A 228,246-nucleotide genomic window follows, 5' to 3' on the forward strand; every position below is an offset into this window, starting at 1 on the left:
CTGAATAAACTGCTTTTGTTAGGAAACAATTCATCACTTAATGAATTGACCGCCTGCCCGCTAATATTCAACATGTTTTACACTAAACAATACTTTTGGAATGAACTATGTGTGGAGTTTACTACGATAAATTCGCTGTTTTATAAGAGAAGACACGGACAATTTTGCGACAATTTTGTATCAGTTTACGGCTCTCCTCATTCATTTGTATGGTATCCGCCAACGGTGATTTACTGTCGTAACACGCTAGGTAACCGTAACGCCAGAACCCTTCTAATGGACGGGCCTAACAACTTAGCCTAAAATAGCATAACGCGCGCGCGACGTTCTGTGGCGGTACACTGGCGAGGAGACAAGAGGCCGTTCCTTTTGAATGGATGTCTATGGAGGATATGCTTTTGTTAGGGAACATCTCATAATTTAATGAATTGACCGCCATTCAGCGAATCTTCAACATGTTTTACACTAAACAATCCTTTTGGAATGAACTATGTGTGGAGTTTACTACGATAAAATTGCTGTTTTATAAGAGAAGTCGCGGACAATTTTGCGACAGGTATGTGTCAGTTTACGGCTATCCCCATTCAATTGTATGGTATCCGCAAACGTTGACTCACAGTCGTAACACGCTAGTTGACCGTTACGCTCTCTAACTGTGGATATGTGTCCCCTATAAAAGATCTCTGGTGTATTTCAGTATAAAAGTGTAAAAGAAACTATTACTTCAGCAGACATATGAATAATGGTCCTGAGATATTTTAATACCCACACTGAAAAATCAAAATAGGAGATTTATTTACGTTCATCGTAGGCACGAGTAGTTGTAAAGCCCGTGATTGTTGATAGCGGGAACTTTCAGTGGATGAACGAAGAAATCGATGCAGTCATGAAAGATGCATAAGAATCAAATCTAACGACGTCGTAGTTTGCTGTTAAGTTGGTGTTACGTTTTTTATTTCCTATTTAATATTTTTAAAGGCACGAAGTGTACATTTTAGTTTTCTAAAAGTGTATTTGGCATTGAAGTTTTAGAGGGTTTCGTTGACACTATCAGGACCTTACAGCAAATTCACAATGGCGGATTTTCGGAAAAATGGTTCAGAGCTGGACAGCACATATTAAGAATAATAAATAAAACAAATACAGCCGGGCAAGAAACAAATAGATGCACAGAGACAAAGCCAGCTCTCATAAATAACAGATGTATTCATTTTATTTGGTTTTATCGATCTAGAATAGCGGCATCCTATTTTTTTTTAAAGGTAAGAGCGACCTGCAGTTCAGTTCTGCTTTTTATTATTATTATTATTATTATTATTATTATTATATTTATTTATTGCTGGAAAACACCTATAGAAAGAGTACCGTCGTATTTTATTAATCAGTTGAATGCACTTTTAAGACATATGCATATGTGTGTTTACGACTGTTTGACAGCGTAATATTTAGCGAATACTTATTTTACTGCTTTCTGTGCTTAAATATGTGCCTGGAAACCCACCAGCTCGATTAAGATCAGTAAACGCAGATTTGTAGGAATTAATCTGTGTACAGGGAATGTTCTTATTGGACTGCTGCTGGACACAAAACAAAAACTCGAAGTTTAGAGCACATACCTGTCCTGTAGGACATCAAAATGATTTTACAACTCCTATAGCACCCCCTGCGATCTGTCAACTTGTCCACATTAAAAGCAGCGAGTGTTCAGATAAAGGTTGCACAATATCCAATAAGATTGTAAGGATTAATCAAGAATAAAAAATTATCTTATTTCGCTTGGAACAGGTTAGGATAGGGTCTTTTAGGATAGGGTCCTTAAGGATAGGTTTGAATAAGGTCATTTTGGATAGGGTCCTTTAGGATAAGTTTGGATAGGGTCATTTAGAATAGGGTCCTTTAGGATAGGTTTGGGTAGGGTCCTTTTGGATAGGTTTGCATAGGGTCCTTTAGGATAGGTTTGGGTAGGGTCCTTTAGGATAGGTTTGGGTAGGGTCCTTTTGGATAGGTTTGGATAGGGTCCTTTAGGATAGAGTCATTTAGAATAGGGTCCTTTAGGATAGGTTTGGGTAGGGTCCTTTTGGATAGGGTTCTTTAGGATAAGATTGGGTAGGGTCTTTAAGGATAGGTTTGGATAGGGTCCTTTTGGATAGGGTCCTTTAGGATAAGTTTGGATAGGGTCCTTAAGGATAGGTTTGGATAGGGTCCTTAAGGATAGGTTTGGGTAGGGTCCTTTTGGATAGGGTCCTTTAGGATAAGATTGTGTAGGGTCTTTAAGGATAGGTTTGGATAGGGTCCTTTAGGATAAGTTTGGATAGGGTCCTTAAGGATAGGTTTGGATAGGGTCCTTTAGGATAGGGTCATTTAGGATAGGGTCCTTTAGGATAGGTTTGGGTAGGGTCCTTTTGGATAGGGTCCTTTAGGATAGGATCCTTAAGTATAGGTTTGGATAGGGTCCTTTAGGATAGGGTCATTTAGGATAGGGTCCTTTAGGATAGGTTTGGGTAGGGTCCTTTTGGATAGGGTCCTTTAGGATAGGATCCTTAAGTATAGGTTTGGATAGGGTCCTTTAGGATAGGTTTCTTCAACTTATGATTGGATTTGCAATAATTATAATTATTATAATTTTCTATAATTATAATTTTCTTTATTTATCACACATTATACATTTTGCACATATACGGTGAAATTCTTCTTTTTTCACATATCCCAGCTAGGCTGGGGTCAGAGTGCAGGGTCAGCCATGATACGGCGCCCCTGGAGCAGATAGGGTTAAGGGCCTTGCTCAAGGGCCCAACAGTGGCATCTTGGTGGTGCTGGGGCTTGAACCCCCGACCTTCTGATCAGTAACCCAGAGCCTTAACCACTGAGCTACCACTGCCCTACTTCGCATATCCCAGCCAAGCTGGGGTCAGAGCGCAGGGTCAGCCATGATACGGCGCCCCTGGAGCAGATGGGGTCAAGGGCCTTGCTCAAGGGCCCAACGGTGGCACCGTGGCGGTGTTGGGGCTTGAACCCCTGACCATCTAGTCATTAACCCAGAGCCTTAACCGCCAAGCCACCACTGCCCCTAATAGGAATAGGAATACTGTACACAATCCTTTAAGATTTATTGACTGGGGAACTGACTTAAAACTTATTTTGATTCCAGTTTCTGCTAACATAACCTTTGTGAACATTTGTACAACTCATCCAGTGGCACAAAATGTAAAATTCACATTAAATAGTACATAAAAACTATTCAGCAGAAGATGGTGCAATCAAATTATAATTACTGCCTTGTGATTAACACAGTGTTAAGATAGAAATATCTTGCATTACATGATTGTTTTATATGGCACTTATATGCAATGTAAATGTGTCTGATTTATAAGCATGAGTCGACATCTCTCTTGTTGCAGAGTGAGACATGGCAGAGGAGCGCAGACAGAAGCTGTGTTCAGTCATCCTGCCCACTGAATCCATGAAGGCCATGGCGGAGTCAGTGGGTGTGGGAACTCTGCAGGAGGACAGCTGTCTGGCCCTCAGTGAAGAGGTCAGCTACAGGATCAAAGAGATTGCACAGGTATGAACCACCAAAACAACACGACATACCAAACCAGTCAACTTTTACGTAACTCAACACAAATGACAATACATCCATTGTATCATTTGTGAGCTGCACCATTACCTCTTAGGTTTGTGTTCCTGACACAGTTCACCCAAAAATGAAAATTCTCTCATCATCACCCTCATGCCATCCCAGATGTGTAAGATTTTTAGAAGAATATCTCAGCTCTGTTGGTCCATACAATGCAAGTGAATGGTGACCAGAACGCAGAAGGTCCAAAAAGCACATAAAGGCAGCATAAAAGTAATCCATACGACTCCAGTGGTCTGAAGTGATATGATAGGTGTGTGTGAGAAACAGATCAGTATTTATGTCCTTTTTTTTTTTTACTGTAAATTTCCCTCCCTACCAAGTAGGTGGTGATATGAATGAAGAATGCAAATCCCCCAAAACAAAAGAAGAAAAATGTGAAAGTGGAGTTTGATAGAAAAAAAAACATGTTAATAAGCAGATTAGGCACAAGTAGAGGTAAACTGATATATTGGTTTTACTGGTTAATTGGTGCAGATAATTGCTTTTTGTAACTATCGGTTATCTGCAAAAATCCTGGCAAATATCCTGGCAGACATCGTGGCATTGATTTTGAAAATATGACTGATCATGCAAAAAAAATTCTTTTATTTAAGGGTAGTGATCATATGAAGCCATTTATTATCACATAGTTGTTTGGCTCCTTTTTAAATCATAATGATAACAGAAATCACCCAAATGGCCCTGATCAAAAGTTTACATACCCTTGAATGTTTGGCCTTGTTACAGACACACAAGGTGACACACACAGTTTTAAATGGCAATTAAAGGTTAATTTCCCACACCTGTGGCTTTTTAAATTGCAATTAGTGTCTGTGTATAAATAGTCAATGAGTTTGTTAGCTCTCACGTGGATGCACTGAGCAGGCTAGATACTGAGCCATGGGGAGCAGAAAAGAACTGTCAAAAGACCTGCGTAACAAGGTAATGGAACTTTATAAAGATGGAAAAGGATATAAAAAGATATCCAAAGCCTTGAAAATGCCAGTCAGTACTGTTCAATCACTTATTAAGAAGTGGAAAATTCAGGGATCTCTTGATACCAAGCCAAGGTCAGATAGACCAAGAAAGATTTCAGCCACAACTGCCAGAAGAATTGTTCAGGATACAAAGAAAAACCCACAGGTAACCTCAGGAGAAATACAGGCTGTTCTGGAAAAAGACAGTGTGGTTGTTTCAAGGAGCACAATACGACGATACTTGAACAAAAATGAGCTGCATGGTCGAGTTGCCAGAAAGAAGCCTTTACTGCGCCAATGCCACAAAAAAGCCCGGTTACAATATGCCCGACAACACCTTGACACGCCTCACAGCTTCTGGCACACTGTAATTTGGAGTGACGAGACCAAAATAGAGCTTTATGGTCACAACCATAAGCGCTATGTTTGGAGAGGGGTCAACAAGGCCTATAATGAAAAGAATACCATCCCCACTGTGAAGCATGGTGGTGTTACACTGATGTTTTGGGGGTGTGTGAGCTCTAAAGGCAAGGGGAATCTTGTGAAAATTGATGGCAAGATGAATGCAGCATGTTACCAGAAAATACTAGCAGACAATTTGCATTCTTCTGCACGAAAGCTGTGCATGGGACGCTCTTGGACTTTCCAGCACGACAATGACCTTAAGTACAAGGCCAAGTTGACCCTCCAGTGGTTACAGCAGAAAAAGGTGAAGGTTCTGGAGTGGCCATCACAGTCTCCTGACCTTAATATCATCGAGCCACTCCGGGGAGATCTCAAATGTGCAGTGCAACTTTGCATGACCTGGAGGCATTTTGCCAAGACGAATGGGCAGCTATACCACCTGCAAGAATTTGGGGCCTCATAGACAACTATTACAAAAGACTGCATGCTGTCATTGATGCTAAAGGGGGCAATACACAGTATTAAGAACTAAGGGTATGCAGACTTCTGAACAGGGGTCATTTCATTTTTTTCTTTGTTGCCATGTTTTGTTTTATGATTGTGCCATTCTGTTATAACCTACAGTTGAATATGAATCCCATAAGAAATAAAAGAAATGCCTTTAAATAAATAAATAAAAATAAATGTTTTGCCTGCTCACTCATGTTTTCTTTAAAAATGGTACATATATTACCAATCCTCCAAGGGTATGCAAACTTTTGAGCACAACTGTATATATATATATATATATATATATATATATATATATATATATATATATATATATATATTTTTTTTTTTTTATTAATGTTCACTTCTGTCTGTGCCCATCATAGCAAGGAAAGACTAAGAAAATGTTTCTATTGAAATCCATTTTAAAAACTATCGGGCGATTTATCAGTTATCTGCCTTTTCCACCAGCTTAGTTATCGGTTTGTCGGTATCAGCAAAATCCCCTATTGCTGGACTTCTATTGTGTAGCCTGGGAATACTCATTTTCCCATGTTTAAACAAAAATGTTTAATAAACCATAAAGGAAATGCTACACAAACAGGTTTTTTTCTCTGATATCTTACAGAAAAGCCTATGTGAGTTTGATTTATGTCTAATGGAGATTCCTGCGGCAAAACACATTTTTTGAATGTGTATTAACTGCAGGCACTATTCATTCATGTATGTGCGAATGTGCATTATCATCGTTTTTCATAATCAACCTTTTTCAACACTTTTATTGTATCAGCGTTACAGAGGATGTTATTGAAAAAAAATGGTCTGAGATAAAAATGTATATAAAAATACAAACATTTTGAATTAAAAAAACCCCCAAAACATCTGATTTGCTTGTTTTACCTCAATGGAGGACATACAATAAAATATGTAAAAGATATCCATGTGATGCTGAAAAAAAAAACCCAGTAAAAAAACAATGTCAACAAAGCCGTCCATGTTTACATGTTGTTGCATTCAGTGTGAACGGACCCTTACACTAACAAAAGAATGTATCTTTCATTGCACCTCTCAGTCGTGCAATGTGTCACACTTTTCCAAAAGGGAAATTGCACAGAAAAATGCTGATGGTTTTGTTTGTGTGTTGGTGTCATATCTCTCATAGGATGCACTGAAGTTTATGCACCATGGAAAGAGGCGCAAACTTACTACTAGTGACATCGACAACGCTCTGAAATTAAAAAACGTAGAGGTGAGAAAACTGAAATGTGGGTTTCATGTACTTCAGCCACTAACTCGCACACACACAACATTCAGTACAGCTTCACGAGCTCCTTGTCGCAAACAGTGTTTTTCTTGAATTATGTGTATGTGTCTCCTTTAGCCGCTGTATGGCTTCCAGTCTCAAGAGTTTATCCCGTTTCGCTTCGCAAGTGGAGGCGGGAGAGAGTTGCACTTCTATGAAGAAAAGGAAGTGGATCTCAGTGACATCATCAACACACCCCTCCCACGAGTCCCTCTTGATGTATCACTCAAAGGTGACTAATCAGTATCATATGAAATCAAATATTCCAATTTAGAAGCAGTTTTTAGTGACTGACCCATGCAATTTAATTAAAGAAACTAGCTGGTCATTTCTTTCTGTCTTTCAGCTCACTGGTTAAGTATTGATGGTGTCCAGCCTGCAATACCTGAGAACCCACCCCCAGGTAAGAGAGTGTCCATTTGTTCACATGTATATTTACCTAACCTCTTCCTCCAGGGTCAGGGAAAAGCTGGGGTGTATTCGGAATGGCACACTACTTGTTTTGTTTTTTTGCATTGTGTATGTTGTGTACAGTCTGCATGGAATAGCTGGATGACCAACACACTTAGTGGTATAAGTGTAACTTAACGCTTGAATTTTTTTGGTCCAATCGCAATTTTAGTCTTTTAACGAAAATATCCTTTTAATTTAGTCAATGTTTCCTCATGTCAAATTCATACATTTTAGTCCATTTCATATCATTTTAGTAAAAAGAAACGTGTCAAATGGTAACAATCAAAGACTAATCCATATTCAAACAATCTTTTAAATAAAAAAAAGTATTAAATTAAACCTGTATGAATTATGCCTCTCATAGTATGAACTTAATAAGACCTTGTGTTTAGGATTTTGTACTTTGTAAAGCGTATTGTTATGGCTCAAGTTCAAAATTCAATGACAGGATCATGAATTAATTAACAAATAATTTATTACATTTAATGGTAACACTTGACAATAAGGTTTACATTAGTTAACACAAACTAACAATGAACAATACTTTTACAGCATTTAATAATCTTAGTTAATGTTAATTTCATCATATATTAATACATTTTTAAAACCAGAAGTTGTGTTTGTTAACATTAGTTGATGATTATGAACTAACAGTGAACAGTTGTGTTTTATAAACTAGCATTAACAATAAATTAATAAATACTGTAAAAATATATTGTTCGTTGTTTGTTTATGATACCTAATGCATTAACTAATGTTAACAAATGGAACCTTATTGTAAACTGTTACAAATTTAATAAAAGAGCCACAGTGGCTTCAACTTAAATTGCTTTTTCCAAGAAGTGACGATTTTGTGGTCTTAAATACTTGGGATTTGGGGTGGGTAAAAATAAAGATTTTCCAATGCATCACAATCTTCATTTGAGCGATCTCGATATCGATTCTTAAATTCCAAGATTGATCTTTCACACAGGGCGCAACCCTCTACTACAATGAGAGGAAGTCACTCGTATTTGCAACCAAATTTCGCGCAATGCGACTAAAGTGAATATATTTGGCAACTGGCTGGTAAATATTTAGATTTCACTCACCAGTGATTGTGTAGTATAGTGGTGGAGTATTCAGCATTGAGATCCTTTCACAGCATGTTGAGAGTAAAAGTTGTTCAGTGTTCAGTGTCTAAAGCCAAAATGCGACCAAAATTATAAAAACGAATCAAATATAATTAGTAAAATTAATATTTTCATAATGTACCTAGTTAAAAGGCCCCCTGTTTAATTAACAGCATTAGCTGGGAGAGAATTTCTTTCAACTGTAAGCAAAAGGGATATTATAACTGAAATACACCCATATGAATCAATATCGAATTTAATCGGATGGGAATCGAATCATATCAAGAAATCTGTATCAATACCCAGCCCTACTTGGGATGGAAACGCTGCTTTATTCGCAAATAGTTTTTGCAATATTACGATTTTGTGCATAAATTCAAGCTGTGATCTGTATGTAATTTCTGCAGCACCAAATAGAATTGCAAAAATAAACATTAACTACGTTTCCATCCTACGTTTCATTTTTTTTTTTTTTTTTTGACAAAAGGTGTAGCGCATCAAAAAGTTTACCGATGTAGCTGATGGAAACGCAAATTATCGCTAAAATTTCACAAGTGTCGACATAATATTTTTCAGTTTAACTCTAGCGCATAAACTCTATGTCGATACTTCAAATGTCGAAACAATCTGGTTTGGAAACACTTTTTGCATTAACGCAAAAATATAGTGTCATATGACAGAATTTACCCGAATTGTTAGCCTGTGTTTATCATGACGACAGTATACATCCTTGAAAGCCAATTTATTGTACGTGAAGCATTACTCGCACTGTTATGGATTGATCTTAATGGCGTACCTGCACAGATCCGATGCTGCAAACGCATCTGCGTCAGGACACTTCCAGGAGTGCCAACACAAATATCTTGTATCATGCACCTGTCATCGACAAGTGCATGGAGAACAAATGAATGGCCACTCTTTTCGTGGTAGACATCCGTTTATTTATTAAAGTTGCTTTTCCACACCATTCAAAATAATAGACGGCAGTCACGGAATTAGCCCACAATGCAAAAAACATATAATTTCTGATTTAAATTAAAAATAAATACACAATACTAGGAGAAAAGCATCAGTGTGCTTTTTTGGAACACTAACATATAGCACAATTCTATTAAATTATTTAGTTTACTTTTGAAAAAACGCCAGAAAAGTTCCCTGTTTTAAATTAAATAAATTACCAAACGAATAAAGCATTAAATAAAAAAAAATAAATTACCAAACGAAAAAATAATATTGTTAGGCCTATATATATTGTTAGGCCAGATGCTGCCTTTTCTTTACACAAACTTAAATTAGCCTTATACTGTTCTGTAGACAAAAAAAGTCACTGAATGACATTTACAGCGTGTTCTCTTTTTTTCAAGACTATAAACTATCAGAACTATTTGTCCAATGCGGAGTTCACTTTCAGAAAACAAGCTTTTGAACATTTTTAAAACTTTTAAATATTTTAAATCTAACCCTCTTTACCTCGGATCGCATTTGCTGAGCTTCTGCTCATTTTCTTCAGAAAATGTAAATTGCATTATGACACTAAAATTAATTTTAGATGACAATCAAATTCAGTTGATCGTTAAAAGTTGCTGGACAAATATGCGGGTCATAATGCAGTTGTGATGGCGACGCTTTAGATTAGATGACTGTTCAAAATAGCCTATTGAATATCAGGAATGTATCATATGTAAACCCTGATATTACACCACATCACTGTTTCTTTAATAGTTGTGCACACAGCATATACACATGGATGGATGGTCCTTATACTAAGACCAAAAGTTCCCCCACTACTTGGTGCAGGTTGCCAGCTTGAACAGGGCCATGACGATTCACTTTCGGGTCAGAACCGGTGGCAACCTGCGATAGGTGCAACATCAGGACCAATATTACAGTCCTATCAGAAGGGCAACTGCTCCCTTTTGATTGCAATTCCTCCTCTTCTGATTGCTTTTATTTGTGAAATTAAAATGGCAGTAAGCTGGCTAATTTAATTGAATTGTCTCAATACTCTCGCCATTTTACAAAGACTTCGGGGGGAAAAATTAGGGACATCTGGGAGGCGAAAGGTACATAATTAGCGATATACACACATTGCTATATGGAAACGGCTTAAGGGCAGATTTCTTTTGCGATAAACCAAAACTTATGCGACAAAGTGTTTTTTTAAGCATGACGTCATCACGCACACCATTTTTTTTGATAAAAGGCAATTTGAATGGAAACAGGCAGAAGACAGCAAATTGTTTTACGCATTTTCACTTTGTCAATAACAAAGGAGCGCGAAAGTGGATGCAAGTGCAAGGTTATTGTTTTCATTGTTGCATTAAACATTGTTGGAACAAACAAACAGATAGTCCCGCCCCCAACTCACGCCATTGGTCCAGTCACTGATATTGTCGCTCAAAACAAACAGAAAAATTTTCATAGCACCACAGAGACACAGTGTTTACAGTATTCAAGAAAATTAACCTATGGATGGCTTACTTATAGTTGTCTCTGCATATTAAACTGGGATAGAAGAAAGAATTTTAACACCGAAAAAGTTACAAACGTCAGCTTTAAATTTGTAACTTAGATGGAAACATACTGTAGCTATTGTTAGTGTATTGGTAAATCTTGCAGTGTTGTTTCATTCTTGTCATATTTTCGTAAGTAGTATGTTTTAATAAAAATTATTTAATTATTGTTAAACAAAAACACTTTGTCAACTAATATTTTCATCAATAATTTTGTTGACGAGATTAACATTGGATTAATGAACCAGAAAATAAAATCAGACATGACATTTTAACATAAAATTGAATAAAAATGTTATTATAAATGATTTAGGCATTATGTAGTATATACTGTACTGTGCAGTATGCAGGAAGTGGTACGCTAGTATTCTTTTCCGAGCATGGTGAAAGTTATAAAAGATATCCTTAAAGCATAATAGCTAACAATTACTTTTTGCCCTCTTCTCCCTCCGTTTTGTCATTTTTTACTCTTATTCAGCCCCTAAAGAGCAGCAGAAGGCAGAATCCACAGAGCCTCTCAAAGCTGTCAAACCTGGACAGGAAGAGGAAGACTCTATCCAGGCCAAGGGTAAGAGTGCAACCTCTGCAGAAGTCAAAGGTCAGTAAATAAGTTGTCTCTGGCTTTCTAGTTCATTTTGTGCTGTTGATTTTGTAACTTCACTCACATTTCTCTCTCATGGGGTTTCAGGAAAAGAGAAGCTCCGGATGAAGCCGCGCAGCACACATGAGCTCTCAGTTGAGCAGCAGCTGTACTATAAAGAGATCACCGAAGCCTGCGTGGGCTCCTGTGAAGCCAAAAGAGCGGTACGTCTGTGTGTGTGAATCCTATTGTAATTTCGTTCCTAATATTTTCGTTTCAGTGGCTTAAGGGCAGGAATGCGTTGCCACACGAAACTTGTACTTGTTTGTTTTGATTATGGGGGGGGTGGGGGGTTACCTCCCCCCATCCCCCCTGGAATCTACACCCTTGATAACTGTGCTTGCTTTAGCCTAGTCCATTCCTTGCTCTAACTGCTATTTGTACCTGTAAATAAAAATGTGGGTGTAATTGTGCCACCAGGAGGCGCTGCAGAGCATAGCCACAGACCCAGGACTGTACCAGATGCTCCCGAGGTTCAGTACCTTCATCTCTGAGGGCGTGAGTACATTCCTCAGTTAATTGTATAAACACACACAAATAAATGTAAAGCACACTATTTAGCATCTTAATATTGTTGTTTTTCTACTTATATTTGTGGTGCAGTCATTTATTGAAGGGATTTTTTTCATCCAAATTGTATAACTGGTGTCATATTTGCATCACAAGAGTAAGTGTTCTCTCTCTCTCCCTCAGGTGCGTGTAAATGTTGTTCAAAATAATCTGGCTCTGTTGATATACTTGATGAGGATGGTGAAGGCTTTAATGGATAATCCAACTCTATATTTAGAGAAATATGTAAGTAATTCACACATTACCTATTATACATATTTACACAATTATTAAATATATATAATCTCAGCAAAAAAAGAAACGTCCTCTCACTTTCAACTGCTTTTATTTTCAGCAAGCTTAACGTGTAAATATTTGTATGAACATAAAAAGTTTCATCAACTAAGACATAATCTGAACAAGTTTGACAGACATGTGACTAACAGAAATGGAATAATGTGTCCTTGAACAAAGGGGGGTGGGGGGGGGTGGGGGTCAAAATCAAAAGTAACAGTCAGTATCTGGTGTGGCCACCAGCTGCATTAAGTACTGCAGTGCATCTCCTCCTCATGGACTGCATCAGATTTGCCAGTTCTTGCTGTGAGATGTTACCCCACTCTTCCACCAAGGCACTTGCAAGTTCCTGGACATTTCTGGGGGGAATGGCCCTAGCCCTCACCCTCCGATCCAACAGGTCCTAGACGTGCTCAATGGGATTGAGATCTGGACTCTTCGCTGGCCATGGCAGAACACTGACATTCCTGTCTTGCAGGAAATCATGCACAGAACGAGAAGTATGGCAGGTGGCATTGTCATGCTGGAGGGTCATGTCAGGATGAGCCTGCTGGAAGGGTACCACATGAGGGAGGAGGATGTCTTCCCTGTAATGCACAGCATTGAGATTACCCAAAATGACAACAAGCTCAGTCCGATGATGATGTGACACACTGCCCCAGACCATGACAGACCCTCCACTTCCAAATCGATCCCGCTCCAGAGTACAGGCCTCGGTGTAACGCTCATTCATTTGATGATAAACGCGAGTACGACCATCACCCCTGGTGAGACAAAACCATGACTCGTTAGTGAAGAGCACTTTTTGCCAGTCCTGTTTGGTCCAGTGAAGGTGGGTTTGTGCCCATAGGTGACATTGTTGCCGGTGATGTCTGGTAAGGACCTGCCTTACAACAGGCCTACAAGCCTCAGTCCAGCCTCTCTCAGCCTATTGCAGACAGTCTGAGCACTGATGGAGGGATTGTGCATTCTTGTTGTAACCCAGGCAGTTGTTGTTGCCATCCTGTACCTGTCCCACAGGTGTGATATTCGGATGTACCGATCCTGTGTAGGTGTTGTTACACGTGGTCTGCCACTGTGAGGACAATCAGCTGTCATTCCTGTCTCCCTGTAGTGCTGTCTTAGGCATCTCACAGTACAGACATTGCAATTTGTTGCCCTGGCCACATCTGCAGTCCTCATGCCTCCATGCTGCATGCCTAAAGCACGTTCACGCAGATGAGCAGGGACCCTGGGTATCTTTCTTTTGGTGGTTTTCAGAGTCAGTAGAAAGGTCTCTTTAGTGTCCTAAGTTTTTATAACTGTGACCTTAATTGCCAACTGTCTGTAAGCTGTTAGTATCTTAATGACCGTTCCACAGATGCATGTTCAAAATATTTTTTAAACCCTTTACAATAAAGATCTGTAAAGTTATTTGGATTTTTACAAAATTATCTTTAAAATACAGTGTCCTGAAAAAGGGACGTTTCTTTTTTTGCTAAGTTTATATATACACTGGTGGCAAAAGTTTGGAAAAATTTACAGATTTTGCTGTTTCAGAAGGAAATTGGTACTTTAATTCACCAAAGTGGCATTCAACTGATCACAAAGTATAGTCAGTACATTACTGATGTAAAAAACAGCACCATCACTATTTGAAAAAATAATTTTTGATCAAATCTAGACACGCCCCATTTCCAGCAGCCATCAGTCCAACACCTTATCCTTGAGTAATCATGATAAATTGCTAATTTGTTACTAGAAAATCACTTGCCATTATATCAAACACAGTTGAAAGCTATTTGGTTCTTTAAATGAAGTTTAACATTGTCTTTGTGTTTGTTTTTGAGTTGCCACAGTATGCAATAGACTGGCATGTCGTAAGGTCAATATTAGGTCAAAAATGGCAAAAAAAACAAAAAAAAACAGCTTTCTCTAGAAACTCATCAGTAAATCATTGTTTTGAGGAAAGAAGGCTATACAATGATTGAAATTGCCAAAAAACTGAACATTTCATACAAAGGTGTACACTACAATCTTCAAAGACAAAGGACAACTGGCTCTAACAAGGACAGAAAGAGATGTGGAAGGCGAGATGTACAACTAAACAAGAGGATAAGTACATCAGAGTCTCTAGTTTGAGAAATAGACGACTCACATTTCCTCAGCTGACAGCTTCATTGAATTCTACCCGCTCAACACCAGTTTCATGTACAACTGTAAAGACAAGACTCAGGGGTGCAGGTCTTATGGGAAGAATTGCAAAGAAAAGGTTAGAGTGGGCAAAGAAACTCAGACATTGGACAACAGATAATTGGAAAAGAGTGTTATGGATCTTAACCCCATTGAGCTTTTGTGGGATCAGCTAGACTGTAAGGTGCGTGAGAAGTGCCCGACAAGACAGCCACATCTATGGCAAGTGCTACAGGAAGCGTGGGGTGAAATGTCACCTGAGTATCTGGACAAACTGACAGCTAGAATGCAAAGGATCTGCAAAGCTGTCATTGCTGCACGTGGAGGATTTTTTGATGAGAACTCTTTGAAGTAGTTTAAGAAGTTCTGAACATTTTTTTTCAAATTGTAATAGTAATTTTTCACGTTATTAATGTCCTGAATATACATTGTGATCAGTTGAATGCCACTTTGGTGAAAAAAAGTACCAGTTTCTTTCCATAAGAGAAAAATCTGTACATTATTCCAAACTTTTGGCCGCCAGTGTATATATGCCCTTACGATTAATAAAAACACCCTCTCGAATGAAAGGCTAATCTTTGCAAGGTGTGTATGCAGTGTGTTTTAATAATACAGTAAACTATTTTTTATCTCTAATGATCAAGCAAAAATGTATTTCTCATGAGTTGACCCCTTTAAAAGCAACATTCTTTCTTTTTCCTCTGTCTGGTTATGGTAGCTGCACGAGTTGATCCCGGCAGTGGTGACATGTATTGTCAGTAAGCAGCTGTGTTTGAGGCCTGATGTGGACAATCACTGGGCTCTGCGAGACTTTGCTGCACGCCTGATGGCTCAGAGCTGCAAGACCTTCAGCACCACCACAAATAACATCCAGTCACGAATCACCAAGACCTTCACAAAGGTAGTAGAGAATGACAGTGCACTCATCTGAAATGAGTGTGCATGCAAACCGTTATCTGGGCAATTACAGTGTAAAGTACTTCCATTTGTTTGTGCAATCATAAACCCTTGTAGGCAGAGTGCATAGATCATACAATTTCAGTCTAGTTTTGTTTTTTCAGTTTAGATTGGGAAATGAACTTATGTACAGATATGGCAAAAACTCTGTGAATTGAAATGCACAATTCAGAAATCAGAATAGCCTCAGAATGGAGAAAGATTGACATGTAGGGCTATATTTTCTAAAGGAGCGTAACACTGTCATAGAAATATGCCAGAAAATCATCAAGGATGCAGTTAATGCACAACAGAATTCTTCTAATTCATTGCACGCAGTCCATTTACACTACCAACGTCTTATGAATGTAAAATGAAAATATGAAAATAAAGAGTCTCTTGATCCCTATTTTGCAACCATGACATATGGCTGATTGAAAATGTTGATTTAGAAAAGGTGCACACATCACGTGAGGTGGAGAAACAATGTAATTCCCTTAAAAAAATCCATTATAGCAGTATAAAACTGTAACATACAGACCTAAATGAAAATTTTAAAGGGACATTTTTTAAGTGGAATTGTTTTTGGATTTTGTTTTGTCCAAGTGACACAAATATACCTGGTAGACCAAAGTACAGGAAGTGCTTGATGTTAAGTCTCTCTCTCTTGCTCTCTCTCAGGCATTGTTGGATGATAAGACACAGTGGACGACTCGTTATGGATGCATTGCCGGACTAGCTGAACTTGGGCATGATGTGAGTCTCACAAATGACAAATTCTTCTTTATTAGGGGTGTTGACTGTAACTACTGCATTGCATTTTGCAATGCTTTGACCTTATGCAACGTATGCAGATTGTTTTTTTTTTTTATCTAAGCATTAGTTTGTAATTAATATTTCTGTCTTATAAAGTATCTCAGTTTTTAAACATTCTTGTTTGTTGGTCAGACATGGAGAGTAAACTGTAAATCCGTCTGTTACTTTTCATGCAGGTGATAAAGACACTAATCATCCCGCGGCTGTCTGTAGAGGGTGCTCGTATCAAAGCTGTGATGGATGGGCCAGTGGTGTCGAACATCGAAAAGATTGGCGCAGATCATGTTCAGAGTCTGTTATTGGTAAGCCCTTCACTGCAGATTGGGTCATTCTGATGAGCACTAGTACCAGGTCTGTCTGTTGTTAGTTATGCAAGGCCATAACATTTGATAATAGGGATGCACAGATGTATCAGCTGCCAGTATTTATCAGCCAATTATTAACCAAATGAAAACCATTGGCATAAGCTTGAAAATGCTGAGATGAAAAACCAATGGTTTATTTACAGTTAATTTGTAAAACACTTTGTAAAAACTCTGAAATTAAATGCACAATCCAGAAATAATAATAGCCACAATATGTAGAAGTGTTGACACTCCCAAGAACGTGTAATATTTCACTTTTATTCTTTCTCGTTCTCACGTTAATGTGAAAAACCCCCCGCCATAAGCAGGCGTGACAGTTGTGAAAGCGGCACTTACATGTAGGCTACATGATGAGGGATACCATTCAAAATGCTCTAAACCAGCAGACTTTGACTTCTGAGACATCGGTATAATATCCATTAATGCAGCATGGTTGATTGAATTAAACTTTCTGCTCATGCCATCTTGGACTTACAGTGACACCTAGTGGTGTGGATGCAGCATCATTCAAAATCAGTAGTTTTCAGTTACAGATGTCATTGTAGAAATTCACTATTTACAATCAGCCAGGATTAATTTAATCCAAGAGTGAAAGTGTCCAATAACAAGATTTACTGAGATTAAGCGAGTAGTATTCAGCTGCTCGTGATTCTAACATGGCAGCCCCCATGGGGGCGCCCCTGCCTCATGTAGAATAAAACAGCTTTTATAAGGTTACTGATTTGACAAGAGTCCTCATTTCATGTCATGGTTTTATACATATGTTTCAAAATCACAATTTATTTCTTTAGGAGTTTACTGAGGGCACCTTTAAGATTGAAATTGCAGTATGGCCTTGCACGATTATTAAACCTTAAAAGGCTATCCCTGTGTTTCAATCAGCTCCCTATGTCGTGAATCAGTATATCGTGAACACAAATTTGGGCAATGGCAAGGGTGTTCATCTACTGAACATTGGGACACTTACGACTCAATCACCTGTGGCACGTTAACGAGCTCACGCATTGAAGCGCAGCTGTTATTAATCAACAACATCGCTGTATAAATTATACTATCGTTCATTTTCGTTGAAGATATTCAAACGTACTGTGTTATTATAACAGATAAATGGTATAAAGAAATAAAAATATATTGGAGTGTTTTTTAAACCTTCTTTTAAAAAGTCAATATTTAAAAGATTGTTTCACTTTCATGGTAATTATGAATGAAAGACTTTACAAACAAAATCTCTTTTAAAGAGAAAATAAGGCTTGGACTTCATAGTTTTACACTTGTGCTTGTTTTCTTACGACTTGAGAGACTTCAGAATACATGACGACGTTTCCAGTAAAAGAACAAAGTGAGTGTAAGGGGGTTTAGAGGAAAGGAGGAGGCGAGAACCGGCTTGACAACTTAAATAATAATTTATTAACAAAAAACAACCAAAACGCACAACTAAAAACACACAGTACAGCTGCCTGCAATTCTCTCTCTCTCGAACTGTCGTCCCCGGCTGCCTTTATCCCTCGCACGCCCCATCAGGCTGATTGGGGACCGGGTGTGTCTCATTCCAGCCCGGCCCCGCCCTCCTCGGCTCTACACTCCTCCCGGCGTTGCCTCAGGCCGGGGAGCCCCCGGCATGACGTACATCCCCCCCCCCCACACTTCCTCTCCGGGGGGGGGGGCGTGCCTTATGCCCCGACTGCCGGCGGGTCCTCTCCGCCTTCCTCGACCTGGGAGGAGACAGGAGGGGAAAAAACACAAAATGGCGAGGGAAAGGCCAACACGGAGCGACAGAGAGAGAGAGAGGAGAGAGAGAAAAAGAAACTCACCGGTTCTCTGATGCGCCGTCACGTGGTCCTCGATCACTACTCCACCCTCTCAGGCGGACTGCAGCCGCTCCTCCCCGGGCGGACCGGAGTCAGACCTCCGACCCCGAGCGGACAGAACGCACCTCCGCGTTCCCGGCGTCCCGTGGGGACTCTCCTCCGCCCCTGGCAGCGGCCCTACCACTCCAGGCGGTCGGGGAGTCGCTTCCCCCCCCCCCCCCCCGCGGACGGCAGTGTCGAGGACTCTGCGACGGGAATCCCTCCTCCTTCCCGGGTTTTGGCACAAGTGTAAGGGGGTTTCGAGGAAAGGAGGAGGCGCGAACCGGCTTGACAACTTAAATAATAATTTATTAACCAAAAACCCAACCAAAAACACACAACTAAAAACACAACACAGTACAGCTGCCTGCAATTCTCTCTCTCTCGAACTGTCATCCCCGGCCGCCTTTATCCCTCGCGCGCCCCATCAGGCTGATTGGGGACCGGGTGTGTCTCATTCCAGCCCGGCCCCGCCCTCCTCGGCTCTACAGTGAGCAATGATGCTCCCTGGTTTTTTACGGTGCATTGTGGCATTGTGAGTGAAGGTTTCAGTGCACTGGAACGATTTTGCGAATGAGACGGCCCTAAAAATTGCCAACTCACTGATCAGTGCCCTGACTACTGAACTAGGGAGCTGATTGAGACACATCCAGTGTTTCAAAATATAATCTGCATTCAGTGCTTCAGTCAGTGCTGTGTGAGCAAGCGGCGCCCTCTAGCGGTCCGGACGGCATAATTAATGATCCATTATACCAATATAATACAGAATTTAAAAGGGGGTTTTGTTTCTTTTTTATTTTTCAATGATGTGGTTGACATTTCTGTGGAATTGTCCAACATATACTGTACATAGTATGAATGTTTAATGTTCTGTCATACAGTACACAGTACATGTGTGTAAAATGTGAGTTCTGCTGTTTTGAACTGCAAAAACAGAAGTGCAATGTTGTAGAAGTACAAAATAACCTTTTTTTTCTTATCAGTTATCACATTTAGTTATTTTTTTGTCTCTTTTTAATATGTTTATTATATTTTTCTATTTATCTTTTATTGTGGCTCTCTTTTAAAATTTTGACCCATCATTGTTCAACAAATCCAATCCATTTTCAATAGAAAGTATTTATTGTTAGAACATAAAAAAGCTTTTGTACCACTTTGTAAATTTTTAAGCATAATTCTCAAGTAAAACAGTGATCTGATGACAAAATAAGGTGAGTTGCAAAATATTGTTATTGGCCTATAGTTTATGTTAATATCAGTATCGGCCAAATATTTTTATATCGGTGCATTCCTATTTGAAAAAATTAACATGGCAAACATGGCCATGGTCTAGCTGCTAGTGCCAGTGGTCTCACATCTTGAGCCATTTACATTAATGGACTTACACTGTGTTCAAACCAAAGGCAATTATGAGTCCCATGAGTATGAGCAACATCAGGTCAAAATCCAATGCTGTCAGAAACACAAATTGTTATCCCTTTTTCTCTCTCTCTCTCATTCTGTGTTTAGAAACACTGTGCCAGTGTTGTTGCAAAAACTAGGCCGCTTCCAGATGTGGTGGATCAATATAAAACAGATTATGGTTATCTGGGTCCCATGCTTTGTTCACACGTGGTGAAGGCCCGAGCACAGGCTGCCTTCCAGGCCCAAACCGTCAACAGAACAACACTCACCATCACACAGGTGTGTACATCTGTAAAACATCTTCTGTAGAGCTGATTGGAATCATAAGCTGAAAGTTTCCCTGATTGATACAAGTAATTTATCTCTTGTTATGCAATGATCACTCTGTGTCTCTCTCTGCAGCCACGCCCAACTCTGTCAATGTCTCAAAGTAGCTTGGCAGCCTCCAGTGGTTCCCGCACACCCAACATCATTAAAGTGCCCAGTTCTCTCACCCTCATGTCCACTCGCCCTGGAATGCCCACCCAGCCATCACCCTCAGCAACCAAGTATATTGTCATGGCAACAAGTGCGGGCACTGCCTCCACACAGCAGGTAAAGGAGTTTGACGTGATCCATTGATTGTTGTGTTGTTGTATTTAGTAGGGCTGCATGATTATGACAAAAATCATAATTGATGATTATTTCCCTTCATATTGAATTTTGCACTAAAATTTACATTGAAATACTTTAGTTGGATCAAATGCATGCCATATTCTTTATTTCAGCTACACATCCAAAACTGAGAACTGTGTTCCTGAATGACTTTATTGCCGTTTTATACACCAGTGAATCAAGATTAGTTGCTAAATGGTTGTTAACTGGATGTAGACCGATATATCGGTTTTACATATTAATCTGTGCCGATGGTTGCCTTTTGGAACAGTCGTTATCGGCTAAAATCTAGGCCTACTGCGATAGTTGCCATTAGTTTTTTTCATCATTTCGTCATTTCAAAATAAGAGTCATCTGTGTGATTCTTTTTTTTTTTTTTTTACTTAAAAGTCCTGCATTGTGCACCAAATTGGATTTTTTTCTGGTTATTTTGGGGATTTTGGTTGAACTGCTTCTGGGGTTTTATTTATTTAGGACTCTTTGTCAGTGCCCATCATAGTAAGGAAAGAATAATATTTTTTTTGACATTCTATAAATCGATTTTAAAAACTGTAGGCGGATTAATCGGTTGTCGGCCTTTCCACCCACATTAGTTTTCGGTATCGGCAAAATCCATTATTTACCTTTGCACGGCAAAATTCCATTGGCGAATGACAGTTCTCAATGGGAATCTGCGTGATCGTGAATTTCATGTGAGAGACTTCCGGTGGTGAAGAATTTCCCCTTGCAGATTTTTGTTTTCAAGCTTGGTGAACTTTGACAGGTGAATTTGCAGTGTTGACCAATAGGAAGTTGCTTGGTTTGGCAGTGGCCTCTGTGTGGGCAGTGCTTACACAGCAACGCTGAATACACACAATGGACAAGGATATCATTTTAGCAGCGAGTTTCTTCTTAACTTCATTCTCCCAGAGTAAAGTGCAGCAAAAAGAGACTGCTTGGCAGTTATTTTTCACTGATTTAACACGCGCTCACTGTCCACCTACACCATCTTTGCCCACAGAATTTCGCCATGCTAAGGTAAATGTGACCATGCCTTTACACAATTATGTGATCTTCAGAAGTTGTTGACCAAAATGGGTTTTGGCCTATATTTCAATAAAATGATAAAGAAACAAAAAATTGCTTAAATTGAATATTTATTTTACAAAGTATTTACTCTAAATTCACCCATGCCGATCATTTGAAAATGCCAAATTAATCACCCTGGCCGATAGTCAGTGGGCCACTAGTCTTCATAACATAAACTTTAAGTAACAAGGGTTTTATCCAGCAATATATTTGGCAATTATTTATATACACATCTATATCTATTAATGAAATTGTAATTTTCTATACGTTCCTCAATAACAGATACGATTTAGTCAAAACTGGGTTATGACCTTGAAAGCGGGTTAGACTATGATCTGTCCTGTGACAGATGAATTATGTTCAACTATGCTCATATTGAGAGAAAACAGAGACCATTTTATAATCCACATTTGGTTGGACAATCACAAAACTGCTGATTTAGTTACTGCGTTTTGGCTTTGTAGGACAGTATAGGTCACTAGGGTGTCTGCAGAGGCACTAAAGCAATATTAAACCCATAACTAGATATGCCTGGAATAGAATGTGATAAAATCCATCACATGTTAGAGAACACATAAAAGAAATTAAAAAGAGAAATTCTTTACGGAATGCCCCACATTTTAAAAGTCTTTTTCCAGAGCCCTGATTAATTTCTGACCATGGTCTGAGCTATCATTTAAATGATAATGATTATAACTAGTGCCTCAAAAACTAATCAGTAACAATCGATAATAAAAATAATTGACAAGAAATTTCATTATCGATTTGGCGGAGATGCACGGAGATATCCTGTCAGTGAGTTTACAGTGGTGAAAAATGCATTTGCATGATAAAACCGTTTGAAAAATTTTGTTGACGAGTCGAAGTGGAAAAAACACGACCCATGTTGTCCAGCGATTGCTTGTGCAGTTTGAAAAAAAGAGTTGTTTCTATCCAGCGCATAACTTACATTTTACCATTATTTTTCCCAGAAGCCCTGAACTGCAAGGTGAAAAAAAATATATTGATTGAAATCTTAGATGTCTTAGGTGGTTTTCACACTGGGCACGTTTGCCGCGGTCCGAATCCGAGCGCGATTGTTGCACCCCCTGCAGCGTTGGTCTGGTTTCAGACACACGTAGGATTCTGTCGAACCCCGGTGCTTTTCTGTCATCAACTCGCGTCATCACAAACGTGCACATGATGGAAAGCACAACTTGGGTCGCTATATTTGTTTTTTTATTCATTTTGTGTCATTATGTGCACCAGAGTGAACGATACTTGCGCCTCTGTACTTCGCATGCCGTAATTCAGCAGTTGTACATGTCCAGGGGAAGGCGCTCAAATGATCTTATTTGAGGACACAGCTGGTTTCACGCTCACTCACGCACATATATAAAAGGCACCTCACTTTTTCTGTGTCCCGCAACGTTTCCCTGCCACTCATAGTGCACGTGTGTGTTTGTTTTTGTGCAACTGATGATGTCATCATGCTTAAATCGGCAAAAACGCATGCACAAGTCATTTTACTTCCTGAACAAGTGTGGACCCGAGTACAGGTTGCTTTCTCATTCATGCGGACTGTGCCACAGTTCCATTTCAACGGAACTCAGACCACCTCCTACAGGTAGTTTCGGGCTCGGTACTGTGGTCCGCTTCCACAAAACACCTTTCACATTACCAACTTTTCATGCGAACTGTGCTCTGTTTTGGACTAAACTGCCAGTGTGAAAGCCCCCTTAGTGCCTTCCTGAGCCTATGTCGTACAAATATAAATTTTGTTTCTCTACAATTTTTTTTTTCCTTTAAAAATGTATTTTCAATGATTTAATCTCTAAAAAAATGTTTTCTTTCTATTTTTTACTCTTTTTCCTTTTTTCTCTGTGTATTTTTTTCATCTTTTTTCTGTGTACATTTTTTTTTCACTTTTTTCTCTGTAAAAATTTTTTTCACTTTTTTTTTCTGTGCAAATTTTTTTTCTCAAAACATTTTTTTTCAATGATTTCATCTCTAAAAAAATGTTTTCTTTCTATTTTTTACTCTTTTTCCTTTTTTCTCTGTGTATTTTTTTTTCACCTTTTTTCTCAAAAAAAAATTTTTTCTCACTTTTTTCTCAAATGTTTTTTCCCTTTTTTTTCTGTGCAAATTTTTTTTCTCTAAAAAATTTTTTTCAATGATTTCATCTCTAAAAAAAAGTTTTCTTTCTATTTTTTACTCTTTTTCCTTTTTATCTGTGTATTTTTTTTTCACCTTTTTTCTGTGTACATTTTTTTTTCTTCACTTTTTTCTCTGTAAATTTTTTTTTCACTTTTTCTGTGTAATTTTTTTCACCTTTTTTTCTCTGTAAACATTTTTTTCACCTTTTTTCTCTGTCAATTTTTTTTCACTTTTTCTGTGTAATTTTTTTCACCTTTTTTCTCTGTAAAAATTTTCACCTCTTTTCTCTGTAAACATTTGTTTCACCTTTTTTTCACCAAAATGTTTTCTCTCCTAAGTGCTGTGTTTATTGGACAAAGTATGAACACGAAGCGCACACTGTTTTCTCAAGCAGCTCTACATCTTCTTTTAACTTGACACAGTGTTGAGGCTTCGCTCCATGAGTTCATTGATTTAGGTTTTTTGAGTCATGCCTTTAAACACAGCACTTAACAGCTGGTTGACAATACGTTTTTTGATGGTTTCACACGTGCTCAAATACATTTGAATAAAATACAGAAAATGTGCCTTTTTTTATCCGATTAATCGAAGAAATAATCGAAGATTAATAGATTATAAAAAAAAATGTTTTGGTTGCATCTCTAATTATAACAAGTGTCTGTTTGGGACTTGAGTCCTTTTAATCTCAAATCTGTAATCTGTCACTACTGTGGATGTAATTTCTCCCTCCAGGTGATCACTCTCAGTTCCTCACAGTCTGGAACTCCCGTCACTAGTACAGTCCCAAGCACTCCCACCTCATTACAGCCACTAGTCAAATTGGAGTCTGGAAACACAGGAGCTGTGGGCGGCTCACGTCCTTTGCAGAAATACATTGTGGTGTCTTTGCCTTCATCCTCTTCCTCACTGGAGAGTAAGAGCTCAGGCGTTTTGCCCTCCTGTACCTCACCCATCAGCATGGAGTCTACTGTGAAGCTGGAACGCTCCGAATCCCTGGCCGCAAGCACACAATCACCACACTGACACACACAATTTACACATGCATTAACACTGTATATACAATGAATACTTTCAAGAATTAACACTCAGTCAAGTATACACCTAAATGTATCTGCATACGCTACATACCTGCACACATACAGTGTTGCCAATGTGGCTGCAAGGACAGAAGCTGGAACAGTGGCTACCACACACACATCGCAACTTTGCAGAAAAAGACAGGATGGAAGGTGATTGTGTCTAGTGATAAGAAAATTGCTTTAAATGTGTGTGAAGAAAGCACAGGACTTAGCAATCTTTCAATAATAAATATAAGGAGGTGCTAAAGGGGACTGGAGTGATTTATCTGGATTGTGTGGATAAAACAAAAAACAAAGACTTGTGGGTGTTATGCCTCCATCACTGTCTAACATTCACATGTATAATTATGCACGTATTTGTGCTTGTTGACAGAAAACTGGGCATTTGTAGGGTTTAACAAACAGTTTAATTGATTTACTATTTCATGCTCATTTTTTTTATCTTCTGTAATAAAGATGATTTTTAAATGTGGTTGTCATTTTGTGGTTGCCTTATGAAAGTTTGTCAGTTCTGACATAGAAACCATAGTGGGGTTTGTTTTATTAGTAAGGTCTGATATAGTTTGTAATATTCTATTATAGTCAAAGGTAAACATTTTAAGGATTAAAGCATAAATGAATGCTGATTCTAAAACAAGGTAGAAGGTAATCTTTCTCAATATTGAGAATTTTTAATAGAATTATTAATAAACGGATGTCACACAGTCTATGTTTTAAATGAATAGATACATTATGCCCTCATACAGGTTCAAAAAAATTACCCTAAAAAAATTCAATCAAGGGGACACTGATTGTAAGTATTTAAACCACAAATGTAACAATAAATACAATTTTTTTTTTTTTTTTTTTTTTTGACGAAAAGCCTAAATGCACTGTTTGTAACCAGTCAGTATGCATTCTATGGACTCAGGAAGTTTCTGTCCCTTCAGAAGAGATGTCACATGAACGCAAACTGCACGAGCCCTCCCCCGGTCGGACACGGTCAATGCAGGCGGGTCAATGTAGATGTTTGCCAGGCCAGAGTTTCCGTATGTTCGCATCTAGCTGAATTATAAGAACGCTCATCGAATAGGGAGTCTTTCTAGCTTCGGTAAGTTATTTGAGCCTCGTTTAGGATTGCTGTTGTTTTCTGCCATACTACACTGTTGGAACTGCTTCGGGATGAGAGAAATTAGAGAAGGTGTGGATTTGAAATCACTATGTTGTTACAATACACGAAAAAATCGGTTATGTACGTGAAATTGCTTATAACGCGTTCACATATGTCTCCAAATACAATCAGAGTTTCAGAAACGCACGTGCTCTTTCCCGTACAAAATTAGCTCTTCAATAGTTTGTGATGTTGTTGTTTATTATTTACGCTATTTGTTTTTGTGTGCTGACTTTTGGGAAGTTCTAGAGATCTTACTGCACAATGTTGACTCGTGACTGATTAATCAGACTCAGATTTGATGACCTTTAGTTTGTTTGTAAGGACAAAGGCAGGACAAGACTCGATTTTCTTTCTTTCATTCATTCATTCATTTCTTTCTTTATTAATTCACCCCTTCCGTCCTCCTTTTTCTTTCTTTCTTTCCTCCCTCCCTTGCTTTTTTATTTCCTTGCTTTCTCCCGTCATTTCTTCCTTCCTTCCTTCCTTCCTTCCTCCCTTCTTTTCCTTCTTCCCTCTTTTCCTTCTTTCTTTCTCTCTTTCCTCCCTTGCTTTTTATTTCCTTGCTTTCTACCTCCCTTCTCTTCCTTCCTTCCCTTTCTTCCTTCCTCCCTTCCTTGCTTTCTCCTGTAATTTCTTCCTTCCTACTTCCCTTTTCCTTCTTCCCTCTTTTCCTTCTTTCTTTCTTTCTTTCCTCCCTTGCTTTTTTATTTCCTTGCTTTCTACCTCCCTTCTCTTCCTTCCTTCCCTCTCTTCCTTCCTCCCTTCCTTGCTTTCTCCCGTCATTTCTTCCTTCCTACCTCCCTTCTTTTCCTTCTTCCCTCTCTTCCTTCTTTCCTTCCTTTCTTGCTTGCTTTCTTCCTCCTTTTCTTCCTTCCTACCTCCCTTCTTTTCCTTCTTTCCTTCCTTTCTTGCTTGCTTTCTTCCTCCTTTCCTTCCTTTCTTCCTCCTTTCCTTCCATCCTACCTCCCTTATTTTCCTTCCTCCCTTATTTTCCTTCCTCTCTTCCTTCCTCCCTAACTTGCTTTCTCACTTCCTTCTCTCCCTGCTTTCTCCCTTCCCTTCTTCCTTCTTTCATCCTTCCTTTCCTCCCTCCCTTCTTTCCTTGCTTTCTCCCTTCCCTTCTTCCTTCTTTCATCCTTCCTTTCTCCCTCCTTTCCTCCCTCCCTTCTTTTCTTGCTTTCTCCCTTCTTTCATCCTTCCTTTCTCCCTCCTTTCCTCCCTCCCTTCTTTCCTTGCTTTCTCCCTTCCCTTCTTCCTTCTTTCATCCTTCCTTTCTCCCTCCTTTCCTCCCTCCCTTCTTTCCTTGCTTTCTCCCTTCCCTTCTTCCTTCTTTCATCCTTCCTTTCTCCCTCCTTTCCTCCCTCCCTTCTTTCCTTGCTTTCTCCCTTTCCTTCTTCCTTCTTTCATCCTTCCTTTCTCCCTCCTTTCCTCCCTCCCTTCTTTTCTTGCTTTCTCCCTTCCTTCTTTCATCCTTTCTCCCTCCTTTCCTCCCTCCCTTCTTTCCTTGCTTTCTCCCTTCCCTTCTTCCTTCTTTCATCCTTCCTTTCTCCCTCCTTTCCTCCCTCCCTTCTTTCCTTGCTTTCTCCCTTCCTTTCTTCCCACCTCTCTTCTTTTCCTTTTTACCTCACTTCTTGTCCTTCACTCTCTTCCTTCCTTGCTTGCTTTACCTCCCTCCCTTCCTCGGGTGCTTCTCATTTCTAAAATTGTGCTTCCTAGCTCCTCCCTTTTAGGAAATGTGAAAGGATGCAAGAAAATGAAACTAAGATGGAGGAATTGAAGCTAGACGGATTTGTAAAATATAATGTCCTGCTCTCTCAACGTGTCACTTTAGAGTGCCATCTCTGTGCAGCGTTTTTTTTTTTTTTTTTTTCATAATATAAAACATAATAATTTGAAATGCACTGTTAAGAATGTGACAATTATGTTTTATGCAAAGGTGAAATACGAATTAAAACTGTTGTGTCAGATGTGAAGGGGGAGGAGAATTGATGCGTGCATCAGGTGCTTCAACCAAAATGTCTTCTACATAGGATGCTCTTGTGCTTCCTCCCTCAAGCATCCTCAGTAAACTTCCTCCATCCTCAGTCCTCGCCTCCATACATCCTTTATAATGGCAGACTTGGATCGGTTTCCAGGTCACAGAGGACAGAGGAGCGAGGAAATGAGAAGCACCACTTCATCTCCTTCCCTCCCTCCCTCCCTTCCCTTTCTTTCTTTCTTTCTTTCATTTAATCTTTCTTTCTTTTTTCTTTCTTCCTTTCTTTCTTTTTAGGCACTTCCTATTTGATCTTACTGACAGCCTGTGTAACAGGTCCTGGCAGGCTTTAAGCTGTATGCAAACTACTGTGCACTCTTTGCACACCTTTGTGTTCTTCAGTCATGCTGGCATTTTGAATGTCATTGAGATAGGGGTGTGTTTCTATGTGAACAGTGTTTAAGAGTCTGGATAATTCTGATTGTGGTTTCTTTCTCTTGGTCAATGGAGATGATGAACACTTCTTTTAAAATGTTCCCTCTGGGTATCAGTCAATTGTGAGGGGTTTCTCATTAAAAGGCTTATAGCAAAAGATGTACCATGATATTACAATGATGTTTTGGTTTACCATGGTATTGCCACAATACTTTTTGTAAGTGAGAACCGTTTGAATGATGTAACACCAGTGAATTTGAGCTTCAGTTTAATTTATGTTTTAAAAATTATACCATACTGTTGCTCTCTCTGTCTCTCTCTCTCTCAGGTCAGAGTGAAAAAAAGAGGATGGAAGACCGGAGTTTACTGCAGAATATTCGCAGACCACCCAAACTCAGCACACCTGTTCTAAGTACTCACAATTACTTTTTTGCTTCAAGAGTGTAAAAGTGGTCTACTACATCTTTTATAGATTGTTATATTAATAGTTTAAATGCTTTGACAGTCTAGAACTATATTAATCTGATGTTAAAGTGTCATGCACGGTTATGGAGCTGGGAAGGGAGGAGAGGACGGGAACTGTGTTCCAAAACACAGTCACAACAGAGATGGCTGAACATCACATTTTGAAAACAAAAGAGTTTTGAGGCACTTTGCTGTATATCAGTCATGTGACAAAAGTGTGAACAGGAAGAAGAATGAACAGTTTGAAAATCTGCAAAAAGATTTGTATGTTTTGCTCAAACGTTTGAGAATGAAGTGAGAACAGCACTCAAAGCAAACATCAAAACCAGCACTGCTTTAAGACTACATGAATTCATAGACTTTTATTCTTACAAGGAGTGTTTCAGGTTTAATACAAGTTAAACTGTATTGACGGCATTTGTGGCATAACGTCACCACAGAAAATAATTTAAAATATCCCCTTTTCTAAAGAAAAAAATAGCTTCCAGTAAGGCACATCAATGAAAGTAAACAGGTCCAATATACAAAACATTAAATACACACAGTTTTTCAAAAGATGTGACTATTCCACAATACTTAAGTATGACACGTGTTAACATGACTCTAGGGTGATAAAATCACACTTCTGATGTGTGATTTCAATGATTCTATCTAATCACGGTGTTTAGTGTAAAAGTCCGCTCTCATGTCTGTTTCAGGATTGGTGCTGAAGTCTTGCGCCTGCCCGGAACAGCTGTTATGAGTTTACACATGTACCTAATTTTTGTGACGTTGCTTCAACATTCGTTTTTAATGGCTCAGTAAAACGAAAAAATAACCACTTCCCCCTCAACAATAAACACAGTGAGTGCTAGCATTGTTTTAAAAGATGTGCAAAATGTACATATCTGTTAACAACATTAAAAAAATGTGTTTTTGGGGTTTCATGGCCCTTTAATCTGAGATATAACAGCTTTCATGCCGTGATTTATAAAACAAAAGTTCGAGTTAAATCCAAATACGTCTCAAGTCTTATCCATGTAGGTAAGACTCGGGTAACACAAGTAGTGATTTGTAAGTTGTAAGGCCTACACATTGCATACAATAGTGGTTCTCAAACTGGTAGGTTGCGACCCAAAAGTGGGTTGCAGGTCTGTTCTGATAGCGTTGTGGAAAGCAGGGGAAAACAATGCTTAATTAAAAAAATAAAATGCAAATGACCATTCTTTTAAAATGTTTGAAAGGGAGGAGATAACACTTAACCTTATCTTTTGTTATTGATGTTAAAGGCTGTAATCAAACTCAACAGTATTTTTACAAGTTAGGCAAATACCATGATAGACAGGTTAGGCGACATGACATCATCCTTGAAAACCAAAACCACAAACTGTGCAGGGTAAAAGACAATACAACCCAGTTTACATTAATTATGGGTGACGTTTGGTGCTTTGTTGGGTTGACTCCTGATGTCCAATTTAAAATGTCCAGTTCTGAAGCAAAACCAGTTGAAATCCACTGGACTACACACTGCAAATTAAATTCACATTGAATAAGAAAGCAAGGCTGTTGTAATCATGGCAAACAATCCATGTATCTGGGTACATCATGGGTAAATGTATGCCCTAGGGCTTATGAGATAATTCTAAACCATATTAAAGGTGGTTTGTATGTTTAGTTCAGTTAGGACATGCTGTGAGAAATACACAGGAAATAATCTGCTTTCATTTTCTCTGCCTCTAACCAATGTTTCACAGTAATCTCCAAACTAATTGTGATCGCCTTGCCCATCGCTCAGGTATCGATTGGTAAGCGGTCCAGATTTTTGTAAACATCAGTTTACTTTGGGCAAATAAACAAACCCAGATATGAATATAATGCTTCTCCTCCTTCACAGGTGCAATATATCTGCACGACTGTCCAAAGCAGCCCTATATCCCCATCTATCTGCTGGTGTCAGGTGCGTTTGCACTGTTGCTGGGCCTGTTGTCTTGCCTGCCATGCACTCAGGAGCCAGAGGAGGGCACTCAAACTCCTCTGAGCAGTCTCTGCACGGCCTGGAACTCACTGGTGTCGCTCTTCCTTTTCTGCTGGTTCATCACTGGTAAGATATCAGAGTGTGAGCAATAATGGTATAATGTGTTATCAGCTTTCAAATGATGTAGGTGTATTACAGCTCAAGGTTCGGACTGGTACAGGGTTCAAAATCAAACTCTGCCATCATTTACTCACCCTTTAGGTTGTTCACAACACCCTATTACACCCTACAAAAGGAGATGTTTGCATAATGTCTGAGCAGCTCTTTTCCATTTTTCAGTTTGCATTGTTAACACTTGCCAAATTTTTTGTAAAATTGTCTTTGGTGAGTAATTAAAATGATTAGTTGGACAATTTTTAGGAATTGGTTTTAAAAAATGTATTTAGCAACTGCAGTTGCAAAAGTGTGGTTGTAATGTATGGTTCAAAAGTCACAGAAGTTGCTGTCTGCACACTGCAAGGGGAAAAAAAGGCTTTTTTTCAGTCTGACTGTCATTCATTGTGCGGACAGCAACTTCTGTAATTTGTGTATATATATATATATATATATATATATATATATATATATATATATATATATATATATACATACATACAGTACTGTGCAAAAGCTTTAGGCACTTGTGAAAAATGTTGCATAGTGTTCAAAAATAATGCCATAAATAGTTTTCATTTATCACTTAATGTCATACAAAGTCCAGTAAACATAAAAAAAGCTAAATCAATATTTGGTGTGGCCACCTTTGCCTTTAAAACAACACCAGTTCTCCGAGGTACACCTGGACACAGTTTTTCTTGGTTGTTGGCAGACAGGATGTTCCAAGCTTCTTGGAGAATTCATCACAGTTCTTCTATTTATTTTGGCTGTCTCAATTGCTTCTGTCTCTATCATGTAATCTCAGACTGACTCAATGTTCAGTGGGGGGTTTTGTGGGGGCCATGACATCTGTTGCAGGGCTCCCTGTTCTTTTATTCTAATCTTTTCTATTTGCAAAAGTAATGTTTGGGAGTCTAACATTTATATTTCCTATTGACACATTAAAGCTTAAGATATAAATAACCATCTTAAGACAAATGCTTTTGTGAAACATCTTCTGCATCTTAGACTTTTGCACAATACTATTATATATATATATATATATGTTTGTTTTTGTCTCCACGCACCTGAAGTAACAGAAGTTTTGTTTGAGCGCAAAATTTTCTCTACTTTATAGAGACAAATCATAAAAAGCAAAACATACAAATGGTGTACTTTGAAAGCTTTGTAACAACTAATTTTAACTGAAAGAAATTTCCCATTTCTAAATATTATTTTTATATTTTTGTATATATATTTTTAGTATTATTATTATTTCAACGTAAAATATGGGTCGTGAACAAATAAGGTTGTCCAAGAGGATGAAAATGAGAAATCATTATAAAATCTTGTTTAAAAGGCATGTCAAGCTCGTAAGATCCATGTTGATTTTGTACATTTTTAAAAAACGTTTTTAATTTTTTCTACAAAAAAACTATTATTTGACTTTAAAAATGTCAAGTGATGTTACCATAAATTAAAATACTTTCCTTGCTCCTTGAATACACTTGAGTGTACGCAACTTAATTACTAATTTCAAAAAAAGTTTACAAACATTTTTTCAAGAAAAAAAAAAAAATATACTTTTTACAAATATCATGCATTTTTTTTGTCATGGATATTAAGACTTTTTCTCAGGGTTACTCCTTTTGACCTGAACAAAATGTGGCTTTTCATAAAAATGTCAAAATATCTAAAAAAAAAAAAAAAAAAAAATCACAGTCATAAGGGGCTAAAAGGGTATTTGTTGGTTACACCACCTGACTTTGATTTGGTGGACAAAGGTTTTTTTAATATTAATATTTGAAAACAAAATTTATTTACAATTTAGAAATATCTATTAAAGGAATAGTTCACCCAAAAATGACAATTCTCTCATTTACTCACCCTCATGCCATCCCTGATGTGTATGACTTTCTCTCATCTGCAGAACACAAATTAAGTTTTTTTAGAAGAATATCTCAGCTCTGTAGGTCCAGACAATGCAAGTGAATGGGTGCCAAAATTTTGACACTCAAAAAGCACATAAAGGCATCATAAAAGTAATCCATATGACTCTGGTGTTTTAATCCATGTCTTCAGAAGTGATATGATAGAAGTGGGTGAGAAAGAGATCAATATTTATATCTTTTTTTTGTTTGAAATTCTTCATGCCCAGATATGCATGAAGAATGTTTTTGTTGATTAACACAAGAAGAATGTAAACATGATCTGTTTCTCACCCACACCTATTTCATCACTTCTGAAGACATTGATTTTATCCTGCCTTTATGCGCTTTTTGGAGCTTCAAAATTTTAGCACAATTCACTTGCATTGTATGGACCAAAAGAGCTGAGAAATTCTTCTATAAATCTTCAATTAAGTTCAGCTAAGGAAAGAAAGTAATACACATCTGGGATGTCATAAGAGAATGATGAGATAATTTTTGGGTAAACTGTTCCTTTAAAGAAATAGATAACAAAATATCCCAAACTAATGATGTCAACATTTCTATTTTCCAAGAATTTCAGCTTGTAATGAGACTTTTTTCTTCTTCTTCTTTTTTTTACTATCATTGGATTGTTACACCACTGAGACATTTTTTACTTTAAGCCACATAAAAAATATCAAAATGACTTTGAAATATCAAAGTGTTGTGAATAAGTATTTGCCCCATCCAGATTTCTTCTGTTTTTGTGTATATCTCATACTAAATTGTTTCAAACATTCAAACAAAATCTAACAAAAAACAAAGGCAATCAGAGTAAACACAAAAAAATGTTTTTAAATGATCATGTTATTTATTGACAGAAGTTATCCAATACCCACTGGGCCTGTGTGGAAAAAGTATTTGCCCCTTAGTTACTAAATCCCCAAATCTATGAAACTGCATTCATAATGGGATTCAGCTGGATTAGACACGCCCAGACCTGATTACTACTAGCCCTGTTCAATCAAATCAACACCTAAACAGAACTTTTTCAGCAGCATGAAGTTGGCTAAAAGGTCTCACCCAGTAGCACATTATGCCAAGGTCGAAAGAAATTCCAGAAATGTTGAGGAAAAAGGTGATTGAAATACATCAGTCTGGAAAGGGTTACAAAGCTATTTCAAAGGCTCTGGGACTCCAGAGAACCACAGTGAGAGTCACTATCTCCAAATGGAGAAAACTTGGCACAGTAGTGAACCTTCCCAGAAGTGGCCGACCTTCCAAAATTCCTCCAAGAGCACAGCAACGACTCATCCAGGAAGTCACAAAAAAAAGTCAAGGACAACATCCAAGGAACAATAAAGGTCACTGTTCATGACTCCACTATCAGAAAGACACTGGCCAAAAATACCATCCATGGAAGAGTGGCGAGGCAAAAACCACTGCTAACCCAGAAGAACATTAAGGCTCGTCTGAATTTGGCCAAAACACACCTTGATGATCCACAAACCTTTTGGGAGAATGTTCTGTGGACTGATGAGTCCAAAGTGGAACTGTTTGGAAGACAGGGGTCCCGTTACATCTGGCGTAAATCAAACACAGAATTCCACAAGAACATCATACCTACGGTCAAGCATGGTGGTGGTAGTGTGATGGGGTGGGGATGCTTTGCTGCTGCAGGGCAACTTGCAATAATTGAGAGAAACATGAATTCTGCTCTCTACCAGAAAATCCTAAATGAGAACGTCCGGTCATCAGTCCGTGAGTTGAAGCTCAAGCGCAACTGGATTGTGCAGCAAGACAATGATCCAAAGCATAGGAGTAAATCCACCTCTGAATGGCTCATAAGTCCTGACTTGAACACGATTGAGATGCTGTGGCAGGACCTTAAAAGGGCAGTTCATGCTCAACCCTCCAATGTGGCTGAGCTAAAGCAGTTCTGCAAAAAAGAGTGGGCCAAAATTCCACCACAGCATTGTGAAAGACTGATCTCCAGTTATCAGAAGCGTTTGGTTGCAGTTGTTGCTGTTAAAGGTAGCACAACCAGCTGTTAAGTTTAAGGGGGCAGTTAGTTTTTCACATGGGTGATATAGGTGTTGGATAACTTTCTTTTGCTTCAATAAAAAATATATATTTGAAAACTGTATTTTGTGTTTACTCAGATTGCCTTTTATGTTATATCTTGTTTGAAGCTCTAAAACAGTTTAGTATGAAAAGTACACAAAAATAGAAGAAATCAGGAAGGGGGCAAATACTTTTTAACAGCACTGTATTTGAGGTGTATTCAAGTAATTGTTGTGTTTACATTTTTGAATAACATTATAGATCCGGCCAAAAAATGAGCATCACTTGACTGACCCATGTATATTTCTTTAATTAGGTTTTATAGCACCCTTAAACTGTGTGCTCCTCTCTCTCTCTCTCTCTCGCGCTCTCTCTCTCTCTCTCTCTCACTACAGGTAACGTATGGATCTACTCCATTTACCAGCCTTCTTACAAACCTGACACAGACCAGTATTGCAATAAAACGCTGTATCTGTTTGCTTTCTGGACCACCACACTGGTCTATATTTTGCTGGGCATCATCTTCATAGGAGGTTGCTGTATGTTATTCTGCATGTGTTTGTTTGGAAGTCTGGGATTAAGTAGAAATGTGGATGATGATGTGTGATTGAAAGGACCAACAGTCAAACCAACACTGATGTTAGTATAGTTTATTCTTCTGTGCACTTAGCAGTTTGAGGCCTACTAATTTTTGCTGAACTTTTGCACTATTGATAAGAGGCCATTGGCAGAGATTGGGAGTTTTTCTGAAGACGAGTGAATTTGCTGTCTGAATAAATTGCATGGTAGCCTGTGTTGGATTTTGCACTTAAGAATATTGTGAAATGCTCAATAAAGAAAAAGAGATTAATAAATTAATACAAAAGATCATCTTACCCAGCATTCAGTTTGTTCTTTTTTTGTGTGTGGGTATAATCACCTCTAAACTGTATTATTCAATGTTATACTAGGCAACCGATTTCATACATATCCATGCTAGTTTCCTGTCTCTCATGATATTCCGTGGTTTCTTTCTTGACACATAATAAAATAATTCCAACTCAAAACAATATTTCATGGCCATTTATTTATTTATTGGTAAGTAGCAGCACAATAACAGGATAATGTACAGTCAGCCAGTTGTTATCGCAAAATAAACGCAGATGGTGATCAGAACCCCTGTGCATTATCCCTCGCATGTATACACAAAATAAATTGTAGTTTATTTTCCATATTTTTGTTGCTTTAATGCAAACAGCGCAAAATAGGAACGTTGGGATTCCAATAGAAAAAGTCAGTAACATAAAAGTTATTTCGTCAATTTTTATAATCTAGAAAAGTGTTTGCAAATGCATTTCTGTGACCTTTCCAGTTGCTCTTGATGACAGGATAAGGATTATTAGAAATCATTTTATAGAGATTGCACTCTCAAAGCCCAATTTCTTGCCAATGCAATATTTTAGAGCTGAGCATAACTTGAATAATTATATTTATTCATATTGAAATTTCCATGACATGATTTGATTTATTTACATGCCTGGGAATCACAATTTTATAATTTCTGAATATTTCTGGCATTTCCATGACTGTGGAATCCCTTACTTGAAGACTATTCAGAGCTTTTCATTTCTACATTTCTGCTTTTAAACCTTCAGTGTACTTGCCTTGTAGGCTTCCATTGTAAGTGCATTATGTTTTATGTCCAACTGTACATTTCTCCTATTTTTCTTACAAAGAAACAAAAGTTATGTATTAACAGAATGCCACAGATGCTTCTCAAGTTAACTTATCCTGAAATATTCCTTTAACTTTTTTGTTTTATTGGCATTTTTATTTTAAGTGTGCTGAATAAGAGAAACATACATGCTGTATCTCTAGTAGTAAGTAGAAAAAAAGGACTTTGTAGATTAGTGGTATGAATTTAGTGCTTTGCAAAACAGTATATATATCTTGTATCTTTGCATCAATAAGTTTAATAAGTAATTTATCCTAAATGTTTAATCCATTGATTTAGTAATAAAATCATGTTAACTCTCAATAATAAAACTGAGTAGTGGATATATATTTAACAGGAGTCATTGCAGAGTGCATCCTTTCACACGGTTCTCTCTTACTAAATTAATTTCACTTCTTCAAAAAGTTTTTCTCTTTAGGGTTATTGCTTAAGACCAGCAGAGTAACATCCTGATTGTAATAAGTCTGTATGTCTGATGTAACAGACTAAGGAATTTCAATGAACTGCAGGTAAAATGAGGAAGTCCTTAAGAGCGATTGGCCAATAACTTGTTACATTTACATTTCTGCATTTGGCAGACACTTTTATCCAAAGCGACTTTTTTTTGTGTGTGTTCCCTGGGAATCGAACCGATGAACCTAGCGTTGCAGGCGCCATGCTTCACCAGTTGAGCAACAGGAATACAGTCTTTTTTACTAGAGTACAACTGTTATATAGAGACACTGCAAAATATATGATTTTGGCCAAATTGTTACATTTTAGGAACAGGTAAACTAAATGCTGATTTCAAATGTCCAAGACGGACAACTCTGATCAATGAATTTGTAAATTAACTTGTTATATCTACTTTTTACTATTTACCTACTGTATAATAAGTGCTTGGAGGCCTAACAATTAATGTACAAAGAGAACACTTTGACCAAATATATTGCAATATTATAGAATCTTGGAAAACTCATGTTGTAATATTGTGCTCTTTATGCAACAGATTCTAGGTACAGCAAACACTCTGATTGCATTCCAAACACTGGCAACATTCCAATGTAACACTGTCTCAGTGTACCAACCCATAGCCGACTGAACCGAGAGTTGCTGTCAGACTTCAGACCATCTATCCATATTCTCACAGTTATATGCTCTTATACATATACAGGCAAAAATGGGCTGTTTGATCAATGTCTGTCCAGTTTTCATTAAAACTGGTTTTATAAAATCTGCCCAAAGATGACAAAAATATCAGCACTGACAGTTTCACAAAGACTTTCAGAAAGTCTCAAGGATTGCAGTGGTGTTTCAGTTGCTGATACTGGTTCTCCTCATCAACTCTCTCAGGGGGCTCCGTCTTCGCCACCGACCTACAAACCAAAAATATCACATTATTTTTCTTTCACTTATTTTCTAGCTACAGTTCGTGCAAGAGTTAAATTCCCATATTCGAGAAGTCTAGAGATGAAACAGAAATGCTGTAGGGTCCACCAGTGAAAATGCTTCTGTCTTTTATTTTTCAAATGTAATACACTTTCATACAAATGATTTGATCAAGCATAAACATTTGTATCAAACGTTGTTTTTAAAAATATATTTTTTTTATATGAATTTGAGAGTTTACAAGGTTTTGGTATGCCCCCCCCCAATGAAAGCCGCATGCTGGCATGGACTCCACAAGTTTGCGCAAAACCTTCTGATCATGTTATCCAGCATGATTTAAGAACGTTCCAAAGAGCATGTTGTGTGCTTCCATGGAAGCAAAGAAATCTGACCTTTTGTACAAAGAAGTTAACTTGGTCAGGGTCAAAAATGTGCTTCTATTTGATTCCTGTCCTAGAAATAGTTAAGAATATGAAATATTAGGGGCCTGGGTAGCTCAGTGGTAAAATACGCTGGCTACCACCCCTGGAGTTCGCTAGTTCGAATCCCAGGGCGTGCTGAGTGACTCCAGCCAGGTCTCCTAAGTAACCAAATTGGCCCGGTTGCTAGGGAGTGTAGAGTCACATGGGGTAACCTCCTTGTGGTCGCTATAATGTGGTTTGTTCTCGGTGGGGCGCATGGTGAATTGAGCGTGGTTGCCGCGGTGGATGGTGTGAAGCCTCCACACGTGCTATGTCTCCGTGGCAACGCGCTCAACAAGCCACGTGATAAGATGCGTGGGTTGACTGTCTCAGACGCGGAGGCAACTGGGATTCGTCCTCCGCCACCCGGACTGAGGCGAATCGCTACGCCACCACGAGGACTTAGAGCGCATTGGGAATTGGGCATTCCAAATTGGGAGAAAAAGGGGAAAAAATCCCCCCCCCCAAAAAAAAGAATATGAAATATTTTTTATTAATTAAATCTTATCTTTGTTTTAAAGGGATAGTTCACCCAAAAATTTAAATGTTGTTATCATTTATTCACCAAACCATATGACTTTCTTCTGCGGACCACAAATGCCGATATTTTGAAGGATGTTCTGATCGCAGATACAACAGAATAGCAGTTTAAAGTTAATTACTTTAAGGAAAAGTATCATAAAAGTAGCCCATGTGACTTGCATCATATTCCAAGTCTTCTGAAGTCATTGGATTACCTTGTATGATAAACAGACCAAAATAAAGTCGTTATTAACTCTCAAATCATTGATCAACTCCTGTATACAGAGAACAATACAATTGGTAACACTTTACAATAAGGTTCCATTCATTAACATTAGTTAATGCAATAGGTATCATGAACAAACAGTTAACAATATTTTTTCAGCATTTATTAATCTTAATGTTAGTTTACAAAAATACAATTGTTTGTTCGTGTTAGTTCATAGTGTATTAACTAATATATATATATAAAAAACACTTTTGATTTTAAAAATGCATTAGTATATGTTGAAATTAACAATAGCCAAGATTAATAAATGCTGTAAACGTATATTTTTTTTGTTAGTTCATGTTAACACATGCTGTTAACAAATGGAACCTTACTGTAAAGTGTTAACAATCCAATATGGCAACACGTCAATAACATCAAACCTCATTGGTTCTTGTGTCATGATGTTTGGTCACAAGACAAATAAGAACCAGTGAGGTTTAATGTGAGCTGATCAAGGATTTGAGAGTGAATAACGACTTGAATTGTAGTCTATTCATCATACAAAGTGATTGTATGCCGTCAGAAGACTTGGAATATGACGCACAAGTTGCATGGACTACTTTTTTGGCACTTGGGGGCTTTTATAAGTTTTAAAGTGAGTCGAATGCTCACTTCAACTGCTATTTTATGGAAATTAGTGAGGAGAACACCCATAAAAACACCGTCTTTTGTGTTCTGCAGAATAAAGTCAAATGGATTTGAACGATGTTTCAATTAACATGTTATGACAGAATGTTCATTTTTGGGTGAACTATTCCTTTAACTGTAAAAATCCTAAAAATCCTTTATTCCCAGGTTTTTCTGAGGTTGGGAAAAATAAGTCAGGGCAACCGCTTTCCCTTACGTCAGCGCTGCCCTGTCCCCTCAATAGCCCCCCTGCAGTCAGACCACCAACTGGGCATGACCTACCCTCATTTTTTCTCAGGTCTGCTGGTAGCGTGCAGCTTTTTCCTTGTTCCATGGCTGCAACTGGCTTTCCATCCATCTTGCTTTCTTCTCTTGTAGCGTGATTGCTCTCCTCCTCTTGCAAGTCATTCAGAGCTCTCTGAAAGGATTTAGCTAAACAGACAGTCATGTCTTTAGCCCGGTCTGGCCTACTACACCAGAACACTCGGCACTGAAGCTGTTGGCCTCGCTGCTTACAGATATAGAGGAAGAGATTGGGCCTAGTTGCGTCAGCTGCGCAATAGGCAATGTCCTTTAGGTATGTCTTTGTGAGTTGTCTGCCTGTGCTGATCTCCTTGACTTCTACATAGCGAGGTCGAACAACAAGAGCATGTTCCTTGCCCAGTTTGCCTAGAGCAGCTGAATCTGGCGACTTCTCCAGCAACCGGCCTATGGCCTCCTCAGCCTGTTCTACATCCAGGGAGTAGATCTTTTCTGTACCAATGTAGTGCACCTTGAAGAGCGGGTCGCCGTGCGAGAGGGTCTGGGTGCGGTCCTGGCGGAAACGGCGGCGGAAAACAGCTGGAGACTTCCTCAAAGTCTGCATGAGCTGGAATGAGCTGCCCTGAGACATGTCTGTGAAAGAGAGACCAAAAGGCCACAGGAAAAAGAAGTCACTGTGGCATTCTCACATTACAAACACAGAAATGTTGAAATTTCATATCTCGTAACAATTGGCCAATCGCAGTACGCAATAGTGCAAACTCTGTTATAGTTTGCCCGTGAGACTTTCTATGTGAACCCTTAGAGAGTGTAATAAGCAGGCACCAATGAAATCTGCAGGCTTTTTTGCATTTTCTGCCCTGATTTTAAGGGAAAAGCTGCAGAAATTCACAGAGGCAACTATAAGTAAGCCATTTGTAGGTTGATTTTCTTTTGAAAGTGTAAACTCTGTAGCTTTGTGGCTACATTTATGTTGAAACATTAATCTGTTTGTGCATCCCAACCTGATAATGCTTAATAAGCTGACCACGAGTGTGGTTATGTAAACACATTAAAAGGCTTTCCTTTATCAGTCTAAGGTCATAAACCGCTTAAGAATAAACCGATCGGCACGATTTTTGCCAGTTTTGCTGATTTTGTGTTGCATACAAACACCTTTACCTGCATTTTTACCGGCTTATCCAATGTACTCACATGTTGTGCACATACCTCTTCACGTTCTGACGTCAAAAGCAGTGAATAACTCGATTATTTCAAACCTCATCCAAAGGTTTTCTTGCATTGTCTAAGTTATTGGTGTGCATGTAAACGTGCTTTTTGTCATTTGAATTTTTTATTTTTTTTGCCATTCTATTTGGTGCCAGTCGTGACGCAGAAATAAAAAATGTCACCTTAAGGAAAGGAACATGGCAGGGTTGGAGGTGGTGGTGGTGGTGGTGGTGGGTGGGGGGGTGGGGGCAGAACTTTGTGAATGATGGGTGTTCAAATTCTGCAGAATTCTGCGCCCGCAAGTTCCGAAAAGCAACGTGACTGATTATTAATACACGTCCGGAACACAATGTACAGTGTTCCATCCTTTCTCTTTTCTTAGCCCATTCTTTCATCAGCTCTGTGATGGTGCTTTGGCTAGCGAGCTGTGGACTCAATCTCAGGAAGTAACTGCCGCGTTCCACCCCAAATACTTCTGCTGCTCTAAACAATGGGTGTGTACAGTGAGAGAAGGTCAGAGTGAGAAGCAATGGATGTGCATGCACTTAAACACAAATGTGTTCCTGTTCCTGTGATGAATGTCTTAAACTGTACCTAGTCTCATAGAATTAAAGTTACTATAATTACATTTTTGAAAACTGACTTTTACATACGGAATTGTATGTTTCGCGCTGGTGAAATGAGCACTAGAGGCTCTACATAAACTGTGCGTTTTATTCACTTTCTCACAAATCACGAATACAATGGCTAATTATGACTTTATAAACACTTATTTTCACACTGTTACTCACACACTGCTATGTTATGATATCGAAACACTTTAAAGCATAATTTGAAAAACCATGCATTTTAATGCTGTATTAAAGACCTACATTTACACACATATTCCAATGTGATTAGCTTGCGCAGGAGCTCACCTGATAGAGTGTAAGAGCAGGCAGCCTGACACGTGAGACGAGAATGTCATAGAAGCGACACGAGATGACATGGCTGCTTCAGAAAATGTGCTTTTCGTTTCTCATTTTGTGTTTGTAGACATTAATGATTTTAGATCACTATTGGTTAGGTTTAGGTTAGAATTTTATGTTAGGGAGGTACGTTTTACTCATTAAAATCTCCAATCTTCACCTTAAAAACCTCATCAAATTCCGACACCATTTCATTTCACTTGCTTTTGGCGCCCCCTGCTGGACATTTCACTGAGCAACTGCAGGCAAACTTTTTTGCAAAAAATGTTTTGCCATGGTCACGTAATGTTCAAAAGTCCAGGCTCGCATTTACTCACATTAAGAACGCATTATACAAACTTATATTAATATATTGCAATATTTTTCTTACAATATTGTATCAATACTTTAAGTCCCTGTATCAGTATTTTTGCTGATTTACTTATGTACTCATATCATGTGCAACATTTCAATATTGAAGAAGAAGGTCGTCTAAATAAGCACAAACTTTGAGAGAGTCATTTCTCAGTGCGGTCAGACCCACATATGAGGCATGAGAAAGACTGAATCTGAACCTGCATGATTTACTCTTTCATTGTGGACATGCTGGGTCTCTCTCACATGATTAGTAAAGTTTTAATCACGATGATAATGATATTGTTAAAATTTAACAAAATTTAAACATTTATCATCATTTAGTCACTCACATGTTGTTCAAAACCTGTATGACGTTTTCTTCCATGGAGCACAAAAGGAGATTTTTTGATGAATATCATGGCCACAATTTTCCTTAAAATGAAAGTAGAAGCTCTGAAAGAATCAGCTCTGAAAATGGCGACAAAATCGATGGATTAATGGTGCATCAATGCCAAATGATTTTCAGTGAATACTGACTTAAATTTCAGTCTGTTCTTAACACAAAGCTATTGCATGGCTACTGAAGACTTAGAATATAGTGAATGAGTTTGTACGGACATTTTTTTAAATAGTTTTATTGTGCTTTTTGTCATTTAGGAGCCAGGCAGCCCCAGTTCCCTTTCATTAATGGAAAAAGAGTGGCCGTGACATTCTTCAACAATACACCTTTGGTGTTCTATGGAAGAAAGAAAGTAATATGGGTTTGAAACAATATGAGATTAAATGATGACAGAATTTTCATTTTTGGGCCAACTATCCATTTAACATTGTAAAGTAGTCATGTGCATTCATGAAGATCATGTGCAAGACAAAGATAAGCACACTCATCTTGTCCTAATGTAAACATACAGTATGAGTGTTTGCTTGAGGGTGTGCTGAGTGTTCTGTGCATCAAAAACACAGACAGATATTAATATAAAGTGTGGGTTAAAATATGGTCACACTCTTAACTGGGAAACAAGAAAAGATTTCCCAGCACTGAAGCTAAATGTGTTCCATTGCAATGCAGGTTAGGGAAGTGGGAGGAGAGGAATAAATCATCATGTTGTCATATTTGCCATTATAGACTGTCAAATAAATATGTGGGGCATGATGAAAAGCACAAGTGTATGTGTACTTGCTTTGCAAAATATAGTTGTGTAAATGATTTCCTTAAAAATGTCAATGGTTATATATCTTTGAGGGTAAAGGATGTAGTAAAAGCATGTTTTATTTAGATATACTAAAATTGGCTTCTAAAAGACTAAAGTCTTGTTCTAGATTTTACATGCATTTCAGTTTATAATCCATTATATTTAGCAACTTCAATATCTGCACTCACAAACAGCTATCATATGGCTTTAGAAGACTTGGAATAGAGAGCATGAGTCATATAATGCATTCATGGTGCTTTTTATGGTTCCTTTTGTCCAATTTGGAGCTTTTTTGACAGTATAAATCATCATTCTACTTTTGATATAATACTGACGTATACATACAATACTGTAGAGTATGTGTCTACTATATACCAGACAAACCATGCATTTCAGTGTTGATTATTTACTTCACATAATAACCTACAGGATTGTACTGAATATATGAGGTTTGCACTGTTAGATGTAACTTTATATAGTTACAGGCCAAACTTTGCAACCTCTATAAAGACCACAGTGTATGCTTTCCCTGTGACTTTGACTTTCTCTGTTGGAAAAATGTTCACGCTCTCCATGGCAAATACATGGGAAAGGGAAGAGAAAACAAAGAATGGTGAAGTTTGTATTGTATTCTCACAGGAAACACTAATTCTTTTCAATTGACTTCCAAAACTTGACAATGAGCTTGCCCTTATATGAGTTGTGAATCATTCTGTCATTGCACAGACAATTGCAGTATTGCCTCTTGCGATAAATCAAATGGCCAACTGATGAACAGAAATATATAGCGGGGCCCAATAGTCTGAGACCACATTGAAATTCTGGGATTTTTTAGTAATCATATTATTTTTTCATTTAAACCTGGGGAAAGAAAAAAAATAGTCTTAGGATTTTGACAACTTTTAAACCAAATTTATGACATTAAAAAAGAAATAAATAATTAAGATTTTGCATTATTTCTAGGTCAATAATTAAATGAAGCATAAAAGATACTCAGTGGAACCATCTCAAATCATGCTGGAAAAACATCAGCAGGTTTTCCACAAACTTTAAGACATTAAAGCAAAAGGGGGGCATACTAAATACTAAGAAATTCTTAAATTCCAACATATCATTACCCCCTTTTGGGTTTTGCTGTATATGGAAAAACTGAATCTGAAAGGTGCTGGTTAATATTGTAAATAATAATAATAATAATAATAATATTATATATATATATATATATATATATAACAAGAAGAGCCAACATATTATTTATAAATCACATATAAGGCTGAATTGTTCAGTCATAGAACAACATTTTATTAAATTAATTACTCATTAAATTATGGAATTCTAGCATTGTTATAACATAAATTTGTGCATTCTGGATGCTGAAATATTTTAATAAATAAATAGTGAAGTCTGTTTGGAAAACTGCCCTATTTAACCACATGCAGGTTTCTTTTGACGGACCCGTATAAGGCAGTCTGTGGTTAGGAATGCAGACAAACTCGGGGTTTAAAAAATGCACCTCGTCGCAGCGGCGCTTATCAGCGCGTTTCTGCTGCGCTCCTGCGTCACTGTGTTTACACTTGAGGACAGACAGACCCTGATCTAGTCTAAGAATCTAACTCACAATTTAAGATTCTGTCAATAAAAATAAAAAATACATTTACTGCACCAAAGTCTACAATTATTCAGATTTAACCTACATTCAGAAGTATAATAGCAAAATAATCAATAATTAGTAAATAGTAGATATTCACGACATGTCGAATTCATCAGCATAGAAGCCGCTGTAAGTGAACAGACTACTTGAAATAACATGAAACACTTACCGCGGAGATGTTTGGTTAAATAGACGCCGCTGTGTTTTATTTTCCACCGCTGGATTTTAACCACGGATGAATAGGTGGTTTGTTAATATGAATAAAGCGTTGAATCTTCACCCTTTTACTGAAACGAAACACGATTAAAAGTTAGCAGCCATGAGCATGTGGTCTGCAGTGCCTAAACAAAGCATTTCCCCCATATGATAGCTTGAGAGTTTCTCAGCTCGACTGCGGAGATTCAGTTTGACCAGCACATGTGTGTAAGAGGGTCTTTGTACAGGATGGGGCGGATCCACGGGGAGCTGAGGTGAGGTGGGCGTGCTTTAAAAAAGCTTCATCTGAACAAGGAATATAGTAAACCTAAACACTGACCAAATGTGGTGAGAGAGAGAGAAAAGAAAGGGATATTTAACATAATGTGATAGATAAAGGGAAAAGAAGGCTTCATTTCCTCACATTTTCTGTTCCTGTGAGGATCTCCTCCAAGCAATATCATCATTTACTCTACTTAAAGTTTCAAGCCTGTATGACTTTCTTTTATGGGGATGGAAATTTGAAGAATTATAAAGAATGCTTTATACAGTCCACAATAAACTGTATACGTGGTACTTACATAAACTTTGTCAAAATTAAATGAACATATGATTAGAACATTTTATGTTGTGAACTTTCCTATACAAACCTACAGTGTGTTTAATCATATAGCACATGGCATATAAGTCTCCCACAGGGAAGCTCAATGTGTGCCATGTAGTCTATGAGACAACATCATCATGCATTACTAGTGAAAGACACAAGATGTGCACGCAGACCTCAACACTTGGTGCCGAAAGAGTGATGACCGTGACAATCAACAAGTCAGTTTTTGAACATGAACGGGTAATTTGAGTAGAAAATTGATTTCGGACTGCACAAAACAAGATGTTACCAAATGTAACAACAAAACTAACAATAAAAACGGTGTATATAACTTGCAAACAGTGAAACCATGCAGACTCGTCAATTATTCAAGTCCAGTGCATGGAGGGAACACCAGCCCCAAAAAGTTAAATAAAAGTTACTTATTTTATTTACCAGTGAAATTTACTTAAATTAGCTAATAATTATGACAAGGTTTGAAAGATAACAAACAATCATAAATAATATTTACTTAGAAGCTAGAGCATTAATTTTTACGTTTGAATGTAGAATTTACTTAAGATTTTTAAGTTCATGCTTAAACTAACGTATTAAATGTAGAAAGTACTTAATCTTTTCCGCTATATTTACTTCACCACAAAATCATATTTTTTCAGCAAAGAAAGGACTAAAAAAGCATAATAAAAGTGCTATAAAAGTAGTCCATACAACTTGTATGCTGTACTCCAAATCTTCTGATGCCATATAGCTCTGTGTAATGAATATTATGAAAAAAAGAAAGCTGGAAAGCGAATAAAGACATATGACATTGAACTATTCCTTGAAGTAATACTAGGAAAAAAATACTAGGAATATTTTTGGAGGGCTTCAAATCATCACATACCAAAAACAACTGGTATTTAGATCTAATGTCATTATATAACTAAACTAAAATGTTCTCAAAAAGGTTGAGAACCACTGTCGATTGTTAACTAACCTACAGTAGTTTTTTTTAGCAGAACCAGTAACCCCTAAATCTAATATTATCACATTACATTTTTAGGCCTACAATACTATAATCAAACAAACAGTCACTAATAATCTTACAGTCTTTACATATACTGCAGTCAAACTCATGCTTCTGGGAAAGTCCCAGTAAAATAACATGGTTTTCAAGTCTGCTCTCTTAGACCTTTTGATGACTTACTCATTTCTCATTGAGTTATGATGACTGGTCAATGTGTGCCTACACTGACTCAGTCAGCCAGGACTCTGGCCCTTAGAGATGACTTCACTGTCATATGACATAGTTTGTGACGCCACAAAACGAATGGCTAAATAAGGTAAAAGTAAATAAATGGTTCCTCCAAAGGGTCAACAAACATCCCCTGGGGTGGATTCAGAAAGTTGCTTAAAATACCAGAAATTAGTCTTATGACTTTCATTACCATGACAATATGCTGATTTCCTCTGCTGCTACTTAAAAATAACATCTGACCTAAGTGGGACAGGATTTTTTTTATTTATTTATTTATTTTTTTTTCAATTTGACAATTTCAGCATGGTTGCATGCTGAATAATGGAGTTCAAAACAAATTGGGGAATTTATCATGTTTACTCTAATCTCTTGTATTTTATTGTAGGCCTAATGTACAGTTTTTTTTTTTTTTTTTTTTTTTTGTTATTAACATATTTATTGATTCATAAATTAACACAAAAAATAAAACAACATATATATATATATATATATATATATATATATATATATATATATATATATATATATATACACTATATTGCCAAAAGTATTCGCTCACCCATCCAAATAATTTAATTCAGGTGTTCCAATCACTTCCATGGCCACAGGTGTATAAAATGAAACACCTAGGCATGCAGACTGCTTCTACAAACATTTGTGAAAGAATGGGCCGCACTCAGGAGCTCAGTGAATTCCAGCGTGGTACTGTGATAGGATGCCACCTGTGCAACAAGTCCAGTCGTGAAATTTCCTCGCTACTAAATATTCCACAGACAACTGTCAGTGGTATTATAACAAAGTGGAAGCGATTGGGAATGACAGCAACTCAGCCACGAAGTGGTAGGCCACGTAAAATGACAGAGCAGGGTCAGCGGATGCTGAGGCGCATAGTGCGCAGAGGTCGCCAACTTTCTGCAGAGTCAATCGCTACAGACCTCCAAAGTTCATGTGGCCTTCAGATTAGCTCAAGAACAGTGCGTAGAGAGCTTCATGGAATGGGTTTCCATGGCCGAGCAGCTGCATCCAAGCCATACATCACCAAGTGCAATGCAAAGCGTCAGATGCAGTGGTGTAAAGCACGCCGCCACTGGACTCTAGAGCGGTGGAGACGTGTTCTCTGGAGTGACGAATCACGCTTCTCCATCTGGCAATCTGATGGACGAGTCTGGGTTTGGCGGTTGCCAGGAGAACGGTACTTGTCTGACTGCATTGTGCCAACTGTGAAGTTTGGTGGAGGGGGGATTATGGTGTGGGGTTGTTTTTCAGGAGCTGGGCTTGGCCCCTTAGTTCCAGTGAAAGGAACTCTGAATGCTTCAGCATACCAAGAGATTTTGGACAATTCCATGCTCCCAACTTTGTGGGAACAGTTTGGGGATGGCCCCTTCCTGTTCCAACATGACTGCGCACCAGTGCACAAAGCAAGGTCCATAAAGACATGGATGAGCGAGTTTGGTGTGGAAGAACTTGAATGGCCTGCACAGAGTCCTGACCTCAACCCGATAGAGCACCTTTGGGATGAATTAGAGCGAAGACTGCGAGCCAGGCCTTCTCGTCCAACATCAGTGTCTGACCTCACAAATGCGCTTCTGGAAGAACCATTAGTTTGTGGTTGTAAGTAAGCAGGTAGTTGAATTTTGGAATACAATTCATTTTAATAACATTAACCTTCCCAATCATCGATAAGTGTAATGAAGCCCACCTGTCCACATCATTCGAAAACCTTTTTATTAAGGGATCAAAATTAACTCTGACTAAATCAGACAAATTTGCTGGGAATAAAATTCCCAAATACTTAATTTCCGTTTTGGGCCACTGGAAGGCACCCGGCTGGAAGACCGTTACTGGACAGTACGCTGTCAAAGCCAAAGCTTTGGATTTAGACCAACTGACTTTGTATCCTGAGAATTTATAAAAGGAGTTAATAATTCTGTGGAGGCAAGGCATAGATCTAGTAGGGTCGGAGACGAATAATAAAATATAATATGCGTAAAGCAGAAGCTTATGCGCCACACCTCCCGCCGTCACCCCTGGAAAATCATCCTCCTTTCTTATCGTGGCTGCAAATGGTTCCAGGGCAAGACAGAACAATAATGGGGAAAGAGGGCAACCCTGCCGGGTGCCCCTATCCAGAGTAAAATAATCTGAAATTAACCCATTTGTCTGCACCGCTGCTACAGGGTGTCTATAAAGTAATTTAATCCAACCAATAAATGTACTCCCGAACCCATACCTTTCCAAAACCTTAAAAAGATAATCCCATTCTACCATATCAAACGCCTTTTTGGCGTCAAGTGAGATGGCAGCGACCGGAGATTGATCATTCGCTACTGACCACATGATATTGATGAGACACCTAATATTATCAGAAGAGCTATGGCCTCGAATAAACCCCACCTGATCTATATGTATAAGTGATGTCATAACTTTACTTAATCGATTCACCAGAATTTTGGACAACATTTTTACATCTAACTGGATCAGGGAGATTGGATGGTAACTTTTACACTCACTTGGATCTTTGTCCTTTTTAAGAATCAGACTGATCCGGGCTTGCGTCGTGGTTGGAGGAAGCTTTCCATTCTTTAATGATTCCGTATAAACTTCTAACAAAAGTGGAGCCAGTTCTGTAGCATATGATTTGAAAAACTCAGAGGAAAAGCCGTCAGGCCCCGGGGCCTTAATTACCTCATCAAGCTCCTCTAAGGTTATCTCAGAATCAAGAGAATTTTTTTGCTCAGTCATCAGTTTAGGGAGATCTAATGGTTCCACAATGTTCCTAATATCTATATCAGTAGACGAAGACGTGGAACTATAGAGATCAAAATAGAATTCTTTAAAAGCATTATTAATATCAATGGCCGAGGTAAATATTTCACCACCAGCAGATTTCACTGAGGGAATGGTAGAAAAAGACTCTCTCTGCTATATATATCTAGCCAGAAGTTTTTCTGCTTTCTCCCCTGACTCAAAGTATGACTGTCTTGCCCTGAATAACCAAAACTCCACTTTCCGTGACAAAATAGTATTATATCTATATTTCAATCGGGTCACTTCTCTGAGGCCATCAGATGACATACGGTGTTTCAGCTCTGCCTCGGCACTTTTAATATTTCCTTCCAACTCCACAAGTTCTCGTGCTTTGAATTTTTTGGTGAATGAGGCATACTGTATGATCCGACCCCTAAGAACCGCTTAAGTGCCTCCCAAGCCACGCCCACAGAGGATACTGAGGACCAGTTGGTCTCCATATAAACATTGATTTCAGTCTTTAACATTTGTTGAAAATCAGGATTTTGCAAAAGGGATACATTAAGGCGCTAACTATATGATTTATTTTTCTCTGTATATGGCAACACCTCTAAACTCACCAGGGCGTGATCTGAGAATAAGATATTTCCAATTGAGCAATCCACAACAGATGAAATGAGAGATTTGGATATAAAAAAAATCTATTCTAGAATAAATCTTATGGACTGATGAAAAAAATGTATAGTCCCTACCAGATGGGTTCAAAAGTCTCCAAATATCCATAAGACCAAGATTTTTACACATCCTGTGAAGCGCCAGTGTTGCTCTAGGGGGTTTACACACTTTTGCTTCACTGTGATCAAGGACTGAGTCCATCAAAAGATTAAAGTCTCCTCCCAATATTATATCATGAGGGGTGCCAGCAGCTTGCAGCATCCCTTCAAGATCTATAAAAAAGCCCTGATCATCAGCGTTAGGTGCGTAAATATTAGCCAAAATCAACCTTTGCCCTTGAATTTCAGCTAAAACAATAATGACTCTCCCTAATTTATCTTTAGTCTGTTTGAGACATTTGAATTGTAAATGTTTATTAATCAATATAATGACTCCCTTGCTCTTAGTTGAGCCAGCACTAAAAAAAAACATGTCCACCCCATATCTTCCCAATTGTTTCAGCTTCCTGCGGGGAGAGATGTGTTTCTTGAAGAAACACTATATCATATTTCTTACATTTAAGAAAAGTAATAACTTTCCTTCTTTTTATAGGGTGCCCCAACCCATTCACATTCCATGTGGAGAGAGATAGTACACTCATATTAACATTTGACATTTTGATATAGTAGAAAAAATAAATTGTGTGTCAAAAACAAAATTATACAGACCACATTCCCCATTAGTGAAACAATCAAACCCCGAACTTCCCCCCGAACAAAACAAACAGAAAAAAGAAAAACGTGCACATTAACCCCACGCACAAAAGCGCCAACCGGCGACAAACCCTGTAAACTCAAAAGGTCCGTGAACACCCACGAGCCCCCATGACAACTTTGCCATGGATTGCTCAATTTTGCCTCACAAATTTGTGAGGCAAAATAACATAACAGAAAATACTTTGTAAAATAAACCCCAGCCAATAGGAAGAATGAATACAAAGGACATGTAGATTCATTCAAAGAACTGTCTCAAAGGTGTGATCTTCCACAAAATAAATTCCAGCTGATATAAAACCGTTCAGATTCCTCAGACAGACAAACGAATGTTCAGTGAGCCAGCTGTTTCAACGGACGATGTAATCATTCCAATGTCCCGTAAAAATACTCAACAAAACAAACTACAGCCAGCAGGAGGAATAAGCACGAAGAATCAACAGATTAATCCACAGCTGTTCCAAAGGAGAGTTATTCAATAGAACAAGCTCCAGCCGCTAGGCGGAGCCAATACAAAAAGAAACAAAACCGGCATCCCGGTTCCCCGGATGGTCGGATCAATTCACTCGGAGGCCGCATAAACGTATATACCATAACTTACTCAATCTGTCAACTTTATAAAAGACATCCTTTGTGTGAGCATGTAGATATTTTGCGGTCATCCATAGTGTCCACTCTCAAACCGGCCAGGAACTTCAATGCAAAAGTTTCTTTAAGGAAAAGTGTTATTCACAAAACAGGCTCCAGCCGCTCAGTGGAGCCAACGCAGTTTACTCACCCATTGATTCAATAAAAGACTTTGCCTGATTGGGACATGTAAATACTTTGCGACCGTCCTTCGTTTCTATTCTCAATTTGGCCGGAAACATCAGAGCAAAAGTGATGTTACATTTTGCTGATGTAAGAGTTTCTTACATTCCTTGAACCACTTGCGTTTCTCTCTTGTCAAACTCGTAAAGTCTGGGAACAAGAAAATATTATGGTTCTTCCAAGAAAGCTTCCCTTTGCTCCTCGCCTGGCACAACAAAAGATCTTTATCGGATGATCTCAGAAATCTGTCCAGAATCGATCGGGGCCTGTTTCCCTCAGCAAATCTGTGAGCTGGGACTCTGTGAGCTCACTCGATTTCCAGCTTGTGGCCTGTTATGTCGAGCAGACTTGGGAAAAGCTCGTCTAGGAATATCTCTGCCCTCCTCATGCTCAGGAATTCCAACAATTCGAACGTTATTCCTGCAGCTTCTATTCTCAAGATCTTCAAGCTTTTCAAGGAGATGTTCCAAATCAACTTTGGTCGCGGGCGGATTAGCGGTTAATTCCCTCTCCGAAGATTCCAGAAAATCGATTCGTCTCTCAACATCACTCTTGTAACTATCTCAGAGAATTTTATTTCCATCGCCGTAATTGATCGACATATTACAGCGAGATCCTCCAAGTCAGCAAGAACCTTCATCAACATCACCGACATGTTGGACAACTGACGCTGGATCTCCTCTCCCGCCGCGCCATCCAAATCGAGTCCCCGGTCTGTAGGCCTCTCAGAGCTTTCATCCTGAACACGTAAGTGTCTTTTAATGTCTCCAGAGCCCGAGAATTTTGACTTCTTTGCCATGTTTTGCCTCAAAGAGCAAATGTGTAACTGGGTGTATCAAATTTCACCAGATTATAACATGAAAATAATTAAAAATTTAGCAAAGTGCGCAGAGCTCGTCGCTCACACGTCTGCTTCTTGCATGGCGTCACGTGACCTCGGCCTAATGTACTGTTTATTACATCTTGTTTATAATTTATACTCTATATAGTATGATGTGTACTGCTCAAGGCCAAGGAAACTAAACCTAAGGTCTGTGTCTGTCAACAAGGAGGCCCTAGTGTGATGCGATTTATATATTAGGCTATTTGTTTTATATAATGTTTTTTTAAAGGGGTAATGACATGAGGAATCAAATTTTCCTTGATCTTTTGACATTTAAGAGGTCATTGTACTATAAAAACATACTGTAAGTTTCAGAACTCAAAACTTCCTCCTCACTGCAAAAAAGAGCATTTGTTGAAACCAAATCAACTCATTCTCTACTTCCTCCACATTGTGATGTCACACTGTAGTAGACATTTACATCTGAATGCCTCCACAACAACACATCAATGCCTACTTTACCTTATCACCTCCGTAGCCCGCCCAGTAGAGGTAAACAGTGAGATGGCAATGACACAGCAGTGGCCTATGTCACAAAGCAGGATTAAGCAGCTAGATCGATAAGTTTAAACGTAGTTTAAGCGAACTCTGAATATGCGGTACCAGTAAAGTAGATAGGCTTTCATCGGGGTTCCTCGCCATAGTAACATACGCTAATCGGCTAACCTGCTCCGGGGCAGGTTATGTTCCCGATCAGAGATCTCATCCAGATTCTGGACCAATCAGCTGTGAGCAAAGTGACAGTCACTTCCCCAGTATCTCTCACTCCAATTTAAAGTGCACTTCAACCAGGCAATTTTAGAAATGTACAAAATAAGCTACTGTATATGTGATCATTATATATTGCAAGAAATATATTTTTGGCAGTCTTGCATTTGTTTAAAGACACTTTAATGTTTTCCAAATCATTTTCCCACACTTGCCATAAAACATTTATGAATTAATAAACCTAAAATAATTATATAATTTCAAGTAAGATGTTAATACAATATCAATAATGATCGAATGACTTTAAAATATATAAACACTCCTCAATATACTGTAGATATATCAGAAAAGTGTGAATGCCACCCAAATCCCTTCATATTAGGATTTGCTGGTAGAGATGCCATGAACATACTAGCACACCAAATATGTCTTTAATGTGTCTTATGCTGCTAGATAGAAAGAACAAATAAGTCTTTATTAGTGTATACCATCTACTCATATTCCAATTGCTCACATTTTTATTATTTGATAGTGTATTAATGTCTAATAGTATTAAATGACACTAAGTTAGTAATTTAAATTAATACTAAAGCTTTTAAATCAAGATATTAAACTTTTAAAATTACAAGCCTGAATGTTCTTGTTGTGGACCTATATAAAGTTACTTTCACATCGATATATTATCTATTTTAATATTTTCATCACATTAAAATATGTTCATGCTCTAGCAGCAGCAATGTTTCTTCTTGCTGTGTAAATGCCTTTAAATTCTTTATCATTTACTAGTGATCCTCTGTGCTGTGTGACTGTATTATAATTATTCATGATTTCATAGTGATTATATGAGTTGTGTAAATGTGATTTGATTGATCATATTTTTTAACTTTCTCTTGTGCTGTTACAACTGTGTTTAAATTCGTATAATTTATCACAATTTTTATAAACATCTTCAGCGAAGTAAATTTCGCTGACTCTCTCGCGAGATGTGACTCGCACTGTCTTGCACGCGAATTGGCTGTTCACTTCATTCATGTGAACACGCACGTGAACTAATCATGACCTCGGAATCAAACTCTGAATTGATAGAGAAAGTTGATAATGAGCATCTTGACTCTTGATACCACTTGACGCCTGATTGGATTTGGTGAGTTTTGTCAAACTAAAACCAATCTTGGAATACAGAATTTGTTCAGCCTTTTTTCTTTTTCTTTTTCTTTTTTTTTTTTTTTGATACATGGCACTGGTCAGTGAAGAGCAGAGAGCCAATCATAACAGTGGGTGTTTACTGTCAGGTCTTAAAGGAGAAGCAGCACCAAAACAGAGCGTTTCTGACAGAGGGTCAAAATGAGGGTGGAAAATTAACATAACTTTTACTAATATTATAAGTGAACCTCAAGAGGAAAAAAATAAAATAAAAAAGGGATGTCATGACCCCTTTAAGGGATGGACAGAGAAGTTGGAGAGGCAAAATAGTCATGAGAACAGTTAACAACTTCAGTTTCTCAGAACAAATGGAAATTTGATATGCTGTGAACTTAAGTTGTATCAATACTGTCAAAGAAATCTTCTATTCCACCAGTGAGTATTGACTCCCTCCATCAGCCAGTACAGATCAAGTGTGCCCTCTATTGGTGTAAAACAACAAAACATCTACAAACAGCCTGTATTGGAATTAATTTTTGGACAATATCTTACATTTGTGACTGTTACAGAAAAGCAATTATTTTGCTCCTATAACATAGCTTCTATTTGAAACAACTATCTACATTCAGGGAGTGTTAAATATGTAAAGAATAGGTCTCAAGACACACACACACACACACACACACACACACACACACACACACACACACACACACACATACACAAACACACACCTTTATGAAAATTATTATTATTATTACTTTTAAAATGGGTGAGTTGGACCGGATAATGAATGCAAAGCAACCAATAAGTGTCCAACACACATGAACACACATACATACAAAGCATCAAATTGATCCTAAGAACACATTATGAAACATAAAACACCAGCATTTTCATTATTTATTTCTGTCATTATTTGGTCAATTTTAATACTTTTCAGACATCCTGAAAGGAATATCACATATGTCAGTGTTGGGTGTGCTAACGTAAGCTAACTTCAATTCTCAATAGTCTTTAAATCATGTAGGTTTTCAGTAGCAAAGCTATCTTATTGATTAATAAGTAATAGTGTTGATAAAAGCTACAACATCACATTTTCCATGACAATATTTCAGCAGTCCAATCACGTGTTCTGTTGGCTGTTTAGAATCAGAAAAAGCGATGCCGATTTACTCTTTTGAGTCGGTTGTTTTCAATAAATTTGTCAAAAAGCTTGGCAAAATTGAATCATTCGAACAGCTCATTAATACTCAATCTTTGAAACGTTTCTCAGTCAGTTACAGGATACAAGAGGTGTTTGGCGGAATTAATTAGTAGGTACTTTGTATTGTAATTTGTTGCTTTGCTGCTGATGGCTGAAGTTTTCAGATGGTCCCTTACCACACCCTCCAGTTTTAGCACATTTTAGCACAATTTGAGGACTTTTCAGATGGTCCCTTACCAATGTAGGCACAATTTCCAACGAATATCAAGTTTAAATTAATGATCTTTAAAGAGCCCATATTATGCTTATTTGCAGGTTCATAATTGTATTTTAGGGGTCTACTAGAATAGGTTTACATGCTTTAACGTTAAAAAAAAACACACTATTTTTCTCATACTGTACATTGCTGCAGCACCTCTTTTCACCCTCTCTCCCCTTTCCGAAAAGCCCAGTCTGCTCTGACTTGTCAGCTGGCCCAATCTGTTGTCATTGGTCAACCGCTTAGAAAGTGTGTCGGAAATGAAACGGCCCTTAACATAACCGAGTTTCTTCTCCCAAGGCTTCCTGAGCAATGCATTCCTGAGGCGGGAATTATATAAATGTGTTACATAGTGACGTAGCTATGTCACGGAAGTAATGGCTGGACTGCAAACCAGGCATTTCAGGCAGTTCAGGAGCAGTGCTTTCTGTGGGAGAGAGTAACTCCCATTGGCATTTACTTATGACATGGGCTTTGTAACTTTACAAACATTTTACATGCACAAACAGCTATATTACACACTAAAGGAAAGGTAAAATCCCTAAAAGCATAATAGGGCCTCTTTAATGATTTCGCGGTGACACCATCGGACCAGCCATATGGGACGCATCATTTCATCTTTAAATACTGGACGATCCCCTATTTTATGGGACGGGTGGCAACCCTGCTTGGGGCTGCCGCTCTGAAATGATGTCCAGAGATTGGATTGCATTCAGACTAGCATGGTAATGCATGGAGCTAGTGTGTGCAATTCGAGACCTTGTCCAAAAAGAACGATTCACAGCATTGATGGATTATTGTAATTGGAAAGCTAATAATTAATGTCAGAGAAATGCAGCCTCTTACTTACGGTCACTTGCGTAAACTTGGAGATATTAAAAAGATTCGACAATAAAGGTCACTGTTGCCCCAAACATTGCAAATGTACAGTTCTATCCTTCTAATTGGTAATTTGTACTCATGACAGAAAAGATTTCGCAACCCAGCAGACAATGATCTGTGACCTACTTCTGGGTCACAACCACTGATATATATATATATATAGAACTGGATCGCTGACGCAAGGGTAAACTGCCTGCAGGAGTTGAAGCCACCGGAAGTGTTCGAGCGGCCATCTTGGTATGCCCAAACTGCCATAGAGCATCAGTGACTGACAGGTGAAAACACCCCCGTTTCACTGTCTCCGACCTGTGGATAGGACAGTTGCATTTTGCCCTCTAGTGAAAATCATGTTTAATTTTTAATTAGCTCATTATATATGGATAATATTTGTTATGGGGGAGAAGATATATGCGGATTGCGATGTCAGAGCATTCACCTGCCCCGGTGTTCAGTCTATCAGTGCAACACAACGATCACCAAAGGAAGCAGCAAAACTGTCCACAAGTAGTATTGTAAGTAGGAAAAGCTGTAATATCTGCTTGTTTAGGGTGACAATACGTCCTTACCCCTGAACGGGACTTTAAAAAAGTCAGACTGGGATTTCTAAATCGCCTTAAATGCCCAGGATTATCTTGTTTTCATATTGAAGTGCTCTCTGTAGTCATACATGGATACATGTTATAATTATGTTTTCGTTTGCCATTTAAACCTAGTGTATTAGTTTAATTTGAACCAGCTTTGCTTTGTGTGTCTCACTCTCTGTATGCCCGCTGCGCGTGTGATAGAGGGAGAGAGAGCACGCGCTCTTATTCAAGTGACCACGAGAAAAGGCACTTTTTGATAAAAACATAAAACAAGTAACTCTGAACAAACACTTCGATGATCTAAAAAAATAAGTCTGAAAATGTGTGTTTGTATCTTACCTCAGTTTCAGTGAACTTGATTACATTCAGCTGGTCTGTTCGCTGATGTAGTTTGTTAGAGGTGGATACTGTTTGATATACAGTAGATATACATATCTCGCTCGGGCTTTCAAGAAACAGGAAAAATTCCTGATTTTAAATAAATTAATAATTACATGTGTAGGACGTTTGCATTGTAGGGATGTACATGCCGATTTCAGATATAAAATCAGTGATTGAATGATTAATGTTTACTCGCTGAAATGAAATGATTTCCTATTAAGTCAGTAGGGACATTGGAATGTTTGAGCATAGCAATATGGCGGCGCAGTGGCTTCACTGATATGATGTCATGAGCAATCCATTCTGTATATATATACTGTATATTCAGGGTTGGGAGGGTTACTTTTGAAATGTATTCCACTACAGGTTACAGAATACATGCTGTCAAATGTCATTTGTAATGTATTCCGTTAGATTACTCAAGGTCAGTAACGTATTCTAAATACTTTGGATTGCTTCTTCAGCACTGGTAGATTTATTCACTTGTTTTGACTATAAAAACTCTGCCAGTACAGTAAGACAAAATACACATGTTAAAAATACATTCTCTGAAAAACCTAAATATCTTATGCAGTGTTGTTTCTAAAACAATATTAATCAAATTGATCTTGTTTTAATGATTTTTAGATATTTTTACAGGAAAATAATACAAAAATTATTATCAAGAATATGATTTTTGTCCTAATATCAAAGGTCTAACTAGAAAAAAAGAAATTATGATCCATCGTGTATTTTCTTGATTAAAAAATATGATCGTGCCTGGTAACGTGCATGTAAAATGGCTAGAAATAACATTTTAGCTTAGTGTAAAGCTGACCATTTAAATAAGGTTTATTTCTATTTCTTCTGCTCCAAACTAACTTCAAACTTACTTCTCTGTCTGCTCTATGAATGTAACACATCATAAGAAAGTGTTTCACTGCTGTTCAAATGCACTTTGGATCGCATCATTTATATGTATAAATGTTTTCCATCTGAAAGGACTAAATATTAAATGAAACAAATGAAAATAAAATGCAAAGTAATCTCTTCAGTAATCAAAATACATTTTGAATGTAACTGTATTCTAATTACCAATGATTTAAATTGTAACTGTAGTGGAATTCAGTTACTTATATTTTGTATTTTAAATACATAATCCCGTTAGATGTATTCTGTTACTCCCCATATATATATATATATATATATATATCAGTGGTTTGGACCCAGTGGTTGAGAAACCCTGCTCTAGGAGATTCACTAGGAACTGAGGGAGGGTCATCACCAAACAAGTATCTCTTAGCACTGCCACCTGCTGGAGATCTGTAGCAGTCATGAAGAGAGATGAGAGACTGAGGGCAGAGATTATTTAGCAGAGACGGGCCACTTCTGTTGAAATGAATGGGAGAAATTGGAACGCTCATCCAAGAAGCTCAAGCACCCAACGGTCAACAGATGTAGAAAGGAAGTCCTGCCTTACGGTTAAAAGAGCCAATCACTTTTTACTGTAGATACAGACATCATTTGTCAATCAACTCTAGAACGCACATGCGTTAGCTATACAAGCAGGGAAAATTTTGTTTTTTATCGTAATATGAAGTAAAGAATCACAATTTATGATACCAGTATTGTCAGATTTTATTGCTGATTTGAAATATGTTCTTTGATCGTAATCTTGAACAACCGTTTTTGAGATTTTGGTCTTTCCCCATCCAAGTAGATAGGAGCTGCACTGGCATGACTGGAAATAGCCTCCCGAGAGCGTTCCAAAGATGGCCGACAGTGGACTGACTTGCTAGAAATACTTTGCTGTGGACGACTGAGAGAGTAAGAAGAGCCATTTTGTGAGCCATTAGAACTCCCTAAATTGACAAGTGATCATAAAGACTTTCTTGACTCAGATATTACTTTGGAGGAGCTTGTTGAGGTAATTCAAGCCTTGCCAACAGGTTAGGCACCGGGGCCAGATGGTTTTGCCACAGAAATTTTTAGATCTTATGTCACAGAACTGGCTCCACTTATATTAGAAGTTTACACAGAGTCATTAAAGAAAGGTGAACTACCGCCAACCATGATCAGTCTCATTCTTAAAAAAGATAAAGACCCAAATGAACGTAAAATTTCTCATCCAATTTCTCTGATCCAGTTAGATGTAAAAATATTGTCTTTATAGCAGGAGGTGTGGTGCATAAACTTTTACTCTACGCAGATGACTGTGTTGATGTGGGCGTGGCCGAGCATTGTCTGTGGAGTGCGAGGCCGGGGGAGGAACGGGTAATTTCCCTGTGGGAAATTATCTCTAACAGCTGTTTTGTGTTGTAGTGAGAGCTGGAAAGGGATAAAAGGGCAATCCAGACCACTGTAGGGGGAGAGAGAAAGACGCACGAAGCTGTGTGTGTGTGTGTGTGTATGTTCAGAGTAATGCTGAAAGGCGAGACTGTGTGTTTATACTGAAAAGTACTGAAAATAAAGACTTACGTGGATTGTTTATCTGGCCCCCGCTTCCTCCTTCACAAAGAGAGCTAGAGATTCATCACAGTGGTGTCAAAACCCGGGAATTGGGAGGAAGACACGCCGTTATGAAGTCCTCGCCCTTTGCTGATCTTATCAAGACCCTCACTAGCATCCGCCAAAAGCAACATCTGGCTCTGCTTGAGTTGTGCCAGGAACAGGAGCAGCGGTTCCAGGTGCTCCTCCAGGCTCAAGTGGAGGACCAGCAGGTGCTACGGAGCTTGGTGCACCAGCAGGGGGTCTTCAGCCTCGACCCCGGACTCAACTATGGTCGTGCCCCATTTCACGCTCGTGAAGATGGGACCTCAGGACGACCCGGAGGCTTTCCTAGAGCTCTTCGAGTTGATGGCTGGAGCATGGAAATGGCCATACACCCAGTGGGCGGCCCATCTACTGCCACTGTTGTCCAGGGAAGCCCAACTCATGGCCAAACATCTTCCTTCATCCAACCTCCTGGTGTACGTGGACCTGAAGAAAGCCATCCTGCAATGGGCCGGCCTTTACCCAGAGCAACATCACCAACAGTTCCGCTTGCTGGCGCTTGGCGAGCACAGCAGCCCGTTTGCATTCGCCCAACAGCTCTGTGACACCTGCAGAAGGTGCTGCTGGCTGAAGAATGCAACGCAGAGGAAGTGCTCGATCTGGTGGTTCTGGAACGGTTCATCGCCTGGCTACCGAAAGAAGTTCAACCTGCCACAGGCGCTGCTGATACAGTTCTACTCAGCAGTCATTGAGTCTGTCCTCTGCACTTCAGTAACTGTCTGATTTGGTGCAGCTATGAAATTGGATATCAGAAGACTACAAAGGACAGTTTGGACTGATGAGAGGATTATTGGTTGCCCCCTGCCTTCCCTTCAAGAACTGTACACTTCCAGATTGAGGAAAAGGGCTGGAAAAATCACTCTGGGCCCCTCACCCAGCCCACTACCTTTTTGAACTGTTGCCTTCTGGTCGGCCCTACAGAGCACTGAGCACCAGAACCATCAGGTACAAGAACAGTTTTTCCCTCAGGCCATCCATCTCATGAACAGTTAAAACTGCCCCACTGAGCAACAATTATGCGCAATATACAGCTTAGGCTATTTATATTTATCCAACATACCATACCTCTTCTACCATTACATTCCCTTGCTTCTGTATATAACAGATTTGTATTTGTATATTGTACATACTTATATATACACTACCGGTCAAAAGTTTTGAAACACTTACATTTTAGAATAATAGTAAATTCATCAAAACTATGGAATAACATAAATGGAACTATGGGAATTATGTTGTGACTAAACAAAATCCAAAATAAATCAAAACTGTGTTTTATTTTATCATCTTCAAAGTAGTCACCCTTTGCCTAGAATTTGCAGAAATGTACTCTTGACATTTTCTCAACCAACTTCTTGAGGTATCACCCTGGGATGATTTTTGAATAGTATTGAAGGAGTTCCCATCTATGTTGGGCACTTATTGGCTGCTTTTCTTTATTATTTGGTCCAAGTCATCAATTTCAAAAACTTTTTTTTTTTATTTAATTTTAGTTTTATAATGAAATAAATTAATATGGTGGCACAATTATATTTTTGTCTACAAAAATAATTTCAAACATTTAAGCATACGCTTTCAGATCAAAAGATTTTTAAGATCATGAGAAACATTTCAGTCAAGTGTTTCAAAACTTTTGACCGGTAGTGTGCATATATATATATATATATATATATATATATATATATATATATATATATATATATATATATATTGTCTTATTGTGTATTTCTATATATACTTTATTATATTACTATCCACTTTTTATTTTTTTTATTTTTTTATTATTTTTACTATCTATGCCTTTTTGCTGTTTTTGTATTGTTGTGCACTGGAAGCTTCTGTCACCAAGACAAATTCCTTGTATGTGTACGCATACTTGGCAATAAAGCTCATTCTGATTCCTATTCTGATAGTTCACCCAAAATTTCAAAGCTTCTAAAAGCACATAAAGGCAGCATAAAAGTAATCCATAAGACTCCAGTGGTTAAATCTATATCTTCAGAAGCAATATGATAGGTATGGGTGAGAAATATGCATGAAGAATGCAAATGTGACGATTGAAAGGACAAAGGACTTTAATAATGATCTTTTTCTCACCCACACATATCATATCGCTTCTGAAAATATGGATTGAACCACTGCAGTCATAAAGATGTTTTGCTGCCTTTATGTGCTGTTGGAGCTTCAATTCACTTGCATTGTTTGGACAAAAGATCAGATATTCTTCTAAAATTCTTTGTTTGTGTTCAGCAGATGAAAAAGTTATATACATCTGGGATGTCATGAGGGTGAGTAAATGATGAGAGAATTTTCATTTTTGGGTGAACTATATAAGTAGCAGACCTTGAGTCGACAGCAAAAGCCCTTGAGTTTACATTAGCAGTCATTTAGTCAACTGCATCAGCCATTTATTTAAAACAGAAGCCATATATAAGACAATAGCAACAGTCTTTCTATCGACATCAGCCATTGCATCAGCAGAAGCCTTCGAGTTGACTGCTGAAGCCCTACAGTAGACAGCAGCAACCACTGAGTTGACAGCAGCAGTGCTCGAGTCGAAAGCAGCAGCCTTCGAGTTGACAGTAGCAGCCCTTTAGTCTAGGGATGTTAATGATTTATCGATAATCCATTAATCTTCATTAACAGTTCGATCGATTAAGCCTATCGATCGTCGATTAATTAATTTCAGGACAAATGTGTTCTGTAATCATGCCAGCAGATGTTGATAAATCTGTCTATACAGTCACCCGCCGCTAGAGGGCGCTTGCGCTCTGTATGATGCATTGCAGAGCGCAAACATACTGGAGTCTTTGCATTGAAAAAAATAAGGTGCCGGGGGCCGCATCGCTGTAATAATTTAAAAGGGGCTAAAAGATACTAAATTGCCACTGTGCATAATCTTTATATTTTACGCTTAATATTATGCAAATTTTAATCATAATTTGTACTCTATGGTATGCTTGTGTAGGCCCTACATGTAAATTAAGGATAGGGTTTTTCACTCACAAAGAATACTTATAATGGAACAGTGATGTGTCTTATACCAAATATTACAGTACACTCACTTATTCACATGTTTATCTTTTTGACGTCCATTCAGTGGCACTGCAAAGCACATGTAGAGCTACTACTGAGTGTTGGGTGTGACTCATCACAATAATCAGAATCAGATTACATTTTCATGTTATGAAGTGATGCGACGAATTACTCTTTATTTTTTAAGGAATTGCTCTTTATAGCTATTCAATTATAGCGTCTGTTCTGTTGTTACTTGCGTTACAAATACGATTTTAATTTTATCAAAATGATTGCGCTTTATTTTTTATTTAATTTTTTGTTGACCTGCATGTGCGAGCTGAGCACGCGCATTAGGCTCAGATGTGCAAGTGTTTTAAGTCTTAAAATGTGTCCTTATTCAATTGGTGCTGGGAAGCTTGTGAATATTTTGTTTTTTTTCAATGAAATATCAGAACGAACCAATTCACTATACTTCCCAGTGCTATAGAGGACATTCTGGAGGAGTATGTTCGGTTTGCACGTCTCTGTGCACGCTTAATAAACTCTGTGCATCCGCTTGCACAACAGCAGCTCTACTCGGTTGTATGATGTTAAGTATCCACAATGTGAAGTTTTAACGAGCTCATTTGTATACAAGGATACATTATATCTTGTATACAGGTTATTAATAACAATAATTCACTAAAAGTAATTAAATAATTCACAAATTCATACTAAACATAGTCTAAATGTATTAAATTACACTGAACGAAAAATATTTTAAGAGGAAAATGCCAATATTTTAATTTCTTACGTGTAATGATTTTAATTAGATTTAAAGAGTACATGCACATACTATTTGGAGTTGTATAATGTTAACGATAAATCGATTAATTTATCTTTAATTTCCATGATGATCAATTATGAAAATGTCTGAAAATTGACATCCCTACTTTAGTCAACATCAGCGGCCCTTTACGCGACAGCAGTAGCCCCCGAATCAAGAGCAGTAGACCTTAAGTCAACAGCAGCAGACCTTGAGTTGACAGCAACAGCCATTGAGTCGACAGCTGAAACCCTCAAGTCAAAAGCAGCAGCCTTTAAGTCAACATCAGCAGCCCTTGAGTCAACAGCAGCAACCACTGAGCCAACAGCAGAAGCCCCTTTAGTCGACAGCATTAGCCCTCAAATCGAGAGTAGAAGACCTTGAGTAAACAGCAGCCGACCTCGAGTCAATAGCAGCAACCTTTTAGTCAACAGCAGAAGCCCTTGGGTTGACAGCAGCAGCAACTGAGTCAACAGCTGTATCCCTCAAGTCAACATCAGCAGCCCTTGAGTTGACAGCAGCAACCTTTTAGCCAACAGAAGAAACCCATTTAGTTGACAGCATTAGCCCCCTAATCGAGAGCAGAAGACATTGAGTCAACAGCAGCAGACCTCGAGTCGATAGCAGCAACCTTTTAGTCAACAGCAGAAACCACAGAGTTGACAGCAGCAGCTACTGAGTCAACAGCACAGCCTTTTAGGTAATAGCAGCAGCTCCCTTTTTAACCCTCAAGTCAACAGCAGCTCCCAAGTCGACTGAAGCAGTCCTTTAGTCTGCAGCAGCCCTCAAGTTGACAGCAGAAGCCCTCCAGTTGACAGTAGCAGCCATCAGGTTGACAGCAGCAGTTCTACAGTCAACAGTAGCAACCTTCATGTCGACAGCAGTAGCCCTGAAATCGACAGCAGCAGACCTTGAGTCCACAGCAGCAGCCCTTTAGTTTACAGTTGCAGCCTTCAAGACAACAGCAGAACTCCTTAGTTGACAGCAGCAGCTCTCAAGTCAACAAAAGAAGCCCTTTAGTCAACAGCACTGTCCTTTACTCAACAGGAGCAGCCCTCATGTGGACATCAGAAGAAGAAGTCGATAGCAGCAGCCTTTTAGTCAACAGCAGAAACCCTTGGGTTGACAGCAGCAGCAATTGAGTTGACAGCTGAATCCTTGAGTTGACATCAGCAACCTTTTAGCCAACAGCAGATGCCCCGTTAGTCGACAGCATTGACCATCAAATCGAGAGCAGAGCACCTTGAGTCAACAGCAGCAGACCTTGAGTCAATAGCAGCAGCCTTTTAGTCAATTGCAGAAGCCCTTGAGTCCACAGCAGCAGACCTTGAGTCAACAGCACAGCCTTTTAGGTAATAGCAACAGCCCTTTTAATCAAAAGCAGCAGCCTAGAGGGATAAATAGACAGCAGCAGCCCTCAAGTCAACATCAGCTCCCGAGTCAACAGGAGCAGTCCTTTAGTCTGCAGCAGCCCTCAAGTCGACAGCAGAAGCCTTCCAGTTGACAGTAGCAGCCATCAGGTTGACAGCAGCAGTTCTACAGTCGACAGTAGCAGCCTTCAAGTCGACAGCAGTAGCCCTAAAATCGACAGCTACAGACCATGAGTCGACAGTAGCAGACCTTTAGATGACAGAAGCAGCCTTCAAGACAACAGCAGAACCCCTTAGTTGACAGCAGTAGCCCTTTAGTCGACAACAGTAGCTCTCAAGTCAACAAAAGAAGCCCTTTAGTCAACAGCACTGCCCTTTACTCAACAGGAGCAGCCCTCATGTGGACATCAGAAGCCCTTGATTTTACAGCAGCAGCCCTTTCACCGGTAGCAGCCCTCTAGTCGACTGCTGAAGCCCTCCAGTAGACAGCAGCAGCCATCGACTTGATATCAGCAATGCTCGTGTTGACAGCAACCCTCGAGTCAAAAGCAGTAGCCCTCGAGTTGAGAGTAGCAGCCCTTTACTCTACAACAGATACTCTCAAATCAACATCAGAGCTGTCGTGTCAGTATCAGTCTTTTAGTCAACAGAACCAGCCACTGAGTCAACAACTGAAAAGCTCCAGTTGACAGCAGCAGCCTTTGAGTCAAAATCAGCAACCCTTGAGTCAACATCAGCAACCCTTGAGTCAACAGCAGCAACCTTTGAGTTTACAGCAGAAGCCCCTTTAGGCGACAGCAGCAGCCTTTTAGTCAATAGCAGCAGGCCCAGCGGCCCTTGAGTTCACAGTGGCAGCCCTCAAGTTGACAGCAGCAGCCCTCAAGTCGACAGCAGCAGCCCTTAAGTTGACAGCAGAAGCCCTCAAGTCGACAGCAGTAGCCCTCAAGTCAAAAGCAGAGGCGCTCAAGTCAACAGTAGCAGTCCTTTAGTCAGCAGCAGAAGCCCTCCAGTTGACAAGGCAGACATCAGGTTGACAGCAGTAGCGCTCAAGTCAAAAGCAGCAGCCCCCAAGTCAACAGTAGCAGCCCTCAAGTCGACAGCAATAGCCCTCAAGTTGACAGCAACTGACTTTGATTTGAGAGCAGCAGACTTTGAGTCAACAGCACAGCCTTTTAGGCAATAGCAGCAGCCCTTTTTAATCAACAGCAGCAGCCCTCAAATTGAAAGCAGCAGCCCTCAAGTCAATAGCAGCTCCCGAATCGACAGGAGCAGTCATTTAGTCGGCAGCAGCCCCCAAGTCGACAGCAGAAGCCCTCCAGTTGACAGTAGCAGGCATTTGGTTGACAGCAGCAGTTCTACAGTCAACAGAAAAATACCTTGAGTGAACAGCAGCAGACCTCAATTCGATAACAGCAGCCTTTGAAACCCTCTAGTCCACAGCAGCCCTCAAGTCAACAGCAGCAGCCCTCAAGTTAACAGAAGAAGGTATTTTGTCGACGGCAGTAAAACTCGAGGTGACAGCAGCAGACCTTGAGTCGACAGCAGCAGCCTTTTAGTCAATAGCAGTGGCCCTTGAGTTGACAGCAGCAGCCCTCAAGTTGACAGAAGCAGCCCTCAAGTCGACAGCAGAAGCCCTCAAGTCAACAGCAGCAGTCCTTTAGTTGGCAGCAGCCCTCGAGTCGACAGCAGAATCCCTCCAGTTGACAATGCAGACATCAGGTTGACAGCAGCAGCGCTCGAGTCGACAGCAGCAGTGCTCGAGTCGACAGCAGCAGCCCTCGAGTCGACAGCAGTAGCCCTCAAGTTGGCAGCAACTGACTTTGATTTGACAGCAGCAGACCTCAAGTCGACAGCAGCAGACCTTTAGTCGACAGCAGTAGCCTTTTAGATGACAGTAGCTTCTCTCAAGTCAACAGCAGAAACCCTTTAGTCGACAGCAGCAGCCTTCATGTCAACAGCAGAAGCCTGAGTCAACAGTAGAAGCCTGAGTCGACAGCAGCCTTCGAGTCGACAGCAGAATTTGGGCTTCTTCACTAGTACTAAAATAATAAGTAATGGAATCATTAAGGAAGTGGGAACATTAAGTGAATCAGAACCAGAATTGTCTGTTTCCCATCCCTAATCCTCAACCACTAGATTATACTGTATACTGTTCTGTCATTAAGACTGTAAAATTGTTGAAGTCTTACAATCCCTGTCAGCAGCTTAGCTACCAGAGCAGGTATGAAGGACATGAAGTAGGAGGGGAAGAATTCCTTCTCCAAGCTGCTCTCCTCTGGTATGGCAAAGGGGAAGGTGGAGGGTTCACCTACAAAAAATTAAAAAGGTTGTCATAGAAAGTTGTGTCAGTTTGGATTACTATCTCTCAGTTTTTCACCCTATGATATGAAATTCAGAGCTTTCCTTCAGAAGATCATAGCGACACAGTACTACCTTTAAGCTCAACCGAAGAGCTTTGCTGGAAACGCTCCAGCAGACCAAGGACCTGTCACTCCAGATCAGATCCAGGGACATTCTGCTGAAGGTAAGATGTTAAGCTCTGCAGGCATTCACAGTCTGGAGGACTCCAGAAATCCCCAGAGTACTGAGTCAACCATGCACCCAGGATGGATGCAACAGTGCTGCACTGCACAAAATTAAGAATAGACAACAGCAGTCAACTTTTAACAGCAGCCAAACAATTGGGCCCTAAGTAGTGGTAAAACAATATACTGTATACATTGTAAATACAGTGCATGGTTGGTTGATGCACAACATAACAATGTTGATTTTTTTAAATCAACATCAAGACCTTAAGTTCAAATTTACATGTATAAAGGAAACTGTATTTTTAAACAGCCTTTTCCCTTCAATAATTCATTATAAAAGTCCCTATGGTGTGACAACTGAATTTACAAACGAAGTACAAATATTCCAATATTTATAAATTAATTTGAGGTCACAAAAGCCTCATGCATAATAATTATAAAACAATTAGCAAAATGCATTTCAAATACTTTTTGATGGAGTAGCATGTCACACAGCAGGACATGTCACCTTACCAAAAGTATTTAATGTCAGCTACTCATATACAGTGATGTAATACAATTTAATGATAGCAAACGAACTGTATCTGCTCTGTGAAAGCATAGGCTTGGTAGGTGCAGAAAAGAAATTCCTGTACATGTGATTGTTCCATTTAAAGGCTGACACTAAGTTCTCAACCAGCTTCTTCATGGTCCGACCCATGCAGGAACTGAGGGCAGGCTCTCCCTCCACATCCAGCCACTGTTGCCCTTCACCAGCTGTCTGATGGTGCGGCACCTTCTAGAGTTTTAGGGTGTAGAGATGGCTCCCTCCTCTCCCACCTCTCTAATCTCCAGATCCAAGCTCTACAGATAGAGAGAGTATACTGGTGCTTATATTCTCATCAGATATTCACTTAGATCAGTGGTTCTCAACCTTTTTGATGCCAAGGCCCCCCACTAACCAAGACAATATTCACAGTCCCCCTCCCTCTCTCAAAATGCATGCTGTGTATCCGCTTGTACGATAGCTTAGGGACAAAGCTGGGCTTTAGCATTAAGCTATCTAGGAGCCAAAAATGTGTGCCAGAATGTTCGTGAGGGGTCGCGTGCGTGTGTGTGTGTGTGTGTGTGTGTGTGTGTGTGTGTGGTTAGTACGAGAGAGAGAGAAGTGACGGCCCTAAAGCCGATTTCGCGATCGTGGGAGAGAAAGCAGCTGTTATTTTATCGCTCAGAGACGCGGTGGACGGCTCGTAAACAGTCCCGCGTTCTTTGATTCTTTAATGGATGAACTCAGTTGCTGTCTCATCCGCGATGGTGAAATTGCACAACAGTCCAATTTGGTTGGACCACAATACAGCAAAACAAAATCGTGATAATTAATACCCTGAGTATTAATAATGAGCGGACATGGCGGTCCATAAACTGTACAAGCAAAAACCTTGAAACACAAGAATAACACACTATAATAATCTCTGCCCAGACGTAAACCTCTTACTTGAATCACATGAGGACACAGGTAGAATGTGTTTTCCTCCGTCCTTTAACTCTGACCCGGTTCCTTGAGGCTCGGGTGATGACGGGAGGCCGTTTCCTCGCTCTGTCGGCGGGCGGTACGGCTGTTGATTCTCGGCGGGCTGGCGGAGAACTCAGAAATGTCGACTTGATTGGAGATGGAAGAGAAATCTTTAATCTCTGCACTTCTGCAGGCAAACAGATGAAAATGCGGATTGCTCGGCGGTCTCCTTCGGATCCGTTAGAGTGTTCGGTGGAACACAGAGTAATCTCAACTTGTCCAGCGAGATGGAGATTGTATGGCCACAGTTTCAAGTCAGACATAACTTCCTTGTGCCACGAGGTTGCACATGAGAGCAGCGATGAGCTGCGTCTACACACTGCAAACAAAGTTGCTGGAAGCAAATCCCGGAAGCATTTCAGAGGTATTTCAACTCCTGATGATGTCATGGTTTGAGGTGTGTTCTGTTGTGTGCCTTATCCAATAGGAGTTGAGAGTTCGATCCTTTAGTGAGCAAAGCTTCATGGGATTTGTAGTCTGTTTTGGACTCCCTTTGTTTGATTTTGGCGCGATTTTTATCAGTATAATTTACGACTTGGAATGTGGGGGCTTGAGTTAGGTTTTTACAACTGTGTTAGGCCTGCCTTTGTCTTCTATCTGAATACATGAGGCCCAACACAAATAAGCCATGCATTGCATACAAGAGACATTACAGGTCATGCTAGCTACTGTACAACACTTATGTCAAAACAACACAGTAAATAAACAGATATTTAGAAAGTAGGTCTTCACATCATATTTATAATAAAGAATCAATAACATGAATATGCGTGATTTGTTTTTCCATCAACATGGCAGCCAATATGAATAATGAAGAATAAACACTGTTGCCTAAAGCAGCAAAGTCCAACACTTGAACCTGCATCATATATGTCAACATGTGCTGTGCCCATCGACAATGTCTCAGTCAACTTAAGATGTTTTTCAAAAGTCAGGATCAAATTCAGTGGGGAATGCCAGCTGAACATGTTCAAGGAATAAGTCTGATGAATAAATGAATATTTTTCACTTAAGTCATCTCAGTGCAGGTTTGTTTTGAGTTGATCCACGGTGCGTACAGACGCCACAACTTTAAAGGCGCATGTTGATACAACTTGAATGAAATGGTTTTTAATGCTACCAAAATGTCATAAAACCATTTTTTTTTCTTGAATCAAACTACTTGTTTATTAAAAACAAACATTTAGAATTTTTTTAGAAACTAAGACATTTTTTGTAGAACGTTGCTCGGAACCACTGATCCAGAGTCAGCTTTTCTCATCCCATTCTCCTAGTTACGGGGAGCTGTGCATAAGTCAGTGAATTGAGCAAGTATTTCAACCTGTGTATCATGTTGTGGCCAGTGGAAAACGAATTTTATAATCCCTCTGCCTAAATGCGTTTACTGATTTTTTAATGCAGTGTATTAACACATGAATCAACCGCATTTCACTCAACCGAATATTGACCTCATATTATGCTAAAACACGAAACGCGCATGAGCATTAGCGAGTTGATTGACAGGCAATGTCTGTATCTAAAAGGTGATTGGCTCTTTTACCTGCAAGGCGGGACTTCCTTTCTACATCCATTGACTGTTCGGTACTAGAGCTTTTTGGTTGGGCGTTCCAGTTTCTCCCATTCATTTAAATAGAAGTGACACATCTCCACCTGCTAAATAGTCTCTGGCCTCACACTTTGTAGAACTACATGCCCATCATGCACTACATCTCCTCCCTGAAGTTTGCACAATTTTAACTCCTAATTTCTCGCAATACAGGGACAGTACAGGTGTACAAAAGCACATTATTTGAAAAGTAACTCAGATATTATGGTCTAAAATAAAAAATATTGTTACTTTACTCGTTACTCGAAAAGGTAATCTGATTACGTAACGTGTGTTACTTTGATCGCGTTACCTCCAACACTGGTGACGGGAGTTGTTGTACAAACCGATCTGTCTTGCAAACCCATTCGCACTCTCAAGTGATTTCTTGTCAAGACGAGAAAGAAAATCCTAGATATTGTGAAAGATGTAAATAAAAACCTTGGAACCTCTCTTAAAGTGCAGGGAACAGTATCTCGAAAAACACAGAACTCTCTCTCTCAACAACACAGTTCTCCTCCAACATTCGAAGGTTACTATTATTCATTTAATGACGATACACATTCTGTAGAATTCCCACACATGCACGAACACGTGAAGCAAATTAACTATTTATTTAATTTCTTTTACAGATTCTACTCAGAGAAAATAAAATAATAAGTCTGGACAATTCTTATATTAGCTGACAATTATTTTAGTGTCTGCAAAGAAATACTAGACTGGGGCTATAGAGTAAAAATTGTGTAGATGTCATGTCACACTTTTTTCTCAGGGTAAATTTTTTTTAGAAAGTTTCTGTATAGACATAGTCTATACCTCAAAGTCTTTGCTACAAAAGGCTATTGAACATTTTCAACATTATTGTCCAGGAAAAAAAATACAATTAATTGAACACATGTTGACCCAGTAGCGGGGCATGTTGTCACAATGGAGCAATACTCCACAATACTGGCTTTTCAGCTAAATTTAAATAGCAAAACAATTATGAAACACATAAGTATTAATGAAACTGCTAAAAATGTAAAAGGTACTGTAGCTAACGTACAAAAATATGAAATCAAGTAGGCCTGTTGGATACATTTATAACATTTAAAACACATGTGACAACTTGACCTAACTAACATTTATGAAAAATACCCTTGTTCTGACAACACAGTTCAATCTTTTGTTTAAAATCTACCTAGCTGACCCTTGCCCCAATTTATGCTAGTGTGGTTTTATTGTGTTCACCTTTTTACCAAATAGCTAAATCACAAATATTATGATATAGAATTTTTACTTTGGAGAATACAAATAAAAATATATCTCATTTACATCAGTTTGGAAGAAGCTATTTTGAAACTAAAATACAAAACCACTGCTAGTGCTGCAGTCTTCCCTTTGTCAGAAATAACAGTTAGATATGTCAATAATGCAGGGTGCACAGAAGACCACATAAAATCAAGCATATGAACTATTTACAGAACAAAACTGCTAGTGTGCAGCCCTAAACAATTGTAGTTACTAAAAAAGCACTAATAGTTACAAATAGTAAGACAGGCCTACACAGCTACCAGCATACAATAAGATTCTTAAGCCTAGCTATAGCAGCCTAGCTGTGAAACACCAAATCTTTCTTCCTCAAGGGGGCGCTTGATGTCTAAGAAAACCAAAACTCCATTGAACCGAATACAAATTTCAGAACATTTTATGTCTAATTAGAGATAAAAAGATAAAAAATGTGGATGAACCCCCCCCCCCCCCCAGCAGTATCTATAACTGGCTTTCAATCTCCACAATGCACATGAAAAATTATACGCTCGAATGAGGTGGATACATTTTTTATTCGATCAGAAAAAATGCACATAAACTATGATGGAAACACAGTTACTGAATGAACTCATAATGAATTTATTAGGAATACAAGATGTGCATCAAAACATTTATGCGACTGAATAATTACTTCATAACTGGACTAACCAGGGGACCAGTCGTCGGATCTGAAAAGTTGCTTTGGTCATGCTGATATAACGGTGTCCTTAAAATCCAAAGTCTGCAAAGAGCTTGCAGAGCAAACAAGTTGAATACAAACTTGAACTGTGCCAAAGAGCAGGTTTATTGACTCTTTTGAAAAATATCTTGTAGATCCGCACGGTAAAGTCATATGGATGCACACACGCATAGTATACACAGAACTGTGTGACATGCTGTTCTTAACAGAGTTTTGTCTGTGTGCTATAAATGTAAGTATTTTATTAATAAAGGAGTCACAGTGGCTACAATTTATGTGACGATTTTGTTCTTTTGAACGCATGGGATGGGTAAAGTGCGGCTTTATATTATTATATATTTTTTGCATAAATTAAATTTGCTACTTCATTGGAAACATACATTAGATACATACAACATACATAGCTTATTAAATTAAAGTTTTTTATTTTTTGGTCTTCATCCAGTAGTAATAAATGACTGTGACGTCTGGGCACGTGCCCAATTGCCCATGTGGATTTGCGCTGGGCCGGGGAAGCCAGAGGCTGCGCAACAGCTGTGAAATATGACGTGCTTGAATACACTTGAACATCTAGTTGCTCTGTTCGTCGTCTTGTTAATGAAAAATTGTTCACTGATCGAAGGTATTGCAAGAGACTCCGTTTGACTGTTCATAATGAAGTTTACTGTTTGTGCAGCCAAACCCGAAGACTGCAAAGACATAGAGCGCATGATTAGGGTGAGCAAAGGCTTTCTAAAGAGTTTTCAGTAGGCATGACTGATTGTTGATTTTACAGATCGTTTACTACTAAGTTCTTCAAGGTTTGGATTTTCCGATTATCTTGTAACGTTTTAATTCTAGGAGTTGGGCGTTTATGAAAAAATGCCAGACCAAGTGACGATATCCCATAAAGGTATTGCGATTTTAAATAAGCTGGCAAACGAATTATGCCAAAAACAAATAAAGCCACGTTTTGCCTAATGGCAGTGGTTTGCTTGCTTTTTCCCTTCTGCTGCAGAGTTGGAGAGAGACGGATTTGGCCCTGATGCTTTTTACCAGTGTCTTGTAGCTGAAGTACCTGAGGAACACAAGTCTAAAGATGGTAATAATGACTTTTAAGAGACCAAAAACGACACCAAGGTACAAAAAGAAGACACATATGGTAAACAGTAACTTGGCAGGTTTTACATGTGTTATTTAAGATACAGAATAGTTATTTATTGTGCAGTTATTTTATAAAAAGATATTCTAGTGCCATTTAATAAAATCAGAATGATTTTGTACGACACAAGCAATGGTCACACACTGCTCATGTGCATAAAGATCTTCGCTCATCAGTCCCCTGTAGTAATTCATCTCAGTTGGCAGTGCCATGACAAAGCTCAGTAGTGGCACCTTTATGCGATAGATGCATGAACAAACAAACAAACATGAACACTAGAAAACACCCTATTTTATCCGATAAGAACACAATGTAGTGATAAACAGTAGCAATTACCAGTAACTAAATATTTCGCTTGGAAAAAACAAGGCAAAGTCCATTTAAGGCTGCGCAGGGTTCTGTTCAATCTCAGTGAATCATTTATGTGAACTAGTTCATTTACATAAGCTGTCTGAAAGAATCAACTTACTAAAATAAATAAGAGTTCTAAATGCCAAATATAAAGGAATCATTTATTTTAACCGATTCATTTACATAAACTGTCCCGATTCGCTTAAATGATTTGGTTTTCTCAGTGCTAAACAAGGTGAGTGTGTTTGAGTACTCGCTCAGCTGCACTGCTTTATTCACAATACAGTGTGGCTAATGTAGCGTTTTGTGACGCTACAGCACTACTTGCTGAAAAATGTAGCTCGTCACTGAAGAGCTACACTATTGTGTAAATAGCTGAGCTACTGTCACTCTACTGAAAAATTTAGTTAGGTTAGTAGCGTGGCGTTACTACTTTTAGTTGACTACTTCCTAACACTGCTAGATAACATTATCCTAGCGACACATTTAAATCAGCTCAATTTGCAGCACATTTTGCGACAACAATGTCCAATTTATCGCAGAAAAACAAATGTTTAAGTTTGCAAGGTTGGACCCACACATGGGGCGAGGTCTTTGGGGCATACTTGCTTTTGATCCCTGTTAGTGATTATGCAGATGTTAAATGTATTCCAATTAATCACCTAGGCATATCCTGTAATAGAGACAGTTAGTGGAGGATGATGAGGTCTTAAAGACTTTAAAATCTATGCCATACCATTTATGTTGTAACTTTGTTTTCTCTTTTCACAGGACACACCAAGGTTGGCTATGCTCTCTTCTTCTATACGTACAGCACCTGGAAAGGAAGGGCATTGTATATGGAGGATCTGTATGTGATGCCAGAGTACAGAGGTGTGCATTTTGTGAATAATCCAAAGTGTATTTGGGTCATTGACATCACAACATCGCTGACCTGCAGTGTGCCATGCTGTACTCCATCTATAAATATTTTAAGCAACATTTTTGCAATTCTTTATTTATTTATTAATTGTTATTATTATTATTATAAATTAATTATGCATGCAGTTTTTGTGACATAATATTTGTAGACTACTTTAAAAAGTAATTTGTCACATCGCAGGACTGTTTAAGAGAACAAAAAAAAAGCACATACACTCACCTTTAAGTACACCTGTACATCTACTTATTCATGCAATTATCTAATCAGCCAATCGTGTGGCAACAGTGCAGTGTATAAAATCATGCAGATATGGTTCAGGAGCTTCAGTTAATGTTCACATCAACCATCAGAATGGGTAAAAATGTGATCTCGGTGATTTCGACTGTGGCATGATTGTTGGTGCCAGACGGGCTGGTTTGAGTATTTCTGTAACTGCTGATCTCCTGGGATTTTCACACACAACAGTCTCTAGAGTGTAAAGAGAATGGTGCAAAAAAAAAAAAACACATCCAGCGAGCGGAAGTTCTGTGGGTGAAAACGGCTTGTTAATGACAGAGGTCAACGGAGAATGACCAGACTGGTCCAAACTGACAGGAAGGTGACAGTAACCCAAATAAACACGCGTTACAACAGCGCTATGCAGAAAAGCATTTCTTAACATACAACACATTGAACATTGAGGCAAATGGGCTACAGCAGCAGAACACCCCTCCGGCTACAACTTCTGTCAGCTAAGAACAGGAAACTGAGGCTGCAGTGGGCACAGTCTCACCAAAACTGAACAGTAGACAATTGGAAAAACATCACCTGGTCTGACAAATCTGGATTTCTGCTGAGGTACACAAATGGTAGACCCACTGCAGCTTCAGTTTTCTGTTTTTGGCTGACAGAAGTGGAACCCAACGTGGTCTTCTGCCATTGTAGCCCATCCGTCTCAAGGTTCGACATGTTGTGATCACTACAATTGTACAGAGAGTTTATCTGAGTAACCGCAGCCTTTCTGTCAGCTCAAACCAGTCTGGCCATTCTCTGTTGAACTCTCTCTCATCAACAAGGTGTTTTCATCCGCAGAACTGCCACTCACTGGATGTTTTTTGTTTTTGGCACCATTCGGAGTAAATTCTAGAGACTGTTATGCGTGATAATCCCAGGAGATCAGCAGTTACAGAAATACTCAAACCAGCCTGTCTGGCACCAACAATCATGCCACGGTCCAAATCACTGAGATCACACTTTTTTTCCCCATTCTGATGGTTGATGTGAACATTAACTGAAGCTCCTGGCCCGTATCTGTGTGATTGTATACATTACATTGCTACAACACAACTGGCTGATTAGATAATCGCATGAATAAGTAGATGTACAAGTGCACCTAATAAAGTGGCCAGTGAGTGTATATGTACATTATGTGTGTTTGTTGGAAAACAAGCCCATGTTGGTGTTATTTGTCAGCTACCCATTTGTTCATTTATGGTACAGAACTGTTTTTTGATTCAGACATTTCTGCTTACTCTATACAGGTAAAGGCATTGGAAAGGCTTTAATGGCAACTGTTGCTAAAGTGAGTTTTTGTGTATTTATATGTGTCCTTCAATGTAATAATTTATAAAAGCTTCATGATTAAACTGTTATATCTGCATAAATCTGAGGATTTGTGTTAATTTAATTGTGTGATATTTCTGTTTAACAAAGGTTAGTTTTTTTCTAATGATAAGAGCTTTTTGTTCTTTATGTACTAGAATAAATGTAGTTCTCGTCTCTCTGTAGGTGGGCAAAGAGAAGCAGTGTGTGCGTTTACAGTTCGCTGTACTGGACTGGAACAAGCCCTCTTTAGACTTTTATCTGGCTAAAGGTGCAGAGGACCTCACAGTTAACGAAGGCTGGCATTTTTTCCGTTTTCAAGGAGAAGCTCTGGACAATCTAGTACAGGAGGCACCTTAAGGAACACTTGAGACATTTTACAAGTGTAGTTACTATCAATAGACATAAGATGTCTTTGGTTTCTTTTTAAGCTTTGTTTTAAAGCTGTATTTTCTAAATTATCAGAAAAGTTTCAGTACACAATGTTGAAACGGAGGAATAATAAAAATGGAATGATAATTAAAACAAATATTGCTTTCATTTTTGTACAGCTTTTCACACTAGTGTGAAAACTCGCTTTGACAAGCACATCTTAAAACATTTTTCTTTTGAAAATCTTGTCGAAACTGATATTAAGCCACCTGTTTCAGTATTTCAAGCTACTAACCTCAACTTAAAATTGCTAAAGAACCAAGTAAATTAAGCCTTCTGCATCATCTGTCAAACCATCATAAATATATGTATTTTTATATTTATACACAAATACAAAAATTCATTATCTTTAGAAATGGCACATGCCAAATTTAATTTGTTTTTGCCTCCGCATCTGAGACTGTCAATCTGGGCATCTTATCATGTGGCTTGTTGAGCGCGTTACCACGGAGACATGGCACGTGTGGAGACTTCACGCTACTCTCTGTGGCATCCATGTGCAACTCACCATGCTCCCCACCGAGAGCAAACCACATTATAGTGACCACGAGGAGGTTACCCCATGTGACTCTACCCTCCCTAGCAACTGTGCCAATTTGGTTGCTTAGGAGACCTGGCTGGAGTCACTCAGCACACCCTGGATTTGAACTTGTGACTCCAGGGGTGGTAGTCAGCGTCAATACTCGCTGAGCTACCCAGGCCCACTTTTCTTGCTTTTTATTGTTAATACAATAAACAATTTAATGATTTGATAATTATTTGTTTCTTTATTCGTAATTCTATTTTTGCATTGCGTTTACCAAATCCAAACACTGCAGTTCTCTATCGTTTCAATAAGACTTCCCACAATTAGGCTGTGATTTTGCATTATCAGTTGTACTAAATGAAGATATTTACATGTATTCATTTAGCAGATACGTTTATCTAAAGTAACTCATAAATGAGGAATAATGCAACCAAGTAATTCATCCTAGGGGTAAAATGCAAAGTGTCGCCATACAAAATTATATAATTGCTCAGAAAAGTAAAATATAAGTTTGTATAGATATAAAAATGAGACAACAGCAAAATAATGTTTTCTTTTGGTATCCCAGACTAAGCTTGTTGCTCAATTTTGTGTCCACTCTGTAATTTATTTCATTTGTTTATTTATTTCAGCATTGATAACAGTTTAATTGTGTAGCTAATTCAACCGATTTTATTTGTATAAATCCGCCACTCCACAGGCGGCGCTGTTGCTTCGATTAAACATCGCGTGTACAGTAGATGAAGAAGGTTGCTGGTCCATAGTAGTAACTCACGGGTTATTTTATTTGTGTTGTATAAAGGTCTAAACACTTAAAAAATCAGGATCGCTCAAATGGCAACTGAAAGCGAGGAGAATGGCGTAGAAATGCAAACGGAGGTCTGAATACTTTGACAGTTCGGTGTCCAGTGAAACATTTGAAGCTGAAGCTAGCACGACCGTGACAGATGGATTAATGCCGTGGCTTTGTTAGATGGTCACATTTTAGTAAAGTAGTTTTTATGTAAACAAATTTACCTGCCTCGTTATAGGTGACAGAATTTGTAGGGCAAACAAGTTGACTTCACGCAATGATGAAAGCTATGTGGCTAACATTACTGCCAAAAATACTCCGATCCCATTGGTTTTAGGCCGTTTTGACTCATCACTCATGTTTATGTGACTGTATGTTTTGGTGACAGCTGGAGGAGTCTGCTTATTCGTTGGCTCGTTTGAAGTTGGAGAACCTCCTGAATAAGAGCATGAGGATTCGCATGACTGATGGACGCACACTGGTGGGGCTCTTTTTATGCACAGACCGAGACTGCAACGTCATCTTGGGCTCTGCACAAGAGTTCCTCAAATCCACTGGTAACCGTAGACACACACACACACACACACTTTTTAACAGAAATCATGCGGCTTTTTAGGTAAAGGTGTGTTAATACTTTTCAAAGTGATTAGATTTATTAAATAGGCCAAAAATCCCATACACACACACTGGAGACCAAAATTTTGGAAAAATGTACAGATTTAGCTGTTTCGGAAGGAAATTGGTACTTTTATTCACCAAAGTAGCATTCAACTGATCACAAAGTATAGTCAGGACATTACTGATGTAAAAAAACAGCACCATCACTATTTGAAAATAGTCATTTTTGATCAAATCTAGACAGGCCCCATTTCCAGCAGCCATCAGTCCAACACCTTGAGTAATCATGCTAAATTACTAATTTAGTACCAGAAAATCACTTGCCATTATATCAAACACAGTTGAAAGCAGTTTGGTTCTTTAAATGAAGTTTAACGTTGTCTTAGTGTTTGTTTTTGAGCTGCCACAGTATGCAATAGACTGGCATGTCTTAGGGTCAATATTAGGTCACAAATGGCAAAAAAATTAAACAGCTTTCTCTAGAAACTCTTCAGTCAACCATTGTTTTGAGGAATGAAGGCTATACAATGCTTGAAATTGCCAAAAAACTGAAGATTTCATACAAAAGTGTACACTACAAGGACAGCTGGCTCTAACATGGACAGAAAGAGTTGTGGAAGTCCAGATGTACAACTAAACAAGAGGATAAGTACATCAGAGTCTCTAGTTTGAGAAATAGACACCTCACATGTCCTCATCTGACAGCTTCATTGAATTCTACCCGCTCAACACCAGTTTCATGTACAACAGTAAAGAGAAGACTCAGTGGTGCAGGCCTTATGGGAAGAATTGCAAAGAAAAAGCCACTTTTGAAACAGAAAAACAAAAATAAAAGGTTAGAGTGGACAAAGAAACACAGACATTGGACAACAGATAATTGTAAAAGAGTGTTATGGATCTTAACCCCATTGAGCTTTTGTGGGATCAGCTAGACTGTAAGGTGCGTGAGAAGTGCCCGACAAGACAGCCACATATATGGCAAGTGCTACAGGAAGCGTGGGGTGAAATGTCACCTGAGTATCTGGACAAACTGACAGCTAGAATAACAAGAATCTGCAAAGCTGTCATTGCTGCACGTGGAGGATTTTTTGATGAGAACTCTTTGAAGTAGTTTAAGTTTATTTTTTTCAAATTGTAATTGTAATTTTCCACGTTATTAATGTCCTGACTCGACATTTTGGTGAATAAAAGTACCAATTTCTTTCCATAAGAGCAAAATCTGTAAATTATTCCAAACGTTTGGCCGCCAGTGTACATTGAAGGAAGGACAAGCATTACAGTTGTGCTCAAAAGTTTGCACACCCTTGGAGAATTGGTAATATATGCATCATTTTTAAAGAAAACATGAGTGAGCAGGCAAAACACATTTATTTTATTTCTTATGGGATTCATATTCAGCTGTAGGTTATAACAGAATGGCACAATCATAAAAAACATCGCAACAAAGGAAAAAATGAAATGACCCCTGATCAGAAGTCTGCATACCCTTAGTTCTTAATACTGTGTATTGCCCCCTTTAGCATCAATGACAGTGTGCAGTCTTTTGTAATAGTTATCTATGAGGCCCCAAATTCTTGCAGGTGGTATAGCTGCCCATTCGTCTTGGCAAAATGCCTCGAGATCATGCAGAGTCTTTGGTCGTCTTGCATGAATCGCATGTTTGAGATCTCCCCAGAGTGGCTCGATGATATTAAGGTCAGGAGACTGATGGCCACTCCAGAACCTTCACCTTTTTCTGCTGTAACCACTGGAGGGTCAACTTGGCCTTGTACTTAAGGTCATTGTCGTGCTGGAAAGTCCAAGAGCGTCCCATGCGCAGCTTTCGTGCAGAAGAATGCAAATTGTCTGCCAGTATTTTCTGATAACATGCTGCATTCATCTTGCCATCAATTTTCACAAGATTCCCCATGCCTTTAGAGCTCACACACCCCAAAACATCAGTGAGCCACCACCATGCTTCACAGTGGGGATGGTATTCTTTTCACTATAGGCCTTGTTGACCCCTCTCCAAACATAGCGCTTATGATTGTGACCATAAAGCTCTATTTTGGTCTCGTCTCTCCAAATTACAGTGTGCCAGAAGCTGTGAGGCATGTCAAGGTGTTGTCGGGCATATTGTAACCAGGCTTTTTGTGGCATTGCCGCAGTAAATGCTTCTTTCTGGCAACTCGAACATGCAGCTCATTTTTGTTCAAGTATCGTCGTATTGTGCTCCTTGAAACAACCACACTGTCTTTTTCCAGAGCAGCCTGTATTTCTCCTGAGGTTACCTGTGGGTTTTTCTTTGTAACCTGAACAATTCTTCTGGCAGTTGTGGCTGAAATCTTTCTTGGTCTACCTGACCTTGGCTTGGTATCAAGAGATCCCTGAATTTTCCACTTCTTAATAAGTGATTGAACAGTACTGACTGGCATTTTCAAGGCTTTGGATATCTTTTTATATCCTTTTCCATCTTTATAATGTTCCATTACCTTGTTACGCAGGACTTTTGACAGTTCTTTTCTGCTCCCCATGGCTCAGTATCTAGCCTGTTCAGTGCATCCACGTGAGAGCTAACAAACTCATTGACTATTTATACACAGACACTAATTGCAATTTAAAAAGCCACAGGTGTGGGAAATTAACCTTTAATTGCCATTTAAACCTGTGTGTGTCACCTTGTGTGTCTGTAACAAGGCCAAACATTCAAGGGTATGTAAACTTTTGATCAGGGCCATTTGGGTGATTTCTGTTACCATTATGATTTAAAAAGGAGCCAAACAACTATGTGATGATAAATGGCTTCATATGATCACTATCCTTAAATAAAAGACAGTTTTTTTTTTTTGCATGATCAGTCATATTTTCAAAATCAATGCCAAAATTTCACAATTTCTGCCAGGGTATGCAAACTTTTGAGCACAACTGTATCTAGAAACATAATATCACACAGACTTGGGTGTAGGCTCTTGTGACTTTGGCCAGTAAGCAACTAATTTGTCACACCATAGCAACCACCCAGAACACCCTATAAACTCTTAACAATGCCCTAGCAACCACTTAGAGCACCCTGGCAACTGCATAATAGGGTGATTCTCACAAACCTGTCTTGAAAATGTCCTGGTCCTGTGTAACTCAGAAATAAACAGAAACGAATAAGAAATTATGATTTGCATATAGAAAATGAAGCCAGTCTTTAGGGTGATTAAGATTTTTTTTTGTTTGTTTACATTGTGACATATTTCATGACAGTTATGCACATTTTTAACCCCCATCCCCCAATTCTCATTACCATAATATATCATAGTAGTACTACAGGTCCTTGGTACTGCCTTTCTACTTTTGCTGATTTTCATGTTAAAAAAATCACTAAGTAATAGTTCACCCCAAAATGAAAGTTCTCTCATTTACTCACCCTCATGATGATCCCAGATGTGTATGACTGACTTTCTTTTGCTGAACAAAAACAGATTTGTAGAAGAATATTTCATCTCTGTAGCTCCATACAATGCAAGTGAATCAGATCAGTATTAAGTCCTTTTTTACTACAGATATCCACCTTTTACCAGCCCTGACCAGTAGGTGGTGATATGCATGTGTGTGAAGAAGTGAAAGTGGAAATTTAATAAAAAAGGACTTAAATATTAATCTGTTTGTCACCCACTCCCATCATATCGCTTGTGAAGATATAGATTTGACCACTGGAGTCATATGGATTAATTTTATGATGCCTTTTATGTGCTTTTTGGAGCTTCAAAATGTTGGCACCCATTCACTTGCATTGTATGGACCTACAGAGCTGAGATACTCTTCTAGAAATCTTTGTTTTTGTTCAGCTGAAGAAAGGAAGTCATACAGATCTGGGATGGCATGAGGGTGAGTAAATGATGAGAGAATTACAATTTTTGGGTGAAGTATTCCTTTAATACTATAATTTCATATATATAAAATATATTTATTTTTATTGATTTGGGGTTTATTTTGACCTGAACATTTTCTTGACCCGGTTTCGTGAGAATCACCCTAACACCTTAGTGACCACCTAGCAATCACTCAAGACCACCTTAGCAACTGCTTTGTTATTCCACAGCAAACACCCAGAATACCCTAGAAGCTGCCTTGCACTGCCTTTGCAACCACCCAAAATGCCTTATCTGCATAGAAACTCTTCAGAATACCAAAACATTGCCTTAGCACATAATGGGAAGTGCACATTAATAGCAAAATTTTCTGGCAAACTCCAACAATGTGGCGATGAGTTTTATACAGGCAAGCACCACTCACATTTACTTAAGAAAAAGTAGAATCTAGTTCTTGTTTATTTTTTCAAGGAAAAAAACAAAAAAACAATACATTAATTCTTCAACACTAAATTATTTTCAACAGACTCTTTCTCACAAGGTGAGCCCAGAGTTTTGGGACTGGCTATGATTCCTGGCCATCATGTGGTTTCAATAGAAGTGGAATCTGAAAGCCTTCAGACCACCACCTATGGACTCTGAGGACTTGAGACTCTGGGGAATGTAGTTTGCATGCACATGTTGCTTCTGCAACTACTGATTGGGCAGTACACATCCAGCTGTGCTGGGACTACTGCAACCTGAATGGATTCTTCCTTATTTGACACCATGATGTTATATATATATATAACAAGGATAATGACAGCTTGAGCTGTGCTTTTTTGTTTGAGTGCACTTCTCTCTCTGTCTCTCTGTGTGTTTGTGTGTGCGCACGTGTATGTATGTTTACTTGTTTGTAAGCAAATCACATTGTGTGTGTAAAATTTTGACTGTTGAATTTCAAAATAAGAGACCTTTGGAGAATCACGGTAATATTTGTTATTGCTTTGCACCACTTATAGTCCCTCATAACCTCATATCACCAGCAGAGGGCATTCACAGACCTGTTGTTTACTCATAACATGATTATTATTACATTTGTGATCTTAACAGTATATGAATAAAAAAAACAACATCTCATAGTGTAGTGTTATCATGTAGGTTATAGTAATATTCAAATTATGGGAGTGATTTAGAATGCTAATTTATTACATATGCTTATTTGAGCAAATACACAAGAATTTAAAAATCTTGTTTGATTACACAGTAATTCAGTTCAAAGGAAGTACTGATTCATTGTTTAGTCTTGTATAGAATTTAACTCTAAACATCCCACCATGCCAATAGGTAGATTGACTAATCTCTGAATATGGAAAAAGGGTCACTAATCTAGAATATTCTGGTCCGACATAACGTTTAAATAAATGTACAGATTTTCCTTTCATTTTACATTAAAGTATTATCAAATATTGTTGCTGTTTTCTCGCAAACTCTTGTAATAACAGTTGTTTACTGCATATATTTTTATCATAGAAGAAATATGCTTTGCTGGATAAACACCACAGTTACAATCTGTGTTTACATGCTTTCAGCATACATTAGAAATTATAGACTATTTACATTAGTAATAAAGAGTTTCTAGAGAGCAGGCTTGTTTATAATTATATTATTAATCACTGCATTTGAAAAAGTCATTGTGATGTGTGGTCTCTGTGTTTTGTGACAGTCTGTAATATCTTTACTTTGTTGATCCCACATCTGCAGTATACAGTATGTTCCTTATACATATGCGTTGCGTCCATATTGGCTAGAAGGGATATGGGATATTTCAGAGGCAGTTTGAACTGCATGCCTTGATTGAGGCTTGTAGGGGTATGATCTGAAGGTCTGAAGATCTGATCTGAAATTGACAAAGTAGTTGAAAATCAATAGAAACGACAAATTCCGCTGATGATCCATACTCAAACTGTAAAATGTGATCTGGTAGGTTACTAACATAAGATACTAATACAGTTACTGCATAATTGCATGGAGTCGTTCCATTAAATGGTTACGGAGTCATTTAACAAGGCATGTGCTGTTTACTAAACTCACTTTTTTTCTTCTGGGCTATGCAGTCTACAGGCACACAGTAAGCAGCTGCCACCACATAAAGCCAGTGTAGCTGAACTCCAACCAATGTAAAGCCCTTCTCCGATTTCATACCTTAGCAAACAGACATTTATATAAACATATAAAATTAGAATAGTCAAACACTGCAAAATGAATTTGCTTTCACATAAATAATAAAATCACAAATATTCTTGCTATACTTCGTCAGTTTTTCTTATGCCTTTTTAATTATCATGCCAATAGGTTTTATAACTTCATATTTATAGTGAAACTACACAGAATTTTGTTCTTCTAAAAGTTAATTGGTCACACAGCAGGATTGTTTAAGTGATAAAATGGGTGAAAAAAAAGTGACCATCTAAAATATGCTCTCTTACATATACATAGGGGAACCTGGGCCAGTTATCACTTTTTACTCCAGTGAATATAATGAATAGGTTTATTTTTGAAAGTCTGTTTCTATACAGGCACATACCTTAAAATGAGGGCATTTTATTTACAACAAAAAGTGTCTTTTAATAACCTATGTGGGCTTTTCAGCTAAATTGAAACCGTAAAGCAATTATAAAGCAATTCATGAAGCTCAAATATAAAAAGGTGGCACAAAAATATCAATCCTTTGTTTTTGCCGAAAAATATTGCAATTAATTACTAACTTTTAAACCACGTGACAAATTGCCCTGACATTTTTGGAAAATGCTTTTGTCCTCAAAACACAGTTCAACCTTTAGATTAAAATCTACTCTCATTATATAGTTTTCCTTGCTTGAATACATACTTGTTTGGGTTTTATAGCGTTCACCTGTTTATCAGATACCAATAGAGCAAGCTTCAAATCAGGCGAGACCACTGGAGATGGTGAAGAGGAGAGACACAGTCTCAAGCTGGCGACAATCACCCTTAGATTCCCCGTGCTCTGTATCCTGTCCCCGAGCAGGAAAAGGGAGCAGCTTTGGCTTTCAAAATGAAAGCGAGCCAAGAGCAAAGCGTTTCGAATTTCATGTGCCCACAATGAATGAAAAACAATCTCGGTGAGCCCTGTGTCAGCGTGGGCTTCACCCAGGCAAAAACAGCGCTTGTATTGAATGCTTAATATGGAGGAAAGGAGGCACGCAAGGCTGGGCCGGCGAAAAGTCCTCCTCAAATCTCTATGCTCTATTTGTCAAGGGATGCAGAGCCAGGACCCAAAAGCAGAGTTAAAAAGGGGATTTATTTATAAAAAACAAAAACCAACATAAAACTCCCACAAGGGGTAAAAACAAACATAAACTACCCCGAAGGGGAAAAAGGGTAATCCAGGCTGTGGTAGAGGTGTAACAGGACCGACCGGACCGAAACAGGAATCAGGTAGGGGAAACAGGACCGACATGGAAGACTCAACACACAAGACTAGAAACAAGACAAACTGGCACTGGACAGCAAACACGAGGAGACTAAAATAGGGAGAGAAATCAACAGGTTAACTAGACAGGGCAAGTGTGAATAATAAACTAATAATGGGCAAACAAGAGGTGGGGTATGACGTAAGACAGAGAGACATGCGGCAATACAGAAACAAAACAAATCCACGTGCTCTCACAAGTCAACAAAACACCTGAATGGCATGAGCTCACATCGCCAAGACAATAAGTCAATATACGCTCATGCCAACTGACTAACAAGATGAGAGTATGCATAGCAACACCAAACAAAGCGATGCCACGCATTCCCACACAAAACGAAACCCGAGTGTACATCGCCAGGCAAACGTCATGCAATGCACGCAACAGGCGACAAAAACAAGACAGGACACCTGTGCGAGAGTTCGGCCACACACAAACCCGAAATCTCAGACCGAAGTGACCGAACCTCAGCACAACGTGAAGAAAGCTCGCGACCTGGGCGCGCAGCGTGACGCGAGGTGCACCTGTGTTCGAGAGAGACAGATATACTATTGACGCGAGTGCATGCTGCCAAGATGACATAAGCGCGATGCACCCACGTCAATAACAGACAGACATGGAGCATGAGTGTCCGGATCCCGACACAGACCGAAACCGAACCAGACAGGAAGTCAGGACCCAGACACCATCCTACAGACATGAAACAAGACAGACCGAAGAGCACACGGCAGACATGGGACGATGATGCCACGGTCCAGCCAGACAAAAACCCAGACTGACAGAGTGACAGGACTGTGACACTAATCCCCGTCCTCGCACGCCTCCCTTGTGCATTTTTTCAGAATCAGCAGAAGGCATATAGCAGGTGGAGAGGGGAACGGCTTTTTCTTTCAGAACGAAAGCTAGCCGAGAGCAAAGCGTCTCTTGAGTTTCTTGCATCCACAGTGAAAGCAATCAGTCTCAAAGAGTGCCGATTATATAAAACAGCGTTTGTGCCCGTCACACAGAGGGATATATTGCTTTGTTTTCATGTGCTTGTGGAAATATTTGGAAAATACCATCTTTATAAAAACCTCATTAAGCAAAAGGCTCTTTTAGTTTCTTTTCACTGAAAGAGACACACAATGCAAAATATCAAACAAGTGTTAAAAGGATATGCTAGTGTTGGGTTCGAGTCCACCTTAGTCGAGTCCGAGTCAAGTCCGAGTCCTAAAGGGGCAGAGTCGGACTCAAGATCGAGTTCATAACAGGCCGAGTCAGAGTCCGAATGAATCTGTTCATGAATCTGAATTAAAATTGTAACCATAAACACAACATCATTATTTTAAGCTTATTTTAACCTTCACAACTAAAACAATTTGTCAATATAAATGCAACAAAAACACCTCTGTTGTATTTCATATTCACACTTTGATTATTATCCTGCTGAACAAATTTCAAAGTGGTTTCAGCATGAAACACTTCTGTTGACTTTTTCCCTCCACTCAAACATAGACTAAAGAAAGTGAAAGCTGCGTTAGTCATTACTACCAGAGTTATTTAATTTTTTTTTTCTACTTCATTTTTAATATGTCCATTCAATTTAGTTTAGTTTTATTTAAATTATGGGTGAAATATATGTTATGTAATTTATTAAATACATTTAATGTGTTTAATGCATTTAATATATGGTTATATTAAAACATTAAATAATATCCATAAAATTAAACAGAACATAAATATAGAAAAGATCAGATACCATTAGAAATGTATTTTTATTCTACTAAACTTCACACTTTTCAGTCCTCCTGCTGTGTCCATGTATAGCCTACTTCCTTAGAGTCAAGATAAAAAAAAAATGTTATGACAAACTCTCCTTGAGCTGACGTGCTGCTCTTATCACTTTTTATTTAGTATGTATAATAGGTGAATAGAGACTTCTCCCCTCACTTGTGTTCTTCATTGTATTTTCTGACTTTTTTGCCATTGAAACACAAGTGCCAGCTTTACCGGTAACACATAGAGGTTGCACTACAAATATGTAAAGGACTGTGTTGTACAATTTACACGGTGTATTTCATCTGTCATATTAGTTTAAAAATCCCTGATCCCTAGCATATTTGATTTTGTCTCAATAAAGTCAACATTTTCAGTTAGAAATGGCTTTGTGTAGTAACACTTGTCTGATAAAACATTTGTTCTATTTAATCATTTGCAGAGTTTGGGAATGTACTTTTTAAAGTGTATTACGTTATTGATGTTTCTGGATAAGAGCGGCAGAGCACGTGTGGCGATTTCTTTCCCGCACACACATACAGCACGGGTGCGCTGGCGAGAGAGAAAGTACTTTGAAAGAGTGCGTGCTGCTGCTCTCAGCCAGAATAATCACACATAAGGACATATATGGATGAAAACTGATGTGCAGTATCAAATACACAGAATGTATGATAGTATTAACTATAGAGAGCAAGTCCGAATAAAAATGCAACTGAGTCTGTTAAAATTGGACTCGTGGTGGGGGCCTGGGTAGCTCAGCAAGTATTGACGCTGACTACCACCCCTGGTGTCGCGGGTTCGAATCCAGGGTGTGCTGAGTGACTCCAGCCATGTCACCTAAGCAACCAAATTGGCCCGGTTGCTAGGGAGGGTAGAGTCACATGGGGTAACCTCCTCATGGTCGCGATCGGGGGTTCTCGCTCTCAGTGGGGCGCGTGGTAAGTTGTGCATAGATCACGGAGAGTAGCATGAGCCTCCACATGCTGGGAGTCTCTGCGGTGTCATGCACAGCAAGCCATGTGATAAGATGCATGGATTGACGGTCTCAGAAGCAGAGGCAACTAAGACTTGTCCTCCGCTGCCTGGATTGAGGTGAGTAACCGCGCCACCATGAGGACCTATTAAGTAGTGGGAATTGGGCATTACAAATTGGGGAGGAAAAAAAAATTGGACTCGTGACTCGAACTCGAGTACCCCAACTCTAGGATATGCTCTTTGTCAGAGCACAACAGGGAAGTAGAAAATAATCCACTCACTGTGAAGGTGTGCAATATCAACAACAAAGTGAAGATTCGGGGTTTCAGAGCACAAGAAATCTTATTGCAACCCTGAAGAAGAAAATTCTAATGAAATGGCACTGTGCTCCAGTTTATATGCTCTCCGTGACACATGCATCGGGGGTGGAGCGTCAAGTGGAATCTGCCAATAAATTGCTGTGATTTTAAAGGGCTTCAGAGATTCCCATAGCAATTCGAAAGGGAACGGTGGGTTTATGACTGCAACCCTGGTTCTCTGAAAGGAGGGAACGAGACACTGTATATGTTGGCCAACTACTTATTTCTCACTTCAAAACAACACTCAAAATCACTGCTACAGAAACACAAATTTGTGTAATTGGACTTTTGATTTACATCTTTGTCATTATTGAGATATAGCCATTGTGACAACTTCCCCATGTGACGGCTCTGGTGTACCCTACACAACATACTGTAAATAAAAAAAATTAAAAAATAATAATAAATTGCTGTACATTCTAATTTATTAGAAAGAGACACTTTTCCACTTACTTTATTCCAGGATAAAGTGGGTCAAAAAATTCTTGAGTGATGTTGAAAGCATACCAAGACACTGCAATCATTGTGCACAGACCTGAAATATGACAATTAATTTTGTTTTTAGATAGTCTAGGATTTATTTAGCATATCTTCATCCATCAAAGAATGTTGACATTCCAGGTTCAATACAAGTTAAGCTCAGTCGACAGCATTAGTGGCATAAAAATGGATTCGTTCCTCCTTTTATTTAAAAAAAGAAAACAAATTTCCATTACAATGGAACTGAATGGGGCCAATTTTTTGAGGGTTTAAAAGGCAAAAATGTGAAGCTTAGAATTTTATAAAAGCACTTACATTAACTCTGCTGTTGAAACTCGTGTATTATTTGAGCTGTAAAGTTGTTTAAATAATTGTTTTTATGGTCGATTCAGGGTTTACTGCATTACATTGTGGCAACAAAGGTCTAAAATTTAATATAACTCTACATATACCACACTAAAATCATGTTATTGTTTATTGTTATCAAATTATTGTTATTGTTTACATAAACATATTATGTATTTTGGCTTTACTTTTGAAACAGTGAGTATTTTAACGTTTATGGATTGGCCCCATTCACTTCCATTGTAAATTCCTCACTGGAACCAGATTTATTTATTTTTTTTTAAGAAAAAGAGGGACAAGTTGAAATAATTTGTGTTAATTAACATTATGCCACAAATGCTGTCAACTGAGCTTAACTTGTATTGGACCCGAAACATTCTTTTAATTTTTTATTCGACCTCACTACTTTGACATTTCCTATGCCAATATACGACAACGGTAGGTTATGTGTTAAAATGCATTAATCTATCGGCCACTTGGTGACGTAATTACCTTGCAGTATGAAGAAGACGCCACCGATTCCTGCGATCCGACCCTTCATGACGTAATTCTCCCCTCCAATTTTGGAGCACTGCATACCCACTAGAGTCGCCACCAGTCCAAAAGTGCCCAAAACAATAGACGAGATCATTAGCGCACGGGATGCTTGGATATAGCCTGAGAAAAAAAAAAGGGGGAGGAATTGTTCCATTTTATTTGTGTTTAGGGCCAAGTCAGGCATAACTTTACTTCTTACTAAATACGATGTAGCAAGTGTTCAAGAATACTTCAAACAGAGTTGGTGTTGGAGCAGAATTCTAATGGAGTGCTCTGAGAAGGCCACGAAGGTCATTATAAAGGGAGCGCGAACATCATGTTGATTTCCAAAGAGTTCTACATCACTTCCTTTCCTTCATTCAAAATGAAACTTTTTATTAAAAGTGTATTGTGACTGTTATTTTACCTATTGTTATTACATTGAATGTTTGCTACACATTTGCATTTTATATCAAACCTGAAATAGAGCCCAGCGAAAGTGTCACAACTTTAATATTTAATCAACAACTTGGTTATTGACAGACCTCTACAGAATACACATTTCGTCTATGTAAATGTGTGTTTTGTGGTGCCCTTTAAAATGGCCTATCAGATGCCAAGGAAAACAAAACCCCTCTGACAATTACCAACAACATCAGAAGAAATTAAGTTTAAAATAAGAGGTTTCTAAAGGTCGCGAGATATTAGCCTACTTCTAAGCAGAATTTCACTTAAAAAAAAAAAAGTCCTTTGGAGAGCAAAGATTTGAAGATTTTTGGCTTTTATTTATACACTAAAAATGTTTCATTCTTTAAGATTTATGCATTTCAATTTCATAACAACATTCCTTCAGGTTGAATTGAGTAGCTAATCTTTAATGCAATAAAAACAAATATTTTAAGTTTTATTTGCTTAATTGTGATAAGCATTACACTATTACATTTGCGTAAATCTTAAAAATAGGCCAATTAAATATAGGCTATATTTTTGTGTTTGATGCTTAAAGATGCAAAATAGCTATGGAGAGTAAAAATTGTGAAATCCTTCCAAAATCATCATTCATACCTGTAGTGCATAAATCCCATATTTACTATTGTGATGATATATATACAGGGTTGGGGAGTAACGAAATACATGTAACAGGATTACGTATTTAAAATACAAAATATAAGTAACTGTATTCCACTACAGTTACAATTTAAATCATTGGTAATTAGAATACAGTTACATTCAAAAAGTATTTTGATTACTGAAGAGATTACTTTGCATTTTATTGTCATTTGATTCATTTAATATTTAGTCCTTTCAGATGGAAAACATTTATACATATAAATGACACGATCCAAAGTGCATTTGAACAGCAGTGAAACACTTTCTTATGATGTGTTACATTCATACGAGCAGACAGAGAAGTAAGTTTGAAGTAAGTTTGGAGCAGAAGAAATATAAATAAACCTTGTGTAAATTGTTAGCTTTAGGCTAAGCTAAAATGCTATATCTAGCCATTTTACATGCAGGTTACCAGGCACGTTCATATTTTTTTATCAAGAAAATTCACGTTGGATCATATTTTCTTTTTTTCTAGTAAGACCTTTGATATTAGGACAAAAATCGTATTCTTGATAATAATTTTTGTATTGTTTTCCTGTAAAAATATCTAAAAATCCTTAAAACAAGATCAGTTTGATTTATCTTGTTTTAGTTTTTTATTATTATTATTATTATTTCATGTAGTTTAATTAAAGATTAAATTCAATTTGGTGGAACTTTATTATGAAATTGAAATTTTCCAATTATTATTATTATAATTTTTAACGAAGGCTCACTTATTATCTCACGTTCTCATACCGGACAAGGCCAGCAAAGACGGGAATTCACGGCAGTTGTGCACTCCTGTCGAGTCAGTGGCGCAAGACATCCATAAATTCTCATAGATGGTTGATGTAGTGATAACGTTACCGTCCACGGTCGACACCCGCCAGTGCCTGTTCGGGAGGGCAAGCCCGACCATCACCCAACCCAGAAAAGCAAGCGAAAAAGCGAATGCCTCGACAACAGGATCCATAATGTTACTGGTTATTTGGTTATCAAATAGTTATGCCTTCTTTTAAATGCTGACTTCAAACGTTGCAAACAGGCAAATCCCGCAATCTTCAGGTGCGCTACGGTGAGCGCCAACAGATGCATGAAGTTTCCAAAAGTTTGTCTGCGCACTTCGAAGGCTTAGTTTAGGATGCTTTCACCAAAGGGATGATGACGTTTGGAAATTGAATTCAGTGGTTTACATCCCCATCCCATCCCTCCCCTTCATCAACTAGATCAACGAGGGACGTCACAACAGGTGTTGGAGTGTAACCTAATGTTGTTTTGACTCCAGTGCAACACTGTGATTTACTATGGACGTTTTAATATATGAATGCATTGCTTGTCTTCTCCATGGAATATTGTCTTTTACATACTTCTCCTTCTTTATATGTGTTACTTTTGAAAGATGTGAGATTCTAAACAGAACATTATCACACTCAGGCACAGAACAGTCTCGATTAACATGAATTAATAATACAAAAGAGAAATCATTCACTATAAGACCTTTATTTAACCAGAAAAGAAGCCTCACTGAGATTAAAATGGCCAATTAATCAAATCAAATAAAAAATAATCTAATTCAAATGTAAATGTTTAATCGTAACTCCTGAACTTATAGAAGCAAAATGCCATGGTTGCAATCATATTAATATAGTGTTAAATACAGGTACTATTACTGTTATTTTCATAGGTGATGTTTTACATGGTAGAGCGAACATGGACTGAAAATCCCAACAGTTGTAAACACTAGAGGAGTCATCTGCACAGGACATCCAGAGGTTTTCAAAGATGTTGGAGGTGGTGATGACACAACCATCTGTCGTTGACACTTCCCAATAGTGATTATGCAATGATCATAAAGCAGACACCCATGCCAAAAAACCTTACAAAAAAAAAAAAAAAAGTGCAGTAATTTGCAATGTGTTTTTCATTGCTCTTGGCATCTTCTGTGCTCCTAAGGTGTTCTGGGTGACTGTGGTTCAGTCTATGTTCTCTCGTGCATCCTTCATGTGCCTAATAAGGAACATAGGCTGTTTCTCGCAAAGCATGTACTTACATCAGTCTGAAGTATGGACAAAGGCTGACAGGCACTTCAGAAAATCACCAACCCAAATCAATGCCCGTTCACGTTTTGAACACCATACTTAAGCTTAAGTCATAAATAAAATAAATGATCATATTAAAAACAGAACAAGGGGCCTAACTTTGACACGAAATATAATGGCCACTAATAATAGGCTGAAAATTAAAGAGAAAAAAAGGGAAAGGATATGGATATTCCAAGCATCTTAAGCAGCCCTGAAAAATACCTTTATGGTATTCCATGAAATGTTGCACCAATAAATGGAATTCAACCTCGCAATGAGCATTAAGGACATTTTTATGATTTTATTGTACAACAGACCATGACTTAGGTTGTTCAAAAGCCTGGTATTGCCCTCAAGTATACTGTAAATAAAAAATTAAATTAAATTAAAAATTATTATTATTATTATTATTATTATTATTATTATATATTATTTTTGCCACAGCAAGTTCAGCAAAGAGCCCTCTTTTTTCATGAACCATTACTGAATTTGGCACATTGTTCTTTGAGATTAAAACAGGTTATTGATGTAACATCTTACTGTAGATTCTTTACATTGGCATACTGGATTTTGGGTTCTTAAAATCACCACATACAGTAGATGGAGGTCTGAAGAAGCAGAGAAAAAAAGTTAAATTTTAAAAGGTTGTCCTATGTCACAAACCAGTGCAAAAACACTATCCTTACACAGTCAAACAGTGTCAGGTGTTAATGTATAGTAAAAAAAAAAAAAAAAAAAAAAAAAAGCTTTTTTTTTATTATATATATTTGAGAACAATTGTTTGAAATGCATATATGGGTAATCAATTAATGGACAAAACCATGCATATCTGCTGCGGTTAAACATTAACATGTTCAAGTTGAAGATGTTTTTAAATGCCTTATCTTTTACACCTATGAGCTGTTTGCATTGGAGGAACTAAATATGACGCTCCATTTTTCTTTTTCTGTTAAATCTTTTCATTGCACTATAAAAGTGTATTGTTTATTCTGTTTGTGTTCAGTGTTGGGTGTAATCAGATAGCAAAGTAATTCATTTCTGTAATCTGATTACTTTTAAGTACAAAGAAAAAATAGTGTTACGCACTACATTTTAAATTCTTCTAACCAGATTACAGTTTCTGACTTTCAATTAATTTAATTACATTGAGGGTTGCATCTTTTTCTTAACATTATTAATATAGAATACATTCAAAACATAAATTTGATAAGTACATCTGTTTGTATGTGCCCCCTAACAAGTCAATGAACAAGGACATATGGACATTATTATGAATTTGTTGAGTGAAAAAGTGTAACCTAAAAAGTAAAGTAATTAGTAAAGTGATTACTTTTCAAAGTAATCAGTAAAGTAATCTGATTACAATTTTAAAGAAATAATTAGAATTTGCAGTAGATAAACAAGTAGAACTTACCCAACACTAACTGTGTTGCATATGTTTATCCAGAGCTTTCTGAGAGGAAACTTCTGGCTTTATCTACCAGATTATTGAATCCTTGATAAAATATTTAATTTTCAGTTTATTGATGATGAAACCAAGATGACTGAAGATGAAAAAAGTTGTAGTTTTAAGTTCAGTGATTCCAAAAAGTGATTCAAAAAAGTATTAAAATTAAGAGTGTAAATATCAATGTCACTATTTCATTTGTAACATAATTTATTAACATATTGATTTACAATACCTGAAGCAATGTCAAATGACAAGTTCAACGCGTTCATACAAATGATTTTGTTAGGTCAATGCAGTTGTTGTGATGCATTTCAATGTTTGATCTTAAGGACTTTTTTTCTTTTTGTATGATAAACAATTTTGGCACTGTGTTGGGTCGACAATTAATGACCAATTCAAAATCTTGGTCTTAAAGAAAAAAAATGATTTGTTATAATTTTATTGGGTATTAAGATATTGTGACCAGGAACACTTTGATGCGTTATCTTTTTACACTCCTGGTAAATACACGTCTACTATCATGTTAATTGTTTTTATGACTAAGATATAAGCATTATTTTTTTATTAATAATGAAAATATAAATATAATATAAATATTTTTAATATTCAGGCATACACTTAGTTTATAGCATTTTCCACAAATAGGGTACAAAATAGGGCCTTTAAAAAAATAAAAAATAAAAAGTTGAAAACAAAGGGTTCAAATAATGTAACTTATTGTGAACTAATTATTATTGCCAAATGTGTAATATTTAGTGTCCCACATTTTATACAGGCCTCTTACTCCATGATTTTCCCCAGTTACACACAAAAAAAAAAAAAAATTAAAAAAAAAATACATACATATATATATATATATATATATATATATATATATATATATATATATATATATATATATATATACAGGTGCATCTCAATAAATTAGAATGTCATGGAAAAGTTCATTTATTTCAGTAATTCAACTCAAATTGTGAAACTCGTTTATTAAATAAATTCAATGCACACAGACTGAAGTAGTTTAAGTCTTTGGTTCTTTTAATTGTGATGATTTTGGCTCACATTTAACAAAAACCCACCAATTCACTATCTCAAAAAATTAGAATATGGTGACATGCCAATCAGCTAATCAACTCAAAACACCTGCAAAGGTTTCAAAATGGTCTCTCAGATTGGTTCACTAGGCTACACAATCATGGGGAAGACTGCTGATCTGACAGTTGTCCAGAAGACAATCATTGACACTCTTCACAAGGAGGGTAAGCCACAAACATTCATTGCCAAAGAAGCTGGCTGTTCACAGAGTGCTGTATCCAAGCATGTTAACAGAAAGTTGAGTGGAAGGAAAAAGTGTGGAAGAAAAAGATGCACAACCAACCGAGAGAACCGCAGCCTTATGAGGATTGTCAAGCAAAATCGATTCAAGAATTTGGGTGAACTTCACAAGGAATGGACTGAGGCTGGGGTCAAGGCATCAAGAGCCACCACACACAGACGTGTCAAGGAATTTGGCTACAGTTGTCGTATTCCTCTTGTTAAGCCACTCCTGAACCACAGACAACGTCAGAAGCGTCTTACCTGGGCTAAGGAGAAGAAGAACTGGACTGTTGCCCAGTGGTCCAAAGTCCTCTTTTCAGATGAGAGCAAGTTTTGTATTTCATTTGGAAACCAAGGTCCTAGAGTCTGGAGGAAGGGTGGAGAAGCTCATAGCCCAAGTTGCTTGAAGTCCAGTGTTAAGTTTCCACAGTCTGTGATGATTTGGGGTGCAATGTCATCTGCTGGTGTTGGTCCATTGTGTTTTTTGAAAACCAAAGTCACTGCACCTGTTTACCAAGACATTTTGGAGCACTTCATGCTTCCTTCTGCTGACCAGCTTTTTAAAGATGCTGATTTCATTTTCCAGCAGGATTTGGCACCTGCCCACACTGCCAAAAGCACCAAAAGTTGGTTAAATGACCATGGTGTTGGTGTGCTTGACTGGCCAGCAAACTCACCAGACCTGAACCCCATAGAGAATCTATGGGGTATTGTCAAGAGGAAAATGAGAAACAAGAGACCAAAAAATGCAGATGAGCTGAAGGCCACTGTCAAAGAAACCTGGGCTTCCATACCACCTCAGCAGTGCCACAAACTGATCACCTCCATGCCACGCCGAATTGAGGCAGTAATTAAAGCAAAAGGAGCCCCTACCAAGTATTGAGTACATATACAGTAAATGAACATACTTTCCAGAAGGCCAACAATTCACTAAAAATGTTTTTTTTATTGGTCTTATGATGTATTCTAATTTTTTGAGATAGTGAATTGGTGGGTTTTTGTTAAATGTGAGCCAAAATCATCACAATTAAAAGAACCAAAGACTTAAACTACTTCAGTCTGTGTGCACTGAATTTATTTAATACACGAGTTTCACAATTTGAGTTGAATTACTGAAATAAATGAACTTTTCCACGACATTCTAATTTATTGAGATGCACCTGTATATGTATGTATATAAAACGGTCCTTAAACTTTTGACACTGCAAAGTGGAAAATGGGATGGAAAATATTTAGGTATACACTTACTAAACGGATGGCACTTTCCATGAACCAAATACAAAATAATTTATGCACCTCCGTTTACAAACATAACTAGCCTGCTTGTTGAAAACAATACTTGACAATGGTAACATCTATAATATCAATTCAACAGATTATGTCAAAAGTGTGACATTATTGAATGATTTTTACTGTAGGATAAATTCGAAAAGGTCAAGACCTCTCAGGTGGAATATGCCAAAATCACCATTTTAAAGGGATAGTTCACCCAAAAATCTCTCATTATTTACTCATTATTTACTGTGTGTGACTTTCTTTCTTCTGCAGAACACAAACGAAGGTTTAAAGAATAACTCAGCTCTGTAGGTCCATAAAATGCAAGTGAATGGGTGCCAAATTTCTGAAGCTCCATAAAAGTAATCCAGTGGATTAATGAATGTATGCTGAAGCGAAATGCTGAGTGTGTAAAGAATAGATCAATATTTAATTTTTTTTTTTTACTAAAAATGTTCGCTTCCGGCCAGCTATGGTTTGCACTTTGACAAAAATAGTTCTAAAAATTTATATATTCCTTACAAACACCTAGCGTTTCGCTACGGAAGACGTATGGAATACTTTTATGATGGCTACAGTAGTGTAGTCTAGGGCATACGCAGGTATATGCCATATGCCCACCTATCTTTCAAAGGATTTTGCATATGCCCACCTAAAATGAGGTCCTCGATGAATTCACAGTATGCCCACCTCTTCAGTCACTTCTACACCACTGGATGGCTATATGTGCTTTTTGGAGCTTAAAAAAATTGGCACCAATTCACTTGCATTTTATGGACCTACAGAGCTTAAGTATTCTTCTAAAAATCATACACATCTGGGATGGCATGAGGAGTAAATGATGAGATAATTTTAATTTTTGGGTGAACTATCCCTTTAAGGAGAGTATGCAGAAATTAGGTATTAGTTTAAACACATAGCAAAAAAAAAACAAAAACATGGAATTTGTGCCTCTGTTGCTTTTAATTCAAATAGTCATGGGGTACCAAAGAGTACCATATTTGTGGAAAGTGCCAGATACTGTAGATAACTAAATAACAAAAACTTCTCCTAAAACCTTAATGAAATTGTGCTCTGGCTATGTGACTAACTTTGCAACAAATAAGAAGCAGACAGCTATGACAGTAAAAAATGAGACGTTCATAAACTGACTGAATCCATCTGATATTGGAAAATCTGCCATCTAGAAATGTGCATATGAGGGAACTTTACTTTAGGGACTAGCATCATGTCCAGTTGTGTGTGAGTTGCCTGACAATGACAGCGTTCTAAGTTTTAAGTTCTACTCAGTGTCGATTACGTTACACATTCGAGCACAGATTTGGCAGAGCCACAGCAATAAAAGCAGACGCTTGCCGGAACTTCACCCCCTCTCTCCGGTTCATTCTTGAAAAGACGTACACGTTTCCTGGGTGACTATCCTCGCCTATTAAATTGTTTACAACATTAGCTCTCTTCCTCTGTGCTTCTCATGCTGTACTGTTGCCAAGGTACAGACATCTAGGAAAACACACATCTGCATGATTGAAAAACACAAGCAAAGGACAGCCAATACAAGTTAAAAGACTTAAAATGGAGAGCAGCTTTGTGTGGAATGCATGAGGTTATTTTAAGGTTGTATCTTTGTTTTCTTAAAGAGATGTACACTACACAGCTGCTTGAATATATTTTCCAACCCCACACCAGAGAAAATATATTGAATAAAGAAATAAACTATAGGGATAATTTAAGGAAATAAAGGGAGAAATACACTGAAAAACAAAAAGATTTAGTGAAGTAAATATTGTGAACTTGAAAATATTAAGTAAATTCTACATTTAAACATGTAAAAATGAATGCTCTAATTATAATTAAATATTATTTATGATTGATAGTCATCTTTACAATGCGTCATCATGTATCAGTCCTAAAGTAGAAAACCTTGTCATGTTTATTTGCTAATTTGAGTAAATTTCACTGGTAAATAAAATAAGTACATTTTACTTACCTTTACCAAGCTGGTGTTCCTAGCATGCACAGGCCTTGAATAATTAATGGGCTTGTTAATGGGCACCGTTTTTATTGTTAATTTTGATGTTACGTTTGATAACTTGTTTTGTGAAGTCTGATGTTCATTTTCTCCTCAAAATTACCCGTTCATGATCAAACAAATTATCTGTTGATTGTCACAGTCATCTTGTTATGTGCACCAAGTGTTGTGGTTCGTGTGCACAGTTCTATATCTTGTTCCTATCACCTTTAAAACAAGGTGATGTTTTCTCAAAAGCTACATAGCATGCATTAGGCATGTGGCATGATTAAACATGTTTGGAAAGTTCAAAACGTGACATGTTCTAATATGTTAATTTAAATGTTACTATGTTTTTTTTTTATGTACCATGTATATCATAATTGTAAATAAAAGTTACTTTATTTACTAAAATGTTTAAATTTAATTTACTCACTTTAATCAATATTATGCCATGAATTTTATACCAGTAAGATTTACTTCGAAAAGCATGCAAACATTTAAAAAATAATAAAAATGAAGTAAATCTTACAAATTACTTGTTTCAGTATTCACACAGCCCTAGTATCTGAATAGCTCGTTGTTGTTCTTTGCTAGTGGTGTTTGCTAAGGCAAGAATAACTTTAAATTAATATTGCTCATACTTGGGTTGGTTTCTCCCATAACCCTAAATATTAAACTTTACTGCATAACTTATCTTGCACCATTTATGCTACAGACATGAATGATAACTACAAATGTTTACCTTGTTTTCTATGCAGGTGCGGACAATTTTGCATGGTGGATGAAAAGAACCGCGATGAGAGAAAGGTGCCTGAGTTTGTTCCTGGCAGTAACATATGGCTCCATATGGTTAGGATTATGAATGGGGACAGGGTTAGGGCATCTGCTGCCTGCCAGGAACAAACCCAGGCACCTTTGTACAAAGTAAGAAGAGTCAGAAACCTCCCCATAGACTTACATTAAAGTAGGGAACTACTGTATACAGAAGGCACCATAATATCATAAAGCCTTGGGGAACACATCTCAAATCACCTTAGCAAAAGCATTGCAATGTTTTGGCAATGACCCACAACATCATTGCTGTTAGCATTGTGGCAGCGAGTTTTGCATGGGCAAGCACAACTCACATTTTCTTCAGTTTGCTCCTTTCGTCTTACGCTTTCTTTTCATTTAAATCCACTTTCCATATACATTTATGCCCATTTCAAAATAAAGTGAAGAAGAGAGTGAAAATGAAGTATACAAAGCAAACATGTAGAGCATTAAGGGGTTTTATTTTATGTGGCGCTTGTGTTAAGTTGGCAATATTCACTGTTATTATAAAGACATACACACAAAGAAAACAATCTGGTACAGAATCCGCCATGACATAAACTCTTGTCTTTAGGATTTAGTGCAAGAACAAAAACAATATGTATGCCAGATCAAAACACCTGTAATCTTTGTGCCCAGTGTTCTAACACAAAACCTGCCATACACAAGATTTTATTAATAACAGTCTACTGTTCACTATATGTGGCTACACATTTTTTGACTCTTATACATGACAAGCTTTAAGCTAAAAGATTTGGTCTAGGCATCACTGCGAGGATAACTTTATTCTCACTGCTGTATACTCTGTTCTGGTTTTAACATTGCATTTCTAAACTGCTGTTTAAATACAAACACAACATGACAAATACATGTCCATTGGTTTGGTATTGACAAACTTACAAACCAGACTTTTACACAAATATAAATAAAAACAAAGGTGCAGCATGGCAATCTGGTGTTAAGCTTCCAAATGCAAAAGAAACTGATACCTTATGCCTTAAATATGTAGTTTAATGAACATGTGCTGCTGCATGGATACTTTTCAGCATACTCAGTGAGGGGACACTTGCAAGAACAAAGAATTAATAAAACAGTTAAATGTTTAAAGTCTTAAGGTCTACAACATTAAATCCTTTTACCCCTTTGTATGACAGAAAAATAAAAACATGTATTGTGATAGTTCCTTTCTTTAACAACGATGTGACAAGGTGCAGCTCTGGTTACATTGTGCTATAAGTGTGTGTTATGATTTAGTTTAAAATGCACTGGCTTTATATGAAGCAACTCTTGAAAAGCAGTTAAGGCATCAGACGGTTAATTGGTTTACTGACAGTGTCATCGTGACTGACTGAATTATCGCAGGCCTTTATGCATCAATTCCATACCTTTTTTTTTTTTTTTTAAGGCTGATGTTTGTGTCTCAGCTCATTCTCTTATGCAGATTTCTTAGCCACAGCTAAACCAACCAGACCCACCAATCCAGCCAAACCAAGACCAATTCCACCAACAATTGCCATCCCAACAAGTCCATCTAGAGAACATAAAGAGAAGCACATTGAATACAAATTGATGATGCATGTGAAAACTACATAAACCTGCTGCTGTTATGCTATTTAACCTATATACTATAACCTGACCTGTACCTGAGAAACTATACATACAGAATGGAGAAATGGACTACACGTACACAAGTAGATACTTCATACATGTACATACATTGAATAGATACACATACATATACACACACACACACACACACACACACACACACATACAGTACTGTGCAAAAGTTAGGCACTTGTGAAAATAAAACCATGCAGATATGGGTCAGGAGCTTCAGTTAATGTTCACATCAACCATCAGAATGGGGAAAAAATATGAACTCAGTGATTTCGACCATGGCATGATTATTTTTTTTTTTATTAACTGAAGCTCTTGACCCGTATCATCATGATTTTATGCACTGCACTGCTGCCATACGATTGGCTGATTAGATAATCGCATGAATAAGTAGGTGTACATGTGTACCTAATAAAGTAGTCACTGAGTGTATATTGTGTATATGTTTCCAAACACGATTCAACAGCAACAACAACACCGATGGAGGACGCCAGGATCAGAGCTATGCTTTTGTTAGGGCTGTTTTATACAAAGAGTCTTCAGGTTACAGTCTTAACACTGGACGCGTGAGCTGTGCGTGCGGTACTGCATCCCTGAAGCTGCAGTGAGAGTAGAAATGAGGCGCTCAGCCTATTTTAAATAGGGATGTGTGAGACTAGTCGACTAAATGGTTCTGATGCTGCTAGTCGACACATTATTTACTAGTTGGTTAATATTTTTCCCCATTAAACTATTTTTACACATTTACGTTTGGCTTTATATTGTTACAGAGGCAGCACTTAAATTACTGTCATATTAATGTTACATATTTTAAATAGAATTAATAATACAGATATTATTTAAAAAAAGAGGATATCTGGAGCAGATACAAAGGTTCATTTCACCTCGCTGCGCGTGCTTCTTCCCTCTCTCACCCGCGGCGTGCAGGAAAATATCCTCTCGCTAGACAAGCAAACTCAGCAAAGTAGCTATAGAAATCACTTCGGTGGTGGTGCGGGAAGCGGATTTCCAAAATGTTTGAAAGTCCCTATGGATGTTTTCACATTTGAGTCTTCTTTAAATCTGTGCGTGGTTGTAAGTTATTTTTTCGCAGAGTGGGCTTTAACCTATTTATCAACACGATCTTTTACAACAAAGGCTTTTATGACTCAACATAAAATACTGAACTGAACTACTCAAGCATTGACTTAAAAAAAAATGACATCTTGGTGCAAGTTAACCATGCAGTAACAGGTACACAACACTTGCCTCATAAGGTTTAGATTTCAGGATGGTTAAGTTTATAGTAGATTTCAATTACTCACTCTCCATAAACATTGTATAATTTATGTCCGTTTTCCTTGGAAAAATTCTATGAAGTAATACAGAAATCACATTATTTTCTGTACAGTCACACAGTACAGATGCGATGAAAACTCAAAGTGCGTCTCCCGTTAAAGTCACACAGCAGCTCTGCTTACCCCTCGCACACACATATGTGAAACAGACGATACTCTTTGGATACTTTGTTGGTTATTCCTGTTAAGGGAATTGAAAAATTAGCACAATCCTCGAGTAGCAGGCTAGCAGTCTGTTTACTAATGGTGGCTGCCGACTCTTCGCGTTTCTCATTGCTTTGTGTGCCATACGTGTTTGACCAATCACAGGTTGCAGAACCTCCAACAGTCCCTCTTCTACCAAAGAAATATCTACTCTGAAGTAGGACCTAAAATGTCTGTCTAAAGTCCCTCTAAACAGCTAAAAGGAACTATAGTTCCTCATATGTGAAAACGACGTAAAGTACTGGTTCCAAGTAAAAGCACCGGGCTTTAGTTCCTGCAGTGGGAAAAGGCTTATGGAAGTGGACGAACGCAGTGCTTTGTTGGCGGGGATTCTTTGATTTGTGGATCTTATTTCTTCAGGATCGTGGGTAGTGTAGTTTCTCACTACGAATGGATGTGTATATATACTGTACACAGTATGTGTGCTTCATCTCACCTTTCTTCATGGCTTTGTCAATAAGCTTTTCCAGTTCTAAAGCTTGAGAATTTCCTGGTTCGTTCTTCAGTAAAGTCCTGATATATTTCAGACCTCTCTCATACTCCTGTGAATAATAAATGGAGAATGAGTGTTGGAAAGTCATTTCAACTGCAAGTGTGTGATGTAAATATTCATGGCTTTCTTAAACACCTTGAGCTTGTAGTTTGCAACAGCAAGGTAAAACAGGTAATCCCGCTGGTCATCCTTGGTGCCCTTATGAATAAGCTCTAGTGAAAGATAAAGTTTTTCAATATTTAGACAAGAGAAAAAAATATGGGGATTGTAAAGATTAAGGTAGAATACAGAATATTGGTGAACAAAGTGGAATACAGATGTTCAAGCCTTCAAAACGTACATAATTATGGCAAACACAAAAGCATGTTTGATAAAGAATTACCCTGCAAATGTGAAGAGACATGTTTTTAGAGCATTCTGTTAATATCTATGTTGATTAACACTTGTACCAAGGCTGTAACCATGTATTGAACATGGTTTCATTAATTTGTTGACTTGATGCCGCATTAGTAGAGAACAGCAGTATGTTTGCCGACAAGGCTGAGAGGATGCTAACATTAAAGCTAACCTCAAGCGGTTAGAACAGTGTGACATAAATACATGCAAGTCCTATCCAAATGTTTAAATGTCACGATTGTTACCATCTATTACCATCTATTTGCATTAGTTTATATCCAGCTGGTCACGTTTATGCATTCGTTAGCCAGCTAAGTTGCATATTTAAAGCTAGTGACGTGAGAAAGCAAATTAATATCTTCATGCAGCCGAGAGAAATGTATAAACAAATCCGAAACGCATCTGATTTCAATTCAATTTTTTTTATCATCACTGTATTCTTGCGCTACAAAAGGCCAGACACAGCGCAACAAATACAGTTTAACAGAAAGCAGGTGTCTGCTTTTAAAGTTCTTTTTAATTAGACATCATCTACAAAACAGTGCTCCTGCACAAGACGCTGAATAAACAAAAACAAAGGGAAACAGAGACGTTCGTCTAGTGCGCGTTTACACAGAAAAACATATGGATTGTTGCAAAAGCGTTCGGTGTGAACAGCCCCTTACAGTTGGTGGAGGTCTTTGGCCATTGCGTCTTACACTCTTAAAAGCGTTTCTCAGATTAAGCAATGAGTTGTTTAAACGCTTTGTCAGGAAAGATGTTCAACTTGGAAATGTGTGTCTCAAGATCCTCGCATTCGGTTCCAGTCTGTTGTGTTCCGTCTGTTTGAACAGCCCCAGGTCTGAGCTCATAGTCTGAGCCAATTTACCACTGAGTTCAGCCGAATACCACTGCTATCTGTGTATATTGCTACTCTACATACACCTATACTGAAAAAAAAAAAAACAAAACAATGTGGTGTTTTGCTGTTATTATGAAGCTTGTGTCTGGAGTAGTAGGAATCAGTGCAAGTGTAACACCATGTGAACTGTCTATTGAAGAGTTTTCCCCCATCATTTTAATTTTGACTTAACATTTGAGAATATGGACCAACTTTAAAATTCGAATTAGTTCATATATAGTCATATTTATATATTTATTTCATTTAAAAAAAGTATAATCCATTTTCATGATTCAGTCAGTAATGTTTATTTTTGTAATAAAGTTCAGCACTATTTTACTTTGAGTGTTATTTTATCATCCAGTATCGATTTTAAAAACTATCTTTGATTAATCAGTTATCAGCAGGTACTGCCCAACTTAGTCATCTGTATCGGTAAAATCCACTATTGGCCGACCTCTACTAGAGACTGCATTGGCGAGTGTTCTGACCCAAAACAGATCATATTTCTTCAGAAGACATGGATTAAACCACTGGAGTCTTATGGATTATTTTTTTGCTGCCATTATGTGCTTTTTGGAGCTTCAAAGTTCTGGTCACCATTCACTTGCATTCAATGGGCCTACAGAGCCGAAATATTCTTCTAAAAATCTTTGTTTGTGTTCTGCAAAAGAAAGAAAAAATCTGGGTTGACATGAGGGTGAGTAAATGATTAGAGAATTTTCTTTTTTGGATGAACTATCCCTTTAAGTAAACCTTCCTACAAGCAAATAAAATGCGGTAATCAGGACATGACAAACAATAATGATCTTTGCACTCTAATGATCTCACACGTCTGACTCTGCTGAATAAAGATGAACTTTCTCATTGAACTCGTGTATTATTTTACCATCGAGCAGCACGATTCCCTTCTTGATGTCCTCTGGGTGTTTGCTCCTGATCAGACACCACGCATACTCGAACTGAGTGTCTTTAGAAACACACTTCTTCGCCAACTCTGCCTTGTATTTCTTCCCGAATTTCTGAAAATCAAAGTAATACAGAATTGACGACAACCTGCCCACGATCATCGGGTCAAATATGAAGCGCGTTACACATTAATGAGAATCAGTAAGACTGCGGAGAGGCACATTCACACACATCCAGAGAAGTTTTCACATATGTTAATTCACGGGAATTATTTCAAATAGACACGAGAAAAGACTACAAATTACCTCCAGGTCCTCTGGAGCAACAACGTCACCAACAACAGCCTCCATGATGACGGAAACTATGATGTGTTTACACCGGAAGCTCCCCAGTCACATGGCTTCAATTCCACTTTTGCAGCCGTTTGTGTTCCGGAAGTATTTTCCCCATTCATTTCTTCCATAGACTTTTAATAAACTCCTTCATAAAAAAGTTGTAAGCCATGAACCAAACCAACCAGCTCCGATGTGAATCACAACATTGCAAACTTTGTTTTGAAGCCAAAAAGTGTATTTAAAAATTGGACATAAAGATAAAGGTAGAAGACTGTGTAAATACCGTCTTTCATGAAGGCACAAACTACAATCCCACAAAGCATTGCGAATTATGTCATTGAACATAAAACTATGGAAATATATAAATCTACCGATTTTAGGTTGTTGTTTATAAGTATAGAAACAATATGGTTTAAATTTATTGCTAATTATCCCGATATGTACACATTTTTGGACTTTTTGGACGGTACTTTACACACCATAGGCATATTTTTCCAATTTATATCAGTGTTAAATGAGCGATCTGGAACGATTTCACCGTGACGCCATCTGACCAGCTTAAATACGGGACAAATCGCGTCTTTATTCCCGTATTTATCTTTAAATACGGGACGATCCCGTATTTTACGGGACGGGTGGTAACCCTTTATCAGAAGGGCTTTGGGACAAGTCTTTTTAGCAAGTAAGTTCACTCGTCGGCCATCTTTGGAACGCTCATGGGCAGCTTTTTTTTTTTTTATGTAAACAAGCGGCATGCCAGTGCAGCTCCTACCTACTTGAATGAGGAAAGACAGAAATCTCCAAAACTGTTGGTCAAGAGTACGATCAAAGAACATAATTCAAATCAGCAGTAAAAATCTAACAACACTGGTATCATAAAATTGTGATTCTTTACCTTAGATTACGCGAAAAAAAAAAAAAGAAAATTTTCTGGCTCGTATAGATAATGCGCACGCGCGTTCTCGAGTTGACTGACAGGCGATGTCTTTATATAAAAGTTGATTGGCTCTTTTACCTGTAAAGGCGGGACTTCCTTTCTACATCCGTTGACCGTTGGGAGCTTCATTTTTCCCCATTTATTTTAATACCAGTGGCCCGTCTCTTCGAAACAATCTCTGATATTACCAAGTAACGTCTGCTTGACCCAATTAATATTAAGACAGTTTAAGTTCTTCATAGCATGAAGATGCTAGCATACTTTTGGACGCTTCCTCTGTTGCCTTGTTTATAAAAGAAAGATAAGCAACAAATCGCAGTGTTAAATGTATATAGATATCACAATACTTACATAAAGTATTACAAAATTATATATTAGTTCAAAATGTTCATTTATTCGGGGGACGAGTTATTCGCACGTGCGTCCAGTTAGTTTTCCACACAATGATTTTCACTCGCAAAAGCGACTTTTTGACAAATGCAGGACAATTTCTCTCCAAAACGTGCATAGGAAAGTTGCGGTCACATGATACACACAGATTGATTAACCGAGCCAATCTGACAGGTGCGCCTCACAGTCAAAATGAACCGCCGCCACGCGTCAGCTGGTCTAATAGAAAAATCAACGCAGTTCATCGCGATACAATTTCCGATTTACTCTAATCAAAATCAATTTACAGTTTGCATTAATTTTCTACAATGGTCATGTATTACGTGACTTGGTTATGGTGAGTTTTGTTTCTGTCCCAAATAATGAACATTTAGCATACTACTGACAATATCAGATTAGCTCCCATGTTGGGAAGGTGATGTTTTGCTGTGATAGTCTTTCTGATGTCTTAAACATTTCCCTTCTGTATTTTCAGGATTATTTTGTTTGGTTTGTGTCCTAGCTCTATCCCTGACTCCATACCTATTGGTAAACACATTAAGCATTTGTCGTTTAAAGTCGAAATCAAACCTGAAATGGTTAAATGTTTGTTAATAATTTTTGTTTGTTTATTTGTCAGGTATGTTCAGGACAGAGTGCCATGATCGTCATTTCTGGCTGTCCATCAGTTCAAATGTCCTTGGCAACAAATTTAGGATTAATGTTCAAGGTATAGTTTCCTTTATAATATTTAAGACACATTTAAAGGAATAGTTCACCCAAAAATGAAAGTTCTTTCATCATTTACTCACCCTCATGCCATCCCAGATGTGTGTGACTTTCTTTCTTCTGCTGAACACAAATGAAGATTTTTAGAAGAATATTTCAGCTCTGTAGATTCAAATTTTTAGGGCATGTGGATGGTGACCAGAACTTTAAAGCTCAAAGTCACATAATTGAAACATAAAGGTAATTCATATGACCCCCATTGTTAAATCCATGTCTTCAGAAGAGATATAAGTGTGGGTGAGAAACAGATTCAAGCCCCTTTTTTTTTTATTTTTATTTGTTTATTTTATTTTACTAAATATCTCCACCTTTGTCAAGCCCCGACCAGTAGGTGGCAGAATATGAAAGAAGTGGAGATTTCTAGTAGAAAAAGACTTAAATATTGATATGTTTCTCACCCACACCTATCATATCACTTCTGATGATATGGATTTAACCACTCGAGTCTTATGGATTACTTTTATGCTGCCTTCATGTGCTTTTTGACCTTTCTGAGTTTTGGTCACCATCTACTTGCATTGAATAGACCTACAGAGCTGAAATATTCTTCTAAAAATCTTCATTTGTGTTCTGCAGAAGAAAGTCATACACACATGGAATGGCATCAGGGTGAGAAAATGATGAGACAATTTTCATTTTTGGGTGATCTATTCTTTTAACAGGTTTGTTAATGTGTGACAAATATGAGTTTGTGTGGGTTTTAAGCATGTAGAAGTGTGTGAATTACAGTATTCTGGGGATTTTTTTTTTTTTTTTTGCTGTTTTGATTTATGTAATGTATTGTGATGTCACTCCAACACTTGATCACCAACAAACAAGACCTCAATCACATGACAGCCTTTCATGAATCTGCCTGTGGTGGGGCATGGTCTGTCATATCAGAGTTTCACTGTCCCACATTACCTAATGTCCCAGTCAGATCTCCCTATTTCACTCATTTCTGATGCTTGAAATTATGATTTTGATATTGTTCCAATGTTCCTCTCGCAGGAGGCTCTGAGGTCCATGAAGTTTCTGGTCAGTGGGCAGCAGAGTGTGGCTACACCATTGGTTTTGACTCCTGGGGTGACCTGCTACTGCGTGTGTCCTACCTGGCCTGTCTGGTGGAGAACCAGGTATGATGCACTCAAGAAAAGAGGACCAAAATGATTGGGATTGGGCTAAATTCTTGAGAAAATGCAGCCTTGAGTATAATGTTTTATGGTATTGTTATTAATGAAATACTTGAGCATCATAGCGAGCAGTGACTAGTTGTTTGTGGTTACAGAGGGAGACTGAATTTCGGGTATTGGTGTGGTTTGTAAATCAGTACTCGAACAAGGAGGAGAAATCCTACCCTTTACTGCTCACCTGTCCTCTTCAGGTCCCGTGGGGGCCTCGGGAGCTCGTCTGTGAGGAGAACTACATGGAGGTGGAAAGAATATTTTTCACAATTTATGTTACCATAAGGGTAAATCTCTCCAAACACTCAGGAAATGCCAGGGTAATTTTTTTTTATTTATTTTTTTTTGTGGAAGAAAAAAAAAAAAAAAAAATATATATATATATATATATATATATATATATATATATATATATATATATATATATATATATATATATATATATATATATAGCTTTTAAGCTTTTTTTTTTTTTTTGAAATCGGCACATCCCCTATGTTATGTGGAAAAAAATAATGTTATTAGCTTAGTTGTTTTGAAAATAATATCACAATGCAAAAAATCTAAATGGTTCTAAAAACAAGCTTAATTATGTTTATGAAAAGTACAATTTCATATTTTTTCTTTTAGTTTTGTGGAAAATTTGACCTGGACTTTCTTCATGAGATTCACCCATGATCTTTTTATACTGTTTGTGCAAATTATTCTACTGCCTTGACTGACTTCTGAATTTAATCAATGTTGCATTTAAAAATATCTGCCACTAATCTCAAGTCTATGATGATTTTCAATTCCCTAGGTGTCTGTGTTTAAGCATTCACCTCCAGATAATCACATTGGTGTGGAGTGGGTAACCCCTGCCCCTGTGGTGAGTGTGTGTGTGTGCCCTCATGGATATTACATAGCTAAAGTATCCATCTCCTCTGTCATTAAGAACATTCGTAGTTGTTCAGCATCTGCATACAGCTTTTGCATGCCTGGTCAGTTTTGACCCGGTGGATTTCAAGCTTCTAAATAATTCAAAATGGTTTTCATCTAAAACTGTATTGTAAGTCATTTAATAAGTTCTTAACTGTTCATACATTGAAAAATATTGATATTTTAGGCATGTTAACTGACAAATGTAGAAGTTAGTAAATAATATGCCATTTGTTTAGAAATAATAAAAGTTTTTGTCATTTCAAAATATACATTAACTACAGAAAGCTGTTTTGAAAAAGGTTATTTTTGCAATTCCGTTTCATGACGCTAGTGGCGCAGAAACTAAATACTTCAGTTTTATTATAAGTGGAGTGACTATTTCCACTGTGTAAATAGCACCTGCCACACAGCGTGACTGTTTGCGCTCCAAAAGTCTGATGCAAACATATTTATGACAAACTGCGCCGCTAGTGACGCTGCAGTGGCGTAATGTGTAAAGACTGTGTGAATGTGCTTTTTTTGTTTTCATGAGGACACCCCAGGTTCAAATCCACCTTTTGTACGACTTTTTCCCATCTTGTTTCCTGTGTCCACTCTTAATATTTCCTTTAATACTACAGATACATACAAAATTAATATAAAGGTTGATTTCCTCACAGTGATTTGGTGACAGTCAGGGAGTTGAGAGAGAGGTTTGATTCGGGTATATTTAACCATGGTTTTACTATAGTTATATTGTAATTATGTGTTTTTTTTGTTTTGTTTTTGTGAAAGCTATAGTTTTAATGCAGTTAAACCATGGTGTTACTACAGTAATATGGTGTTAATATACAGTAGTAGTAACCATATTGTGTTTTCTATGATTTTACTACAAAATACCATTGTGATAGTATGGTTACTGTAGTAAAATCATGGTCAATTTTAGTAGGTGGTTTTCACACAAGTCATGTTACACCTATTATGGCATAATGTTGATTACCACAAACATTAATTTCGACGACTCCTTTAAAAAACAAAAAAGCAAAAATTGATGTTACAGTGAGGCACTTACAATGGGAGTGAATGGAAATGAGCCATTTTTTTTAATGTTAAAATACTCACTGTTTCAAAAGTTTAGCCACAAGACATAATATGCATGTAAACGTGAACTTATTGTGATAATCACTTACTAAGCTTTTCTGTGTAAAGTTATAGCCAATTTTACATTGTCTGGTGCTGAAAAACAGCCAGAAGCAGTCTATATAAAAGCTATCAGCTATGTAAAGTGCATTCATAAAGTATTCACACCCCTTCAGTTTTTGTTTCTTCACATTTTATGTTGCAGCCTTATGCTAAAATGCTTTAAAATATTTTTTTCACATCAACCTACACTCCATACCACATAATAACAGCAAAAACCAGATTTTTTTTATTACCTCAAATTTATTAAAAAGAAAAAACTGATATCACATTGACATAAGTATTCAGACCCTTAACTCAGTACTTAGTTGAAGCACCTTTGGCAGCGATTACAGCCTCGAGTCTTTTTGGGTATGATGCAACAAGCTTTGCACACCAGGATTTGGGGATTTTCTGCCATTCTTCTCTGCAGATCCTCTCAAGCTCTTGTCAGGTTGGATGGGGACCATCGGTGGACAGCCATTTTCACGTCTCACCTGAGATGTTTGATTGGGTTCAAGTCTGGTTTCTGGCTGGGCCACTCAAGGAAATTCACAGAGTTGTCTCTAAGCCACTCTTGCGTTGTCTTGTCTGTGTGCTTAGGGTCATTGTGGTGAACCTTCACCAGTCTGAGGTCCTGAGCGCTCTGGACCAGGTTTTCATTAAGGATATCTCTGTATTTTGCTGTGTTCAGCTTCTCTTTCAACTCTGACCAGTCCCCCAGTCCCTGCCACTGAAAAACACCCCCACAGCATGATGCTACCACCACCTTGCTTCACTGTTGGGATGGTATTGCGCAGGTGATGAGCGGTGCCTGGTTTCCTCCAGACGTGACGCATGGAATTGAGGCCAAAATGTTCAATCTTCGTTTCATCAGACCAGAGAATCTTGTTTCACACAGTCTGAGAGTCCTTTAGGTGCTTTTTTGCAAATTTCAAGCAGGCTTTCATGGAGAGGAGAGGCTTCCGTCTGGCCACTCTGCCATAAAGCCCAGATCGGTGGAGTGTTGCAGTGATGGTTGTCCTCCTGCAAGTTTTTCCCATCTCCACACATGGTCTCTGAAGGTCAACCAGTGTGACTGTCGGGTTCTTGGTCACCTCTCTTACCAAGGCCCTTCTCCTCTGATTGCTCAGTTTGGCCGGGCGGCTAGCTCTAGGAAGAGTCTTGGTTCCAGACTTCCATTCATGAATTATGGAGGCCACTGTGCTCTTGGGAATCTTCAGTACGGCCAAAATGTTTTTTTTTAGCCTTCCCCTGATCTGTGCCTTGACACAATCCTGTCTCTGAGCTCTGCAGGCAGTTCCTTTGACCTCATGGCTTGGTTTTTGCTCTGATATGCATTTTCAGCTCTGAGATTTTATATAGAGAGGTAGTCATCGTAGTCCCACCACAAAAATAACTATTTAGAAAACTTTATAGGTATTAACTTTTTTTTTCTTTTTTTTTAAGGAGTGCTCTAACAAAAATATTTCTGCCTGAAATCTGGCACAGTTTACTTCCATTGTAACTGCCTTACTCTAACCCTGATGTTTTTTTTTTTTTTTTTTATATAAAGAAAACAAGGGACAAGTTGAAATTGTTTTGTGGTAATCATCAAAAGCTGTTGATTTGAGCTTAACTTGAACCCATAACATTCCTATTACCAATAATGTTTTGTGGTGTTCTCAGGAGCTGGATGAGGGCTTGAGGGAGTGGAGAGTGGTGTTTCGTATTCCAGTGCTCCATCAGGAGGGTGGCATGAGAGAAGAAACTGTACCTGTCAGAATGGCACACCTGCTGGGTTACTACATCAACACCACTGACACACGCATCCTTCTGCGTTGCCCCTACGGATCCAAACTGGCATACATGCTGCAGGTCAGGGAGAAAGCTATTGAGACAAATTACTGAGTCTTAAAAGGTGATGGGTCCAATTTTTGATGTACAAGTCCAAATTTCTGTTGCATCAGACAGACTTTTTAATTCTTTGAAAATGACCTTAGGATTGTCTTTACTGTTGCAGTGGGGTGAGGCTGGGGTGGAAGTGGTAAGTGCCACCATCATGTACAAGCTCAAATGGACCCTGTTGACCGTGGACATGTCCATGGCTTGCACCATGAGTATGTTATTCTTGTTATCTCCCTTCTCAAGTCTGTACGATTCTGTAGCTCATTCTCTTAAAGGGATCTGTTGGTTACATGCACTATGTGTGTAAACCAAATTCTCTTTCATGCCAAAGTGCAACTCGAAGGCTGTATTCAGAATAGCATACTATTCGTACTATTTCAGAGTCTTCATTAAGAGTGTAGTCCTCCCCAGCTCCATTTAACCCATTTTACCATGTTAAATCCTTTCCAATGAATTTAGCTGATTTACATTATAAAGTGTGTAAGTATGCTGTAAGAGTCCCCCAGTTCTCCTTTTTTTCCATCTTATCTTCTCTTTCCTTTTCTCCTGTCATCAGGTCAGGCCCGAATGGATGGTTCAGATGTGTTGTGGTCTCTTCCTCGCAACCTCCCCACTCTATTTCATCCTTCATTTATAGAAAAGGGCCTTAAGTTGGGGGTGGGGGGACGCTATCTGTCTGAGTGTGTAGCCCACCAGCGTGGTTACCAGATTCACGACAACAATGGAACATTGGAGATCCGTATTCCTTTTGGAGCTGAGGGAGGATCAGTACAGGTATCTGGGATGACATCTGCCCTTAGTGTTTGATATCCATTTCATTTGAAATGTATCACCCAGGATTTACACTATTTCTATATTAGGGTTGTTGACAAAATGTTGTCCAAGGACATAAAAATTAGATCTTTTTAAAATCTCCTTTTAAAACATGTCAAGTTTGTTGAATTCTAATCTTTGTGTCCATGTTGGTTTCATAAATATTTGAAATGTATAGCAGCAGTACAGTACTTGAAAAATGTGAAGTGGTGTAACTATCAAGTGAAAGTTATTAAAATACTGTGGTGTACACAATCATTAATAAAATATATATATATATTTGAGCTACAAAGATCAGGAAGTTATCTTAGGATTTTTTTTTATTTATTTTTTTTTTTTTAACCTCACACATGGTCATGAAGGTCTATAGGACCTTCTGTTGTTTTTTTTTTTTTGGACAGAATGGCTAACCTGCATGTTAGTTACACCAGGTTTTTTTTTTGATGGTAAGGACCCCAAATATGACCAACACCTTGCGAGAGACCCCCTCCGAAAATAGAGGTTGCTATGTATTTGTGTATAAAGACCAGAGGAAAAATAAAGAGAAATTTTAAGTGTGTTATTAGACAATTTAAATAATTAGCTTTTATGTTGTACTAAAGCCAAAATAAATTATTGGCCAATTATTTGACAAATTAAAAACATCAGCTATAACCATCGATATAAACCGCCAATATCGACCAAATTTTTTTTACATATCAGCCGCCACCCCCCCCCCCCCAAAAAAAAAAACCCAGATGGTTTATTTATAATTAAATATGAAGATATTGTATTAAATGTATAATCATTTTTCTGTGTAATAAAAACAAATACCTACTAAAATAAATGAAATCCAAAAAAGTAAAGCATGTTATGAATTTGTCCTATTATAATATGTCAAATGTAAGTTCTGTTTAGAACGGCAAAAACAATATGCAAAAATGGGTTAGAAATGCAAAATAACCCAACACATAAATCTTTTTTTAAAATCTTTTATCTTGTATTTTTCTTTCATTGTAGCTCTCTTAAAATGTTGGCCTGTCATGTGTTCAACAGATCTAATCCATGTTCAACAGCAAGTATTGTTAGAACAATAAAATAGCCTTTGTACATTTTTGAAGCAAAAAACTTTTTTTTTTTTTTGTTAATTGGTATTGTATCAGCCCAAAATGCTAATATCGGTGCATCCCTAATTACCTGGAAAATATTTAGCCTACTTTGTAGTACGTTGAGAGCATATAGTTTTTTTTTTTTTCTACTTAATTGAGTAAGAAGTATAAACCTGAAGAGAAACAAATAAATTATCACGTCATTGACCCATTACACAATTCTCACCATTTTAAAATGATGATTTTTTTCGCTTCTTGATTACTAACAGTATCTCTCCTTGTGTCGATCAGAGTCATGTGATTGATGGACGGTTCTCTCAGTCGTATTTTGTGGACGTGTTCCTGTTGCGTGAATGGGAGGATGCAGCGTGGAGTTTGACTCAGCAACGAATCTTCAGAGCTTTTTCAATTCGTCATGTGCCTCGACCAATCACTGTCATTAACAGTGAGAAACACAAACCCTTCCAGTTTTTAGTTACATAGGGCCTATTTATACTTCAATCGGATTGTCATATGTTTGTGTATGGTATGCAAATTCCACTTGGCTGCATAAATGTGTTTCCGCAAAACTGATTACAAAATCCAATCTGCTATTCCCTCGTTATATGCAAATCTAATGGTTCTCTGTGTTGATGCTAATGTGGGGTAGGAAAATTGTTCATTTTGTTGGATTCGGAAAGGATTAATATCACATTAGGTCTGTGAAACCCACATTTCCCTTAACTTGTCAGGTAAAACCTAGATTATAAAATAGGGTTTTTGTCTTGCATAGCTAGATTTTTGACTGTTGGTATAAAGAAAGAGTCTGATACTCTGCAATGACTAGTTAGTCCTCAGAAGTGCTCTTTGGAGTAGCATCTTAAATTCAGTTAATTCTTTGCATACTCTCTTGGCTGGAAATTACGAAAAGCCTGTTAATCAGATTGGACCTTATCAATTTGAGAACGTTCTTGAAATTTTTGTGTACAATATGTATCAAAAAATCTTGGTAGTTCTAAAGTGATAGTTCACCCAAAAATGTAAATTCTCAATATTTACTCACCCTCATGCCATCCCAGATGTGTATGACTTTTTCTTCTGCAGAACAGAAATGAAGATTTTTAGAAGAATATTTCAGCTCTGTAGGTCAATACAATGCAAGTGAATGGTGACCAGAAATTTGAAGCTCCAAAAAACACAAAGGCAGCATAAAATGTATCCATATGACTCCAGTGGTTAAATCAGTGTCTTCTGAAGATATATGATAGGTGTGGGTATTTTTTATTTTTATTTTTTTACTGTCAATCTTTACTTTCACTTTCATTTTGTTTTTTGTCTGTTAGCATTCTTCATGCATATCGTCACCTACTGGTTAGCTGGTCAAAGGTGGAGATTTATAATAAAGGACTTATATATTTGTTTCTCACCCACACCTTTCATATCTCTTTTGAACACATGGGTTTAACCACTGTAATCATATGGATTACTTTTATGCTTTATGTGCTTTTTGGAGCTTCAAAGTTTTGGCCATGATTCACTTGCATTGTATGGACCTACAGAGCTGAAATATTCTTCTGAAAATCTTAATTTGTGTTCAGAAGAAGAAAGTCAAACCCATCTAAGATGGCATGAGGCTAAGTAAATTATTAGAGAATTTTCCTTGTTGGGTGAACTTTTAAGTGCCTCGTCTGAGGCTAAAATTATAAGTAGTCTTAAAAGGAGGTACACAAACTATTGTGTATTTCAGAATGTACTTTAATCCCATTTGTTAACTGATTAATTCTCGATCTCTTTCTCCCCTTGAAGTGACTGTGCCCTCACTAAGGGAGTTTTCAGTATCTCTGTGCTGTTTCCCACCTGACGTTTCTCTGGGGAATGTGACTGTAGCAGGTCAGCCAGTGGTTTGGGAGGAAATGGAGAGGAACGGAGTCCGTCTTTCTCAGAACCCTCTCCCCAACAACACGCACAGCTACCTGCTTCGGATCCCCTTCTCGCATCCACTTGTCTCCCAGAAGGTGATGGGCCACATGCACTTATTTACCACATCTTTTTTTTTCTTGATGTTTTCTGAGATAAAGTATGTTTACTGTGCTCTTCATCCCTCTCTGCTGATGTAGTATTTGGGAGACCGGTTGAGGCGGTACACACTCTCTGGTGTATTTTCTTTCATTCTGACTCCTGATGGTGAGATCTACGACCATCCTGCTAATGTTGAGGCTGACCTGCAGGATGTGGGTAAGTAAAGCCCCTCAGAAATTATTTACATTTTATATTTTTTTTTTTTATCTGGCTCTGTTCCAAACCTTAAGTGATCTGCTTGACAGCATTCTTAGCTTCATAGGCAGGGTCCCCATGAGAAGGTTCTATCAGAGAGTAGGCAGCAAAATTAATTGATGAGATATTCCCATGATGAACACACTGGCTGAAAGGCTGATTCTATGTGTATAGATGCATAACATTTGGACCCTGTTTGCACTTTGGATGTGCACGGATAGTCGACATTCAGTTAACCGTTCGACTTGCCACTATTGGAATACCAAAATCAATATTCCTTATTCTACACGTGCAATAGTCGGGTTTTCCGGCCGGGTTTGTTTTTATTGATTTTTTTTTTTTAATTTTTTATTAATTGAATTGGAATAAAATTACTTGACTGTTCACATATGGTATCTGAAAACACACAAAAAAATTGCTTATTTTCTGTACATTTTATTGGTTTTATTTCACTTTGTTACTCTTTTGTGTTCCTGGTCAAAAATGACCGGCCATTGAAAAACGTATTTTTTAACCACTCCACCAATTTAATATTAGCAAACTTTAGTTTTGGCAAGTCGTTTAGGACATCTACTTTGTGCATGACACAAGTAATTTTTCCAACAATTGTTTACAGACAGATTGTTTCACTTTTAATTGACTATATCACAATTCCAGTGGGTCAGAAGTTTACATACACTAAGCTAACTGTGCCTTTAAGTAGCTTGGAAAATTCCAGAAAATGATGTCAAGCCTTTAGACAATCAGCCAATTAGCTTCTAATAGGAGGTGTACTGAATTGGAGGTGTACCTGTGGATGTATTTTAAGGCCCATCTTCAAACTCAGTGCCTCTTTGCTTGACATCATGTGAAAATCAAAAGAAATCAGCCAAGACCTCAGAAAAACAACTGTGAACCTCCACAAGTCTGGTTCATCCTTGGGAGCAGTTTCCAAAGGTACCACGTTTATTTGTACAAACAATAGTACACAAGTATAAACACCATGAGACCATGCAGCCATAATACCGCTCAGGAAGGAGACTCATTCTGTCTCCTTGAGATGAACGTAGTTTGGTGCGAATCAGTCCCAGAACAACAGCAAAGGACCTTGTGAAGATGCTGGAGGAAACAGGTAGACAAGTATCTATATCCACAGTAAAACAAGTCCTATATCGACATAACCTGAAAGGGTGCTCAGCAAGGAAGAAGCCAATGCTCCAAAAAACCACCATAAAAAAGCCAGACTACAGTTTGCATGTGCACATGGGGACAAAGATCTTTTTGGAGAAAAAAGAACAAGTGTGTGTGTGTGAGCTAGGAGGCCTACAAACCTGACTCAGTTACACCAGTTCTGTGTGGAGGAATGGGCCAAAATTCCAGCAACACCATGAGAAGCTTGTGGAAGACTACCCAAAATGTTTGACCCAAGTTAAACAATTTAAAGGCAATGATAACAAATACTAACAAAGTGTATGTAAACTTCTGACCCACTGGGAATGTGATGAAAGAAATAAAAGCTGAAATAATTTATTCTCTCTACTATTATTCTGACATTTCACATTCTTAAAATAGTGATCCTAACTGACCTGAGACAGGGAATGTTTTCTACGATTTAAATGTCAGGAATTGTGAAAAACTGAGTTTAAATGTATTTGGCAAAGGTGTATGGAAACTTCTGACTTCAACTGTATGTATGTTTCAGGAAGTAATGAGAAAAAATGTGACAAAGACACTTCTGTTTATTATGTTTATGTGTGTCTGTGGGAATTTCCTATACTAATACTCACTGCAGTTTGGCCCCTGAGTGAAACAAATTTGATCATTGTATTCTACTAATTGAGACCTTTCCAACATGGTTATCTCATCTTTTTTACCAACTCTGAATATAATTGATGTGATTAAATTTTCAAATGATGACAATGAAACTGTTCTTATTTGTCAGCAAATTAAAAAGCATTATTTAAGAATTGTTTGGATCAGCTATATTGTAAAGTCCAGATTCTAGGCTTTAAAATGACACACTTTGTTCAGAGCAAGCAAGTGTTTTTTTTTTTTTTTTTTTTTTTTTTCTCTCTTCAGTTCCTCCCACTGAACCAGTCTAAGCTCAGATCGATCTATCTATTTGTCTGTCTGTCTGATATAAAGATCTAATGCAATATCTTGTGATAATATATGGTTGGGGTTAGGGATTAATAAACAATCTTAGTGGGCCAGTCATTTTTGACTGGGAACACAAAATGTGTTAGCACAAAACGAACACAACACAAGGGTTAAATAGCACAGCCGTTTTCCACTGTTCTAACAAAAATAAATATTTCTAGAGTACCAAACTGGCACATTAGAATGAATTTTCAAGAATTAGGAATAATTGGTATTTTCTTGGTAGACTGGAGTAATGACTGCTGAAAATGGGGCTTTGATAATATGGGTAAAAAATTTACATTTTTATAATAAATGAAAATACAAAACGACTATTTTAAACTGTAATAATAATTTTCAACATTTCTAATGCTTTTGGCAGTATTTTTGATCAGTTTAATCCTTGGTAAACCAAAGCATCAATTTCTTTCAAGATCAAAAATGTCTTGGTGATTCATAACTTTTGAACTGTAGTGTACATGCACAAGACCTCACAGAACTTGCACATCAGACGCTCTAATATAGATGCTCCAGTAAAATAACTTAAGGATTCTGTTTGAAATGTCACGCATGTGCTTCGATTAAATTCCAAGTTTTTTTCATGCTTTGTCTTTATTTATTTTTTGTTTTATCAAATAATGAATCACTGACTTTGAGCAGTGTATGCAGTCGTGAAATTAGACACCCTCCCCACAAAATCTCAAGTGGTCAAGGGAGATGCATTTGAATGATGATGTAAACAGCGATGTGTGTCGCCTGATCACTTGTGATCGAATCATACGGGATGCATCTTAATACCAGGTGTAAACGGGGCCAAGTATGTTGCGCATATATATATATATGGCGATAACAAAACACATCGTATAGATGTAAGATCGTGCATGTAAACGCGCTCTATGTAAATAGTGAATCAGTGCACTACATTTTAGAACAGAGCCTATGTCTTTCTCCCTTCATCCCTTGTATGTCTCTCTCAGTCCTGCCGAAGTTGGAAGGGGAGTGTACAGTGTGGGGTGTGCGTGCATTGGCTTACTACGGAAACATAGACTCCTCTGAGTGGAGTTTGTATTTCGGAGGAATGAGGCTTGACTGGGAGCTGGTGGAATTGGGGGGATTCTCTCTGGATGCCAAAGAGCACTACCTCAGTGTGGATGTGCCGCTCTACGCCCATGGCATGGCTTATGAGGTAGAACAAAGGCCTGAGAGCCGGCACTTGAAGTCACGTAATAAGATGATTTGTATGATTTGCAATAATGTTAACGCAACACGTACAAGCTGCTTACATGCAATTTCTCTGTCTCTGAGGGTTTGGGTATGCAAGGTCTGTTAGTGAGTGTGTTGGTGAGTTTAGTTCACCTGGAAACAGCAGAAGAACAGACTCATGTGCAGCGCTGTGTGTTCCCTGTGAGAGAATTATTGGGTAATTAAACTGCACTTACATGTCTGTCATATTTAAAGGGGTTATATTATGAAAACTGTAATTGTCCTGCACTTTAACGTTAGGAAAGAGTGGCTGAAGTTTATTTTTAACAAGGGCCCTGATCACATTAAAGGGATAGTTCACCCAAAAATGATCATTTTCTCACCCTTATGCCATCCCAGATGTGACCTTTTTTTTTTTTTTCTTCAGCAGAACACAAATGAAGATTTTAAGAATTTCTCTGCTCTTTTAGTCCATACAATGCAAGTGAATAAGTTAGCATAAAAGTAATCCATATGACTCCAGTGGTTAAATCAGTGTCTCCAGAAGCAATATGATAGGTGTGGGAGAAATAGATCAATATTTAAGTCAGTTTGTACTATAAATTCTCCTCCCTGCTTAGTCAGGCTGCACTTTAACTTTTACTTTCACATTCTTCTTCTTGTGTCTTTGGTGATTCACATTCTTCATGCATATCACCCCCTACTGGGCAAGAAGAATTACAAGCAAAAATTTACTTATTGATCTGTTTCACACCTATAAAATCACTTATGAAGATATGGATTTAACCATTGGAGTCATATGGATTACATTTATGCTGCCTTTATGTGATTTTTGGAGTGTCAGAAATTTGGCACCCATTCACTTGCATGGACCTACAGAGCTGAAATATTCTTCTAAAAATCGTAATTTGTTTTTTGTGAAAGAAAAAGGTATACACATCTGGAATGGCGTGAGGGTGAGTAAATGATGAATAAATGTTCATTTTTGGGTGAACTATTCCTTTAATCCACCTGTAATGATTTTTGAGGCACAGTTCATGTAATGTAGGTTTTACAGATCTGGCTGTTTAAAACTATACCTGACAGCAAACCCGCAACTAAGGATTGTTACTTATTTCACATGCAAATAGGTTATCCAATCAAAAGAGGACTTTTAAATTTTAGTCTTAAACTGGATGCCGGCGACAGACGGCAAGTGGCGGCAGTGTGCATGCATTCATAGAAAGCCAATCTACTAGCATGTTGATCTAGACGCCTACAGGGAACGCCTAGAATTAATGACAAGGGGGCCAGCTCCAGGTCACATGTTCATTTTAAAAAAGAAATCGGAGAGATTCTGGCAGTAAATGTTGTTTACTTTGTGGATTTAAAGGTGCACTCAGTATTTTTATTTTTTTTTCCTCAAAGTTCTAAAGAAATTAATTGTAATTTTGACACATGTATAAAATCATGACCTTTCACTTGAGATGTTGACCCTAGTCATATCAGTACCTTCTAAAAGCTGTTTTATTCTACATGTAGAGGGTCTCCTGAGGTGGCTCACACGACCAGCTGAAAACTACTCTCTTAACTCAGTAACTGCCCTGTTTTTGGACACTAACTCCATAATAAAATTATGGATGATTTAGAACAGTGATTTTCTACAATGGCATCAGTAATTGAAAACTATTGCATGTGAATGATGCTGCATTCACACCACTAAGTGTCAGTGTAATTCCAAAATGACAAACATAACTTACTAAGTGCACCAAGTCAGTCGCTGCCTCGCTCTCACTTCAACATGGTTCTTCTCTGGCTGTCTGTGCAGTGTGTCTGCCTGATGGCAGAATGGTAGTGATGGTCGACACAGCTGGCGTTTCTCCCCCAGTGAACCCCAATCACACAGCATTGCTGGACCCTGCCTGCAGACCACTTGAGACCGATCACTCCAGAGCCTTATTCAGCTTCCACATTGACTCCTGTGGCACTATCGCAACGGTAAGCTCTCAATACTTTAAGGCCCTGTTTACACCTGGTATTGTCAGAAAGGACATAAAAGCATAATAACAATAGTTCATATGACTCATGCACTATATTTCACATCTGGAGTGATAGCTTTTTGTGAAGAAAAGACCAATCACCGATAATCTTCCCCTCTGCTGTAGCCCTCGAATCTCATTTGCAGTCACACACATTCAGACTTGCTGCATTGCGATCTGTCATCAGTGCTGGGTAGTAACAGATTACATGTAATATGGATTACTAAATCATATTACAAAAAATTAGTACTTGTAATTCGATTAAATTACTTTTTTAAATACCCATAATTACATTCGTTTCTTTTTTATGGATTATGATTGCATATTAATTAGGCAACTGCTGTAAATTGTTCTTAATTTATTGATCTCTCTAATTCTCTTTAAATATTTTCAATTTTTCATTTTAAATCGGCCTACAAATGATTTTACGTCCAGTGAGTCTTCGAGTGTTTTCGTTAGAGGGAGGAGTGTTGTTGAATTACACACACAGATATGATACTAGCCACCAGCCATTATTACACTAAAGATGGAGTGATAATACACACATAAATTCCAGAATGATTGCATTAGTGCAGCAAAGAGTTTTAATTTTCGCAGATTGCTTTTGTAATTTGCTTTAAAATTGGACATGAATGCGCTTCTGTGAAAACTTGAGACGTTGATTTCACACGGAAACAGGCAAATAGCGAGTAAAACACACAAAAATATCATATCAATTCTCATAATTTGGTCCATTAAGTTTTCTTTATTACCTTTTAGGCAACAATAGATGCTTTTACACATGCTACCTGGTAAATTGCAGTAAAATCATTGGATTGCCTTTACTGGTAAATGTCTTTCTGTTTTGCGACCATTCCCACATCAGCACCAAAATGGCATTAAACTCTGAGTTGTAGTGTAGTATTCTTCAGATTTGTATTGATTCTCACAAATGAAACGGAACAAAGCAAAACATATATACACAGAATCAAATTTTATTCCCCCTCCCAATCCCCAACCCCACCGTGACCCTCAACAAACATCCCCGTGGTCAAAGCCTTACACACACACACACACACACACACACACACACACACACACGCGCAAACAAAAAAAATACATAAAAATACAAAATCAACAAATAAAGAGGAGAAAAGAAAGAATTCCACAAAGGATACAATTTACAAATTCAATCACAATCACGTTTCTCTCCAAATGGTTCAGAGCCTTCCAGAAACGTCTAGTATTTGCCCCATTTCTTACCGTAGACTTCTGATCTGCCAAGCTGTTTATAAGACATCTTTTCAAATGTCGCCACCCTGCCCAATTCAGTGAACCATTCTTGAAATGAGGGAGCACCTTTTGACTTCCATCCTCTAAATTATCTGTCTGCCAATCATTACACTAGTTTGGACCCAGTTTTTTTTTTTTTTTGTTATATATTTCACCTACTTTAATGACCGCCCATCACCCAATAAACATAGTCTAGGGCAGAGTGAAATTTGAGTATCTAGAGCCTCAGATAAAATTCTGGACTCTTACCCAGAATTCTTGTATCTTAGCGCAGAACCACAGAGCATGGGCTATATCGCCATCCTCCAACTGACATGGTAGGTGTGTCTTTAAAACCAAGCCTAAACAATTTTGAGGGAGTCCAATAGAAACAATGCAAAATCTTAAACTGAATAAGGCGTACCCTTGCATCCATAGACAGTTTTAACATCTTCTAAAATTCTTTCCCACTCCCCATCTTCCAATACCAAGTTCAAATCTCTTTTCCATTTAATGTGCTGCAGCATTTTTGAATCGATAACTAGTGCAAATGAGATTTGTGAGATTATTGGCTTAAATTTGAGTTCCTCTCACAGTGCTTTTGTATGGCTTCAGTTGTATATACAGTTGAAGTCAGAAGTTTACATACACCTTAGCCAATTACATTTAAACTCAGTTTTTCACAATTCCTGACATTTAATCATAGAAAACATTCCCTGTCTTAGGTCAATTACTATCACTATTTTAAGAATGTGAAATGTCAGAATAATAGTTGAGAGGATGATTTATTTCAGCTTATTTCTTTCATCGTATTTCCAGTGGGTCAGAAGTTTACATACACTTAGTTAGTATTTGGTAGCATTGCCTTTAAATTGTTTAACTTGGGTCAAATGTTTTGGGTAGCCTTCCATGAGCTTCTCACAATAAGTTGCTGGAATTTTGGCCCATTCCTCCAGACAGAACTGGTGAAACTGAGTCAGGTTTGTAGGCCTCTTGCTTGCACATGCTTTTTCAGTTCTGTCCACAAATTTCCTATCAGACTGTGGTCAGGGCTTTGTGATGGCCACTTCAATACTTTGACTTTGTTATCCTTAAGCCATTTTGCCACAACTTTGGAGGTATGCTTGGGGTCATTGTCCATTTTGGAAGACCCATTTGCGACCGAGCTTTAACTTCCTGGCTGATGTCTTGAGATGTTGCTTCAATATATCCACATCATATTCCTTCCTCATGATGCCATCTATTTTGTGAAGTGCACCAGTCCCTCCTGCAGCAAAGCACCCCCACAACATGATGCTGCCACCCCTTTCTTCACGTTTGAGATGGTGTTCTTCGGCTTGCAAGCCTCATCCTTTTTCTTCCAAACATAACAATGGTCATTATGGCCAAACAGTTCAATATTTCATCAAACCAGAGGAAATTTCTCCAAAAAATCTGATCTTTGTCCCCATGTGCACTTGCAAACTGTAGTCTGGCTTTTTTTATGTCAGGTTTATGCTCAGCAAGGCTTCTTCCTTGCTGAGCAGCCTTTCAGTTTATGTTGACGTTAGGACTCGTATTACTGTGGATATAGATACTTGTCTACCTGTTTCCTCCAACATCTTCACAAGGTCCTTTTGCTGTTGTTCTGGGATTGATTTGCACTTTTCGCACCAAACTACGTTCATCTCTAGGAGACAGAATGCGTCTCTTTCCTGAGTGGTATGATGGCTGCGTGGTCCCATGGTGTTTATTCTTGCGTACTATTGTTTGTACAGATGAACGTGGTACCTTCAGGCATTTGGATATTGCCCCCAAAAATGAACCAGACTTGTGGAGGTCCACAATTTTTTTTTTTTCTTTTTTTTTTTTTCTTTGAGGTTCTTTTGATTTTCCCATGATGTCAAGCAAAGAGGCACTGAGTTTAAGATAGGCCTTAAAACATATCCACAGGTAATTGTCTAAAGGCTTGACATCATTTTCTGGAATTTTCCAAGCTGCTTAACCCTTGTGTAGTCTTAACATTCTGTATACTCCCCATGTCCTAATGGTCAAAAATGACCCACCTTCACCAAACCCCTAAAACAAAGCAGCTTAATTGAATTTTAAACCCCAAATCTATTTTGCATGAAGAAACAACCTGTCATTCATCACAAACTTTGTGAATATGTGGGGTTTTACCTCTTCACAGTGCAGAAAGACTCCATTTAATCAGTGGACACCACTCGTTTTTATTACAACACACCTGTCATAATTGTTTTCTTTACTAAAGTAGAGGTTTATTATTATTATTGCTAAAGATACTGCATAGGTGTAAACATTAATTGTTTAGCAAGAGATAGCACTTGTATAGCCTAAGAAAGTAGCAGAAATGTGCAGAAAGTAGTTTTGAATGCATTTTATTGAAGGGAAACAATAACAGTCTTGAACTTTTTTGGCAACATAGTGATATACTGTACAATGAGGAATTCAACTACAAAATACCCATTTTTCGAATCATTGCCCCCACCCACAAGGTGTATAAACAACAACAATAAATAAGAATAAAATAAGATAATAGATACAAAACAAAAACTTGAAGAACATAAAGCAATCAACTCTAATTAGCACATGTAGGACAGTATGCAATTGTGTGTGCATGGACTTTGCAGATGTATTTCTCACATGTGCAGCACATAGTATTTGTTTTACAGTCTTTCTTTGAGGGGCAGAATTGGCATCTCCTCCTCTTGCCTGCCCCAGCTGCAGCGTCAGGTGGATCAGGACAAGATTCAGCCTCCTGAACAGCTTTCACAAGTGCTGCAGGCTGCAGTGCGGGAGGCGCTCCCTTCTTTGAATGTGTGGGGTTACAAGTGCCTTTAACAGCTGCTCCAGGAACACCCTCCTCTTCCGTTTATCAGGCATCCAGGTAGGGTTGATCTTGTTCCATATCACGAAGGGATTGTATGAGGACACATCAATGATGTTATGGAAGATGACCAGGGGCCAGCGGGAAGTCATCCTCCTGCTGCTGTAAGTTCCAATCACCTTATCCAGGTTGTCCACGCTTCCTTTGTTGTGGTTGTAGTCCAGGATGTTGGCTGGCTTCCTTTCCTCACGATCACTGATCTTAGCCGTTTTGTGTCGTGTGCTCAGGAGGACCACATTCTTGTTCCTCTTTGGAAGGTAAGAAACTAGAGTGGTGGTGGGGTTGATGGCAAACTTTGAAGGCCTCTCTCCCACTTGTTGCGAGGTGTGCAGGGGGGAGCTCAGGCTTGTTCTTTCTAACTGTGCCAACCATGGCGATCTTCCTCTTCAGGAGCTGCTGGCTGAGTTCATAAGAGTTGAAGGAATTGTCATGTGACATTGTGCCCCCTCAGTCCATCTGTCACATCAAGCACAACCTGTATCCCCTGGATCTTCTCCGGGCCTCCACTGGTCAGCTTCCTGTGTAGATTTGCATCTTCCAAGCGTAGCTGGATTGTGCATTACAGGCCACCCATATCTTGATGCCATACTTTGTTGGCTTGTTGGGCATATACTGCCGGAAAGGACAGCGACCTTTTGACAAAAGAGATTACTATCAGTAATTAATATCAGTGTCACAGAAATCAATCACATAAATCAATGATATTACAGCAATACATAATAAAATTAACAGTGAAAATCACTTACATTACAGATATGAAAATAAAAATGTACCTCTGAATGGAACCAGTTGCTCATCCACTGTTACTTCAGGCCCAGGGTTGTAGAGGTATGGCAGGCGCTCCACCCACTTCCAGACCTCTCTTACGGCTGCCAGTTTGTTTCTCACACATCTTGCAGTTCCTGACTCACAGTTATCAAATCGTAGCATTCTTGAGAAAGTGTGAAAGACTTTCAGTGGCATCGTGGCACGGAAAATCGCCCCTTCCACTCTCTGCGTCCCAGAGACAACATGTAGCCTCACCTCGGGACCTATACACACCTGCTAAGATTAGCAGCCCTATGTAGGCACGCAGGTCAATCTCATCCATCCTTTTCCAGTTGTCTCAATATTTACGGAAACCCTCCAAATTTGTCATCTCTAGGATTATTTTTTCGATGGCTGGTGTGATGAACATGTAGAATGTTGAGGCGATGTCCTGGGCATGGGCAACTGCATGTCTTGTGGGCCCTGGGGTCATCCCTTATGACATTTTGTGCTGCCATCCTGCCCTGGTTGTCATATGGTGACAAGGACCATGTTATTTTGCTGTTCTTTGACAAAAATGTCTCTCTCAGCTTGGGGGATTTCTTCTTCATCTGAAGATGATGCGTCTGGGTTGTATTCTTCCCCATCTTCTTCAGATACCTCCTCCTTCTAAATAATTCTCTTGTTCCTCCTGGACATCTGAAAAAATCAGATCTATGACCAGTTGGGCACTGAAATGTGCACTCATGGCTTCAGCAAAGAGAGAACTGGGGGTACTGTCATTTGCAGCACCTTTATAGCCTCTGACTGCATTCCCCATTAGTAAACAATGCTTTCAAGAAATGTTTATTTTGTCTGAAATTGTTTTTTTGTCTGTGAACTTGAGTCATGTGTGGGGTTGTGGAGGGGAGATGCTGCACATGCACAAAGTTTTAGTTTTGTCTGAGTTCAATCAGTAGCACACAATCTCAATTTCTTGTGTGTGTGTGTGGGTGTGTCTCTGTGGTTTTTGTGGTGTGTAAATGATTTTATAACTGCTGGGTCAAAAATGACCCTAAGACAATCTTGGTACCCTGGTGGTGTACAGCTTTCATGGAAATAAGGACAAAGGCAATGTTTCACTTTTTCTAATGTTGGGGTCACTCTAGGAAAAGTCATCAAATTTCAGGTTGAAGAAAAAATCATTTAGCTGGTTTTCTCTGCTGGTAAACAGTGGCGGGTCATTTTTGACCCTTAAGACAACACAATTAACGACACAGTTAACAGTGTATGTAAACTTCTGACCCACTGGAATTGTGATAGTCAATTAAAAGTGAAACAATCTTTCTGTAAATAATTGTTGGAAAGATTACTCGTGTCATGCACAAAGTAGATGTCCTAAACGACTTGCCAAAACTATAGTTTGCTAATATTAAATCTGTGGAGTGGTTAAAAAATTAGTTTTAATGACTTCAGCCTAAGTGTATGTAAACTTCTGACTTCAACTCTAGCACACAAGTCAAATGGGCTACTTTTATGGTGCTTTATTTCTTTTGGAGCTTGGCAATGTAAATTACTATACACTTTCGTAGTATGTAAAACAGAAGCTTGTGTTTCATTAAAGATGTTTTTTTTTTTATTGGATCAATACCACATGAAGGGTGAGTGAATGACAAAATGTTCATTTCTGGGTAAGCGGTTTTTAGTTTTTATCATGTGACTCATGCATCTCCAGTGACCACTTTTTATAGGATTTAAGAGGGGTGGTTTTCTGAATGTGTGAATAGTTGCATAACTTATGTTGTCTGACATACTGAAAATGATTTGGGTCAATGATTGTCTTTGCTGCAGTATGATGGTGATCAAGTCATCTACAGGAATGAGGTGAGAAACATGCCCCCTTTTCCTCCACACCTGAGACCACTCAGCCAACCTCAACCACACTACAGGTAAAACAAAGACCTTTCCAACTGTATATACAATGAAGTGCTCATAGTACACAACAGAAGAGCAGATTTCTGCCCTCTGTTAGTGGAGCCACAAGAACAGCATGCTTAAATACATACTGAACAAAACTAAGTGGTACTTAAGAGGAAACAATCTTTCAAGTTGTACTTAAGAGTTTTTTAACAGAGACGTGCATTGATTGTGGAGCCACGGCTAATTGAGCAAATAAACCTTCAACCGAGTTCCTTATTGAAGTTTCGACTGCTCCACAGGCTTCAGGAGAAAGTGTGCTTAGTGTGACATAATCATGTCTAATATTTACATTTAAAATTAATGTGTATTTCTCTCGGGTTCAGAGTCCCCCTCGGCTGTGTTCACCCAGCGAATGGAAATCGCTCTCTTGCCATCTACCTGCCATCTCATCCACCCACACCTCTACCTCTGAAACACACACACAAAACAGCCTCACACACAGGGCATCTTGAGGACAGAGGTGAGGAACGGAGCACACATTCACACAATACCAGTGTTATTGGGTAGACGATCGACTGAGATTGGTGCTTTGGACTGAATGTTATATTAATGATGTAATGTTCAGGCCCCGTCTTTTTAGACTGTGTTTTGACTCACTGACAGGAACCTGACTGCGTATGTATTGATGAACTGGCAGTTCTCGACAGCCCCTATAGGTTCATAATGGAACTCTAATGGGTTTTTGAGATCGTGAAAGCAATGCTAATAAACTGTTCATCCAAGAATCCTCCACTTGCAGCAATGACACCTTAGGTTCTCCAGGAGTCAGTTTAATCTATGTCTTTAGGTGAAGTTTCATCCTATGCTTTCTGCAGCACTTCCCAAAGATGGCATTGGCTTGTAGGGCACTTCTCACGGAGTTTCCAACCAAGCTTATCTAAGAAAGACTTGACACCAACACTCAAAGTTGATTCATCCATCCAGAATACTGATTTCTATGTATCGCTCAATATTTAAGTTCTTTTGCACTACTCTTTTCTTCCAATTCTACCTATTTGGCAGTTTCAGATGTGGCTAATTCTTTGAAAGTCTGCCTAAAATGGCAACATTCCAGAGTCTTTTCACTGCTGCACTTTTCACTGGGGTTTGGCATGTACTGTTCATTAAAACTGCCAGTTTAGGTCCTGTGAAGGGTCTGTTTCTCAAACTAGAGACTCTATTGTACGTGTCTTTTTGTTGTTGTGCATCTTGGCCAACTTCCCTCTCTATCCCGGTTAGATCCAGTTTGATTTCTTCTGTTAAGACAGTAGTGCATGGAATAACCTTCATCTCTCAAAGGAATGGTGGACTGATTAATTTTGAAAAACAAAATTTGATTTGAAAGGGTAAAGTGATGGGTAAAGTGTCTGTACTTAAGTAGCACAACCATTTAATTGTTCTAACTAAAGAACTTTTTTTGACTACAAAATTATTATATTAGAATAATAATGTGATTGGAATAAATATGAGACACCTTATTTTCTTAGAGAAATGCACTGGAGTAATGACTGCTGAAAATGTGGCCTTGATGTCACTGGTAAAAATTTATTTTATTTCAAACTGTAATATTAATTTGCAGCATTACTTATATTTAAGGTAGTGAACGTGGCCTTAGTGTTTCCAAAATGGTGTGTATTTGTCTATATAGTTGTCCTTGTATCCTTGCGTATAAAACGTATACAAACAATTATGGATTAAAAGTGAAAACATTTATTCCTTGTAAATACAGTGGCTTTTACATAGAGTATACATCCCTAGTATAATTATGTATTGATTTTGTTTTCCATATGCTTTATTCCTATAGATGATAAAATCAAGTCTTTGCCAGTTGGTGGATGACACCCTTAAAAGGTAATGGTGATGTCTAAATTATTATTATTATTTTTTTTTATGATTTAAAGAAAGGCTTTGTGGGTTTATCTGGAATGAACATGAGGAAGGTGTTAACCAAAGTCTTACTTATTAATTCAAAATGCAGCAACAGAAACCTTGCCTACAGAGCTGAAGGTGGAGCCTGACAGCACAATGGAAGGGGCTCGTCCTGTTAGTCACCTCATGCATGACGACACAACAGATCTGTCCAATAAAGGCTTTTCATTTTGATGCACAATCCAGGCTTCCTTTTTTTTTATTATTATCTTGATTCCTTTTTAAAAGATTTATGAATTCTTGGGATTTTTCTAAAATTTCTTTGGTAATACTACTACGAGACATTATATGATTGGACGGTCACTCATATGCATGTGAATGGGAGAAATTATAATGCTAAATAAATCACCTTTTTTAAGATCACTGAGTAAAACATAATTTTACTTAGATGCACATGCTCATTAGCCAGACCAGCCTGAAGTCTTTGCAGAATTTGAGCTAAAGGAGCACAATTTATGATCCCTTTGTTGTAAGATTTTATTGCTGATTTGAAATGTCATTTGATTGTAATCTCTTGTCCAATAGAGATTGAGATTTTGGTCTTCCCCCGTTAAAGTAGATAGCTGTACTTGTCCTAAGACCAACTACTTTCATCAGTCCTCTGCTTTTTAGTTCAGTTTCCATATATAGATGTTATAGGTCAAGTCAGTAAGGGTCAACTTAGGGTGTTTTCATTGGTTGCTTGTGCAATCTGGTACTGTTCTCTCACATTGCGTCGTCTCTGGTGATCGGTGGTCACTTCTAATACATTCTCTGCTGGAAACCAACCCCTCTTTCTGTCGGAGAGACGCATACCTTCATACCAACCTTGAAGAGTGACATGAAAATGGAAATCCATATTAGTGAGTTTTGAGTATATTAGCACTTTAAAAAAAAAAAAAGAAATATACACTATATTGCCAAATGTATTCGCTCACCCATCCAAATAATTGAATTCAGATGTTCCAATCACTTCCATGGCCACAGGTGTATAAAATGAAGCACCTAGGCATGCAGACTGCTTCTACAAACATTTGTGAAAGAATAGGCCGCTCTCAGGAGCTCAGTGAATTCCAGGGTGGTACTGTGATAGGATGCCACCTGTGCAACAAGTCCAGTCGTGAAATTTCCTCGCTACTAAATATTCCACAGTCAACTGTCAGTGGTATTATAACAAAGTGGAAGCGATTGGGAATGACAGCAACTCAGCCACGAAGTGGTAGGCCACGTAAAATGACAGAGCGGGGTCAGCGGATGCTGAGGCGCATAGTGCGCTGAGGTCGCCAACTTTCTGCAGAGTCAATCGCTACAGACCTCCAAAGTTCATGTGGCCTTCAGATTAGCTCAAGAACAGTGCGTAGAGAGCTTCATGGAATGGGTTTCCATGGCCGAGCAGCTGCATCCAAGCCATACATCACCAAGTGCAATGCAAAGCGTCGGATGCAGTGGTGTAAAGCACGCCGCCACTGGACTCTAGAGCAGTGGAGACGCGTTCTCTGGAGTGACGAATCACGCTTCTCCATCTGGCAATCTGATGGACGAGTCTGAGTTTGGTGGTTGCCAGGAGAACGGTACTTGTCTGACTGCATTGTGCCAACTGTGAAGTTTGGTGGAGGGGGGATTATGGTGTGGGGTTGTTTTTCAGGAGCTGGGCATGGCCCCTTAGTTCCAGTGAAAGGAACTCTGAATGCTTCAGCATACCAAGAGATTTTGGACAATTCCATGCTCCCAACTTTGTGGGAACAGTTTGGGGATAGCCCCTTCCTGTTCCAACATGACTGCGCACCAGTGCACAAAGCAAGGTCCATAAAGACATGGATGAGTGAGTTTGGTGTGGAAGAACTTGACTGGCCTGCACAGAGTCCTGACCTCAACCCGATAGAGCACCTTTGGGATGAATTAGAGCAAAGACTGCGAGCCAGGCCTTCTCGTCCAACATCAGTGTCTGACCTCACAAATGCGCTTCTGGAAGAATGGTCAAAAATTCCCATAAACACACTCCTAAACCTTGTGGAAAGCCTTCCCAGAAGAGTTGAAACTGTTATAGCTGCAAAGGGTGGGCCAACGTCATATTAAACTCTATGGATTAAGAATGGGATGTCACTTAAGTTCATATGCGTCTAAAGGCAGATGAGCGAATACTTTTGGCAATATAGTGTATCTATCTATCTATCTATGGATGTGAATATAGTTGAACTGTATGGCTCTACCTTCACTGGTTTTGCGCAGTACATTGATGACATCAGGTGGTTCCAGGCTAAGCTCGTCTGCCTGTTTTGCTATGTATTGACTGATGCACTGCACCTGAGGACAGTCTAAACACACACACACACACACACACACACACACACACACACACACACACACACACACACACACACTAAAGTTAAGAGTAGTTCATGGCTGCATTTTCCAAAAGCATCGTAAGCTAAGTAGATCGTAGAAACCATTGGCATCAATGGTCTCTACGATAAATTTAAGCTTCTGGGAAACACATTCCTGGTCAGGATATGAGAGCTTGTCCAGAATACCATCAGGGAAGCTTTATATAAAGGCTCAGTCTGAAGATATAAAGTTGCACTACAGAAGATGTTTTTTTTATTTATTTATTTTTTTTAAATAATGCCATTTGAGTACGTTTAAAAAAACATTGTTTTAAACAGTGTCCTTACCCCGATTTGCTGAGGTAAGCCTACAAAATAATTTGTATTTTGAGCTGTCAGGTCAGATTTAGCACAAAATCACAGGCTTATGTCATTCATCCTAGCATCATTATGCCATGTCCATAAACACAGAAAAGTACCGGCTGTCACATGTTTCAGCTGGGAAACTACACTGTTTAGTTCAGTCGGTCACTGTCACACAGTTCAGGACAACATCACTGCAGTCTGGATGGATGCTTATCTGTTAACTGTTTGGCGAAGTTATTTACTAGCTATAATGCTTGGATATGCTGTTTGGTAGGGTTGTTAAAACTTATATTGCCTGCCACGCTCTTATGAATCAAACAATACACGTGTTAACTGATTGCTATATATCTACATTGTCCGGTGAAGTTTCTGTAACATGTTAACTAATATTCATGACTTTTGAATATTTTTTAACATTGCTGTACTTTCCAGGTTCCCTTGGACTGTATGCCGCTGATTTCTAATTTCTTTTGCCCTAGTAGCAGAAATGCACAAGCTATCACTTATTGTCCTTTTAGCAGATAGTCTGTCTTTTTACAATGTATAATTTTCAAGTGTACCAATTTCATAGAGTACTGTACATATATACATTTGTTTAGTGTGTAACCATCTATTAAAACTTTACTGCAAAAAGATTAAATGTTATTTTCATGTTTTATAAAGTATATTTCGTCCCCATTATTCAATCCTTGTTTTGTTTTTGGTTTACAGTGTTGTGTATAGTGCATAGACATACTATTGTAGTATTACGGTTTTACTTGCATTATCAGCTGAGGCTGTATAATATTAAAAAAAAGTCTTCCATTGAACTCCTATCAGCCATACAGTGGTGTGGTTTGCCCCCTTCCTGATTTCTTCTTTTTTTTGCATGTTTGTCACACTTAAATGTTTCAGATCATCAAACAAGTTTAAATATTAGTCAAAGATAACACAAGTAAACACAAAATGCAGTTTTTAAATGAAGGTTGTTATTATTAGGGGAAAACAAAATCCAAACCTACATGGCCCTGTGTGAAAAAGTGATTGCCCCCTAAACCTAATAACTGGTTGGGCCACCCTTAGCAGCAACAACTGCAATCAAGCATTTGTGATAACTTGCAATGAGTATTTTACAGCACTGTGGAGGAATTTTGGCCCACTCATCTTTGCAGAATTGTTGTAATTCAGCCACATTGGAGGGTTTTCGAGCATGAACTGCCTTTTTAAGGTCATGCCACAGCATCTTAATAGGATTCAGATCAGGACTTTGACTAGGCCACTCCAAAGTCTTCATTTTGTTTTTCTTCTGCCATTCAGCGGTGGACTTGCTGGTGTGTTTTGGATCATTGTCCTGCTTCAGAACCCAAGTTCGCTTCAGCTTGAGGTCACGAACAGATGGCCGGACATTCTCTTTCAGGATTTTTTGGTAGACAGCAGAATTCATGGTTCCATTTATCACAGCAAGTCTTCCAAGTCCTGAAGCAGCAAAACAGCCCCAGAACATCACACTACCACCACCATATTTTACTGTTGGTATGATGTTCTTTTTCTGAAATGCGGTGTTACTTTTACGCCAGATGTAATGGGACACACACCTTCCAAAAAGTTCAACTTTTGTCTCGTCAGTCCGCAGAGTATTTTCCCAAAAGTCTTGGGGATCATCAAGATGTTTTCTGGCAAAAATGAGACGAGCCTTTATGTTCTTTTTGCTCAGCAGTGGTTTTCGTCTTGGAACTCTGCCATGCAGGCCATTTTTGCCCAGTCTCTTTCTTATGGTGGAGTCATGAACACTGACCTTAACTGAGGCAAGTGAGGCCTGCAGTTCTTTGGATGTTGTTGTGGGGTCTTTTGTGACCTCTTGGATGAGTCGTCGCTGCGCTCTTGGGGTAATTTTGGTCGGCCGGCCACTCCTGGGAAGGTTCACCACTGTTCCATGTTTTCACCATTTGTGGATAATGGCTCTCACTGTGGTTCTCTGGAGTCCCAAAGCTTTAGAAATGGCTTTATAACTTTTTCCAGACTGATAGATCTCAACTACTTTCTCATTTGTCCCTGAATTTCTTTGGATCTCGGCATGATGTCTAGCTTTTCTTCTTGATTGAGAACATGTATGGCAGTAATCAGGCCTGGGTGTGGCTAGAGAAATTGAACTCAGGTGTGATAAACCACAGTTAAGTTATGTTTTAACAGGTGGGGCAAACACTTTTTCACACAGGGCCATGTAGGTTTGGATTTTGTTTTCCCTTAATAATAACAACCTTCATTTAAAAACTGCATTTTGTGTTTACTTGTGTTATCTTTGACTAATATTTAAACTTGTTTGATGATCTGAAACATTTAAGTGTGACAAACATGCAAAAAAAGAAGAAATCAGGAAGGGGGCAAACACTTTTTCACACCACTGTATAACGAGGTTCACCTCTTAAATTGATGTGTACTATAATACAAACATTAATAGCAGATAAAATATTTGCATAATCATTCAAATATGCTGGTAACTGGTGGTGGTTTATCAGTGTAAAAGCCCTTGTGTCAAGTAATATTTTTAAATGTTTATTTGAATAACACAATATCAACGTGGAACTTGAACATTAAGACTTCGGCTCTGAAAATCTCCTAGTCATGATCACACACAGGTGATATCCAGGTAAGCTCAAACCATGAGATCCATCCGCACACAACAGCAGTGCCAAAGCACAATTCGCGTAAAGAGTTCTTTTGCAATGTTAAGTTTCAACCAAAGTTCCAAGTTTCAAAAGTTCTGTAGTGCAGCTTTAACTCAAAAACCAACCATTAAAAAATATATTTTTTGCCCTTTTTTTTTAAGATTTCTGCATTTTATATATATATATATATATATATATGCTTTATTTTCAATTATGATACAGGAAAAAAAAAATATCTATACATAACATTACAACAATTGCTTTTACAAAAAAACAAAAAACAGAATAAAAACACAACAGCTCATTTTTATGTAATTATCTGTACTAATCATTAGTATACAGTTTAAGAATAAGGAATGTCATTGCAATTATTTTGCAATGAGAGAGGGTAAACAGTCCAGAAAAGAACCCCACATTTTTTCAAAGTCTTTGGTGTTTTTCTAACATTGAAAATAATTTTCTCAGGGGTGCAGTATGAGATGAGTTCGTTAATCCACTGTCTTCTTGATGGAGGATGAGTCGACTTCCAGTTCGTTAATATCTTTTTTTTTTTTCCCAGCGGTTCCAGCCAAAAGGGTGAAATACTTTTTATGATGAGGCAAATAATAAATCAGTTTCCCCTAATATCCAAATTCTAGGATCATTACTAATGGGAATATCTATAACCTTTGAAGATACATCAATTATATATTTCCAAAAGTCATTTAAAACAGGGCAATTCCAAAGCATATGAAGTAAATTGCCTTCAGATGTTTGACATCTTTGACATTTTGATGAAATATCAGTATTTAGCATGTGAAGTTTTTGAGGAGTGTAAAATGTTCAATGCAGAGTATTAAATTGGATTTGTCTATGTTTGGTAGAGATTAACATAGTCTGCATTCTTTCCATAACACACACCCATTCTACAGGGTCATATGTACAGTCAAGATCTCCCTCCCACCGTTGTCTCAAGACTACATTGTCAAATGGCTTAAAATTATCCGTTAATGTGCTGTATCCAACAAAAGCAATACCTCTTGGAGATGACACCATCTTGTTAAACAAAACATTTTCAAGAGGTGATAGTTTTGGAATGTTAGGGAATGTCTGGGGAGTGATCTCTTTCACCCAGTGTCTGACTTGCAAATATTTTAAGAAATTATGTTTTGGAATTTTATATTTCTGGGATAGCAACTCAAAGCGTTAGTATACAGGTCCTTAAGCGTCTTTATACCTTTACTTGCCCATGCTTTTAGGATACTATCAGCAATACCTGCAGGTGTAACAGGGTTTTCCCAAAGGGGGAGTGGAGTAATACTAAGACCAAGTAGTTGATGTGATTCCACCCAAGCAGAGAATGTATGAATGTTTAAATAAACTTCTTTTGGACCCCAAAAAAGGAATGTCCTTTAGTGGGATGGAATTTATCTCCCATTGTTCTGTTACTGTCCAGCTAGTATCAATCTTATCAGGATTCAACCAGATCCATATAGGGTGAAGTTGTGAAGCTAAATAATAATGTCTAAAATTTGGAAGATTCAGTCCACCTTTATTATATGGTGCTTGGAGTTTAAGAAGTTTTACTCTAGGGTTTTTACCTTTCCACAAAGAACAAGAAAGCACCTTATTTAGTTCCTTAAAGACATGGGAATGTTCAATGGAAGACACTGAAATGTATACATATATTTAGGTAAAATGTTCATTTTTATAAAGTTGATTCTACCAATTAGTGATAAGGGTAGTTCTTTCCATTTATGCATATACTCTTTTACTCTGTCCAAAAGTGTGGAGTAATTTATATGGAACATGTCATCATGTGTTAAACCAATGTGGATACCTAAATATTTAAAACCACTGGGGCACAGTTTTAATGGTTTGCCTATATGTTATAAATCATCTGGTATATTAATAGGGAGGGCTTCACTCTTGTCATAATTCAATTTATAGCCAGAGATTTTACTATACTCCTTAAATACATGCAGTAAGGTGGGATTAGGATTGGTCAGGTATATTAAAAGGTCATCAGCATAAAGGGATAATTTGTGTTCTATAGTGTCAAATTTAATTCCCTTTATTACAGTATGGGACATTATTGCAATAGCAAGAGGTTCAATAGCCAGGGAAAATAATAAGGGGGATATTGGACAGCCTTGTCTACAGCCCCTAGACAGTGTGAAAGTGCCTGACATAACACCATTGGTGAATATTTTTGCTTTAGGGGTGTTAAAGATAGTTTTTAAATATCCTATGAACTTAAATCCAAAGCTCATTGCTTCTAGGGTTGCGAAAAGAAAAGTAGGCTCAATTCTGTCAAAAGCCTTTTCAGCATCCATAGACAGAATAAACAGATAATTTCTGCTTCTGAGCAATATCAATTATATGTAGAAGTCTTCAACATTATCGGAGCCTTGTCTGTTCTTAACAAATCCTGTCTGATCTGGGTGTATTACTTTGGGTATAATAGTTTCTAGTCTTAGGGCAAGCAATTTGGTCAAAACTTTATAATCAGCAGTAAGGAGACTAAATGGCCTTTATTAATTCTAATTATTAAAATTCTGTTATATGTCTTCCATCAGTCGATTGTATGGAGTGAATATGTCTATCTGATTCTTCTTTCTTTATTTGCCATGACAGTAGTCTGCTAGTCTTATCTCCAAATTCATAGTAATGATATTTTATTCTTGCCATGTTAGACTCATCCTTCTGGGTGCACAAATGATTGTATAAAATCCGTTTTTGAGCAAGTTGAGTCAAACATTCATCTTTATTAGTTAATGAATGTTCTAATTCCAATGATCTTATTTCTTTTATAATTTTGTTAAAACAGCTCTCTTTTCTTTTTGTTTATATGCCCTGTATGAAAGAATATGTCCTCTCATGAATGCTTTAAGCGCCTCCCAAATGTTTGAGTGTGAGGCTGAGTTGGCATTAGCCTCAAGAAATATTTGAATTTGAGTGGTCATGAACTGAATAAATTCTGGATCTTTTAGCATGTAAGTTCTAAATCTCCAATTTTTGGAATAGGGTAAAGCTGTTGCTGGTTCCCACATAAGCTTAACAGGGTTGTGATCAGAGATGGAAGCCGGAAGGTAACTGCAGTCCTTCACTTGATAAGCTATTTATTGCGATGCTAAAAAGAAATCTATTCTTGAATAAACATTGTGTACATTTGTATAAAAGGAGAAGTCAATTTGCTTTGGATAAAGATCCCGCCATATATCGTGCAGCCCCAAATCAGTCATTCCTTGACTCAGAACGGTTGCTGATTTTGATTTAAAAGATTTCTTTGAGGACCTATCCTTACAAGGATCTAATACAAGATTAAAGTCACCTCCAATAATACAGCTCCCCTCAGTAGTGGCTAGTCATAATAATAATTTGCTAAAAAATATAGGATCGTCATGGTTTGGTCCATATACGTTTACTAAATCTATGTGTTCCCGGTTCAACTCGCATTCAACAATTACATATCTCCCAGTATTATCAGTGTATGTAGTAATCAGGTTAAATTGTAACTTTTTATGAATTAATAATGCTACACCTCGACCACTGGATGAGAATGATGAGTAATAGACCTGGCCTGCCCTTTCTCTTTTGAGTTTTCTATGCTCCTGATCTGTAAGGTGAGTCTCCTGAATAAAAGCTATATCAGTACTAACTCTTCTCAAATATGAAAGCACCTTCTTTCTTTTAACTGGATTATTTAACCCCCTAACATTCCATGAAACACAATTCAAAATACTAGCCATTCGGCATACGCCTGAAAGTTACAGAGAGGAGATCAACACTGCACACATAATAAAGTACTGTTACCCTCACATGGAATAATTGTAAAAGGTACATCCTGTTACATGAAATATAAAAATTTACAAAAAGAATAATTGCCCTAACTAATGTTTTTTACTTAAAAAAAAGTCAGCCATATATTCACTTACAAGGTATATCATAAGCTCCCCATTAAATTGAATAATAATAAGAAAAAGAAAAGTGAGTGACAGTCAAATATTAGTCTCTTCTATGGCCATTGTGCTTATTAGAGTGCTAGAAGCTGAACAAAAAATTTACTATTCAAGTATTATTACCTATAACTAGAAGAACAATCAACACCAGTAAACTGCAACCTAACAACATTGTTTCGTGATGTTTCTTGTTATGGCCTTTGGTCAAAAAGGAATAAAAGAGATAAAGTACATAATCTTATCTCAAAATATTACCTTTATACAAAGGATATTAGAGAATATTATCTCAGTTCTCATTCAGGAGCAACAGCATCTGTGTCCTTGCTGTGGGAATCAATAAAGCTCTTAACTTCAGATGGAGTGGAGAAGATCTTTGCTTTTCCCATGTGCAGGATCCGAAGCTTGGAGGGGTATACGAAGGAGTACCCGATTTCCCGATCTCTCAACATTCGCTTCACCTCCGTGTAAGCTTTCCAAGCATTCTGAAGCTCCACGCTGAAATCAGGGAAGAAATGAATGCAGCGGTTGTCAAAGTGTACCTCCTTACGTTCTCTCGCAAGTTGAAGGATCTTCTGCTTCTCTCTGAAGTTCAGGAGTTTTGCCACAATTATCCTAGGAGTCGTTCTGTCCAAGCAATTAACTGTCGAATGAGTGTCTCTCAAATCATCCTCTGTGGCGCTTACCGTATCTTCCACCACGACCATTTGTTGAGATAATGTTGACAAAGAGGTTTCAATATGGGTCAATTTAGTCTGGATGTCATTGGTCATCTTGTCGATTTGTTTACTGATTTCCTCTTTACTGGCTTTTATCTCCTTCCAAAGAGCTTGTAACGATATTTCACCTTCAAGATCTTCGGCCATGCTTACTAGCATGTCGATGTCGGTAGATTCAGGAGTGTTGTTAATTGGTCGTGTTTTACGTCCTTTTCGACACAAATTGTGTTCTGCCAATATTGACTTTCTGATTAAATATCAGATTAAAAATCTTTCAACGAGGGAAATAAATTAAGGATTTTCGAGGAATAATAAAGCTAGTCAGAGGAGCTCACTAATGTGCGTCTAACCACTTTGCCTGCATCCGTCATTTTATTTTGATATAATTCTATCAAATTGAATTATGCCATTTTTAATTAATAAAACTTAAATTTAGTTTATTTTATTTTGTTCAAGATTACTCTATTCAGTTTGATGGAATTTAAATGCAAAAATTATTTTTCTTTGTAATGCAAAAGGATATTTAGCAGCAGACCCTGACAGCTACAGGCTGCCATCTACTTTCATCATATATAAAAGAGCAGCTTGGACATTCTGCTAAATACATTTTCTTGTGTTCCATGGAAAAAGAAAAACCACATGTTTCTAACCACAGAGGGCAAGTAAATGACAGAATGTTCATTTTTTGGAGGGTAAAATATTCCTTTAAAAATTCTACAGCAGACATCTCTGCCGGTCTCTGGGAGCTACCAATGAAATTCAAGCTCACCCCAGTCCTCATAAATTTTCTCCTCTCTAAGTGCTACATTGATGGAGGGGAATGCAGCTATCCACCTATGCATATCTGACCTGTGGAAAGGGTATTACAAAGAGATTATTAGCGTTGATATGACAGCACAGGAAAATATAGGAAGCATGCACTGGGAGAAACAAAGGCCTGATTACAACATCACTGTTTTTCATGAGAGGTTTATGATAGAACAGTTAGAACATTACATGAAATCTCAAGGAAATAATTTAGATCATAGGGGTTTATCTGATTAAAAAAAAAAAAGAGTGTTAGATTATAGCTATGTTCAGAATTGCATACTATCATACTATTTTTGCAGTATGTACTGTATACTGTGAACACTGTGCAAAATTTCTGTATGCATAGACAGCCTGAATGACCTGCAGCACAACATTTACCAAAATGTGTGGTATACAACAAGTGGGGTTGCCACTTTTTAAGTTTTAAAATAAGGGACACAAAAATGGGGTGGTGGGGGAAATCACAGCCCCTAACCACATCCTCCACAGTTTTAGCAATAAATGTGCTGAGTTAATATGCATTATTAATTAAAATTGTATATCCTTTCTTATATGCTAAAATGAGAACTTTCCTGACCCATGACTTCTAAAAAAAAAAAATACATTATTTATATGTAAAAAAAAATATTTATTTAAATATTTTCAATTATTTGTCTTCTTTATCTAATGTATAAATTTTGGATGGCTTATACATATTTTTTTACTTTTTGTTTTTAATAATTTTTATTTATTTTATTATTATTTTTTCCTTCACCTGTACTTGTCTTTATGATTGTATTCATACATTGTTTGATCTTATTGAACATTTATATAGAAAAAAACTCCACAGTTTTACCACCATTTGTGGACTTTTCAGACGGTCCCTTACCACACCCTCCACAGTATTAGGGCGTTTTAGCACAGTGTGTGGACTTTTCAGACGGTCCTTTACCCACCATAGGCAAATTTTCCAACTAAATATATCAATGTTAAATTGGCGATCTGGAACGATTTCACCGTGATGCCATCTGACCAGCTTAAATACGGGACAAATCACGTCCTGTATTGATTCAATACAGGACACATCATTTTATCTTTAAATACGGGACGATCCTGTATTTTATGGGACAGGTGGCAACCCTAACAACAAGTGATACTGGGTGCTTCTCATTTCTGAAATTGTCCATCCTCGTTTTCTTTGCTCGCTTCCTTTCCTTGCATCCTAGCTCCAACATCAGGTAACGAGGAAAGGATGCAAGGAAAGGAAACGAGGACTGAATACTCTTACTATTTCTTCCATATCTCTTCTGATGTTTGTAATCAATCGCTCTCAATTTTTAGTTGGCAGTATACAGTACATACTGCGCAATAAGCAGTACATGAGAATTACGTTCTTAACATGATCAGTGGCTGTCATGGATAAATTGCTGAGCTACATGCTGCTTACTCTGTGTTGGCCTTGAGCAGGTGTTCACAGGTGTTACCCCGATGGTTTTCCAAAAGGGTCAGACAGAAAGAGTGATCCAGTTGTGGCCCAGGCCCGGCCTCTGGCACCTGCACCTGGACCAGAGAGCGATGGGCGTGATCGATCACTACAAACCTTTCTGGATTGCTAATGAGAGGAGAGGGAGAGAGAACAGGGAGTGAATGTGAGGCCAGATATTCACTCGCCAGATTACGTTATGATCTCACATGAGTAGTAGAGGTAGTGATAAATGCTGGAGAATGATAACAGGAGTTTATACAACTGTTTGGTATTAAAATGTTTACACACAAGGATGTTCACTCATTTGCTTAAAGGTGAAATATGTCATTTCTGTGCCACTAGTGGCACCAAACTGTATTGCAAAAATAAATATCTTTTCATACAGGTTTCCTGAACATACACGGTATGCCATTGGTCCGCACAAACAAACAAATAGTCCCACCCCAAGCACTTGCCATTGGTTGAGGCTCAAACATAAAAAGTGTGATGTTTTGATTGTACCAGAGAGCCACAGTGTTTATACTTTTTGGGGATATCAACCTATTGTACAAATGGCTTACATATAGTTGTCTGTACACTAAACTGTGATAAGAGTTTTTAAACGACACCTCACCTTTCAGCTCAGTAAAAAAAAAAACAACAAAAACAGCTGCTTCTAACCTCTTTTTAGTGGTGATTATGAGGAGATCATTGAAGAGGAACATGTAAACAGGGGTGCATTTGTTACGGATGCTGAAGAGAGACCCTCTTTTACTCAGCTCTTGTAGTTCTCCCCGTTTCTCTAGACAGCGTGTTTTAGAGACAATAGGAATGGCCTGTGGATATCAAGGAACATACAGGTGCATCTCAATAAATTAGAATGTCGTGGAAAAGTTCATTTATTTCAGTAATTCAACTCAAATTGTGAAACTCGTGTATTAAATAAATTCAATGCACACAGACTGAAGTAGTTTAAGTCTTTGGTTCTTTTAATTGTGATGATTTTGGCTCACATTTAACAAAAACCCACCAATTCACTATCTCAAAAAATTAGAATATGGTGACATGCCAATCAGCTAATCAACTCAAAACACCTGCAAAGGTTTCCTGAGCCTTCAAAATGGTCTCTTAGTTTGGTTCACTAGGCTACACAATCATGGGGAAGACTGCTGATCTGACAGTTGTCCAGAAGACAATCATTGACACCCTTCACAAGGAGGGTAAGCCACAAACATTCATTGCCAAAGAAGCTGGCTGTTCACAGCGTGCTGTATCCAAGCATGTTAACAGAAAGTTGAGTGGAAGGGAAAAGTGTGGGAGAAAAAGATGCACAACCGACCGAAAGAACCGCAGCCTTATGATTGTCCAGCAAAATCAATTCAAGAATTTGGGTGAACTTCACAAGGAATGGACTGAGGCTGGGGTCAAGGCATCAAGAGCCAGCACACACAGACGTGTCAAGGAATTTGGCTACAGTTGTCGTATCCACTCCTGAACCACAGACAACGTCAGAGGCGTCTTACCTGGGCTAAGGAGAAGAAGAACTGGACTGTTGCCCAGTGGTCCAAAGTCCTCTTTTCAGATGAGAGCAAGTTTTGTATTTCATTTGGAAACCAAGGTCCTAGAGTCTGGAGGAAGGGTGGAGAAGCTTATAGCCCAAGTTGCTTGAAGTCCAGTGTTAAGTTTCCACAGTCTGTGATGATTTGGGGTGCAATGTCATCTGCTGGTGTTGGTCCATTGTGTTTTTTGAAAACCAAAGTCACTGCACCCGTTTACCAAGAAATTTTGGAGCACTTCAGGCTTCCTTCTGCTGACCAGCTTTTTAAAGATGCTGATTTCATTTTCCAGCAGGATTTGGCACCTGCCCACACTGCCAAAAGCACCAAAAGTTGGTTAAATGACCATGGTGTTGGTGTGCTTGACTGGCCAGCACACTCACCAGACCTGAACCCCATAGAGAATTTATGGGGTATTGTCAAGAGGAAAATGAGAAACAAGAGACCAAAAAATGCAGATGAGCTGAAGGCCACTGTCAAAGAAACCTGGGCTTCCATACCACCTAAGCAGTGCCACAAACTGATCACCTCCATGCCACGCCGAATTGAGGCAGTAATTAAAGCAAAAGGAGCCCTTACCAAGTATTGAGTACATATACAGTAAATGAACATACTTTCCAGAAGGCCAACAATTCACTAAAATGTTTTTTTTATTGGTCTTATGATGTATTCTAATATTTTGAGATAGTGAATTGGTGGGTTTTTGTTAAATGTGAGCCAAAATCATCACAATTAAAAGAACCAAAGACTTAAACTACTTCAGTCTGTGTGCACTGAATTTATTTAATACACGAGTTTCACAATTTGAGTTGAATTACTGAAATAAATGAACTTTTCCACGACATTCTAATTTATTGAGATGCACCTGTATATATATATATATATATATATATATATATATATATATTATTTTATTTTGTGACATAGATACATGCAAAAGTCAGAATTTCTGTAAAGTAAACAGTTAGTCTCAGCCTGGAGGATCTAGTATTTCTGTAGAGTTGTATATTGTTCTGTTTCTGGAAAAAAGTGATAGATTTAAAGGGATAGTTCACCCAAAAATTAAAATTCTCTCATAATGTACTCAACCTCATGCCAACTCCGATGTGTATGACTTTCTTTCTTCTGCAGATCACAAATGATGATCTTTAGAAGAATATTTCAGCTCTGTAGGTCCATACAATGCAAGTGAATGGTGACCAAAACTTTGAAGCTCCAAAAAAGCACATAAAGGCTGTATAAAAGTAATCCATATGACCCCAGTGGTTAAATCCATGACTTCAGAAGTGATATAAGTGTGGGGGAGAAACAGATCAATCCTTTTTTAATATAATCTACTTTTACACAGCCCTCCTATGCACGTTCACTATAGGGAGGCTCTTTTATTGGCCAATTTGCTTTCTTGGTGCATATTGCCACCTACTGGGCCCTTCTTTTTCTTTCTCCTTGCTGCCTAGTGGGTGGCAATAAGCGCAAAGAAAAACAGAAGAAGAAGAACTCTGTCCTCTCGTGAACGAGCACAACAGGGCTGGTTAAAGTGTTGATTTATAGTAAAAAAAAAAAAAGGACTTAAATATAGATCTGTTTCTCACCCACACCAATCACATCACTTCTGAAGACATGGATTAAACCACCTGGAGCTTCAAAGTTCTAGTTACCATTCACTTGTATTGTGAGGAGCTACAGAACTGAGATATTCTTCTAAAAATCTTTGTGTTCTTCCGAAGAAAGAAAGTCATACACATCTGGGATGGCATGAGGGTGAGTAAATGATGAAAGAATTTTTGAGTGAACTATCCCTTTAATAGTGATTGTGGCTCTGCGTTCAGTATCTTATTATATTTAGTCTATTCCATTTGTGTCTGTGCAGTGGTGGAATTACAGACCTTGAGCTTATCAAACTCCAGTACGTTAGAGATGTCTATCAGCTCCTCTATCTGTTTTATCTGCCCCACCTGTGTGTTCGCCTGTCTGATGAGCTACAAATGACAATGATGAGAAAGAGAAAGGAAAACTATTGTAAACCAGCAGTTCTGGCATTATGATAAAATACACCAACTTTGAAAAAATTATGAAGTTTATTAATAACAGCAACAAAAATTAATACAATTAATTGACCTATAAATGAATTTAAATGTGAATTTAAAAAATATATATATTTTATCCAACATTTCACATATTTAAATATATTCTATTATAGATCGAGATCTAGTTTAATTGGCCTTTGACTTTGAAGCATTTGATATAAATATACTTGGACAGCATGCTGTATTTTTATTTGGAAAAAATGTGCCCTGATGTGCAGTCACAGGTATGTGTATATTGGCTTTGAATATGACTCATTCAATCAGATTTCGGAGTCTGATTTGATTTCTAATAAAGCTTTAATCGTCAAAATGTCATGCTATATTGTTAATATAGTCACAGCTAAAGGGTGTTGCCAGTTTAGTTTTAATTTAGACATTGTGACAAGACTGGTAGGTTCGTAACTTTCTACCAAGGAGAAAGTGGGAGCCGGGCAAACAATCCAACGTAAAGCTTTTTATTTTTACACTCTTCAGTTTAAACATAAATCAAAATGTGCTTTTCAGCATTGAAAGACACTGGAGTAGTATGGATCACTTTTATGCTGCCTTTATGTGCTTTTTGGAGCTTCAACGTTCTGGTCCATTCACTTGCATTGAATTAACCAACAGAGCTGAGATATTATTCTAAAACTATTTTTCTTTGTGTTTGTTCCTTTATCTTCCTGAAACTCATACACATCTGGAATGGTATGAGGGTGAGTAAATGATGAGAGAATTTTCATTTTTGGGTGGACTATTCCTTTAAGTGTCATCCTTCTTCCAGAAAATATAGTCTCTGACATGTAAACTAAGATTACTATTTTATGGGTGCTCCATAGTCATAGCTGTTACTATACAGTAATGTTTATTTTAGCACGACTGTAATTCAGTATTGACCAGTCAGCCTCCAGGACCAGATCTTTCCGTCTTACAATGTTGATTTTACCTCAGACACTGAAGCCAGGGCACTGGAAGCAGTTTGTTCCTCTTTAGTGTCCTTTGCAGTCCTCTTTAGAATATTCTAAAAAAAAATAAAAAAAAAACAGGGTTGGAATTAATCCAAGCACTGGAATTTCATCATTTCATATTTACTGGGATACATTATAGCAGTTGATATCTTTGGATAACATTATCTGTGTGTGTCTAACCTGTAAAAGTATTTTAATGCGTGTGATTCGCTGGAAGGGTAGAAGCAAGAAGGATGTGAAGGGCAGCCGGTTGCAGAGAGTAGACGACTCCAGACGCCTCATCACAACTAAAAAATCTCTGTTACTCTCCCTGCCATTACCATACACACACATACACACATAAACAATATGCCGTATAACAGTACCATGTACTTGTATTATCACTGTGTTGCATTGGGAGTATGATACTCATTTAGTACCATGATGGTACATGGTTGTTAGGTGTTTGCTAACTGGACCATTCAAAAGAGCACACTTTCTAGTTCCTGAATATGGATTGTGTCCCTCCTACAGTGTTAGTCTAGACTATTTTTTTGACCATTCTGTTGTTTGCCAGGCAAAAATGTTAAATCTGGTCACTAAGAAAAGTAATAGCACAAAAATTTGAGGTAATACTTCTGTCTGCAGCACAAACGGTGCACGCTGAACTTTAATACTTAGGGTTAAAGGTTTGTTCAAATCCCAAACCCTAAGTACGAGCAAGAACGATAGTGATACTTCCTTGCAAATGCCATTTATTGCATGTTTCCCATGGACCTGTAATTGTGGGCTGGTAAAATTTAACCAGTGGCGATTGCTTTAAGACTACATGGGAAGGATGGCTTCCCCTTGAATTAGCCACTATAAACCTTCTAAACTGTCACTAAATGTGCTGAGAAGAGGATGTGTGTTTGTGGCTTTCATGGAACTGAACTTTTAAAATGAAGTTGAAAGTGTTACCAGGAAATGAGTCTTGTGTGTTTGTGGTATAGGTTCTCTTGTGCTATAGGTGTGTGAGGAAGTGAAGTGACTCACATTAGTCTGCTGTAGGTCTTCTCTTGGTACTGCTGATTTCGGACATAGTCAGTGAAGACGGAGAAATACTTCTCTGAGTGCTCATAAATGATGTCACACACATCAGATATCACCACACTCTCGTCTACTCGTTTCTGCAGATCACCTATAAATCTGAGAAAGTCAAGCAAGTTGATTTATGCAGGGTTCCCACAGTCATGGAAAACCAGGAAATATCAGGGAATTTGTACAATTGTGCTTTCCAGGCACAGAAAAGCCATGGACATTTCTGTAGTGAATTTACATTTTCTAGTTTTCATCTGCTCTAAAATATTTCATCTAAACTAGTTTGAAAGCCATAGTGATGTCTTATTTGTGAGTAATTAGTGAGTCTTAATTCGTTCTTTTCAACGAATTAGTTGAAACAGTTCACAAATCGGTTTTAAATGGGTCATGACATGAGAGATAAAATTTTTATGGAATTTAATTGGTCAAAAAGGGTGGGAAACCTGTTAATGTCTACTCTTGAAGTGGTAGCGTAGTAGTTAAAGTTCTAGGTTAGTAATCCAAAGTGTTTCTGGTTCAAATCCCCAGAAGAGGCAATACATGGACAGGAGAATTACTGGGATCTCCATGTTACTTCTTTACTCCTGTTTTCTTAAAGGGACAGTTCACCCAAAAAATGAAAATTCTCTCATTTACTCACCCTGATGCCATCATGCCAGATGTGTATGACTTCTTTTTTCCGCTGAACCCAAACAAAGATTTTTAGAAGAATATTTCATCTCCGCAGATCCTCACAATGCAAGTGAATGGGTACCAAAATTTTTAAGCTCAACAATGCACATAAAGGCAGCTTAAAAGTAATCCATAAGACAGTGGTTTAATTCATGTCTTCAGAAGCGATACGATAGATGTGGGTGAGAAACAGATCAATATTTAAGTGCTTTTTTTACTATAAATTCTCCTCCCTGCCCAGTAGGTGGTGATATACACAAAGAATATGAATCGCAAAAAAAAAAAAAGAAAAAAAGAAAATAGAAAAGAAGAAGAAAGTGAATGTAAAAGTTAATGTGGAGATTTATAGTAAAAAAGGAAATAAATATTGAACTGTTTCTCACCCACACTGATCATATTGTTTCTGAAGATATGGATTTAACATTGGAGTCTTATGGATTACTTTTATGCTGCCTTTATGTTCTTTTTGGGTCATTTGTGTTCTGCAGAAGAAAGAAAGTCATACACAACTGGAATGGCATGAGGGTGAGTAAATGATGAGAGCATTTTCATTTTTGGATGATCTATTCCTATCCTTAAAGGCACAATTCACCAACCCCTCTCCCTTCACCTAGTGCTGAATAGAACACAAAAGGTAAATTTAGCTAAATGTCCAGGCTGCCCTTTTCTTACAACAAAAGTAGATGGCGACCTTCAAGCTTCAAAAAGGACAAAAAAAGCACCGTAAAAATAGTCCAAATGACTTGTGTGCTATATTCCAAATCATGCATTGAAAATCTTGCCTTCTACCCTAGCTTTCAAATCTTTCAATGCTTCTTCACATTCAAACCTGACAAGTTCACGTTACGCAGAAGAACCACTGAAGTTCAAGCACAGTTTCTTCTCCTCCTTGTTCTTCTATGGAGTTGAATGTGCTGTGCATCCAGCTGCATGCAAAAAAAACGAAAAACACGTTCTTGCCGGTAAGTGGCAAGACTTACAGTGAATAAAGACTGGTCCTTACACAAAACTACTGCATCATATGGCTTTTCTAAGACCTTATTGACTACTTAAGACTGAAGTGACTACTTTTATGGAACTTTATTGTTCTTTTTGAAGTTTGACAGCCAATGGTCACCATCAGTTTTCTTTGTATGGAAAAGAGTAGCTTGGACATTTTGGACGTTTTTTGATCCACTTCGGAGCAACATGAATGACATGAACGTGAGTAGATGACAGGAATTTTATTTTTGTACAAATTATCCCACTCTTCATCTATCCCCTTCTTCCCTTTGTCTCTCTTCTATCACTCTCACCTCTCGCTGACCTCATAAACCTGCAGGATGTTGGAGAAGAGGGCCTTCTTATCGTGGATGACCAGAGTATCATTGAGTTCCCGTGAACCCAGGAAGTGATCCTTTAGAACTCGCAGGGAGCGCAGATAAGAGGCCTCCGTGGTCAGCACCTCATACATGCTCTAAAAACAAGATGTGTAAGAAATATTACAAGCTGAACATTGTACAAATATGCACAAAAGGGGAAAGAGTTACAAGGTTACCCCCTTAAAATAGTGGTATTATATGCTTTTTGTATGGTAACATGTACAGTGGCCCCAAAATCCATTTGGACACTTTAGGTCACACACTTAAAAGCATCATTTTTATTTTGCATGGATGACATTTTATTACATTAGATAACAAAATAAACCAAGAGGCATCTGGAAACAACCGATACAAGACCTGTTCTTTGAACTAACCATTTTGCAATGACTGGTACCAAGGTGATTTTTAGTGGTCATATGAAATCAAATTCATATAGGTGTCCTATCAGAGTAACCACATGTGTAGTTCATTACATTAACAATAGACATGTTCATTTGACAACTAGAAAGTGTCAATTTTGGAAAGTATATCTATTATTTTATCAATTAAAACCTAACAAACGTCTTTTCTTGTGAAATGATTTGCTTGTTTAATGTGCTTGTACTCTCCTTAAAAAAAAAAAAAAAAACCCCCGCAACAAATGATATTTTGTTATGTGTTCAAATACGGATTGGGGTCATTGTATATCTATAAAGTATAGCCTATATTGTACACTACACTATATAGACTACTAAAATGTATATAAATAGGGATATTGTATATATTTTTACATTTCCCATCCATAATTCTCTTGTTCTCCCTCTCTCTTCTTCTCACCTCTTGTCTATGTCTTTCAGTGCGAGAGAGTTTCTGCAACATTCCACTTTCCTTCACCACCGGTAAGTCCTGCCATAGTGTACTCTCTTGAGGGCCTCTTTTGGATCGGGTGCCCAGTCCTCCAGGACCTTCAAGACCCAAAGTTTCACTAACACTTCTCCTGTTGCAATCAGGACTATCAGTCTGCATCTGGCTTGCTTCTTCAGAGACCTTCTCCTGGTAGATCTGATATAGAGGTTCTGAGGATAACAGAATGTTTGAGCATGTGTGTTGGTTGAACAATGAAACATCCAGATAACATTCATTGCACTTTATGTCCATTCAACCTTAAACTATGCCTAAACCTTTAACTAACAGTTAATTACACCAGAAATATGAGCTTTGGCTTGATGTATATCAAGTTACAACCTGGTATATTTAGATGTAGAGCATAGTTATCTAATGTATCAACCTGTGCATCCATTATGATATTTTGGTTAGATATGAAAATCACTTCTTTAAGAGAAGGATTGTTATTTTTAGACATCTGAAACAAATTAATATTTTTTACCATGTATAGTGTCCCCGAATAGTATTTAAACTCTTAAATCACACTTAAAAATATGTGAATGTCATTGCATTGGATAACAAAATTTAAACACAGTGGCATTTGCAAAAACAAACTATACTAGACCTTTTCTCAGAACTAACTTACCTTTCCCAACCACTTTTGCAATTACTTTTAACCAACTGGTGTAAAAGAGATTTTTAGTGCATGTATGAAGTCAGTTCCCTCAAGTTCACACAGGTGTCCTTGCAGAGTAGCCACAGGTGTAGTTCATCACAACAATGGATATGTTCCACTAACATTTGACAACCAGAAAGTGTCAATATATGTTTCGTCAACATTTTGAAGTGTATATCTATTGATTTATCATTTAAAACCTAACAAACTTCTTTTTGTGAAATGATTCGCTTGAAAAGTATTTTTGTGCTATCTACTGTAAGTACAAGCCAATTGCTTTGAAATGTTGTTATACAATGTTAGGGTGTGTATATGTGTGTGTGTGCAGTGTTGGTGTAATGCATTAAGTAATTAATTACTGTAATTAAATTACTTTTTCATTGAAAAAAGTAAAGTAAGGGATTACTCTTAATTCTTCAGTAATTTAATTACAGTTACTTCTGATGTCATTGTGTTAAATAATGTATAGACTATAGAACAATTCTATATAAAACAATAGTGAATTTAAAATCGGAATTTAACGTCTAATGTTGAAATGTATAATGTAAAATGTTTTCTAATTTAATGCGGCCCCCTTAAATTCTATGGCCAGTTCATGAATGATTTATTTGATTTTATATGATTTATTTGAAAGAATTAAAAGAACAGTTTCATGTCTATCCTTGTATTTTTCATCTGGTCGATTACTTTTCAGACAGAGTAATTAGTACAGTAATCTAATTACACTGTAGAAGATGTAATTAGTAGTTAGTAATTAATTACTTTTTTAGAGTAACTTACCCAACACTGTGTGTGTGTGTGTGTGTGTGTGTGTGTGATGTATGCATTTATTTATTTATCTTACCATAGTCACTGTTTGGTTCCCAGTCACTAGAAATCCTCCGTGGGCTTTCTGTATTGTTACACAGCCTGTAAGAATCCAACAACTACTTAACCTGACCCCACACTACTGATCCATACTAGCATCCACAAATTCTTCATTATTCATTTTTTAAAATGTCCATGCTCATTTTTTAAGTCTGTGTTAACAATTCTGTGAGACCAAACAATAATTCTGATCTTGTAGTTTCATTCTGACCAGCTTTTTAGGAAAGCAATAAGTTAAAAAATGAAAATAGTCTCTTTTTTATATCCTTAAAAATTGGATATGTTAGATTTTTACTTTAGGAAATGGCCCTTTATTTATTGAGGGTAACGCATATTATAAGAATGGTGTAAAAAAATACTAATCGATATTTTTTGTAATCTTACTCTTTTTCATCAATAGTCTCCCAGTCTTCGGAATCACCATTCTTATAGCTTGCATCTAGGAAACAAAGACATTTTTCTAGAAATTTGGATTTGTGTTTGTTTTATTTTAATGAAAGTGTAAAATGAAGCATCTTAAAGGAGTCATGACATGCCTTTTTTATAATTTTAATATGTTCGCTTATAATATTAGTAAAGTTTTTGCACAAAAAACAGTCATGCAGTTATAAAATCATTTATTATGATCATTTTCCACCCTCATTCTGACCCTCTGTCAGAAACACTCGGTTTTGGTGCTGTTTCTCCTTTAAGACTTGATAGTAAACGCCCACTGTTATTATTGGCTCTCTGCTCTTGACTGACCTGCTCTCTCTCTTTGCCATCTCACTGCTCACCGCTGCTGGGCGGGGCTACAGATTAGGTAAACTACATGTTGATGTGTTGTTGTGGAGGTTGTCAAATGCAAATGTCTACAGTGTGACATCACAATATGGAGAAAGTAGAGAACGAGTCGATTTGGCAGCTTGGTTTCAACAAATTTTTTTTGAAAGTGAGGAGAAAGTTTTGAGTTCTGAAACTTACAGTATGTTTTTATAGTGCAATGCTGTATATGCCAAAAGATTAAGGAAATTTTGATTCATCGTGTCATGACCCCTTTAAACCAGCTTTTTAACCGTGATTTTGACAAGTAGGATATGTTTTTGGATCAACATCTGGTTAAGTGTTAGGCTTAGTGCTGGGGTTTAAGGCTTGAACAACACTCTTATCAACCTATAATTTTCATCTGATTTTATAATGTTTAGGGTAATGGTTAAGGGTTTGGACTGCACTACCAGTCAAAAGTTTGGACACACCAACTTATTCTTTTTATTAAAATTTTCCATGTTTTATAATAATAGTAAAGTCATCAAAACTAAACAAAACAAAAATTAAAGTATGGGAATTACATAGTGAAAAAAAAAAAGTTAAACAAATTAAAACACATATCTTATATTTTAGCTTCTTCAAAGTAGCCACCCTTTGCGTAGATTACAGTTACGTATTGAAGGAGCTCCTATGTATGCCGGACAATTGTTGGATGCTTTTCCTTACTATCTGGTCCAAATCATCCATATATACTGTATACAGTAGCCTATACATATATATAGTACTGTATATACTGTATATATATATATATATATATATGATCCAGGACAAACAAAAGATGTTGATCCGAGAACAGGTCCTACTAGGCAAAATCACATGACAGTCAAGCACTTTTTAGCTCTGAAATGGCTTTTTATATGTTGTGCTTGAGTGAAGCACTTGTTATGAGTTGCATTGAATTCCTCTCCCCTCACCTGATAGGTTTGACTTAGATATGGGGCAAGAAAATCTTCTAGCCTCACAGCTGCTGCTGTTTCTGATTGGCAGATGGCCTCCTCGAGGAGAGACCACATAAGCCAGCGCTGCCTGAGTAGACCGTCGCTCTCTCTTCTGCTTGGGCGCAGGCCGTGGTGGAGGTCGAGGGGGCACAGCGGGAGCATTCTCAATTGATGGTAGAAGATCCAAGTATATATGAGCATCGGTTTGTTCAAGCTGTGCATACTGCTGGTTATTTTGAGATGAGTGATATGTCTTTGCTGGTACAGGGGGGGTTGAGGTTTTTTGAAATGACTCATTATCAAACACTAACCCATTGTAAGCTAATTTATGAGGGCTGTGGTGAAGTAAAAAGCTTTGGCAATTTAAACAAGGAGGAAATGCTTGTGCTTCGAGGTGCTGAGATGGATTTCTATGTGGCCTACGTTCTTCATTGCTGGTTGGGTTTAAAATATCATTCTTTCTTGGAAACTCATTTCTTTGACTTCCCCTGTTTCGAAATTCATTATTTGTCTTTTTGCTCACAGTATCCATGCTGTTTTTTTCAGCCTCCTGTAGAGGCACCCAGACCAGTTTCATGCCAGGTCTGTGAAGGTGGCAGATGCAGTGACAGTGTTTCTCCTCTGAAGGGATTGGTGGCGCTGTTGAGTCCTGATGATTTTCCATAGTACCACTCACTGAGATATTCACTTCACTACCATCAGGAGCTGAGAAAAAGAAGGTTTGTGCTTTATTAAGTTTATCAGCAGGCCCACACAGAATCTGCAAAGATTTTTTCCCCCCACATTTTCTGAGTTGATTTTAATGGATTTGAATGGAATGAATTCAAGTATTGTAATAATATGTGATGGAGCTAAGAGTATTACACTCTCTATTGGTTGCTGAAAGCATTATCAGATTTGCCAGTATGTTTAATAAATAAACATGGAGGGGGCGATTTGTTAGAAGCTGACAGCAGCCTGGCCCCCCCATTTGCCCTCCCCACTCACAAACGCCACCCCCCTTGTCAATATATACAAAAATTGCTGTGGACACAGTGAATTAAGATACAGACAAGAAAAAAGGTCTAGCAAAAATACATTATTTATTATGTTTTAAATTTACATGGTGAAAAAGTGCAAAGTGCAAGATAATTAAAAGGAGTACTCCTGTTGGTCTGGCTTTTAATTCACTTGTACTTTGCACTTTTTCACTAACTTCACTTTCACTAATTTACTAACTTAATAAATAGTGTATTTTTGCTAGACCTTTTTTTCTGGTCCGTATCTTAATTCCTCACCTATGGTAGCCCAGAGGTGCAGAACACAACTAAATTTAAAAAGAAAAGAAAAAATGAAGAAAGAAAAGTTCACAACACAAAGAAATTAAGCCACAACAGAAAGAAATTAAGCCACAACACAAATAAATGAAGCCACAACACAACAAAATTAAGTCACAACACAAATAAATTAAGCCACAACACAACACAATTAAGCCACAACACAAATAAATTAAGCCACAACTTAACAAAATTAATCCACAATACAGCAAAATTAAGCCACAACACAAATAAATTAAGCCACAACACAAATAAATGAAGCCACAACACAACAAAATAAAGCCACAACTCAAATTAAGTCACAACTAAATTAAGCCACAACTTAACAAAATTAATCCACAATACAGCAAAATTAAGTCACAACACAAATAAATTAAGCCACAACACAAATAAATGAAGCCACAACACAACAAAATTAAGCCACAACACAAATAAATTAAGCCACAACTTAACAAAATGAATCCACAATACAGCAAAATTAAGCCACAACACAAATAAATTAAGCCACAACACAAATAAATTAAGCCACAACTTAACAAAATGAATCCACAATACAGCTAAATTAAGCCACAACACAAATAAATTAAGCCACAACACAAATAAATTAAGTTACAACTTAACAAAATTAATCCACAATACAGCAAAATTAAGCCACAACACAAATAAATTAAGCCACAACACAAATAAATGAAGCCACAACTTAACAAAATTAATCCACAATACAGCAAAATTAAGCCACAACACAAATAAATTAAGCCACAACACAAATAAATTAAGCCACAACACAACAAAATGAAGTCAAAACACAAATAAATTAAGCCACATCACAGTTGAATTAATCCACATCACAACGAAATTAAGCCATGACACAAATAAATTAATCCACAACACAACTAAATTAAGCCACATCACAAATAAATTAATCCACAATACAGCAAAATTAAGCCACAACACAAATAAATGAAGCCACAACACAACTAAATTAAGCCACATCACAAATAAATTAATACACAATACAGCAAAATTAAGTCACAACACAAATAAATGAAGCCACAACACAACAAAATAAAGCCACAACTCAACAAAATTAAGTCACAACACAAATAAATGAAGCCACAACACAACAAAATAAAGCCACAACTCAACAAAATTAAGCCACAACACAAATAAATTAAGCCACAACACAAATAAATGAAGCCACAACACAACAAAATAAAGCCACAACTCAACAAAATTAAGTCACAACACAAATAAATTAAGCCACAACACAACAAAATTAAGCCACAACACAAATAAATGAAGCCACAACACAAATAAATTAAGCCACAACACAACAAAATTAAGCCACAACTTAACAAAATTAATCCACAATACAGCAAAATTAAGCCACAACACAAATAAATTAAGCCACAACACAACAAAATTAAGTCAAAACACAAATAAATTAAGCCACAACACAAATAAATTAAGCCACATCACAAATAAATTAAGCCACATCACAAATGAATTAATCCACATCACAACGAAATTAAGCCATGACACAAATAAATTAATCCACATCACAAATAAATTAATCCACAACACAAATAAATTAATCCACAACACAATGAAATTAAGCCACATCACAAATAAATTAATCCACATCACAACGAAATTAAGCCAAGACACAAATAAATGAATCCACATCACAACGAAATTAAGCCACATCACAAATAAATTAATCCACATCACAACGAAATTAAGCCAAGACACAAATAAATTAATCCACAACACAAATAAATTAATCCACAACACAATGAAATTAAGCCACATCACAAAGAAATTAATCCACATCACAAATGAATTAATCCACATCACAACGAAATTAAGCCATGACACAAATAAATTAATCCACAACACAAATAAATTAATCCACAACACAATGAAATTAAGCCACATCACAAATAAATTAATCCACATCACAACGAAATTAAGCCAAGACACAAATAAATGAATCCACATCACAACGAAATTAAGCCACATCACAAATAAATTAATCCACATCACAACGAAATTAAGCCACATCACAAATAAATTAATCCACATCACAACGAAATTAAGCCAAGACACAAATAAATTAATCCACATCACAACGAAATTAAGCCATGACACAAATAAATTAATCCACAAAGCAACGAAATTAAGCCATGACACAAATAAATTAATCCACAAAACAAATAAATTAAACCACATCACAAATAATTTAAACCACAACACAAAGAAATGAATCCATAACACAAATAAATTAATCCACAGCACAACGGAAATGCTCCTGGCCACTAGGGGCAACGTCGACCTGGTGAGTAATGTTTAGATTTTTGGCAGTAGTACATGCTTACATGCGGAGGATAGGACACGTGACGTGAGACGTTCCTAATGTGAGTGAAGTAGATTTATGTTTTTATTAAGTTATGATTTTAATTTAACTAAATACATTTTGGCAAAGACATTTGTGCATTGTGAAGCTGAGTATTGTAATGAACTCTCTATGGTATGATGTTGCCTCCAGGCAACATAACAAAATTTGGCTTGCTTTGTCAAAATTAAACATCCGAATCATGAGTTCTTTCTTAATCTTTGTGTTGTGGCTTAATTTCTTTGTGTTGTGGCTTAATTTCTTTGTGATGTGGCTTAATTTCTGCGTGTTGTGGATTCATTTCATTGTGTTGTGGCTTAATTTCTGTGTGTTGTGGATTCATTTCATTGTGTTGTGGCTTAATTTCTGTGTGTTGTGGATTCATTTCATTGTGTTGTGGCTTAATTTCTGCGTGTTGTGGATTCATTTCATTGTGTTGTGGCTTAATTTCTGTGTGTTGTGGCTTAATTTCTTTGTGATGTGGATTAATTTCTGCATGTTGTGGATTCATTTCATTGTGTTGTGGCTTAATTTCTGCGTGTTGTGGATTCATTTCATTGTGTTGTGGCTTAATTTCTGTGTGTTGTGGCTTAATTTCTTTGTGATGTGGATTAATTTCTGCGTGTTGTGGCTTAATTTCTGCGTGTTGTGGATTCATTTCATTGTGTTGTGGCTTAATTTCTGCGTGTTGTGGATTCATTTCATTGTGTTGTGGCTTAATTTCTGCGTGTTGTGGATTCATTTCATTGTGTTGTGGCTTAATTTCTGCGTGTTGTGGCTTAATTTCTTTGTGATGTGGATTAATTTCTGCGTGTTGTGGCTTAATTTCTTTGTGATGTGGATTAATTTCTGCGTGTTGTGGCTTAATTTCTTTGTGTTGTGGCTTAATTTCTGTGTGTTGTGGCTTAATTTCTGTGTGTTGTGGCTTAATTTCTTTGTGATGTGGATTAATTTCTGTGTGTTGTGGCTTAATTTCTTTGTGATGTGGCTTAATTTCTGCGTGTTGTGGCTTAATTTCTTTGTGATGTGGCTTAATTTCTGTGTGTTGTGGCTTAATTTCTTTGTGATGTGGCTTAATTTCTGTGTGTTGTGGCTTAATTTCTTTGTGATGTGGCTTAATTTCTTTGTGGCTTAATTTATTTGTGTTGTGGATTAATTTCTTTGTGATGTGGCTTAATTTCTTTGTGTTGTGGCTTAATATCTTTGTGTTGTGGCTTAATTTCTGTGTGTTGTGGCTTAATTTCTTTGTGATGTGGCTTAATTTCTTTGTGTTGTGGCTTAATATCTTTGTGTTGTGGCTTAATTTCTTTGTGTTGTGGCTTAATATCTTTGTGTTGTGGCTTAATTTCTTTGTGTTGTGGCTTAATATCTTTGTGTTGTGGCTTAATTTCTTTGTGATGTGGCTTAATTTCTTTGTGTTGTGGCTTAATATCTTTGTGTTGTGGTTTAATTTCTGTGTGTTGTGGCTTAATTTCTTTGTGATGTGGCTTAATTTCTTTGTGGCTTAATTTATTTGTGTTGTGGATTAATTTCTTTGTGATGTGGCTTAATTTCTTTGTGTTGTGGCTTAATTTCTATGTGTTGTGGCTTAATTTCTTTGTGTTGTGGATTAATTTCTTTGTGATGTGGCTTAATTTATTTGTGTTGTGGCTTAATTTCTTTGTGTTGTGGATTAATTTCTTTGTGATGTGGCTTAATTTCTTTGTGTTGTGGCTTAATTTATTTGTGTTGTGGATTAATTTCTTTGTGATGTGGCTTAATTTATTTGTGTTGTGGCTTAATTTCTATGTGTTGTGGCTTAATTTCTTTGTGTTGTGGATTAATTTCTTTGTGATGTGGCTTAATTTATTTGTGTTGTGGCTTAATTTCTTTGTGTTGTGGATTAATTTCTTTGTGATGTGGCTTAATTTCTTTGTGTTGTGGATTAATTTCTTTGTGTTGTGGCTTAATATCTTTGTGTTGTGGTTTAATTTCTGTGTGTTGTGGCTTAATTTCTTTGTGATGTGGCTTAATTTCTTTGTGGCTTAATTTATTTGTGTTGTGGATTAATTTCTTTGTGATGTGGCTTAATTTCTTTGTGTTGTGGCTTAATTTCTATGTGTTGTGGCTTAATTTCTTTGTGTTGTGGATTAATTTCTTTGTGATGTGGCTTAATTTATTTGTGTTGTGGCTTAATTTCTTTGTGTTGTGGATTAATTTCTTTGTGATGTGGCTTAATTTCTTTGTGTTGTGGCTTAATTTATTTGTGTTGTGGATTAATTTCTTTGTGATGTGGCTTAATTTATTTGTGTTGTGGCTTAATTTCTATGTGTTGTGGCTTAATTTCTTTGTGTTGTGGATTAATTTCTTTGTGATGTGGCTTAATTTCTTTGTGTTGTGGCTTAATTTCTTTGTGTTGTGGATTAATTTCTTTGTGATGTGGCTTAATTTCTTTGTGTTGTGGATTAATTTCTTTGTGTTGTGGCTTAATTTCTTTGTGTTGTGGATTAATTTCTTTGTGATGTGGCTTAATTTCTTTGTGTTGTGGATTAATTTCTTTGTGATGTGGCTTAATTTCTTTGTGTTGTGGCTTAATTTCTTTGTGTTGTGGATTAATTTCTTTGTGATGTGGCTTAATTTCTTTGTGTTGTGGATTAATTTCTTTGTGTTGTGGCTTAATATCTTTGTGTTGTGGTTTAATTTCTGTGTGTTGTGGCTTAATTTCTTTGTGATGTGGCTTAATTTCTTTGTGGCTTAATTTATTTGTGTTGTGGATTAATTTCTTTGTGATGTGGCTTAATTTCTTTGTGTTGTGGCTTAATTTCTATGTGTTGTGGCTTAATTTCTTTGTGTTGTGGATTAATTTCTTTGTGATGTGGCTTAATTTATTTGTGTTGTGGCTTAATTTCTTTGTGTTGTGGATTAATTTCTTTGTGATGTGGCTTAATTTCTTTGTGTTGTGGCTTAATTTATTTGTGTTGTGGATTAATTTCTTTGTGATGTGGCTTAATTTATTTGTGTTGTGGCTTAATTTCTATGTGTTGTGGCTTAATTTCTTTGTGTTGTGGATTAATTTCTTTGTGATGTGGCTTAATTTATTTGTGTTGTGGCTTAATTTCTTTGTGTTGTGGATTAATTTCTTTGTGATGTGGCTTAATTTCTTTGTGTTGTGGATTAATTTCTTTGTGTTGTGGCTTAATTTCTTTGTGTTGTGGATTAATTTCTTTGTGATGTGGCTTAATTTCTGTGTGTTGTGGCTTAATTTCTGTGTGTTGTGGCTTAATTTCTTTGTGTTGTGGCTTAATTTCTTTATAATGTGGCTTATTTCTTTGTGTTGTGCCTTATTTTCTGTGTGTTGTGGCTTAATTTCTGTGTGTTGTGGCTTAATTTCTTTGTGATGTGGCTTAATTTCTTTGTGTTGTGGCTTAATTTCTGTGTGATGTGGCTTAATTTATTTGTGTTGTGGATTAATTTCTGTGTGTTGTGGCTTAATTTCTGTGTGTTGTGGATTAATTTCTGTGTGATGTGGCTTAATTTCTGTGTGTTGTGGATTAATTTCTGTGTGTTGTGGATTAATTTCTTTGTGTTGTGTCTTATTTTCTGTGTGTTGTATCTTATTTTCTGTGTGTTGTGGCTTAATTTCTGTGTGTTGTGGCTTAATTTCTTTGTGTTGTGGATTTATTTCTTTGTGTTGTGGCTTAATTTCTTTGTGATGTGGATTAATTTCTGTGTGTTGTGGATTAATTTCTGTGTGTTGTGGATTAATTTCTGTGTGTTGTGGATTAATTTATTTGTGTTGTGGATTAATTTCTGTGTGTTGTGGATTCATTTATTTGTGTTTTGGCTTAATTTATTTGTGTTGTGGATTAATTTATTTGCGTTTTGGCTTAATTTATTTGTGTTATGAACTTTTGTTTGCTTTGTAAATTTAGTTGTGTTGTGCACCTCTGGGCCACCGTATTATTCAGTGTGCGGACAGCCATTATTTATTTTTGGACAAATATAAAACATGATAAATATTATTATTCAGATAATTCAAATACATAACATCATTGCCTATATATTGCAGCAGCTGCCTATATATATTGCAGCAGGCAAGTAAGGCATTTAAACAATATAAAATATGCTTTAAAATTCAAAATATTCTTTGCTTTATTTTCATATCATTGAACATAACCCTATTATTGGCCTACTTCCGTCTGCAGTATTTTTAATTGTTGGTCTATGTATTCATGTCAGAAGAATGCTTTTTGGAGGGTCTCACTTTGGTTGCGTCGCATCTCACTAGTTTTGTCAACACCTCTAGTCATAAGCGCTGTGTTTTTTGGGATGCCGTTTGAAGTTTAAAGGTGCACTCAGTATTTTTTTTTTTCCCTCATTTTAATAGTTTTACTTCTAAAGTAATGAACAGTAATTTTGAAACATATGTATAAAATCATGACCACTCATGTGAGATGAAGAGTCATATCAGAAACCTTATAAAAGCTCTTTTATTCTACATGGAGCAGGAGCGCTTCATGGGGGCTGCCATGTTAGGATCACATGACCAGCTGAATACTACTCGCTTAATCTCAGTAACTGCACTGCTATTGGACACTTTCATTTATGGATTAAATTAATCCTGGCTTACTGTGCATTGTGAATTTCTACTATAGCATTGGTAACTGAAACTATTGTGTTTGAATGATGCAGCATCCAGGCCACTAGGTGTCAGTGTAAGCCATACTTTGACATACTTAAAAAAACTTGCACTTTTAATATAAGCTGCATCCGAAAACGAAGGCAACTGATTTGCTGCCTTGTTGCCTAATCAGTTAATGTCTTAACTGACAACTGTTTTAAATGAATGGAACTTTTAAAGAATCTGTCTCCGAACAGTTTGAAAAGCACCTTATTTTCATCCTGTCTCTGTATACAGCCTTCAAAGGTAGCATTTTCCTGTTTTCGGATGCAGCCATACTTTGAAACACTGAATTATGTGTCTCAAGATCCATGCATTCTGTTGTGCTCGGTCCAGCCGTCTTTGAGCCTAAGAGTGGGTCATCTCTACTGGTTTGACGAGGCGCGTTGTCTGTAAAGCTGAAGTTGGGCTGACTGCCCTCTAATGCCACAGATTCACAAAAACATTAAGGTGGTACATCAAGCTTGAATTGCTTCGATGGTAGGAACATTTTCTATTATGGAATTTACGTATGGGTAGGGGCATAGATAATTGCAAATTTAAAAAACATTTTTTTTTAATATATTTTTTCACACTAACTGACGCAATATATAGACAGGCCTATACTTAAAATAAAACATTGAAATGTATTAATTAGCTTACTATTGGTTCTTATATGTCTGTTGAAATTTGATGATTTGATGTCAGCCTCTCAGCAGACAATAAATCAAAGCACAACATCATGTTTATTCTCGTTGCAAGTGAACCTCATATTTTCTTATACCTTACGTAGAATGAGTGCATGTCATGTTGACATTTGCCTACTTTGGCTTGCTTCTACCAACTGACATTACTGTAATTTACTTCAAAATACTGTAGTGTTTCATTGGACGTACAGCCTTTGATGGCAAGAGCAAAGATATTGGAAGCATTTTGTCCTTTCAAAAGGTTAAAAAAGACTGTTTAAATTGCTATCAAAACACAGTAATACGGTTAAATGCATTTTATTACATGCATTTAAAATGATTTTTTCCCTGCTGTCCACGACCCTTTCAGAACAGACCTGCAACCCATTTTTCAGGTTGCGACCCACCAGTTGAGAACCACTGCACTAAGCATAATTTTATCATTTTAGACGTTTGCAAAGCACATACATTGTAGTAAACTGGTCTGAAACAAAAACAAAATCACTACCTGATCGACCCATGTCCACATGGTCCATTGCCAGCTGACGATTACTTTCCTTCGCAATCTCTTTTTCATTACATAATGTATGTCCACTTTCTCTTACTGTTGAGAATGAAGGTATATCCTGTAATTGGTCTTCTATGATGGTTGGGCATTTAAATCTTGTTTTAAACACCAAAGTCCTTCCATCTTGGCTCAAACCCACAGAGTGTCCTCCCTTTCTGTTGCTGTTTACTGCCATTTGCTTGCCCGTCCTTGGCACTGCGGTGCCCACTCTTCCAGTGGAACCAATGGGGCTTGGTTGGAGTAAAGCATTGAGAATTGGTTTTGGCGGGAGATCGGGTTTTTTTGGAATGGTCGACTTCCCGTTGGATGTGTTATGGATTCTTATTGATTTATCCATCATTTGATGCTCTAAAATAATTTTCATGTCCAAATGAGCAACATCCATGCATTAAAATCCAGAGACAACCTGACAAACTGATATCAAACCGCCAAACGCAACAGGCATTTTAACAAAAGTAGCTTTTCACAAGTGAGTCGACCATCAGCATGAACAATTATGTTATCTTCTATGTTCAGGTTGAAGACATACACAATATGTCAATAAATCCTTTACCTCCACTGTTGTGAGTGTTATCCTAACTTGTGAGCCTTTCCCGACAGTCATAGTTAATAAATGTCACTAATGTTAGTGACTTCTCCTTTCAGATCATAGCCACTGGTATTTCACATGGTTGAAGAGGGAAGTAGCTCAACACGCAAACTGAGTGTTGTGAGTACGGTAACAAAATAGATGCAGGACATAAGAAGAGAGTGAAGAGAATGTTTGTATATTTGCATGATCAAAAACAAATCCAATGTCCACAAAGCACCATGACTTTCAGGAAGAATTTTCCTGTCTGGAAAGCATATGTTGTGCTTTATTTTGAATGTTGTGTTGTGTGTGCATTAACACAAGCATATAAACTCAAGCACATGTTGTGTTTTGGATGTTGAACCCAGCATGAGATGCTGATATACTGGTGTCTCCATGAGGCTTCTTGACTACCTTGACCAGCAAGACTTCACCAGAAAGATCTTGTCGATATGCCCACCAGCCAGACCAGCACAAACCACCCTGGACCAAAAGGGAAATGCATGCTGGACTAAGCTGAACTTTTCCGCATGGTTAGATGAATTTCCATCGGTTTTTGTCAGTGATAATAGTTTATTATCAGTCTTTTAATGCATAGGTAATACATTATGAACTAACAATGATAGTATACAAACTGTGCTGTCTAAGGTACAAGGGCCATCGCTGTGGTGGTACACTTGTTTTGGGTACATATTTGTACCTTTAAGGAGATAAAAAATGATTATTTATTTTTTTTACCACCCCAGTGTTGGCCCTTCTATCTTAAAGGGATAGATCACCCAAAAATGAAAATTCTCTCATCATTTACTCACCCTCATGCCATCCCAGATGTGTATGACTTTCTTTTTTCTGCAGAACACAAATTAAGATTTTTAGAAGAATATTTCAGCTCTTTAGGGCCATACAATGTAAGTGAATGGTGACCAAACATTTGTAGCATCAAAAATCACATAAAGGAATCATAAAAGTAATCCATATTACTCCAGTGGTTAAATCCATATCTTCAGAAGCGATATAATAGGTGTGGGTGAGAATCTGATCAAAATGTAATTCTTTTTATTTTTATTGTTTTTACTCTAAATCTCCACTTTCACTTGCCAATGTAGTTTCACTTTCACATTTGAAGGTGAAAGTTAAAGTGGAGATTTAGGGTAAAAAAGGACTTAAAATATTGTTCTTTTTATTACCCACACCTATTATACTGCTTCTAAGACTGAAGAGTCTTATGGATTACTTCTATGTTTCCTTTGTGATTTTTAGAGCTTCAGCATTCTGGTCACCATTCACTTCCATTGCATGGAAATACAGAGCTGAGTCATTTTCTAAAAATCTTAGTTTGTGTTCTGCTGAAGAAAGAAAGTCAAACACATCTGGAACAGCATGAGGGTGAGTAAATGAGAGAATTTTCATTTTTGGGTGAACTATCCCTTTAAACAGTACAGTTTGTAAACTACTGTTGTTAGTTCTTAATGCACTAACTAATTAAACAAAACTTTTAATAAACAACAAAAAAAATGTTTTTATAAAATATTGAAATTAACAATAAACAATATTTATAAATACCGAAAAATAATTATTCAGTGGTAGCATACTAAGTGTTCATGTTAAATTGCATTGACTAATGTTAACAAGTTAGTGTTACCAAAGTTAGTGTTGCCAAATAAGTTTTGATGATGCATCTATTCCATATATAAAAATGATTCCATGATTAATTCACTCTTAAATAAATACCCTTCTCTATTTTTGTCAGTTGTCTCACAATGTGTCACATATACCTCTGTAGTAGCTCATACTTTTGTATTTTTCTAAGCAATTCTGGAAATTTGTATTGCAGCATGTATTATATTTACTGTCAAAAGGGTTATTCACTGTTTTTAAATTATTCCTAATTTAAATGCTTAGGTATCTGCACACATTTTCTGCATATCCTTGACTGATTTTGCAGCTAAATCTGTGTGATAGATTTAAACATGTCAAATGTGTTAAACAAAGCTGACAGTACTGCAATCAAATTGGTAACTGAAAGCATAATCAAATTGGCCAAAATATTTCATAAAAACACGTAAGGTGCAGGAGATTTTTAACGACTGGCATTCCAGTTCTTGAATGCTAATTGAATAAATACCTGCTAAATTAAAATGTAAATATAGACTGCTAAGCTACACATTAGAGAGAAAAGGACAGTGAAAGCTTTTTATCCAAAATATTTATTACAATGGGGAACTTGAATACCACAAAAGTACATAAATTTCCATCCAGAACATCTTACTTGTAGCTAAAACAACTGAGAATTCCCAGTTCAACATTTCAACAAAGAAGTTGATTCCAGACTTCCCATTAAAAACACAGGACTCTACATAAAATTATTTTATATTCTTATTATTGTAAACTTTATAATGAGACTGCTATAAATAAATGTATATATTATAAATCCAAAATCAGTGTGTTGACAAATAGTAAATAGAGTATTTTTTTTAATCACTAGGTAAATATATTTTAACCATAGAAGTGAACAAGGATCTCACTTCCTCTATTAGATATAAGCCAACACGTTACTTTTCGGTTCCTTCATTTTACATGTACTAGATTTTGATTCCTCTTTTTATGCTAACATCCTCCATGGCCAAAAACTCCCTCATAGGTGAAACTGTGAGTGTACAAACACAAATTACTTTGTCAGTAACAATGGTACCTTGTGTTTGTACTTTACAATAAAACAACAACAAATAAAAATCATTGTAATGTTTACAGAAAGTCATTAAACTTGGTATGGTTTGTTTACTGTTTAAATGTAAATATTTTTCATTTGTGTAGTTCACATATGTCCCAACATATGTGGATTTCAATTGATAAGTTGAGCAGAACATTTGAGCCTACACAACACCTCCTCTACAGTATTTCTCATACATTGAAATCATGTATTACATGGCTCTCTGAAATACCTGATCCTGATTGGTCAGTCAGGTCATTCTGTGGTCAGATATTTTTGTGTAATGGTGGCTAAGCTTTATATTTGACTGCTGTCCCTGGCACTCAGTGCCATGCTCTGTGCTTAATTAATGTCTCTCGTATCACTTTGTGTTGTCTTTTATCTCACAAAAAGTTAAATTCAAATCAATATTTAATGTCCATGTATTTATTTATTTGGTAAATAGCCATTTAATAAGCAGGATAATGTACAATCAGCCACCCATTATTGCAAAATAAACCCCTTTAGAATGATGCATGACACTGTTGATTCTGTGGGGGTTTATTTTTGCAATAATGACCTGCTGACTGTGCATAATCCATTACATAATTTATGCTTTTGTTAATCACTGTGAATCATTGTAAATCATTTCCTTTGCTCCCCTGAGCTCTCTCTTTCACTTCTGTTTGTATCTCTTGGCTTCACAGCAGCACACATCCCCCGCTTTTAGCTTCCACATAGTTTGGATCCAGATCGTTTGGGAGTTTTCCATTTGGTGCCCAGACGTTAAGCTCCCCGAACACCCCTGTCTCAATCATCTCATCCTGCCATGGAATCGGAACGTTTCCAGTTGCAAATTCATCGTAGAATTCATTGTCTTTGTTGTCAATAACAACACCCTTGATGGTGCTGAACGCTCCCACATCATCAATGTCCTTGGCGTAGACCATCTTAGGATCTGGCACAAAGGGAGGAGGAAGCATACCTGAGTAAAAGACAGAAAGAAAAAAAAATGAGATTTGAGATCTTCTTCAACCAGTAAAAAAAGAAAAACATGAAATCAAAATTAGATTTTTGATGGTCTAATAGCTTTGAGGTCCTCTATATGCTAGTGTACTCCTAACAATCGAAAAATATTAATGCATTGATAATGTTTCAGTAGGTAATATATGTAAACCCATTAAAGAAAACTACGCTCATCAAGTGATTTTATGGGGTCTTTAAATAATAAAAAAAAAAGGTTTTAGTTATGCATGTACCTTACAAAACTATTCTGTAGCAGTACCATGGTACAGTAATGGCATCAGATGGTAACACTTTAATATACTGTACACCAGAGTACCATGATTTCCATAATCATATACCATTGTATATTGATGGTACTCAGAGAACACTTTTTAGTGGTTTATATTCCATAACTATCATTCCAATCGATCGTACCAGCCTCTAATCGGCCCCAGTTGAGCTCTTTAAAGAAGGACTGCTTCTTTAGCTCAGCACATTCGTTGTTCTTGAAGCCGAGTCTTTTCTCTGGATCTTTCTCCATAAGTCCTTCACAGATGTTTTTGAGCTCCTGGCTGAAGGTCGGGGGGTATGAGACGGGGTCACTCAAGATACGACGTGTCACTTCACTGTTTTCCACCTGTGGTACAGGAAAGAGTAGAGTTGAATGCTTGTACAGCTGAAAGAAGTCATTCCAGATATTTCTTTATATATATATTTTCTCCCCGCTTATGACTAGAGATGCTGAAAAAACTAGTGAGATGCGATGCAACCAAAGTGAGATGCTCCAAAAGCATCTGTCTGACATGAGTAGCAGACAGAAGTATAGGCTAATAATAGGGTTATGTTCAATATTTTAATAATTCAATAATAACATTTTTAATGTTCAATATTTAAAAAATTCTACAATTGGTTTTCTGAGGTCCACTTATATTGCTAGTCAGGTTTTGTGCACCCAAAACAGTCATAAACAGTCACAAAAATGGGACATTTTTCCTCCTGTGCATTTAATACTTTCTAAACGCCCTCTACACATGTGAAATAAGAAACATCACAAGGTTACTCTTGTCCTTAGTCCTGGTGTTTAGAATGAATAGTCCTCTCTATCCCAGGGGTTTTCAAACTTTTTAATGCCAAGGACCCCCAGATGTGAGGATCCCCTCCCAAAATATAAAGGCAGCTACATATTTTCTTGTGTAAAGACCCATTAATACTGTCTGAGAAACATAGAATGTAAGTGTGATATTTGTATTGCTTAAACATATTGAATTTATATCTTAAGTTAGCACATTATCTTTGACAGCCATGAAAACACATTTTATAAAAAAAAAAAATAATATTTGTTTTTATTTTTTAAATTTTGCAAATAAATAATTACATCTATCCTACTTCCTCTTTATTACCTCACCATGACTGGACGGACCATGTTTCTGAACACCAAACAGGCTTTGTTGACTTGTGGGCTCATATGTATTCATCTGTCTGACGTCTGTATGTTGTGGAAGTCTGGAGTTGCAATGAACTGTCTTTTTGAACAGAGCTCTGAAATTTACATTATGTTTTCATAGTACATCAATTTCTTTTATTTCAAATGATCTAGGAAAATGTCTCAGTTACTGATATAAACTTGGTTCCCTGAAAGGAGAACCTGGCTGGCTGAATGCCACCCATCGTGGGGGTGGGGTGTGGGGATGTCACTCAGCGCAACTGAGACAGTTAAGCTGGATTTTTGCTCACTTTCATGAAAATGTTTGTGCCTTGTGCAGTGGCTACGAGGTTTTTCAGTCATGTTGGGGCATGGCAGACTTCTGGCACACCACCACCGTCAAATCTCTCTGTTGCAAAATGGGAGTCTTCTGGTATGGTGTCAACAACAGTTAAAACAGGGTAAAACCATTCTGTGTTACAGGGGAGACGTCCCACTCTCGTTCCTGGCTCTGCAAAGGCGACTGTACCAGAGACCTGGACTCTCACTGAACAGAAAAAATGTCATCATAATGTGCAGCTCTGGAAAGAACAGCAACAGCAGCTAAGCTCAAAGGTGTGTGGACATGGTGAACACCTTTCCTGCGTTTTTTTTAAGGCTCAAGCGAGAACTTCAGACAATCTCAGAGGCCTCTTTGTCCCATTTCCCACCCTCGGGGTAAAATACGGTAAGCGCTTCACCTGAGTGCAAACACATCTCACTAATGAAAGCCCAGCATCCAGCAATAGAGCATCCTCATCATCTCCGACGAATGTGATTGTGGCAGCGGGGGCGTGGTCAAGCATCTCTCCGGAGAGAGAGAAAGCGGTAAGGGCGCTTACACCTGAGCTAAATTATGTCTAACACCTGTCTCTAATTTCAGTGAGCATGGGGAGAGCAGCATAAATAGGGTCACGCAGCACTCAGACGGGAGAGAGAGACTGGACACGAAAAAGCCGAGCCAGAACCAAGATTTTGGAATATGAAAGTTTACTTGTGAAACAGTGTGTGATAGTGTTTAGCTTAGTGTTTTAGGAAAGACTGTGTATCGGTGTTGTGTAGAGGGAATAATAAAGCCTCACCCTAAGAAGGAAAGCTGCTTCTCGCCTCCTCTTTTACACTGGTGCCGAAACCCGGGAGATAAAGTTTGGGTCGAAGATGGATGGCGGACGTCCCGTAGAGTCCTCCCAGTTGGCGGAGATCCTCCAAGCCCTCGCCAGCCTACATCAGAACCACCAACAGACGCTGCTTGAGCTCCAACAAGATCAAGACCGCCAGTTTGTCGAGCTCCTGCATGCTCAAGCCGAGGACCAGCAGGCAATCCGGAGCCTCCTCAGCCAGGGGGCATCCTCAGCCGCGACCCCGGACACTCCCACGCCCTTACCCCCGCCAGCATTACAGAAAATGGGGGCGGCGGACGACCCTGAGGCCTTCCTGGATTTGTTTGAGCGGACCGCCGAGATCTGGGGCTGGCCGCTCGGTATGACAGGGGAACTCAGCTAAGGGAATTTGCACCGGGAGATAAAGTGCTTGTATTGCTTCCCACATCGAGCTCCAAATTACTCGCCAAGTGGCAAGGACCCTTTGAGGTCACACGACAAGTGGGAGATCTCGATTATGAGGTTAAACGAACTGATAGAGGAGACGCACATCAAATATACCACCTCAATCTCCTGAAATTGTGGAGGGAGGCGGTTCCCGTGACGTTGGCTACGGTAGTTCCCGAGAAGGCGGAGCTCGGACCGGAGGTGAGTTCAAAACATAATCAGTTCACCCCGGTCAATTGCGGAGACCACCTCTCACCGAGCCAACTCGCGGAGGTTGCTAGGTTGCAACAGGTGTTCGCAGATGTGTTCTCCCCTCTACCGGGACGTACAAATCTCATCCATCACCACATCGAGACCGAGCCGGGGGTCGTGGTACGTAGCCGCCCCTATCGATTACCCGAACACAAGAAGAAAATCGTTCGGGAAGAATTGGATGCGATGCTTGATATGGGGGTAATAGAAGAATCCCACAGTGATTGGTCCAGCCCTGTTGTTCTAGTGCCTAAGAGCGACGGGTCTGTGCGATTCTGTGTGGATTATAGAAAAGTCAACGTGGTGTCTAAATTTGATGCATATCCAATGCCTCGCGTTGATGAGTTGCTCGATCGGTTGGGCACTGCTCGTTTTTATTCGACATTGGATTTGATGAAGGGTTATTGGCAGATCCCCTTGACACCAATTTCCCGTGAGAAAACCACCTTCTCCACACCGTTTGGATTACACCAATTTGTGATGCTTCCGTTCGGTTTGTTTGGAGCCCTGGCTACGTTTCAGCGTCTCATGGACCGAATCCTCAGACCGCATTCAGCTTACGCTGCTGTCTATTTAGGTGACATAATTATTTATAGCAATGATTGGCAGCGGCACATGCAACATCTGAGGGCGGTTCTGAGATCGCTGCGCCGAGTGGGACTCACAGCGAATCCGAAGAAGTGCGCGATTGGACGGGTGGAGGTACGGTATCTGGGGTTCCACTTGGTCCACGGGCAGGTGCGTCCCCAAATTGACAAGACAGCGGCGATTGCGACCTGCCCGAGACCCAAGACCAAAAAGGGGGTGAGACAGTTCCTGGGGCTGGCTGGCTATTATAGAAGGTTCGTACCTAATTATTCGGATGTCACCAACCCACTGACTGATCTCACTAAAAAGGGAGCTCCAGATCCGGTCCAGTGGACGGAGCAGTGTCAACGGGCGTTCATGCAAGTTAAAGCTGCACTTTGCGGGGGGCCGCTTTTACATTCACCTGACTTCTCTCTCCCTTTTGTTTTACAGACAGATGCTTCAGACAGGGGGCTGGGGGCCGTACTCTCGCAGGTGGTGGAGGGGGAGGAGCGACCGGTGTTGTACATTAGCCGTAAGCTCTCGTTAAGGGAAACTAAGTACAGCACCGTGGAAAAGGAGTGTCTCGCCATCAAGTGGGCGGTCCTCACACTCCGATACTACCTGCTGGGGCGGGCCTTCACCCTCTGCTCGGATCATGCCCCACTCCAGTGTCTCCACTGCATGAAAGATACTAATGCCCGGATCACCCGTTGGTATCTGGCTCTTCAGCCGTTTAAGTTCAAGGTGGTCCACAGACCGGGGGCGCAGATGGCTGTCGCCAACTTCCTTTCCAGGAATGGGGGGGAGTGGTAGGCAGGCCGGATGCCGCCCCGGCCTGAGTCGGGCAGTGGGGATATGTGGCAGCGGGGGCGTGGTCAAGCATCTCTCCGGAGAGAGAGAAAGCGGTAAGGGCGCTTACACCTGAGCTAAATTATGTCTAACACCTGTCTCTAATTTCAGTGAGCATGGGGAGAGCAGCATTAATAGGGCCATGCAGCACTCAGATGGGAGAGAGAGAGACTGGACACGAAAAAGCTGAGCCAGAACCAAGATTTTGGAATATGAAAGTTTACTTGTGAAACAATGTGTGATAGTGTTTAGCTTAGTGTTTTAGGAAAGACTGTGTATCAGTGTTGTATAGAGGGAATAATAAAGCCTCACCCTAAGAAGGAAAGCTGCTTCTCGCCTTCTCTTTTACAGTGATCTTATGCGTACCAAATGTGGGCCGCAGATCGTCACGCCAAGGTGAAGCCACTTGATGTGGAGAAAAAGAGGCACACAAGGCTTGAGCCAGCGTCTCACTCATATGGTCCCTCGGGAGATGCAGAGGACCATAGCGGGAGGAGAGGGAAGTGGCTTCGGCTTTCAGAACAAAACCGAGAGCCAAGTATCATGAGATTCACGTGCTCACAGTGAACGCAAACAGTATCAACAAGCTCTCGTTAGAAATGCCAGAGGGATACTTTGCTCATATTTTGCACACTTGCAAAAACGCTGTCTTTAAAAATACTTCGCTAAGCAAAAGGCTCTTGTAGTTTCTTTTCACTGAAAGAAAATACAATGCACACAATGCAAACAATACAATAACACGGAAGTGTTCAAAGGATGTGCTTATTTGCTGGAGCACGTAGGGAGAAAAAGGACTTCTATTCGCTGACTTGGTGCAAATGAGTACAGCACAGCATTGGTTTATGGATCCAGAGCACAAGAGATGTCTACGCAACCCTGAAAGAGGAAAAATCTGATGGTCTGGTGCTGGGCTCTGACTTATTATTCCACGTGGAGAGAAAATTTTGACTTATATTAAAGTGTGACATATTGACATACAAAGAAAAATTGTGTACCCAAGGCTAAATTATATAGACCACAATCCAACATTGATGTAACCATAAAATCCTTAATAACCCACAGAACAGAAAACAAATGTGCTTCAACCTCGTGCATAACAGTACCAACTGGTGTCCATTGCTCAGAAATCCGACGGTCCATGCATGCTCAGGAGATTTTCCGCAACACTGTTGCTACCAGATTGCTCAAGTCCGGTGGCGGCCAAAATTGTGGAATAATGTACAGATTTTGCTGTTTTGGAAGGAAATTGGTGCTTTAATTCACCAAAGTGGCATTCAACTGATCACAAAGTATAGTCAGGACATTACTGATGTAAAAAACAGCACCATCACTATTTGAAAAAGGTAATTTTTTGATCAAATCTAGACAGGCCCCATTTCCAGCAGCCATCACTCCAACACCTTATCCTTGAGTAATCATGCTAAATTGCTAATTTGGTACTAGAAAATCACTTGCCATTATATCAAACACAGTTGAAAGCTATCTGGTTCATTAAATGAAGCTTAACATTGTCTTTGTGTTTGTTTTTGAGTTGCCACAGTATGCAATAGACTGGCATGTCTTAAGGTCAATATTAGGTCAAAAATGGCAAAAAAGAAACATCTTTCTTTAGAAATTCATCAGTCAATCATTGTTTTGAGGAATGAAGGCTATACAATGCTTGAAATTGCCAAAAAACTGAAGATTTCATACAAAGGTGTACACTACAGTCTTCGTAGGCAAAAGAACAACTGGCTCTAACATGGACAGAAAGAGATGTGGAAGGCCACATGTACAACTAAACCAGAGAATAAGTACATCAGAGTCTCTAGTTTTAGAAATAGATGCCTCACATGTCTTCAGCTGACAGCTTCATTGAATTCTACCCGCTCAGCACCAGTTTCATGTACAACAGTAAAGAGAAGATTCAGGGGTAAAGGCCTTATGGGAAGAATTGCAAAGAAAAAGCCACTTTTGAAACAGAAAAACAAAAAGAAAAGGTTAGAGTGGGCAAAGAAACACAGACATTGGACAACAGAAAAAAAGCTTTTTAAATCATAATGATAACAGATATCACCCAAATGGCCCTTATCAAAAGTTTACATACCCTTGAATGTTTGGCCTTGTTACAGACACACAAGGTGACACACACAGGTTTAAATGGCAATTAAAAGTTAATTTCCCACACCTGTGGCTTTTAAAATTGCAAATAGTGCCTGTGTATAAATAGTAAATGAGTTTGTTAGCTCTCACTTGGATGCACTGAACAGGCTAGATACTGAGCCATGGGGAGCAGAAAAGAACTGTCAAAAGACCTGTGTAACAAGGTAATGGAACTTTATAAAGATGGAAAAGGATATAAAAAGATATCCAAAGCCTTGAAAATGTCAGTCAGTACTGTTCAATCACTTATTAAGAAAATTCGGGAATCTCTTGATACCAAGCCATGGTTAGGTAGACCAAGAAAGATTTCAGCCACAACTGCCAGAAGAATTGTTCAGGATACAAAGAAAAACCCACAGGTAACCTCAGGAGAAATACAGGCTGCTCTGGAAAAAGATGGTGTGGTTGTTTCAAGGAGCACAATACGACGATACTTGAACAAAAATGAGCTGCATGGTTGAGACTGCACGCTGTCATTGATGCTAAAAAGGGCAATACACAGTATTAAGAACTAAGGGTATGCAGACTTTTGAACAGGGGTCATTTCATTTTTTTTCTTTGTTGCCATGTTTTGTTTTATGATTGTGCCATTCTGTTATAACCTAAAGTTGAATATGAATCCCATAAGAAATAAAAGAAATGTGTTTTGCCTGCTCAGTCATGTTTTCTTTAAAAATGGTACATACATTACCAATTCTCCAAGGGTATGCAAACTTTTGAGCACAACTGTGTATATATACACCCCCCCCCCCCCCCCCTTTTTCTCCCTTAACATACACCATGCCATTAAACTGTACATAAATGTGTTCAATAAAATAAAAAATAAAATAGGCAAGAGAAAAAAAAGAGTCAAGCTGGAGCCAGTGGGCAGACAACAGAACAACAAACCCTCTCAGGCTGCATCATTAAAATGCACGAAGCTTACCTCCTGTTGGTGCAATAAACACTCTTTGAAACCATCCTGCTTCGTTTGTGTCACTCTAGCAAAGTCTGGAAAAACCATAATGTTGTGGTCCTCCCAGCACAACTTGCCGTTATACCTCACTGCCCGTAGAACAAAGTCTCTGTCAGCTAACCGCAAGAATTTTGCCAGGATAGATCGGGGTAAACCCCTCCAAAAACCGCACCATATCTTGACCTTCCTTTCCCTCTGGGATTCCAACTAAACAAACATTATTATGCCTGCTCCGATTTTCCATATCCTCTAGTTTTTCCCACACCAGTTCCACATCACCCTTGGAAGCAGGTGGGTTAACCTGTAGCTCTCGTTCGGCTGACTCCAGAAACTTGACCCGTTTTTCAACCTCATCCATTCTTGTGATCAGGGTGGAAAGTTTCACCTCCATAGATGTGATAGGTCGACGTATTTCTGCGAGGCCCTACATGTCGGTCGAGATTTTCGTTAGTGCTGCATAAATGTTTGAGATATTCCCACCTACATCATGAAGTTCGCTGTCACTATCGACTGGACCTCTGCCATCTTGATCCTGTGAGGCGTTTGACGTGTGAGAATGTAAGTGCCTTTTAATGTCCCCACAGGCCAACGATTTCAAATTTTTTGACATCCTGCCCTCCCAGCACAGTTTAGCAAACAAAACTATTACAGTTCTCACCTGTTAATATTACTTAAAAGGGTAATTGTAGCAAAGTTTATGTGGAGCTCGCCTCTAAGTGATCAACCCTTGCATAGCATCACGTGACTCTCAGGTCCGTTGACAGAGTGATTGTGCTGTTTGATTCGCTTAAGGGTTGTTTCTCTCCAGTGCATATAATTTTATAATACGTTTTATAATGTATACATGTACAAAATCAGGTGTTTATTTCCATTTCACAAAACTGTTTGTCTTTATCACAAGCGAGTCTCTGTTCACTGAGTCACTGAGCAAGTGAGTATGCGCATACATGTCAATCAAAACGATCACAATGGAGAAAGGGAATGCCATCATTTTGATTAAACTGTGCTTTGCAGTTTAGTAATCATGCAGCTTTCATTGATAACAAACTGATGTCTCAGAGGTCAAAATGTGCCGGGATTTAAAGTGTTTTAAATTGTTTTCCCTCATCATGTAAGCACATATAACACAATGAGCACCGGGATGAGACTTTTTCAGCGTGAGAATGAATCAGCACTGCGTTTATAGATGATTGTACTATATTAAACTGTGTATAATGCTGAATATTATGTAATGCAAAGGGTCCTGATATTTGATAGTCCTGATAATGCCAAATGTAATGTCTGATTTCACCAGTAAATTTATACTATGGCAAATATTATTTTGCTGGAAAAGCATACACTACCATTAAAATGTTTTTTTTTTAAAAGAATAATTTAGAAACATGTAATCAGTGGCAATCCTATTTTAAAACTACAATATTAATTTAAAATATTTAAAATGTATGTAATCAGTGACGGTGTACAAGCATATGTATCTAATATAATTATGTATTTTTTGGTTGGGCAGAATTATTTATATTTCTGTTCTGCTGTCACCATTGCTCTATACTGGGCTGATTTTTAGTCCCACTCCATCCCGATGGATCATTTTGCACTTTAATGAACAGAACTTATTAAGTTTTACAAGTAAAGGAAAGGAACTGTTTTGCATGTGTCCTAAAAGTGATAATAATAATTAAAAAATGAAACATAACTTTTCATGATTCAGGGTTTGTTTAAAGCTTAGTGAGAGTATAGAATAGACACCAAATCCTTACACCCTAAATAATTTCTGTTCTTTAAAAATCACAATTTAATAAAATACAGGAAATACAATTTCATTTTTTATCGATTAATCAAAGAAATGATCAAAGATTAATCTATTATTAAAATAATCATTAGTTGCAGCCCTACAGTTGAGTTTCCATACACCTTTGCCAAATACATTTAAACTCAGTTTTTCACAATTCCTGACATTTAATCGTAGAAAACATTCCCTGTCTTAGGTCAGTTAGGATCACTACTTTATTTTAAGAATGTGAAATCTCAGAATAATAGTAGAGAGAATTATTTATTTCAGCTTTTATTTCTTTCATCACATTCCCATTGGGTCAGAAGTTTACATACACTTTGTTAGTATTTGGTAGCATTGCCTTTAAATTGTTTATCTTGAGTCAAATGTTTTGGGTAGTCTTCCACAAGCTTCTCACAATAAGTTGCTGGAATTTTGGCCCATTCCTCCAGACAGAACTGGTGTAACTGAGTCAAGATTGTAGGCCTCCTTGCTCTCACATGCTTTTTCAGTTCTGCCCACAAATTTTCTATCGGAATGAGGTCAGGGCTTTGTGATGGCCACTCAAATACCTTGACTTTGTTGTCCTTAAGCCATTTTGCCACAACTTTGGAGGTATGCTTGGGGTCATTGTCCATTTGGAAGACCCATTTGCGACCAAGCTTTAACTTCCTGGCTGATTTTTTTAGATGTTGCTTCAATATATCCACATAATTTTCCTTCCTCATGATGCCATCTATTTTGTGAAGTGCACCAGTCCCTCCTGCAGCAAAGCACCCCCACAGCATGATGCTGCCACCCCCATGCTTCCTTGTTGGGATGGTGTTCTTCGGCTTGCAAGCCTCACCCTTTTTCCTCCAAACATAAAGATGGTCATTATGGCCAAACAGTTCAATTTTTGTTTCATCAGACCAGAGGACATTTCTCCAAAAAGTACGATGTTTGTCCCCATGTGCACTTGCAAACTGTAGTCTGGCTTTTTTATGGCGGTTTTGGAGCAGTGGGTTCTTCCTTGCCGAGCAGCCTTTGAAGTTCTGTCGATATAGGACTCATTTAACTGTGGATATAGATACTTGTCTACCTGTTTCATCCAGCATCTTCACAAGGTCCTTTGCTGTTGTTCTGGGATTGATTTGCACTTTTCGCACCAAACTACGTTCATCTGACAGAATGTGTCTCCTTCCTGAGCGGTATGATGGCTGTTTGGTCCCATGGTGTTTATACTTGCATACTATTGTTTGTACAGATTAGCGTGGTACCTTCAGGCATTTGGAAATTGCTCCCAAGGATGAACTAGGTTTGTGGAGGTCCACAATTTTTTTCTCAGGTCTTGGCAGATTTCTTCAGATTTTTCCCATGATGTCAAGCAAAGAGGCACTGAGTTTGAAGGTAGGCCTTAAAATACATCCACAGGTACACCTCCAATTCAGTACACCTCCTATCAGAAGCTAATTGGCTAATTGTCTAAAGGCTTGACATCATTTTCTGGAATTTTGCAAGCTGCTTAAAGGCACAGTTAACTTAGTGTATGTAAACGTCTGACCCAATGGAATTGTGATATAGTCAAATAAAAGTGAAACAATCTGTCTGTAAACAATTTTTGGAAAAATGACTTGTGTCGTGCACAAAGTAGATGTCCTAAACGACTTGCCAAAATTATAGTTTGCTAATATTAAATCTGTGGAGTGGTTAAAAAATGAGTTTTAATGACTTCAACCTGCCCCTAGGATGAGCTCCCACAGCGTCAGCGTTAAAGTGAACGATTTGAAAAGGAATCCCATTTCTCATTATATGACCCTTTAACATCTGCAGTGTATAAAGATTCATGTATACACTTCCTGAAATACTGACTGACTGAGTGTGTGTATGACTATATGTACCTGCTCTCCACGACACCTGAAAGGTCCCTTGGCGGCAACCATCTCGTATAGAGTGACCCCCAGAGTGAAGTAGTCTACAGTGTAGTCATACTCTTTCTTCTGCAGCAATTCTGGAGCCATGAAACCTGAGGAGGAGTCATATCTCTGTTACAAAAGTCTAACTAGGTCTTTATGTTTAGCTTGTGTTAAAGCAGATAAATGACACCCAAATCTTTTTGTGAATAAGCTTCGCTCACTCTTACTTGTCAGGAACTATAGCTTATTCATATTAAAGATGAAGTACATCATTTTTTTGATATACAGTAAACATACTTTCTCCTATCTTATGTAGAGAAAACTGTAGGCCAAGTAAGCCATTTGCAGGTCGATTTCCCAGAGAGAACACAGTGAACACTAGCTTTGTGGAACTTTCATTATTACTTAATAAGTTTGAACATCCCGTCCAGCCTGACATAGCAACGTTGGCTCAACCAATGGTGTGAGTTTTGGGGTTGGACAGGGGTGTCATGCACCTATTTTGTTTTTAGAAGGGGCACCAAGGTTAGCCACCACAACCCCAATACAAATAACCCCCCACCTTTGTATAAATCATGGGAAACAGTATCACTTTTTTAACAATTATTACATTTGCAGCTGTTTGTCAATAAAATGTGCAATCTGCAATGGTTGCATTTGGTTACATTTGATGAGGTGGGGTGCATGTCTGACATCTTCAGGTGGTTTTACATCAGGTTTTTTTTTTTTCTTTTGTGATCTTGCCACCTCTTTTTCGCAAGCACTTTCCATACACGACACAAGAGGTGGTGCAAAATGCGGCATCACAAACAATACGATGTCCACAACTGCTTCAGCTCAATAGAGTGTGAAAACGTAGCCTATCTCTGAATGAGGCAATCATGTAAATATTGAATTCCATGTTCAAATGACAGCTAACAAAACTAAGAAAATTAACTAAATGAAATGGTTTGTATTTCTCTAAGAGAGTTTTTTCTCCATAACATACTTTAACATACTTAATTGTCTTAAATATAGCCACACAATGCACTATACAGAGAATTTGTTTTACTTTTTTTTAATGCTTTTTTTATGGCAAACATTTCAAATATACAACAAACATAGAACCAAAGCATTATGATAAACATCTCAACTAAGCTGAGCAGACAACAACATAATGAGGGAAAAATGAAGAGAGATAAAACAAAACAAAACAAAAAATATTTTTTGTAAACCAAAGTTAGGTCATTCTAAGTCTAATAAATTGAGTAATTTAGTGGCATTCTTCTTTATACATCTCAATGAACTCAAAAACAAATTTACTTTAAGGCTAGGTCTTCTTAAATTTAGCTTTGTGTATAAAGAATTTAGCCAGTATAATTATGCAGTTAATAATACACTACTTGTCTTTGTTTCCCATGATAATCCCAAACGGTATGTAGGCTACTACAGTAGGGAATAGGGAGCGATTGATCAGACTGTTCTTTAGAGAACCAAATAAATAAAAGCTAAAAGTCAACAGAATAAAGTCATGTCTGAGTGATCAATGACACACAGCAGCCACGAAAAGATCAAATATTTTTTATCTTGTGCAGTGTGTGCCTTAATTGTCACAAAACAAAGCGATTGATGCCTCATGAACACAAACGCTACATTTTCGATCCGTTCAATCTCCTATTGAAAATACGGAGCACAATTCTACACTGTAAAACATTTTGATCCTGTTGTTTAAAAAAAAGAAAAAAAAAAAAAAAACTGCCAGCTGTGGTTGCCAGAATAACTGTGTAAAAAATACAGTAAAAATGTAAACAACTTTACAGAACAACCTGTAAATGTTACAGTTTAAAACTGTTGTAATTTACATGACCACGCTGGCACTGTAAAACAAAAAAAAAAACAAAACAAAAAAAAAAAAAAAAATTGTTAAATTTACATAAACTTGATATTAACCTTCTGAAACTGTAAAAATCTGCTTTGTACTTTATAATGTATTGTTAATCACGGTAAAAATTACAGAAGAGCACATGATGGCATGAAGTTCACCAACAGTGGTTCTTCCAGGAGCAGTGACCAATAAACATGTAGAGACAGTGCTCAGTGTCACTCACACAAACACTAAACACCATCAGGATAACACATGTGAAGTTAACATAATGCAGTAAACATTAATTAAACTACATTAAATATAAAACAGAACACCCCAATGTACGTAACTGATATTAAAAATAAGAAGAAACATAACTATTCCCATAAAATTTAATGAAATATGATATGTCATGCAGGGAATTGTGGAAATGCCCGATTGTTGTTTTTTTACTGTAATTTTTACAATAATTTACTGTAAAAAGTACATGTACTCTCTTATTAAACATAATGTAAATTTTTACCATTAATTATACAGGAAAATCATACTTCTTACATCTAAAAAATTGTATTGTAAAAACTACTGTATTGTCTTTTAAAACATATTAAAACATATTATTGTATATTTTACAGTTAATACTCATTAATCAATTAACTTTTTTTTCTGTAGCATTTTTAATGTCTTTTACTGTTAAAATTACAGACATTTTTACAGTGTACTGAGGAATCATGTAAAACCTCTTTTCGTTACTTAAAGTTTTTATAATATCTAAAAAGGAGAGGATTCACACTGAAATAAGATAAACTGCTGCTTTCTTTAAACATGAAGAAAAGAGTGTGTAAAGACACTGCAAAACTTATCAAATGCATTTCACCACCAAAGTAAATGAACAGGGACTAATTAAACAAAAACATTGAAATAAAATATATTAGACTATAACAAACTGATTAACTGTTCCACAAAAATCAGACATAGTTGGCAAACATTAACTGCACTGGAGTTGATGCAATTAATTGGTTTTTATTACCATAACACCGCACTTTCCCGTGGTGCTTGACCTTCCCCGTGAACGCGATCTCCAAAGCAGCTGCTGGACATTGCGTATAGCGGAACGTATGTGACTCGATGGATTTGGACTGACAGAATTTAGACATGTGAATAAAGATTTTTGCCACAGACATTCTTTTTTACATGCAATAACCATTTAATTTAAAAATCGAAGGTACAAATGGGTTTTCAGAAGTTCAAATGATCCATTAAAAATCCTCTTGGCTCAAAAATCTAAGGGGCACATGCCCCCTCAGTCTGAATGGGTATTACGCCTCTGTGGGACTATCTGACCAATGGGAGATGGACCAATGGAGGATTATTTCTCAAATTCACCTTTAGCAGTCCTCTAATTAACAGATTGTCTCTTATTTAGTTTTTTAACCTCTCTTCTTCTATTAAGATATTCCTTTCCTCTCTGCCGTCTTTTAGAACCTATTGCCAAATATAAAAAAATTTTAGATACCAAGGTATAAACACCAGAGTATTTCCTGCATTGAAAATGTTTCGATGACCACCCAAGTGAAATTTTGGTCTGCCGAAGCAATTTTAATGATATTCATCTCATGTTCAGCACTTATATGCTTGTGATGAGGAGAAGGGCGTGGACGGGCCTTATGTAGCACAGCCGGTGCTGAATCAGCTGATCAGAGGGAGAGTGAGATAAAGGGCAGGGAGGAGGCGGGAACCGGCTGAACAGTAAACAAAGATTTAATGAGAAACTCAACTTAAAACAAACGTAAACAAACACAGACACATACACAACGTGGCCGCGTGCATCTCTCTCTCTCGAACCAACGTCTCCGGCTGCCCTTTATCTTGCTCTCCTGCTGATCAGCTGATTCAGCGTGGCTGTGCTCCATTAGGCCCGGCCACGCCCTCCTCCTCGTCACAATGCTTCTCATCTGAAAGGCGCATTTGCGTGGCGCGATTGAAGCCTGGTTGCGAGTGTGGTGCGAGCCATCACAGAACCACTTGTGCAAGTAATCCGCTCTGCTCTATCGTACCTCTGTTGTACCTCGTATCTCTGGAGCAATAAGACAGAGGTCAGATCACTTGCGTCAAAAGGGCTTCCCTCGATACTGCAGTGCAAACCACAAAACTTATGTGGCCCACTTATGTTGTGAGAATTTTCTAGTTTAAAGCGCTATGGAGGAAATCCAACCTCTCAAACAGTAGACAGCCTCAACATGCTAAACAGCACTGACTAGGAAAAGAGACAGAACTGCAATATGGCAAAATAAAGGTTTATCAAATTATTCATCTTCATCCTTACTAAAATGTATCACAATTTTACAATAGTAAAAGTAACTATGGTATTTTCATCCATTTTAGAGAATCAATTTTGTGAAATCTAATAGACTTCGGGCCCTATTTTGAGAGCACTACGTGCAGAGTTATTCGACATGTCATTCGCGCAAAGTCAGTGCACATGGCATGAGATAAGCCTAGGCATAAATGGGTTTGGCAAAATTGCATGCGCAATACGCTAATGGGCTGGGTCAAGTGCAGTTTAATTCTTAGGTTCTTCTCCGGTTATTGCACCATCAGCATCCTATTATACAGTCCATTCCCTGTCAAGCACCAGCGATATAAACAAAGACAGTATAGAAAAATGCATAGAAAAATGGACTTACGTTCTTTTGTGCATTAACTGTGTCCTTTTTGAATGTCAGGCATATTTCTAGTGACACGATTTTTTTATACACATGGAAAATGTGGTTCTAGTCAGGACTTGAATGTAGGCTCCATTAAATTATAGAGAATACAAGTAATCAAACTCATCTGCTGACACACATATCATGACTAGAATTAACAGTGATTGTATCTGCATTTTAGGTTAGGCTGCAGATCGAGGGATAATTTTTTTTATGTACTTCACTTCTATCAGTTGATTTTGCTTTAAAATGTACATTTATTTATTGTAACACAAAAAACTTAAACCAAAAATAATTCTAAATTAAAATTACATTTCAAACTAAATGAAAATATAATTAAAAGAACAAAGTGGCTGAAAAAATCGTATAGAATCAACTCCCCAAATCCAAACATTTTACCCTCTTTAACTGCTTCCACTAGAACCTTTTGCAGTGACTTAAAAATCACTGTATGATAACAGGTGAATTTTTTTTTTTAACACAAACTAGATCATAAATACAATTTTTAAAATAAACACAATAATAATAATAATAGAAAAATAAACCATGGCCTCTAGAAAGTTTAACTGAAATCTCATACATTTTTGTTTCAGAAAACGGCTACAAAAATGATTGTTGGGGACATGATTTGATGTTCCACTATATTTTCAGAGTTTAGACATGAACTTTACTATTGTAAAATTATTACCACCTACTGGTGGGATATGCAAATGCAGGAGCTGAGTTTAGACATTGTGCTGAGAATAGAGGTGCTTCTGACACATCTTAGCGCAATGAACTATTTCTCAGGAAAATAGCAAATTGAAATTACGCTTTGCTCCACTTCATTAACATGCATTACACTCCTAGTTTGTGTGCATACACCCACAGATAGCGCAAACACTCCCACCCATGTCCACTTGCGCTGCCACGAAAATTGCCCTTAGAATCGTTGCGCTGTGCCTAGCATGGCCATGAAAATAGAGCTCTTCATTTTTATAAATAGTAAAATTTATAACAAAATTTAGACTACAATTTTTTTCATAACAAACACAAAAATGTATTTAAAAAATAAAAATACAATTTGACCTACATTGACTTAACCACAGTAATGAGCGTGTTATATATGCTTATATGGCATTGCACTGTAAATATTAGGGCAACAACATAAAGGGCTTTATAGTTGGCACCTACAAGACCTATGGACAAATTATGGACAACATTTTCCTACTGAGTAATAAATGTTCAGTTCAAATTATTTTTGATGTTAGTAAATAAACTGGCCTTGTTTGTTTTCAGATATTCCTAAACATTACTAAAATCATTAAAAGCCTGATGAAACGAAAACAGTATCTATTATGTAATAGGAAACAAACATTTTCACTAGCATAGTCCCAACTCAGTAAAGTGATTGGCCCATGGGTACAGTCAGAATGTTATAACTAGTCCTAAAGGAATATGAACACCATGGTTAAACATTTTTTTTTTTTTTTTTACTAAAAAAATTAACCTCTCTTTAGAACCTAAATCTGTATTTTGAAGAAGCACTTTATTCTCTGTTCTCTATTATTCTGTCATTTGCCTGTTATTTAAAAATAATCTCATCAAGTTTATGAAATCTTAACTGCCCACTGTAATAGTCTCAGCATCAGATGGCACACCCACAGAACACCCATAGTGAACTCACTGACACCCTGAAGTATCTGATATTTACAATCGGATTTCCATACCAGACATCTTCCATCTACTGGACAGTCGGCAACCACTAATTGCACACAGAACTGGCAGCATTCCTCTGACAAGTTCTAATCTGATTGGTTGGCCAGAATAAACTGCAGTTTGGAGCAGACCTTATACTGTTAATCAAAGATCTAGCTACCTGAGACTAACTAATACATCCTCCCTAACTTCATGACACATACAGCACACCACTTTCAAACCATCTGTCTTCCCTGTCCACAATCTTTAAGATGCAGGAATTTAGCAGTCAGCTAAGATTCAGCTCTGAGCAAATCTGTCCAGTTCAGTTTAGTGTAACAAAACCTTTTGCAATAATGTTTTAAAAGGTACAGTATGTATGCATCTTCATGCAATATTTTAATTGCTGTGCCCTGAATTGCCTATGGTCTGATGCAGAATCTGCTTGCTGCCTCCATTCTATGTGTTTTGACAGATGCCCCCTGGTGACTCGTGAGTGAGTGCAACATCCACTTTAGCACCTGTGTTTTTTCCTACACTGCAATCGTATTAGTGTTCTTAGAACTTGGGATTTAGTCTAGGTACCTGACTTGTATCCTCAGCTGCCCACAGAGTATGTACACTTTTGTGAAAGTCGCTTAGGAACAAACATGAATGTGTCTTACAGCACTTTTCTCTTATACTGTTATTACCACAAGTGATACCACTATGTCTATAACAATGACAATTATGAAATATTGTAATTATTTTGAAATACAGAATAAAACAATTGTATGTACAGTATTTAATTATAATGTGTATTTTGTTATTATATTATTACATAGGCTTAGAGAAGTGTACTGCCCCTTTGTCATATACTTTCATGGTTTCATTAGTATTGATTTTAATCATTCTACTAGTATCAGTATACTCATTGTAGTACATTTTTGTAGGATTACATAAATTACAACTTTTTTCATCCTCCAGTTTTCTTTCTGGTCCACTTTTTATCATTTATTAATTAAAGGTGCAATATGTAACAATTTTCATGTAATATTCGCCCTATTTTTGCCAATGTGTGAACGGCTTGTAATGCAACTTAAAAAATGAGCCCTTCCCGGACTTCCTAGGTTGCCTATTAAAGCCTGTAGACTGATTTTCATGTGTAGGGAGCGGGTTGGTTTTGCTGGGAAAATTCAAAGGATGTGACGTTTATGCGCGCTCCTGAGAGCCTTGCCTCAGACAGTAATAGATTCTCTTCTGCTATTCAACAGCGACAACAAACTGCAACACTAGGTAACGTTATCTTAGAGATGGAATTCAGCAAACGTCCGGCTCCCAGCACAACACCGACTCCTACACAAACTCCGAGTAAGCCAAAAAAATTAAAAAATTATCTACTGAATCCTGTCTGGCTAAGCAGGAACGTGATTGTGGTTCAGGGAAAACTAGAGTGAACATCGGCAGGGCATTTGATTCCTGGAGGGACCTTTGTTCGGTTTTGGGGATCAAAACCGACCCTGAATTGGCGTTCTTCTATTAGACAGTTAAGCTTACATAACTGCAAAGCATGTGAAATATAGTGCCATAAGGATTGATCTGTGTAATTTTAGCTAAACTACAATAACACATGAAATGAATGCTAGACAGTGTTCAAGATAATGCAAAAAGACCCATTCATTAGTGTAAAGTAACTTGGTTATACAGAAAATATATACAGTCTATTACTATAAAACAATAGCGCATCGATATATCAAAATGACAGTTGTGATGGAATCACATCAATACTGAATTGTGTCAACATATTTATAATGTACAGTGTATTTTATAAACAGCTACTGTCACCATCCACCAAATTTAGCTAACAGCTATTGATAAAGCTGGCTAGCCAGCTAACGCCGACATAGGCTATCGTATAAATGCAGTCAATGTATCATACAAAGAAAAGTGATTATTTCAAACTACAGTCTCGCATAGTCGGACCTATATCCACACTTTGTTATAGCCCTGTTCCAGCACTGGAGAGTCAAATATAATATACAGTCTCAAAGTTTGTAGTAAAACAATCATAATTGTGTAATTTTAATTATGCTACCTCATCTATTAACATGATGCCGGTGAATCACATTCAGTCTCTTTGTACGTAACGTCATTGTTTTGGTTGATGCTCGCTCGATCATATCCCTATGGAGTGTGTGCACGAGCACGAGCACAAGCAACAAGTAGCTGGCTACAGTTCACTTAATGGCCACAGGTGTCATTAATAACAAGGGTCTCTGAATCTCACATACTGCACCTTTAATTTGCAACCAAATTAATCACTTAAATCATTACCTAATAGAGTGTCACAGTCCTGGCTGAACAGTCTCTCATTTCTGTCTGTCTTGTCATGTGTTTATGCAAGTGTCTGTGTTTCTCCCTCTCCCTCTTGTGTTTACAGGTGCCACGTGGAGAATGCCAGCTCCTTTGCCAGAACAACAGCTCCTTACTCCACCCATCTTATCATCAGCAGCACTCCCATTACCCTTTCCCTATTTAAGATCCCCTTTGTGTTCAGGCCTTTGCCAGATTGTTTTGTATGTTTTGCCAGTCAGATTGTGTCAGTTCCAGTATCTGTTTCTGGTTCAGTATCTTGTTTAGTTTTATATTTCTTCTGTCTGCAGTTTTCTTAAAAGTGTGTAAAAATGTAAAATTCTCTGACCTGGGGTCCCAGCATATCCCTGTGTTCTGTCTTTCCCTGGTGGTATTTCAACAGCCAAACCCAGATCAGACAGACGCACATGTCCTAAAACAGGGAAATTTTGCAGGGATTTAATTCATCACAAAGGACTAAGTTTTGTGTATGAGCCAACAATTAAAGGAGCAGGCCAGAGCAGGAGAGGCAGACAGTTATAAGTGTGTTTCTCACCTGCATCATCCAGCAGCACATTCTCGGGTTTGAGGTCTCTGTACACAATCCTGTGCTGGTGCAAATGCTCAAGTCCACAGATGATCTGAGCAGTGTAAAAACAAGCTCTAACCTCATTAAAGCCTGGATTCTTCTCATCCACATTATACATATGGAACCTATAGCAAAGAACAAGACCAAAGGAGGGAGTAATTATTGAAAAATTACAGCTTAAAAAAGCATTCTGTCTTGTTGTTGAAACCCTGCTGGAACATCTAGCTAAAACCAGAAGATGTTGTATTGTTTTTTGAATGATTTCTCCTATCTCAGCTTAACATGTAGAGACAGCAATAAGTAAGCCATTTACTGTTGATTAAGGAAGCCAAGTTGTAAGTGTAAAGTGAAAACACTGCTCTTTGTTTATTTGAGCCCGGAACAGTAACACTGGCTCAACCAATGGTGACAATTTAGGGCAGGACCAGGGGTTAAATTGGGATTTTTAAGGTTGGGGAATCCTAACACATTTATATAATGGAAAATATGTAATTAGCTTTAAGGAATTTTAAAGTTGTTTTCGAGCAAACACACTCACTAAAATTGAGAAGGAATGCATTAAAAAACTGAATTGGAGCCTGCCAGCAGGAAATAGACTGAAGTGATGAACTAACTGCCACATTTTTTTGTTCTTTTTTGAATTGGAGGTGCCGGAACACCGTTCCGGACACTTCCGCCCCAATTTAACCCTATCTGGTCTATCTGTTTGCCTGACCAATGGAATACAGAAAGACTGTTTGGGAACCCTGTTTGAAAACCTTTTCACCTTTAAGATGGTAACTATGTTTTGGAACATGGTAGCTGTTTTCTAGCTGCTCCATTAGCTGGTCCAAACTGGTTTACATAGCTGACCAGCAGAACAACATATGAGGGTCAAGAGCCGTGCAGGACAAAAAAATTTTGGTGGTCAAACTGGTTTTTGAAGTGTCTGATCTCAAATTATGTGACTGTGGCATGATTTTCAAAATTTCAAAATGATTTTATGTGGTTTATGACACGTATTGTGGAAGTTCTGTGATGATATGTCCACGGTGTGATGCCAAAAGAGACTAAAGTTTTAAATCAACAAAAACAACCTCCCTACCCCAACCTTAAACCTAAACCTAACCGATTGTGTCCGAAAAAGCAAATGTGACATGAAACAGGCAATTGCTAAAGCAACCAAGTCATTTTGTGGTGCTTCTATAACACTTCTGGTTCACGTGTCAACTTGCATACTCTTTAGGGCTCGCCCCCCTGTCCTTTGCATCGCAAGTGCAACACTCCATCAGTTGAGATACCACAAAATTTTATCATACTAAGCTTGTAAATGTAGTAGATTATATAATGCAAACATTACAAATGTATAGCTTACAAGTCATGCACTATAATAAAAGTGTTTAAATGTCAAAAGATACCATTGTGAAGGAACAGGTTTATGAACTGATAATCTGCCGTTTTACTTGTGATTTGGGTAAAAGTGAAAAAAATTAGTTGTTGTAGCATCTTGTTGTAGTGTTTATTTAATCAGGAAACGGCTTTCAATATGTACAACTAACTACGTAAAAATCATTTAGGTAAAATGTAGGTATAGTAATGTGATTCTATGAGACAAGGTTGGAATATGGTAACTAATATAGAACTGGTTTGTTGTTGATTCAAGATTATCTATCATTTTAGCCAGCTGGTCAACCACTTGGACCAGCTAATAATGATCCAGAAACCAGCTACCAAGTTCCAAAAAACACAGCTACCACTTTAAGATTGTTTGTTAACAGACATTGTGAGTGTTGTTTTAACCTGAGTAACTTTTACTTGAGGTGATGACTGGGTGGATATTTAATTAGTTTTAAATGGAGAATGTAATAAATGTCCTGGTTACTTGCGTAACCTCCGTTCCCTGATGGAGGGAACGAGATGTTGTGTTGATGTAGTGACACTAGGGGTCACTCTTGGGAGCCCGAGACACCTCTGGTCTTTGATAAAAGGCCAATGAAAATTGGCGAGTGGTATTTGCATACCATCTCCCCAGGACATACGGGTATAAAACGAGCTGGTATGCAACCACTCATTCAGGTTTTGTGCTGAGGAGCCAAGGTCCCGGCCAATTCAGCGGGTAGTTCAGCGTTGTGGCAGGAGGGAAAAAACATCTCGTTCCCTCCATCAGGGAATGGAGGTTATGCAAGTAACCAGGACATTCCCTATCTGTCACTCACTCGATGTTGTGTCGATGTAGTGACACTAGGGGTCCCTATATGAAACGTCGCAACTGGCTGAACTGTGTTACGTGAACTGGCGGTGCGTGACAGGCAGACCACTGTGTGCCTCGTAGCCAGCGCACCAGGCCAAAACGTAACCTCCCCCAACACTGTTTTGAGTGTCGAACGAAGTCGACTACCCAAAAGACGGGCTAGCCCAGTCGTGGCCTCTTATCCCCTTTTTTTCCTCTCCCCCCGAAAAAAGGGGATTAACCGACTGGGGCCACCAGGTCTAGTCGGGGGGGTGTCCCTCCCAAGGGGAAGACACCGCGGAGACCACACCCCGCCCGGGGGGGGGGGGGGGGTATTTAAGTGGAAATACGTCACATGGTCTTGCTGAGCTATGTCGGAAGTATGCCATGTGGGGAAGTCCCATGGTAGGTCCTACCCTACGGGGGAGGAGTTACTACAAGCATGGTGACTGGGGCAGAGGGGCCTCTGCCCAAGGAAGAAGCAGTTTGCCAAAAGGGAAATGAATTAGCGGAAGATATACGTCGCATGGGGTTACCTACGGGGAACCACCAAATGTGGAGCACCTACCCCAGTACAGGGCTTTAGTTAGCACATGTACTGAGCCAGCAGCAAGTTTCTCTGCAAACTCGTCTGCCACAGGGCTCGGAGGAAATAAACCAGGGAACACAGTTTGTGAACTCTACTGGGAGTGAACGGCGCACGTCTTCAGCTCAGGGAAGGTGAAAGGCGCTATGTGCAAGCGATACACCCAGCCGGCTGTCCCGGACTTACCTGCTTGTGCATGCCACTACACGGGATGAAACCGGTTCCACCCGGAGATTGTAGAACCTCGCAAAGGTGTTGGGTGTTGCCCAGCCCGCTGCTATGCAAATGTCTGTTAGAGAGGCGCCCCTGGTCAAGGTCCAGGAGGCCACTACACCCCTGGTAGAATGGGCCCGTAGCCCTACCAGGGCGGCACGTCCTGGGCATGATATGCCATAGTTATGGCGTCAATGAGCCAGTGGGCGATCTTCTGCTTGGAGACAGTGCTTCCTTTCCACTGTGCACCAAAGCAGACAAAGTGCTGCTCAGAGACTCTAAAGCTCTGCATGTGATCCAAATAGATGCGTATATCGCGCACCGGACACAGCAATGTCAGGGCTGGGTCTGCCTCCTCCTGGGGCAGTGCTTGCAGGTTCACCACCTGGTCCCTAAAAGGGATTGGGGTAGCCTTGGGCACATAGCCCGGTCGGGGTCTCAGGATCATGTGAGAGTAGCCCAGACTGAACTCCAGGCACGTTTCGCTGACAGAGAACGCTTGCAGGTCTCCTACCCTCTTGATGGAAGTGAGCGTAGTCAGGAGGGCAGTCTTCAAAGAGAGTGCCTTAAGCTCAGCTGACTGCAAGGGCACAAAGGGGGCTCTCTGTAGACCCTGAAGAACTACAGAGAGGTCCCATGAAGGAACGAGGCGTGGTCTGAAGGGATTCAACCTCCTGGGGCCTCTCAGGAAGCTGATGATCAGGTCGTGCTTCCCTAAGGACTTACCATCCACTGTGTCGTGGTGTGCCGCTATAGCGGCTACATACACCTTCAAGGTGGAGGGGGACAGCCACCCTTCCAACCTCTACTGCAGGAAGGAAAGCACCGATCTGACTGCGCATATCTGGGGGCTTCGCGTCGGGAAGAACACCACTTAGCGAACAGACGCCACTTAAAGGCATACAGGCGCCTCGTAGAGGGGGTCCTGGCCTGAGTGATCGTGTCTACCACCGCGGGTGTGAATTTGCTAAGGGGGGGGCTGTCGCGAGGAGCGTGAGGTCCGAAAACCTAGTCTGGGTGGGCCAGTAGGGTGCTACCAGGATGACCAGCTCCTCGTCCTCCCTGACCTTGCACAGGGTCTGTGCAAGTAGGCTCACTGGGGGAAACGCATATTTGCGAAGTCCAGGGGGCCAGCTGTGTGCCAGCGCATCTATACCGAGAGGTGCCTCGGACAGGGCATACCAGAGCGGGCAGTGGGAGGATTATTGGGAAGCGAACAGGTCTACCTGTGCCTACCTGAATCAACTCCAAATCAGCTGGACCACCTGAGGGCGGAGTCCCTGAGGGTAACCTGCCATGACAGCGCTTCCGCTGCAGTGTTGAGGTCGCCCGGGATGTGAGTGGCTCGCAGCGACTTGAAGTGCTGCTGACTCCAGAGGAGGAGACGGTGGGCAAGTTGTGACATACAACGGGAGCGCAGACTGCCATGACGGTTGATATATGCTACCGTTGCCATGTTGTCTGTCCGAACTAACATGTGCTTGCCCTGGATCAACAGCCGGAACCTCCAGGGCGAGCAGAATTGCCAGCAACTCGAGGCAGTTGATGTGCCAAAGCAGCCGCGGGCCCGTCCATAAGTTGCAAACAGTTGCAAACCATCCCGTTGCAAACAGTGCCCCAGCCCGTTTTGGAGGCATCTGTCATAACTACGACATGCCTGGAGACCTGCTCTAGGGGAACGCCTGCCCGTAGAAATGTGAGGTCGGTCCAAGGGCTGAAGAGGCAGTGACAGATCAGCGTGATGGCCACGCAATGTGTCCCGCGGTGCCATGCCAATCTCGGGACTCGAGTCTGAAGCCAGTGCTGAAGCGGTCTCATATGCATCAACCCGAGCAGAGTGGCCACCGCTGAGGATGCCATATGCCCCAGGAGCCTCTGAAAGAGTTTCAGTGGAACCGCTGTTTTCTGTCTGAAAGCCTTCAAACAGGTCAGCACCGACTGTGCACGCTCATTCGTGAGGCGCGCCATCAACAAGACTGAGTCCAACTCCAAACTGAGAAAAGAGATGCTCTGAAGGAGCTTGCTCTTTTCCCTGTTGACCCGAAGCCCTAGTCGGCTGAGGTGCTAGAACACCAGGTCCCTGTGTGCACACAACACATCCCGAGAGTGAGCTAGGGTTAGCCAATCGTCGAGATAGTTGAGGATACGAATGCCCACTTTCTTGTACTGATACGCCCGACCCTCGAATGCAAACCGCAGGAAGGGTCTGTGTCAGACCCGAAGGACGCGTACTTCCACAATCATGACGTGGAAGTACGCGTCCTTCGGGTCTACCGCAGCGAACCAATCTTGATGCCGGACTTTCGCTAGAATGCGTCTTTGCGTCAGCATCTTGAACGGGAGTCTGTGTAAAGCCCGGTTCAATACTCACAGGTCCAAGATTGGCCGCAACCCACCACCTTTTTTTGGTACAATGAAGTAGGGGCTGTAAAACCCCTACTTCATCTCTGCCAGAGGGACAATCTCGTCGGGCGTACCGGCAGGCGGGGCCTTGCTGCAGGGTGGAGCCTGAGGTGCCACACCGTGTTGTGGCCATGCTGAGTTCAGGGACATTGAAGTACTTACTTGGCTCCTTGTGACCACCCCTGGAACAGCCTGGGACGGGGGAGGAAGAGGCCTGTCCTCGTGACATGTAGAGACTGTCGCATCGGGGGAGGATTTGTGCCACAGCGTGGCGCTCAGGGGCAGGGAGACTGCCGCTGAAGCACCAAACCTGCCAAAATGGAGTGGTGAACGGGGATGTGACCCAGGGAACAAGGAAACCGGTCTTGCTGAACTCTTGGGTACCACAGCCACTTGGGCATGCGGCGTAATTAAATGTAAAGGTAACAAAAGATTTTCCTCCCGGCCCTCCACCGAGGGATGGAGTGGTCTGCTCACCAGCTCCAGAGCAGGGGGTTTCGTCGTCCCTGTGTCACCCATCTCAGGGGTGCTTCGAAGCCTTTCACGGGTTCTTGGCAGCCATGAGATGGGTGGCGTCTGCTTCCTGCGGTGAGCTCCACGCAGGGGTGGGCTGCGGCAGAGCCGGTGCAGTCACCGCAGGGGGATGCCCTTGGCGACAAGCAGACGGGGTGCGGGATCTTGAGCCGCACCGGGGCAGGATATGCCGGATAACCTCCATCTGCTGCTTTACCGCTGAGAACTGCTGGGCAAAGTTCTCGACGGTGTCGCCGGACTGGCCAACCTGGGAAATGGGGGCAGCAAGGAACCGTGCCTTGTCGGCCTCTCCCATCTCGACCAGGTTGAGCCAAAGGTGGTGCTCCTGGACCACCAAGATGGACATCGCCCGCCCGAGAGACCGCGCTGTGACCTTCATCGCACGGAGAGAGAGGTTGGTCGCCGAGCGCAGCTCCTGCATCAATCCCGGGGCGGAACTACCCTCGTGCAGTTCCTTTAGCACCATGGCTTGGTGGACTTGCAGGAGAGCCATGGTGTGCAGGGCGGAGGCGGCTTGTCCAGCGGCACCGTAGGCTTTGGCCATCAGGGACGACGTAAACCTACAGGCCTTGGACGGGAGCTTTGGGTGCCCACGCCAGGTGGTGGCGCTCTGCGGGCATAGGTGCACCGCGAGCGCCTTATCCACCAGGGGGATTGCCGAATAGCCCTTGGCCGCCCCACCATCGAGGGTAGTGAGGGCAGGGGAGCTGAAAGATCGCTACCGGGCAGTAAAAGGTGCCTCCCACGACCTTGTCAGCTCCTCATGCACTTCCGGGAAGAAAGGAACAGGGGCGGGGCGTGGCTGTGAGCGGCACCGTGAGCCCAGGAACCAATCATCGAGCCATGAGGGTTCAGAGGAGAGCGGAGGGTTCCACTCTAGCCTGACACTCGCGGCTACCCGGGAAAGCATGTCCGTCATCTCCGCGTCAGCCTGTGACTGGGCGACCACACCCAAAGGAAGGAGCCCAGCTGAGGCTTCCACATCCGACTGGACGAGCCCGATCTCCGATGCCGCGCTCGAGAGCTCATCACCTTCGCTGGCTCCGAATAAGAGGTCGAACTCGCTGTGAGACGAGCCGGCGGACTCATCCAGAAGCCCGACCGGGGTAGACGAGTGTGCTGGGGAATGGGAGGTCTGTGGGGGGATATCCGGTGGAGGTGGTCCCATTGCGGTCCCCAAATCGCCCCTAGTGCTAGCCGCGCTGGCCTCATACCCGTGGGTAGAAGGACCGAGGCGGGGAGCCTCTGGGGTGGCTTGCTTTCTTACGAAGGCAAGCCGCGACCACATCGTTGCCATGGACATGTTCTCGCAATGAGTACATGACCCATCCACGAATGCAGTCTCTGTGTGGGCAGCGCCCAGACATGAAAGACAGTGATCGTGGCCATCAGAGGGCGAGAGATAATGAGCGCAACCAGGAATAACACACAAACGGAAAGACATCTTTAAAAAGGCGCATCTTTAAAAGACGTTCCGTGTGTGCCACTCTTTTAGAGAAATATACTCTTTTAGAGAAATATACTCTTTTATTTCTGCCGAAGAGCCCAGGGGCGTTCTCTGCAGTGCACCAGTGCAGAGGGGGGAGAAGCCACTGAAATGCGCCATCAGATCCAGCAGAGGTGAATGAACAGCCATGGGAATTCAGCTCAGTGAGCATGACCGTTCGGCTCCGAAGAGATAATCTGAATGAGTGGTTGCATACCAGCTCCTTTTATACCCGTATGTCCGGGGGAGTGGTATGCAAATACCGCTCGCCAATTTTCATTGGCCTTCTATCAAAGACCAGAGAGGTGTCTCGGGCTCCCAAGAGTGACCCCTAGTGACACTACATCAACACAACGTCGATTGAGTGTCAGATAGGGAAAGTATGTTAACCTCGTATGTGCACATGACCCATTGGCCTTGTAAGCAGGGCCCAGAGAAATCAGGTTGTGACGCAAATTGACACTACAACTCAAGAATATCAATGCTGCCGCTCAAATAATCTGTACAGATTATGCTGGATTAGAAGGAAAGCTGCTACAATTCTTACAGACACACAGCACACATTCTGTACATTATATGCTATGTTAAATGTTGCTTTATAAATTCTAAATGTTGCTTTTTTACTCTTACCTAAAAGTACCATGGTAATACGATGGTGTTTTGGACAGGGTAACAAAAATTACTACTCTAACAACATCATGACTTCTGGTGCTATGCCATGGTATCTTCTATGAGCTATTCAAAAGGAATGTACACATACTATTTGCAAACATGGACATGTAAGTAACACCTGAGGTCTCCTCCATTCATGATGGTCATAACCAGGCAGAGGTCTGTTTTGGTCTGAAAAGCGTAGGCCAGAGTCACAATGAAACGACTGTGCACTTTAGCCAGAATGCGCTTCTCAATAATAGCACCCTAGGAGACATCATGGAATGAGAAAAGTTAAAACAGAAAAGGTCAAACAAAGCAAAAGAGAAAAATAGTGGTACTATGGTGAAATGTTATTTGGATGGGTTGCTACTAGACCACGGGTTGTTTTCAGGAGATTTAATACAAGTGCAAGCATGTACTGAAACTCAGGCCCTTATGCCTCTTAAGACAAAGACCAACTGTAAAGGCCAAAACATAGAATTAGCTTGTGTCCTGCATCATTATATCTTGAGCAAACACTAATTAAATCTTCCTAAAGTCAATCCTGAAAGAGGTTCTTGTTAACCACATACCTTGCTTTTCTAAGGTATTTTAACTGTATATTTTATCCATCAATAGACCTGATTCACAGTGGTGCCAACTTTGATTTTTAACAGGAATGAAAACGAGGCTGTGAGGGATATACTTACCATCTCTTCAATGGCACGCACTGTATAAACCTGTATAAAGCTCCTAGATCCCATCTGATTTTTCACAACTCATGTTATCTGGAGTTTTTTGTCTACTGAATGGTTTTGGAAAGATATTTTTTATGTTTTTTTTTCCATGAAACGATCCAAAAACACTTTAAACCACAGTACAGCCCATTTTAGAAACTGTAAACTGTAGAAATATGTCTATCCCTCACAGCTTCATTGTCATTCCTGTCAAAAATCAAAGATGGCACTGCTGTGAATAAGGTCTATAAACTTCTGCACATGAGAAACTAGGAAATCTACAACTATTAATGTATTGATTCAATACTTGGGAAAGACAAATATATTCCCATGTTTCCACAGTCTCTGCATAGGTTCTGAAATTGGTGATGAGGATGAATTTCCAAGACAAGAAAGTTTAAGCAGTTCTCAGTTGAGATCTATAAATGTTAGCAAAAGGTTAATTCCATTTACCCTCCTAATGCCTTTTCAGCCAAGTAGTTTAGCCCCTCCTGCTACCCCTCCTAAACTCTATTTCTCATTGCCTTTCTGTTTTGGTGTGGACATCAATGCAAAGTTCCAAATTATTTCTATTGTTTTCTCTTCCTTCATCCATTAAGGATTCCTCTCCTTTTCCCTGCTCTTTCTTACTGCTTCTCTGTTGCAGTTGAGCTGCTTTGTGGAGTATCAAGCAGAGCTTGCAAGCCTCTTTTCACTGAGCCAAAACACTATGATTAGAGCTGCTTAATACTATGTTCTCAGGTTAATCTAATCTCATTTTTGTCTCTTTCCCTTTCTCTCAATGTCTCTTTTCCCTTCCATGTAACCTGCAAGTTTTTGTGGAAGCATACTTAACAGGACAATTATTCAGTTCAGTTATTACAAGGGCCTCCTATAAAAAAGTTAAGGCTGTTTTCAGACCTGTAGTTAATTTGCTTTGTTCCGAAACAGGGACTAAAATTAGAGGGTTTTCCACCATCTGGCCGAATAGTTACCATTGCCAAAATGTGCTGTTCTGTACCAATCCAGGCTCATTAACACAATGTGGTGCTGTGAAATCAGGATTAGAATGGACTGATGTGGCAAGTGACCAATCATGTGTCACCATGTCGCTAATGCCATTCCACCAGCATGGTTCTCCTGTCCTGAGTATGGTTAGCTGACCATGCTAATAAATTTGGGTCAGGAATGGTTTGTAATTGTACTATGCTGAACCGTGTTCATCGTACCATTACTCACCATGCTCAGAACCGTTCAGCCCAATGGTGGAAAAGCATCTACTGGAACGATGTTGCATTTTCTCCATGCTTCGGTTCGCTTTCATAAGGCAGCATTTCAAAATGGAGCAAATTAATTGGTCAGAATGTTTGCACGCTGTTTGGAGGTTTAGCTTGTGGGGCGGGAGATATACCAGTTTAATTGATATAATGGTAGAAAGTCAACCTGGGTGGCCTGGGTAGCTCAGTGAGCCAAGATGCTGACTAGCATCCCTGGAGTCATGAGCTCAAATCCAGGGAGTGCTGAGTGACTCCAGCCAGCTTTCCTAAGCAACCAATTGAACCTGTTACTAGTGAGGGTAGAGTCACGTGGGTTACCTTTTTAAGTGGTTGCTATTGGGTGGTTCTTGCTCTCAGTGGAGCATGTGGGGAATATTGCATGCATGCCGTGGAAAATAGCGTGAGTTTCTACACGCACTAAAGTCTCTGTGGTAACACGCTCAGAAAGCTAAGTGATAAGATACGTAATCAGATGGTCTCAGAAGTGGAGGAACTGAGATTCGTCCTCGGTCACCTGGATTAAGGCGAGTTACTGTACCACCACAAAGAACTAGAGAGTACTGGCATTTGGACATGCCAATTTGTGAGGAAAAAAATAAAGTCAACCTGTACAAAGTTTTATGCATTGACTATATCACGGTTATGGAAAAAGCCACTGCATTGTACATTGAAATGCACGTTCCATGTGCGATTGTCATGTTCATACAATATATGCCTGAACAAACCGAACTAAAGGGAGAAAATGCACCAGGTTCCGAATGAAAAGCTCCGAATGAACTAGGTGTGAAATCGCCTCTGAAAAGTCTGGACAGTTCATAACCAAATTTGGTTTGTATAGAGCAGTCTTCACTGATAAAATAGCCCTCTCCCTTACATCATAACCTTTACGTTTCTTCAGCCTCTTCTTGTTCAGTTTCTTGTTAGCATACATCTTCCCTGTTGCCTTCATTTGGCAAGCATGGACCTCACCAAACCCGCCTTTTCCAAGGACTCTGAAATCCATGAACCAATCCTCAGAAACAGGTTGACTCTCCAGCCATTTAAACTGTACATAACGCAGAAAGTACATGCTGTCCTTGAAGCCATTCAGTGCTTTCGCTTCCAGGTGGGCAAGGAGCTGCTGTTCGCTCTCTTTAAAAAGATCTCCTGGAATGTTCTTGTGGTCCTCCTTCACCCTGCTCACTGACTTGTCTGCCAGGAAGTTGCAGAAATTCTTGGAGGATGACTCGTAGTATTTGTTGACCATCTTTTGTGCTTTCTGAGCTCTGTCATTTTCTTGTGCAATGTTGTAGTCTTCAATATCTTTCCAGAGGTCTGCAGCATTCTTGTGAGCAGCTTCACTTTCGAGATATTGCTGAAAGAGCCGTTTACCAATTGGCTGGCGTACGCACATGCTGTCGAATGCAGAATCGACTGTGGTCTTCATGTGTTCACATTGTCTGATATGTGGAAGGTTGAGCTTAGCCCGGTATTTTTTGTCACGCATAGTTGCCGCGGCAGCACCATCTATACTCCCGCGCGCTGACACGTAGGCCGAGTTGGCCACCACAGTCTCCAAACCTCCAATATCCATGTCTGAGAGATAGAAAGATAAAGAGAGAGGAGGCAGGGATTAAACAATGACTAATGAATCCTGCTCTTACACAACTGCCTGTAACTTTCAAGTATTCCTGAAGACTTCGATAAGCTTGTTTATGTGTGTTTGATTAGGGTTGGAGCTAAACACTGCAAGATGGTGGCTCTCCAGAATTGGATTTGAGTAGCCCTGGCCTATGGCCTTGTTCTACTATATAATGTGTGTCAATAATTTGCTTATTTGAGATAATTTCTTGCTAAATATCTTTCAGTTAGCTTTAGGTTTTCTGTCCTAAGGTTTGAGGTACCTGCAAGGTGGCCTCAGAATCTATGTCAAGTAGTGATCAACAACAAACTTAAGAGTTACTGAGATCCAACTCCAGCGCATTGACCTATATCAGGGGTTAAGAGCAAGGCTTGTAACTCCCATGTTCCCTGGAGACTGTCTTCAAAAATTCCTATCTGCTAAAGTGTAAAGTGCTGCCTTAAAGAAATGTGCCAGTTTAAATACAACTTAAGCTCCATCAACACGATCTGTGGCATGCTGTCAATTACCATAGAAAATCTTACAAAAACTTTTATGGGGTGAATATACCAGAAGTTTTAAAGGCAGAGTTGCAAAATTTCAATGAAGAAATGTGAAGCTCATATTTTTGTTAAAGGGGTTATGACATGAGGAATCAAATTTGCCTTGAACTTTTAACATATAAAAGCTCAAACATACTGTAATTTTCAGGACTCAAAACCTCCTCCTTTCAGCAAAAAGAGCATTTGTTGAAACCAAGCTGCCAAAACGACTCGTTCTCTACTTCCTCCACATTGTGATGTCACACTGTGGTAGACATTTGCATCTGACCGTCTACTTTACCTTATCACTTCCGTAGCCCCACCCAGTAGCGGTGAGCAGTGAGATGGCAAGTAGAGAGCAGGTCATTCAAGAGCAGAGAGTCAATCATAACAGTGGGCTTTTACTGTCAAATCTTAAAGGAGAAGCAGCACCAAAACTGAGCGTTGCTGACAGAGGGTCAGAATGAGTGTGGAAAATGATCACGTTTTACAAATATATGACTGTTCCTGTGCAAAACTTTTTACTAATGTAGTAAGTGAAATATATTAAAATAAAAAAAAATCATTAACATGAGTTATTCAATAAAAATGTTTACTATTTCATATGTAAATTTGAGGTGGGACTACTTTTTTCGGATGATGAACTTTTGGTTTTGCGTTACCAACATAAAGTCTATGGGCGGAGTTTTGCTCCATTAAACAGTCTGTGCATTCTGATTCAAATACCATTTGTCCAACATAGTCTGCAAAATTAAAATTAGTGCATCCCAAATCATTAAAACAGTATGCCAAAAGGGTACCTGGATGATACACGTTTACAACTTTTTCCTGGATGATACTTTTTTCTCAATGGAAAAATTATTTGTGACAGTTTTTACAGTTGAAGAAAAGTGATGAGGAAGGCCAAGCTGTCACAGCAGTTTTTAGTTGTACAAAGCTAAAAGTTAAGTAATAATCTGTTTAAGGTAATGAATTTAGCTAGATGCAAACGCAAACAGTATCCGACAGAAATATGTCCCATCACTGGTACACTTTCTTTATACATATTGAAAACTGTATACTTTACTGTTACCAGTGAATAACAGACTTTTAGTGCATAGGACAAGAAGGCGAATTAGGACACAGCCAGTGCTTTACCGATACAGTACATCAGATTCCCTCTTGATATCCTTGCACGAATACCATGCAAAATAGCCAAGTTTACTGGCTTTACATGGTCAAAGCATGAGTTGAAAGATTGGATTTAAATAATAGATGTAATGTTTCAGTTTTATGGTTACACTTTCAGAAAAATGTGACAGTTTCATAATCTAAATGTTTATTTGTAGTCCTGTACATTCGCCCTATAGACTTCCATTGTAAAAGCTTTACTGCACACACATTTGTCCTTTGTTTTCACAACCTGTGGGAGGAGTCTAAGTTATTTTCTGCGGCAATTGACAGCATGTCACCTTTACTGGTCATATGCAGACCTTAAAGGTGAAGAATGTAATTTTTTCAATGCTCAAATACCACTTTAATGTTCAGAGACAACCATAAGCAAGCCATTCATAGGTTGATTATCCTGTAAACACTGACTCTATGGTGCTATCAAAACATTTCACTGTGTTTCTAAGCATCGTGGCATCATGCCATTGGTTTAGTATTGTTGGTAATCTGTGATCCTTGTTCACAGTGATAGTGCTAAATAAAGGGCCTGTTGTGTTGCTCAATGACCCTGATACTTTCTCATCCAATTAATGCTCACCTTTAATGTTGTTGCTGAACTATAAAGCTGTGAATGCAGCATCAGCCTAAAAGGCATAAAGTGGGTCAGCTTAGCCTTGGCTGACAGTATATTTCACATTCAGGCTCTGCCCTTGGTCCTGGGTTAACAAAGAGATTTTTGTATTCTTTCTAGTTGACATTTTACTCTAAATTAGTTTATTAACTAGTTTTTACGTTGGTATTATGAATTGATTACATTTGGCCATTAAAAACCAGTTTAATTTCTTTGTAAATTAGTGCAATATCGAATTCAAGTTCAACAATGATCACAAATAAAAATATATATATTTATGTCACAGTATCTACAGTATCTGGCCAGTTTTTTTTGTTTTTTTTTTCTCAAACATTCTAATCTCCATTTTTCAAATTTACTAATCTCTACAAATCTCCTCTAACAGATCCAAAATATTTGACTTAGGTGTTTAAAATTTCACTACAAAGTATTTTTGAGGGTTACTTGTTTTAAAAGATGTCAGCTGAAAGAAGTCAGCAATTTACTATGACTTGATAATACGTTCAGACCTGACTATAGTTAGCGTACTTATTAAAATAGGTTTAGATAATAGGTGTCGATGTACAATATGTTAAAAATCCAGGATGAGAATCATTATGCAAATACAGTACCTATGCCCAAATATGTCCTGCCTACTTTCCAGGTAATTCCAATGCACATTCCATTCTTATTTTTTCAATGCCAAATCATTCCTTTGTACAACTGCAAATTGAATGATTGTGCATTAGAATTCAATGTATGCACTTTACATATGATGTTGATCTCACTGCAAATTTTCACAATAATTATAGGATGGTTAAATGTTTATTGTTATCTAAAATAATAATGATCATTATCTCAATCCATTCACTACATATTAGGACAGTTGACCTCTAGTGGGACATGCTATACATCTATATACATCTAAAACAACGTTAAACAGCATTTTGCAAATTATTTTATAATTATAATAAATGCAGTTTTGATGACCATATTCATTGAAAAACTATAAAATAATACGTACAGTATTTGTACTTTTAAAAATTCACACCACCGGACCATTGAAAATAATCTTTTGAAGGCAAAAAGTTCATTAAAAATGGTGAAAAACTTAAGAGAAATGGCAATTAGTCACAGCATGACAACTATACACTTTCTTTTTTATATTCATACATATTTTAATCTAAAATCTTGATCTTGATTAAAAAACTAATTCAAAGCCATGTTATACATCAACTACCCATTAATTGTAATTGAGAAATATAATATCCATACGTGTGAAATATACACACACATGCATGAGCACAATATATTTTCTATCATACATCTCTAATGTCCCTACCTTTATCTTTGTAACGCAACGCTCTCTTTTGTTGGTTCCCCGTGACAAAGGAAACCAATTGTGGTTAAAAAATCCCCCTCAATCAAGTCCAAAGCATGGGCCCCTCAATCTTTGCACTCCATAAACAAGGTAAAAACCTCTCCTCCAGCAAGCATTGTAAACTCTGACTGCCCACTGTTAAGTCTGCCCTCCAGACAACGTCATTCAACCGCTTGCCTCATTCTCTCTCTCCCTCCCCAGCTTCACTCTCACTCTGGTTGAGAATAAGTGGGGAGACTGAGGTGGAGCTTATGGTCAATCTGAAATCCAAACTGATAGTTCATTAGCTTGTGTGGATTATGGTCTGTGGATAAGGATGGAAAGGGACTTGTCACAGTCCATTAGTGTAATTCTGCTGTGGATCAGATCAAGAGGGCACTGCAAAGCAGCAAGCCCCTGCTCAGGATGCTGTCAAGCTTTCTCTTGCTCTTTCTTATTCTTTCAAAAATCAACTATTCAGAAAGAAACCTGTCACATGCCAGCTCTTTACATATAGCTTAAGTTTTAAAATATTAAAAACAGTAAAAACAAAAATTAAAAAAATAAAATAAAAATAAAAATACATGATTATGTATCAATGCAATACCTGCCATAAAAAGGATTTTTGCTGCTTGTTGAATTTACGTAATTAAAATGAACTAAATCAACACAATTCTAGAAAAAAATTTCCCAACTTGATTTCATTGCATTCTATCCACTTAAATTTGTAAAATGGAAGTTTACTTAATCCTTTTGTGTTGGGACTACATTAATACTTTTTGTGGCATTAATGTAGCATTGATGAAGATAGGAAGAAAAAAGTTTGAAATTAAACATTATGTAAGTGTTATTCATTTTTGAGCAAGATGAGAATAGTTTGTGTACTAATGTACTAATGTACTAATGTTTAATGTTCTGTTATTTTGGTATTTAGGAGTTTCTGTTATATTGGATTTTTGGGGGTTACCATTACAGTGAAGAATGGCGCTTGAGCTTTGGATGAGAATGGATGCATGAGGTACTTGGTGTTTATTGCTCTCTTCATCGAGTAGTTGCTGTGCTAACTTGTAATTCCGATTCATTTCCGCAAACCCGTAAAAAAAAAAAGATTCAGAAGTTCTTTTTCATGTCCTCACGCAATGATGTCACTAGTACATAATTCTAATATCCCAGTGTCAAAGTATTCACGCTGAAACATTCAAATAAAGCCACATGTGAATGCATATTGCTGATAATAATAATAATAAGGGTGTTAATTGTCATCACTGTTTCATTCTGTGATCCTGCATGACAGTCAAATACGACTGACAAATATTAAGCCCAGGGCATTCTCATAAGCGAGGCATCACTGTCAAACTTTGGGTATGTTTAACTGTGATGTGTTTTATAATACTTATACTGTGAATATATTAGTGTAGTTACATTACATAATTATATTGATATTTTGGATCCCCTAACCCAACCTCTTTCCTAAAACTAATCAATTATCAACCAGATAAAACATGTAACAGACAGTTTGACAATTGTGACAAATTTTGTCACAATAATTGGATTTACATTACACTATTATTTAGATATTTTGAGCTGGGAAACAGAAGGCAAAGGCTGTTTTGGTGTCTACATATTGACGCGTTGGGTTCTTGCATAAGTGTCAGTATTTCACGCCTTTGGAGTGAGATTGGGTTGTTATATCGGACGGATATTGGTGAATATTCTAACATTTTTAAATCATTAGCATTGGCCCAGTTTACTCATTAACAGAAGTTGTAACTTCCCCTTGTTCCAAAAACAACCTAGGGCATATGCTAAAATTAAACTCAGTGGCAGGAGGCACCAAAGACATGTGCCCAGGGGCCATGTGGGATCATGATCTGGCCCTGAATCCACTGTCAGCTTTATAAATGGATAAAGTGTGTGAATAATGAGTAAATATCATTTCAAACTCAAAATACATAAAATCATTTTTTTTTTTTTCTTCTTTTCTTCAAAAAACAAAAACAAAAACTCACTTGTACTGAATGGACCAACAGAGTTGCAATAGCTCCAAAAATCTTCATTTGTGTTCAGCAGAAGAACGAAAGTCATACACATCCACCATCGACCAGTAGTTACAAAACTGCATGGTCTTTCACAAATTATCATTAAAGTAGGAAAATCCATTACTACTAAAAAATCGAAGTAACATAAAGTCAAATTTGTCATTTCAGAATGTAAAAGAGCTGAAAACTGCAAAAAAATAATCTTCGTTAAGAAAGTCAATTTCCAAAATGAACAGTCAAGACACAGTAGCTCAGGAACATTTAAAGTGTCTGGAACTGCTGTGGCCAAGTGCATTAAATGATTTAAAGCTAAGATTTAAAGAACTGGTTCATTCATATTTGTAAAATCAGAGTAATGCTCGCATGCTCGGCTAAATACTACTATAAGTGTTTTCAGACAAGATTTTGAGAAACTTGCTAAAATGAAAGAATTGCTGGTATATTATATTATCATCATAACATGCTAAAGACATAATGTATACTACAAGATGAAGAGCAATGAAAATCATAAGCAAAAGCTATGTAGCAAAGAAAGTGAAAGACTGCCTTGTCCAGCTCAGTCATCCATATCTCCAACCTCTTGTATGGGAGGAACTTCACACAAGTGTTAAACATCTATAGAAACTGTTACAGAGTACATGCTCTTTTTAAAAGTCCAAAATGTTGAGGTTTTCATTGGTGTTGAACATTGTTTTAATACACTTTTGTTTGTTGTGTACACTGTAACATGTTTTTATTCTCAAATCTTTTACTTTTACAGGTTAAATAGTGCAAGAAATGGTACATTATAAAATAAATTTAAGATTTAAGTTAAATTTAAGACCTTTTTTTACCATAAATCTCCACCTTTGACCAGCCCAACCAGTAGTTGACTGAATACGAAAGTGAAAGTCACTTCTACACCAGAATGTGGAAATAAAAGTGAAAGTGTAGATTTATAGTAATAAAAAAAAAAAAAAAAAAAAAAAAAAAGGGACTTGATCTGGTTCTCACCCAAACTTATATCGCCTCTGAAGATATGGATATAACCACTGGAGTTGTATGGATTACTTTTATGCTGACTTTATGTCCGTTTTGGACCTTCTGAGTTCTAGTCACCATTTACTTGCATTGTATGGACCAACAGAGCTGAAATATTCTTCTAAAGATCTTTGTTTGTGTTCTGCAGAGGAAAGTCATACACATCTGGGATGGCATGAGGGTGAGTAAATGATGAGAGAATTTTCATTTTTGGGTGAACTATCCCTTTAAATGTATTCCCAAACATTTATTTTTGAAATACAGTGGGGTCCAAAAGTCTGAGATCTGGCTAGCGAAAATGCCTACTTTTCATCACAAATCAATTTTATTATCAACTTTACAATCTGAGTGAAAAGTTTTTTAAAGAATTTGGGATGTCCTTATTTTACTTCAATGACAGCATGCACTTAAGCTGGCATGGACTCTACAAGTTTGTGCAAAACCTGATGATCCATGTTCTTCAGCATAGGTTTTTGAGAATGTAAAAAAAATATATATATATTCCATTGTGTTTCAGTGGAAGCAATAAAATCTGACCTTTTGTACAGAGAAGTTAACAGCATTGTTAATTTCTCCAACTTGTGAACTATAAAACATTCTCATAATCCTAAAAATGTATTTCCATATTTAAAAAAAAAAAAAAGAAGCCAGATATGTAGTCTCAGACTTTTGGAGCCCACTGCATAATAGAAAATCAAGACACAACACAGAGTGGTCGTTCAGTGCCCTTATCAACTAATTGCTTAGGTGACCTTGATCTTAGCTCCCTCTTCTATATTCCTGAGCAAGAATTGCTCAGGTCAAGCCAATTTTCAAGTTATCAGGTTAACCCAGTCAGTACCTGTGGAGGTACTAGCAGGTAAGACCGGATTTAGCACACGTTCTTTAAGAGGGTCAGGGGAGGGAGCTATCTCATTGTGTAGATTGACAGCATGGTGCTAAAGGAGTGATCAGAGAGAGAGAGAGAGAGAGAGAGAGAGAGAGACAGATAGGTTGGGGGTGGGAGCAGAAGATAAAGAGGGATAATTAGGCTAAGTGAGGTTTGACCTATGATATGGATTGAAGAAAGAGTTTGGTGAAGAACCATATCTGTGCTAGAAAAAATAATGACTTTACTCGCCACTTGGCATGTATTTGTGAATGTGAAGGCAGACCGCTAAAGAACATTGTTTGGTGTAAAGTGTTTGATGTTTGGCCCTATAATCTGGCTAAAACTTCCTAATGGATCAAAAGGACTAAGCACGGTTAGCTTCTTACACTGATCTACACGCCTTCACATAAGCGCCTCCCTCTGGTAGTCAGACAAAGATGCCACTGTGTATTGCACAGTCCAGAGAAACTGCCTTTATTATTTTACAACTATCCAATTACGAAAAAGTTGGGACAGTATGATGTAATGATACTCATCATGTCAGCCGGGCTTCCCTCGATATCACGGTGCAGACCACAAAACGGATGCAACCCATCTGATTTCTTGTGAAAATTTTCTAGTTTAAAGCGGGAAGTCAAACCTCTCAAACAGTAGATAGCCCCGACATGCTAGACAGCACTGAGGAGGTAAAGAGACAGCACTGCATGTGCCATGCACTAAAATGAAGGTTTTTCAAATTGCACATCATCACCCTTACTAAAATGTATCATGATTTTACAGTAGTAATAGTAACTGTGTTATTTTGGCAAAGATTTTATAATTTCATATTAAATTATCTATTAGACCTAATTTTTATTACAACTTTGGCAGTAGTTAAAGTTTCTAAATGTGTTTTGGCTAAAATCCTATACAAATACTATACTACAAATACTATAATTTATTTTTGTTTTTGAAAGACTAGCTACATTGACCTAACCATAATAATGAGGAGCCATTCATGGTCTTACCTGTGCTTATATGGCAATGCACTGCCAATACTGTATAAGTGCAAATACATAAAGGTCTTGGACTTCCAAGACTTATATAAATAAATAGGCTCATCAACTTTTAAAAGGGGGGAGAGAAAACTTCCTGTATCTTTTGTTGTTGACATCAACAATTGAAATAGGATCATCTCTTTCAAGAAGAAAAGATCCAGGAGCTATGCCTGTAATCCATTAATACATTGTAATCCTTGTTATTCATTTACATTTACATTTATTCATTTGGCAGATGCTTTTATCCAAAGCGACTTACAAAAGAGTTAAACATAAGCGAATCATCTTAAGGAGACAGTGGTATGAAAAGTGCTGTATTACAAAGTTTCACTAGCATCATAATAGTATTCAAAACAGAATAAAGTACAACAGGAAATTATTATTATTATTATTATTTTAATGACTGGTTAAGTGCTCATGGAAAAGATGTGTTTTTAGTCGTTTTTTGAAGACAGAGAGTGAGTCAGCTTCACGGATGGAGTTGGGAAGGTCGTTCCACCAAAGTGGTACAATGAAGCTGAAAGTCCGGGACAGTGTTTTGGTGCCTCTTTGTGTAGGTACAACAAGGCCCATGTAATCACTTTTTCATGTATTTTGTTATTTTTTGTCCAAAAGAAAAAAAGTGTAATCTGAAGGATTACAATTTTAGACATGTAATTTGTAGGACTGTATTTCAGGAGTAATTTACCCAACACTGTATACAACAGATTAAAAGTGGAATTAACAACTTGTAGCTCAAATAAACAACACTGACATTTACATGGTCTGCACTGATATAATGGTCTGCACTGATATAATATGTGGTATGCTACAGTGTCATGCTGTGATCACAATTGGTTCATGATAACAGCAGCTTTGCAAAGCATAATTAAATACATAGAACATATTCCACTAGTAAATGCTGTAGTTTAATTACTTTTTATGATACTATACGACCTAAAAAGAGTTATAAATTCAAGGAAAGAAGAAAGCAAGTAACAAACCCTCCTTCATCCAGCAATGGACCTTTTTATTAATGGCTTTCTCAAACATACTGCAACATGAAAGACATAATTTCAGATGGCATTTCAGCAATAACATGTTAAATATAAGCCTACTCTGGAGACATAGTAAGAATGAGCCTGACCTTTGCGAATACATTTGGCTGGCTTCCTATTGGGTTTCCTGAGTGGTCTGCTGTTTTGGCCTTTTCTGCAGAGGCTCACCCTCTTGATGGTCACCTTTTCTTTTCTGGGCGACACAATCTGCTTTGATACGGAGAATGTCATTCTCTCTACGTGTCGTCACGTTCTTCTTTTTAGCCTGATTTGTTGACAGTGAGGCCAACTCAGAAGGCAAAGGTGATAAAGCCACTCAATTGCTGGGAGGGATTCGGCAGTGGTTCCAGAAGAAGAGGGTCACCAGAGCCCTGTCCCACAACCTCCTTAGCAGTCTGGGAGCAGGCGTAACTCCAGGATCTTTTCTTCTTGAAAGAAGTGGTCTTACTTCAGTGATAGTCTGAGGCTGAAATGGTAGCAGTAGCTAATAATCCAAAATATTTCTACCTTGATTATTACGACTTCCAGTGTTGGGTAGATTACTTCTGAAATGTAATCTGGTACTGATTCCAAATTGCACAACTAAAATTGAAATCAGTAACGTAATCTTATAAATTGTGCTTTAAGAAAACCTACCCTAATTATGTGGATTACTTTTGGATTACTTATTGCATGTTTTGATATACATCTGATTTATGTTTTGTTTGATCGGACGATGTTCATTTCCTTTGGTGCTGAAATGCGTTTGACAGGTTTTGCGGTGTCTTTTCAATCTCTTCTTCATGTTAGAAGAAAGCAGGGGCATATTATCTTTTTGCCTCCATCATTTTAATGTGAATAATTTCCTTTCCAGTCATTATAAAAACCGTTTAGTTCTGTGCATTAAGTAATGAATGATGGTTTTACACAGTACTTACGCATAAATATAAATTCAGTCAAGTGTGAATCTGTGGACATTTTTGGGATCTACAATGTACTTTCAGATGTTTTTAGCCCTTCCTGAATGTACATAGACAACAGTTGTTTAAAACAGAATGGATGTAACAGAAGCCAAATAATTGTTATTTTGTACAGTCACAGTTGGATGATATTGTCTAAAAGTTAATTCCAATACAGACATAGGCCTATGTGGAGGTGAGGGCATGGTCGAGTGCCCGTCTGGGGAGAGAAAAAGCGGTAAGGACATCCACCTGAGATGAACTGTGGCTAATTACCATTTCTATGTTCACAGTGAGAGTCAGGGAAGATAAAAGATGGCCCAGTCCTCTGAAAGAGGGAGAGCTGTACCTGAGTGCAGTGTGTGTGTTATGGAAGCTTCACCATCTGGCTGAAAAGCAGCAGTTTTATGTTGGTCGCTGAAAAGCTTTATTTTTGTTTGAGTTTGTTTGTGTGTAAATAAACTCATGTAGTTTGCTGAAGCCATCTCCCACTTCCTCCTTTTGATCCAAATAGGAACATCTGTTACAGCCTACAATAAAGGTTACATTTTTAGATATTTTGTTATAGAAGGCACACTTGATCTCGTTTTACATGACATCCGATCCTGGCTGATGTAGGGAAGTCAGCGCTTGCTGTTAAAACAGAGGGTTTATTTGACAGTAGCTATTGATGTGATTTAATTATTGTAAGATGACAATATATGTTTATCTCACTTGTGTTGAATCTGACCCACAGAGTGGTTGTATTTAAAAGACTGAAGTGATGTCTGGCTAGTACCGGCTGTAGTGTGTCTTAACTTAGCAATATTCCTGAGGTAGAAGAATGCAGTTCTACAAATATTGGAAATTAGTTTTTCAAAGGTTAGATTGCTATCAAATATAACATCTAATTTGTTTGCTGTAGAAACTGACGTTACAGTACATCCATCAAGAGTCAGATATTTTAGCATCTTATTTTTTGAGGTTTTTTGATAAGCGATTGCATAACTACCAGTTTAAAGTTTTTTGAACATGCCCTAAGGATGAGGAGTTAATAATATTAAGAAGAGGTTCTGAGCTTACAGGAAACATCTCTTTTAGGAGTTTAGTCAGTATTGGATCTAACATACATGTTTTGATGTTATGATAATTTTTGTTAGCTCTTCCTGACCTATAACAGTGAAGGATTAAAATTGCTTGTAGGGAATAATTTTAGTCTTCTGGGGTGCTGTGGCAGACAGATGTGTAATTCCAATTTTGTTTCTGTTGATTTCGATTTTAACAGTAAAGAAATTCATTACTACTATGCTGTGATGGAATATCTTGTTCAATCAAAGTTTTATTCCTAACCAATTTAGCCACCGTACTGAATAAACACCTAGGATTGTTGTGGCTATTTGCTGTGAGTTTGCTCAAATATGCAGACCAGGCAGTTTTTAAAGCCTGTCTGTATTTAGAGACACTATCCTTACATGCACCATGAAATAGCTCTAATTTTGTATTCTTTTGTATTGCACTCTGTGTCCTCGTGGTGGTGTAGTGACTTGCCTCAATCCGGGTGGCGGAGTATGAATCTCAGTTGCCTCAGCATCTGAGACCGTCAATCCGCACATCTTATCATGTGGCTTGTTGAGCGCATTACCGCGGAGACGTGGCGCGTGTGGAAGCTTCACGCTATTCTCTGTGGCATCCATGCACAAATCACCACGCGCCCCACTGAGAGTGAGAACCACATTATAGTGACCACGAGGAGGTCAACCCAACGTGACTCTACCCACCCTAGCAACCAGGCCAATTAGTTGCTTAGGAAGCCTGACTGGAGTCACTCAGCACACCCTGGATTTGAACTTGCGACTCCAGGTGTGGTAGTCAATGTCTTTGATTGCTGAGCTACTCAGGCCCCCTCTCTTTAACTTCTTTAATCGAAGGGGGTGACATTATCTAGAATGCTAGAGAAGACTTCATCCATATTTTCTGTGACAACATCAAGGTCTTCTGAACTTTTTGGCGTACTGAGTATTTGAGACAAATCTGGAAGATTATTAGTGAAGCTGTCTTTAGTAGTTGAAAGAATATTTTTACCTGAATGATAATGTTGCCTAGACTGAGTGACCTTTCCTAGGCGCAGCATACAAGAGACAAGGTAATGATCTGAGATATCATCACTCTGCAGCAGAATTTCTATGTTATCAACATCAATTTCATTTGACAAAATTAGATCTAGCGTATGATTTTGGTGATGGGTTGGACCTGTCACATTTTGTCTAATAACCAACAGAGTTGAGAATATCGATAAATGCTAATCCCAATGTATAATTTTCTATTTGGATGTTGAAGTCACCGACAATTAAAGCTCTTTCCACAGTAACCACTAGATCTGACAGAAAATCAGCAAATTCTCGAAGGAATTCAGAATATGGCCCTGGTGGTCTATATACAGTGCATCCAGAAAGTATTCACAGCGCTTCACTTTTTCCACATTTTGTTATGTTACAGCCTTATTCCAAAATGGATTAAATTCATTATTTTCCTCAAAATTCTACAAACAATACCCCATAATGACAATGTGAAAGAAGTTTGTTTGAAATCTTTGCAAATTTATTAAAAATAAAAAACGAAAGAAATCACATGTACATAAGTATTCATAGCCTTTGTTCAGTACTTTGTTGAAGCACCTTTGGCACCAATTACAGCCTCAAGTCTTTTTGAGTATGATGCTACAAGCTTGGCACACCTATTTTTGGGCAGTTTCTCCTATTCTTCTTTGCAGGACCTCTCAAGCTCTATCAGGTTGGATGGGGAGCATCGGTGCACAGCCATTTTCAGATCTCTCCAGAGATGTTCAATCGGGTTCAAGTCTGGGCTCTGGCTGGGCCACTCAAGGACATTCACATAGTTGTCCCGTAGCCACTCCTTTGTTATCTTGGCTGTGTGCTTAGGGTCATTGTCCTGTTGGAAGATGAACCTTTGCCCCAGTCTGAGGTCCAGAGTGCTCTGGAGCAGGTTTTCATCAAGGATGTCTCTGTACATTGCTGCATTCATCTTCCCCTCGATCCTGACTAGTCTCCCAGTTCCTGCCGCTGAACAACATCCCCACAGCATGATGCTGCCACCACCATGCTTCACTGTAGGGATGGTATTGGCCAGGTGATGAGCGGTGCCTGGTTACCTCCAGACATGACGCTTGCCATTCAGGCCAAAGAGTTTAGTCTTTGTTTCTCATGGCTGAGAGTCCTTCAGGTGCCTTTTGACAAACTCCAGGCAGGTTGTCATGTGCCTTTTACTGAGGAGTGGCTTCTGTCTGGCCACTCTACCATACAGGCCTGATTGGTGGAGTGCTGCAGAGATGGTTGTTCTTCTGGAAGGTTCTCCTCTCTCCACAGAGAACCGCTGGAGCTCTGTCAGAGTGACCATCGGGTTCTTGGTCACCTCCCTGACTAAGACCCTTCTTCCCCGATCGCTCATTTTGGCCAGGCGGCCAGCTCTAGTTAGAGTCCTGGTGGTTCCAAACTTCTTCCATTTACGGATGATTGAGGCCACTGTGCTCATTGGGACCTTCAATGCTGCAGACATTTTTCTGTACCCTTCCCTAGATCTGTGCCTCAATACAATCCTGTCTCGGAGGTCTACAGACAATTCCTTGGACTTCATGGCTTGGTTTGTGCTCTGACATGCACTGTTAACTGTGGGACCTTATATTGACAGGTGTGTGCCTTTCCAAATCATGTCCAATCAACTGAGTTTACCACAGGTGGACTCCAAACAAGTTGTAGAAACATCTCAAGGATGATCAGTGGAAACAGGATGCACCTGAGCTCAATTTTTAGTGTCAGGCAAAGGCTGTGAATACTTATGTACATGTGATTTTTTTCGTTTTTGATTTTTAATAAATTTGCAAAGATTTCAAACAAACTTCTTTCACATTGTCATTATGGGGTATTGTTTGTAGAATTTTGAGGAAAATAATGAATTTAATCCATTTTGGAAAAAGGCTGTAACATAACAAAATGTGGAAAAAGTGAAGCGCCGTGAATACTTTCCGGATGCACTGTACTGTTGCAAGAACAAAAGATGACAAAGATTTTTTATTTATATCTGACGATGTCACATTAAGCATTATCAGTTCAAAGAATTAAACTTTTATCCAGACCTTTGAGTAACACTAAAAATATCACTGTAAATTGTAGCAACACCTCCTCCTCGACCTTTCAGACGAGGCTCATGTTTATAAAAATAACCTTAGGGATAAGACTCATTTAAACTAATATATTCACCTGTTTTAATCCAGGTTTCAGTCAAACAGCAAATCCAAACTATGATCTGTAATAATTTCATTTACAATTAGTGATTTGGATGAAAGGGATCTAAGGTTTAGATTCTACCTTTATATGATGTCTATCTTCAGTTTTGTTTTGTTTTTTTCAAGTTTGAGATCAATCAAAGTTGTTTTAAATGACTCACTGAAGGTTTTGTGTTTGGTAGTTCGGGGAACACACAGTCTCTATATGATATAGGTAATTAATTCTCTATGTGTTGTAGTTTATGTGACCTGTGTGATGTCTCAAGGCAGCTAGCAGATGTTCAGATTAGCCAATTTGTCTGCTTCCTGACCTGGGCCCCAGTTAGTCAAATACTATCACTATTAAGACTGTGAGCCATCTTACTAGAGAGGAGAGCGGCACCTTCCATTGAGGGATGGAGTCCGTCTCCTTTAGTGATCTCCGACTGGCGAAGCCGGACATCGTTAGTGCCGACATGAATAACAATCTTAGAAAATCTATGTTTAGCATTAGCCAGCACTTATAAATTTGATCTGATGTCAGACACTCTGGCACCAGAAATGCATTTAACAATAGTGTCTGGAGGCTCTATTTCCACGTTCCTTACAATAGTCACCAATAACAAGGGCGCTTTCAACATGATTCTCAATGGGTGCAACACTGAATGGGGAGAATCGATTGGAATCCTAACAGGAACGGGAGAGTGGTGTCGCTTTGCCCTACGAGTATGTTGCCGAGCTGTCACCCAAACGCCCTGCTGCGGAGGCTCTACAGCCAGAACCAAAGTGTGTGTTTTGCTCACTGAACTACCCGCATCTGAGACAGTATCTACCAGCTTCTCTTTCTTACTGACCTCCACTAGCGTTTGGATGTGTGTCTCTAACTCATTTATCTTCTTCGTCAGCTTGACTAATTCTTCACATTTATCACATGTAAATCCCTCACTGGTGATGGAAGAAGCTATAATAAACATCTGGCATGTGGTGCAAGTAGCGTTAACATGAGGTGATGCCATCACTTTCCGCAATTGTTTGTTGTTGTTGTGGTGCTGTTTTTTGATCAGCAGGGGTTTGAGATCGATGTGAATTTGTCACGAAATTGTTGTGGTGGTACCTGATCACCAGTGGTTTGAGATTGATGCATGACCTGTGTAAAAAATGTGTGTGGTAAAGCACACAGTTTAATCGTGATAAAAGTAAAAAGGCGGGTGTGCACAGTAAAATGCACGGAGTTGTATCACTTTAAAAAATATAAAGCGGGAAAAAAAACAATGTGCAAAAAAATGGGAGAGATTAAAGATTAAACGCTGAAAATAGAAAGATAAGTAATGCTAAACAGGCTACCAGGCTACAAACACAAATGCTAGCAGCAACAGGAATAGGAAATAGCATCACCACTATAGGGTTATCCCCGCAGGCATAGCCAATCTCTGAAACTTTGAAAATAAAATAAAAATTAATCGGCAGATAACGCTTTGTGGTCTGTCTCCCTCTCGCGTGTAGCGTGCGTATATAATGGTGGTGCACAGTGCTATCTCTTCAGAATTTTCTCCTTTAGGGTGCAGATAATTTGATTTTCGTCTACTAGAATCGCCGTCAAAACTGCACCTCTCACCGTGGGTGGATAAGAGTTTTCTTCTACCCCCTGTGGTGCTCCGGCGATAACGGATACTAACCTTCACCGTTAAACAGCAGTGTTGGAATATTTCCTCCAGTGGACAGCAGGTGAATGAGACATCTTCACCGCTTTCACCGCATCACAGTGCTGGGATTATTCTACGGCCCGTGGGCCTCAACGGAAAGTATCTTTTGGATTATTAATTTATTGGATTGTATTGGATCGTTTTATGTAAGCGTGTAACATATGCGTTACAACCTGATTGTGTTTGTATGTATCTTTATACTGTGCACAATCTAAAAGAGCCATTTACTTAATGTCTTTTTAAAGATGGCATTTCATAAATGTTTTTTGCCCTGTGAACATTATATCAATTTATCCAATGGGCACGAGCACTGTGTCCTCTGCCTGGGTCAAGCTCATGCAGAGATGGCGCTCTGTGGGTCAGACTGCGCTCACTGCGAGGGCATGAGACTCAAAATGCTGCGTTCTCGGCTCTGCCTCTTTCTGAGGGATGAGTTCGGTCCCTTTCCCTCCCACCATGCTCCTTCAGTGGCTCCCGAGGGACCACATGAGGGAGAAGTGCAAGGGCGGGATGAGCTAGATGAGTTTGAGGAGGAGATTATGGCAGTGCAAGCCTCACGTGTCTCCTCGCCTCATCCGCGAGCGTTTTTGCCCATGGAGCATGCCCGTGATGACCTGCAACCCATTACTGGGATGAGCCCTGGTCATTGGATGCTTACCAGGACTTCTCTCTGAGAAGAGGAAGACCACGCTAGAGTTTCTGAAACCGAACTGTTTCAGGTGCTCGCTCCAGTGGTCGAGAACCTCAAACTAGATTGGTACCTGGGTATCATAGTGCACCTGAGCGCCGGTGCGACTCCATGTCCCATCTCCCGGTGCCGTTCTTCCCTGAGCTGCATGAAGAGCTCACGAAGATGTGGTGTTTGCAATACTCAGCGCAAACGCTCGTCTTGCGAGCCATAGCCTTCACAATGCTGGACCGTGGTGGAGGAATGGGGATATACATTGATTCCCCCAGTTGAAGTGGCGGTAGCAGTCCACCTGTGCCCCTCCTCGACGCCGGCATGGAAATCCAGGCCTGCTCACCTGTCCAGGTGCTGTAGGACAGTATACATCCTATTGGACAAGGCCTATAGGTCAGCGAGCCAGGCTGGCTCAGCTTTGCACACCATGGTGGTGCTACAAGCCTACCTGGCTGATCTGATGAGGGAAATGGACACGAGCGGATGGATCCTGAGTGCCACTGACATGGCTCTCCAGGCTACCAAGATCACCGCCCAAGCATTCGACTAATTTATGGGTAGCCTGTTGTCAACTGAATGCCATCTCTGGCTTAATTTATCAGAGATGCATGATAGGGACAAAGCCGTGCTGTTAGACACCCCAGTGTCTCAACAGGGCCTGTTTGGTGATGTCATTAGCACTTTCACTGAAAGGTTTCAGGGGGCGCAGTAGCAGTCGCAGGTCTATAAGTGCCTCCTACCATGGCGGAAGGGCTCTGTAGCACCTCCCACACGCTCATACTCCTCCTTGGGTCAACCCCCCACAAACTCAGTGCACCCGCTGCACCGCCACCATGAAAAATGGAGACAGAGCCCCCGGTGAGGTCCCAGTGCCCCTGGCCTGAAGGCAAGAGAGCGGTCCCGAGGCACCCTCGTACAGGTGGGAGGCGTCCTGCCAAACAGAAGCAGCATTCCTGACGTCACTGTCATGAAGTGGGGACCAGAGCCCATGGACGTGTTCATTCCAGCAGCCAAAAGGACCCGGGTTGTCCAGCCGAGTCCCCGCAGAGCTTCAGTCGTTCTCGGGACCAACAAGAAAATAGATTTTATGTTTCCAATGTTGATGGCTTCGTTCCAAGAGTGTGTCACAAACCAATAAAAGAATGCAAGCCCCGATGCAATTGCTTAAATAAAGAGCTTTTCCAAATCATGGATCAGCATGAGCAGCATGCAGCCAGACACAGAGAGGTTCCTGTGTCATCTGGCTCATTTTGCGGATGCGTGGCGCCATTTTATGGGCATTTACAGTTGGATGCTGACTATGATAGAACAAGGGTATGTGTTACAGTTCGAGAGGCAGCCGCCTCACTTCAATGCCATTATTTCCTCCACCATAACTGTACAGGATGCTCCGATTCTCCGCTCTGAGATATTAAAACTCCTCGCATAAGACGCAATAGAGATAATATCAGCGGACAATGCCCACAGTAGATTCTTCAGCTACTATTTACTAGTCGCCAAAAAGGATGTAGGATTACATTCCATTTTGGATCTGAGATCCTTGAACCAAGCACTCATGAAATTTCCATTTAAAATGATTACTCAGAAACAAATTCTGTCTCACATTTGTCCTATAGAGTGGTTTGTATCAATCAACCTGAAAGACACTTACTTTTACGTATACATAGCCCCTCATCACAGGCCTTTCTTGAGAGTTGCCTTAGAGGGGACTGCTTACTAGTTCAAAGTCCTGCCTTTCGGCTTATCCCTGGCTCCTCGCACATTCACGATGTGGCTGAGGCTGACTGGCATATCGTGTTATCTTGACAACTGGTTACTCTTAGCACAATCAGAGGAACAAGCTTGCAAACACAGAGACCTGTTACTTGCACATTTGGAACATTTAGGTCAAAAAGTCGACTGGTCGAAGAGCATCTCAATGCCCAGCCATCAGATTTATGTTTTAATATTTTCAAGCTAGGAAAAACTTTTCCACTGAAGCTTTTTCAATGATCCCTGGGCCTCATGACCTCTGCAACAGCGGTCACCCTGCTGGGACTACTGTGGATGTGACCAATTTAGTGCTGGCTTAGATTGAAGGTACCCCATCATTCATGGTGACACAATATTAATATTAATATTATTAAGTATTATGTTTTGTCGCTTGCCCATCCTGTGAGTGATGGGCAGGTGTGCCAAAGAATATAGAATCGAGCTGGGCTGCTAGCTGAGGCAGCCTTGCACTAGGGTCCGTGTTGGGGGATAGGAAACTGGGAGGTGTAGGATAGGGAGAGATTGGAGAGGGCATGCAAGTTGAAACACTGAAGGGACAGTAGTAGTATCGGCCTCAGAGAAATGAGCTCATGGAGAGTTGTTGTGCACAGGAGGGATCATTACGCCCTAATGCGGGCGGCATCCCTGTGAAAGGGCAGGGTTGTCCTGGACGGAGACGTGAATCCTGACCGCCCAGGCCAACCTTATGTCTCCCTCCTGGCTTGGTTTGATGGATGGGCTTGTGTAGCGAATGGTGCAAGCCCCGTGGGAGACTCGGCGGCCATTCGAGCAAGCAAGCCCAACCAGTGTTTGAATGGGAAGGGCGCTCACAGCAGTCGATGGGGGAGTCAACCCAGCCATGAACGGGAGAGCCCACAATACAAATAAAAGTGAATAGCTCACACTGCGTTGGGGCGGGAGATCCTGCTGCTGATCGTACGGGAGAGCCCTAGAATAGATTATGTTGGAGGGTCTGCAATGCCCTATCACAGGGGCCTCCCCTGGCAGGATCGGTCTGAGTAGAGGCGTGAATCCTAGCCACTTGAAACCAACTTGTCTCCCCCTTCAGACACAATGGAGGGGACCTCATACCTTTCAAACGGGGAAGTCCTCCTTGCATTTTGAATGGGGAGTCCACTAAACAAATAAACATGAGTTAGCTCGCACGCTTTCGAACGGGAGAACCCCCTGCTGCAATTCGAACGGGAGGGCCCTTGAGCATAGTGGTGGGCCCGTCCAGCAGTTTGAGATGGGGGGGGCCCCCAGACTGGCCAGAGAGACCCCTGCAGCATTCCAAACAGTGGGGCCGGCCTGGTTGACAGGGATAAGCCTCGTGGTTAGCTGATGAGGGCTTATTGTGCGTTTCTGATATGGAGATGATTAGTATGGATGTAGCTAAGGTAAGCGTCGGATGACCAAAGTCCCAGTAATCATATTTGATGCTCAGGCAGGCCTTTTTGGGTTACAGTGGTTGTGGCGCCGATGCAGTTGGTTAAGGCTTGAATATAGTTTTTCTGAGATGCCGGATTTAATGTGTTTGAGGTGTTTTTGTAACCAGAATCGGGAAACTGCATGGTTTTGTCGTCTACAAAAGTGGATCGAGAGGGGTTCTGGTTAGGGATTTCTGTAATGGAGATAGTGTGCTAGCAATTGGAAGGACTGGATGGGAGTTGGCAGATTGAAAATGAAAATTGGATGTCCTTTTTTGGTCTGATCTGTTTTATTTTGTTTGATAAAGTATCTGATTGTCTCGTTGTCTATGATATGGAGGTCAAAAATGGTGGAGTGGATTCTTGGGTTGAATTTAGCTGTGGTTCTGAACAGCGAAGGAAGCCGAAGAAGGTGAGGATGAACATTGTGTCTAGTGTTTTGCGATGTTTGGGGAAATGAAGCCCTGTCGTAGAGTATTTAAGCATCTGATTAGCAGGTCGATGGTGAGGGGGAGTTAGTATTTAAGCATCTGATTAACTGGTAGATGGTGAGGGGGAGCCTGGTGTCGGTTCTGGTGGGTTGGAATTTGTGGATACCTTTAAGGAGAAGTGAGCTTGTTGTGCGTTTTTGATGTGAAGACGGTTGGTACGGATGTAGCTAAGGTAAGCGTCGGATGACCAAAGTCCCAGTAATCATATTTGATGCTCAGGCAGGCCTTTTTGGATTACAGTGGTTGTGGCGCCGATGCAGTAGGAAAGGCTTGAATATAGTTTTTCTGAGATGCCGGATTTAATTAGAATGGATTTTAGGTGTTTTAGGAACCGGAATCGGGAAACTGCTTGGTTTTTTCATCTACAAAGAGTGGATCGAAAGGGTTTTTGGACTGTGAACCTCTGTAATGGAAGTAAAGTGCTAGTGACTGAAAGGCTGGATGGGAGTGGGCAGGTTGAAAATGAGATTGGACCTCTTTTGGTTTGGTCTATTTTACTCTGTTTGATAAGGTATATGGTTGTCTTGTGGTCTATGGTATGGAGGTCCAAATTGGTGGGATAGATTCTTGGGTCGAATTTTGCTGTGGTAGTAAGTTCTGGACATCAAAGGAAGCTGAAGAAGGCAAGGACGAACATTGTGTCTAATGTTTTTGAGGTGTTTGGAGATATGTAGCCTTGGTGGAGGGTATTTAGACATCGAATGAGAAGGTCGATGGTGAGGAATAGTCTAGTATCGGTTCTGGTGGGTTGGGATTTGTGAATAAGTGAGAAGTGAGATCTGGAGATGGGTTATTGAGGAGGAGTTTTTGCAGAAATTTAGTTTATAGAAGAAATGGATGCCACTTAGGTACCCCTTAATGGTTCCTGGATGGAGGTTTTTGGATTGGTTGAGATGTGAGGCAAAGGAGGAAATGGAGAGGAGAGAAAAATCAGAAAATGACAAGTTGTAGGTTTGATGGAAATTATGGGCTGGCTGAAAAAGGATTCTGGAATGGATTCACTTGCTGAGGCAGCCTCTCACAAGAAATGGTTCCAGTGGCCCATGGATAGGAAGAAGTAGGGGAAGGATGTTAGCATGAGGAATGGATTGTGTTGGAAAAACAGAGGCATTTGGAATGGTTGTCGATGGAGAACGAGGGAAACGGCCCGTGTGAGTGGTGGAAATTTCAGAGGACGGATAGTGGGCTTGCTGCATGTAGGGAGAGATCTGTCATGAGTGGAGATTTGTTGTGGTAACTTGGAGAGGAAGAGGAGGAGGCGGAGGGGCCGTGGATGCTTAGACGGATGGTTTGAAATACGTGCTGTGGTTGTGGCCCATGAACAGCGCATTGCACTGTTTGCAGTGTAGTAGGAGTTTGTCACACAGCTTGAAAGACGGTGCAGTTGCGGCACCTGGACGGCACGTTTGTGCTGCTTAGGGATGTACTGAGCCAATGGTAAACATGGTAACATGGTAAACGTAGCGTCTGCGGATGCCTGAACATAAGTAGTTACTAGTTTAAATGTCTGGAACATATGTGAAGCAATGTCAGGAAACGTGCTTGTGTGTGCGTACATACAACGTCATCAACGTCAACATATCCAGATAAATACCTTAGTATGATGTTTATTTAATTTAAAAATATGGTTTGGTGCTTTGTAGATTGTTTTCCAGTGTGAGGCGAGTAATTTCATAACTCTATATTATTGGCACGGGTGACTCGTCTCGTTTGACGAGGACATATGAAATCATTTGTAGTTTGTGCCTGGGAGTTGGATTTAAAAGATTCTATATGGGCGCCATTTGCAGTAGTAAGATTAATAAAACGTCTTGTTATATTGATGACCTGTAATAATTCTACAGAAAAATGTAAATATTGTGAGTATGAAGCAAAGTGCATAGCCGAATCATTCAGCGTCGTTTTAAACCCATTATTTTTAGACATTTGGATTTAAGGTTGACAGATTGTTGAATGCTTTTAAAGTCATGCAGCAATTAGGTTCTATGGTCTAACTTGTTAAGGGTTTGTAATCCAATGATTCGAGCAAAAGTAGAGAAGACTTGTCTGTATGAATAAAAATAATGAATGGTTTACCTGCGTGAAGTGTTAATCCAGGGCGGGAGGAAAGTCATGTTATAGTCTAAAGATGAGTAGAAGTTTGTGGAATCGCTTGCTTCATGGTTATCAGGCTGCACGGCGAGGCAAACTCTGTGAGGAGGCGAGACATGTTTGCGGAATGATTATGAATGAGTTGTGATGCGGCGCGAAGTCCGCCTCTTGTGGAGCCGCGTTTGGCTCGTGTCTGTTCGGACAGAAGATTTATATAGCTGTAGCATGGTCGGAGCGGGTGCAGCTGCAGTGGCGTGCTCATGCTAAAAATGTCTGCATTGATTTTAAAAGATAATGTAATTAGAGAAGTGGTAGTTTGGGAAGGAGTTCGCTTGTTGCATGTTTGCCCCGTGTTCCGAATGGAATAAATCGCACTCCGTAGGGCACTTTGGAGGGAGAAACAATCACAATAGACATGTTGAAAGGAATGAAATTGCTGGATAGAGCACGCCCTAAAGGAGTTGCACGGCGAGGTGATGAGGCTTACAGGAATCACCTGTGTGGAAGAACCAGATTAAAATGCTGAGGGGGTTGAAATGGTGGTTGAATTAAATAGTAAATCTTGTTTCTCTCGCTTTCGAATAAAGCTGTAATGGAACTTGAATGGCATGAAGCCTGAACGGCGCCCATTCACGGAGGCAGCTCGCGCGATGGACCGCTCCGGGAGGAAAGTTTAGATAAAAGAACATATGAGCAGTCGTAGGAAGCTGTTTCACATATATACAGTGCCGGAGCAGCCAGTTTGCGGAAGCAGCTTCACGCAATAATCTGCTTCGGCGAATAGAGATTAGTAAAAAACACAGAGTAAAAATAACACTTAAAGTGGTAGCCGTCAATGCTGTAAAACGAATGAGCTGCTGTGGCAGCTTCTGTTGAAAAATGGGATGATTTAGACGTAAGAGCTGTTCTGATGAAGGGAATGCTTTGCAGTGAAGTTGTATCCGATGATCCGAGTCTCTTGCATGGGTATGTTCGTGGGCAAGGGGCGGGGGCCGAATGTCAGAAACTCTCAATGCTACGTAGAGGTAAGCAGCTGTTTATACACTCTTACTCTGGCTATGTGATTAGTCGGATTAAATGAACTTGCTACTCCCGAACCTTGTTAATAAAACTACATTAGGCATCGTTACGCATGCGAATCAGCAGCACAGCGTGATGGTATACATTCCCCATAGTGTCAACTATGACGCAGCATTCATGACTGAATTGAAAGGGAATGATAAGGTTACAACTGTGACTGTAAGAGTGGCAAAAGATGCAAGAAATAAAAACCTCTAACTTCACATTATTTCATTATAAAATAGAGAGAGAAAACAATTAC

The 228,246-nt window shown here is 38.7% G+C and overlaps 10 protein-coding genes across 21 annotated transcripts; 5 read left to right on the forward strand and 5 right to left on the reverse strand.

Annotated features, from left to right (window-relative positions):
• Nucleotides 1-511: 511 nt before the first annotated feature.
• LOC127433926 (transcription initiation factor TFIID subunit 6-like) lies at nt 512-25,258 on the forward strand. Of its 2 annotated transcripts, none has more exons than XM_051686310.1 (15): nt 512-556; nt 3,399-3,562; nt 6,653-6,739; nt 6,872-7,025; nt 7,140-7,196; nt 11,350-11,469; nt 11,560-11,675; nt 11,932-12,009; nt 12,205-12,306; nt 15,245-15,427; nt 16,144-16,218; nt 16,455-16,580; nt 20,000-20,173; nt 20,297-20,488; nt 24,485-25,258. In XM_051686310.1, the coding sequence occupies exons 2-15, from the start codon at nt 3,407-3,409 to the stop codon at nt 24,773-24,775; spliced, it is 1,911 nt and encodes a 636-aa protein (XP_051542270.1). In that variant the 5' UTR covers nt 512-556; nt 3,399-3,406; the 3' UTR covers nt 24,776-25,258. The 2 variants fall into 2 exon arrangements, with proteins under 2 accessions (XP_051542270.1, XP_051542264.1); XM_051686304.1 differs by lacking the exon at nt 512-556 and adding an exon at nt 835-1,262.
• Nucleotides 25,259-25,775: 517 nt separating this feature from the next.
• Nucleotides 25,776-35,934, forward strand: LOC127434144 (transmembrane protein 272-like). 2 transcript variants are annotated; one of them, XM_051686681.1, is made up of 5 exons: nt 25,776-25,921; nt 28,723-28,806; nt 30,593-30,643; nt 30,733-30,939; nt 35,318-35,928. In XM_051686681.1, exons 2-5 carry the CDS (start codon nt 28,743-28,745, stop codon nt 35,527-35,529), a joined length of 534 nt encoding a protein of 177 aa, XP_051542641.1. In that variant the 5' UTR covers nt 25,776-25,921; nt 28,723-28,742; the 3' UTR covers nt 35,530-35,928. The 2 variants fall into 2 exon arrangements, with proteins under 2 accessions (XP_051542641.1, XP_051542632.1); XM_051686672.1 differs by having other exon boundaries at nt 25,856-26,011; nt 35,318-35,934.
• A 35-nt stretch (nt 35,935-35,969) lies between these two features.
• Nucleotides 35,970-45,934, reverse strand: LOC127434123 (uncharacterized). Of its 2 annotated transcripts, none has more exons than XM_051686636.1 (3): nt 45,673-45,934; nt 40,168-40,820; nt 35,970-37,991 (listed from the first exon to the last, which is right to left on the reverse strand). In XM_051686636.1, exons 2-3 carry the CDS (start codon nt 40,775-40,777, stop codon nt 37,930-37,932), a joined length of 672 nt encoding a protein of 223 aa, XP_051542596.1. In that variant the 5' UTR covers nt 40,778-40,820; nt 45,673-45,934; the 3' UTR covers nt 35,970-37,929. The 2 variants fall into 2 exon arrangements, with proteins under 2 accessions (XP_051542596.1, XP_051542587.1); XM_051686627.1 differs by having other exon boundaries at nt 40,168-40,779; nt 45,673-45,932.
• Nucleotides 45,935-74,464: 28,530 nt separating this feature from the next.
• Nucleotides 74,465-78,478, forward strand: sat2b (spermidine/spermine N1-acetyltransferase family member 2b). The gene is made up of 6 exons (XM_051686702.1): nt 74,465-74,671; nt 74,795-74,846; nt 74,952-75,035; nt 76,218-76,319; nt 77,889-77,929; nt 78,136-78,478. Exons 1-6 carry the CDS (start codon nt 74,609-74,611, stop codon nt 78,307-78,309), a joined length of 516 nt encoding a protein of 171 aa, XP_051542662.1. The 5' UTR covers nt 74,465-74,608; the 3' UTR covers nt 78,310-78,478.
• A 1,136-nt stretch (nt 78,479-79,614) lies between these two features.
• Nucleotides 79,615-85,607, forward strand: naa38 (N-alpha-acetyltransferase 38, NatC auxiliary subunit). Its single transcript, XM_051686770.1, has 3 exons — nt 79,615-79,786; nt 80,089-80,257; nt 84,684-85,607. The coding sequence occupies exons 1-3, from the start codon at nt 79,742-79,744 to the stop codon at nt 84,797-84,799; spliced, it is 330 nt and encodes a 109-aa protein (XP_051542730.1). The 5' UTR covers nt 79,615-79,741; the 3' UTR covers nt 84,800-85,607.
• Nucleotides 85,040-94,295, reverse strand: LOC127434104 (claudin-15-like). Of its 2 annotated transcripts, none has more exons than XM_051686595.1 (5): nt 94,020-94,295; nt 92,037-92,201; nt 91,173-91,254; nt 86,231-86,341; nt 85,040-86,036 (listed from the first exon to the last, which is right to left on the reverse strand). In XM_051686595.1, the coding sequence occupies exons 1-5, from the start codon at nt 94,123-94,125 to the stop codon at nt 85,916-85,918; spliced, it is 585 nt and encodes a 194-aa protein (XP_051542555.1). In that variant the 5' UTR covers nt 94,126-94,295; the 3' UTR covers nt 85,040-85,915. The 2 variants fall into 2 exon arrangements, with proteins under 2 accessions (XP_051542555.1, XP_051542548.1); XM_051686588.1 differs by having other exon boundaries at nt 93,909-94,295.
• An 8,246-nt stretch (nt 94,296-102,541) lies between these two features.
• Nucleotides 102,542-108,400, reverse strand: LOC127434170 (mitochondrial fission 1 protein-like). The gene is made up of 5 exons (XM_051686714.1): nt 108,244-108,400; nt 107,919-108,051; nt 105,889-105,965; nt 105,697-105,802; nt 102,542-103,630 (listed from the first exon to the last, which is right to left on the reverse strand). The coding sequence occupies exons 1-5, from the start codon at nt 108,286-108,288 to the stop codon at nt 103,533-103,535; spliced, it is 459 nt and encodes a 152-aa protein (XP_051542674.1). The 5' UTR covers nt 108,289-108,400; the 3' UTR covers nt 102,542-103,532.
• Nucleotides 108,401-109,726: 1,326 nt separating this feature from the next.
• Nucleotides 109,727-133,926, forward strand: LOC127433846 (uncharacterized). Of its 2 annotated transcripts, XM_051686116.1 has the most exons (19): nt 109,729-109,937; nt 110,076-110,128; nt 110,220-110,309; nt 111,359-111,483; nt 111,636-111,779; nt 112,331-112,399; nt 115,279-115,467; nt 115,613-115,709; nt 116,054-116,271; nt 117,690-117,843; nt 119,184-119,392; nt 119,495-119,612; nt 122,747-122,955; nt 123,075-123,189; nt 124,780-124,949; nt 131,706-131,803; nt 132,158-132,294; nt 133,618-133,664; nt 133,792-133,926. In XM_051686116.1, the coding sequence occupies exons 1-18, from the start codon at nt 109,909-109,911 to the stop codon at nt 133,650-133,652; spliced, it is 2,259 nt and encodes a 752-aa protein (XP_051542076.1). In that variant the 5' UTR covers nt 109,729-109,908; the 3' UTR covers nt 133,653-133,664; nt 133,792-133,926. The 2 variants fall into 2 exon arrangements, with proteins under 2 accessions (XP_051542086.1, XP_051542076.1); XM_051686126.1 differs by lacking the exon at nt 133,792-133,926 and having other exon boundaries at nt 109,727-109,937.
• Nucleotides 124,936-168,017, reverse strand: arhgef15a (Rho guanine nucleotide exchange factor (GEF) 15). 7 transcript variants are annotated; one of them, XR_007895944.1, is made up of 17 exons: nt 167,346-168,017; nt 157,778-158,506; nt 156,441-156,495; nt 156,034-156,098; nt 154,466-154,704; nt 153,584-153,744; nt 151,572-151,724; nt 150,738-150,867; nt 150,536-150,610; nt 149,410-149,502; nt 146,649-146,803; nt 145,950-146,114; nt 144,483-144,562; nt 135,932-136,036; nt 134,452-134,549; nt 125,093-125,179; nt 124,936-124,983 (listed from the first exon to the last, which is right to left on the reverse strand). XR_007895944.1 is itself a non-coding variant. In XM_051686021.1 (16 exons), exons 1-16 carry the CDS (start codon nt 167,788-167,790, stop codon nt 124,978-124,980), a joined length of 2,754 nt encoding a protein of 917 aa, XP_051541981.1. In that variant the 5' UTR covers nt 167,791-168,017; the 3' UTR covers nt 124,948-124,977. The 7 variants fall into 7 exon arrangements, 4 of the variants coding, with proteins under 4 accessions (XP_051541981.1, XP_051541973.1, XP_051541995.1 ...); XR_007895938.1 differs by lacking the exons at nt 124,936-124,983; nt 125,093-125,179 and adding exons at nt 126,034-129,760; nt 129,902-130,566; XR_007895943.1 differs by lacking the exons at nt 124,936-124,983; nt 125,093-125,179 and adding exons at nt 126,034-129,760; nt 129,902-130,574.
• A 2,170-nt stretch (nt 168,018-170,187) lies between these two features.
• grk1b (G protein-coupled receptor kinase 1 b) lies at nt 170,188-207,814 on the reverse strand. The gene is made up of 8 exons (XM_051686359.1): nt 207,559-207,814; nt 203,190-203,890; nt 200,480-200,607; nt 192,226-192,383; nt 192,019-192,102; nt 183,099-183,223; nt 172,106-172,307; nt 170,188-171,650 (listed from the first exon to the last, which is right to left on the reverse strand). Exons 2-8 carry the CDS (start codon nt 203,886-203,888, stop codon nt 171,367-171,369), a joined length of 1,680 nt encoding a protein of 559 aa, XP_051542319.1. The 5' UTR covers nt 203,889-203,890; nt 207,559-207,814; the 3' UTR covers nt 170,188-171,366.
• Between the last annotated feature and the right edge of the window lie 20,432 nt (nt 207,815-228,246).

The sequence above is a fragment of the Myxocyprinus asiaticus genome, chromosome 4 (assembly GCF_019703515.2).
Source record: "Myxocyprinus asiaticus isolate MX2 ecotype Aquarium Trade chromosome 4, UBuf_Myxa_2, whole genome shotgun sequence".
Taxonomy (NCBI): domain Eukaryota; kingdom Metazoa; phylum Chordata; class Actinopteri; order Cypriniformes; family Catostomidae; genus Myxocyprinus; species Myxocyprinus asiaticus.

Excerpts from the sequence above, each read along its gene's own strand:
- arhgef15a (XM_051686013.1), bottom strand. The coding sequence starts at position 167,790 with ATGGATGTTGCTCATTTGGACATGAAAATTATTTTAGAGCATCAAATG. Across the intron at positions 156,496-157,777 it reads ATCTAAGTCAAACCTATCAG|ATGCAAGCTATAAGAATGGT; the intron begins GTGAGGGGAGAG and ends TTTGTTTCCTAG. Across the intron at positions 153,745-154,465 it reads CTGAAAGACATAGACAAGAG|AGCATGTATGAGGTGCTGAC; the intron begins GTGAGAAGAAGA and ends TCTTGTTTTTAG.
- LOC127434144 (XM_051686672.1), top strand. Across the intron at positions 28,807-30,592 it reads ACTCAGCACACCTGTTCTAA|TAATCTCCAAACTAATTGTG; the intron begins GTACTCACAATT and ends AATGTTTCACAG. Across the intron at positions 30,940-35,317 it reads TTTCTGCTGGTTCATCACTG|GTAACGTATGGATCTACTCC; the intron begins GTAAGATATCAG and ends CTCTCACTACAG.
- LOC127434123 (XM_051686636.1), bottom strand. The coding sequence starts at position 40,777 with ATGTCTCAGGGCAGCTCATTCCAGCTCATGCAGACTTTGAGGAAGTCT. Across the intron at positions 37,992-40,167 it reads AGACCTGAGAAAAAATGAGG|GTCGGTGGCGAAGACGGAGC; the intron begins GTAGGTCATGCC and ends TTTGGTTTGTAG.
- naa38 (XM_051686770.1), top strand. The coding sequence starts at position 79,742 with ATGGCAACTGAAAGCGAGGAGAATGGCGTAGAAATGCAAACGGAG. Across the intron at positions 79,787-80,088 it reads GCGTAGAAATGCAAACGGAG|CTGGAGGAGTCTGCTTATTC; the intron begins GTCTGAATACTT and ends TTTTGGTGACAG. Across the intron at positions 80,258-84,683 it reads AGAGTTCCTCAAATCCACTG|ACTCTTTCTCACAAGGTGAG; the intron begins GTAACCGTAGAC and ends TATTTTCAACAG.
- grk1b (XM_051686359.1), bottom strand. The coding sequence starts at position 203,888 with ATGGATATTGGAGGTTTGGAGACTGTGGTGGCCAACTCGGCCTACGTG. Across the intron at positions 192,384-200,479 it reads ATGAATGGAGGAGACCTCAG|GTTCCATATGTATAATGTGG; the intron begins GTGTTACTTACA and ends TCTTTGCTATAG. Across the intron at positions 171,651-172,105 it reads CTGGGGCCGATTAGAGGCTG|GTATGCTTCCTCCTCCCTTT; the intron begins GTACGATCGATT and ends TCTTTTACTCAG.
- LOC127433846 (XM_051686126.1), top strand. The coding sequence starts at position 109,909 with ATGGTCATGTATTACGTGACTTGGTTATG. Across the intron at positions 116,272-117,689 it reads CTGAGGGAGGATCAGTACAG|AGTCATGTGATTGATGGACG; the intron begins GTATCTGGGATG and ends TGTGTCGATCAG. Across the intron at positions 131,804-132,157 it reads CAACCTCAACCACACTACAG|AGTCCCCCTCGGCTGTGTTC; the intron begins GTAAAACAAAGA and ends TCTCGGGTTCAG.
- LOC127434170 (XM_051686714.1), bottom strand. The coding sequence starts at position 108,288 with ATGGAGGCTGTTGTTGGTGACGTTGTTGCTCCAGAGGACCTGGAG. Across the intron at positions 108,052-108,243 it reads TTGCTCCAGAGGACCTGGAG|AAATTCGGGAAGAAATACAA; the intron begins GTAATTTGTAGT and ends TTTGATTTTCAG. Across the intron at positions 103,631-105,696 it reads TGACAAAGCCATGAAGAAAG|ATGGACTTGTTGGGATGGCA; the intron begins GTGAGATGAAGC and ends TATGTTCTCTAG.
- sat2b (XM_051686702.1), top strand. The coding sequence starts at position 74,609 with ATGAAGTTTACTGTTTGTGCAGCCAAACCCGAAGACTGCAAAGACATA. Across the intron at positions 76,320-77,888 it reads TGTGATGCCAGAGTACAGAG|GTAAAGGCATTGGAAAGGCT; the intron begins GTGTGCATTTTG and ends TACTCTATACAG. Across the intron at positions 77,930-78,135 it reads TAATGGCAACTGTTGCTAAA|GTGGGCAAAGAGAAGCAGTG; the intron begins GTGAGTTTTTGT and ends GTCTCTCTGTAG.
- LOC127433926 (XM_051686310.1), top strand. The coding sequence starts at position 3,407 with ATGGCAGAGGAGCGCAGACAGAAGCTGTGTTCAGTCATCCTGCCCACT. Across the intron at positions 11,470-11,559 it reads AACCTCTGCAGAAGTCAAAG|GAAAAGAGAAGCTCCGGATG; the intron begins GTCAGTAAATAA and ends ATGGGGTTTCAG. Across the intron at positions 20,489-24,484 it reads GCACTGCCTCCACACAGCAG|GTGATCACTCTCAGTTCCTC; the intron begins GTAAAGGAGTTT and ends TTCTCCCTCCAG.
- LOC127434104 (XM_051686588.1), bottom strand. The coding sequence starts at position 94,125 with ATGGATCCTGTTGTCGAGGCATTCGCTTTTTCGCTTGCTTTTCTGGGT. Across the intron at positions 92,202-93,908 it reads GTCTTTGCTGGCCTTGTCCG|GCTATATCCAAGCATCCCGT; the intron begins GTATGAGAACGT and ends TTTTTTTCTCAG. Across the intron at positions 86,342-91,172 it reads CCACTTTATCCTGGAATAAA|GTATGAAATCGGAGAAGGGC; the intron begins GTAAGTGGAAAA and ends CTGTTTGCTAAG.